This window comes from Zophobas morio, unplaced genomic scaffold (assembly GCF_036711695.1).
Source record: "Zophobas morio isolate AGI-343-1 ecotype UQ-CSIRO unplaced genomic scaffold, CSIRO_AGI_Zmor_V1 ptg000031l, whole genome shotgun sequence".
NCBI lineage: Eukaryota > Metazoa > Arthropoda > Insecta > Coleoptera > Tenebrionidae > Zophobas > Zophobas morio.
Window position 1 is genome coordinate 12,755,011 of NW_026972136.1, and position 288,358 is coordinate 13,043,368.

Consider the following 288,358-nt stretch of genomic DNA (forward strand, 5'->3'; position numbering starts at 1 on the left):
TAGGTAAAAAATTGTCAAAAGGGTAGTAATAACTTTTTAAAGTATACTAAACCTCCAGACGTTCACCATCCGATATTTAAAACAAAATTTGCTTTTTAGGGTTGTCAACTTGACAAGAATTTTCTAGGATTTACATTTATATAAGTCATATACAATCGGCACAATGTTCACGTTTCTGTTTAATATTAAAACTTGTATGGACATCTTATGTTATTTGCAATTAAGACGCCAGAAATATTTTTAAAAATTAATATATTAATTGAAAACCTACAGCTGTGAGCTATACAATATATCCATACCGCACTATAATCAGATTTAAATATATAGACAATCTGAAATTGTAGTTTACAACAAGTTATAATAAATTATATTTATAATATAACATTATAGTATAGGAGTAACGATCTAAGATATAATCTACATATAATTGTACAACAAGAAATAAAATATATATATAATTACCTTAATATAAAATACAACGATCAGACTGTTAAAACTTTTGCGTTTTTCTATACTTCTAAAACCTAATCGTAAATCCTCTAAAATCCGGTTTAGCCAAAGTTTGCCAATTGGTTAAATCACAATGATCAACTTTACTACCAGGAGATCCAGTGTTTGATAACCAAATAATCCTGAAATTAAAAACAAAAAGAAACCTTGCTTGCGTATTTATAAATTGTCAATCTAAGATAAATATACACCACACACGAGTTTGGCGAGTGTCCAGTTGCTGTTTGTTAGACATTACTTGTTTTTGTTTTTTGAACAAAACATAAAAATTATTCACAGTCTCAATTAAGTAGAACTTATTTTGTAACAGTTGTCACGCAAGGTTAACTTTGAACTTACATTTGTTCTACGCTACCCTTCGAACCTTGTAGTTTTCCTTGGATGGTTCCCTTTTTTGTATTCTTAACCCATCCAGTAATGCCAAGATCTTCGGACATTTCTTTACAATATTTTGTAAAGTAAACACCTAGAGTCAGTAAGGGTTTGTTATCTGGGAGTGATTTGTGTGTATAAAAATTCATACCTTGCACTTTTCCGAAAACCTCAAACTCAACAGAAACAAGCGAATTTATTGTGTTGTTCATCTTAGAAAAAGGAACGAAGAGGAAAAACTGTGCAGTGGAGGCTTCTTACTGACAGTAAAAGTTTGCGGTAGGTGTCCAATTATAAATCCGTTCTATTTAAAACAACAACATCATCTAAGACGTTAATAGGTGTTATGCAATTATAAGTAACAGAGAATAATGATGCAGACGGTTAAAAAAAATCAGAGTTTTATTTTTTGTTTACATGTTTACATGTTTTAAAATATTTCCATGGTTGTCTTCAACAAACACCACATACTTGCAGCCATATTTTTGTAAATCTTCTTCGGGAAGCTTAAATGAGTATTTCAGTATTCTACCATCGAAAATCCAGTGAAGAAGAACCATTCCATTTTCTTCGTCGCGCAATTCGATGACTCTGAGACCTGCTGTCGAACTTACCAGTTTGGTGAGAGGATCAAATTTGACTACTTTATCCGACAACTGAAAACTATTTAACCACCTAGAATGTGAGAATAAAAATTCTGACGGAAAAGTGCACACATAAAGACCTGTGATAAGCTAAAATAGTAACACAACTTTTCGTTAAGAAAATGTTGTTCACAATTCCTTTTTGCTTTCTTCTTTCTCTTACGAATTTACCTAAACTTCCATATCCAGATTTTTCTTTCAGTTTTTGACACTCCAAATCATTTGATTGATCTAATCTTTCTTCACACAAAAAATCTTTATAAATATCATCGAATCCTCTACCCATGATGCCTACTTCAGTGTGGCCTAGATCAAAAGTGTGACACAGTTCATGTAAAACTGAACCCAAAGTTGTTGAAAAACAAGCTCCTAAAGTTCCTTTATAACAACTGTCGTCCATGAATTTAGTTCGATCTATGATAGTACGATCTTCAAATCTTTGTATTACTTGCGATAAAGTTTCGGGCCACGCGTAAAGACATGCTGTGCCAAATAAAGCTAAACCCCCTCCTCCTAAAGCAACATATGCTTCAGTAATTTTTAAGACGTCATCGTAGTCCAGATTTTCATGGTAGTTTTCTCCACGATAACTGTAAAATTCGTTGTTTCAAAATAGTTTTCATAATAAAATTTTGTGATGACGACATCAAAAAAAAAACGGAAACGGAAATCTACGGGTTACGAAACGTCTAGAAAATATAAAATTAACCATTCACCAAATGGACCCTATTACAAAACTTTTGAAAGCTACAAGTGTAAAAAAAATGCAGAGATAAATTTGACGATAATTTTTCAATAATAATTGATATTTAAAACAAATACATTTTAACAAAATCGCTGTATTTTTGGATGTACTTACTTTGTGCATGAGAGAAATCCAAGGAACTTAATTCTTTCGTACTCCAAATTTGAATTAACAATTTCTTCCCCAATGGCAGTCCATAATTCATTTTGATTCATTTTTCTTGCTTTTAAATAATTCAAACGACTCTTAAAAACTGTGCAGTTATTCTCTAGTTGAAAAGTTTTTCTTCCGTGGTTTTCTTCGTATAATTTCTCCGCAATAACACTTTGTAATAATTTCGAACACAACGTTATTCTTTTTAGTGCGCTTTCGGTAGTGTTTACTTCTGTGTTCGGGGATTGAAAATTACCATCATGACCTTCACATATGATATACAAGGGAAGTACCGTAAATTGTGTTGAGCGAGGAAAATAATTTATGACAAAAGGGTGCGCTGAACAGCAGTAGTGTAAATCAATATTATTTTCACCAATTCCTAATTCAATCAGAATAGTAAAATTGTTGTTTGTTACTTTAAAATAAGAGGTATTTGTAGTTGTCTTAAGGCAAATTTTATCACTTTGGCACAGTGTTTTAGCGTTATTTTTAATCACTCCTTTAATTATTGGTATAGGGTAGGAAATGGTGTCTCCTGATTGAATATTAGTTATAATTATTTCATGCGAGCTTATAGACTAAAAAATAAGTGTTTAAATTGTGTATTTAAGTGAATAATAAACGCACCATTTCTAACGATTTCTATTAGTTGTTGCAACACAGCTTGTGAGATGGCGCTCCGTGTTCAAATTCAATTAAATTACGATTATATTTTTCATTAAATTAACCTTAGATGAACACAATCACTTTATTTATTGTCAGGTTTTAACGTACTCACGCAGTTCTAAGTACCTGCGACTTTTATTAAAAAAAATAACCACGGTTATTTAGCATAAATAACTACTTTTTATATATCGTCGAAATTTAGTCGGTAACACGGTTATTTAAAGTGTTTTTCATACAATAATGGCTTCTAATTCGAATTTTATAACATTGCAAAATATTTTAATTTTTATAGGTTAATATTTACACCAACATTACGTGTAAAACACGTTAGGACACTGTTACAATCTTTACAGATTTCTTCTATAAATTGCAGATATTATTTGAAAAGTTTTGAATGATCGCAAAGATATCGCCACATAATACATCAGGATGGTTTAAGGGCTACTATGAACATACAAACCATTCAAGTTTCAAAAATTGTTCAAAAAAATTGGTCGAAGCTTCTTTAAAAAATTATAAAATTTGATTTTGCGATTTTCGTTTTATGATAATCTCTACAAAGTAAAAACCAGTAGCATAAATAACACATCTGCAGCCCCTACATAGAGGAGCGCAAATTCCAAATCCTTTTTAATTTTAGAATCCGTGTTGAGTATTTACGCTAGATTTCGAGATTTTTGGGAAAGAATTAAAATTGTATTTTACAATGTAACTTGCAAATTGCAAAAGCGAATGTACTGAAATATTGCAAACGTTTTAGGGTTATAGGAAAGATGATAAATCGTTAATCAAAAATTGTTCGTTTAAGGCCTTCTCAAAAAATTGTTATGTCATCTTAGCATTCTGCTGAACTAATGTTCTTTAAATTTTATAAAATTACATATTGCTGCATGTGTGATTTATGAATCCGTGTTTAGTTTTTACCCTTAACATCCAGATTTTTTGTCCGTTATCTTATTTTTTTGCCGAATTTTTTCTAATTAATGAATGTTTTTGGGAAAAAACTGAGTATGAATTAATCAGTCCTTTCCTTTGCGTTGAGGACACAAAATCGACCAAATTTAATTTTCTTTTATTCACTGATTCTTGTGCCAGTAGTCGAATTCGGTCGAAGTATAAACATAAATTGTCAACGTTAAGCATACACTGAGAAATTGAAATTGTCTACATTTTTCCCGTTGGTTATCTGCTTTAAATATAGTTCATATTTAAAGATGTAGGGGTTGCGGGGATGTTGATTACGCCACTTTATAGAGGTTAACAGTTATCACAAACGAAAATCGAGGAATATAATTTTGTAATTTTTTAAAGAAGCGGAATTTAAAGGACCATACTTCAAAGGCGGGGGAAATTCTCTCAAAATAACCTTCTACAATTTTTTTACTAGCTTTGTTTTTCTTGGTAGCGTCATCAAAATTTCAAAATAATTTTTTCAAAACGTCAATGTCGCCAGCAAAACTGAAAATAGCAGTAATAATAATACCCAAACAACATCTGTATACAATACCATAGGGCTTTGTAAATTTCCCGGTGAACCCCCATGTTCTCAATCCGACACTGTCACACAGCATTCGGTTTTTGAAATTTCAAAGTAAATTACTGTAAAACGGAGTTATACAATTCTGGACTTTTTCACAAAAATCTGGATGCCCAGGGTAAAAACTCAACACGGATATATTTATTCGGCAGAATTGTAAGATGACGTCATCATTTTTTGGGGAAGCAATAAACTAAATCAATTTTGATTAACAAATTAACACGCTACCTGCGATCTTAAAACGTTTGCAAGATTTCAGAGCATTCAGTTTTGCAATTTCAAAGTTAAATTGTAAAATGCTGTTTATAAAATTTAAACAATATTTTGATGATGACGTTATCCCATTGTGGGTGGGAATGATTAGCCAAATTTTGGTTAGCGTTTTACCATCTACACGATATTCCTAATACAGTAATACACATATAAAACTTGACAACCATCGGTCCAGTAGTTTCGGATATTATGTGTCTAATAAAAAAGCGACAGACAGCAGAGGGGCAGACAACAGACAGACAGAGTCAAAAATTCAGTTTTTTACAGTGCTTACGGCCCCACACTAGAATGAATAAACTTAAAATTATCCGGTGTTGTTTTGTATATCAAAGTCAATTTTTCTAGCTTTTGAGTTGCAAACTTTTTTTGTTATTTCGGTTAATTTAATTTCTATTCTTTTTTCAGTACTTGTAATGTCCAGGACTGATAATCTGAATTGGGTCATAGTTTAGCGCACATAATTTTTTATTAATTTCAATTTAGAAAATGAGCTTTCAGTTTCAGCTGCCATTGGAAGAGCAAATATATACTTAGAGACGTTGAAAAATTAGGGAATACGGACAACAAATTATTATTGGAATATATAGTGTGTGGATGTTCTCTCTGTTTCTTGTGAGTTTATAGTGAATATTTACAAGTCATTTTTGTAATAATGGTGTATACAAATTAACCGTTATCCGAGAGGTAGTGGTGTAAGCATAGCATCATATTTAATAGTGGTTACTTTGTAAATCTTTAATTTAGTTAAGCGCGGGAACTCGTATACTGGTAAAAACATTCTTTATTGCTGTCGTGTATTTTCTTATGTTGATAATTAAGTGTGACCTTAAAGATTAGTGCAATGTCGAATTGCACTAAATGTAAATCTTCAAAAAAGGATGGTTTAATAGGCTGTGAAGGTATTTGCAATAAGTGGTTTCACTACTCGTGTGTTAACTTCACGGAAAATGAATTTAAACTGTTAGAAAAAAATAAGAACTTATTCTATCTTTGTGATACTTGCAAATGTAGTTGTCAGGTTTTAGAGAAATCCGTCTTCAATAACGTAAAAAAGAACATTACTGGACTTGCTGATGATATCGCTACTTTGTGTGCAAATTTTGAAAAATTTTCGGTAATTCAATCGCAGAATTTGAATAGTGAAATTGAAAAGATTAAAGTGGATTTACGTACTCACTTTGAGAATGAATTCCAAGAACTTAAAAAATCACTTATAGAAGGTAACTCGATATCAACCTCAGGCAATAAAAAGTATGCAGCAGCAATGAAAAATTCATCCACTGTCATTCTTCAACCGAAAGACGTAAAACAAAATATATCAGTGACCAAGTCTGATGTTCTGCATGCTGTTGATCCTGTAAAATCTGGTGTAGCGGTATCTAATACTAAGATGGGGCGCAATGGAAGCTTAATAATTAAGTGTCCTAATAAGGATGATGTTGACAAAATATCGGTTATAGCTGCTGATAAATTAAGTGAAAAGTATGTGGTAAAAGAATTACCGCAACTAAAACCTAGGGTTAAAGTGGTGGGTATTTCAGGTGATGAACTTATTAAAGATGATATGTTACCAAATTATATCGTGAATCAGAATAAAGATTTATTTTCTGATACTGCTGCTTGTGAAGTAATTACTTGGTCTGCTCTAAAGAATAAAAAGGGTAACAACACTTCTAATAAACCAGCGAACACTGTAAGGTATCAAGCTATAATTCAAGTGGATATTACGGCTTATAATAATATACTTAAGAACGGTTATTTAATCATAGGACTTGACTACTGCATGGTGTATGATGCTGTGGAAATAAGGCGCTGCTTCAATTGCTGTGGCTACCACCATTTCTCAAAGCAATGTTCTCAAAGAATGCCAACCTGTCCAAGATGTGCTGAACGTCATGTTGTTAAAGACTGCAATAGCGAAAATCTCAAATGCGTTAATTGTGTAGTATTGAATGGTAGACAAAAAGATAAAGTTGATGTAGAACACGCAGCTTGGGATCTTGCTAACTGTAGTGCGTATCAAAGAGCTACATCAGATTTTAAGCGAAATATACTTAGTATCCAATATCAATCACTGCAATCAAGTTCCAGTTGCAATCAGTCTGTATCTTTTAAACAAATCAACATTTATTATCAGAATGTACGAGGTTTAAACACCAAAATTTTAGATATTTACAATAATACACTGTCATTGTTAGAATATGATATATTTTGTTTTAGTGAAACATGGCTAAACTCTGGGGTTAACAACGCTGAAATATTTGATCTCAATCAATTCAATGTATGGCGTACTGATCGCAGATTTATTCAAACATCAACTTCTAGAGGGGGAGGGGTTCTCCTAGCTATACGAAAGAACTATGAGGCAGTACTTGTTGATTTACATCCTTTGTATGACCATCTTAAAAGAATTCCATGGATAGATATAGTAGTAGTTCAATGTAAATTTGCCATAAATTTTTCTGTTTACATAGTTTTGGTATACATTCCACCGAGGTGTTCTGTGGATGAATACTCCGTATTTGTTGAATGTATAATGACAATGAGTTGGTTGTATGAGTCAAAAATTATTATTCTTGGTGATTTAAATGTTACGGAGTTCTGGAATTGTACTACAGGTGATGTTCTTCTTAGTAATAAAGTAGCAATTTTAGGAAATATGTCAAATTTTTATGAGCTCATCCAGTATAATAATAATATAAATTGTGATAATCGAATTTTAGATTTAATTTATGCGAACTTTAATCTCTCTGTAACATCGGCAACTGATTCGGTTACTCCTGAAGACCCTTATCATCCATCACTGGAGATTACATTCGGTGTTAGTAATGATAGGACAAAAAAACAGAAACATGGGGATCATATTTTGGAATTTAATTTTAAAAAAGCTAATTTAATTGATCTTTACACAGAACTAGCAGAACTTAATTTTGATTTTCTTAAGAATTTAAATAATATACATGATGCAGTTACTATGTTTTATGATGCCATACATCCAATTTTACGCAAATGTGTGCCTACAAAGAAAAAACCTGCCGGTAATTATCCAGTTTGGTATAATAGAAATATAATCAATCTGATCAAACAAAAATATAAATTTTGGCTGCAATTTAAGAAAACGAACTGTGTAATTGCTCATGAAAATTTCAAAGCACTGAGAAGGGACATAAAAAAACTTGTTAAAGATGCTCATTTGATATACATGCATAATGTCTCAGCTAATGTTAAAAACGATCCGAAAAGGTTTTGGGGATTCATCAAGGCCAAAAACAACATTTCATCTGTTCCTACTACGATGTCTTATAAAGAAAATGCTTTAAACAGCCCCCAGAACATTGTGGAAACCTTTGCAGATTTCTTTAAAACAGCTTTTAACATCTCTAATTCTGTTCAAAATTCTGATTACAATAGTTCAAATGATCCAAGTATCGACTACCTCAATATAGAGAACTTCGATGAAGAAATTGTATTCAAAGCTATGCGTAAATTGAAACCAACTATGACTGCAGGACCGGACTTAATACCATCATTCTTAGTGAAAGATTGTGCGACAATTTTGGCAAAACCGGTGACAATATTATTTAACATAATCTTGCGTACATCCACATTTCCTGATGTGTGGAAGCAGTCGAGGATTACTCCTATTTATAAAAATGGCGATAGATCTAATGTTACCAATTATCGACCCATAACAATAATTAACAATCTGGCAAAAGTTTTTGAACATGTCCTTCATATTTTAATCTATCCACACGTTTCGAATATGATCACAGATAGTCAGCATGGTTTTGTGAAAGGTAGGTCTACGGTGACTAATTTGGTGCTGAAGACACAATATTTATCTGAGGTGTTAGACGAACAGGGTCAGGTGGACTGTATTTATACTGATTTTTCCAGGGCGTTTGACCGTATAGATCATCGCCTTATGTTGATTAAACTAAAATATTTTGGTTTCTCAGATCATTTGATAACTTTAATAAATTCTTACCTCTTGGGTAGAACTCAGTATGTCTTTTTGAATAGTTATCGGTCTAAATGGTATGAACAACTTTCAGGTGTGCCTCAAGGCTCGGTTCTTGGGCCTCTATTGTTTAATATGTTTATTAATGACATAACTTTACATTTAACAGTGAAATGCCTAATTTATGCTGATGATCTAAAAATTTTCCATCAAATTCGAAATTGGAGTGACTGCCTTAATCTTCAACGTAATCTGGATACATTAAGTAACTGGTCTGTAAATAATAATCTTCCACTAAACTATAGTAAGTGTTATGTCATGACTTATTCAAGAAAACAAATTACTATCGATTTTGATTATTCCATAGCTAGTAACGTTTTGGAAAGACTACACCATATAAAAGATTTAGGAGTTACATTTGACCTAAAGTTGAATTTCATACAGCATATTGAATGTATCGTTGCGTCGGCGTACAAATCTCTTGGCTTTATCATTCGCAACTCCAAAGGAATAGAGGTGATAGATTCGTTGAAGATGTTATATTTTAGTTTTGTTCGGTCTAGACTTGAATATGCATCTGTAGTTTGGAATCCTATTTATAATATTCATATCAACAGTGTAGAAAAAGTGCAGCGACGTTTTCTTAAATTTATTGCATTTTTGGAGGATGGTGTTTATCCTGTACAAGGTTTTCCAAATGATCTTTTGCTATTTAGATTTCAAATGCCAAGTCTGGTAAAAAGACGTAGCGTGGATAGTATCGTTCTTCTATCAAACATTATTAATAATGGCATTAATTGTCCTGCTCTCGTGTGCCAAATTTACTTACGTGTGCCTAGATCCAACTTAAGGAGTGGCAGAATTTTTGAACTCCCTCATTCTAGAACTAATATGTTAAAATCTTCGCCATTGTATCTGGCAATTTTGAACTATTTGAATGTAGAAGAAACTATTGACATATTTTGTTGCAAACCAGCTGATATTAAAAAAAAACTCCAAACTCTATCTTAATTATCTATTTAGTTCTTTCTATGTGTTTGGGGTTTCTTTGTTTGTTTTATTTATTTCATTAAATTTGTTTTCTTTTTGGTAGTTGTGGATTTCGGTAAATGGGTTACATACCTGTTGAGTTCCTGTATTTCAATAATAATAATATTAATAATAATAATAATAATATAGGGAGGTATAATTTAAAATTTAACTTTCGTGAATTTGAAAGTAGTTTAATGTCTAAGTGGGTATCTGATAAAAAACATAAATTTCCTGGTTAATTTAAAAAAAAAATCGTTATTTCCAGTGAGCTTTTTGCAGCATCATTTACATTTACGTGTAATTTACAAATTCCGAAACATTCAGATTTTTGTAAAAAAATCTAAATTATATACATAACAACATTTTGCAATTTAATTTTGAATCTGCAAACCAAATGTTCGAATGTTTATCCCCCTCAAAAAATTGAGGACGTCATCTTAAAATTTTACCGAATAAATCCTGTCTAAAATGTGCAAAATATGACGAGTTTATACTTGTGATTTATCATTGTATTCGATTCACATTTTTTAGGATTTCTTATACAGGGTGACTCAAAAAAATTAATGAATGTGAAACAGGAAAAACTGCAAAACCAAATGCTTTGAAATCTTGAAGACGTTTTAAAGTTATCGTAAGCTTGATAACTTTTTAATCAAAATATATATGTTTATCCCTCCCAAAGAATTGATGATATCTCAAAATTTTGCTCAGTAAATTCTATCAAATATGTGCTAACTATGATGAGTCTATACCCACTTGTCATTTGTAATTGCATTCATATTTTTTAGAATTCCTTACACAGAGTGACTCAAAAAGAATAATGAATAAGTCAATTTATTTTATTCATTTTCCCGAAAATTTGGAAATACAATACTGTTATTATTCGTATTACATTGCACAACCTATCCAAATTGATATATAGCGTGTTATTGAAAGGTACGTACAAAATAAAGTCGGCAATTGGTCTCGAAGTATGGGTGCTAAAAGTAAAAAAAAAGTTCAGGTAAAAGTGTTTTCCTTTTAGAGTTAAAAATTATTAAAATTTATGTCCTAATTCGTTATACGCCTCTGATAAAAAGCTCATCTTTCGTTTCTACAGTAACAAAAGGGTCTCATGTTTGTTATTATTGTTACAGTTGCTAGGATTTACTAAAATAAATTAATTTTACCTATTTATCCTTCAGTAGCGTCTAAAAAGGTTCGATAAGGGTTAATAATTTAATTTTGATAACACAAAATAAGTTTTTCAGACTTCTTAGACTTCGCGAAGAACTGTCAATTTTGTTGTACGTACCTTTCAATAACACCCTGTATATGTCTTCGCAAAAATATAACAGGACGGCATCACTAAATTGTGTAAAAGTAAAAATTCAATTGAAATAATACACGTGGCATGTTTCTTTACATTTACTTTAACATTACATACATATATTTTTTTACCTACTGGGGTTATAACAAAAAAATCGCAAAATTATTTTCAAATGTAAGGTTATACAAACAATTTCTGTCACATATCCAGCCATTGCATATTTATAGGATTTGTGACAGGAACTGTTTATTTTAAAATGTAGGGTTATGTTTCTGCCAAATGGATGCTATATAGAAATAAACATGCCGTTTGTGGCAAATATCCTCTGAAAAAACAGAAATTTTAAGACGTAGTCACTAGTCATACTTCAGTATTGCACTAATTGTCAATCTGAACAGGGACGCGTTGGCGTTACTAATACTATTTTTAAAAATTAAATTGCCCAGCCAACTACAGCAGTGTTTTTCGATCATATGGTATAATTACAAATCACCTATTTCTACCGATATATACCGGTTTACTATACATACATATTTAAGTTTAATTCTTAGTCCTGAGGAAATCGCAAGTTATTGCTACACATATGTCGTGTTCCTAGAATTCCTCGAATTTAAATTAATTACACGTTGCATTTAGAAGCTGCATATTATATGAAATGAGTAGAAAAAAAATATTTTATTTACAGTGCATTCTAAGAAATAAGAAATATAAATTAATGCATTCTTTGTTTCCAATATTGATGAATCAAATTTAAATAAAATACGCTGCCAGACAAAAAAACTAGGACACTTGAATTTTTTGTGATTATTTGCATGTGGTCGAACCTTTGTAAAAAATATTCCAAAAAGCAAATCATTAATCACGAAGCTAACTAAACCAAACGGGTCGTCTATTATTCATCAATAGAAAACATTATTTTATTCTGCAACATATGGAAACAGAAAAAAATGAAAAAAAGTTATAACACTAAACATTGGCGTAAATTTACAAATATTCAAGTGTCCGGGTTTTCTTGTCGGGCAGTGTATTATCGTAAACTATAAAAATATTAGCACTCATGACGTCTGTTTCATATCAGCGACAAGACATCTCTTAAAACTTTAACCCAGTGTTCACTGCCCCCATTTAATATTATCACTAAAAAATGATGAAACAATAAAGATTACCACACAAATATATTTTAAAATCTTTTAAAAACGTATTTGTGGTAAGATTATTTTGCATTAGTTCTGAATTATATTTTAAAGTGCTTACAAATTTAAAATGAACTGAGTTAAAACCTGCCGTCTTTTAATAATTTCAGGTAAATTTCATACAAATTTACATTTTTTTACGCAAATCGTGTTTGGTTGAATTGATTTAGTTACTTTGTTATATTAGTTTTTCGTTCGTTAATTAATTAAAAAGTTCGTACAACATACTTAAATTTCACGAGTAAATGGGTTTTATTGTGTACAATGTGTAGATAGAATTTACTTTACACATTGAATTAGAGAAACTGTTTTTTAAGATGTACGAAAATGATGTCAATGTCACTTGTTTATTTTAAGAACGAAGATTTTAAATTATCACATTTTACACTGATAACATTTAACATCTATAGACTTGCAAAAAACGGCGATATTATATCGGGTAATGACATTTAGTAATTGAGTACTGCAGGTAGTAAAAAATTCTTGGACATCATGCAGGGGTTAAATTTAAATTTAAAGCGTGTATTATTTTTACAGTTAATAATACGAAAAATCTATTCTAATACAAATATGCCGCCTCCAAATTTTAAAAAGGCTCTCAAAAAATTATCCGTTTTAGTATAACGCTGGATTAACTGTAATTAGCAGCATGCATCAGTTTGAGCAAATTTTTTTAATGTGTTCATATTTTTATCAGAGAATTTATGCATTTTTTCATAGTTTATTTATAGTATAAATCTATTATCCAGTATATAGACTTGACTACTTATTTTTTGTGTGGTTTGTCACTCGATCAAACACAGATTCGAAATTTTCACTGAAGTAAGTGATTTAGGAAACGGAATAGTATTTGCCAATCAAAGGGAAAGGAGACATTCAACTCAGTGACTTTCGATGTGTTCCTCGCTGTGTTAACATTTGGGTGATTAAAGAAAAATCAACAAAGTACCAATGATAATAAAGTCTAAACGATAGTGATAAGAACAATAAGCAAAAGACAATAGATGCATGTAGGTACAATATAGCAATATAAGAATCATTTGAACATACTAAAACAAAGTTGTTAAAAAAATAAATAGAAAATAACATATATCTTTTTGTTTGTATCAAGAGAGCAATAAAAAACATGATCACAGACAACCATGGATTCTCTATTTCTTCGTACTCTAGGGGTCATGTAAGGTCGAGAAAACGTAAAAGTGGAGAGTCGGCCGACGGACTCGATCACAATACTTCCTTTGCTTACGCTCGCGAAGTAAAAAATAAAATTTGCATAATTAAATCTCATAATTTCTCGAAAAAGCTGGATATGATGAATTTTTGGTTGTGAAGTTAAGAAGCATAAATTGCTCTTGATTCTGCATTATATCGCATGTTAAAACAGCGAAGTTAAACACTTGTAATCATGGCATTTAGAGATACTAAAATAAATTTACTGTAAAAAAAAACAAAATGCATTCATTAAAATTAATCATTTATTTGGTTAAATACTGTTAAATGAAGATATAAAACAGTTTTGTTGTGTTAAAATGGAAAATTATTACGATAAACACAAAAGTTACAATTCTAACAGTGTTGCAATTTGCGCATTGTCAATTCTGAACTTGATAACCCTTCTGTTTTAAGATCATCGATTTGTTATTACATCACTTACATCATACGATTACACCAGCGTCAGAGCTACTCGAGGTAAGAACAAAGCAACTATTAATATTTGCAAAGAGCTGGCAACGCCGCGATAAAAAATAAAGATCATCTAAAACTAACTATCATTTATATTCAAATGATTGCGCAGTCGATTAATTTAGGTCATCAAATCTTGCTTAATTCATTAAAAATTCGTTAATACTCTATCCACAACGTAAATGTCTGCGTCTAGCAGACATTCATGATGATGGGCAGGAAGGACGAAACGTGTTATAATTGAGCGGCTCAAGTCGCGTGGATGGTGACATTGAACAAGTTTAACACACTACCCCTGACCCATTGATCTTATTACGTGAAATTAATGGAGCGCCGAAGAAATGTTGACATAAATTTACATTCAGTCGTTCTCAGTCGAGCCAGTATTGGTAGTGTTACTATTATTTTGTTACGTAACATCAATATGATCGATTAATGAGCCATAATTTAAGTTCAAGTTTAGTATCTTCGCGTTAGGCGAACTTGAACTTTTTCTCGGAGAAAAACTGTTTTTAACTTGAACTTGTAAAATAGTCATTCTTATTAAAGAACGAACAGTGACAGTATTTTTTTTAATTGACTTGAAGTTCCTTCAAACGCTACATATTATACACTTGTCAGAAAAAATATTAACATTGAAAAAAAGTGAGTGACGCATTATTATTGCTAAACTAAAAATAGTAGTGACTTTGTTCGTGAAAATGTTTCTACGACAAATTTTTTGGAGCTTCTTCTCCTGTTAATCCCAAATTAGGTTCGTCATTTTTCAAATACATGATTTAAAAAAGATTTTCTGTGACCTCCACATACAGCTCTTTCAGGAAAATTGCAAAATTATTAAGACGGGTATTAAGGTTGTTTACTAATTGGAGAAAAACTTTTGGAGACGTTGGCTAATCATCCCCACCAACAATTTGATGACGTTCGCTCATGATGTTGCATAATTAACATTACCGATTGTGTATGAAATAATATATTCCTGTGCTTGTGGTTTACGAATCTTATCTTGATTTTGTTTAGTATTGCTAACTATGTTTGTTTATTATTTAATCTGTCTTGTTCTTTATCAACATAGCACGTCCATGTTACACCTCGTGAATTCAGTGGTAAAGTTTTTACTTCATAGACCCAGGGTTGACGGGATGAAACTAGCGGGCGGCATACATACATTTTCAATACATCAAATAAATTTAATAAAAAGAACGTCTTTGTAATAATAACATAATCATAAAATAAGAATAATAATAATATTCAAGCATTTTGTTCGATTGCGGCTTATTGATAATTTTAGTTTTTTGAGGCTATAAACTCATTCAAATCTAACAAATTTCTACGTGACATTCTTCCGATGTATAAGCATAAACACTTCAAGTTATGCATGTTTTTGAGAAGCCATTTTTCCCGTTAGTTATCTGCTCTAAACATATTTTACATTGTTTGTACTTGTGCGGCAGTAAATACCTATCATCGTGGAAATATACTCATAAAAGATCAAAAATGGTTGTATAAAAATTTAGTTTTTAGGTAAGCGAAGAAAAGTGTTGCTGTCCAGGTGGGAACCGAACCAGACGTTTCCCGCTTATCGGGAAGATGCTCTGACCACTAGACTGCAGAGCTGCTTATCTTTCGCTGATGAAAACTTTGCCTTTCCGGAATACTGATGACTTTGTCCTTAGAATTCAACGAACTAAAAACGAACGTTTCTTACCTAGGAAAAATTATAAAACGAGAAGAGAATGTCTACGAAATTGTGTTCCTAAGGAAAAGTTTAAAATCGATCGATGGTTTTGTTTTTCCTCTACAAGATGGTGTAGGCTTAGTTTCCAAAAAGGACGTAAAAAACTAAAAGACAACGGTCTCTTATCCGCTTCGAAGTAAATTTATCCACCAACTTGTGTCAAAAAAATTAAATATCAATTTTGTCCCATTGTGGAACACTTTTGTCTAACGATTTACCATGTTTCCGATAACCTTAAAACGTTTGCAAGGTTTCAGAGCAATTGGTTTTGCAATTTCAAAGTTAAAATATAAAATTTTGATTTTTTTACAAAATCTGAATGCCTAGGGTAAAAACTCACGGGTTCATAAACCATAAATAGAGAAGTATGTTATTTTATAAAATTTAAATAGCATTTACTGTTGTAAAAGTTGTAGATGACGTCATCTGATTGGTGGCAAGGATGATTAGACAAATTTTGGTCAGTGTTTTATCATCTACACGATATTCCTAACATAAATATTTCTGAAACAGAATTTTTATTCTAAGCAGCTGGATTTTAGAATTAAATAAATTGAAATACAAGAAACGTGTTTTATTGTTACTGGGAATTCGGATTCAAAATTTCTCAATAACTGAGAAACAAATGTCCAGATGATGTTGAGAGCTCCGCTGAGTTTTAATGAAGTCTGTACACGTGAGTTCGAATTTCATCTCCGTCGTCATGTTTTTTCTCAGACATTGAATTTGTTCGAATGTTTGACATCATCTGCGAGTTCTATCTAAATAACCAACAATTTTTTGACCCTTGAGTTTGGTTTTTGATAATATTTATTATGTTTGTAGTTTCAGAGATTTTGAACCCTGCATATATCACAAGAAAGGCTAGTCGTCGGTATGTAGGACGCCTTGAAACTAATTTGTTTTGCTACCGAAAAAAAATTACAAAATTAGTTGTGTTTATCAGTAACATAATACGTCTGGGTTTTAAATAGAGCTGTGTAAATTAAGGTTGAGCGTAAAATAATCACAGAACAAGTTGTATTTGAAAAAGGCGAATATTTATAGATAATAAATCTGTACTCTTCGTCCAAAGCAGTGGTCTTCAAACTTACGTAGCTCACCACCCTCTATTCAAAAATGTTAATAATCATATAATAATATATAACAGGAGTAATTGTTAATTTTTGTTAATAGCATCTGTAATTAATGGTCAGATTTTTAAACCAGAATCGGTGGAAATTGAAATGTCAACCAAAGTATTCTGGCAACGCACGTCCCCAAAAAATTCATGTTTGAATTGAAATAATAAACAGAAGATTGATTGGCCACTACTTTTTTTCACGCAAATTTAACAGTAGATCGATATTTATATCATCTTAGAACCACAGTGCTTCCGGATATAATTCCTACGTTTCCTGATCCAGATAATCCACAAAATTTAAGTCGCAGGATTTGGTTCCAACAGGATGGGGCACCAACACATTATGGCGTAAATATAAGGGTTTTTTTGGATAATCAATTTGATGGAAGGTGGTGGATCGGAAGGCGTGGACCAATAGAATAGCCACCTAGGTCTCCGGATCTGACACCCCTTGTTTTTTTATGGGGACATTTAAAAAGTCGTGTTTACATAATGAATAGACCCGATAATTTAGACGAGTTAAAAGCACGAATTCGTTATGAAATGATTCGTATAAGTTCCCAGATATTGAAAATTCCGTCAATCAGGTCTATCATCGCCTGGGTTCAGATAGTGAATGGGGAACAGTTTGAACAATTTCTATAGCATACATTTTTACTCCAACGTATTGTTCTGTTTATTTAATACTTATCGTTAAAATATACAGCTGGTTTCACAAAAAACGGGACAAGATGAGCAAATCAGGTTCTCATAGATCAATGAAAAGCAATGGGAATATGACGTTCATGTCTCTGTCATTTGTCCCGTTTTTTTTTTTTTAAACCAGCTGTAGTTTATTATGTTTGTTATTAATTTTCTCATTTTTTTTTGTTATGCAACCCAAGTCATAACATTTACAAATTTGCTCCCATTTCAGGTTAAAGTCTGTGAGTGCTAATGTCGCGTTCAAAAATTTGTTCTGAATTGGAAAAAATTTACCATTGTCAAAGACGTTAACCGAACACAACAAGGCAACCAACTGATACATGACCGGCCCTTACCGTGTTTTTGCACGTTACTTATCAGTGCGCCGCTTTTTTGGTTCTTAGTCCTAGTCGTTCTGTGCCATTCATTGAATAGTATCGTAGGTCAAGAAATACTACCAGTGGCGTGTATAACAATTTATATTTAATTTTAAATACTTTTTTCTAGACATTGCTACCACTTAGGAACGTGAACTTTACACAGTGCAATAAATCTTGTTGTGAGCTATTCCCCATTTTTTTTATTGCACACATTTCGAAATCCACCTGTATAATATGAAGTCAACTTCATTTTTTCTAAAATACAAAATGATGTATAGCTCAATTTCAAGTTGGATCCTTACTGATTTTGGGTGTTTTGTATTTTTTATCATAACGTTTATACTTTAAGCCAAAGAAAACTTGCAAAAAATCGTGCTATGCGTGTGTTTCAAGTGATTTTTTTCCATTAAAATATCTTGTGATGAAATCAGCAACATTTTAGCAAGGACACTCGGGAAGTAAAAACAGATATTTCTTATTATGGGTTGTAATTGTACATTATAATTGTAGCAGTCTGGGTAGGGTGTACTTCAACAGAATTATATGGAATTGACGCAGGACATAATGAAGGAATACTAGCGCTTAATGTATTTCTATAAATAAATCCTGTTTGCTTAAAAAGTACAATTCACAACTACATATAAGGCGTGTTAAACAGAGATTTTCAAAAATAAGTATGTCTCATCAAGGTTTTCCACTCAATAAACTGTATTAAAACCAGTGAACTCCGTTGAACCTCATATCAATTACGATTGTGTATAAATAGTGATAATTAATACACAAACGACACTACCATTACATTTATTAGGTTTTTTCTCATTGACTGTAGATTATTTTCATACACATTTTGCATAACTAGTTCACAATAAATTGCGTAATTACATAACAATTTATCAATGATATCGGTGCCATTGTTGGAGCCGATGTTGCATTCGTGAACCGTTTTTGAAAAAACTTATCGGCGCCGTTGTTAATTCAACTAAACATTCGAGGACCCGGATGCAGCCTTGACATTTATTCAGAATGCAGATAAATAACTCTGCATCTATTATTCTGTTGCTGCATATTACGAAATGCATTTAGCCGAGGAAAACTCAAGGTTAAGGAGAATAATCTCAGTCCGTTCAAGCAAATAATATCATTGATACCATTATTAATATCATTAATAATAATAATAATAATAATAAAAATATTTCGAATCCCACGCGAGGCCCCGCACACAATCTCTAGTATCGCGAATATAATTTAAATGATAATTTTTACAAAAAGTGAGATAAAAACGGCGCCAAAATATTTCTAACCGGTTTCGAATTTTTATCTCGTTGATTCCATCCTACCAGTGATGTATGCTGATTTTATACTTACTACATGCACGGAATATAAATAAACGGAAAATATATGTGAGGTGTACGAAAAGTCAGGTCAGGGACGGTGCTTAAATTTATACGTTTAAAACGCAAATACATTTTTAATTTAAGAAATTGAGGGTGTCATGGTGAATAGCATTTTTTTACAAATAGTGCAAATAAAATTGAGTTCAATAATTAATTTTATTTTTATTAGGTAGGTAATTATAATATGGGAAAGCTGACATATCAAATGAAAAATTAATCGAAGGTTATTTGGACAGAACTTTGATTTTGCACATTTTATTTTTACTTACTGGGCGTAACCTAAGGAAATATGTGTAGTAATCGAGTCCATCGGGCGACTCGTCACTTTCATGATTTGTCGACGTTTCATACGCTGTCTGTAGATCTGTTTGTCTGTCTCTGTCGATTTTTATTAGACAAATAATTCCCGAAACTACAGCACTGATTGTTGTCAAATTTTGCACGTACATTAGGACTACCATATGGTAAAACGTTAACCAAAATTTGGCTAATCATTCCCACCACCAATACGATGACAAAAATCTCACAATTACAACCTTTACAATCTTTTGTTTCATGATTCAGCTTGCAGCAATATGTAATTTGTACATCTTTTTAAGTTTTTCATTTGCTTTTCATGAGATAATCGTTTCAAATTTAAGAAATCTGTACACTGAAAAATGGTATGTACCTTCTTGCATATGAAATACAGGAAACTCAAGCTTTTTAGAGTTAGTGCATTATTTGAACTACCATTGGAGGAATTGGAAAGATTACTCGAGTTCCTCTAACAAGTGGAGACCATGCTTCAAAATGTATAGTTTCGAATGGTTCGCATCTTCATCATAAAATAGGGAAACTCGTCTAGATTACCGAGACGCCTTAGAAAAGTTTCGGCGCACTCGTTCTTCGGCATATTGATAACGATTGAGGAAATGCATGAGTGTCAGAAAGAACAAAGACTTGCCTTATTCGCTCATGTACTTCCCATAGAGGTTTCGCGTCCTTTGAAATGCTGTAGGGCGGTTAGTGATGGAAGATGATTACACTACGCTTTTCGCAGGTGTGGTTGAATGCGCCATGAAATGGTGATGTATGTATGTGTGTGATTGCGCTGATCTGGTTCGAAGGACCATATGTTGACCAGGTGACTTTTGTTTGAAGAGTAATGGACTGTATTTGTTTGAATTATGTATATTTATTGAATTGTTCCAGGTTATTGAGTATTTCAGGTTCAGGACGGTTGGTGACTAGAATTTGCTACCTGAGGTAGGAGGAAATACATTTCTTGACATTCATCATAACTCCCCACCTTGAAACGAATCAGTTGAAATATAACATACATAATATATGAAGAGGAAAAATGCATGGCAAATTTATTCGATAATGCATCAAGATAAAATAATAAATATATCATACGAATGACGAAAAAGAACAATATAACAGAAAAAGAAGCATATGTGCAAAATATAAAACCAATAACGCGTACATTTCCTCAAAACTTTTCTCACGAGTTTTATTTGCTATTTTACGGATTTTATATGTGCCTTGCAAGGTAAGGGGCACGGGGTAGAGTAAATTTGCACAATATATTATTTTGTTTAACTTTACAATGAAATTTTCTGGACCAGTCATTGCGGCAAATGAGAAGATTGGTAACTACCGATCGGATGGGCACAAATCCTGGTTGAAAGGAAATTCATCATAGAATGACATATAAGTTTAGAAGTTTAAGAAAACCGGTGATCATAATGACTATATCAATTTTAGCGCCTTAAGAGCTAGTATCAAGTATCAGCCTAAACTTCTTTATAAAAAGTTACTAATGACCCTAAATTAATTTGGACATAGGTACATTAACTCTCGTAAAAATCGGTCAAGAATACCTAATATTATAACATACTCGTATCAACAAAATTTAGAATAAGAAGGATCTGATGCAGTTGTTAATGCTTTCTCAACGTACTTTGGTAGTGTATATATAAATTCGACACCCCAGGACAATGAAAACTTTAATACTGGTTGTACTTCCTTGGAATACGTAAATATACAATCTATCTCTGAAGAAGACATAATAGAGGCAATCTTAAAGCTAAATAACAAATTAACATCCGATGTAGACCAAATTCCAAGTTTTATAGTCAAAGACTGTCGTTCAGTGTTCGTCAGACCACTTCATATGTTATTCAGTCTTTCTCTAAAAACCAGTACCTTTCCCAATATTTGGAAGCAGGCTCGTATGTGTCCAGTTTTTAAAAAAGGTGTTTGATTCAGAGTTATATTTCTCCGAACACATAACATCAATAGTGGCCACTGCTTTCAAAACCCTAGGTTTCCTGTTTCGTAACTGCAAGGATTTCACAAATATCCAGTGTTTAATTGCACTATATAATGGTTTAATCAGACCTAAATTGGAATATCCTATCCATAAAGTATATATACTTTAAGCGATTTATTTTCAAAAAAGAATAATAAAAAAACAAAACATTAGCGAAACAGCTAAACACAGGCGCAATAGTCGAGCAGAGGTGAATCCCAGGCCAGCGCGCATTCTCGAGTGCCTCACACTCTAGCGACGTGGACTTCCACCAAGGCGCCAAATTCAAATTCTTTAACCAATTGCTAACAATACAACACATTGAAAATATTCAGCGAAAATTTTTAAAATATCTAACGTTCAAAGAAGATGGATTCTATCCTCACAGAAGCTTTAATCAAAATATTCTCGTAGACAGATTTCACGTTACTTTTCTCGAACATAGACGTAATAACATTTCTATTAAATTCTTACATAATTTTGTGAATAACAAAATTGATTGTATAAACCTATTGTCTCAAATTAATTTTCACGTTCCAAGATTAGGTAGAGGAAACCAGCCTATGATGGCATGATGCCTATGATGGCATACCTTCAAATTTTTTGGACCATTTGAATTTCGCGGTCAAATCACCTGTTCAAGATGCTGTCCTTACTGGTACATGAGTGTCTACAAAGCAGTGTGAGTGTAGGGCTGTTTCTTGAAAGGCAGAAAAATAAATGAAATATTGTTGACTCTCGAAGTAAGTTTTACACATTAATTAAGTTGAAATCATGTTCTTAATATGCTTAACTCAGGGGCACCAATTTAATTCATGTTTTCTATACATGTGACACATGTAATACAGGTGCCAGTTTAGGGTTATGTTGTAAATGACTGATTTTAATAAAACCTCGAATTTCCCTATGATGGCATACCAAAACTTTTCCTTTGATGGCATAGTATGCCATGATAGGTATAAAGTTTTGACTCTCATAAAAACTGAGAAGTCTTTTTTTATGACAGAGGAATGTCACTTGCAGCCTCAAGTACAATGTCCAGTAAGGCTAAGAGGCAATTATGGGAGGAAAAAAACATGGCAGAGGCTTTGCGAAATGTTCGGGGAAAAAAGATGAGATGGCAATTAGCGTCCAAAATCTTCAATGTCCCTGCTACCACACTGCGCAGAAGATTTAAAAATAATTGTAACAGTACCAAAGGAGATTTGGGGGGTAAAAGACCATTATTTAGTCGGCAGATGGAAGATTAATTTGCTCAACATATAAAGGATATGGAAGCTAAATTCTTCGGTTTAACATTAAAAGATTTAAAGAAGTTAATTTTCGAATTTGCATCTAAAAATAATATAAAAAATCCTTTTAACAAAGAAAAAGGAACAGCTGGTGATAAATGGATTCAGGGATTTTTAAAACGAAATCCACAGATATCTCTCAGAAGGCCTGAAAATACCTCAGCTGCTCGGGCACAAGCCTTCAGTAAAAATAATATCGCTTTATATTTTAAATCTCTGAACGAGGTTATGGAAAAATATAAATTTCCACCAGAAAATATTTACAACATTGACGAATCTGGTCTCAGTGTAGTACAAAAACGACCACAAAAAATTCTAGCTACTAAAGGACGAAAGCAAGTTGGAGCGCTCTCTAGTGCTGAACGAGGACAGCATTTAACTGTGGTATGCTGTATGAATGCCATGGGCACGTTTGTGCCACCAGCCTTTATATTTCCAAGAAAAAGAATGAAAAATGGTCTGATGGACAACGCTCCAATGGGCAGCAAAGCCTATTGTCAACTAAACGGTTGGATGTGTTCAGAGATTTTTGTACAATGGTTGGAACATTTTGTACATTACACTAAAGCTTCGAATGAAAACAAGGTTTTACTCTTATTGGACGGCCACAGCAGCCACAAAAGCCTAGAAGTGCTACAATACGCGAAAGATAATGGTGTGATACTATTCTGTTTTCCCGCACATTGTACCCACGGGCTACAGCCCCTGGATGTAGTTTTTTTTTCACCTCTCCAAACTTATTACGGCCAAGAAATTCAGACTTGGCTTAAACAACATCCTGGTAGAATCGTCACACATTTCCAAGTAGCTGGTCTTTTCAATAAAGCGTATTTGAAGGCTGCTACACCCGCAAATGCAGTACACGCGTTTGCCAAAACAGGAATATATCCCTTCGATGACAACATCTTTCCTGACTGGATGTTCCAACCCTCTTCCACAACCGATAGACCGTTAACCGAACATGACCAATGTCAAAATGGTCAAAAACAACCACAACAAGGAGGCGTAGACGTTGAACTGCCTAAATTAGGCTCTGGAACACCAGAAGCTACTGAAGTTGAACCTTCAACATCAGGATTTGCCAAAGTTAAGTCCACGACAGAAAGATTTCCGTCAACGAGGAAACGAAGATATTATAGTATTTATGAATTATCTCCATTGCCGCAAGCTTCACTTGGAGCTTCAAGGAAAAGATTAAGAAAACCTAGTAAAAAAGGACATATAAATTCCACGCCAGACATTGATGAATTAAAAAAGGAAGTAGAAGAAAAAACAACAAAGGAGAGGGAAAAGTTATCAAGAAAAGCCAAAAGGAAAATTTTGGTTGAAGAAGAAACGGATTTTGTCAGTGATAATGAAAAGGTTGAAGACATTGATGACGATGAAGCCGATGTTGCATGTTTATACTGCAATTATATATTCTCTAGGTCGAAAACAAGAGAAATGTGGATTTCACGTCAGAGTTGTGGTTCCTGGTGCCACAGTGAGTGCGCGGGTGTTGAAAAAAGAATCAAGCAATTCATCTGCGAACTTTGTGAATAACTTTTTTTGTTAAGTTTTGCCTTAATGTTTCGTTATTTGATGATTTCTATTTAGTTTATTCGTTTGTTGATTTGTTTTGCTACAAATTGTAGTCCTTTATCTTAAATCTATTTTATTCTTTCATAATAACCCGTCAATTCTTAATAAAAATTAACATTACTTAAAAAAAAAACTCTAAAAATTCGGGTGTGCCATCATAAGAAGAGTACTGCCTGTGATGCCACACTTCATGGTTTTTGGTTCTAATTTTTTTTCAAAATAAATGTTGAATATATTGAAAATTTGATGAACTAATATTAATTTCGATATAACTGCTCGTTTAAATTACCCACAAAAAAAATCCCTAATATCATATATGAGTTATACTAAGGTGTCAAAGTTAAGTATGCCATCATAGGCTGGTTTCCCCTGCAAGAAGTTCTGTTTTTTTTTATGTAAACACTACTCGCACGAATGTTTTAGTTCGATCTGCAGTACATTTGATGTGTCACAACTTTAATAAATTCTGCTCAACTTGTGATATCTTCGAACACAACATTAAGAAGTTGATCCGTACTGCTGCAGCAAATTACATTGTAAATTAAAGAAATTTATTTTAATTTGAATTCAATATTTTTTTTTCTGTTTACATTCTCACTTTTTGTTATATTACTTATAAGCAATACATGTAACGTTAATTTTATATTTCCCGTATTTGGGCTTTGCCTGTTGGGAATAAAGAAGTATTATTATTATTATTATTATAAATGCCATTTGCTTCTTCACGGCTAGTCGCTGTAGGTCCTACTGTTATCTGTCCTATGGATGGATATCAGATTGTGATACAGTGGCGGCACAATAACACGTCGGTAAGCAGAGAAAGATAAGTGGCCTCGTGGTCTAGTGGTTAGAATACTTGCCCGGAAAGCGAGAGGCGTGGGATTCGAATCCCACCGAGGCATAACATTTTTCTCTGCTTACCTACTGTTTCTAATTAATTACTTCTTAATAATCTTCACGTCTCTCTTTAAAGCTGGCTTATAATCTAATAATAATTATCATTACTATTATTATTCAAGATGACTGCGATCTGCAATCAGAAAGTTCTCTTTTTATTCCGGGTTGACTTGTAACTCGATTTGATAAGGTCTGCACAACACGTCTCCAACAACAGAGTGAATTTTCAGTCTGAAAGTAGCATAGGTGAGTCATCACCGGCTTTGCGGATTGGCGTAGATTTTGATCGTGAGTGGCGTCGATATTTTACATTTTGAGAGTTAATAAAACGGCATTGTCAATCCAAACAAATTCAAAAGCACATTAATCATAATCCAAACACAGCAAACGATACCAACGACAAACGAAAGATGAAGGGTGAACAACCAAACGAACGCCATTGACGCAGCAAGGATATTAGGGTTTTATTTGATACTTGCTGTCCGTCAATGAGACTTAAATTTTCGAGTTCCCAAAACCGGGGAATTGTTTGTTCGATGTTTACTGTGTAACAAAAGGCTTCTCTACCTGAAACCTTTCCTAGCGACCCCCCAAGAATGCTTCCAAAAACCCTTTCTTGCAAAATGAGTTGATTTGTTCTTATAATGACTACGTGCTAATAGAGACTGAAGACTAACTACTGGTTCAGAATAATGTAAGAATGGGTCAGCGAGTTTCACATTAGTAGAATTTTTTAAACCTTTGATATTAAAGCTATTGCTGGAGATTAACTATTATTTCAGAGAAGATTTATTCTGCAAAATTTTGAGATGACGTCATCAATTTTTTCGAAGGAAATAAACGGCTAAATTTTGATTAACGATTTATCATGATTACAATAACCTTAGAACGTTTGCAAGATTTGACATGTATCAGAGCAGTTCAACTCATTGGCGTCAGTATTTACTTTCCATCATCCACGGTTCCCAAGCAGTATTTGATCATCTTGTAGATTCATATGATTTGTCACATAACTGCATTATTTAGGAGATTTATGGGACTTTTAAATAATTCGAATTTTAAATTTTTCGAATTGTTGATGTTTTGATTGCTCGATTTTTTAAATTTTCAATTTTTCGAATTTGTAAATTTTGGATTTTTCACTTTTTGTTGTTTCGATTTCTCAATCTTTCGATTTTTGCAATCTCGTTTTTACATTTTTCGATTTTTCAATTTTTCGGAATTGGTTTTTCAGTTTTAACTAAAGTTTTATTCTACCTGAGTGCGATAGTAGTACAGGGATAGTACATACAATGGTTTAAAGCACTTTTGTCGACTGTAAATATGACTTTATTGTTTCATATAATAGTATATTAACGAACGAGATTCATAAGGCAAATATTTATGCACGAATCGAAGTTTATACAACGAGCGGCGAAGCCGCCAGTTATATAAAGGATGAGTGCCACAATGGCCTTATGAACGAGTTATTTATACTATTTTTTCTACCGCGCACGTGTTTTCGCAAAATTTAATTGAAATTTGAGTTTTTTTAAATCTGGGGAATTTTGTCGTGGTTGGTGATAGGTTGGTCTGACGCTAACCAGGAAATACTTGAAGTTCGAATTTTCACAACAACAACTGTAATTCGAATCAATTCGAGTTTTTGTAAGTTAAAATTGGTTAAAATGTCTTGTGAAGAAATTAGTGAAGTTCTTACGCCTCCGGAAATACGAGAAATTTTAATTTGACATTTGCCACTGACATTCACCTGACATTTCTCGTCATGGCTACCAATCTTACCGATCTTAATTACACCACGAACTGCTGTGACGTCATTTGCGTGCTTCAATAGCTCTATTAGAAAACCAAAAAACGTGCGCGGTCGAAAAAGAAAATCACTGTGGAAATAGTAAAGCATTAATAAACGTAACCTAGGCAATAAAAGCCTAGTTTACCAAAATTGATGAAAGAGTCACGAAAATTTCAACTTGATGCCCGACTTTAAATTTCCGCCACTGTATATACGATGAAACTCGTGTGTGGTCTTGAGTCTGAATAAAACAGTATACATACAAAGAAAAAACCGAAATCATGTGATAGGTGTCGATAACCTGTTAAATTTAAACGCAATTGATAGTCGATATGTTATTAAATATTCATTATTACTAATAACGTAAAATTGATTAGAATTATTTACTTCCATACGTGCGTAATTTTTGTAATTGTACTTGACTGATACAGGACTATTTAAATTTTAGCGTACTACTTGAACTGAGGGTTATCATTTTTTTTTTCAGTATATTATCGTCAAATATGATGCGAGTACTATGAGTTTTTACGCCATATCTAAAGTGTAAACTCAAAATAAAAATAAATAAACAGTGATTTATAAAAAAAGTGCAAAATCTAAATTAGCATAAGCACTAAAAATATTCCATCTCGAAAAAGTGGTCATTTCTGGGATGGACCCCATTACGGTAAAAACGGGGGTTTTTAATTATTTTAATTATTATAAAACGTATGTGATTGTAATCTTATTAATGTTCCCAAAATCCATGTCACTTTTCATATCCTAGCTTGTCAAACCTGAAGATGACTTACATTTTTACTTCCCGAGCGTAAGCAAAGGAAGTATTGTAATCGAGTCCGTCGGCCGACTCTCTACTTTTACGTTTTCTCGATCTTTCATGACCCCTAGAAGACGAAGAAATAGGTCTCCCATTTCCGTCTGTCTGTCCGTCTGTCCGTCTGTCCGTCTGTCCGTCTGTCCGTCTGTCCGTCTGTCCGTCCGTCTGTCCGTCTGTCCGTCTGTTGTCACGGATTTTTATTAGACAGATAATCTCCGAAAGTACTCGACCGATTGTTGTGAAATTTTGTACTTATATTAAGAATATCATGTAGATGGTAAAACGCTAACCAAAATTTGTCGAATCATCCCCACCACTAAAGCGATGACGTCACTTCAAAATTGTACATAGTAAATGGGTTTTCAATTGTATAAAATAACATAGTCCTACACATGTAGTTTACAACTCTGAATCGACTTTTCACCCGAAACGTCCAGATTTTTGGAAAAAAAATCAAAATTATAAAACAACATTTTGAAATTTAAATTTTAATCTGCTAACCAGAATGCTTTGAAATGTTGCAGATGTTTTAAGGCTATAAAGACCATCATAAATCTTTAGTCAAAAAATATTTGCTTATCCCCTCCAAAAACTTGATGACGTCAGCTCAAAAGTTTGTGGAATAAATCATATCTAAAATGTACAAAATATGATGAGTCTGTACTTGTGAACTTTCACTCCATTAATATTTTTTGGATTTGCATATACAGGGTGACTCAAAAAAATTAATGAATGCGTAAATATATTTTATTGATTTAATCAGGAACTACAAAACCGAATGCTCTGAAATCTTGCAGATGTTTTAAGGTCATAAAGAGCATAATAAATGTTTAGTCAAAATATATTTGCTTATCCCCTCCAAAAACTTGATGACGTCAGCTCGAAAGTTTGCCGAATAAATCATATCTAAAATGTACAAAATATGATGAGCCTGTACTTGTCATTTATCACTCCATTCATATTTTTTGGATTTGCATATACAGAGTACTCAAAAAAATTAATGAATGCGTAAATTTATTTTATTGATTTAATCAGGAACTACAAAACCGAAGGCTTTGAAATCTTGCAGATGTTTTAAGGTTATAAAGAGCATAATAAATTTTTAGTCAAAATATATTTGGTTATCTTCTACAAAAAACTGATGACGTCAGCTCAAAAGTTTTCCGAATAAATCGTATCTAAAATGTACAAAATATGATGAGTCTGTACTTGTGATTTATCATTCCATTCATATTTTTGGATTTGCATATGCAGGGTGACTCAAAAAAATTAATGAAGGCGTGAATTTATTTTATCGATTTAATCAGGAATTACAAAACCGAATGCTTTGAAATCTTGTCACCCTTAAATTTTGCTGAATAAATCCTATCTAAAATGCAAAAAATACGATGAGTTTGTACTTGTGATTTATCATTCCATTCATATTTTTTAGATTTTCTTAAGAGGTGGTTCAAAAAAATTAATGAAGTCAATTTATTTTATTGATTAAATTAAAGGCAACAATTATTATTAGTATTACACCCCAACCAACCCAATTTGGTAGACACAAAATTTGTTAAAGGAAAAACTCGGTTGAAACATAAGGGTAGCACGCTTATTTACATCGACTTTAACATTACAGACCTGCATTTGTTTTATGCGTTCACTTGATTCCGCGAATGTGAAATAGACATGTTTATAATCAACCAATTGTGAATTTCACCGTCAAGAATTAAAATAAAACCCAATGTTTTATATAATAAGCGGAAGTCGAAGCAATAAAACCGACGGTCGTTTTGTTTACAGTTTCTGTGTTTGGCTCTCACGTATGCTGTTACGCCTGTCATCTTAAATTAACAATGTTTATACATACACGATTTTCAGTTGCCTCTGATACGTAGGTATACGTGAGTAAATTGTTTCGTTATTTTATTGATTATTACAAATCAATATTCAAACGACCCAATTCATTTTCCCGAAAATTTGAGAATATAATAATTTTATTCTTAGTATTACACTACATCTATCCCAACTGATATACGTGTCCTTGCAAAAATGTTGATGACGTCATCGCAATTTTTTTTTAAATTCCCACTACAAAAATGTAATGAGAAAAAAAACACAATAGGCATGCAGTCGTCAAGTTTCCGACAGCGAGGGAAGTACTGTCTAAACTCTTTAGACCAATTTTTAATAAGTAGAAACATGTTGTGATTAACCAGCCTTTTACTACAAAACCGCACACGTTCAAGAGGCGGAAAAACAACACCAAATTATCCACACTTGAACAAGAATGGATCTCCATAAATTTACGAAAGAAGTTTTTGACAGACAATTTAAACAGTGTTTAGTTTAGTTTTTTTATGTGATATTCTTTGTACGGGTGGAAATAATTTAAAATGAAAAGCAATTATAACTTTATTTCCTGGGCGTTTTTTGTTTTCTTGACGTTTAATGACCCATAAAGTACGAAAAAATAAGTCTCCCGTTTCCTAGTCACCTAACCAGAATTTTTCTACTTCCAAAAAAAAGCTGTGCGCGTTTTACTGGGATAGTTAAAGTTAACTTCATGTAGAGATCTAGCATATGCTTCTTTACATTTACTTTAGCATTACCTACATATTTACATATGTTTATTTCAACTTATAGGGGTGCTCATAAAAAATATAAAATCCGCAAAATCAAATTTTATAATTTTTAGAAAATGCTGGATACGGTTCATTGTACTTCAGGAGCGAGGAAAGTTCTGTCGAAACAACCTTCGGCCAATTTTTTTCTTAATAACCAAAAGCATCCCAATGTATATATTTCCAAAAAGAAATTTTTAATTTTTTTCTGAATAGTATTAATAAATTACAGTTTTCATTTATATAAGCCCGTTATTATAGGTATCGAACTTTACGTGTACGCACAATAGGCCGCTGTCGCTCGCTGCGAGCACGTAAGGTTTGATAATGGACGAGTTTTGTACAATGTTTTATGATATACTAAATTTCCTTTATGGTATACTAGTAGGAAGTGTTTATTTTTTTACCCTACGGGCTTAAAAAGATTCTTGATACTACAATTTTTTTCCCTAGTTAACAAAAAACCAAATAAATACATTTTATAAACTAAATAACTAATTTTTCTTTCCTTTACCCCACCCCCCCTTGCCCCAGCCTTAATCTTGTCCTCTCCACTTCTTTCATCCATTCCACCCCTCTTCCGTCTTCATTCAATATCTCTGTCACACTCTCCTCTCTTTCTTTGCTCTCCTCACAGTCATGCAGCATATGCTCTATCGTCTCTCGCCCTTCTCCACACATCCTACACATTCTCTCACCTTCGCTTACTCAAAACTTATTATTTCTTTCTTCATTTCCACACCTAAATCTCGCAATTATTTTTTTTTCTGTCGCGTTTTCTCTGTCTAGGTACTTTGGTATTGTTTCTGTTATTATCTTTCTATAGTCTGCATTGTACCTAGAATTACTTACACTCGCTCTTCTCTCTTGTTTATCTATGTCTCTGTCACGCATACACAACTCTTCTCTCATACTCACCCCCATTTCTCTCTTTCTCTCTATTTCCATTCATGCGTATCCCAGTCTTTCATAATATCCTTGTCTACCCTTGTGATGTTCTTTCCCTGCTTCCTTTTTTTTTTCTTTCCAGCATTCATACAATATCCTACTTTCCTCTCTTTCTTTCAACCTTTCATCATACTTTACAGCTCTTTTCCCAGTGTATACTCTTAGTTTCTCTCGTTTACATTCTTCTCTTACTATATAGCCTGGCGTCTCTTCCCGTAGCCCTAACATCCACCTCAAATATTTTTCTTGTACTGCTTCAATCTCTGCATATTCCTTCCATCCCCATATCTCCACTCCATACATTAATACACTCCTAACTAAACTATCAAACATTTTCATCCTTCTTCTTACGTCATTTCCAAATATTCTCTCACCTATACTTCACACCATTCCCATTATCTGCATTGCTTTGACCCTTCTTTCTCTTATGTGTGCTTTTACCGTGTTAGTTGTTGTAAACTTAAATCCTAAATATTTAAACTCCTTTACTGTGTCTATGATTCGATCTTCCCAACGCCACACTTTTTCCTCCCCTTTTCTCCATTTTTTTCTAAACACCATCATTTTTGTTTTTTTCTACATTTACCTCCAGTTTCTTTCTTTTAAAGTATCTTTGCAGATTTTTTTTCATCTCATTCATTCCACATTCATCCTTCGCCAATATTACCAAATCATCTGCAAATGCCAAACACCATACCTTTTCTCTCCCTACCACAATTCCTCCCGCTTGTACTCTAAACATTTCCTCGATATCGCTTATGTAACAAGCAAACAAACTGGGACTTAATGGGCATCCCTGTACCCTGTCTCAATCCTATCGTCGTCCAAAACATTTCGCTTTCTATTCCTCGCCCTCTCACACTAGTCACTGTCTCTCTATAAATCTCTCTTGCTGCTACAATTAAATTTTCACTCAGTCCTCTTCTTTCCATGCATTCCCACAAACACTCTCTGTCCGCCGTATCAAACGCGGCTTTTAGGTCTACAAACAGTGCATATATCCGACCTCCTTCCTTTAGCAACTCTTTTTCTATTAGATGATGCAGGATATATACATTGTCCATAGCCCCTCTACCTCTTCTTAATCCCGCTTGACTTTCTGGTAATATACTCTTTTCGTTCATCTCTGTCACCAACCTTTCATTTAACACCGTTGCGTACAGTTTATATGCCGTATTTAGAAGAGTTATTCCCCGATAATTCTCTACTTTTTCTTTACTACCCTTTTTATGAATTGGGCATATTTGTCCTACTCTCCATTCCCTGGGAAAATCTTTACCCGTCCACACATCATTCATTAACTCGCTCAATCTTTCAATCATCCCATCCGTCCCAAATATCCACACTTCGTTTACCAACCCATCCCTCCCCGGTGCTTTTCCCCTTTTCAGTCTTCCTACTTGTTTTGCTAGTTCCTCTTCTCGAATTTCCGCTTCCCTTTCTCTACCACTAATCCCGGTTTTACTATCTTGCACTACAATTCTTTCTTCCTTTCCATTCAACAGTTTCATAAAATGCTTCTTCCACTGTATTATAGGTATGTCTTCACTAATCGTTATTTTGTTCTTCCGTTCTTTATTTATATACTGCCATACCTCTTGCTCAGTTCTTATGGCTTTAATTTTTTCTTCTTCTTGCTGTATCTCTTCTTTCTTTTCTTTGCATCGTTTTCTATAATTATTTTTTGCTTGCCAGTACTCTTCTTTTATACCTTTCCCCTTTTTCCACCTTCGTAAACATTTCCTTGCTTCTGTTTTTAAATCTCTGTATCTGCTATCCCACCATCTGTTTCTCTTTTCTGAATTTGTCGTTACAATTTCTTTTCTTATGGCTGCTTTTTCAATTTCTCTTTTTAATTCTTCCATTTTCTTTTTAGTTCCTTTTTCTTTAAATTCCACTTCCAACATTTTTTTTTTTATAATGCTCAATTCCTTTTTCATTCCATACCCATATCTTCTTCTCTTTTCCTACTTCATTCCTTAAGCATCCGCTCCCTCTACTTATGCCCCTCACTTTTACTTCTAGTGGCATGTGATCGGAGTCCACTCTTTCTCCTATCTTGAATGTTTCTACCTCTTCTTCTGCTAATCCGTTTACTATTACGTAATCTATTATCGATTCCCATCTTTTACCTATCCAGGTAAATTCCCCCTCCTCGTCCCCTTCCTTCACCCCATTCAAGACTTCCTAACCTCTTCCTTCATTTAATTCCCATAGCAATTTTCCGTCTTTATTTTCTACTTTATCTTTCGATTTTCGTGTGTTTTCCCCGTCTCTTTCCCTGCTTTTGTTCCCTATTCTGGCATTAAAGTCCCCTCCTAACAATAGAAATTGTTCTTCGAACTCTTCGATTTTTTCTTGTATTTCTTGTTTCGTGTTTCTCATTCCTCTACTATATATTGTGCAGATTCCCCATCTTTTTTTATTTACAATCAGTTTTCTTTCAACTAAGCCTTCCATTTCTATTGCCCCCTCTTCTATTTCTTTTATATCTTTCTTCACTCCTGTTATGATTCCACCTTTTGCTCTACCCTTACGTTTTTCTTTTTCTGCCCCTTGCAATTTCCACTGAAATTCCTTTGGCAACACGTCTTTCAGTTTGTTCCAGTCTCTCTCTAGTATCCATGTTTCTGTTAGTCCCACAAAATCAAAGTTTTTCACGTAGTTCCAAAATAAGTTATCTTTCTTTTTCAAACCCGCAATATTCCAAAAGAGTAATTTTAAACCACTTTTATCTTCCCCATTCTTCTTTCCCATTCCCCTATTATGTACAAAATCTACATTCTTAAACCTAAAGTCTTTATTTGTCCCATCATTACTACCCCTCCCCTTTGTGTTTCTTTCTTCGGTTAGTGCTGACTTGATTTTAGAAATTTTTCTTCCAATTTTCCTTTATTTTCATTCCATATATACATTTTGTCCCCTACTTCCAGCTTCCTATATCCCACTCTTGTTGTGTATCCTTGTTTTCTTTCCTCTTTAGCTACCTCCCTAATTCCTTTTTGAATTTTTTGCTCTTGTACTGTCCAATCAATATATATTCTCTTTCCTCTCAGGTTATTTTTATTCTTCATCACCTCTTGTTTTTCCTCCCAAAGCGTCTTAACCAGTATTTTCTTGCTTTCCTCTTTCCCTATAATTATTGTTTCCAACACTTTTACTTCTACCTCAATTTCTTTTTTCAAAAATTGCTCTACTTCTTTTGCATCTGTTCTTTCCCTTATTTCCATACCCGTAATTATGAAATTGTTTCTTCTTTCTTGCCTCTCTTTTTTTTCCACCTTCTTCTCTAAATTATTGATTCTTTCTTCGAAACTTCTCTCCTTTTGTATCCATTCTTCTCTTTCTCTTTCCAGTATTCCATTTATTGTCTGTAATTCTTTTTTTACCCCTCTATATTCTTCTGTCAGTTGTTTCATTTCTTCCATTAGTTGTTTCATCATTTCCATCAACGGCTCTTGTCCTTGCTTTATTTGTTCTCTTTCTTCCATTTTAATGTTTTTGCTGGCTCTTTGCGCGGCGAATCGTCTTCTCTCGTGCGGCGTACGCCTCTGCTGTTGCTTCCCTCACTATCAGCTCTTTCTCGCCAGGTCGCAAAAACGTCACCAATCTTATCACTCTCAATCCTTTTCTGATTCGACATAACCTTGTTGTTTTTCTTGTCTCACCAGTTGCACTCGCGTTTTTTTTTTTTTTACGAAATATTCTCTTGTGCTGCTTTTACTATCACGTAATCACACTTGTTACCCCTGAAAGTCACTGTTTACTATGACTTTAGCTTTAGCTGTTGCTAACAATGTGCACTCGCTCGCTGCTCAATCACGAATCCTTTATGGTATACTAAATTGCATAAAATTCTTGCATTTTTTGAAGTAATGGAGCGCAGCCTGTTCAATCGCAATAGCAGTTGAAAACGACTGACGAATATTAGCATGACAACAGGAAAATTTGTGTAAACAAAAAAAGGTTCTGGTGCTGTTGGTTGTGTTTTTATTCGAATTACCGGAAAATGGCTCTTCCCAGTGGAATAAAGCAAGCAGTAGAAAAAGCGTAGAATCAATTATAGCAAGAGAACTCACGAAGCCGATATGAAAATAAGTTGAAAGCATACAATGAAGGAGACCGAAAAAGGCCAACAATACCGATCTAAATGTAACTGTTATGTTGGCGTACGTTTCCAATTTGTCAAAGAAGTTCAAAGCAATAATTTTATGGACTAAATTTTCTATGTTTTGCATAATTTTCTTCAGATTTATTAGTCAAGTTACGTTTTCTGTCACAACCTATGACACTGTATTCGGAAGAAAAAAGTTCACTATTTTTGACCGATGCATTTAACCATGATTCAGTAACGACAATAATATCACAGAAAAGTTCGCATGTGGTAACATAAAATGTATGAGTTTTACTACGTAGCCTACGCGTATTTTTTATTATTATTATTATTATTAAGACCCACCATTGACCCGGAAATGACCGGCATTCAGGCAAGACTTCTATCATTACGGGTACTAAGACCAAGTAATGATATGCATTGATTAGATTAACAGAACAACTTTCGAGATTCTAGAATTACAGCATACAAATTAGTCTGCTATTATTCTCTAATCTCACCCCATCCCCAAAAGTCCATTATTTAGCCATCCTAACAGATAAACCATTTATAAGGATGGGAAAGAATTAAGAAAAAAAAAAAAAAAGAGAGAAAATCTAATTCAAAATTATAAACGTAAACTTTTAATTTGGCGGATGCTGCTGTTGAATAGGTCAAAATGATTTCTGTTTAAATTATAGTTACGACACATAGTGACAATAGGTGAAAACATATGTACGTTTATTCTTGAAAATTCAACGTAAAAACATTCTGGATTTCTGGTATTAAGTCTAGGTACCAAGAAAGACAATTTTCCCAATAGTACGTCTGAATCAATTTTACCATTTACAAGCTTAAAGAGAAAACATAAAGACAAAATAACACGTCTCATTTCTAACCTCTGAACTGAGAAAATGGATAGCAGAGTATCATGAGGAAAACCTCTGTCCGGATAAAAACCGAATGCTCTAAAGTGGAGAAATTTTAAAAATTTGCGTTGTAAATTCTCTATTTTGAGGCAGTGCGTATTATAACCGGGAGACCAAATAATGCAACCGTATTCTAATTTTGATCTCACAAATGCAAAATATAAACAGAGGAGAGTCTTGTTGTTCTGAAAATGCTTGCTGCTTCGAATTATGAATCCTAAAGCTCTTAGCGCTGATGCTACTATTGAATCATAATGTTCTGAAAATGATAACTTTGTATCAAAAATGATTCCCAAATCTTTAATTGTGACAAACCGTTGAAGCGCCGAGTCACTTATATGGTACATATAAATGCTATTATTATGTTTCAATGAGAACGTCATTACACCACACTTCGAAATATTTAGAGGAAGCCCTTCTTGGAGGCACATTACTTCAATTTTTCTTAAATCAGATTGAAGTTTAAGGTGGTCTGAAAAAGATGATATTTTTCTAAATACTTTCAGGTCATCAGCATATAAAAGACATTGAGAATCCAGATTAGATACTATATCATTAATGAACATAATGAAAAACAAAGGCCCAAGAATTGACCCTTGTGGAACCCCCGAGGTGACATGTATTTGATCCGAGTGGAAACCACTAAGAGTGACAGTTTGCGTTCTACCAATTAAATAGGATTTGAATAATTTGATAAATGCATTTGATATACCGAAAGAGCTTAATTTATTTAGTAGCTTAAAGTGGTCTAATCTGTCAAATGCCTTTGAGAAATCGGTATAAATACAATCAACCTGGGCTTCAGTATCAAATGATTCTGCAACAAATTGAGTGAAACAACAAAGATTAGTCTGAATAGATCTACCTCTGAAGAAGCCATGCTGTAATGGGGTGATATATGTTCTAATATGATGAACAATAGCATTATGTAATAATGTTTCAAATGCTTTAGAAAAGTTACACAGCAACGTTATGGGCCGATAATTTTCTATTTCGCTTTTGTTTCCTTTTTTGAAGACAGGAAAAACGTATGACTCTTTCCAAAGGGTAGGATATATTCCAGAACTAATCGAAAAATTAAAGATAATCATTAATGGAAAAGCGAGGACGCTTGCACAATCCTTTAATAGAAAAGACGGGATGCCGTCAGGCCCAGATGTCATTTTGTTTTTCATCTTTTGCAGAATGTGGAGAACCTCTTCTTCACTGAAAAATTTTCTAAAAACTGAGGTACAGTGATAGGAGAAAATTGCACCAGAGGGATCAGATGGGATAAAAGATTGCTGAAAAAAGTCAGCAAATGAATTAACGATGTTTATAGGACCGTTTATAATTTTATTGTTGTACGTCATCGAATTCGGTATGAGATTTTCTTGTTTAAAGCTCTTAATATATTGCCAGAAAAGGTTCGGATCAGAAGGAATATTGCTTTCGATGTTTTGCATGTATGCGATATGGGACAGTTTGATCTCATTTTTAATCTCAGCTCTTAAATTTTTGAATTTATTATAGGATTCAACATCATTACTACGTTTATAAATAGCCCAAAGTTTCCATTTTAGCTTAAGTTTTTGAATAATGTGGCGATTAAACCATGGTGGGTATTGACGTTTTTTGAATCGTCTGCTTTTAGGAACTGACAACTCAAATATGTTGTTTAATTTGGAGTAAAAAAAGGAGCACGCAATGTCTACATCAGTACAGCTAGTAATAAAGGACCAGTCTGTGTTCAGGAGTAAGCTGTACAACTGATAAAAATCAGCTTTTCTGAAATTATAGGTTTTAAAATTGCCATTATACAAATATTTACCATGACACAACTTGAGGCAGTTTGTTTCAATTTCTAAACTCGGGTGATGGGCGTCTTCGTTAAGTAATACGTCACTAGCTTTCACAATTACACACTGCTTATCTGATAAAACTAGATCTAATAATCTATCGTAATTGTTTGTAATATAATTATATTGATGATAATTAGTTAAATTTAAGAAGTAAAGAAGTGAATTAGTTTTTGAATCTTTTAATTGAGAATTTACTAAATAAGCAGAGTAACTTGGTATATTGAAGTCCCCAAGAATGATTATGTTATTACCTAGTAATAAACATAATGAGGAAAGAAGTTCAAAAAACAGTTCTACATCACCGGCACTAACTCTTGGGGCTGGAGGAACATAAACTACAATAACATTAAGAGTACCATGAGCCATGCAAATTTTTACAACCAATACATCAATTACTGGTAACGCACTAAAGTTTAAACTGTCAAGTTTATATTTGTGAGATCTTAAATTTGAATCTACAGCAAGAAGAACACCTCCTCCTCTTTCACAATCAAGAGAAGAATATTTGCGGTCACTTCTATAAATAACATAATTAGGACCGGAGATTTCAGAATTTTGAACAGTCTCACTCAAGAATGTCTCAGTAAAAGCAACTACATCATAGTGACAACTAGCAAGTGAATTGTATACGTCAGTTAATTTGGTGTTAAGGCCTCTAACATTTTGATAGTAAATAAAAAGTACTTTGGAATTTTTTATGCAGATATTGCCAGAATTATCTGACAAAAATTGATTAGATGAACTTGAACGAGGCAAGGAAGTTACCCTGGAATCATCACGTGATTGCTATATTGGCAGTCCAAATAAATCTTGTTTTATTTTTTGGAGGACTTGCTGGTGTGCCCCGCATTTGCTATAATCCCAGGCCGCGTGGTTAACGTTAATTTCACTGTTTTTATTTTTAATGTTTAGATTATTACAATTTACACAAGTAAATGAGTCTGTATCTGAATTGCAATCCTTAAGACCGTGATTACCACCACAACGAGGACAAGAAACCGTATTTTTACAATATTTCTGAGAGTGGCCAAAGGTATTACAATTATAACATCTTGTGATATCTATGGCGTCATAAATAGAACAACCGTTTAAACCAATAAGGCAATGACCTAAACTTAACGCTTTTTTATATGTTATTAAGTCAACTTCAAAAACTGCTTGAAAGACCGTATTATTTTTTTTTTATTGGACTGAATTTAAGTAAATTACAAGTGGAACTCTCATCAAATATGGATTCGTTTTGTTTTTTCATATAGGAAGATACATCTTTTGATTCTATATAATCAGGGATACCGGCAATTCGAATCCTAGGTCCTACTGATTTGACCTCACGAATTTCATAAGATGCAGATAGTTTATCTTGGGCAATTTGTTTAAAATTGCAGGAATTATCACATTTTAATAACAAACCGCCATCTTTCAAATTCTTAACTTTTCCAATGTTGACGTCTTTAAGAGGATCAACACTTTTCATAACATCAAATTTTGTTTTATTAGTAGACTGTTTATCGTCTTTTGGCTTTACTATTATCGTCTTCTGGGAATTCTTCGTAACTACATTCCGACAAGAAGTTTTTGCATTCTGTGCATCTATATCAGCAAAATTGGTTTGTTCACAAGGTAAGATGTTATTTAATTTACCGATTTCATTGCGTAGGTTCAAGTTTTCAGTAGATAAGTCCTGAATTGTCATTTTTAGTTCAGAAATGGCGTCTATTAATGGCTTTATGTGTTTGGCTACAATGGTATCAATCATTTTCATAGTCTCAGGTGTTAATTTAGGATCACTGGTATTAGTTTCTGGATTGACCACATTAGGATTATCGGCAGAAACCAGAGAAATTGAACAAAATGCACAGAACCAATTATTAAGTTTACCTAGTTCTTTCAACCTGTTGTAAGAATCCTCATCAATCGTCACACAGTCGCAATGAAAATGTAATTTGCATGCTTTACATGATAAATGATTTTCAGCCCGAGTGATAGTACGGTTGCACTTAGTACATTTGATTGCCATCGCTCAAATTCAATAAACTAACAAACGTAGTGCTGATAAATCACACTATCCCCCCTACAGGGTCAGATCGCGATAGGAGCGTATTCGAAAAAACTGTTAATAAAAATCAAGGTAATATGAAGAAAATTAGTAAAATAAAGATTTTCGAGTATAGGTCACTCACCGACCCCACCTAAGGGGGTGTCGACGTACTATGCTAAGTATCACTCAGTTCACCAATTTCCTTAAAAAACTTTAGCAGAAATCTCAGGAAATAAAGGAATTAAATGTAGCACCGTCACCGCACAAGTTAACGACACACCGCCTCTATGAATATTTTTTTGGTAATAAATGTACAGTTTATCAGAAGTAGTATTGGGCAAAGTTAGTTTAAAGAGTTAGCAGATATAATTGCGGGGATTCCATTTCTATATTTGATTATCAGATTCTGTTCTTCGTTGGCGAGTCGAGTATTGAGTTCAGCGTTATTAGATCACTTCCTAGTTCAATGCAATATTTACACGACCAGGATAGTCCTGATTTTTGATGGATTTTTCTTGCCGCAGCAGTAAAGACACCTAGACAATCGATTTTATGTACCCTTTTGCATACACAACAATTAAGAGATTTGTGTAATTCAACAGTGCTATCACAGCAGCAAATGTGATAATTGTCACTTTCTTACCACTAACAATTGTATAGCATCTACCAATCAGAATTAAATTGTAGTTTAACCACCACACAGAGAAGATTTAGCACTCTTCGCACGTACAAATTTGAGTTTTTATACATAGAAAATACCACAAAATATCGAATAAACTATGGGTTACTTCTTGAGTTGAGTAAAGTTTTTCAATATATTGAAAAATATTACTTGCACCTAAAAATAAATTTTAATAAATGAATTTGTTTGCGTTTATTTATTGCTCCGTGCATAACGTTACAAGTTACAACGAACTGAATATGCAGAACGTAATTTGTTACTAAATTTTGCACCAATCATACGCCGACTTGTACATACCTACCATGACAGTGGAAATGGTCTGGTCACAAATGCGGGTTCACATTTGCCGCACATTCTCATACATCAAAATGTGTCTCTTTCCGTGGGCTGGCACGTATGCGCACCTACTTATGAACCCAATTTTGTTAGCCAACGCAGTCTGCTGCAGATTCACGTTCGACAAGAAGTAAATTCAGGTCAATCAGTTCTTCCTCCGACCTTAACACACTGCTTAGCCGGGACGATGAGGGTGTGCAGTCCCAAATTAAGGCGCAAAAATTGTGTCGCCGTAATGAAGGCCATCACCAATCCGGTTTAATTTCGGCTTTCGGTTGGACCAAAAGTGTTAAGACGGTGTGTCATGTCGGTCAACCTTGACTTGCGTGCTGCTGCTGCTGTTCTATCTGCACGAATCTATGACGATTACACAATTTGACCCACTTTTAATAGACGCACGCACTTTTATGTCTTATCACCGCACCGGAACAGATGAGGAGAAAACAATTGAAAGTAAGCACGAAATTAAGATTTTCCAAAAAGATTTTGTAGCGAAGGAAAAAAGACATTGTGTGCACCAGAGAAACCATCGCACAAATAGGAAACAAGAAACAAAAATACTAATAACTAATAATGATATGTCTTTATATAACTGGCAAAGAAACGCATTTGCTGCATGCAAAATTTAAAAAAATGTCGATAAATAAATTAACATAGTTGTTGTCTACGAGGTGTTTAAACTCGTTAAGTAATTATAGTACTCATAACCAAATATGGCTGTCAATTGTATCAAGGATACGCACGATTGAGATCTAAGTTGTAAACTTTCATCATTTTGGTTGTATTGTTGATTTGTGACTGATGGGAAGTGTTGAAACTATGTGACTTCCGTGTCTGACTGAAAATGATTGTAAATGCTTTTCACTTTTTTTTTTAATCAAAGAAAGATTACAAATAATGATGACAAATGACCATAAATATAGGTAGCGTCTAGCACAAAGTGGGTTTCTAGGCCTTGTTTTGAACAGACAAATGCCCCTTTGTCTTACGAGAAATAAATTTCAGGGGTCAAATAAGAATCAAGGCAATGTCTGTGTATGAATACTGTGTTCCAACTACTTACTTGCTGACTACGTGTTTGTGTTTTTGTGCATCACAAGCATATGTAAAGGAACTTTTTTGTAGTATAACTTGCTTCCAAAATATGGGAATGTCTTGAGAATGACCCAAGAAAATACGGGAAATCGTAAGCTATAGAAGAACTCAATGTACAAAATTTGGTCTACTCACTGGACATTCACCATCAAGAATCAAACCCGTTAACTTCCGCACACTACGAGTATGTTTTGACAAAAACGCAAAAAACTGTCACACATTTGTAAGTCCATTTAACGCAAAGTTCTTATTTTCGATTAGATGATTTATATTATTTTAAGTCGAAACAACCACAAACACCAAATGCTTCTTTGTTGAGATGGTGAAATTATAAATCTGAAATGGAGTTCTCATGCTTTGATGCCAACCTGTAGATTTATCGCAGTGTGAGAGTCAAGGGTAGGGATTTGTTGTAATTTGAAACTGATAAAACAAATATGTAAATGATTAATAAATAGATATTTATTTTATTCGGAATTTAAGTGATACTTTATGTGTCAAGTAAGGACGTCTCAGTCAATGAAGCTTAAATTTTGAACAAATTAACAGTTGTAACCCAAAATTTACAAAAAGTGGATTTAATGGGTTGTGATTCTAGACGACTCCTTTATTTATTGGAAGTAAAACTAGATTTGGACAAAAATAAAATCGACTTACTTATATTTACATTTATATTACACAATTACAAACAAAAAAGAATAACTATCAAAGAACAAAGTATCTCTTATACCTAAACTTCAACTTTCTCTATATGCACCCCGTTCTTCTAAAATTTTCCTTCTTATTTTGCGTTGTTGTGTTCGAACCCGAAACAAAGAAAATAGTTTAATAGTAAAATTTTTAATTTAATATTACGACAAACTGGCAATTTAAAACTTGCAATTTGGTGATCAAGTTTCATTTCGTGCAAATACAGAGTTTTTAAATCAACATTTTGTTCAGGAATTACCTTCTTTAAATTTTCAAAAAATTTTTCCCTAGTTTTTAAAAACAGATTAATTACAAGTTCTGTTGGATATGTTAATGAATTAATTTTAAATTCTCTTAAACAAACGAATTTCGTATAAGGCCTAGAAAATTTTTTGGTAAGTATACTACGTACGGTGAGAGATTGAGTGACAGAAAAGTCACTAAAAATCTACCCGAAGAAAAGTGTACCATCCACGCGAAATTTGAAATTTCAAAATAAATCTAATCTCAAGCATGATATGATATGAAAAATAAGTTACTCGAGAATTTTTGTAGTGAGTTTCGTTTAGGAGCCATAACTTTAGTGTAAAAAAAGTGAAGGATTACTTTTTTTCTTGTTGTCGAAATAAGTCTACATATCTCGATTGTAAGATTTTTTTTTATTCGTCGTGAGCCAAGAAGGCGGAGGTTAATTGTAAAATCCTTACTTTTCTACCAGAAATTACCGTGTGAAATTGTTCTTAAGTAATCGTGTTATACACCCGCCCTCTCTTTTCTTTAAGACTATGTCATTAGCCAAAATCAGTTTTATCATACCAGATACTAGCCCCGCCCACCCTCCCTCTCTTTTCTTAAAAGGTATGTCATTTGCCAAAATCTCTAAAAAAAAGAGGGTGGGTGGGCGGGGCTAGTACCTGTTAAGATAAAAGTGATTTTGGCAAATGACATACCCTCCAAGAAAAGACAGGTTTGGTGGGCGGGGCTAGTACCTGTTAAGATAAAACTTATTTTGGCAAATGACATACCCTCTAAGCAAAGAGTGGCTAGTACCTGCTAAAAACAGTTTTACCTTATCAGCTACTAGTAAACAAATAAGTATTTTGCAGTTAAGCTCCCTTGGTTAACGGTAAATAAAAAAAATAATCGCAATTGAGATAGGGCGGGTGGGCGTCCTTAAGTTTTGCCTTTTTTTTAATATGTGTAGATTTATTTTCACAACATGAAACTTAAAACATGTTTAAAATGGAAAATTTTTTCAAGGAAATATCGATTTTGCAATCAGGTTTCGCCCCATAATTGCAAAATCCATATTTCCTTGCAAAAAACATTTTAACCATGTTTTAAGTTTCTTGTTATGAAAAGATGGATATGTATATTAAAAAAAAGCGCAAAATATAAGCCCCACCCACCCGCCCGATCTCAATTCTGACGATTTTTTTTATTCGTCGTGAGCCAAGGGGGCGGAGCTTAATTGCAAAATCCTTATTTCTCTACGAAACATTTAAAACACGTTTTTGAGTATCGGGTTGTTCAACGAATACTATGTATATTAAGAAAAAATTATGTATTAATTAAAAAAGAAAACCAAAAGAGAAACCCCGCCCATCCGTCTCGATTTCAATTGTGATGAATTTTTCATTAGTTGTCAGAGCGAGAGCGGAGCGTAATTGCAAAATTGATATTTCCCTATACAAATTTATCATTTTAAACATGTTTTAAGTGTCTTGTTGAGAAAAGATGACTACACATACTACGAAAAAAAGGCAACCTCAGTAATGGAACTTCAGTAGTTTTACATTTTTGTAGCGACAGCGTAGGAATTTCAGTGCATTTTGCAATGTTAGGTTGCTGCCAACTTATATCTCAACTGTCAAGAAATCCCAATCTCTCACCGAAACTACTATAATAATTGCTTGTAGACAATTTACACACTTTAAATTTCGTCTAATTTTTGCCAAAATATAGCCAGCAACATTATAGAAACAATTTTGTGTCACAATACAACTGTTTTAGCCCCTAGGAAGTGAAACTGTCAAGACTGCAAAAGAAACGAAGGAATAATTGAAGTTAGTAAATATCTTATTCCTAATAAATTTTGATCATTTGATACTGTATAACTTCCCCTGCTGTAGGTACTATTACATTCTTCGGTGATTAAAAATCAGCGTGGATTAAACTCAACAATTTATTTCTTACTAACTCGAATTTACACGACTAACTATTGCAGCGATTATGTACAAACTAATTCCGGCGCAACTTCACTGGACTCTCTTGACTCAACTGGTTGAATCATCCTCGTTCCCGACGGTGGCCTCTATTTTAACCTACCCATTCCTCTCGACGGATCGAGAACGCCGCTCGAGATGTTTCTGGGTTGCCCATTGTGACTTTTGCTTCCAAGGATCTGCCATGATACATATATTTTTTGACTCATCGGCTGGATTAGAAATGAAATTTTGGAGAACAATTTTTCTAGATTTAATGCCAAAATATTTCCACATCGCCTGATTTGCGGCATCCATATCTATCGTAATATTTCAATATTTAGATTCGTTTCTGTGGCTAAAATTATTAATTCTTTAATGTGATCTCCCAATGACTGTCCGCTTGTGGAATTTCCTGTAAAATGATACGAAATTACTTAATTCCACGGCCTCAATATTCCACCTATCATGATAACTAAAGAATGAGTGGCTATCGCTGAAAAGTTCTCCATGGTTTCACACCCTAGTATGGTAGAGGAACCTGGGCAGTATTGCTTTCCAGGCGTTAAAGCCGTCTCATCTAAATATAAACAACAAAACAACAGTCTTTTTCATAGTCTTTAAAATCTTTAACTTTTAAAATTAAATAATAAAAAAATTCGTGTAATATACCTGGGTAGAATTTGATATGCTCGATTTTCCGACGCAAAGATGGCAATAAATAGTTTAATTTTAATAAAGATTCATTGCCTGAAGAACCACAAGAAAATTTAATGGACAGTGCCTTTTCTACAATCTGGAGGCTCCACCTCCTCATTTTTTTTTATTTAACAACAAATTTCGTCTTCTTTCTGCTGCAACAAATTTTGGTAATACTTTCCTAAATACTCGATTTGCGCTAATAATTCTTTTTCAGTGACTATTAAATTTTGAATTTTGACTTTTTGTTCATTAATTGTTTGTTCCGGATTAACAATTTTAAATGGGGCTTTATTTTTAAAATCTTGAACATGAAAATATTTAGGTACGTTTTCTTTTAACTTTAAGTCGTAGACGAAATCTTCTTGATCAAAGTGCACCTTAAAATATAATTTTAAAAATACAGAGGAAAGGATTTTATAAAGTAAGCACTTCACAAATTTTGAAGGTAGAACCAATGTTCCAATTTGGATTCCTCAAACTTTCCTTCCTTTCTGTCAAGGCACTCTACTCTTTTCTAAAGTATATCTAGGGATCTAGGGCAGGAGTATCATACTTTGTACGATTAAAAAAACAGGCGGAAATGGGAGACCACTTTTTTGTATTTAGGGGTCATCAAACGTCGAGAAAACATAAAAATGGCCATTCGTCCGGTGGGCCCTATTACAGTGCTTTCCTAGCTTACGCTCAGGAAGTAAAAACGCACACCTGATTTTGTAGAACAAGAAATTCCAAAATAGTATGAATGAAGTTAAAGTAGGTACACATTGCGTTTTCCTCTGCATAGTATTAGATTTATACTTCTTTTCTTCAATTAAAACATAATTTGTTCTTTTTCATTGGTGTTATTTATATTCGTGTTTAAAAACATTGTTTAGATTTTTGTAAAATATTTTATGACAATAATTTAAACAAGCTGACATTTAGTTTTTTTAGTGGAAGAGGCCTTATGTAACATTGGTTGCATACTTCCAATTTATTGATGTGTTTTTAACATCTTTTCAAGTTAATTTTTGTATTTAACGTTTTGCTCTAAAATAAATAGAGGAGCTAATATTTTCAAGATGCTGCTTTTATACGTAAATTCCCTATGTTCCAAAAACAATTCCAACCGATATTTTGTAATGAAAGTTACGTACAGCTATATAAAAACATCGTAAGTTCGCACACTGTAAAATTGGTTGTAGCTTAATCTTCATTGGCAACAATTATCCCCTATTTAAAGATATCATTTACGTTTATCATTATCACAATACAAATTCTATTCGCAATGACAACATGGAAAAAAGCAGTTGCATCGTAATCCCTGACCTCAGCTTCTGGAATTCCGATTAGAGACGTTCGAATGAAGACTCTTTACGCATTGTTAAGTTCAAGGTTGAGACTCCAAGATTAGACCTCTGCTTAATAGGTGTGATACGGAAAAGTTCCTCAGAACGCCAACTTTCTGCGATCACGTACTACAAAAGTGAAACTACCAGAATAATGCAAATAAATTAATTGAGATAATTTATACATTCCAGGATTGCTGCTATTGATAAAAACGATAATCTCGTGTTGGTCATTTCTGATGGATTCTGTAAATTCTTGGCCGCGGGCTATAAACTACCGTCAACCTGCATATACGACCTTCAGTGAAAATAGTTAGTATTTAGATAGGTGGGTTTATTTGCAAATTGAGGCCCAAGGAGGCGAAAATATTAGTTTTAACAGCTTGAGATTTCTTTTTTTTAATCAGATATTGAGTAAAACAATGTAACGGGCTGTTTCATAAAAAATGTTTTACTTGAGAGAATTCCACTTCTGTATGACAGCAAGAGGGTACGAGGGAACCTTGTTTGAAAGACCTTTCCATTTTGAACCATATCACATGGTTTTATTTGTTAATTTTTATAGGTTCACATGAATATGCAAAAACACGGTCGTTTTGGAAGATTTTACACGAGTTGTAGGTAACTCCATTCTTTTTGATATCTATTTTTCATTAAACAGGAAGACTTTATTTCTTCGCAATGTTTAAACTGTGATTTTCACGGTAGCGAGTAGTGACATATCAAGTGTGAATGAAAAAATTGGTCGAAGGTTATTTCGACAGAACTTCCCGCACTCCTAATATGATAACCTTTGCAAGTTTAAAAAAAAAAGGTAAAGTAAACGTACGCGTTCGTTTCAAATAGTTTTCCCATTACAAAATTTGGCGATGACATTTTTGCGTGTCATACTAAAAATAATAGTACTGTATTCCCAAAACTTCGGCAAAATGGAATGAGTCGATTTATTCAATAAAATATATTACCTCATTCATCCATTTTTTTCAGTCACCCTGTATAAATAATTGTAAACTATGAGTTGTAAAACACAAATACAGTGCCATAATATTTTGCATATTTCAGACCCGATTTAATTAGTAAAATTTTGAGATGACGTCATCAATTTTTTGGGAGTGAATAAACGATAAATTTTGATTAACGATTTAACATAATTACTATAATCTTAAAACGTTTGCAAGATTTCAGAGCACTCGGTTCTATAGCACCACAAGTGCAATAAAGACTAGAAAAAAATTAACGGACGCCTGTAAATATTAGGGAAAAAAGTACCGATCGATGATTCTGTACTTGCAATGTATCAGTGCATTCATATTTTTTAGAATTGCTTATACAGGGTGACTCAAAAAATTAATGAATTGTCGATTTACTTTATTTATTTATTAAATCAGGAATGGTTCATTCCATTTTCTTGAAAATTTGAAAATTGGTTACGCTCAGGAAGTAAAAATTACTACTCTTTCATAATGATAATAATAACGAAAGACCCATTATTACGTGACAAATATGCTCGTGCAGAGCGTCAGTACATTTCGTTAGGGTATTCTGCGATGTTCACCAGCCCTTCCAAGAAAAAATAAAGTCTGAAAATGCGTAGGTATAAATTTCGAAAGCTGTTTACAACAATACGGTAGTCACTTTCGGAAGCCGACGGGAGAGTAATTTCTTTTGAATTGTCACAAATGTAGCAATACAATGTGTTGTTGCCATTTTATTACTAACCTATATTTACTCTAACTGGGTCAGAGTTTACAACCAATAAATCAGACATACCAAGAAAGGAGCAGCCCTCTTCTTCGAGTTTTTGTTCCATTTTATAGGGCACTACTGAAATATGGCTTCTGGAAAACGAAAAGACGAAATCAACTTTCTCTTCGGGTTTTCTTACACCAATTAAATTTAGCTGAGTTTTAGCTATAGCCGTCATGGTTTGCGGTCCCAGACTCCTGACCGAATGGATGTTTTAATAATTGGAAAGGGTCATAAAAACACTTGAAATTTGCAGATTTATGGGCGATAAAATTTTGAGAACTGGGTTATAAGTTTATAATATAAGTATGGATGCTGGGAGGAGTTTAAAATAATTTTTAAATTTGAAGTTATCCTGAATTCTGTTACATCTTAGTAAAATTTAAAAGCTCTGAAGATTAACTTTTTAAGACAAATGTGGAAAATGTGTTGACATCCATTACTGTTCAGTGATATTTAATATAATAAGCTTGGTTTTGTCTTCGGAACTTTTCTATTTATTTATATAGGGCTATATAATATGTTTCAGTACTTAAATTATGGGTACCATCATCAGGAAAAATAGTTGTGTATGTGTTCCTTGCTGTTATTGTTTTTGAGGTTCAACTTAATAAAACCCTCTCAAAAAGGTAAACCACACAAGCACAATCTACAAATATTAAAATAAAGACAAGTAAGAGGCATAAACTTAACTAACCCCACCAAAACACATACACAACTATTTGACCTGATGATTGTACTTTTAAGTACCGAAACATATGTAGCCGTATATAAATAAGTATAAAAGTCAGAAGACAAAACTAAGCTTATTTACGAATGTGGAATTTAGTTGCCGAGGCCCGGTAGGACCGAACTCCACATGAGCTTTAAAAAAATACCTCACTGCAGAGGTTCATCCTACATTTTTTTTTAAACAACCAACCCTAAACAATTTAAACATATTTGCCATTTCTTTCACGTCAGGTGGCGTACAATTCATTTCTTCAGACATTTTGTGCATCTAGTAGAATGCTTAATTTGAGAAACTATTGAAATAAATTGTGTTTTACTTACGTTTTCAATGAAATATAACGCGTTTTTCCACTAAACGACGTTTGTCTAACCTACCGTAAGTTAAACTACTGATTTTGATGTATTATAATTTGAGTCAGGTAAAAGGGGACACCTCGAATAACTTTTTTATTTATTAGCAACGGAAAAGAGTATATTGCAGAAAATACCATCTAAGTTTATTTATTTTTCGTGTTCGGCAGTTTTTTATAAACAAAATAATGGTCGAAGGTTATTTCGGTAGAACTTCCCTCGCCCATGAAGTACAATAAAACATAATGAGCTTTTCCAAAAAATTTATGCGAATTTTTTTTTACGAGAACCCCTATAAGTAAAAATGGCATCTCAACAATAATAACAACCTACAGTGTTTATGTTTATACATTGGAAAAATGACATGTGGAAATTAATTTAATTTTAATGAGTTTGTCGCCTCAAAAGGAAGGATTAAAATTATTAATTAAGCCATAATCAAATAAAATGTTCTGATTATTATTGCTATAATTCTTCTTTAATCTTTTTTTTTTTAGAGAAAATCGGATGACTGGATTTTAATTTAACCAATAAAACATTAGAGACTGATTAATTTTATTAACTTTATCTTAACTAAAGAAAAAAGGAGGTACAGTGGTTAGACAGATATATTTTAATTAAAAAATATCATGCTTAAAACGTCTGCCAGGTTTCAAAGCATTCGGTTTTGCAGTTCCTTATTTAATCCGTAAAGTAAATTGACTCATTCATTTTTTTTTTTTTGAGTCATCCTGTGTAAGTAATTCTAAGAATATGAAGGCAATCACAAATATCAATCATCATATTTTGCGCATTTTTGGTAGGATGTATTAAGCAAAATTTTGTCCAATAGTGCAATTTTGTCATTGTCAATTCTATATCAGAATGTTAGGGGCTTTAATTCTAAGATTGATTTCTATTGTAATTCATGTATCTCTGATACTGATATGATTTTGTTGAGTGAAACATGACTTAGTAGGTCTGTATATCATAATGAACTGTTCCCCGAGTGTTATAACGTTACACGGTGTGATCGCAATTTTTCACAGGTGAGAAGATTTAAGTAAATGTGATGATGTTCTCGCAGCATTTCAGGAAAAATTTACAGTGATCCCCTTGGACATTTCTCGGCTCAATAATTTTGTACCTCTTTGTTTGATAACAACGGGTGATACACTTTTGAGGAAATCAGCGTTGGAACTATTCGTAGTTACAGTTTCATGATTGGAAGTAAGGCTTCTAGAGAAATGCTGCTTTATCTTACTAAGTTCATTATGTAGTCTAGAGTTTTAATTTTTTAAGTCTGCAATTTGTGGGCCGATCATTGAAAAATTATCAGACATTGCACAGCTGAAATCAACAAGAACTTGCCTTATTGCATCCGGTAACTGCTGGGCAAATTCAGTATCTAAAAGATTTGTAAAAGCAGTAGTTTTCTCACTACAATCTTGTAGTTTTAGAAGCAGGAGGACAGCAAAATTTACAGCCCCAGGTGTTCAATATCCCAGTACTACTCATTACATTTAAATTATATTCCACGCACATTACATTCTTTTTGACAGCTAATATAATCATCTTGTCTGGCAATAATATTTTTACTAAATTTCCTGCATTTGATTGCCATCTTATGAAGGTTTATATACCCCAAGCAGGGAGGCTACGCAATGCTACCACACGAAAACGTAGTTAGAAATCAGTAAGATTCACACCACTAAAAGTAACCACTTCTTACTACTTGGGGGAGATCGTAACATTTTATTGTAGTAAAATGGTCAATCAAAAATATTAATCAGTAAGGATTATGTTGCACATAACTTACGGCTTAATATTTTTATATAAAATAAAATTAATTGTCTCAAGTTCAAAGTCAAATTGACAATATAAAATTATAAGAATCAATTAGATTTTTCTATTTATTTTCTTTGATTTCACATAAGATTAGTAGGTACCGAAAATATTTTTATCTTACGAACGCGTTCCCAGGGAGAGATTATACATTTTCTTATTTTTTTCTTATTATGGGGTAGAAATGGGATAAAAAGTAAGAAAATCCGTCTTCCGTAATAAATGAACAGCTAAAATATGTATTAATTATGTTTAAATTTCAATGCTGTTAAAATAACACAAACATCAAAAAATATATACAATTTTTTATTATTCCTTTAACGATTTGAAGGTGTGGAAATCTTCTGGTAGTATGTTTTCTTCACCACTTATCTTCAAATATCAGCCCTGTTCGTGGACATAAATTGTAAACTTTTTGTACCCTCTTTGAGAATTAGGGGTTGCTTGTTCCGGTCGAAATCAGTACTTTTTATTCAGTAGAACACTTCATCCACTGGTTTTCATGAGTACTGAAATATGTAAATCGGTAGACTATAAAACGTTCTCGGTAAATGTAGTGGTTTTGGCGACAGTAACGTAAGGAAGGTTGCCCGATAAATATACTTATTTTTTTTTTTTTTTATTTTTTGTACCTTTACGGCTTACATTTACCTGCTCTTCAGGTAGCTACCCTTACGGTATATCTATTGTGCAGACAAATAGGTCGACTGCTCTTTGTTCGAAATGTTCCTGTTAATTCAAAGAAAGTCACTAGTTTTGCGACGTTTGTGTCTCTTGTAATCAATATTATTCCGGTAGCTGTAGAAAACCGACATTATTATCTAAATTGCAAAACAGTCGCTGATGGATACATTAATCATTCTTCGTATCAGCGTTGTATGAAATCGGTCTAATTACCATAAAAATGTCGGTTATGTGTTTTTTTCATAGTCACATCTCACCACAGATTATTAAATTATTTATTAACCCAACCTTCAAAATTCGAAAAATGCATATTTATACCTAATCTGGAATAAACCACTCAAAGTCAACGATCTCGAGATATTTTAACATTTCAAAATCAGATACGAAGTTACGTCAGTTGCTCTTGCCTTTTTTACCAGCATTACACACTTTTTGTGACTAGTGAGTTGTAACACCTTCAACCAGCACACAACGCAAAAATTGTGACCCTGACGGCAATTATCTAATACTTATGTAGTAAATACATTCATGGTCTCTCCGTAATCTGTCTCTAAATCACAAACAAAATCTTTAGCAAACATTATTGAGAAAACTTTCCAAAAAAGATATATTAAATAATTGCGGAAGTACAGTTGTATTTTGATTTTTATTTTTAGAATTTTGGCAAACATTTCAGGGCCCATCAATGGTTTATGTGTGGTCGGTGTTTGCATAGGTCGTATTTGTAACAAACATGATGTAAACATTGCAGCGCTAATATAATCATTGTTCATAATTGTTATTTATCTGTTACGCAGTAGAGTGAATATACTGAGAATTAATTTGCTTTGGCAAACAGACGTAAAAGTTCTGGGTTTTAAAATTTAAGCTAATGTTGATTATTTTACAATAAAGAATGTTTTTTTAAAGTTTCAGAGAATATTCTTATCGACCTTAAACTTTTAAACTTTTGCAAAAGCATTAGATGTTTAAAGATTTTTGACCACAATACATTTTTATTAAAGAGATAATCTTCGAAACTATCTTACCGATTGTTGTCAAATTTTACATGTGTGTTAGGAATATCGTGTAAATGCTAAAATGCTAACCAAAATTTGGCTAATCGTCCCCACCAACAATTTGATGACGTGGTTTCAATTAGTGGGATTTTAAAATGATTTAAATGTTACACAAAAATATACTTATTACTTGTAGTGTACGAATACGCTTTCAGTTTTTTCGCTAAAAACTAATTTCTACGTGACATTCTTTCGGTGTATAAACATAAACAATCGAAGTTAAGAATGTATGTACATTGATAATAATACAGTCTTTTCCGTTGGTTTTTTTTTTGCTTTGAATACGTTTCATATTGTCTGTAATTTGCATCCCCGCGACACAGGGTTTGGAGGTATCATTTACGCCACTAGTTTTTACTAAATAAAGGTTATCAAAAAACACAAATTAAGTTTAAAGATAGGGTGCATGGTACCTTCACCTTCAGTCTTACCTTCCTTGGGAGGTAAGGATTTAGTAAATGTTTACTTTGTCAAAATCTTCTAAGAAAATATAAGAACACAAGTGTTCATTCTGTTGGGTCGTAAAGGGCTTAACGCCACACCTGCTGGTGTGCAATAAAAAACAGAGGATTAGACAATTTTAAGAAAAATAAAATTAGGTTTTGTTGGATTTCTTTCTTTTGTTGTAAATTCTTACAGCGAACAGCAGTTGTAAATTACTTTAAGCCTGTTAAACAACTTTTACCTAGACATAAATCAGTAGGTATTTGTTTTTTGAAGGGCCGGAACCGGTACCTAGAAACTCAAAATAATCCTTTAGTGATCATTTCCGAGATCATTTCCACAAAACTTCATCTATTAGCACTCCACCGCAGGGGAATCAAAGGATAAGAAAGCTAAGGAAGTGTTGTAATCGAGTTCACCGGGCGACTGGCTAATGTTTCTCGACGTTTCAGGACCACTAGAGTACAAAAAAACTAGTGTCATCTATCGTGTCTGTTTATGTCGGATTTATATTACCTTATTCAAAAAAATGGTAAAAGGTTATTTCAACAGAACTTCCCTCGCCTCTGAAGTACAAAAAATTGATTTTGGGAATTTTATTCTTTCACCACCTGAGCGTTCAGGAAGTAGGAATACTTTGCAAAAATTTATAACATTTTGCAAAAATAACGTTGAAACTCCAAAACCCAATCTTCTGCATCTTGCAAACGTTTTAAAGTTATCGTAATAATGGTAAATCGTTAATCAAAATGTATTCGCTTATCTTCTCCCAAAAAATTGATGAGGTCATGTCAAAATTTTACCGAATAAATCTTTCTAGCACACTTCATTACTTTTACTTTAACATTACATACATATCTTTATTTTAAGTAATAATGGTTATCATAAAAAAATTAAATTCTCAAAATCAAATATTACAATTTTTCGAAAAATCTGGATTTATTGTTTTATAACAAATTAAACAGTGTATTTAACAAGTTTGTTACAGATAATGCTAAAAGAAACCGAAAAACGAAATAATTTTGCATTAAATACGTTTTCAAGGTAATAAACTATCTTTAACATATTTGCAAATAAATATTTAATAGCAATAAATTGCGTCTCATAAAAATAAAATTTATCGCCAATGACATAATTAAAAAGGTTTGATTAATTCCCTAACAACACAACACAAATAAAAAAATAGTAGCAAAACAAAAACAAACAACAGAGGCCTACTAAATGTGTTTTGAACTCGACAATGATAAACGATTTTCAGTTACACAATTTATGAAACTGTAGTTTATTCAGCCTTCTAATGAAAACCGGAAATCTCTCGTATAATTCCTTATCAGAAATGGTAAAACAAATTACACAATGGTTATGCAGTTTACATTCATGCGTAAGAGATCCTAAATATAATGTCTGACATCAAGACAATATTATGCGAAATGACCTTGCAAGCTGGATCCATTTCATTACTAAAATATTACATATCATCTGTAGTAACCTTGTGTTTTTTTTCTTTTGTTGAATCCAAACCTGAAGTCGTCGTCGTAGTCGATAAATTTTCCAAAAATCAGCTTCTTCGAATTTCGTACCTGTTTCATTTTTACGGGAACTTCAGGATTTCATGGTGCGCAAGCAATTCTGCAAAGTGTGAGTTCAGGGACGATTATCTACATTTATCAGGAAGTGGCAAGTGGTCACTGACTGAAGTTTTTGAATTTTTTAGAGTTCATTGCACTTATTCCACAATAGAAAGTTGGGAGTAGACACCGTCCGATTACATCCAAAGAAACCTGCCTACGTCTGACCCTTTTCCATTGAAGTTTTGAAATGAAGATTGCCTCTGCAAATACAGGCTGAAAATTAAACAAAAGAAATTTTACAAAAAAATATAACAGAAATCGTAGATATGCATTTTACCGAAAAGGTCATTTATATGTCTCAGGAATCATGTAGGTCCTAAAACTGATTCTTGTGGCTGACACAGCGTAACCTACTTAACTTAGATCTGACATTTTGAAACATTATAAATTGTTGCCTTAGTGAATTCCATAATTTTCTACTTTGACAACATTTTTTGATCTACACAACCCAAATTTTATGGCGCTGGAGATACTTGATTTTTGTACATATTTCGGTATCCTAGAAGACAATTTTTATGGCCGATCTTGTAAAAATATTTTACGCTAATGAATACATTATTTTTAGTAGAGGTAAGATTTTTTTTTGTGATTGTAATTTTGAAATTTGCGACCTAAATTTGATAACTTCAGGAAAATATTTTACAGAGATATACTTTGTGTTCGTACTTATGGTCGAAAATTGCCTGCAAATAAAAAAACTACCTACCTATAAAAAGTGGTCGCGCGGTTGCATTCTTATGAGGTCACCAATAGTTTAATGAGTGTTCTAATTTTTGGGGGTTCTGAATTTTCTTATTCCTTTTATGCATATTTTTTAACAGAAAGTTTACATTTTTTAGCAGAATGTTTTTTTTTATTTTGGCAAGGAATGCTTATATCTCTCCGCTAATGGAAAATTCGAACTTTATAATGAAATATACCTCTGTGCAACGCGTGCCACATTGACGTCAGAACTTGCAAGCCACCTTCGGCTATTTTTGAGCCGGTTTTACTTTATTTTTATATACAACTTTCGACTTCATGTTCGAAAACTATATCTCTGAGAGGCGCTGTACCTCACGAATTAACAAAAGTAACCTCATTATATCTACAAAATGTTGGTGAGTGTCAGTATTTCAGTTTTATAAACGTTTAATAAATCTAAACAACCTTTTCGTAGTTCATTCTGATGACGTAACTTTGTACAAAACAACTGTTGCAATTTACTTGGGGATTTCACGACTAAAAGTAACGATTTCGTAACAGCGATGTGGTGGTTGTACTTGAATATGGCACAAACCCACCCAAACTTTTGATTTGTGCCCAATGATTCCAGTGAAGAAGTCATTATGACGCATGTTCCTTTCTACGCAGAGAATAGCATCAGCCTCGAGTGTTTCTGTCTTTTTTAGTTACGTCAGTGATGGTGGTTAAAGGTTGATACCCCTGGGATCCTTCTCAAAGGGCAACCGTCGCCATTCCGTTACCATCACGCCTGCATCTGTTCCTCGAGGTTAAAGACCTACCAGGTAAAAATTCCCATAGTTTGCTGCTACCTCCAAGGATATAAAAAAGTCCCTTTCCTAATTAACCCCCACAAGTCGACTTTTATAGCCCCTTCACGCGGATTCCATCTTTGAGAGAAATAGCAACTCGCTTGAATAATTAACAAGTGTATTGAACTATCAATGCCACTTCCTATAATGTAAATAATTCAAGGCGCAATCACTTTTTGTTTCTATTTGGATTTTATTTTGACATTTAACATTTTGCGCGTTAATCTCTCTGGAACGACTTTGCTGTGATCTCTGTGCAACCCAAAAACTGTTTTTGTTTGATTGCATTTTATGCAATTTATCGATTGGATAACCTAAGAATCAGAGTTCATTTATTTTCGAATGTGAGCAGTATCAAGGTTCGAATAAATATTTTTTGGCTAAAGCGAGTGTTCCTGGTCCTTTTTCGCAACTATTGCCAAAATCAAGGTTATACCCTGAAGGTTTGCAAAGAATTTAACAACACCTTGAATAAGACAACGACCCGGAAAATATCGCGATTTATTTGGGGGGTACTTAACCGGAATTCGACCTTGGGTAACCGGAAGCTTTGTAAGGAAGAAAATGGTGAGACAACAAGTGTAATAGGTGTCACTACGTTTGCTCCCCAGTTGATTACATCATCATCTCATTCTGCGTGGAATGCAAAATACGTATGTTAATGTTGATTTATTTTTGAGAAGTTAACTCTTGAAATTTTCTTTTGTCTGTGGACTGGGTTAATTTTTCGCCGCTATGAAGTTCCCGTTACGACGAGAGTAAAAGTTAATTCAGTTCTGACCCAATATTAAATTTTCCCGCTTGGTGTATAAAAAACGAAAGTGTCTGGTAAGTTTCCACATTCTTTCGTTACTCTTATTTTTTAAAAAATACCCAACTAGTTTCGTCGATTATTATGTCATAATGGTTTTACCGTATTTCAAGTCAATGCCAGATATGTTGTTTTGGTTCAACGACCGTTATTTAAAGCAGTGGTTTAAGTTATTATGCAACTGCAACTGGTGCTAAGATGCAGATAACTAGCTACATTCATAATATGAAAGAAACTTAAAATGGCAATATAGTTTTAATACAGAAGTTTAAGTCAGTTTTGCATTAAGTATTTTTTATTTTCTTCAAAATACACAATAAATTAACTCAATTTATTAATTAATAATAGTAATTTGGACCGCAGTTTACTGCGGGAGAGTTATTAGACGAAAGTTAAATTGTTTGCTAAAAAAACATTTATAACTATTTCAAACACTTTGAATATTGATGTGAAGATATAATTGTAACGTTAGGTAGTGAAATTTTATTAATTAGCAACATAAAAAAAGAAACCAGCTTCTAATTTATTCAAATTTTCTTAGTATCAGAACACAACCATCAGCATACGAATTTTTAATAAGTGCTTATTTCATTTTTACTCCCCTGGGGTGTCATCTAAGGAAACAGCGGTGGCAAAACCAAAAATCGGGACGGCAGACAGACGGACCGACGGAAACGGGAAACCTATTTCTTCGTACTTTTTCGTTACAATATTTTCTTCGTTTACGCTTAGGAAGTAATAATAATGTCTTGATAGATTTTTTACGAAGAACTAGACCATCGTCACAGAGTAGGGTGCAGTACTGCGAACTTGAAGGAAAATCCCCCGAAGTAGGGGAGACATTTTTCTGGTTAACAGCACTAATTCCACGAAAATTAAAATAGCTGCGATTATTTTCTACACTGTAGCTTTGTGTCAGGCCTTATTCATTGTTAATGATAGTTCTCGATGTTTAAATCAACGAAATTTACTGATTTTCGTTTCAAAAGCAGATTAGGTATTATAACTACAAGGGTTCACACTTTGCCCTTTTTTCTTAATATGCGTAGTCTTTTTTTCACAATAAAAAAGTAAAACATGTTTAAAATGGTAAACTTTTGTAGGAAAGTAACGATTTTGCAATTAGGCCCCGCCCCTCACTCTGACAACGAATGAAAAAATCATCAGAATTGAGATAGGGCGGGTGGGCGGGGTTTATATTTTGCCTTTTTTCTTAATATACGTAGCCATCTTTTCATAACAAGAAACTAAAACATGGAAGTTAAAAACATGTTTTTGAGTATCATGTTGTTCAAAGAGGACTATACCGGGTGTCTGGAAAATGGCGGATTAACTCTCCGCTACGCTCTTAACAATTAACTGGTGAGTCTGGGAAAAATAGTAAAAAAAATCCTTCTTACATTTTGGTGGAGTTATAATGATTTTAAAATTGGTTCTTTTGCTACGTTTAACAACTAAACAGCTCATTCATTATCACAATAATTAGTAATAAAACTTTTAGTTAATATTTTTCTCAAAAAAAACAAACATTTACCATTTTAGCGACGTGTTTTAAGTTTCTTGTTGTCGAAATAACTCTACATATTAAGAAAAAAAAAGGCAAAATGTAGCCCCGCCCACCCGTCCTATCTTAATTGTGATGATTTTTTTATTCGTCGTGAGCCAAAGAAGGCGGAGCTTAACTGCAAAATCCTCATTTTTCAAGAGAAATTAAAAAATGTTTTTGAGTATTGTGTTGTTCAAAGAATACTATGTATATTAACAAAAAAAAATAAAGGCGAAGATTAAGCACAACCCACCCGCCCCGATCTCAGTTGTGACGAGGGGCGGAGTTTAATTGTAACATATTATTTCTTTAGAAAATTCTACCCTTTTAAAAACAGATTTCATATGGTAATTTCTTGTAAAGAAATGAGGAGTTTGCAGCCAAACTTCGCCCTTCAGCTCGCGATGAATAAAATATTCATGACAATCGAGAAGGGGTGGGTGGGCGGGGCTTATATTTGTCAATTTTTTTGTAAATTTGCGAAGTCTTCTTTCTTCCACAAGAAACTTACTTGTTGACTAATGAGACGTTTATAATTCAACCACAACTAGATCGTTAACTGATAAGGGAAGGCATACCTGGAAAATTTTTAAAAATTTACAACTTTGTTTCTGCCTCCTTCTACTTAGGTTTTGTTTGTAATACACTGCCGAGCATTGAAATCGGCCCACAGAAATCGGACCATTATTCACATCTGACTTTGAATCAAATTTTCCATGTTTAATTACCATTTCAGTTAGATTGCACAAAGATATGGCTGTGTTGTTTTTGTAATAATTTGATAAAATTCCATTTGACAACCATGTTTGCCTGATATAAAGCGAAGGTGGATTTCAGTGATCATCGTTGCTAAGAAACCAGAAAGTAAACTGGACGTATTCACTCATTAGAGGTGTGCAGTGTTGCCAATTTTACTTTTACAAAATTACGTTTTTTTCGTAATGTACATCATAAAGAATTTTTTTATTATTTTTTTGGGACACCCGAAACCCCCGTGTATAACGTACTGAAGAGTTAATCCGCGATTTTCCAGACAGGCGGTATATACATACATATAAAGAAAAAAAAAGAAAAATATAAACCCCGTCCACCCACCCCAAAAACATGTTAAATCCTCTCGAAAAGGAAAAAGCACTGGTTTGGTGAGAACTCTGTGCAGATAATTTGACGTCATTTCGGTTCTCCCCATTCCAATAACCAAGAAAGGTGACAAACTATTTTTCTCAAAATTTTCGAAGAATTTCCAAAAATTGTTAATGCGGCTGGTATTCAAAAAGAAAAAATATTAATTTATAGAGAGGTTTTCGTGAATTAATAATCTGAGGTCATTTTTGTTCTACTCTTTGAAATAAATTAGAAAGTGAGGAAGCTATTTTCCAAAATTTTTCAAAAAATAAAAATTTAAACAAATCATCCGTAGGGAAAACCACTGGAATGCTGTAAAATTTGAATTTGAAGTACTTTTCAGTCTGTCTCTGCAAATAACCCAGAAAATTGGACAACTTTTTTTCAAAAATTTTCCTAAAAACATTAAAACCATCTCCATTCGAAAGCGAAAAATCACTAATTTATGAAATATTCTTTCTAGATTAATAATTTGATGTCATTACGATTCTGCTCATTCCAACAACCAAGAAAAGTGTCAAAATATGTTTCCAAAAGTTTCAAAAATTTTTAAAACGGTCACTATTCAGAAGGAAAATAAACTGATTCATAGAGTTCTTCGTAAATTAATAATCTGAGGTCATTTTTGTTCCATTTCTTGTAATAACTTAGGAAGTGAGGAAATTATTTTCCAAAATTTTTCAAAAAATAAAAATTTAAGCAGCCTATCCGTAGGAAAAATAACTACTGCACTACTAAAATTTTTTTTTCTAAACTACGAATTTGAGGTAATTTTCATTCCTTATCTGCAAATAATCTAGAAAAATGGAAAAATAATTTTCAAAAAATTTCCTAAAATCATGTTAAACGACTTCCATTCGAAAGGGAAAAAAGCACTAGCTTATAGAAAATTCTTTGTAAATTAATAATTTGACGTCATTTAGATTCTGCTTTCCAACAACCAAGAAAATGGACAATATATTTTTCCAAAAATTTCCAAAATTTTTTAAAACGGGCACTATTCAAAATTAAAAAAATACTGATTAATAAAGAGTTCTTTGTAAATTAATAATCTGAGGTCATTTTTGTTCTACTCTTTGAATTAAATTAGAAAGTGGGGAAACTATTTTCCAAAATTTTTGAAAAAATAAAAATTTAAGCAACTCATCCGTAGAGAAAACCACTGGAATGCTGTAAAATTTCTTCTAAACTACGAATTTGAACTAATTTTCAGTCTGTCTCTGCAAATAACCCAGAAAATTGGTAAACTAAGTTTCTAAAATTTTCCTAAAAACATGTTAAAACGATCTCCATTCAAAAGGGAAAAAGCACTAATTTATAAAACATTCTTTCTAGATTAATAATTTGACGTCATTTCGATTCAGCTCATTCCAACAACCAAGAAAAAAATGTCAAAATATCTTTCCAAAAATTTTCCAAAAATTTCCAAAATTTTTGAAACGGTCACTATTCAGAAGGAAAATAAACTGATTCATATAAAGTTCTTCGTAAATTTTTCATTTCTTGAAATAATTTAGGAAATAGCGAAACTATTGTCAAAAATTTTTCAAAAACTCAAAAGTTTAAGTAGCCTATCCGAAGGGAAAAAAATTGGTCTAAAGAGTTTAGACAGTACTTCCCTCGCTGTCGCTGTCGGAACCTTGACGACTGCATGCCTATTGTGTTTTTTTTCTCATTACATTTTTGTAGTCGGAATTTAAAAAAAAATTGCGATGACGTCATCAACATTTTTGCAAGGACACATATATCAGTTGGGATAGATGTAGGGTAATACTAAGAATAAAATTATTATATTCTCAAATTTTCGGGAAAATGAATTGGGTCGTTTTGAATATTGATTTGTAATAATCAATAAAATAACGGAACAATACGTATCAGAGGCAACTGAAAATCGTGTATGTATAAACATTCTTAATTTAAGATGACAGGCGTAACAGCATACGTGAGAGTCAAACAGAGAAACTGTAAACAAAACGACCATCGGTTTTATTGCTTCGACTTCCGCTTATTATATAAAACATTGGGTTTTATTTTAATTCTTGACGGTGAAATTCACAATTGGTTGATTATAAACATGTCTATTTCACATTCGCGGAACCAAGTGAACGCATAAAACAAATGCAGGTCTGTAATGTTAAAGTCGATGTAAATAAGCATGCTACCCTTATGTTTCAACCGAGTTTTTCCTTTAACAAATTTTGTGTCTACCAAATTGGGTTGGTTGGGGTGTAATACTAATAATAAGTGTTGCCTTTAATTTAATCAATAAAATAAATTGACTTCATTAATTTTTTTGAACCACCTCTTAAGAAAATCTAAAAAATATGAATGGAATGATAAATCACAAGTACAAACTCATCATATTTTTTGCATTTTAGATAGGATTTATTCAGCAAAATTTAAGGGTGACGTCATCAATTTTTTTAGGAGGGATGAACAAATACATTTTGAACAAAAGTTTACCATGCTTATAATAACATTAAAATATTCCCAAGATTTCAAAGCATTCGGTTTTGTAGTTCCTGATTAAATCGATAAAATAAATTCACGCCTTCATTAATTTTTTTGAGTCACCCTGCATATGCAAATCCAAAAATATGAATGGAATGATAAATCACAAGTACAGACTCATCATATTTTGTACATTTTAAATACGATTTATTCGGCAAATTTTCGAGCTGACGTCATCAAGTTTTTGGAGGGGATAAGCAAATATATTTTGACTAAACATTTATTATGCTCTTTATAACCTTAAAACATCTGCAAGATGTCAGAGCATTCCGTTTTGTAGTTCCTGATTAAATCAATAAAATATATTTACGCATTCATTAATTTTTTTGAGTCACTCTGTATATGCAAATCCAAAAAATATGAATGGAATGATAAATGACAAGTACAGACTCATCATATTTTGTAGATTTTAGATATGATTTATTCGGCAAACTTTCGAGCTGATGTCATCAAGTTTTTGGAGGGGATAAGCAAATATATTTTGACTAAACATTTATTATGCTCTTTATGACCTTAAAACATCTGCAAGATTTCAGAGCATTCGGTTTTGTAGTTCCTGATTAAATCAATAAAATATATTTAAGCATTCATTAATTTTTTTGAGTCACCCTGTATATGCAAATCCAAAAAATATGAATGGAGTGATAAATTACAAGTACAGACTCATCATATTTTTACAGTTTAGATAGGATTTATTCGGCAAACTTTCGAGCTGACGTCATCAATTTTTTGGAGGGGATAAGCAAATATATTTTGATTAAATATTTATTATGCTCTTTATAATCTTAAAACATCTAAAAGATTTCAAAGCATTCGGTTTTGTAGTTTCTGAGTAAATCAGTAAAATAAATTTACGCATTCATTAATTTTTTTTGAGTCACCCTGTATATGCAAATCCAAAAAATATGAATGGAGTGATAGATCACAAGTACAGACTCATCATATTTTGTACATTTTAGATATGATTTATTCCACAAACTTTTGAGCTGACGTCATCAAGTTTTTGGAAGGGATAAGCAAATATATTTTGACTAAAGATTTATGATGCTCTTTATAGCCTTAAAACATCTGCAACATTTCAAAGCATTCTGGTTAGCAGATTAAAAATTAAATTTCAAAATATTGTTTTATAATTTTGATTTTTTTTTCAAAAATCTGGACGTTTCGGGTGAAAAGTCGATTCAGAGTTGTAAACTACATGTGTAGGACTATGTTATTTTATACAATTGAAAACCCATTTACAATGTACAATTTTGAAGTGACGTCATCGCATTAGTGGTGGGGATGATTAGACAAATTTTGGTTAGCGTTTTACCATCTACATGATATTCTTAATATAAGTACAAAATTTCACAACAATCGGTCAAGTACTTTCGGAGATTATCTGTCTAATAAAAATCCGGGACGGCAGACGGACAGACGGACGGACAGACGGACGGACAGACGGACAGACGGACAGACGGACAGACGGACAGACGGACAGACGGACAGACGGACGACAGACGGAAATGGGAGACCTATTTCTTCGTCTTCTAGGGGTCATGAAAGATCGAGAAAACGTAAAAGTAGAGAGTTGGCCGACGGACTCGATTACAATACTTCCTTTGCTTACGCTCGGGAAGGAAAAACCACTACACTACTACAAAATTTCTTCTAAACTACGAACTTGAAGTAATTTTCATTCCATCTCTGCAAATAATCTAGAAAATTGGAAAAACAATTTCAAAAAATTTTCCTAGAAACATGTTAAACGATTTCCATTCGAAAGGGAAAAAAGCACTGGTTTATACAAAATTCTTTGTGAATTCATAATTTCGTCTCAATTGTGATGATTTTTTTAATCTTTAGAAACTTAAAACACGTTTAAAATGGTAAATTTTGTAAGGAAATATGGTTTTTGTAATTAGGCTCCGCCCCTAGGTTCGCCAAGGAATGAAAACTTCATTACTATTTAAATTAGGGCAGGTGTGGGGCTTAATCTTTGGCTTTAATTTTTTCTTAATATACATAGTATTCTTTGAATAACACGATACTAAAAAAAAAATGTTTTATATGATAATTTCTTGTAGAGAGATAATAAGAATTTTGCATTTAAATTTCGCTCCTTTGGCTCTCAACGATTAAAAAAAAAATCATCACACTTGAGACGTGGCGGGTGGGTGGGGTTTATATTTTGTTTTTTTTTTTCTTAATATACGTAGGTAGTCGTCTTTTCAGAACAAGAAACATAAAACATGTTTAAAATGGTAAATTCTTGTAGACAAATATAGATCTTACAATTAAGCCCCGCCCCTCGATCTGACAACGAATCACAATTGAGAATTGAGATCCGGGCGAGTATGGGTAGGACCTAATCTTTGGCTTTATTTTTTTCTTATTATATTAGTTATTCGATTTGGCGTTAATCAGCTCACTATTCATATCCATGTTCACGTTAATTTGTCGATCTTTAAAATTCTCGTCGGCACGGGACTTAAAAGTCATGAAACGTCGAGAAAACATGAAAATAGCCATTCATCGCTCAAATCCTATTACAATATTTCTTTCGCTTCAACGAGATTTAAACATTTTGTGGAAAGAATTTATCCGGGCGTATTTTAAATTGTAACGATATGTTTATTATGTAGTACCTATTTTTCACTGCGGTAAATTTGATTTCTCATTATTCTTATTAGAAATTCAAGATTGCATATCAAATTGTACAACAAGTAGCCACTCCCACTTCTGTGGGCGAATTTTAGCCAAACGTATCAGTGGCAATTACTCAAATGTCACAAGTTATATGAATAAGTTAGTAATGTTGACGAGATAAAAGAATAAGTGTTAATATACATTTTCCCATTTTATGTGACACACTATAACATACTACGACACACCAGGCAGTTCTATGACCTATAACATCGCATGTTAGTGTAATTGTATAGCTTTAGGTAATTTTTTGAGTTTCGCAAGTGTGTCAAATATCAGTTTGTTGATCTCCAATGAAATAACAAACCCTTGAAAGAGAACACCACCAAGATCATTCATTGTCTGACGTCTGGATTTTAAAAGTTTATTGTCTGTTTTAATAGAAGTTTCTACTGCCAAAGCATAAGCTTAAATATTTTCTGTATAATGCTTTCTGAAGGTAGATAAAGTGTTATTATTATTATTATACTCGTGCACTTGTGGTTTATAAATCCGCGTTGAGTTTTACCCTAGACATCCAAATTTTTGAAAAAAAAGTCAAAACTGTCTACCAAATTTTGCAAATTAAATTTGAAAGCATGGTAAATTGTTAATCAAATGCCCCCTTAAAAAATGATCATTTTACAATTTATCGAATAAATGTTTTATGTGTGTTTACGCCAGACATCCAGTTTTTTGGAAAAATAAACGAGTATGATTATTTCGTTGTCTGATGTGCGTTGAGTAAACAGTCAGTAAAATTTTATTTTCTGAAGATAAATACCGCCGCTGATTTGTTATCTAAACTGCTTCTAGTCGAATTTTTTCGATGTATAAACATAAACAGTTGAAGTTAAGCATAGACAAAGAAATTGAGGATACATTTTTTCCCGTTGATTATCTGCTTTGAATATTTTTCACCTTGTCCGCATTTGTGAGATCCGCGGCGTAGGGGCTGCAAGGTTGTTGTTTACGTCACTGGTTTTTACATTTTATATTATCAGGAGTAGACAACATGCTTGATAATTAGAAACATGGAGATGTCTGTTGAAAGTATTTGCATACTGTTATCTCATGAGGTGGTTAAACTTTTAGGACAACTAAGTGACAACAATAAGTCATTAGATTAAAATCAGTGGAAAGTTTGTTGTCAGTCTCAGCAAAATTGTTTCAAAACTGCAACCTATGTAGAAAACAAATATATTTAGAGATATTATAAAATTCCGGTTTCTAAAAAAAAAAAGTTTTAGTGTAAATTAATGTTCAATGTTAAAATAAAGTAAGTAATTCAAAATACTGATTTGGCTAATTTGATTATATTTTCGCACCACTACTGCATACCAGATATGAATAGGAAAATCTACCCTTTGCTGCTGTGTTCAAAAAACCAAGTTATTTATCAAGAAGAGTGATTTTTTTTAACTTATTGCCATGAATATACGAATATCCTTGAAAAAATCAAATCTGTACTGTAGTTGAAAAGTTTCCAATCTCTTTATGCATATTAATTAACACACATGACAGTACACTGCTGAATCCACTACCGATTGAAAACCAATTTTGTCATTTTGCTTTGTCTGTACTTCCAAGTAGCAAAAATACTTTTCCCACGCTATAAGCTTCACAGGAAACCCGACACAATTTTATTTACATAGTAGAAATCAAAATAGCATATCGCGTAATATTTTTCATTTCCCAGAGCCGAATTCGTAGTAAATAATTCCAAGAAGTCCATGTGCGAACGTGAGCGAACTCAACAGGAAACAAACACCTGGAGTGGTAACTTTAGCTGTATCCGGACTATAAATTGCGAAATTTTATTGTGCAACGGCCCTTGCATCGCGCGGTCTCGTCAAATTGTCGAAATTGTCGTTTCGGCAAACGTCTTGTGTAATAAAGTTTATGACGCCGAAAGGTCGAACACCTCTGTTAACAGTTTTAATTTTGGACACTTTATGGTATCTGGCTCGGCGTACGATGACTTAACATAGGTCAGTGTTGTGCCGACTATTTTAGAAATTTTGATAAATTTTGTTTATTTGTTGGCGATTACGGAGGTTAATGAAAGATTGGAATAACTGCCCGTACTTTATTGTGTGAAAGAAAAAGCTAGTAACAATATTTTGTCTAAAATTTACATGTTTACAATAAATTTCAGAAATTATTAATTATGACTTAAACAAAAGAAATAACTTAAAATTTTGTTCTAGCTAGGGAATTACTTGTTCTTATTCATATCTTTCTCTTCGGTACTCATGCACAATTCTCGTGTTGTCACTACACAAAACATTTATATTTTTGTTTGTATAATTACACACAAAGTTTGTATTATTATATAACTTTACACAATGAGCAATGACGAAAACAATAATATGCTGATATGTGCAAAAAACGGTGACCTGTTAAAGGTTCCAAAAACATAAACGAACATTTTCGTCAGTTGTTGCTGAATTAAATGCTCGTTTTAATGATCTATCAAGCGTTCGATCATCGGAAAAATTATACAAATTTTAACAAATATCTGATATCGTATATATGAATTTTCCTTGACATTTTTCAAATTGGCAAATACAAGGAGTAAACCAAGTTTCCCATTTTCGTTTCTATGATGTGGTCTGATGTCTATTCGGTGATTTTAAATAATATTCGACATTTGTAGCCGATTACTTACAAATTTTAAGTATACCTATCTTAAGGTTATTATGATGATGACAAAATAAAAATTTAGTTGTCCTTTCCTCCAAACAATAAATAAATCTTGCTTGCAATGCGAGATTTTTTTAGTTCTCGAGTGTAGGTAAGCTAAGGAAGTATGGTAATCGAGTCCATCGGCAAACTGCCATTTTCATGTATTCTCGACGTTTCATGACCCCAAGAGTATGAAAAAAATGGTCTCCGTTTCCGTCTGTCTGTCCATTTAGCTAATCATCCCCATCACTCGCGTGATGACGTCACCTCAATATTGTAACGTAATGTTTTAAATTGTTTTAAAGTCACCCAATTTTACCGAAAATTTGGGAGTGCTAATCGTTTTTTCGATGTATCAACATAAACAATCGAAGTTAAACATTGTACACTGGTAGCAGTACATTTTTTCCGTTGGTTATCTGCTTTAAATATATTTCATAGTGTGTGCGCCCAACGTGACATATAGATTTAAGTAGACGATTTGTTGATGTTTTGAGCGCTCGATTTTTTAAATTTTAGATTTTTTGATTTTTTTTCAATTTTTCGGAATTAATTTTTCAGTATTCGATTTAACGGTTTTCTTTCAATATTTTGTCTTCTCGTTTTTAGATCACATTTTATACCAATATACGAGCACTAGTTTGTGAAGGACGCCGGGGCTCAAAAATTTTAGAATGCAGTAATGTTGCGCCCGCCTATATTTAATAATGACAAAATAAAAATTATGATAAGTAACATCGCGACTTACCCAAAATAATATTCAGAACGTTTTGCTGAATTGTAGCGTAACTATTAAGTTTAATCGCTTCCCATGTTTTGAGGAGACAATTTGCGTGTTTAATTGTCGAATTCTTTCGATGTATAAACATAAACAATTGAAGTTAAGTATGAAGAATTTTACAAAATCTTAGGGGCTTTTAGCATCCTTTTTTAATATGTAATGTTTCGTTTTTGAAGGAGAAATCAAAACATTGTTAAAACCGAAAAATTGAAAAATCAAGAATTTTAAAAATCTAAAAAGTCCAAAAATTAAAATATGGAATAGATGAAAATGTTGAAAAATGGAAAGTTTAAAAATTTGCAAAATTTTGAGAAATCGAGTAAGTAAAAATTTAAAAAAACGTCGAAAAATCTAAAAATTTAAAAATTGAAATCTTGAAAAATACCAAAACTGAAAAATCCCAAAACTTAAACTGAAACGTCGAAAAATTGGAAACTCGAAAAGAAGAATAATAACCGAAAAACTGAGAAATCGTGAAATCGAAATCCAAAAGTTGGAAAAATGGGAAACCGAAACATCAGAAGATTGATAAGTCGAAAAATCGTAAAATGGAAAAATTGAGATACCTATCGAAATATGTGGCTAAAGATCGAAAAATGAGAACATTGAATACTGAAATTTAAACTTAAAATCCCAAAACTGCAACATCGAAAAATTGAAAAATCGGAATATAAAATTTAAAAATAAATTCCGAAAAAAAATCTAAAAATGAGAATGCAAAAAATCGAAACAACAAAAAAGTGAAAAATCTAAAATTTAAAAATTTGAAAAATTGAAAATTTATAAAATCGAAAAATCAAATTGAAAAATCGAAACACACATTGAGAATTTAAAAAATTGAGAAATCGGAAAGACAAAAATCGAAAAGTCAAAAAATTTAAAAATCCATTAATCGAAAAATTGAGAAATCGAAAAATCGAAAAATTTAGAAACGCCAAAAATTGAAAAATGGAAAAATTTAAATACAAAAATCCCAAAACTGAAACGTTGAAAAATTGGAAAATCGAAAAGATGAATTATCGAGAAATCGAAACCGAAAAATTGAAAAATCATGAGATTAAACATCAACCGATCCAGAAATCAGGAAGTTGAAAAATCGAAAAATTGACAAATGGAAGTGACTAAAAATCGAAAAATGGGTAAATTCAAAATTGGAATATTTTAACCGATAAAACGAAAAAATGAAAAATCGAAACATCGAAAAATTGGAAAATCTAAAAATGCGAGAAGACTAAAAATCCGCAGAAAACCGTTAAATCGAAAATTGAAAAATCGAAAAATCAAGAAACTGAAAAATGAATTCCGAAAAATTGGAAAATCGAAAAACGAGATGCCAAAAAATCGAAAGATTGAAAAATCGAAACAAATGAATAATCTAAAATTTAAAAGTTTGGAAAATTGAAAATTTTATAAATCTAGCAGTCAAGACACCAACAAATCGAAAAATCAAAAAATCCAAAAATTAAAAAATGTAAGATTTAAAAAGTCGCATTACAGTATAAACTCTATAATCCGAACCCAGGATTATCCGAACATCCAGTAATCCGAACAGAGGCTAGTTAAAGTCGATATCTCTTTAATCCGAACTGAACTTGAAAACATGCAGCTACTTGCAAAAATGACGCAAGATCTTTTTTCTGCACGCAAGTACTAGCCCCGCCCACCCACCCTTGTTTTCTTTGAGGATATGTCATTTGCAAAAATCAGTCTCATACTTGCCAAGATAAGACTCATTTTGGCAGATAACCTATTCTTTATTTTCTTAGAAGGGTAGGTCATTGGCCAAAATGAGTCTTATTTTGGCAAATACTAGCCCGGCCCACCCGCCTTTTATTTTCTTAGAGGGTAGGTTATTTGGCAAGTGCTAGCCCTACCCATCCCAGTTTTATCGTAGGGAGTACTACTAGATTTTTCAGTTTTTCGATTTTTCAACTTTCGAATTTTTCAATTTCTCGCTTTTTAAATCTGCAATTTTTTGATCTTATATTCTATTTTTGATCTCTCTGGGCAACTGAAAAAAACTTTCGATTTTTTAATTCTACAATTTTGGCAGTTTTCCGTTTTCTCAATTATTTAATTTTTAAAAATATCCAGAAAACATGTTTATTTTTTTTAATTTTCGATTTTTGATTTTTTGTCACCGAGTTTTTGGAAGGGAGTAAAAGTAATTTTAATCAGCGATTTCCCATGTTTACCGTAACTTGAAAACTTCTGAAAATTTTGTTTCTAATTTTCAATTTTTGGATTTGTCGATTTTTCAAAATTTCGGTTCGAATAAATTTGTTCTTTTAGTTAAAAAATCGAAAAATGACAAATCATGAAAAGGAAAAATTTTTATTCAGAATCGGTTGTAATATGTCAGTTGCCAACTTTTTTGAAGTTTGAAAGTGAGCAATTGTTTGTCATCTTTACGAACTTCGTCGGAGGTCGGCAAATTTTACACCCACCCTTATTTTCTTAGAGAATATGTCATTTGCAAAAATCAGTCTCATACTTGCCAAGATAAGATTGATTTTAACAGATGACCTACTCTTCTAAGAAAATAAAAGGTGGGTGGGCGGAGCTAGTAACTTTTCTTAGAAAAGTAGGTCATTTGTCAAAATGAGTCTTATTTTGGCAAATACTACCCTGGCGCACCTGCCTTTTATTTTCTTAGAGGGTAGGTTATTTGGCAAGTACTACCATAATGTAAAATTCATCACCTCAGAAAGTGTGTTATTAGCGTATTTTGTCGAATTAAGTGACAATAAACCGCCATCGATGTTATGGGCGACTTATTACACCTAGGTGTATATACAGGGTGATTTCACACATATATAAAATATTTAAAAAATTACATTTTTCTGAAGCTTTACATATTTTTAACTTACAGGTTTTCTACGGTATAATAAAACAACAAAACAACCATATATTCAGAGATTTTTTAACATCTATATTTCAAATTTTCTTTTTCTTCTGGGGTGACATAATTAACAAGAAGGCTTTTTGTCAGTTTATAGTGCTAGTTGGTGTAACTCTGTTGTTGTTGCTGTAACAATACTTTGTCGTTTTTGAAAAATATAACAGGATTTTCCAAGCCGCTGTAAATTAGTTATTTATTGAATGATTTACTATTATTCTGTATGTTTATCAAGAATAATAGAGTTGCACAATATCTGTGGGTGTACGACGCATTGAAATTTGGAATAACTAAAAGATTGATGTTTTCCTTTGTATGCGTCTGTGGTTCTAATTCGACTGTAAACAGATCCAAGAAATAATAAGAGCAAATATACATCTAAACAAAGTAAAATTACGTCATTCAGTCGTTTTGTTCGATGTGTCTACAACAGTCATTATGAAAAATAAAATAGGTGTGTAAATCAGGAGTACCTATTATCAAGCTGGTGCGACTAATTTGGTTATCAAAATCAAGTAGTAAATTATTATTGCTTGCTCTCCGAGAGGCTCCTATGACGCAATTCAGGTATTCACCATTTAGAATGGAACGGTTTTCGACCCGTTTATCGAAACGATTATCTTTAATAAATTGATATAGGTCAGTTTTATTTTTATTACAATTTTCCAAACAAACCGCATCGTATCAGAAGTTCATTTCTATACATCGTCACCACACAACTTCCAGCTATGAAGGTTTCCTTATCGCTCAAAAATTTGAAATAATTATCTCGCAAGTGTTGGGCGCTTGGCATATTTCACACAATGCATTGTTCATGTTGCACACAGAGTTCATCAACCTGAAATTTAGCAGATTGCAAATCTCGCAAATAGAATTTCGCTTACTTTACCCTACTCGAGTGCAATAGCCGATAAAATTTGACCATTGATTGATTGCAGGTCAACAGCCACGTAAAGTGTGCACATGATGCTCATGAGAACTGGACTCCCCGACGTTTCCTTTATCGTTCGTACTTTTCCAGTAGCATCTTCAGGAATTGCGTCATGCTTGGACGCAAAATTGATACCCAACATGCGTCATGCTACTGCAGGCTGAAGTCAAGGTTTCCGTCGACAAAAACATCGCTGACAACATTGTTAAGATGCGGTCAAGGTCGTAGGATTGGGTCCCTTCTAAAAGTTTGAGGTTTTGTTCCCCAAAGTGGTCGTTCACCTATCGATTTTTGCACATCCATTTACTGAAAATGTGGTCACAAATCGCAGGTCGTTTACCTTAGAAAGTTACAATTTAGACGTAAATTTGTACAATGTGCATTGAGATCTGGAATGTCGATAATAATTAATAATGACCTTTGCGTTCCGTTCAATGAACCCTTGTTTCATCGCAAAAAGGCTCACGATTTTTTTCGGGAAAGTGCTGCTCTGAATTTGATTGTGGAAATATGTCGCTGATTTCAGTTTTGCGTGATAAAGGCGGGTCGAGACATCGGATTTTTTATCATTGATATGAAGTTTAGTAGCAAGTTTATATAATGATAGTACGTTTGGAAGTACCTATTAAGAAAGGGGATAAGTTAGCTGTGTCACGAAGAATATAAATTACTACGATAAGTCGAATAAAACAAAGAACAAGGTTTTGATACACATTTCTTGGTGACTTTTCTACGCACTCGAGTTTTGTTTAGAACCGATAATTTTATTTCTTGAGAGAACGCACAAATTCGCTAAAGTGTTAATTATCATGTAAAAAGGAAATAGTTTTGTTTTGCTCGATAAGAGACACGTGTTCGTAATTTTGAAATTTTATTTTAAAATATTATCTTCTGAATCGTCCTGATAAAGTTGTTGAAACTTGAGTACCAGAATATCGTAGAATAACAAACGTAACATTTATCTAATTTCGATAGAAACCTTTGGTGCATCTAACGATGTATGTAGTACCTGCTTCCGCAAAAAGTACGACTAGTTTGTGTCAATGTCCCGAAATAGAGAAACTTCATGCTTTAAAGTTTTTTAGATTGAATTATTTTTTTTTTGGATTTTGATACATTTTCCGATTTCTGAAAATTAAAATCTTTTTTAATGAAGTACTGCTTCTAAAAAAAAAAATAACTTATACATGCAAAATTGAATGGACGTCAAAACGTTTGTTTCCAGAACACCTCTTACGTAATAATTGACGATGTTTTGGAATTCTTGATTAATTTGCATCTCCTTAACGAACACGCTCGTGACGTCGCAAAAAGAGTGACCAATTCGCACAAAAAGACCGGCAAGCGGTCACGGCCAACTCTATAAAAACTTGCACTTTTTATTTGACGAATAATGAATAGAAGAGGTCAAGGAAAACATTGAATGCTTTAGTAAGCGCGCAATTTACGCTAGGATCCAAAATAATCAGCGTAACATCCACCTCCCACAACTGGTACCACACTGAAACACATGAATGAATTGCATCCGAGCTGCATCCAATAGAGAAGGGACGCCGCTTTTGTCCTATTGGACGCAGCAGCAGATCGCTCCTCCTCTACAAGTACTGCGAGTTTCCCCACTCAATAATCTTAAGTCGTTCGTAAGAATAAGTATATAAGCATTGCTTAGTCTTGTCAAACATCAATAGATATCTGTGCACCACGCGAATATTTCACGGAGTTACAGTGGTGCATCATGTTCGTGTACGGTAGTTTGGTGTTGTGGAATTTTCTTGTTGAGGAAATTTCAACGAGAATTCTTACTGTGTTCGTCGCGGTACTATTTCTGGTACGCGTGCTCCAGAAGCTGAAAGAAGCCAATTCGCTGCCACCAGGACCTTGGGGGGTGCCCATCCTGGGATCTTTACCATTTCTCAAAGGGGATTTGCACCTGCACTTCAGGGATTTAACTCAGAAATACGGATCCTTGATTTCGACAAGACTCGGATCGCAGCTTATCGTCGTCTTGAGTGATTACAAAATGATAAGGGATGCTTTCCGAAAAGAAGAATTTACAGGAAGACCCATAACGGAGTTCAGTACTTTACTGGACGGCTACGGTGAGTGAAAAACGAATCACTCTGTTTATAGCATACAATTGACACACTTCTGTAACCTTGACGTATCATCAGTAAAAGTGATTATAAATTCAAAAATTTGCATGTGTTTTTCTTTGCAGGTGTGATTAACACTGCTGGAAAATTGTGGAAAGATCAGAGAAAATTTCTCCACGACGGCTTGCGCCATTTCGGCATGTCGTACATCGGAAGCCGCAAGGCGCAAATGGAAAATCGCATCATGCGAGAAGTCGAGGAATTTTTGTCAGTTTTGGCCGCGCAAAAGGGAAACCCCATTGATTTGAACCCTTTTCTGGCGGTCTCTTTATCAAATGTTATCTGTGACATTTTAATGTCGGTCAGATTTTCACACAACGACGAAAGGTTCAGAAGGTTCATGTTCTTGATCGAGGAAGGCTTCAAACTCTTCAGTTCGTTAGAAGCTTCGTTCTTCATCCCGATCTTAAAGTACTTGCCCGGACAAAGACAGACACGTGAAAAAATTGCCAAGGTAAGTGATTTCGCAATTCGCATAGAGTTTGAGATAAAATCCGCTTTTTTCGTAGAATCGGGTAGAAATGGCTCAATTCCTCCAAGAAACTATCGAAGAACACAAGAAAAGCTTCGACCCGTCGCATTTGCGCGATTTGTTAGACACTTACCTTTATGAAATTCAGAAGGCCAACGAGGAAGGCGTCGGTCATCACCTCTTCGAAGGCAAAGATCACGGTAAGTCTATTTTTTCTTTGATTGTATATCAGTTGCTAATAATTTTTTCGAAATCTAGATCGTCAGATGCAACAAATCATGGGCGATCTTTTCTCTGCCGGTATGGAAACCATCAAAAGCTCTCTACAATGGGCGGTTCTCTTCATGCTCCATCATCCCGAAGTGATGAAGGCAGTCCAAGAAGAAATGGACCAAGTCGTGGGTCGCCGCCGGCTGCCCAAACTCGAAGACTTACCATACTTACCAGTAACCGAATCTACGATGCTGGAAGTAATGAGAATATCGAGTATAGTCCCTATGGGCACCACGCACGCACCCACAAGGTACGTTGAATAAATTCGCACCCATAAAAAAGTGAAAGTGTCAGAGACGTTTAAAATTTAGCGGTCGATGACCCAGACAATAATTTCCCAATCATTTCATAACCCAACGCAGGACGAGTAACGCATTTTACGTAATTTTAGGGACCTGCAACTCAACGGTTTCCACCTACCCAGGCACGCCCAAATCGTCCCGTTGCTTCATGCCGTCCATATGGATCCTAGTTTGTGGGACGAGCCCGAGAAGTTCAACCCTAGCAGGTTCATCAACTCCGAGGGAAAAGTCGTCAAGCCAGAATATTTTTTGCCTTTCGGCGTTGGACGAAGAATGTGTTTGGGGGAGATCCTCGCCCGGATGGAGATCTTTTCCTTTTTCTCGTCGCTTTTACACTCGTTTGAGATCTGCGTTCCCGCCGGAGAGACCCTTCCGAGTTTGAAAGGTGTCGCGGGGATCACCATTAGTCCCAACGCCTTCAAAATCTGCCTCAAGCCTAGACCTATGGAATGGGATTCGATGGGTACCATCAGGCCTGCTGGAAGCCATTAGTTTTTAAGGAGCACGGTGACCGAAAGCGATTCCTATTATTTATACCGAGGCACAGTACTTAGACATTCCTCAAGATACGAGATCTCCGACTTGTTCGGCTGTGCATTGCAAAGTGTTCATTCATTGTTAGTATTAATATTTTATAGATTTACTGATTTGTGTGCTAGTCACGTTGCATGTCATCCATACATTAAATCACCATTCTAGTTGCCGTTTTTATACCATTGTACCACGTTACCTGTCGAGGCAACAGTCGAACCTTTTTTTTTTTCATTTTAGATGTAAGAATTGTAAATAGTTCATTTTGTTTTTGCGATCTTGCTAGCAAACAACGTACAATACAACCAACAGGATGTAACGTTAATATTATTGTTATGTTTAATTATTTTTAATTGGAGACAATATTAATATAATTTTTTTACTTTAAATTATGAACTACGTCTTTTATTTCTTATACAGTTTACAAACAAAGCTGATTCTACAAACTCGAAAAAATTAATTCATGTTGTTTTGGTGTTAGAGTGATTCCACATTCCCCAGTCAAGTCCGTTTCGATATTCTCGCAAGAAATCGTAAAATTCTGGATAAGGGTGGCACCATACAGGAACATGAACATCCTGGCCAATTCGTCGCCGACACACATCCTTTTCCCTGTAAAAGTTTTGTAATTATTATTGTTATTATTTTTTGCTCAGCAGTTTGTCGTCATAACTTAGTAAAAGTAACCGCAATAAAATTTTGAGAAAATAAAACAAAACAAAGTTGGAGCAATAACTCAACTTGTTAGTGTTTACTTTTTATATATCATGAATTTATTAATTAATTACTTTTTTTTTGTTAATTAAAATCACAGTGATTTATCACGATGTGATGCTTCTACTCCTTCTCCTACTGAATGAATTTCGTAATAAAAACGAGATCATTTGGAACAAGCTTAAAAGTTTCTTCATTTGTTTTTATATTTACAAAATTATTGTGACACGCACGGGAACCTTTTTTGACATATAATTATCGATAATTTTGAAAAATACATAACATATAAAACTGTTTTATTATTGATTGATAATAAAGTGGAGGTATTACTTAACACGCAGTGTTCTGATTGTGAACTGTTGTTTTCATCCGGAAAATTGACATTAAAAACTTCTCTATTAGTAAAATAAAATTTGTTATTTTCGTTTTATCTATTATTAATTTTTTTCTAGACGAGACCCATCTCATCATAAAAATATCAAAAAAAAAACGAAAAAATTTGCCAAAACATAATATTTTTAACAAATTTTAAGAAAGAATCAAGTTCTTTAAAAAATATGCAAGCAAAAAATAAACACTTTTTTTTTAAATCGCTAAGTTTAAAATTGACGTCTTTAAATTGTGCAAAATGCTTAAATAACAACAAAAAGAAACAACTAGATAATAATAAAAAACGATATTTTAGTATTTAATATTTTTTAAAGTATTTTTTTTTTATAAAAAGCCATCACCTATTGTTTTGTGTTGATAATATAAAATTTACCCTGTACATATACCTAGTAATTTTTGTAGAGTGCCAGAACTACACACTGTTAACACCGTCAAGTCAAAAAAAAGTCACGCAACCGCCAAGAATATTAAAAATTCGTAGCCATGCTGCCGCTTATGTTGAGAGAAATTGCGAATTGTTGTTGAGCTTAAAAAAAAAACAAACCTACTTTATTTTTAACGTGTTTTGTCATTAGTTACTTTGTCTGTGTTGATGTGGGTACAAGATAGTAACATTAACAATCGCTTAAATTTGGAACAAAATGTTCAAGAGATTCGCCGCCATTCTATAGTTCTGAATGTACCTACTTGGTACGAAATTTTATTACTTTCTGATCGTAAGCTTAACCGAGTCCATCGGGTAACTTGTTAGTTTCATGTTTTCTCGACGTTTCATAACTCCTAGAGTACGAAAAAGTGGTCTCTCCGTTCCGTCTGTCTGTCGTCTGTATCGATTTTTATTAGACACGTAATTTTTGAAACTCCTGGACCGATTCTAAACTGGTCTAAATGTTATACAATAATATAAGCCTGTATACTTGTGGTGTACGAATCCACTTTGAATATTTAACATTAACATGACCTATTAATAGTCCGTGGTCTAGTGGTTTACAACATCGACACGCGGACCGGCGGGTCGCAGGTTCGATGCCGAACTTTCTTTTTTTCTCTCTCGTACTGTGTATTATTTATGTTGATGAAGTCGTAACATTTTTTTTAATAATGATAAAATAATAATTATAATATGTATTTAGAAGATTTACAATTAGTCTTAGTCTTAGTTTTAATCCTCTGAGATAAACCCATTCAAATCAAACAAACTTCTATGTGACATTATTTTAATGTATAAACGTAAACACTTGAAGTTAAGCTTATTATTGCTAAGAAAACATTTTCTCCCATTGGTTTTCTGCTTTAAATATATTTTACATTGCTCGTACTTGTGCGGCGTCCCCTTGGAATTTGCTCCCATGGCGCTGGTTTTTACTTTATAGAGATTATAACAAAAGAAGCGGGATTTGTCGGATTATCCTTCAAGGGCGAGGGAAGTTCTGTTGAAATAACTTCCGAGCAATTTTTTTTATATAGCAACACTGGATAAATAAGTTGAAAATTCATCGAAAACAAATAAAAATTGCGGAACGTTTATAAGATTTGAATTTTAAAAAGTAAGTCTTGTAGTTAACTTTATTTATTTTTTGACGTTCTTATACCGGGTGACTAGAAAATGGTGGATTAACTCTACACTACGTTATGTACGGGAGTTTCGGGAGTCCCAAAAAAATAATTAAAAAATTCTGTATGATGTAGATTACGAAAAAAACGTAATTTTATAAAAGTAAAACTGACAACACTGCACGCACCTAATGCGTGAAGTTTTTTAAAAAAATACTAGGAGCTCCCAAGATTCTTTTAATCTCTTTCACAAACATTAAATGCCCCGACACTTTTTTAAATTCTTTAAAAAATAAATCACGAAGGATTTCAAAATAGTAAAAAAACAAAATTCTGTGTGTTTCGAGGAGCGGAAATTAAAAAATAATAATTTAATTTTTGCATTTATTTTTAATTTTTTTCTGTGTATTGTGAACCTATAAAAATCTATATTTCTTGGAAAAAACGCGCGGCTAATTTCTTCCAAACAGTTAGCCGAGGACTTGATTCTTGGAATTGGTCAGCCAGGGAGGTGGAAGGAGGTGTAAATACAGAATCTTCGAAAAATTGTAAAATTTAATTTTGCCAACCTATTTGTTTTTTATAACCTCTATAAGTTAAAATAAAGAACTGTCGACTGTTAAAGTAGGTAAAGGAGCATGCTATATGCAAGTTTCAAGTGTTTTTTTTTTCCATTATATCTAACATTTTATGATGACATCATCAACACTTTAATTAATTCACATTCACCCATTTCTTTTTTTTTTTTTTAGTTAGTTAAGTTAGGAGACCATTTTTCCGACTGTAGGATTTTTCTCGTCTTCAGCTGTAATGGCACTTTTCGCATTCGTTGGGGGATGGGTAAAAATGTTAAATAAAAGACACTCGTGTTCTGATTTTGCGTTGATTTTTAAATTTATTGGTGATAGTCATTAGAAAATAAAATCGTGTTAGTACCGTGATTGTTGCGCAATATTGTGAAATTTTTTGGAACGTTATTTTTCCAGAGAAGTCGGAAAAAACGCGTTCGTATGAAAGTTGTTATTGTTGTTGTTAAGCTTTTAAATTTACGATTTTTTATTATTATCGATTTCAACTTGTGCAAACGCTGTTTATAAATTATCACGTTTTCGAGATTTTTTCTAATTTAAAATTAAAAAATGCTTCTGAAAATCAATTGCGTTAGTCGTCTGATTACGAATTAAAGTAGCCACTTCCGGAAGAAAAGTTTTTGGAAAAACTTCCAGAACAATTCAAGATAAAACTGATATTGCCAAATGGCATACCCTTGAAGAAAATAAAGGGTGGGTGGGCGTGGTCATTAGTTGCCTATATAAGACTGACTTTGGCAAATGAGATACCCTCTAAGAGAAGAGAGGGTGGGTGGGCGGAGCTGGAAGCTGCCAAAATAAGATTGATTTTGGCAAATGATATACCCTCAAAGAAAATAAAGGATAGAGGGTATATCATTTGCCAAAATCAATCTTATTTTGGCAAGTACTAGCCCCACCCAATGTGAGAAGGATTTTTTTTTACTATTTTTCCCAGACTTTCCAGTTGATTTTTAAGGGCGTAGCGGAGAGTTAATCCGTCAATTTCCAGACACCCGGTATAAGCAGTTTAAGTTAACGTAATTATGACATCGTTTTGTGGATTTCTGTCATCTTCAAACCTCTACGTAACTATTTCACAGTCAATGCTTCTGTTTGTTCTGATTTTTTGAGATTATAATTTTTACCGCAAGATGTTTTGAAAGAGCCAGTTCCTTTTGCCGCATTTTTTTTTGTTTTTTAAGTTTTTGGGGAAAGATGTTTAATTATTATTAAATAACATCGATAAAACAGGAAACTGGCAAGACGACCGATGGACTCGTTAGCTTACTCTCAGGAAGTAAAAATTGGTCGAAGGTTTTTTCGACAGAACTTCCTGCTCCCCTGAAGTACAATAAAACAATCAGCTTTTTTGAAAAAATTATAAATTCTCTAAGAACCCCTAGAAATTAAAATAAAGATATGTATGTAATATTAAAGTAAATATAAAGAAGCCTGGTGCGGGTATGTTTCAAATGAGTTTATTTTTTACAAAATTTTGTGATGACATCATCAACATTTTTGCAGTATGAATTTGGATAGGTACAGTGTAATACTAATAATAATGTTGTATTCCCAAATTTTCGGGAAAATGGAATGACCCGTTTCTGGTTGATTCAATAAAATAAATCGACTGATTCATTAATTTTTTGTCACCTGTATAAGCAATTCTAAAACCTATTAATGGAATGATAAATTACAAGTATAGACTCATCATGTTTTGCACATTTCAGGTAGGATTTATATGACAAATTTTGAGATGACGTCATCAAGTTTTTGGGAGGAGATAAACCAGTAAATTTTGATTAGCGATTTACCATCACCACGATAATCTTTCAAAATTTCAGAGCATCGCTTTTGCAAGCTACGAAGTTAATTGCAAAATGTTGTTATAAAATTTTGGTTAACTTATAACCCCCATTATTCGCAAAATTCAGTTTTATAACTTTTTGAAAAGCTGAAGGGCGAGCGAATTTCTGTCTAAATAACTTTAGACCAATTTTTTTAAATTTTGGTTTGTTTCGAATACGCTTTATCATTCCAATTTTATTTAAATTTTTGTTACCGTTTCGGGCTTTAGTGCCGCATGGCAAATTCAAAATGTCTGACATTTATTAAATACCGGGTGACTATAATGATTGAAGTAAATTTTTGTGTTCTAAAATTCTATTATTGGCAGCAATGCTAATATATTAGTTCACAGTTGCCAGTTTTGACATCAATACGCCTAACAAACGTGTTGATTGGTTGAGACGATGACAGCTGTCATAAATGTCAATTTGACAATCACGTATGCCATCATAAAATTTTAAATATGTCGCCAATTTAACAAAAAAATCACAAACATGAATTGTCACTCGCTATTATTTACGCACTTGAAATTTTGCATAGCATGCTTCTTTACCCATACTTTAATAGTCGAAACATATCTTTATTTTATTTTATAGCGGTTATCATAAAAAAGTAAAATTTGCAAAATTTAATTTCATATTTTTTGAAGACATTTTTAGACAATACTTCATGTGGCGCATGTCTAAATCAGTTTTTTTTCTGTCATTCTTTTGTGTGCATATTTTAAAAGGAGGTAATTACTTACCATTAGTGCAAAAAATTCAAACTGGCCAATAAAACGAACACCAGAAATATAATACTTACATCATTAAAAATTCTGTTACTGACTTTGTTCTGATTTAAATTAACATATTAGATAATCAGTCGGTTTGAATGTTTTTTAAACTTTGTTTTATATCTTTTTATTCAAACATCTGAGCAAAGCATATTGTTATATCACCTAAAAATAAACAAAAATCAAGAACCTACCTGCTTGAAATGGAATGAAAGCTTCCGGTTTGAAGAACTTGCCCTCTTCATTTATAAACCGTTCTGGTTTAAAACATTGTGGATCCTTCCACGTGTCTGGATTCATATGTATGGCCCATTGTAAAGGAACAATCATAGTTCCTTTAGGAATTGAATAACCCTCAATATTCATTTCTTCTAAAGTACCGTGAGGAATACCAACAGGAACGACAGATCTGATTCTTTGAACTTCCGCAATAGAAGCCTCCATGTACGGTAAAGATGATAAATCATCGAGTGTTGGAAGGTTGGTCCCTAATATGTCTGTAAGATGTTTTCTAATTTTGTTTTGTACTTCCGGATATACAGCTAGATATAACAAGTACCATCTTAGTGTTGCTAATGTAGTATCTAAACTGGCGCCAAAAATATCCGCTAATAAGTGATGAAACTGTTCGTCGTTGTAAAACTTTTCTTTGTCGTCATCTTGACGTCTACTGCGTTCATTAAGAAACGCCTGAATAAAGTTATTTTCGGGAGTTTTTTCCAAAAACTGTTGTTCAGAGATAAGTTTTTCGTAGATTTTGTGAGTTTTTTGTTTTCCTTCAATTAAGAACTTTATGGTTTCGCTGAATGTTGGTAAGAATCTGCCGGACAAGGGGGACGTTTCACTATTAGCAATTGCTCAACTTCTGTCTTTCGACATATACAAAATGTCTATAAATAGACTCGATTACTACTCTGCATGCATGAAACATTTATAAACACTCTGTATATTTAGTAATAACATACCTTAAAAATGGTAAAAAGTTTAATGGGCCTGCCACTCCGATGTGTTTTGTTCCTTCTTCTTGGAGATGTTGTAACCACTTCCACAATTTATCGTCACGGGACCATGACTTACCAAAAACCAGTTGGTTGATAACAGATCCAAGACTGTGACGAAGGGGTTCTAAAGGATCTAGCGTCACCTGCTTTCCTTGGCTTTTAATATACTACAATTCAGACAAAATTGTTTGCAAAATTATACCCGAAATATTAGCATACATACTTGCACAAAATCAGAAACATTATGCATAATTAAATTTTGTATATTTGTTCTGTTGTGGCCCACTCTGGCGGCACCTAGTCCTCTTAAAGTGTTGTGGACAAATTTGCGTTGGTCCTTCCACAATTCACCTTCTGCACAAATTAGTCCTAGAATAATTATTAGATTAAGTTATAAGACATGCTGCAATGAAGAGATTTTTCATCAACTGATGATTGATTAGTACATTTGACTTTTCCACTTTCTGAGTTTGCTAAGTAAAGAATAGAACATATCTTTTAATCTTTTGAATGTAGTCTGATTGTGATGTTTTTAGGATTTTATTTACCTTACTGACCGTTTGTTGACACATATGATCTCGAGAATGTGCAAAATGCTAAATTTACCACTTCCGGGCATTCCACTAATTTATGACTTGCAGCCAGGCAGCCACCTGCACAAAGAGCTGCCGCCTGAATTTTGTTTGCAGTATCGTTTCTCACTCTTTTTTTGCTTTTTTGAAATTATTGCATTTGCATTCATATTTTTCGATTTGCTTAAATTAAATTAAATCAAGAACTACAAAACCGAATGCTATAAATTACCATGTTTATTAAAAATCGGAAAATACTTTAAGAACAGCAGAGATTCATTACGCGAAAAAGAAATTACATAAGAAAAACATCTACCAAGTATGTACTATTCTGTGCAATTTAACCGACGTCAGTCTACGTGGAAGTAAAAATTATAAAAGTTCCGAGGCCGTTGTCTTGAACCAAGGTCCCCTATAAAGTGCACAAGGGCGGTCGTTAACACAACTTTCCAATCATTAATTAAGACATCTTACATCCTATAATTATCTAGCAATGAAAACTTTCCTGACATTTAAAAAATAAACTTGGTCATCAGCTCGTCCACATCCCGCAAAAAAGACAAGAAGCACCTATTATTTCAGTGGTGGTATTGTCTCAGGTTTGCTGAAGTTCACTAACCATCAAGACGGGAATGCCGTTCTCGTCCGGTGATGACTAATAAGTGACCACTCTCGCTATCGTTCGAACTCGGAATAACGCTACGGCGGAATTTCAAGAATTTTTTTTTGTTGTGCCGTCACTGCCGTCTGTCCAGAGATAGAATTTAGTTCGTTGTGATTTTATTTGGACAGAGAACTGCTTAGATTTGGTAATGAAAGATTATGTTCTGCTTCCATACATATAGTTCGTATTCAGTATAACGAACTGAGTCGAATTTTTCAATAGCAGGACCCGAAAAATGCGCCTAGGGTAAAATTTTTAACACGGAGAAATAGCAAAAACCCGTGAAAAATACTTGGCTCAAAGTTAGCCTATGTCGCCTAATAATACAGGGCTTTTATAAATGATTCTAAGGGCGTAGTTGGCCATGGATTTCAAAAATACCGCTTCGCTGAAATGATGCCTCATAATGACAGTTCTCACTTGTCACATTAATGTCTCATGTCGTTTGTAACCTGTCATTTAAAGTCGTTCTTTTTATTGTTTTAACGTTTTTCAAGTGCGAATTACAGTAATTCGCGTTGATCCAAGCTCAAAACAACAAAACAGGCGTTTTCAAAACTCTTGGTGGTTGCGTACGAAAATTTTGTTTTTGTGCCAGAAAGCTAAGATTGTGAAAATGGTTTATTCGTTATGCCCTGTTATCGCAATGGGCTTCGTAAACAAAGAGTGTGTGTATTCTGTAACCGCTTATAAGCAAGAATATCTGGCCAAACACCGTGATTTAATAATTCACAAAAAAAAAAACGTCAAAGGCTCAACAGATCAACAGATTTGTTCGAACTGGCAGTGTCAACAAAGGGAAATCTCGTGGAAGACCTTCAGTGTTTGAGAGAATTGTTGATAATTTGAGACGACTTGATCAGAATTGAACAATTGGACAACGGGTCCAAAGTATTGAAGACAGGATGTTACAGAAAATTTTTTAAATTAAAAAGAGGGTGAACGTGTGCCTTGAACAAAATGATCAACATTTTCAACATTTACTGTGATGTGTAACCTCAATAAATTTGTGTCTTTTTATTGTAGTAAATTAGTTTTATTTTTTTAAAAGATATGAAGCGTTTAGGCAACCATTTATACAGAAGCGTGTGGATTTTGTCATGCGTCCTTGGGCACTTCGTACAGATCTCCGTACAGTTAAATATGAGCGGCGGCACGCTTACATGACCTACTCGGACCCCATAATCATTTATAGAAACCCTGTATAAAGTAAACAATTCCAGTTATTAAAAAGCTAAAGAACAGAAATATTTAAATCTTTTCGCTATAAAGGAAAGATTTTTGAAAAACATTATGAAAACAGAGTCTAACATTTCAAACTATCGAAACTTTATATAAAACGAATTTATAAAATTTAAAAGATAAAGATCTAAACTGGGAATATTCGATAAATTTTCAACAATGTCTAAATCACAAGCTCGTTTGTGCAGTTGAAGAATTTTTTGTAACACATGTAATATTTGGTTACGGTTTGCCGTTTCCGACACAGTAGTTAGAAATATTTATTTTTCAATTAATGGATTGGTATCGATGAATTACTATGATTATAGTACAGTAAATCAATCAATCGTAATTGATAGCTTCTGTAAACTATCCACTTTCAGTATACTTTTTCCAATTCTTATTAAAAAGTGATATAGGTCGACAATTACGGTCGATCTATTTACTATTATAATTCTTTATGATTATCCATAACCTGTACGAAAATTTGCCCCGCCCACCCACCCTATCTCAATTGTGAAGATTTTTTTATTCGTCGTGACCCAAGAAGGCGAAGCTTAACTGCAAAATCCTTATTTCTCTACGAGAAATTAAAAACGTGTTTTTGAATATCCTGTTGTCCAAAGAACACTAAGTAAGTTTATTAAGAAAAAAATAAGGCCAAAGACTGGGCCCCACCCATACCCGCCCCGATCTAAATTCTCAATTGTGATGAATTTTAATTCGTTGTCAGATCGAGGGGCGGGGTTTAATTGCAAGATCCATATTTGTCTACAAGACCCGGGTGGATTAGTAGTTAGCATCGTGCTTGCCCGCTACACCTTGGGTCGTGGGTTCGATTCCCGCCCTGCCTCTGAGTGTTGTGTATGTCCCGTTCCTCTATAATTGGGACAGCGGCCTGTTGGGGAACGTAACTGAATAAAATAAAAATTAAAAAAATACCATTTTAAACATGTTTTAAGTTTTTTGTTTTGAAAAGACGACTACGTATATTAAGAACCAAAAAAAAATATAAGCCCCGCTCACCCGCCCTATCTCAATTGTGATGATTTTTTTTTAATCGTCGAAAGCCAAATAACCGGAATTTAATTGCAAAATCTGTATTAGTTCTCTACAAGAAATTACCATGTAAGACATGTTTTTCAGTATCGTGTTATTCAAAGAATACTATGTATATTAAGAAAAAATTAAGGCCAAAGATTAAGCCCCCCGCATACCTGCCCTGATCTAAATAGTAATGAATATTTCCTTACAAAATTTTACCATTTTAAACGTGTTTTAAGTTTCCAAGGGCCGATTTTATAATCAAGTTAATGGAGCTTTAAAATTAGAGTTGGATTTTTACCATGGAAATACACTGTTGAGACAATGGTTTAAAGTTCCCATTAGTCAGAGGTCCTTTAATTTTGATTATGAAACTAGCCCTAAGAATAACAAAAATCATTACAGTTGAGATGGAGTTTATATTTTGCCTTTTTTACTTCCCGAGCGTAAGCAAAGGAAGTATTGTAATCGAGTCCGTCGGCCGACTCTCTATTTTTACGTTTTCTCGATCTTTCATGACCCCTAGAAGACGAAGAAATAGGTCTCCCATTTCCGTCTGTCTGTCCGTCTGTCCGTCCGTCTGTCCGTCTGTCCGTCTGTTGTCCCGGATTTTTATTAGACAGATAATCTCCGAAAGTACTCGACCGATTGTTGTGAAATTTTGTACTTATATTAAGAATATCATGTAGATGGTAAAACGCTAACCAAAATTTGTCGAATCATCCCCACCACTAAAGCGATGACGTCACTTCAAAATTGTACATAGTAAATGGGTTTTCAATTGTATAAAATAACATAGTCCTACACATGTAGTTTACAACTCTGAATCGACTTTTCACCCGAAACGTCCAGATTTTTGGAAAAAAAATCAAAATTATAAAACAACATTTTGAAATTTAATTTTTAATCTGCTAACCAGAATGCTTTGAAATGTTGCAGATGTTTTAAGGCTATAAAGAGCATCATAAATCTTTAGTCAAAAAATATTTGCTTATCCCCTCCAAAAACTTGATGACGTCAGCTCAAAAGTTTGTGGAATAAATCATATCTAAAATGTACAAAATATGATGAGTCTGTACTTGTGATCTATCACTCCATTAATATTTTTTGGATTTGCATATACAGGGTGACTCAAAAAAATTAATGAATGCGTAAATATATTTTATTGATTTAATCAGGAACTACAAAACCGAATGCTCTGAAATCTTGCAGATGTTTTAAGGTCATAAAGAGCATAATAAATGTTTAGTCAAAATATATTTGCTTATCCCCTCCAAAAACTTGATGACGTCAGCTCGAAAGTTTGCCGAATAAATCATATCTAAAATGTACAAAATATGATGAGCCTGTACTTGTCATTTATCACTCCATTCATATTTTTTGGATTTGCATATACAGAGTGACTCAAAAAAATTAATGAATGCGAAAATATATTTTATTGATTTAATCAGGAACTACAAAACGGAATGCTCTGACATCTTGCAGATGTTTTAAGGTTATAAAGAGCATAATAAATGTTTAGTCAAAATATATTTGCTTATCCCCTCCAAAAACTTGATGACGTCAGCTCAAAAGTTTGCCGAATAAATCGTATCTAAAATGTACAAAATATGATGAGTCTGTACTTGTGATTTATCATTCCATTCATATTTTTGGATTTGCATATGCAGGGTGACTCAAAAAAATTAATGAAGGCGTGAATTTATTTTATCGATTTAATCAGGAATTACAAAACCGAATGCTTTGAAATCTTGAAGAAATTTTAATTTTAATATAAGCATGGTAAACTTTTGTTCAAAATGTATTTGTTCATCCCTCCTAAAAAAATTGATGACGTCACCCTTAAATTTTGCTGAATAAATCCTATCTAAAATGCAAAAAATATAATGAGTTTGTACTTGTGATTTATCATTCCATTCATATTTTTTAGATTTTCTTAAGAGGTGGTTCAAAAAAATTAATGAAGTCAATTTATTTTATTGATTAAATTAAAGGCAACACTTATTATTAGTATTACACCCCAACCAACCCAATTTGGTAGACAAAAAATTTGTTAAAGGAAAAACTCGGTTGAAACATAAGGGTAGCACGCTTATTTACATCGACTTTAACATTACAGACCTGCATTTGTTTTATGCGTTCACTTGGTTCCGCGAATGTGAAATAGACATGTTTATAATCAACCAATTGTGAATTTCACCGTCAAGAATTAAAATAAAACCCAATGTTTTATATAATAAGCGGAAGTCGAAGCAATAAAACCGATGGTCGTTTTGTTTACAGTTTCTCTGTTTGACTCTCACGTATGCTGTTACGCCTGTCATCTTAAATTAAGAATGTTTATACATACACGATTTTCAGTTGCCTCTGATACGTATACGTGAGTAAATTGTTTCGTTATTTTATTGATTATTACAAATCAATATTCAAAACGACCCAATTCATTTTCCCGAAAATTTGAGAATATAATAATTTTATTCTTAGTATTACACTACATCTATCCCAACTGATATACGTGTCCTTGCAAAAATGTTGATGACGTCATCGCAATTTTTTTTTAAATTCCCACTACAAAAATGTAATGAGAAAAAAAACACAATAGGCATGCAGTCGTCAAGTTTCCGACAGCGAGGGAAGTACTGTCTAAACTCTTTAGACCAATTTTTTATTAATATAACTACATAGCATTCTTATTTTATTTTATTTTATTTTATTCTTTGAACAATCCGATACTCAAAAGCATGTTTTCAATTTTTTGTAAAGGAATAAGTATTTTGCAGTTAAGCTCCACCCCCTTGGTTCGCAGTGAATAAAAAAAAATCATCACAATCGAGATAGGGCGGGTGGGCGGGTTTACATTTTGTCATTTTGTTTTAATATGTGTAGAGTTCTTTTCACAACAGGAAACTTAAAACATTCTTAAAATGGAAGATTTGTATAAGGAAATATTGACTGATTGATTGATTGGGCCCCGCCCCATAATTGCAAGATCTACATTTCCTTGCAAAAAGGTACCATTCTAATCATGTTTTAAGTTTATTGTTCTGAAAAAACGACTACGTATATTAATTAAAAAGGCAAAATATAAGCCCCACCCACCCGCCTTGTCTCAATTGTGATGGCTATATATGTTACGAAGAAAAATTGGTCGAAAGTTGTTTCCACAGAACTTCCGTCGCTCCTGAAGTACAATGGAACATATCCAGAATTTTCGAATTGAGTTTTTTCTTTACACAATTTTGTGATGACGTGGTCAACATTTTTGCAAGGACACCTATATCAACTTGGATTGGTGCAGTGTAAAATAGTAATAATAATAGTATTGTATTCCCAAAAATTTTCTGGGAAAATGGAGTCAGCCGTTCCTTATTTAATCAATAAAATAAATTAACCCATTCATTAATTTTTGAGCCACCTGTTTAAGCAAATCTAAAAAAATGTGCAATGATAAATCATAAGTAAAAACTCATCATATTTTGAGATCACATCATCAATTTTTTAGGGGGGATGAGCAAATACAGTTTGATTAAAAATTTACCATACTTACGATAGTTTTAAAACATGTCCAAAATTTCGAAGCATTCGGTTTTGCAGTTCCTGATTAAATTAATAAAATAAATTCACCCATTCATATTTTTTTTAATCATCCTGTATTCGCAAATCCAAAAAATATGAATGAAATGATAAATCACAAGTAAAAACTCATCATATTCTGCTCATCCGTGCTGAGTTTTGACCCTAGATATCCAAATGTTTCGACAAAAAATCACTCTACGTTATTTCGACAGAACTTCCCTCGCCCATGAAGTATTATAATTATAAAACATATCCAGCTTTTTCGAAAAATTATAAAATTTGATTTTACAAATTTAATTTTTCATGACAATTATAAGTTAAAATAAAGATTTTCGAGAAAATGGAATGAGACGTTCCTGATTCAATCAATAAAATAAGTCAATGCGTTTATTAATTTTATTGAATCACCCTGTGTAAGCAATTCTAAAGAATCGCATCTTGAACATTTTAGATAGGAATTATTGGACAAAATTTTAAGATGCCGTTATCAATTTTTTGGGATGACAAACAATTAAAAAAAAAATTACCATGCTTATGATAACCTTAACACGTTTGCAAAATTTCAGAATATGCAGTTTGCAGTTTCGAAGTTAAATTGCAAATTATTTTTACACCATTTTGATTTTTTTTTTCAAAAATCTGAATGTTCCGAGTTGAAACTCATTACGAATTAATAAACTACACGTTGTAAAAGTAGTAGTTTATTATTATATAAAAATTAAAACCCATGTGCTGTGTACAATGATATACACGTAGATTGGGTAACATGTTACCATCTACACGATATTCATAAGACACTTCGTAATTTGACAACAATTAGTTCGGTGGTTTCGGAGAATATGTGTCTGACAGAAATCAACACAGACGGCGGATAGACAGATGGAAACGGGAGATCTACATGTTCGTACGTTAGAGGAGAGGTCATGATGCATCGAGAAAACATGAAAGTAGCCAGACGACTGTTGGACTCTATAACAATACTTCCTTAGCTTACGCTCGGCAAGTAAAAATATAATTTGCAAAATTGAATTTTACACACGGGCGAATGAAGCTGTGTTTAAACAACCTTAAGCCAATTTTTTATTAAGTTGAAATAAAAATAATTATTAAATTGCAGTAGATAAACAGCCACATCATCCATTTTTATTTTCTGACCGTAAGATAAAGAAGTATAGTAATCGAGTTCATCGCGCGACTTGCCACTTTCATGTTTTTTCGAAGTTTCATGAGCCGTAGAGTACGAAAAAAGTATCCTCCCGTTTCCGTCTATCTGCCGTTTTGAAGACAATCCCGGAAACTACAGGACCGACTATTGTCAAATTTTGCATGAATATTACTATTATTACTATCATGTGTATGATAAAACGCTAACCAAAATTTGGCGCCCCACCACCAATGGAATAACGTCATATCCAAAATTTAAAATAGTAAATTTGTTTTTAATTTTATAAAATAAGATACTCCTGCACTTGTGGTTGGTGTGTTTTTGGTGATTTAAAACACTTGTAGCAAGCGGACTATTAATTCCAATCGTATCGTTGAAATAAATTGAGAGCTGTGGTCGAAGAAGAAGGAATTTCAGAAAACTCAAATGAAAAGAAAGTTCGGTCGAAGAGTGGTAATGTTGGTTATGTACAATAAGAGAATTTAGAAATCGTTGGGAAAGATCGATGAAAGCTGGAATAAAAAATGGACAGTCAGGTAGAAGAAGAAAGCAACTACTGGATTGTTGTCAAATTTTGTATGGGATAACGTCATCTCCAGAATTTACAACAACAATTTTGTGACGTATGAATCCGTATTGAGTTTCCACCCTAGACATTCAGATTTTTGGAAAAAATCAAAATTTTATGACACTTTGCAATTTAACTTTGAAACTGGAAAACCGAATGGTCTGAAACCTTGCAAACGTTTTAAGGTTATACTCGTGGTAAATCGTTAATCAAAATTTATTGGTTTATCCCTTACCAAAAAATCAATCAATTCCTTATACCGTCTCGTTCTAACGACTTTCGATTTTTTAGTTTAGAAGCCGTTTGCTTAATTATCTCTTTTGAAATACTAACTCTATATACTCTTCTTCCTGCTTCGTTTTTTGGATCGTCGGCTTCTTTAGCATCATTTAATTTTTCGTATAATTTCTGGAAATATGTTCCCATTGCTCGATCCGAGTGGGGCAAGCTTGACATACTCATTATCAGAGTTTTTCTGGTTCCTTAACATTTTCCATACTCTTCTTTGTGCCCCGTAAAGATCATGTTCCACGTTTAATCAGAAGTTTTTCTACTGGTTGGGTTTAATTTCTTTCATTGTGTTCTTCACTCTGTTTCTAACTAGTTTGTAACTAACGTATGTAATTGTTTTACTTCGCTATTGGAAATTTAATTGTTTTTTTCTTCTTGTGACAGGTCTTTTACTTCTTCACAGAACGAGAGTTTATTTTTATCTCCAATCATAACTATCTTTTTGCCTACCGCTATTTCCTAAGTATCTTGTCTTTTTTCCGTATCTTATTGGAGTTTTAACTCCTTTCTTGTCGTAATATAGAACACGTATACGACGCGCGCCGGAATAGGATGTCGAGTTCGAGCTACGAGCTCGGTGTCGGTGTCGATGTCACCGAGAGCGGTCTGAACTGAATCTGAACATTGGCATGCCATATAGAAAAAGAGAGAGAAATAAACTATCAAACAATATGTACATGAAACGCCTCATAGAGTGGTGGTGATTCCATCTGTAAGGACCCCCAGGATGCTGTAAGAGAAAACAACCTACACCCACTGCTAGAATTCAAAGAGTATCTAAACAACGACCCTTAGGATGCAAAAGTGATGCACAGATAGAGTGACAATTAAAACGAAAAGGGCCATCACGTGGTATGCGCAGTAAAACAAGTTACGTTGGTCGAGTTGTCTTCGTGTGTATGGTGTCAGCGTCTCGTGTTTTTTGTTTTTTAAGTTATTATTGTTTATTTTGCCACTTTGTATTTATTCGCATTAAGAATTTTGTTTAATAAGATCCTTAGAGCATTTATTATTTTAAGGACCTTTTACGATAAGTCAGTTACGCCACTGGCACCTAACGTTCTGCTTGCCACTCCTAACTCTGTCTGAGTGCAGATGTTGCTTGACGAATTATTCTTGCATCGAGGTGTTGCGGTGAGGCGATTAGTGCCCGTAGGCGTTAACGGGCAGCGCCTCCTGTTCGCAGCGGTAGTAAGTAGTAACTCGAGCGCGGTTGAGCCAAGAGGAGTGGGAGCGCGAGGGTAACGTGGGCGTGATCGAGAGATCGAACTATTTAATAAAATGTGTTCGTTTGACTGTTCCAACAACCAAATTAGGTACAACAATTGATGCCGTTTTCACACGTTTTATTACTCATTTAAGAACTGATATTTATATCACTCATGTTAATCACCATGGCCACTAATACCTGTATTAAATGATAGCATTTGTAAATATCTACTTTAATTTTTTTGGACTATTATTATTAAAATAATTAATTATGATATTTCTATATGACAAATAAATAAAAATCAATGCATATCATTACTTGGTATTAGTACCCGTAATGATAGAAGTTTTGCCTGAATGCCGGTCATTTCCGGGTCAGTGGTGGGTCTTAAAAATATATATATTTATACATGGACATTTGCTTCAACTAACCCAATCATCATCATTAATCATCATTTTGTCAAAAAATACAAATGCAACATATTTTTGGTTTTTATTATTTTTTAAGAGAAAATTAATGACTGCCACGTATACGTGTTCTGTGCTGATATATTTTGGTATAAGTTCCTGTGATGAATATGTCTGTTTTATAACAGACAGATAGGCGGAAAATGGGGAGTTTTTCGTACTCTAGGGGTTACAAAACGTCGACAAAACTTGGAAGCGGCAATTCGTCGTAAGAGACCTAGAACGATAATTCCTCTGCATAAACTCAAGAAGTAAAAAGATGTCATCATTAGTTGAACGATCTCGTTAAAAAAGATACTATTTGTTCAGTCTGTTGGAACGGTGCATTGAACAATTATAGCGGACACATAACTGACAATCTAGTTTTTGTATAATTCAATGACGTAACTAACAAACTGTTTCGTGAGTGAGGCAGTTAAATAATTTAGGGAACCTATTGTTATAAACTATGTATATGACCAGTTACCCTTTGAACAATAAAACTCGAGAAAACGTGCAATATTTTTCAAAAATTGATAAAACTGATGTAAAAGAATTCAGTATAGAGCCCGAATTTCAGCTATAATTAAAAAACACTTTTCAGTTTGATTTTTCTCGAGAATTTTGTTATGGTAACGTATTGTTAATTTTGTATTACTGGACTGAGTGAAAAAAAAACAAAAAAAAAATTGTCTTCACTTCCAATACGAAATCGATCACGATCCATTTTGCTCATAAATGGACTCCCAGGGTTATTGTTCTACTTATAAGAATATAATTAATGTATTTTCTAGCCAAGCATTATTTTTGAAGTTATATAAATAGGCAATCTTTACAAGCACTCTAACAGTTAAATTAAAGTGAATAACGAAATATATGTACATAAGTTCATCACTTTAAGATGTAAATACCGATACCGGCATATCAGAGAATGGAATTCAAGAAAATTTGTTTCAGTAATAGTAATAGTAATATAAAAAAAAACTGGGAAAAATTGTATAAAATAACATAGTCCTACACATGTAGTTTATGAATCCGTGTTGATTTTTTACCAGAGATTTACAAATGTTTGTAAAAAATCAAAATTATATAACAACAGTTTGCAATTTAACTTTGAAACTGCAAAATCGAATGCTTTGAAATTTGCAAACTTTTTAAGGTTATCGTAACCATGTAAACTGTTGTTCAAAATTTATTCGTTTACCTACTCCCTCTCAAAATTTTGCCGACTAAATCCTACCTAAAATGTGCACGAGGTTTGTGATTTATCATTCCTCTCATGATTTTTTGGAAGTACTTATACAGGGTTAGTCAAAAAATGAAAATGAATAAGTCAATTTATTTCCTTGATTAAACTTGAAACTCCAAAACCGAATGCTTTAAAACCTTGACACGTTTTAAGGTTATCGTAAGCCTGGTAAATTTTTAATCAAAATATTTTTCTTTATCCCCCCAAAAAACTAATAACGTCACCTTCAAATTTTGCCGAATAATTCCTATTTAAAATGTGTTTCTATACTTGTGATTTAACATGAACCATCAAGAAAACATGAAATTAGTCGTTAGTCGGATAGTCTCTATTAAGCTTACACTCAGGAAGTTAAAAATTGCAAAAGCGCATGATTTTCTTTGATTATCTTATAACTGGTTTCCTTTGTGTAAAATTCTTAGTGGATATTTTTTAATTTTTAAAATAACATCTGACACTGTAAAAAAAAAGACTCGCTCTTCTATCGAAATGTGCAATGCTCTGATTTTATTATCCTAAAATTACTACGAAGGAACCATACCGTTGAGAAACATGAAAAATGTGTATTACACTACACTGAAAATGTTCTAGGCATTCAAAGCTCTTGAAGCGATCCGTTCCGGGAGCAACTGAATTCGTAAGCTTTCACCAGCGGTCAGTCAACGTAACGCACTCCCTCTAATCTCTTCGTTTCCTATCTGTCTCCATATTCACTGTCAAACGCTTAATTAACATACTCGCGGATATGTTGAGATGGGACAATGGTTGCGACGTAAAACCGCGATGGCATACTAACCCACTGTCGACCAAAAAGCGGACTCCCGAAATCGAAGGGGTCGTTGGCCTCGGCTAAAACGGACTGAAGAGAAACGAAAGTTTCACCGAAATAATGTTGGATGAAGATATTTCAACAGTTTAATGAACAGAAGCAAATTTTTGCAAATACTGATCGTTAAGATACCGTGAAAGCAACGTTTAGTACTTATATACGTGACGATGTATTTCGTTTATTTGCCATGAGGTATTATGTATTTTGCAGTGGGTTCTGCAAGTAATGTATGTATTTCGTGTTATCGTTTGATCCATGAATTTAGAAAATTTGGGATTGTACATCATAATTTTGATAGTCAAAGTATATTACGAAAATTGTAAAGAAATGAGAGATTTCGTAATATTAATTCCCTTTCCTTCATAAAAAAGGGTAAAAAGGGAGTAACAAAGTTTGTATCAGCAAAAATTATTTTATGGCGATTTTTACTTGAAATTTTGTATTTAATGCTCTTCAACACATTATTTACTTGAAACTTAGTTGAGCGAAGCTAGTATTCTATAAATCAAGCTAAAAGGTTGTGGTGTCGTTACCAGGTATTGTCTCGGGCAGGTGTCTTGATGGACACATTTACAGAAGGGACTAAAGGATAATCCATCTTAAGCCCTAACAAAATCTTTTATCCGCAGCGAAGACACTTCCAAATAGCGGTAGTTTTACTATTAAATGAAGATAAAGTGAATAAAAATAATAACCTTTATTTATCTACCAGTAAAGGTTTTAAGAACCAGGTACAATTCGGTCCCAGCCAACTATCATATTGGTTGCCTGCTGCTCACAAAATCTTGCAATTTGTTTCAAAAGTAGACCACTTTGATATAACAAAGTTTTAATTGTTATTTTTTTTTAATGTCGTAATGACAATTTGTAAGTACGCTCCTAAGTTGAAAAACGGGACATTGATTTGGTCAAAATTTTTTGATTTGTTACACAAAACGTTAATTGAATCCTAAAATTTTGTAAAATTTGGAAGTGTGTGTCAAACCTAGTGGTCCAATTTTCTATGGTCACGATTTTGTTGCGTGGAAGGTAAAAGACTTTACATTAAATATCATCAGTTAAGAAAATATATGTTTAATTATGTAGATAAGGAAAGTTATACATACCGAAACCTTTCATAATCCCATGCGTCAAATATAAGGGCGCTCGTCCAGATGTAGCGTCTTTGTTGAAGGTCTTCTTAATGATTTTTACATCCGAAATAACCACGGTGTAAATATTGCCGAGATATATCCCATAAATAGGACCATATTTGCGAGATAGTTCTGTTAGGGTGATATAAGGAAGTTGAGGGTTTAGCCAAGTTAAGTAACCCACTATTGGTAAATTCCAAGGACCTGGAGGCAGAACCCTGGAGTTCGCGTACCACTTGTAGGATATCCAGATGAAGAAACACGTTAAAGCGGTAATCCAAAAAGTCTCCATCTGTAAAAAATCATAAATTGATCTAATATGTAAGCCAATTAATTTCAGCTGTAATATAGGTAGGTCTTCGAAAAATCTTGACATAATAAATAAATAAATAAACAACCATCACGAAAAAATACGCTTAACAATAGTTATTTACATTTCAAGCGCCGAAAGTACCGAGTTGCATAACTTCAAGACGTAACTAAAATCTTCCATAAACTTTTGTGGAAAATTATAAATGGCAAACGCGTAGCTTTAAAAAACTTATTGTGGTTCGTTACTACATAAGTATTAAACTCTAATGCCATGAATTAAGTTTCTTAAATTAGGTAAATTTCTAGAAATCACAGATCTCTTATTACTACTGTTTTAAAAGTATTGCCAGGATACATCTAAATCATCACCTTAATGATGATATAAACACTCGAAGAAAAACGTGTTGAATTTTAATTTTTAAATAAATAAGTATCTTTCTACTTCCTGGGTGTAAATTAAGAAAGCATAGGAATCGAGGCTATTGAATATTTATATTTTCTTGACGTTATATGACTCCTAGAGTACGAAAAAATAGATCCTCCGTTTTCGCCTGTCTGTTTGTTTGTTCGTCTGTCTGTCGCATATCCAGATTTTTACAGAATACAGATAATCTTCGAAACCATTGAACCGATTGTTAACAAATTTTACACTGTATCAGGAAAATCGTCTACATGGTAAAACGCTAACCAAAATTTGTATAAACATCCCCACCAACAATAGGATGATGCCCCTCTAAAAAATGAATTTTTGCCTAATACGTGTTTCTTAAATCTGACAGAAATGTATAGTTACATGTGTATCGTAAATAAATAAAAACTGTAAATACATATAATCCGATAATTACCTGTGGACGCAAATAACAAAAAAGATGCTCGTAAATCTACGTCCCTGTCGTAAATACTTAGAAGATAATTTAACCGCCAAGTATGTCTTTAATTGCCTCTTACTTGGCGTTGTGACTTACAGATTAAATTTAGAAAACCTTAGAGGGTGGACACTCATAAAATTTTATTGGCTCATTATGAGGGGTTTAAAAGGACGGGTTCTATCGGTTGCCTGTTGTAGATTTGAGTGAACCAGAAAGATGGCTAAAGTTTGTTTGACCACGAATTTTAAATATTCTGCCCATGTTTACTCAATTATTTATTAAGATATTCCATTTCTGTAAAGCGCAATGGATTTTTTAATACAATTTCCACTAATGTACCTTTTTAAAAATTTAAAATTGATCCATAAATACCAAAAATCAGACAATCTCATACTCATCACAATTTTAACACGTTGTAGTTTTTTTTGACAACAAAATTTAAAAAACGGAAAAGCAGTCTAGGCAGGGTTTTTTACGCTCATTTCAACGGTGTGAAGTTTATTACAATCGTACATATACTTTTGGAAAAAACTTGGGCAGAAGTTTATACGTATTTCGCTATGCTGGAACATACTTTAGCGCACCCTTAAAATGATGAAGAGCTGATGTATATTATGGTTACCTGGTTTCTTAACAAATTCAGTGCTAAACTCCTTATAGATTTTAACTCCCTACTGGGTTTATCTTCTCTTTGTGAGGGCAAACCATGCAGGTCAGGTAAACCATTTGGGTTAAAAGTAATTGTAAAAGTGACTGAATTACTCAAAAAAAGTAATCCGTTACAATTACTCATTACTTGAAAAGGAATTGAATTATAGTAATGAATTACTTGCAATTGAATTACTTCCAACCACTGGTTGTAGGTAACGATATTGTAATTTTAATAATTCTTTTTACACAAGGTCTACTGAAATTTTGGTGAAATATTAAAGTGATTATTACTACAAGTACTACTGTACAAAAGAAAGCAGTACAAAAGAGCACAATTGAAGTGTATTAGGAATACTACAGGAAATTGTTAGCTGACATCTAGGTACATTTAAGATTAATTTCATTATGTAAAGCTTGGCTAGATATTCGGCCCCTAATAATCTCGTGTAAAAAGATGACACTTGAAACGGACCTTCTGTTTAGTGGAGAGTTTTCATTAACTACATACGTAATACATATACTAAGTAGATTTTTTTTTATCACAATAATAATATGTAGGTGGACAGGTGTTAAACATTTAAAAATAGAGATAAAACAGAGAAAAAAATCCGCAGATAATAAAATTCAAACTTACTTACATGTACGAACGTCTTGGAACTTTTTGAAAGGAAATATATAGTTAATTATCAAAATTGTCCCTCCACTCCAATGGTGAAGACCTACACCACTGGTGAATTGGGAGAAATTCTAGTTGTAATTTAACTTTATTCCACCTCGGACCAAGTTTTTCGGGTCGTAGAATCCGCAACAAAGTCAATTGAATAGAAGCAATTCACAGGCGCAGTCTTTCTCGATGTGGCCAAAGCTTTCGACAGTGTCTGGCATGAAGGACTTGTTTACAAGCTCCTCCTTGCAGGCGTGCCGTTGATGATGGTACTACTAAATAAACTGTCAAATAATTTTCTTTCTTCTCAACCTCTCTGGCCAAAATTTGTTTCGTCTAAACCGTTAAAGTGCAAAAAAATTAAGCCAGAAATTATACTTGCAAAAAGTGTGTACTGCAAGTTTAAGAAAAAATTTGGCAAATATATTAACAAAGGATCAAATTAAGGCTCCAAAAGGGAAAAAATTCAAAAAATTTTCCAAGCAAACAATCACTAAATCTTTGAAGCTTAAATTTGGATGTGGGACCAGTGGATATAACTTTTTAAGAAAAATGAAACTACCATTTCCAGCTATTCGAACATTGAATTTTCATTTACAAATTTTAGAGTTTAAATCTGGAGTTTTGCTTGAAATTACAGGATTTTTGAAAATTAAATGTGAATCGCTTAATCAGGATTTTGGGAGGGATTGTATGGTGGCATTGGACGAAATGGATATAAAAGCTGGGATTGATTATTGTGTACATAGTGGGACGTATATTGGGGGAATTACTTTACCAAAGCACGAGGGAGTAGCGACAAAAACGTTGGTAATTCTTGTAGGAGGTATTACTACTCGCTGGAAACAAATTGTTTCATACTATTTTACAATTAAGTTTCGCCTCTCGGCTCACGACGAATAAAAAAAATTGGTCTAAAGAGTGTAGACAGTACTTCCCTTGCTGTCGGAAACTTGACGACTGCATGCCTATTGTGTTTTTTTTCTCATTACATTTTTGTAGTGGGAATTTAAAAAAAAATTGCGATGACGTCATCAACATTTTTGCAAGGACACGTATATCAGTTGGGATAGATGTAGTGTAATACTAAGAATAAAATTATTATATTCTCAAATTTTCGGGAAAATGAATTGGGTCGTTTGAATATTGATTTGTAATAATCAATAAAATAACGAAACAATTTACTCACGTATACCTACGTATCAGAGGCAACTGAAAATCGTGTATGTATAAACATTCTTAATTTAAGATGACAGGCGTAACAGCATACGTGAGAGCCAAACACAGAAACTGTAAACAAAACGACCGCCGGTTTTATTGCTTCGACTTCCGCTTATTATATAAAACATTGGGTTTTATTTTAATTCTTGACGGTGAAATTCACAATTGGTTGATTATAAACATGTCTATTTCACATTCGCGGTATCAAGTGAACGCATAAAACAAATTTCAAAGCATTCGGTTTTGTAATTCCTGATTAAATCGATAAAATAAATTCACGCCTTCATTAATTTTTTTGAGTCACCCTGCATATGCAAATCCAAAAATATGAATGGAATGATAAATCACAAGTACAAACTCATCATATTTTTTGCATTTTAGATAGGATTTATTCAGCAAAATTTAAGAGTGACGTCATCAATTTTTTTAGGAGGGATGAACAAATACATTTTGAACAAAAGTTTACCATGCTTATAATAACTTTAAAATATTCCCAAGATTTCAAAGCATTCGGTTTTGTAATTCCTGATTAAATCGATAAAATAAATTCACGCCTTCATTAATTTTTTTGAGTCACCCTGCATATGCAAATCCAAAAATATGAATGGAATGATAAATCACAAGTACAGACTCATCATATTTTGTACATATTAGATACGATTTATTCGGAAAACTTTTGAGCTGACGTCATCAGTTTTTTGTAGAAGATAACCAAATATATTTTGACTAAAAATTTATTATGCTCTTTATAACCTTAAAACATCTGCAAGATTTCAAAGCATTCGGTTTTGTAGTTCCTGATTAAATCAATAAAATAAATTTACGCATTCATTAATTTTTTTGAGTCACTCTGTATATGCAAATCCAAAAAATATGAATGGAGTGATAAATGACAAGTACAGGCTCATCATATTTTGTACATTTTAGATATGATTTATTCGGCAAACTTTCGAGCTGACGTCATCAAGTTTTTGGAGGGGATAAGCAAATATATTTTGACTAAACATTTATTATGCTCTTTATGACCTTAAAACATCTGCAAGATTTCAGAGCATTCGGTTTTGTAGTTCCTGATTAAATCAATAAAATATATTTACGCATTCATTAATTTTTTTGAGTCACCCTGTATATGCAAATCCAAAAAATATTAATGGAGTGATAGTTCACAAGTACAGACTCATCATATTTTGTACATTTTAGATATGATTTATTCCACAAACTTTTGAGCTGACGTCATCTAGTTTTTGGAGGGGATAAGCAAATATTTTTTGACTAAAGATTTATGATGCTCTTTATGGCCTTAAAACATCTGCAACATTTCAAAGCATTCTGGTTAGCAGATTAAAAATTAAATTTCAAAATGTTGTTTTATAATTTCGATTTTTTTTCCAAAAATCTGGACGTTTCGGGTGAAAAGTCGATTCAGAGTTGTAAACTACATGTGTAGGACTATGTTATTTTATACAATTGAAAACCCATTTACTATGTACAATTTTGAAGTGACGTCATCGCTTTAGTGGTGGGGATGATTCGACAAATTTTGGTTAGCGTTTTACCATCTACATGATATTCTTAATATAAGTACAAAATTTCACAACAATCGGTCGAGTACTTTCGGAGATTATCTGTCTAATAAAAATCCGGGACGGCAGACGGACAGACGGACAGACGGACAGACGGACGGACAGACGGACAGACAGACGGAAATGGGAGACCTATTTCTTCGTCTTCTAGGGGTCATGAAAGATCGAGAAAACGTAAAAGTAGAGAGTCGGCCGACGGACTCGATTACAATACTTCCTTTGCTTACGCTCGGGAAGTAAAAATCATCAGAATTGAGATAGGGCGGCTTATATTTTGCCTTTTTTTTTCTTAATATACATAGCCATCTTTTCGCAACAAGAAACTTAAAACATGGTAAAAATGGTACATTTTCACAAGGAAATATGGATTTTGTAATTATAGCTTAATTGCAAAATCATGTTTCATTATACAAATTTTCCATTTTAAACCTGCTTTAAGTTTCTTGTTGTGAAAAGAAGTCTACGCATATTAAAACAACTAAGAAAAATGTATTAGTGCTCTACCGATCACGTGGACCTAGTGTTCTTACTTTTTAATATATGCTTCACTTAGGTACTAATCTAATATGAATTAAATGTGTTCCCGCATTAAATAAGCGTAATTAAGTAGAGTAAAGTAGATGTTTCCGGACCGGAGTTAATACCATACCCCAGAATTGCAGATGACCGAGGACTGGAGTTAAGGGGGAGCTGAAGTAAAATATTTTGTCGGTGCGAATTATTAGCACCGAAAATCTCTACTTGGATGGGTGACTGTACTAATTCCTTATCTGAATAAATTACCTGAGGACGGTCGTCCGTCCTCTGGTTGTTACAGGTCGAGTATGTTTATTTTCTATTTTGCAGGTAAATTTTACAATTATCTAAATAATCTTCACGTTTTTTTTTTTTTTTTTGTATTAAGAAAGGCATCATGTTGATCAATATAAACCAGAAGAATAACAGACAATGAAACTACCATTTTAGAGGTGACAGATTTAGTAAGTATATTAAATATTTTCAAAACGAGCAAATAATAATCTATACATAAGTAGTATGCAATAGGAGTATAATTTATAGTAATAAAAAAATAAAAAAAGTATGTAAGAATGAAGGGGAGGCATACGTTCAAAATTGGACAGACAGCTTATAGACAGACAGATACATAGATTATAAAAAATTTGCTTGAAACTAATTTCGACCAAACTTTCCGAAAAACAGAGAATGATAATTTAAAAAGATGTCAAATTTATAAAATTAATAATGACGAATTAATACAACAAAAAAATAACCATCAGTTTTATTAAACTTAAAATTAAAGTTGTTTTTTACCTTTTAGTGATTTTTTTTCTCTGCGTGTTTTTAAAATATAATCAGGATTTCGAATAGATAATACCCTACGTCTCCTAGGATCAACAAGTTCCGGAAGAACGCATCCGTAATAAAATTTTTGGAGTTTTAGAACCATTTTTTTACAAAATTTTTCGTCATATCCAACGTATGTAATTTTAACCCCTTTGAGTGTCCAAATGGCAAAAATACAAGATTTCTTTTTCGTTATGTGCAACTGTCCTTGCATTTGGTAGTAATATACATGTTCGTTATTTACTCTTTTTGTCCATTTTATGGTAAAAAGAGGCATTCTGCTTGAAAAAACAAACATTATAGTAAAATTGTTTGCATTTAATTTTGATAGGTATGTATATTTAAATTTTTAAGTTCGATTTTCTAAATATTTTCAACATGTACAGTTGTGGCCTTCCAAAATACAGGATAATTTTCTCTTTTGTAAATGTATATAGATATGTTCAAATGGGCGTTCAAATAACAAAGTTTGTCAAATTTGACATTTTGTTTATTCAAAAATGCTACGTCACTGGTAATAGCCAGACTTACATTAATTTAAAAATTCAAAAAATTCCATAACAACGAAAAATCGTGCAATTTTGGGGGGTTGCAACTGTACATCGCTACATAAAAATTGTATGTTGATTGTCTTTTGTTTTAAATTATATTGTCATTGACCTATTTTTAAATGGCAACTTTTTTTTTTTTGAAGAGTGAAAATTTTTGAAAGTTTTTCTACAGCTATAGGTATATGAACATAAACATTTGATTATGCTAGATCTTTTACCAAATAATGTATTTTAAAATATAATACGACTGTGGCGACTAAAATTTAAAAAGTTTTTTCCGTCAACTATGGAGTTCCTGTTGAAGAAAATGACATTGACGACTCTCAAACAAGAAATCATTTTAATTTTTTTTTTTTGTAAAAATATATATTTCCAAAATACAAAATCTATTTCTATTTTACTTGAAAGATGTAACGTGTGAGTCATAAAATCTTTCCCCTGAGTTAGCAATAAACATAAAAGATATGATCAATCTATACTATTAACAGAAAGAAATCTTGTTAGAACTTTTTATGATTTTTAAGTTTCTACTGGTATTTAACTTGTGAAATACGTACAAACGTACATACCTGTTTATATCAATGTAGTATTCTAATGAACAGATACATTTTCAGATTGATAAAATGACCACAAACTGTAACCACTTGTATATATATATATATTGCTACAAATGCCAGTTGCCAACTAATATTAGGATCCTCTGACCAATCACTGTGTAGACCAAAAGTAAGAAGAAAATAAAATGTGAATTTTTGTGAAAATTAGCTAAATAATTTCTAATAAAAAAATCTCCGGAATCGTAACACAATTGGCCTCTTCACTTTAATCCGTTTAACTATGAGTGATAAGTTAAGCTCTTTAGGCGTATACCTGCTCTCATCCCCAGTAAACCAGAAAATTACTCAGCTTGAAAAATATTTCCGAATCTGTTTTTTCGGCATGTGTTTTAGAGTTTATTTATTATCCGATTTTCATTTTTCAAAAACATATCTACTCCAAAGTAAATTTACTACAGATGTCTGTAAGTAAAATTTGGAAATTTTCCTTACAAGTCCTAAATAATAAAAACACTCAAAATTTCAGGAATTGTAAAGCTTAAAAAGTATGTTCAAATACAGTTTTTTCAAAAAACTAAAAAGCAGATCTGTAGAGTTTTTTCCGTGGATTATATATACGAAAAATTGTTGTGATTGGACCAAGGGTTTTCCGTAAAACACGTGCCCCGTTTTACATTATTTCCCCTATGCCGAAATCTACTTCAGCTCCCCCTTAAGGTGTCGGATTAGTGAACACCCGACCTGGAGAGGAGTTGAGGTTCTCCGGTTGAATTAAATTTCTGTAAAAGCTATCAAGCTGAATGCACAGATCGACCGTACCGTGTGTAGTCTGCGGTTGAATGCGATAATACGAATTATCGAAATAATCGAATATCCACCTTTGGATATTACCCGGCCGACACAGAAGTTGTATTTGCCGAACGCAATTCGTTGATCTTCGGTGGAACGGGGTCATTGACCACATTGTTTCTTATGGGGCTATGTTTGACTTTGTCTGCTTTAAGCGAAATTTCTTGTAAGTACATATACAAATCTCGGGGAAAGTTAAATTTCTTTCTCGAGAAAGAGTTCACGTCGGAGCCTTGACCTTCGGTGAACTATTTTTCTCTCGAAGGGAATGCATCCCTTTCCACCTCGGTATGTAATATACCAATATAGATAGAATGCATATTTTGATTGTATACTTATTACGATTTCAAATATCTATATATTTTTGAACGATTCGGAATTGGTGGACTCGGTTTTAGCATTGGAGTGGCAATGGAGATTTTTTTCATAGATCTGGACACTCTATACCTGAATAATTTAAACCTATGATGAAGTACATATTAGTCTTTGTACAGTACCTAGAATATTGTTTGCACGCTACCACATACAACCTTTTGTTGGCTTGGTTTGATTTCTATGAAAAACGTCAAGAATTACAACAAATCTGTTTTGCATATACTTGTGGAATGAATAAACAAGAATGCGGATAGCGGATAGCAAGGAAGTTCAAGTCCAATAGTCCAGTGTGATAACTGATAATTTGAATGTTATTCACCTTTACCATATAATGTTTTTAGTACGTAAGTAATTAGTAATTACCCAAAATTTCAATGTTTCTACAAAAATATGTTTATTTCTGTTTTTATTTCTAATATAAAATATGATCTAAAAATATTTTCAAATGAATTAAATATAATCGAATATGTTAAGACGTTCTTTAACATTGTATGACGGAAGTATTCGCGTTCAAAGTAAATCTTATGATTTTCCAAGACATTTAAATAATAAAACCTTTAATTACACATAAATTAATTATACAAAAAAGTGACATTTGCATTTTCACTGCCAGTGCATTTAATCTAAATAATATAAAAAAAAGTTTCTAAACGTATATTTGTTTTTTATAAATTCAGATAACGTTGCTTAGAAAAAACATGTATTGGTTTCTAATGTCCTGCATTTCCATTTTATAGCACTTGCTTTGAAAAAATTAAGTTAAACTGTAAAGTATATCTTATACAATATACCTAGGATCATTTTGATGATTGTCTAATTTCATGTTTTCTTAGTACTTCCTTTAGAGCTTGTAAAACCGTTTCCGTGGCTACGTATTATGTAACTAAAGAAGAAAAAGGTTTAAACCATAACATTAATAATAACAAACAAAAACAGGGCGGATTCATAAAGCACAAGTAACGGAGTATATTATCTTATATAATTTAAGTTATTTTTATTACACAAAATGTTGAGGGAAAGTCCTCACACCATTGGATGATTAGACAAATTTTGATTAGCGTTGTACCATCTAGATGATTTTCTTTATATTCTTAACAACCATTTCAGTAGTTCCGATGATTATCTGTCTAATAAAAATCTGGAGGGATGGGAGACAAGCCAGTAAACAGACAGGGTGATCTATCTTTTAGTAGGTACAATCGCACGCAAATGTTTTGAGCCTATGGGCGGATCATTTTTGCCTGCCCTCACCGAAGAAGGCGGTCCAAATCCTTCAAGGGCAGAATTTGTAGGTAGGCTCAAACTACAACGAAATTTACATTTGGTAAGAAGTATTTATGGCTCACACCAGTTCTCTCAAATTTGTCGGAGAAGATTTAGCAGGTAGTTGTTCCCATAAAATAATGGTCACTTTCGTTCGTGAGTAACGATGGTACGGACAGGAATTATTTTGCTTTCTAACATCTTTCGACCAATTGTTCCGTATAAAAAATTTCATCACTTTTTCCAATAAAATACTCTTAAATGTTCATAATAAATAAATAAATAAATAAAAAACGATATTGTCGAGTGTCCCCTCTAAAAAATTTATGACGTCACCTCAAAATTTTGCAGAATAAATCCTATCTTAAATGTATAAAATATGATGAGTTTTTATACTTGTGATTTATCACTGCATTAATATTTTTTAGATTTGGTTATACAGGGTGTCTCAAAAAAGTTAATGACTGAGTCAATTTATTTTATTGAAGAAATCAAGAATAGCAAAATTGAATGCTTTGAAATATTGTAGATGTTTTGAAGTTTTTGTAAGCATCTAAATTAGCGTCTGTCTGCTATGCTCTCAAAAACATAATGAGACAATGTAACTTCTCCACGGCAAAGCAACTTTATTTTGCTAACTTTCAGAGTCTTCTAAAGTACGGTATTACGCACTGGGGCCTTTCTCCTGATTTTAACCGTGTATTCATATTACAAAAAAGGGCAGTAAGAATTTTAGGGGGCCTAAAAAACCGACACTCTTGTAGATCAACTTTTCACCAACACGGAATCCTGACGCTGCCAAGCTTATATATATGTGAAATTTTATCATACACATACAAAAACATAAACAACTTCAAAAATAATAGAACAGAACACGAACACAATACAAGACACAAGGATTTGTTGTTACCAAGACAGCACAAGACAGCTCACTATCAGAGAAGTTTGCATTTTAATTGCTGCAAATTTTTTAACAGTCTTGACTGCAACATTAAAAATGCGTCTAATTTTCTTGTCTTTAAATCTGAAATAAAAAAATTTCTATTAAAAAAAAATTATTACGCAATTAGCGAATTTCTAATATAGCATATCCGCTATATTTTATTAAATGTATAAGTTTCTAATGTACTGTACCTTTATGTTAATTGTTTTGCTTTGACAATTCTTTCTTAAATCTATTATAATTGTTGTGTAGATTTTTCTGAAAGTTAATAAATTATTATTATTATTATTATTATTATTCATGGTAACTTTTTCGAAAATTTGATTAATATGCGCAAAATCAAAAATCTGACAAAATGAAATTCACAAATGCAAAAAACAGAAAATCGAAAAATACGAATCGTAAAAATCAAAAAAATAAAATGGCTAATCAAAAAATCGAAAATTCAATGAATCAAATACCTAGGTCGATCGAAAAGTCGAAATTCACAAACCCCAAAAATCGAAAAATCGAAAATTGAAAAACGGGAAAACCAAAAAATCGAAAAGTAATATTGAAAATTAAAAAAATCAAAAACAAAAATAAAAAAAAAATTGCAAAGCCTAAAAGCTGAAACGAACAGAAAAATCGAAAAAGCAAAAAATTGGAAAAACAAAAATTCGAAAAATCTAAAATCGAAAAAGTGGAAAATCGAAAATCTGAATAAAGAAACTTGGAAATTCTGAAAATTGGAAAATCGAAAACCAAAAAATCGGGAAGTAACAAAATTGAAGTCTAACAGTTGAGAATAGAAAAATTGAAAAACCGAAAATTATAAAAATCGACAATGGACAAATTGAAAATCGCAAAATTTAAATTGAAAAATTGAACATGGAAAAATCAATGAATTGAAAAATCGAAAATTCGACTACTCAAATTTTCTAAAAATCGAAAAATCATAAAACTGAAAAATCCAAAATTCTAATGATCGAAAGTCTGAAAACTGAAAATCGAAAATTCTGAAAAGCGGAAAATAGAATATCGAAAAATTTAAAAGAAAGAAAATTGAAGTCTAAAAACCGAAGAATGGAAAAATTAAAAATCAAAAATTCGAAAAATCAAAACCGAAAAATTCAAAGATTTAAAAAGAAAATCGAAAAATCAAAAATCTGATAATTGAAACTCGAAAATTTGGAAAATCGAAAAGTAAAAAAATTGAAGTCTAAAAGCTGAAAAATGGAAAACTGAACAATCGAAAATTCGAAAACCAAATATCGAAAAATCGAAAAACCGAAAAATCGAAAATTTGATAAATCAGATATGCGAAAAACAGAAAATCTGAAAATACAAAACTGGAAAATCAAAAATCTAAAAATGGAAAAGCCGAAAATCGAAAATTCAATGAATCTAATACGTAGGTCGATCGAAAAACTGTAAATTCACAAATCTAAAAAATCGAAACTTTGCAAGATTGAAAAACCGAGAATTGAAAAATCAAAAAACCGAAAAATGGAAAAATCAAAAATCGAAAAATAGGGAAACCGAAAATTAGAAAATTCATAATATTGAAAACTCTAAAAGTCGACAATTCAAAAATCAAAAAATTGGAAAGTAAAATAATCGAAAAATCGAAAAGTAAACAAATTGCAAAGCCTAAAAACTGCCGAACAGAAAAATCGAAAAATCGTAAAATCAAAAAGTGGAAAATCGAAAACTGGAAATTGAAAAATCGAAGATTGGAAAATCAAAAAATCGAAAATCGGAATATCGAGAATCGACAAATTAAAAAACCGAAAAATCGAAAAATTAAAAAATCGGAAATCGAAAAATGAAAAAAAAACAAAATTCAAAAATCGAATAATCCAAAACTAAAATAATAGAAAAGTGGAAAAGTAAAAATTGCAAAGTCTCAAAACTGACGAACAGAAAAATCGAAAAATCAAAAAAAATCGAAAAATATCTAAAAATGGAAAATCGGAAAATGGAAAAACCGAAAAATCGAAAATCGAAAACTCGAAAAATCGAAAATTCGATGAAACAAATACTCCAAAAAGCGAAAAGTAAAAAAAATTGCAAGGCCTAAAAATTGAAAAATCAAAAAATCGGAAAAATGAAAATCGAAAAAACGACGATCGAAAAAAAATAAAATCGAAAATGGAAAATCGGAAAGTAACAAAATTGAAATCTAAAAGCTGAAGAAGGGAAAATTCTAAAAAGCAAAATTAAAAATTGAAAATTTGAAAAATGGAAAATCGAAAACTCGAATATCGAGATTTTGAAAAATCGTAAAAATGATAATCGAAAAATCGAAATGCTCAAAAGTCGAAAATTCGATTAATCAATATTCTAAAAATCGAAAAAACGGACACAAATCCACAAATCTGAAAAATCGAAAATCGAAATATGAAAAATTAAAAAACCGAAAAATTGAAAAATCCCAAATCGAAAAATGGAAAAACCGAAAATTCAAAAATCAAACTATCGGAAAGTAAAATAATCGAAAAATGGAAAAATAAAACAAATTGCAGAACCATAAAAACTGAAACAAACAGAAAAATCTAAAAACCACAAAAGCGGAAAAACGAAAATCGAAAAATCGCAAATCGAAAAATCGTAAAATCAGAAAATGGAAAATCGAATAATCGAAAGTTGAAAAATCGAAGGTTGAAAAATAAAACAACCGAAAAATGGAAAATTTAATGATTAATGGAAAATCGAAAAATCGAGAATAGAAGAATTAAAAAACCGGAAAATTGAAAAATCGAGAATTCAAAAATCAAAAAAATCGGAAAGTAAAATATAATCGAAAAATGCAAAAAAATTGCCAAGTCTAAAAGCTGACGAACAGAAAAATCCAAAAATCTAAAAATGGAAAGACGAAAAATCGAAAATTGAGAGAATGGCAAATCAAAAAATCGAAACATCGAAAAATCAAAAAAACGAAAAATTAAAAAATCGAAAAACGAAAAAACTGAAAACTCGAAAATTCAAAATACCGCAAACTTGAAAAATCAGAAAATTGGAAAGTAATAAAATCGAAAAGTTGATAGAAAAATGGAAACTGAAAAATCTAATTCGATGAAACTGTTGGTCGAAAAAACGAAAAATCGAAAATCGAAGTGACCTTTTTTTGAGACAGGCTGTATAAGTAAATCTAAAAAATATTACTGCAATGATAAATCACAGGTATAGACTCATCATATCAAATTTTACGATGACGTCATGCATTTTTTGGCGAAGATAAGCAAATACATTTTGATCGTGGCTTTGAAAGTATTCTTCGACTTTCGTTCCATTTCAAAATTTACTCTTTGTATATTTCAGTGGTCACAACGAGTTCACTAACTACGCTGAAGTATGCAAAGATTAAATTTGTCACCGAAAAGATGACGGAAGTAATAAATTATCCTATCGGTCGAAGAACGTTCGGTCCGGTCTTACACCTCGACCCAAGAGAGACCGCAGTAAAGGATAACAAATGGAACGGATAAAATAAAGCGTCAAATATGATTGATAAACTTTAAACCAAAATTATGAAGTTTATAAACTGAACATTTTTTTTGCTTTTTGAAATGTAATACACTTCAAAAAATGTCCGTGACTTACTTTAATGTGAATTTTATAAGTATGGTCGGCACAATTAGACCTAATATTAGTGTGATTTTGAGCATATTCTCGATGTTATTAGAGCAGGACAGGTTTTTTTTTTTCTAACTAATTGACAAGATTTCTATGTATTCAGTTTTGCAATTCTTGATTTCTTCAATAGTCACCCTGTATGTATAAACAAATCCAAAAAATATTAATGGAATGGTAAATCAAAAAGTATAGACTCATCATATTCTGAACATTTTAGATAGGGTATTTATAAAATTAAAACTAATTTAGGGTAAGAATTTGGTCAACACGTAAATTTCGTTGTAGTTTGAGCCTACCTACAAATTCTGCCCTTGGACGATTTGGACCGCCTCCTTCGGTGACGACAGGCAAAAATGATCCGCCCATAGGCTCAAAACATTTGCGTGCGATTGTACCTTTGGGGGCCACCAAATGTCGAGAAAACATTAAAATAGTCATTTCTTCCGAGCGTGTAAAGCTACGCTTCCACCTGGGAGAAATTCTTCCGGATCAGCTCGTACAACTGTGGGAGGGACTGCCCTCAAATGGATAAGAACTGCATCTACCTGAGTTCCGAGTGCGATCTCCGAAATATGTCATGGCAAATTAATACTAAAGGCGGTATAAAATCAAAACACTCGTGGGAGTTACTCTCAAGGGGACACTTAGGTTAAGCTACTTCATATATGTAACTATTGCAATAGGCCCCATCCGACAAACGACAACTTTTTTAATACTCTTTTGGAAGTGGAAATCCAGTTTAGAGTTTTGCAGGACCAAACTAAATATTATTAAATTTTCGCCATTTAATTAATCATTTTCAATGTATATGTGAGTGATGAACATATGATACAGCACATGATTTACGACACTAATTTGTTGTAAATACACAAAAACAATTTCGTGGCGTATCCTTGACCTTACTATACCGAAAACTTCACGTCATAAAAATTTTGTCAAGCAAAGAAACAAAATAACACATGCTTTTGCAAAGTCAACAATATTGTAAATTTTGGCAACTCTTATCATATAATTACTCATTATTGTTATCTTACTGCTGTAGTATTCCTATGTCTATGATTTATACGTTAACATTTTTCTACGCCAGTTAGATAGCTTATTTAAAAATCGTTATAATTAGCGCTACAAATTTTGGTTATCATTTTACCATCTACACGATATTCCTAACATACGTATAATATAGTTATATTATGTAATATATGTACGACAATCGGTCTAGTAGTTTCTGAGATTAACTCTTTGATAAAAATTGACACAGACGATAAACAGACGGAAATGCGAGACCTACTTTTTCGTACTCTACGGGGTCATGAAACGTCAAGAAAACATAAAAGTAACAATTCATCGGGTTGACCCTATTATCACACTTCCTTAGGCGGTAAGATTTTTATTGCGACTACGTTGAGTTGATAACGTCATAGTGTCCTGTGTAGGAACTGTGGCAACATACGGTAATTTGTTACATTTTCAAGTTAGTAGAGACTGTAAATTCGTTATTTGCGAAGATACGGTTTTGCGTGAAAATTTGTCTTGGGATACAAGTTTGTGGTTATGCATTTGTATATTAATTTATATTCACAACAAGATTGAAACAATTTTCGCAATAACGGGAAATTTTTTGAACCTTCTTTCGACAAACAATAAATAAATAATTCAAAATATTGCACGATTTGTGCGAACGTGACAATTATGTTTGTGTAATAATTACTATCTACGGAAAGCTTTCTTCTGGTAAGATGATTCAACGAAATAAGTCTCCATTGAGGTCAAGTTTGAGATGACCTATTTTTCCCCGGATTGCTATCTCTAATGAACTCCAAAACAGTCAGAGATATGGGAATTCTATAATAAAAAATTACTTACTACAGGAAAACAACAGCAAGTCTACTTCGACACCTCACAGATCACTATGCCTTATCGATGGGCACAGATTGCGACTCTTTGCTTCATAAATATGTAGCCTGAATAAAATACATAAATTATTGTTGTTTGTCTGATTGTGCCATGAGAGAATCATCCAACATCGTCCAGTACTTGGATACGAGTGTTGGGTCAAGCACCTTAAGAGCAACGCATCCATTTTTATGAAAATCTAAGGACAACCACTTCTGGGGTTCAACGTATTCAATCGCCAGACGTCCTGTAAAAAAATCATCGCCTTTTAACATCAGGATAAGAATCGAGTCGTATATCATACGGTGGGAAAAAAAATTCATGCTTCGCCCACACGCCAAAAAGGGGGTTGCTGACCCCCTGTACAATGAACATTGCTCTCTTACATTGTAGAACTCGTTTCTTCAGATGCGATTTACGTTCAGCTGAAAGGTCATTGTAATCGTTTTAATTTTTATATTTTAAAGGTCACTTGCTCGAGGTAAATAAATTAAAATCATTTCAACGGTCACTGACGGTGCATTGCCATTTCGCACTCGTTTGCTGTCATTCGCTCAAACTATTGACTTAAGAATAATGACTGTGACGAGATAAGGAACAAAACAAAACACATTAGAGAAATTACCCAAAAATGAAACTGCATGCTGTTTCGACGTTCTAGTAAGGATGAACATCTTCTGGCACTAATTTTGGAAGCTCTTCACACATTCAGATAAAACGATGTTGCCACCATAAATAATGGGAAGGTTGTTTGAAATTAATTTTTTGTTAAATTTGCATTTTGAATACGTCAACATTTTTACCTGCAGAAAATGATCCTACAAGGGAACAAAAAAAACAAAATCTTTTGAGTGGAAGGAAACGTCAAAATATGTTATAGCGTTTTATAACATTTAAAATGTGATCAGTTTCAACAATAAACCTGCAGATCTCTCACATACACCGTCTATTGTCAATATGCTTTCTGGGGAAATGTTTAGTGTTTATCAGTTAAAAAACTTTAGTTTATGGAACATGCAATGTGTGGAATGTTTCGAATGTTTTGACGTAATAACCAATTATGTGTTATTGGAATGCGTCCGTCAATCCTATTTTCTTACACGGTGAACCATATAATTTTTATATAAGTGACGATTTTTATTACTTCCCAAGCGTAAGGAAGTATTATAATAGGGTTGATCGGACGAATGGATACTTTCGTGTTTTCTCGATGTTACACGACCCCTAGAGTACAAAAAAATTTTCGTTCGACAGATAATCTTTAATCATTTCCACCGACAGTTTGGACGTCCTTGAAAAATGTTTTCAATAGTAAGATCCCGAGACCGAGAAAAATTATCGCCAATTTTTCGAGGTCGAGGGGTCTTTTGGCAGACTATTTCTTGAAGAAAATTTCATTTTTTGGCCTCATGCTAATTTTTAATGAATAAAGTTGTAAACACTCATAATTAAAAATCAAAATCACTCTATACGTATTTTCGTCGTCATCACAACAAACTAAACAAGTCAGCAGAAATTATAAATTCAACAAAATAATGTGTTCTACACGTTTTGGCGAAAAATCCTTGGAAAAAATAGACCAAAATATTACGATTTTAACTCCAGAAAATACCAAAAAGTCTCAAGAATATACATGGCGCTTGTTTCAAAGCTTTTGTGAAGAAAAAAAAAAACGATTTGAAACAAGAAACTTCTGTTGTTGAACTAGTTTCCATAATGAAGGACTTTAGTTATAATATGAAAAAAAAGAACGGGGGTTATTAAGACGATATGGAATACAGTGGCGAAAAATTTGCAGGAAAAATATAAAGAAAATTAAACATTGTGTTTAACCCTTTTCAAGATGTGGATTTCGCTAGCGGGACGCTAAAATAAAAGCGTTACAACAGCAACCGGAAAAGAGAAGAGCTTCGTCTTCTAGTTTATCAAGTGAAGAATTAAATAAAATGGCAGATTTATGGAAAGAAGATACTCTGGTAGGATTCCAGCGAAAATTTTTTCATATAGCATCTTATGAACTAGCATGAATCTGTCTACCTTAGTTGTCATTAATATCATTACAAAATTTAGTGTGTTTTCTTTGGTCCATGCGGGGAAATGTTCGCTTGATACTATGCTATCATTGGTTGATGCAGGGAACTTATCGATCGATAAAAAAATGTTCACGTATCGCCTATGATTTGTCATAATTTGATTTTTCTCACAATTTTATTGGACGAAATTTTCTGAGGGAAATAGTCGAGTAAAGCCCATTTAAATTTTATAAAATAACATACTTGTGGGTTATAAATCTACTTTGATTTTGTTTATTACTTCCCGAGCGTAAGCGAAGGAAGGATTGTAATCGAGTCCGTCGGGTGACTATCCACTTTTACGTTTTCTCGACCTATCATGAATTCTAGAGGACGAAGAAATAGGTCTCCCGTTTCCGTCTGTCTGTCCGTCTGTCCGTCTGTCTGCCGTCCCGGATTTTTATTAGACAGACAATCTCCGAAAGTACTGAGCCGCTTGTTGTCAAATTTTGTATTTATATTAGGAATATCATGTAGATAATAAAACGAAACCAAAATTTGTCTAATCATCCCCACCAATATGACGACGTCACTTCAAAATTGTACATAGTAAATTGGTTTTAAATTATGTAAAATTACACATGTAGTTTATGACCCTGTGTTGAATTTTTACCCGAAACGTCCAGATTATTGGAAAAAAAAAATCAAAATTATAAAACAACATTTTTACAATTTAAATTGGAATCTGCAAAACCGAATGTTTTGAAATCTTGCAGATGTTTCAGGGTTATGATAGGCATGATAAATGTTTAATCACTGACCCCCTCCAAAAAATTGATGACGTTAGCTCAAGATTTTGCCAAATAAATCCTATCTAAATTGTACAAAATATGATGAGTCTATACTTGTAATTTATTAATATTTTTTAGATTTGATATACAGGGTGTCTCAAAAAAATTAATAACTGAGTCAATTAATTTTATTGTTTAAATCAAGAATTGCTAAACTGAATGCTTTGAAATCTTGCAGACATTTTAAAGTTATTGTAAGCATACTAAATTAGTAATTAAAATATATCTGTTTGTTCACAGCCTCCTTGATAGTTAGGTACTATGCGTTTACATGACATCCGGTCTGTCAGTTGTCAATTTCTGCAAAATTGCACTTAAAATCTTGGTTTATTCTTTTTACAGCAAAAAAACAAATGAATGAGTCACTAACGTCAGAAAGTTTTTATAGGTTAGAACGCAAATTTAAGGTAGTTATTGACCACAGCCGCTTTCTCTCTAACCGTCAGTAAAATTTTACTTGACTTATTTACACTCATTTTACCGTATATATTTTATATGGTAACAGTTTTCAATTACGAAATATACAAATAGAATTCGTTCTGTGAAAAATGTCAAACTTAATATCTCAAATTTTGGTAAATTTGACTTTGAAACGAACGCTAACGTAAAGCAAAAAATTACAAAATTTGAAGAAAACAATGAGATTAACCAGACGGCCATGTGACAGGACGAATGTCGTATAAATGGCATTTTTTATCAACTTGTCCTCGTAAAAGTCACGTTTAAACATACAGTATTCCTGCTAACTACATTTCTGCTTTTTGTATTGTTATTTTCTCTTGGTTTTATGTTTTAATTTTCTATAAATGGAAGTTTGCCATGTAGAAAGATGTACCATACTATTACTACTACTACTACTACTACAACTACTACTACATACTATTATTACTGCTGCTGCTGCCACTGCTGCTACCGTTGCGGCTACACTACCACCACCGCTGCTGCTACGGCTATCCCTACCACTACTACAGCCATTACCACTACCCCTACTACTACCACTACCACTACTACTACCACTACCACTACCATTACTACTACTACAATTACTACTAATACTAAAATAACAATATGTAAACCATAAGCAATATAACTAAAATTCCTTTCAAAATTCCAGACCCCCATTTGGAAATATAGCGGAAACGAACATTCTTTAATTTTTCGATTACCTTTTTCACAAAGACGCAAAATGTTGAAAACTGTTTATAAAAAATTTTGTATCCCATATTATTTTCCTTCTTCGTCAACAAGGAATTTAGATCTGTAGATTAGCCTGGGGCGGTATTTTTAGAAAAATCCAATTGTTTTAAACTATCCACATGAGTTTAGTCAGAGTACGTCACAGAATTTGTCCCATAATTCACGGTGACTCATAATCTTTAGCTGGGCTATTATATACCTACCATTTACCATTAAAAAATTGGGAGCCGCAGCTTGAAGACGGAAGACTCTTTTGTTTTTGGTTCCATTATATGTATATACAGGGTTAGGATAAAATCCTGGAACGGTCGAATAACTTTGTTATTTGAAAAGTTGCCTATTTTTTTGTTAATAGAACACCTAGATTTTTTTGGGATTTTCCGAAGCAGAATAAAAAACTATTTCAGAAATTATCAACATGTTTATTTCTACTGACACAAAAAAATTGAAAAAAATCACAAAAAAACACCTAGCACTATGTAAAATCATACATAATTCATTGAGACATTTTGTTGATCGATTACATCACTGCCAAATTGTACTTCCACTCATAGTTATTATTTATTAGTATTTTCAAAGGTGACGTGATTTTACATTAGGTGTTTTTTGTGATTTTTTGCTATTTTTTGATAACATCTTGATAATTTCTGAAATTAGTTTTTTATTCTGCATCAGAAAATGTCAAACAAATCTGGGTGTTCCATTAAAAAAAAATAACCCTGTATAGTGTTCAGCTTGTTTGTAAATTCCATAAACTGATAAATTCTGTACAGAAATGAAGAAAACAGTTAATTATGCTTTCAGTTAATTAAAATAAATTAATTAAAGCAAAGAACAAATTTGATTTAGCAGCAGGTGTCAATGGAGGCACGTACTAGTTACTAGTTGGCTTCTGCCGCGATTTTTGGACTCTGACCACAGACTACCCCCTATATATTTGCTTGTTAATGACGTTATTATAATAAGTTTTAACTTTTCCCAACAGAGTCTTTTAAAAGAAAGCAACTGCCCCGCCCACCCACCCCTCTTCATTCTGTGACTACTCTCAATACTGTTAATTACAACGTTATTGTTTTATTAGAATCTTAGGCAAATCCAAGCAACTATTGGTGATAAAAACAAATAAATTCGTGAACGAAGTATCCAAAAAGTCTTAAGTTGTTGTTAAATACGCATTCCAGATGTGAGAATCATATTGGAAAATCAAAATTACCGATACTCCTCCCACTCGCACAAGCTCCACCTTAATAAATCAATCAATCAATCAATGTCAATATAAAATCCAACTTCCGCCTCAGAACCAATAAGAATGAATGATCAAAACAGAAAAAAAAAGCGCTAATCGTAAATTATTTACTATAAAATTGATTTCTTATTTTAGAAGAAAAAAATGAGAGAACGGGTGGGTGGGCGGGGCTAAGTTTTTATTTTTCCCAACAGAGCCTTTTATAAGCAAGTAATTGCCCCGCCCACCCAACCCTTTTCATTCCAGTGACTGCCCTTAATAGAATCTTAGGCAAATCCATTTAACTATTCGTGATAAAAATAAATAAATTGGTGATCGAAGTACCCAAAAAGTCTTAAGTTGTTCTTAAATAAGCATACCAGATGTGACAATCATATTGAAAAAGCAAAATTACCGAAACTCCTCCCACTCGCACAAGCTCCACCTTAATAAATCATTTCATTGACCCGTAGAAGAGGGGGCGGCGTTTAGAATTGCATCTTATTGTGTTCACTTTTACTATTTAAGTGTAAACGCTGCCAGCAGTCGTTTAAAAAAAATAAATTTAGTAAAAATGGAATTAAAAAAAATATTCCTACATTATTCTACATTCTACTATGTGTCAATATAAAATCCAACTTCCGTCTCAGAACCAATAAGAATGAGTGATCAAAACTGAATAAAAAAGCGCGTCTTGTTATATTATTTACTATAAAATTGATTTCTTATTTCAGAAGAAAAAAATGAGAGAACGGGTGGGTGGGCGAGGCTAAGTTTTAATTTTTTCCAACAGAGTCTTTTATAAACAAGTAATTGCCCCGCCCACCCACCCCTCTTCATTCTAGTGACTGCTCTTAATAGAATCTTAGGCAAATCCATTAACTATTGGTGATAAAAGTAAATAAATTGATGAACGAAGTATCCAAAAAGTCTTAAGTTGTTGTTAAATAAGCATACCAAATGTGAGAATCATATTGAAGAAGCAAAATTAAAATTATAATTATAATTATTATTCGCCATTTTGAAAAAAGAAAACGAACCTACCGTAGGTATTGGTAATTAATGACTACTGACATTTTGAAGTTTTACCTCCCTTGTTATTTACAATTTAGTATATGACCAAATTACCTTTTATCGCATGCCGATATGTTGACCAATAGCATAATATCGTCTGAAAAATAAAAACTGAAATACCGGATGGGTTTTGGCATCTTTAAAAATATGTTTAAACACTTTTATAATAATTAATATGTGTTATCTTCAGCAGTTCTTGTGATTAACAAGTAACATTTGTAAAATTCTTGTATCATTTGTTTTATAACATAACTTCAATTATTATTGTCATTAACCCAGTTTATCTCATACGTTGGAGCTGTGAAGACACATCTAATCACTACACCATTTAATATTTGGCCTAAATTCATGTTTATCTATTTAACCCTGACTTACTGACAACGATCCAAATTTGTATCAGGTGGCCTTGAAATATTAAAATCAACTTAATACAAAACAACTCTAAGAGAATATTTCTAAAATTGAATGCGTGCTTGATAAAAAAAGATTTATATCTTTAATTATACGTAACGTTCCACTTTCCGCATTTGTCGGCTTCTCAACAATACATCGTGGAAAAATTTTTAAGTGATTTATATTCGGAATTAAAATTATATTAGAGCAATACATTGCCTAACTTAAAAATTGGGTGGAGATTATTCAGACAAAACTTTCCTAGCTTCTAAAGTAGTGCACTTTTTGTCATAAAATTTTGTGATAACATGAAGTTGTTTAATTTCAAGTCGACACTCATTTATGTAGAATTATTTTCTAAAAATTCACTCAAATAAGAGAAAATTAACCCAGGAGGGAGTTAAAATCTAAAACGAGTTTAGTGCAGATTTTGTTAAGAAACCAAGTAACCATAATATACAGAAGCTCTTCATCATTTTAAGGGTGAGCTAAAACACTACAATGCGTTAAAATTGTGTGTGTATGAGATTATCTGCTGGCTATTTATGGATTAATTTTAAATTTTCAAAAAGGTGCATTAGTACAATTTGTGTTAAAAAATCCATTGCGCTTTACACTTACTACGATTTTTGTGGTCAAACAAACTTTAGCCATTTTTCTGGTCCTTTCAAATCTATAACAGGTAACCGATAGAGTCTGTCTTTTTAAACCCTTCATAATCCGACAGTAGCTTTTACGACCATCGGTTATTTTTTATATCCATATGTCTTCTGGATTTCAATTCCCTGGGATTGTGTCTTGTTTAGGTTAGTCCATACATTTAACCAGACATTTTAAAAATGATTCAGTTATTAAATTTCGTTTTGAACAATTCATTTCGGTCACGCTTATTAAGTTGTTTATTTATTTATAATATTGGTCGTGAAACGTAATTCTTGACAATAAAATTTTTAGTTGCAGATTTCTGCTGAACTTTTTTTTTTTTTCTATGTTTAGACGTGAACAAACACAGGTATATTGCAAAAACCCGATCGTTGAGTTAACAACATGAAGCACGATGTGCTCCACAAGTGAAGCGAATTGAGTGTATGGTGCGTAAAATTTCCTCGTTATCGTAAGTGACACGCGAACAAAACATCAACAGTTCCCGCGGTGTAGAGATCGGATATCGTTGATCACCCTTGAACTCGAGGCCTTGCTACCATTACTCTTCATATGATAAAAACGCATAACCCAATTCTCGCATTCAAAGTGGGTCGACGTCCTAGATATTATCGAGATTTCAGAAAAGTGACTGCTGAATGATATTGTGTGCATGGTACATGTACTTTCATAAAGGACACTGACCCTCGGATTTCACTGCCTTGACGACCTTTCTATGTCAGGACGTTACCCTCCTCGTCAAAATCTGTCGAAAAAAGCGCACCGCAAGAGGTCGTGTTGTTTGTTTACATCGTGGTGCATGCACACAATGTGGAGCACTTTTCCGCAAATAAATTCTCTCGTAAACTACTTACTATTTATAATCAGGTGAAATCTGAGATGCAGTTGATTTTTTGAGTGAATGTGTGTTGTGACCCATATTCGGAAGATGCGTGGCGCTACCAAGTGCTTTTGCACTTTCATATTTTCATACAACACTTTCGGACTCGACTGTGACATCGATGGATCAAGATTTAAATGGGTGCGTTAAAGACCATTTGTGGGGTCAATAACTGAATAGTGATGGGAAATAACCTTGCTGGGCAGACGAGACGGTAGTCTACCTGTTGCCCACGCTGAGGACAATGCCCACAACCCCATTTCGGTTGCACCAAATATTCCACCAAGGTTAACTTACTATAATTAGCACTAGCATACAAAACGAGTGAAAACGACGCACCTTTAAGAGAATTTAGCAAGTTTTTTTTTCTGAGTATTTTAAAAACATACCTCTGACCTTTAAAATTATATTTTTTCTGATTTCTGAATAAGTTAACAAAATGAAAATATAAGTACTTCCGGCAAGTTTATAGAATGTTTTAAAAGAAATTAAAGTTAATGAAGCGTTAATTTAATCAGGCGTTTAGCGACATCTGATTATCGTTTTAATCGCAATCAAATAATTAATTGAGCTTTTAATCGGTTTTTATTGTGTTACAATTTGATTACAGTTGTTTTTAAATGACGTTTTACTGTAAATACAATGTAGATATAGATGACAGGATTGCCAGGCAAACCAATTTTTAGACGCCAAATCTGACTTGGAAAAAAAATTGTCAAACAGACAACTTGTTCTAGTTATAACGTTAATTGTTGTAGTAATTAATACTCTAATTATAATAAATCTTTTCAAATAAACTAAAGCGAGATATAAACTTAATGAATACAAATTAATAAAAACACAATCGGATTTTTCCCATGTATTGTGCTGTACAGTACTTATAAAATTACGACGAAAACAAAAAAATATAAACTACCAACCTATAAATAGCTTTCTCTTTTCTTAAAAATTGTATTGTAATCTATGGTGGAAATTCCTTTTGAAAATGGAGCTGACATTTACTTACATGCAACTGCGTTTCTGAACAAACCAAACTTTAGTAGAACCTCTAAACTGATAAATCATTATCTCCAGTGGCGAGTTCGCTGGAACACGGGCCCGCTTCGTCAAGGGGCCCGATCCAGTCACACGATTTTTTTTTTATTGGATTTTTTATATTATTTGGCAAATTACATCCCGAAATAAAAAATTCGAAAATGTGCGGTGATGGCAGGATCGATCTTCATTGCTATTTACGATTTTTTGCTGCAAAGGGCTGGAGCTCTGGCGGCATCTCAGTATAGATTAATATAGATGCGACATACAGTCTGATTTTGCAAAACCACCCTTATTGACATTGGAGTCCTCAACCGCCAAAGGCAAGCGCCAAATTTAAATAGTCGATAAAAAAAGTTGTTTCACTACAACTTGTCGCCTGAGAACTTGTTTGATCTACAGCCCAAAGCGCGCTCAGGCCATTATCGACTCTAAGCGTTCAGAAGCAACTTGGTTGGTTTACACTATAATTTCTGCGGGAAATAGTTGTTTAGTCGGTTTTTATAACGACTAGGTGAATATTTTTGGTACATATTTAGATGATTTTACATATTTTGTTTAACTAAGAATTAATTCTTTATTTGTGTTTTATACTAGCAAAACGTCTTAAACTAAGAATACTGTTGAAATCGTAATAACCCAATGGATTTTTTTCGGGAAAATGTTTTGGAAACACTGTGTTCTATTTTGTATGAATTTTTAAATGTTTTTAGTGACAATTTTTGTAGTTGTTTTCAATACACTGTATGATATTGACAGTGAGAAAAAAAAATGAAAAATTAAAATAATCGAAAATTTGAAAAATCGAGAAATCTAATAATCGAAAAATCGAAACCTTAAAAAATCGTAAAACCGAAACATTGAAAAATCGAAAGATCGAAGAACTGAAAATCGAAAAACCGAGAAATCGAAAAATAAAAAGATCAAGAAATCATGGAGTCGAAAAGTCGAAGAATTGAGAAACAGAAATAGGCCAAAATCGAAAAATCGAAAAGTTAAAAATTGAGCGATTTATAAATTGACAATCAAAATATCGGAAAATCCAAATCTCGATAAATCGAGAAATCAAAAAACTTAAAATTCGAAAAATTGAAAAATTGTGAGATTGAATGATCAAAAGAACGAGAAATCGAAAAGTGATGAAGTCGAAAAATTGAAAAATAGAGAAATCGACAAACAAAAAGTTAAAAGTTGAAAAATTGGAAAAGCGGAAAAATAAAAAAAAACGAATAAATGGAAAACTGGAAAAAATGAGAAACCGAAATAGACCAAAATAAAAAATTGAAAAACTGAAAAATCGGGAATGAAAAATTAACAAATCGAAAAATTGAAAAACAGAACACCTAAAACCATGAAGTCGAAAAATCGAAAGACTAATAAATATTGAAAAACTAAAATATCAAAAGATTGAACAATCTAAAATTTGAAAATCCAAAAATTGAAAAATCGAAAAAGTAAAACACATCGAAAAATCCAGAAGTCAAAAATAGAAAAACCGAAGAATTGAAATATTGAAAAATCCTAAAACTGAAATATCTAAACTCTGAAAAATCGAAAAATCAAAAAAATGATGTCGAAAAATAGAAACCTTAAAAAATCGAAAAATTGAAAAATCAAAAACCTGAAAAATCAAAAAATTAAAGAATTGAAGAACAGAAAAATCGAAACACTCGAAGGTCAAGAAGTGGGAAAATCAAAACATCGATTAATGGAAAAATCTAAAAATTAGGAGTTTATAAAAGTCAAATTTGAAAAATTAAAAATCGAAAATTTGACAAAATGACGTGAAAAACAGAAAATCTAAAACCGCGAATTCGAAAAATCAAAAGATTAAGAAATCGAAACATTTGAAAAATTCGAAAACTTGAAAAATTGAAATATCGAAGAACTGAAATGAAAAATCGAGAAATCGAAAAATCAAAAATTTTAAAAATTAAAAAAAAAAATTTAAAAATCGAAAAATTGAAAAATCGAAAAAGTAAAAAAGTCGACACATCGAAAAATCCAGGAGTCAAAAATTGAAAAGTGGAAGAATCAAAATATTAAAAAATACCAAAACTGCGATATCGACAAATTGAAAAATGAAAGAAAAATTGAAAAATGGGAAAACCTGAAAAATCCGAAAACTGAAATATCCAAAAACTGAGAACCTAAAAAGTCAAAAAATTGAGCAATCGAAAAATCCATAAAGTGAAGTCGAAACCTTAAAAAATCGAAAAATTGAAAGATCAAACACCTGAAAAATCGAAAAATTAAAGAATTGAAGAACAGGAAAATCGAAACACTCGAATGTCAAGAAATGGGAAAATCAAAACATCGATTAATTGAAAAATCGAAAATTTGACAAAATCACAATTGAAAAACAGAAAATCTAAAACCGGGAAGTCGAAAAATCGGTTGAATAAGAAATCAAAACATTTGAAAAATTCGAAAACTTGAAAAATTGAAATATCGCAGAACTGAAATGAAAAATCGAGAAATCGAAAAATCTAAAACTTTAAAAATTAAAAAATCTAAAATTTAAAAATCGAAAAATTGAAGAATCGAAAAAGTAAAAAAATCGACACATCGTAAAATCCAGGAGTCAAAAATCGAAAAGTCGAAGAATCAAAATATTGAAAAATCCCAAAACTGAGATATCGAAAAACTGAAAAATGGGAAAACCTGAAATATCCGAAAACTGAAATATCCAAAATTGAGAACCTAAAAAGTCAAAAAATTGAGCAATCGAAAAATCCATAAAGTGAAGTCGAAAAATCGAAACCTTAAAAAAACTAAAAAATGAAAAATCAAAAACTTTAAAAATCGAAAAATTAAAGAATTGAGCAGGAATATCGAAACCCTCGAAAGTCAAGAAATGGGAAAATCAAAACATCGATTAATTGAAAAATCGAAAAATTAACAATTTATAAATGTCAAATTTGAAAAATTGAAAAATCGAAAATTTGAAAAAACGACAACTGAAAAACAGAAACCGGAAAGTCGAAAAATCGAAAGATTAAGAAATCGAAACATTTGAAAAATTGAAATATGGAAGACCTAAAATGAAAAATCAAGAAACAGAAAAATCTAAAATTTTAAATATTGAAAAACTAAAATTCAAAAAAATTGAGAAATCTAAAATTTAAAAATCGAAAAAGTAAAAAGTCGACACATCGAAAAATCCAGAAGTCAAAAATGGAAAGTCGAAGAACTGAAATATCGAAAAACTGAAAAATGAAAGAAAAACTGACGAATCAAAAAACTGAAAAATCCCAAAACTGAAATATCCAAAAACTGATAATCTAAAGAATCGAAAAATTGAAAAATCAAAAATCTGCGTAATCGTAAGATCGAAAAATTGAATAATAAGTGAACTGAAAAATTCTAAAACTGAAATGTCGAAAAACTGAGAAATTAAAAAATTGAAAAATTGAGAAATCGAAAAATCAAAAAAGTGAAGTTGAAAAATCGAAACCTGAAAAAATAGAAAAATTGAAAAACCAAAAAACCTGAAAAATCAATTAATTGAAAAATCGACAAATAAAGAGTTTATAAAAGTCTAAAATTGAAAAATGGAAATATTTAAAAATCGTAAAATTGAAGAGAAAAACTGAAAACCGAGAACTTGAAAAATTGAGAAATTAAAAATTAAATAATAAATAGGAGTAAACTGTAAAGTCCCCAAACTAAAATTTCGAAAAACTGAGAATTCGAAAGTTGAAACAGCAAGAAATTATGGATGTATATCAGATGTATAGGATGTATATCAGATCACGGACCATGGCTTATAAATCAAATCGTTTGCGAACGCTTAAAGTCGACATTGGCCTGAGTGCGTTCTGGTCTGTAGATCAAACAAGTTCTCAGACGACGAACTGTAATTCGTGTGACCTGAATTACAGTGAAGCAAACAGTAATCAGCTTGTAATATTCTGGTAAATCTAGTGTCAATTCAGCGAAAAGATCTTTTTCGAAACTAAAAATGACTAAATTTTGTTTAAGTAACACAATGGGCCAATGCAGATTATCTTCACTGGCCTATTATCTCACTTGAAAATCAAATTGCCAGAAGCTTAGATGTGTCAAATCTTGTATCAACTTGTGCCCATTGGAAAGCAAGAAAAAAACAATTTTGAGAAAAAAAAAACGGGCATTTTTATTTCTAATATACATTTTAATTATATGTATTTAGGTAGTTATTATATTTTGTTTTTTAATGCAGTGTTTCAGGTAGAATGATTTTAGTAAAACGTAAGCCCTAATTGCAATATACTCATACTTTACTCATTATACTCGTATTTTTAAATAATTTTTATTTCGCTGTTCATTAGGGGCCCCACAGTGTTGTAGAACACAGGCCCGTAGATTTATTGTTACGCCACTGATTATCTCAAAGACAAAGGTTTACTGAGTGGTACTTTTTTACTTTCCTTGTTTTTCGTCTCTATTTTTAAACACCCCACAGAAATCACATTCAAATCAAATCTGATTTCACTAAAAATACATCTTGAAAATACTACTTTTCGTGTATGCCAGGAAATCATTCAAAATAGACACAATTTTTTCTTAAATATTGAATACAAAGCTAACAAACGCAATTTTGTAATTATGTAATAAAATCATTTTATGTTCAAAGTAATGCAGGTATTGTGACACAAAAAATTATCCTTTAAAAATAGTCAACTAATTAATATCCAACGCACTTACGATTGATTGTGTTCGCGCTTGAAAAAGAAACCTTGGTGGAGCGAACAGGTTTATATCTTAGATCAATGCACTACATGCGGACAAATGCACCATCCCCGGTACTGACCACTGCTAAACCACTTGATTAGCATAAGAATGGACGGTTTTACTGGCTGTTGAGGCCGATCACCCTCAGACTAATCTCGATATGCAGATTAACCGACTCCTCACAGACGGTACCGATAAATATATCACCATAAAACTGATGCTGTGTTCTTCAGAAGAGATAAGACCTATTATAAAAAAATTGCATCACGACGACACCGAAACCTGTATATCCGAGCTGGTAGCGAGTGAATGAAAAAAGGGACTCCGAATTTTAAGTTTATTAGGTCAAGACCACGTAATACTATAATTAGAAAAATTTCGGTGCTCAAATACGCTGAGCTCAAACAGAATAAAAAGAATTGGTCGAAGGTTGCTTCGCTAGAATTTCCCTCATCCCTGAAGTATATAAATCAAACATATCCAACATGTTTGCGAATTTTATTTTTTATGAGAACTCGTATAAGGTAAAATGAGTTTTTACTATACAAAATTATGTGATGCGTCATCAATATTTTTGCACGGACACGTATATCATACACATACACATGTAAAATTTGACATTACAGTTCCATCAGTTCCATAATAAGCACAGGGACAAAAAAATTCGAAAACGTCCTAGTCTTCAGCGTCTTTTATAAAAATGTTCACAATGGAAACCATGTTAAGTGTGCGAACCGAAAAACTGATTGTAAAATCGGGAAAATTTAGAGTGTTTATTACTTCTCGATTTAGGAATAAACATCTGCACAGAAACGAGATGAAGATAAGTCGAAGCGTTATTGAAAGTTCTGGTAGAAAATACCGACAGATTTTCACAGAAGTTAATACTTTTATGGTAATCCTATGGCGGGTTTAAAAGTTAGTCATAAATTTCCCCAACTATGACTGCAAATTTCACATTCAGAAAATTTCAGTCAGTTCAATAAAAGTCTTTGTAGTATACATCCTGTCTTTCTGGTTCAAAGTTATTGTCAGAATGGGGTTATTAATGTTGATTGTGAATGGAATTATTCGTTCCAGGCCTGCTAGGAGAAATTTAAATTCCCATATATTGCTAGCGACTACATGCAATTTAAAAAAACCTTGGATGGAACAATAAAACTCTTCTTAAAAAAAAGACAGTTGGAGCCCCCTAGAAGGTTTCATATTCTTAAAAAAATACATTAGTGGCCCCGATAAGGTTTTACAATAAAAAAAAAAAAAACAGTTGGTGATCTGAACTTCTGGGGTAAGCCCAAGAAATGCTACTGAAACTGTGTGCAACTGCTAATGAAAATAATGAGAAATGCTACAGTTGGGACCGCCGAGAAGATTTTGCATTTGTAAAAAAGACAATTTGGATCCCCGAGAAGGTTTCACATAAAAAAAGACATTTGGCCCCCGAGGTTTCACATTCTTAAAAAAAACATTTGGGGCCCCCGAGGTTTTATATTTTTCAAAAAGACAGTTGGGACCCCTGGGAAGGTTTCACATTCTTAAAAAAAAAACATTTGGGACCCTCGAGAAGGTTTTTACATTTGTAAAAAAGACAATTGGGGACCCCGAGGATCTTTTACATTCTTAAAAATTACATTCGAGGCCTCCGAGAAGGTTTCACATTCTTAAAAAAGGACATTTGGGGCCTTCGACAAGGTTTCACATAAAAAAAAGATATTTGAGTCCCCGAGAAGGTTTTACATTTTTCAAAAAGACCGTTGAGACGCCCGAAAAGGTTTCACATTAAAAAAAAAGACATTTGGGGCCCCCGAGAAGGTTTCACGTTCTTGAAAAAGACAGTTGGGACCCTCGAGAAGGTTTTACAACTTTTAAAGTGACAGTTGAGACCCCCGAGCAGGTTTCACAACCTTAAAAAGACCTTGGGGGCCCCCGAGAAGGTTTTTCATATTCTTAAAAAAGACCGTTGAGATCCCCGAGAAGGTTTCACATTCTTAAAAATGACATTTGGGGCCCCTGAGAAGGTTTAACATTTTTAAAAACGATCGTTGAGACTCCCGAGAAAGTTTCACATTCTTAAAAAAAAAGCATTTGGGGCCCCCCGAGAAGGTTTCACATTAAAAAAAAGACATTTGGTCCCCGAGAAGATTTCACATTCTTACAATAAGACATTTGGGACCCTCGAGAATGGGGCTCCCGAGAAGGTTTCACATTTAAAAAAAAGCCATTTGGGGCCCTCGACAAGGTTTCACATAAAAAAAAGACATTTGGGCCCCCCAAGAAGGTTTTACATGTTTTAAAGTGACAGTTGAGACCCCCGATCCCCCGAGAAGGCTTCATATTCTTAAAAAAGACCGTTGAGACCCCCGAGAAGGTTTCACATTCTTTAAAAAGACATTTGAGGCCCCTGAGAAGGTTTAATATTTTTAAAAAAACCGTTGAGACTCCCGAGAAGGTTTCACATTCTTAAAAGAAAAGACATTTGGGGCCCCCGAGAAGGTTTTATATTAAAAATAAAAACAGTTGGGACCTCCGAAACGGCTTCACGTTTTAAAAAAAACATTTGGGTCCTCCGGGAAGGTTTTATATTAAAACAATTGGGACCTCCGAAAAGGTTTCACATTTTTAAAGAAGGCATTATGGACCCCCGAGAAGCTTTTACATACCTAAAAAATACATTTGGTGCCCCCGAGAACGTTTTACAATTTAAAAAAAAACACAGTTGGAGACTCTCGAGAAGGTTTCTGATTCTAAAAAAAAAAAATGGTCCAATGTTACTTCGACAGAACTACCCTCGCCCTTGAAGTACAATCCAACAAATTCCGCTTCTTTGAAAAATTATAGAAAATTTGTGTTTTCTGATATAGTAAAAACCAGTGGTGTAAATGACACCTCGAACCTCCTACCCCACGGGGGTGCAAATTCCAAGGAGGTGCCGTCCGGATATACAGACAATATGAAATATATTCAAAGCAAATTACCAACGGAAAAGAGTGTATTATTATCAGTGTACATGCTTAACTTCGATTGTTTATGTTTATACAACGAAAGAATATAGCGTAGAAATGTGTTTAATTTGAATGAATTGTCTCCTTAAAGCAGAAGACTAAAATTATTAATTAAACCACAATGGATCAAAATATTTGAATATGGTCCGACACATACAGCTCTTCAAAAAAGTTATAAAATTTGATTTTACGCGTTTCGTTTGGTGATAAACGCTGTAAAGTAAAAGCACTAATAGCAATCTGACGTCAAGTGTTTATTTATGTTTATACATCGAAAGAATGTCACGTAGATTTTACGATTTTCGTTTTGAATGTAGTCACAGCGTTATACCAATGTAAAAAAAAAGGGAAAGGGCCAAAGGTTGGCATCGAACCCACAATCGCAGTACCGCAATGCCGCCGTTCTCTCCGATACACCCACTGCGCCACGGAGACGTATAAACAGTGTTGGGAATAAAACGTTATTATACGTTGCAAATAATTTTTAGCGAAAAAACTAAAAGCGGATTCGTACACTACAAGTATATGACGTGAAATGACGTCATCAAATTGTTTGTGGAGATGATTAGCCAAATTTTGCTTACCAGTTAACATGACATTTTTAATCTAAATATATGTATATTATATAAGGCAAATGAATCGGACCAATACTTCTACTGTAAATTTAAATTTTTTCATGAAATTTGGTATTAATGCTCTTCACACTGCACAGAAACGAGATGAAGATAAGTCGAAGCGTTATTGAAAGTTCTGGTAGAAAATACCGACAGATTTTCACAGAAGTTAATACTTTTATGGTAATCCTATGGCGGGTTTAAAAGTTAGTCATAAATTTCCCCAACTATGACTGCAAATTTCACATTCAGAAAATTTCAGTCAGTTCAATAAAAGTCTTAGTAGTATACATCCTGAGATTTTTAAATTTGTCGACGTGTTAAAAGATGTATAACTGAATACACACATGGTGAGTATTGCAGGATTTCTATAAATGATTATAGGGTCGCACTAGGTCATGTAAACGTGCCGCCTCTCAGAATTAATTGTAGGGAGATTCGTACTAAGTGCCCAAGGACGCATGACAAAGATTACACATGGACCACACACACGTGTATAATTGGTTGCCTAAGCGCTTCATATGTTTTTTAAAAATAAAACTAATTCATTATGATAAAAAGAAACAAATTTCTTGCGGTTAAACATCACAGTAAAGGTTGAAAATGTTCATCATTTTGTTCAAGGCACATGTTCACTCTCTTTTTAAATTCAAAAGTGTTCTGTAACATCCTTTCGTCAATACTTTGGACCCGTTGTTCATTGTTAATTCTGCTCAAGTCGTCTCAAATCATCAACAATTTCCTCAGGTGAAGTCTTCCACGAGATTTTTCTTTGTTGATACTGCCAGTTCGAACAAATCTGTTGATTACATCTCTAATGTGGGTCTTTAACGATGTTTGTTGAATTATTACAAGCGGTTATAGAATACAACGACTCTTCGTTTATGTAGTCCCATTGCGATAACAAGACATAACAATGAAAGTGTCTTGACAGGTTACAAATGACATTAGACATTAATGTGACAAGTGAGAACTATCATAATGATGCATAATCACGGGCATAATTTCAACGAGGCGGGATTTTTGAAATCCAGGGCCAACTACGCCCTTAGAATCATTTATAAAAGCCCTGTATAATAACGGGACCCTGACCAAATTTCAATGCAACACAAAATACATATCTCATATGTAACTCTTTTTATATTTTATTTTTATAAAATGTACTAATATCGTTACCTAGTAGTTAATTTTGACTTTCGCAATAATTCTATTAGTCAGTTTTAAGCTCCGACAAGTTTTTAGTCTTCGCGATAAGATGAATTTAAAATTTTAATTCAAAATAATGAGCGAAATAATTGTAATACTTTAGTATCGTATATTTTAACAGCATTATCTACGCTTCTAATTTTAATATAATTGTCTGTTTGAAAATTTAATAGAACATCTAAAAACTGATATATGTATGTATGTTTGAATGTGCTACATAAAATGAGGCATTATGTTAGAAATGGAAAGATTCACAATATGAATTTAATGACGTCGGTTTCAATTTTTTCTGTTAACTAGGAGACAACTCGTAGACTCCGGACGACGATTCGATAATAACCAACCGACTTGGGTGACTAGACCCTTCCAATTTTTTTTTGAGTCACCCTATACAGGTAATTTTAAAAAATATAATTACATTGATAAACCACATATAGGATTTTTTTTGTAAAAATTATGAGATGACGTCATTAGTTTTTTGGAAGAGTATAAACGGAAAAATTTTGATTAAGGATTTACCATACTTATGATAACTTTATAACGTTTGCAAGATGCAAGATTTCAGAGAATTCAGCTTTGCAGTTTCCAATAAATTGCAAAATGTTATACAATTTTGAGTTTTTTTTCCATAAATCGGGATGTCTAGGATAAAAACTAAACATGGACTCATAAACCACAAGTGGAGGATTATGTTATTTTATAAAATATACATAGCATTGACTGTTGTATAAGTTTTGGAACGGACATCCCATTGTTGGTGGGAATGAAGAAGCAAATTTTGATTAGCCTTTTACGATCTACAAGATATTCCTTACATACTTACAAAATTTGATAACAATCGGTCCGGTAGTTTCCAAAATTATTTGTTATAATAACCTTATTCACAAGGATAATATTTATCCACGAGTGAGCTTGCGAGCCAGTGGTATAAATTATCCTAGAATAGTGAATGCGAGTGTAATACTATACTTTATCTATGATTTTCTTCTAAGAAATGTACCAAATTAAAAATTTTAATTTAATTTATGGTTTTCAAAATAAAGTGTGGCACTTTTTTACATGGAGCACTACGATAAATTGTTGAATCATTGAGTTATGGTTATGTTCATAACTCAACGACTTTCAACGAATCAAAGCTCATGTTGAATTTCATAACTATACGCATATCCACGCACTTCAGTTAGGACTAGCATAATTTATTTCAAATGAAGCGAATAACTAAATGGTCGTAGATAAATGCCTTTACTTAGTAGGGACTATATTAAACTATGACAATTGTTGGAAAAGTACAACTCATTTACGGGGACAAAATTAGCAAAAATTACAGGAGTACAGGCAAAGTTAACTTCGAAACCTAATACGGTTCCGGTGTATGTTAAAGCTCGTCTAATATCATTTAAACTTAAACAGTCAGTACAAAATTAAATGAACATCGTGGAGATTTTGAAGGTTCTGAAAATTTCAAAAAACTGAAAATTCTGAGTATTTCAAAAGATTCTACATGAGTGGCTCCAAGTCGGTGCCACTTTTTAATTTTTTGCGGATACATATTTGGATACCTAGGGTAAAAACTCAAGGCGGATTCATAAACCAGAAGTACAGGAGTCAATAGCGTTTAATAAACGTATAAAATTTGACAACAATCGGTAATTTCGGAGATTGCGTTTTTAATAAAAATGGACACTGACAAACCACAGACTATTTTTTCCTATTTTTAGGTCATGAAACGTTGAGAAAATATTAAAGTAGCCAGTCGTCCGATGGACCCTACTACGCTCGAGAATTAAAAAAGTAGTTTTTCTCTACTTTGGGTTCTTACTAGGATATCGTAAGAAACAAATCCCGATAGCTCGTTTATAAGACAGTTTGTGGCACTTACCCTAAAAGTCACATCATATACTTAGTATACTATTTATTAACTGATTTTTAAGAAGACATAAGAATTTACATTTGTACTTGTAATCCAGCTCCAATAGTAAAATAAAAATATTAACACTAATAAAAATATAGAAAATATTAATATATACAAATGGAATACAATTTAGGAAACAAGGCATGAGATTTCTAACCATTAGGATTGTTGTCCACATGTTGATCATCCGCTTTTATTACTGTATTTATTTATGGGGATTCACACTGACTGTCATAACTTATTTAAAAAATTCTTTAAACACAATCTCGAGAGATTTACACAAGCCATACTCTATTTGGTTGTTTTTTTTTTTTTTTAGATAAGTTAATAAGGCATCAAAAGCATCATTTCTCTTAGATTGTTAAAGAGAATTTAACTTGATCATCAAAATACCTAATTAAAATAATGAAATTGTTTATGACTTATTTTGTTAATTTATATAGTATAGAGCCACGTGTGAATATCAAGGAAAGTGCATTTACAAAGATCAATAGAAGAAGAATTTAAACGCCTTCAGCGGAACAATATAAAAAATTGGTCTAAAGAGTTTAGACAGTACTTCCCTCGCTGTCGGAAACTTGACGACTGCATGCCTATTGTGTTTTTTTTTCTCATTACATTTTTGTAGTGTAATATCTAGAGAACGGATTTCTGTCGGGCTAGGCAAGGCCAAACTCGGTACGGCTCGTACGGGATGCGAATTCATTGCGGTTGCGGACTGCACTTCGTTTATTTGAGATTAGAATAACGCTGTTTCGTTGCACTCTGCTGTTAATTCCCATTCTCATTTACTTAGCCGTTTGATTAATAAATCGTTAATTATATTTATGGAATTAGTACCGATTAAATTCAGTGATTATCTATCACCCAGCGATCCAGCACGTCCCCCCCTATAATCGTGACGTAGCCCGACAGAAATCCGCTGTCTAGTAATATGAGAGGCAACTGAAAATCGTTTATGTATAAACATTCTTAATTTAAGATGACAAGCGTAACAGCGAGAGTCAAACAGAGAAACTGTAAACAAAACGACCATCGGTTTTATTGCTTCGACTTCCGCTTATTATACATATAAACATTGGGTTGTATTTTAATTCTTGACGGTGAAATTCACAATTGGTTGATTATAAACATGTCTATTCCACATTCGCGGAACCAAGTGAGCGCATAAAACAAATGCAGGTATGTAATGTTAAAGTCGATATAAATAAGCGTGCTACCCTTATGTTTCAACCGAGTTTTTCCTTTAACAAATTTTGTGTCTACCAAATTGGGTTGGTTGGAGTGTAATACTAATAATAAGTGTTGCCTTTAATTTAATCAATAAAATAAATTGACTTCATTAATTTTTTTGAACCACCTCTTAAGAAAATCTAAAAAATCACAAGTAAAAACTCATCATATTTTTTGCATTTTAGATAGGATTTATTCAGCAAAATTTAAAGGTGACGTCATCAATTTTTTTAGGAGGGATGAACAAATACATTTTGAACAAAAGTTTACCATGCTTATAATAACTTTAATATATTCCCAAGATTTCAAAGCATTCGGTTTTGTAATTCCTGATTAAATCGATAAAATAAATTCACGCATTCCTTAATTTTTTTGAGTCACCCTGCATATGCAAATCCAAACATATGAATGGAATGATAAATCACAAGTACAGACTCATCATATTTTGTACATTTTAGATACGATTTATTCGGCAAACTTTTGAGCTGACGTCATCAGTTTTTTGTAGAAGATAACCAAATATATTTTGACTAAAAATTTATTATGCTCTTTATAACCTTAAAACATCTGCAAAATTTCAAAGCATTCGGTTTTGTAGTTTCTGATTAAATCAATAAAATAAATTTACGCATTCATTAATTTTTTTGAGTCACCCTGTATATGCAAATCGAAAAAATTTGAATGGAATGATAAATCACAAGAAGAGACTCACCATATTTTGTACATTTTAGATAGGATTTATTCAGCAAAATTTTGTGGTGACGTCATAAATTTTTTAGGGGGGACGACCAAATACATTTTGATCAAAAATTTACCATGCTTATGATAATTTTAAAATATCTTCAAGATTTCGAAGCATTCGGTTTTGTAGTTCCTGAGTAAATCAGTAAAATAAATTTACGCTTTCATTTATTTTTTTTAATCACCCTGTATATGCAAATCCAAAAAATCTGAATGGAGTGATAGGTCACAAGTATAGACTGATCATATTTTGTACATTTTAGATATGATTTATTCGGCAAATTTTCGAGCTGACGTCATCAAGTTTTTGGAGGGGATAAGCAAATATATTTTGACTAAACATTTATTATGCTCTTTATAACCTTAAAACATCTGCAAGATGTCAGAGCATTCCGTTTTGTAGTTCCTGATTAAATCAATAAAATATATTTACGCATTCATTAATTTTTTTGAGTCATTCTGTATATGCAAATCCAAAAAATATGAATGGAGTGATAAATGACAAGTACAGACTCATCATATTTTGTACATTTTAGATATGATTTATTCAGCAAACTTTCGAGCTGACGTCATCAAGTTTTTGGAGGGGATAAGCAAATATATTTTGACTAAACATTTATTATGCTCTTTATGACCTTAAAACATCTGCAAGATTTCAAAGCATTCGGTTTTGTAGTTCCTGATTAAATCAATAAAATATATTTACGCATTCATTAATTTTTTTGAGTCATTCTGTATATGCAAATCCAAAAAATATGAATGGAGTGATAAATGACAAGTACAGACTCATCATATTTTGTACATTTTAGATATGATTTATTCGGCAAACTTTCGAGCTGACGTCATCAAGTTTTTGGAGGGGATAAGCAAATATATTTTGACTAAACATTTATTATGCTCTTTATGACCTTAAAACATCTGCAAGATTTCAGAGCATTCGGTTTTGTAGTTTCTGAGTAAATCAGTAAAATAAATTTACGCATTCATTTTTTTTTTGAGTCACCCTGTATATGCAAATCCAAAAAATATGAATAAAATGATAGATCACAAGTACAGACTCATCATATTTTGTACATTTTAGATATGATTTATTCCACAAACTTTTGAGCTGACGTCATCAAGTTTTTGGAGGGGATAAGCAAATATTTTTTGACTAAAGATTTATGATGCTCTTTATAGCCTTAAAACATCTGCAACATTTCAAAGCATTCTGGTTAGCAGATTAAAAATTAAATTTCAAAATGTTGTTTTATAATTTTGATTTTTTTTCCAAAAATCTGGACGTTTCGGGTGAAAAGTCGATTCGGAGTTGTAAACTACATGTGTAGGACTATGTTATTTTATACAATTGAAAACCCATTTACTATGTACAATTTTGAAGTGACGTCATCGCATTAGTGGTGGGGATGATTAGACAAATTTTGGTTAGCGTTTTACCATCTACATGATATTCTTAATATAAGTACACAATTTCACAACAATCGGTCGAGTACTTTCGGAGATTATCTGTCTAATAAAAATCCGGGACGGCAGACGGACAGACGGACAGACGGACAGACGGACAGACAGACGGACGGACAGACGGACAGACAGACGGAAATGGGAGACCTATTTCTTCGTCTTCTAGGGGTCATGAAAGATCGAGAAAACGTAAAAGTAGGGAGTCGGCCGACGGACTCGGTTACAATACTTCCTTTGCTTACGCTCGGGAAGTAAAATTAATACAAATGTTTCAAAAATGAAATAATTTACTGTAAATACAAGATCGATGAAAATGGAAGATACAAATGTAAGAATTGTGGTCTGTTATTAGAATGATTAATTACTAGGGAAAGTTTGACATGGTGGCATAACCTCCCATTCTACTGATGTTTTAGCGACATATATTATTTATTGTTGTCTGATGTGCATCATTAAATGCTAGTGTAATTTATCTACAATGGACAAAAACCTAATGAAAACAAAGTTTTATCAATGCAATTTGTAATATTAAAGACCAGTATAAAAAAGTTTAATAGCAATGAAATATTCAACTGAGCTTCTGTAAACCGGCTCTTACTATTTTGCTTATTCATCCAGTTGCTAAAACGTTTGCAAGAATTCAGACAATCCAGTTTTGTAGTTTCAAAGTTAAATTGCAAAACGGTTGTCTAGGGTAAAAACTCAACATGGTTTCATAAACATACAATGTTTAATTTTATAAAATTTAAATAATATTTCCTCATGTAAATTTTTGAGATGAATTTATTCAATTATTGGTGGGAATCATTATTAAGTTTTGGTTAGCATGTTTTCCATGTACACGATTTTCCTAATACACATATAAAACTTGACAACAATCGTCCAGTAGTTTTGGAGATTTTCTGTCTAACAAAAATCCGAGCAGACGGTAGACAGACAGTCAGACATACAGACAGACGGAAACGGAAGACCTATTTTTTCATACTTTAGAGATCATGAAACGTCGAGAAAATATAAAAGCAGCCAGTCGTCCAATGGATTCGATTACAATATTTCCTTAGCTTAAAAATGAAAACTATCAAGTGCTAAACAATCCTCAGTCCGTTTGTGCAGAATCACAATATTGATTGTAAATTATCCTTGCCATTTTATCAACAGAGATTATTACTAAAAAATATATTTTCTAAAAACATGTTTATTTAGGTATTTTAGCAGCTATTTATTAGCGGCGATTAGTTTAATGAACGTCTTAATGCGTTGTAGTTAGTTCAATATTTCACAACGCAACTCCTTGGCTCTAGAATCAGATTCAAATGAATCAGTGATAAATCACAATCACAAATAAAAACTAATATTTTGCACATTTTGGGTACAATTTATTCCGCAATATTTTGAAATGACGTCGTCAGTTTTTTAGGGAAAATGAGCACAAATAACGATAATAAAACATCTCCAAAATTTCGAAGCATTTATGAAAGGAATATAGACTCATCATATTTTGGACGATTTAGATAGGATTTATTCGGCAAAAATTTTTTGGAGGGGGTAACCAAATACCTATATTTTGATTACAAATTTATTATGCTTATCATAACTTTAAAACATCTGCAAGATTTCAAAGCATTCAGTTTTCCAGATTCAAAATTAAATTACAAATGTTTTATAATTTTGATTTTTTTCCCCAAAAATCTGGACGTTTCCAACAAAAAACTCAACATGGAATCATGAACTACATGTGTAGGACTATGTTATTTTATGCAATTTAGAACCCATTTACTATGTACAATTTTGAAGTGACGTCATCACATTATTGATGGGGATGATTAGACAAATTTTGGTTAGCGTTTTACCATCTACATGATATTCCTAATATAAATTTTTAAGTTAAAAGTTTTCTTCTTTTAAACTGTCCGTTCGTTCTATAGTGATTAACAAATATTATGTAAAGGTAAAAACCGTAAATAAACTTATTATTATTAAATACAAAATTTGACAACAATCGGCCCAGTACTTTCGGAGATTATGTCTGTCGCTTACACACGGGAACTAAAATGAACTTGTGCGATGTTGAGGTCATTAGCGGACAAAAAAGAAAGAGACATACGTTGTTTAGTGTTGAAAATATTAACAAATGGTGGTAAATATATTCATTGTAGAGTAGACCTATAAGAATGTTGTATTTATCAGTTCAAACATTCAGTTGTGTTGTTATTTACAGTCAATCTAGACCACTCGATAGTTCTAATTTAATTAGAGCTGTTACTAATAATTTGTTGGTATACAAAAAATAACATATATGTTGCTATCCTAAAGTGGAAGATCGAATTATCGCAATTAGAATTTTATGAGCTTTGAACCACAAAAAGTCATTCTCACATAACAAGCTTATTTTCAGAAGAATGGATTCTAGGCAAGATTATGTTCAGAATAATTCCTTAATACGTAAATGTTTACTGAATTGGTAGTAACCTTCAAGGATACTAAACAGTCGTTTATTTAACATAATGAACAGACTGAAATGTCGCATCAATAATTATCCTTGAGATGTAAAAGTATTGACAGATTTTTTCTACTGTAAAACAGAAAGTAATACATATTATAATAACATAGTACAAAATACAATTAACATTATGAGTAGACAGTATATTCACAAAAACTGTACTAAGAAAATATCATACTTTGGCACTGGACAGAATACTCAAGTAATCTCCTGTCAAATAAATCTAAATGGATGTTATAGTTAATAAAAATAAAATTTTATAAAATTTTAAAGTTTCTTCAAAAATCCTACAATTACACATGTAGGACTATGTATACATACAAAATTTGACAACAATCGGTTCAGCAGTTTAGAAAATTATCTGTCTAATAAAAATCGACACAGATGCGGACAGACAGACAGAAACGAGGGACCTATGTTTTCGTACTCTAGGGGTCATGAAACGTCAAGAAAATATAAAAGTAGCTAGTCGCCCGATGGACGCATTTACGATACTTCCTTAGCTTACATTCGGGAGGTAACAATATTGTCAAATCGTACCACATATATTCTCCGATTTTTTATAGGTTATCACAGTTTGAAGTGACCTTAACGACAATGTAGAAACAAAAACTATAAAAAAATTGTGGCATGGTTTTTTTGTGTTGTACAGGACACAAATTAACATATTAACACACTTGTTAAATCGACGATTAATCATTTAATTGCACTTTTCCATTTCATTTAATCATCCAAGTAACGAAAGTAAAACCATAGTTTTCGGATATTTCACACGGTTCAACATATTAATCTGAAACGTACTACATCTACGTTACAAATTGTTCAAATCAGTAAAACCAATTTAGTGTAAGAGTTGAAGAACCAGTAGTCATCGTCGCCTAATTTGAAGATGGATAGTGTAAGTCAATTCTTTTCCATTTCTAAATCCTCTCTTCGTAACCTATTTTCCTAACGGATCTAGTGCACTAGGTGAAATCAACAAGTGTCAAAGCCCTCTGACAGTGAAAAGTAACAAGCTGCCGGCAATACAAACAAGACATGATGTATAATAACCATGGTTTTAATGATGAATGCTCTTAGTTCAGGCACGTGCGATGTCTTCGACCGACCTTTCGTTTGCCATCATTTCTTTCAGACATTTTTCATGTCGATTATTGGTACCTGCCACAAAGAAATCCAATTCGTCGATTTGTCGTGCTCGGCTTTTCTGGCACCTTCATCGATAAAAATGTTCTGTAAAGTTAATGGACCGGAACAGAAGAATTGTTGGGCGAAACATGCTAACCCTGATACTGAGTGTTAAAAAAAATAAGGTTACGTCACTTCTTATGGAACGGCATGGTTCAAATCGCGATATTCAAGTCATTTTGTTAATGATGAAAGAGAATTATTTATCAGCGCATGAAAAACCACTGTCCATTTTATGGCGCATTTATCCCTTTATCTTTTACTAAATACACAAAATTATTGAAAAAAAGTGGTCTAAGGTTATTTCGACAGAACTTCCCGAAGTACAATAAAACAAATCCAGTTTTTTTGAAAAATTACAATAGTTATTTATGTATTAAGAGCATAATTAGTCTCACTAACGAGAATTTCTCAATTTATGATTTCGGATGATGTCTTCTATATTATGTAAATGTTTTTCTCGTTGAGATGTTTAAATTTTCCAAATCAGCTTTTGACCATTTAATTATTCCAAAAGAGTATGTTAACAGTGAACCACAGTGAACACAGAAGGTATTTACTGCTTTCACTGAATTCTTTCCGTTTAATTGTGTCTTTAAAATTAATTTTAATCTTGCCAGATGTTGTTTGAGCTTTATCTTGTTGTTGAACGTTGAATCTAATTGCTTGAGTTTTACATTTTTCAGTATCAAAGCTCATTCCAATGTCACCAGAAAACTGTTCTGTTGGATTTATTAACTTTGGATTGTTTGATCATTTAGGGTTATTTGAAGGGTACTTTTCCAAACTTCCATTGAACATTTGAAAAAAGCACATATTTAAGATCAACTTTGTATAATTCCAGAATTTTGCATAGCCAGGAATACGGGATTGAATTTATTCTATTTTCAGGGTTTTTATAAATGATTTCAAGGACGTAGTGAACCTGATTTCAGACGACTTGAGCAGAATCCGCAAACATCTTCGTTAAGAACTTCTCAGCAGTCAGGAGTTCCTGTTGCAACATGAAACTGAACAATTGGTATTGACGAAAAGATCACAGAGAGTGAAGATATGCCTTGAACAAAATGGTGTTTATTGTAATCAATTAGTTTTATTTTTTAATAAGATATGAAGAATTTAGGCAACCAGTTATACAGACGAAGGTGGTATTTGTCGTGCGTCTTTGGGAATTTAGTAAAGTCCAAAACTGAGAGACGGGACGTTTTATAGAAACCCTGTATATAAAAGTCAATGTCCCGATTGGCTGACCTATCAACGGCCAGCCCAAACCGCTAATTAATATTAGAAATTGGACAACAAGTGATGATGATGTGGTGTTGGTGTCTAGAATTATTATTTTTGTGTTAGTGGTATTGGAAACTTCGTTTTTTAATTTTCAAGAGTAATTTTCAATGTGTAGTTGTTTTTAACTATAGCTCTACGTTGATCTGCTAAGTTTTGAATGGTAACTGAAAATTGGGTTACTTACGGCTGAAAGCTTCGAGTAGAGGTTTCAATAATTACTTGCATGAGTTCATTATTTGTAATTTCATAATACTGTTACGACATAGACCCATACGCCGCCCTGGTACGACACCTATGGATCTTCTAGTATGTATACGTTTTTTCTAGAGAAAAGATGGGCGCAAGAATGGAGAAAACGAACGAGAAAATGGACATAAGAATGGAAAGAATGGGCGCAAGCATAGAAGAAATTAATCGAAATATGGATGCAGGAAATGAAAAAATTAATGCAACAACAGAAGAGATTAACGAAAAAATAATGAAGCAAATGATGACATAATCACCGGCCTAACCGAAAAATTCCAAAGGTAAGTGGAAGCAAACAAGAATGAAATAGAAGAAATTAAAGAACAAATGAAAGTTATGGAAAATTTTGTCGGACGAAATATGGCTTCAATGGGGCATCAGTTAAAGAGTGAGTTAGACAAATCATTGGAATGTATAGAAGATCTTTCTGATAACAATGATAAAAAAATAAAAACAGCCCCGTAGCTAGAAAACTTATTCAGGGGGGGCAAGTTTGTCGACAGAGGGGGATTCATGTAAATATTTATATTTTAATAATACACTCAGATAACTAATTTATTTTTTCTGAGTTTTTATATTTGAAAGAACATTAAAATAATTGGAAACGTCGATTTTTCACGCTAAATTTTCGTAAAAACCTGTCGAAGTTCAAAAAATTAGTACGGTACTTGGTTAAAATGCTGGTTAAAACAGAGAATGTAGATTCACAAACAGCTGTACTGCATCCAAAAATTTGTGTAGTTGCCATATAGGTAACATCCAATTTGTTTGAGTTTATTTTTTTGCATGTTTAGTACATATTTTAAAAATCCGACTTCGAAACCAAATATTTCGAAAATTTTGGTACGGAACCATGAACTCGTCATGTTTTTTTAAACTCGTCGAGATGTGTATTTCAGAATTTTTTGTCAACTTTAACAAAAGCTCAATTTTTGGAAACCCATATAAAATTTTTGACTTTTCCCAAGCATTTTCGAAAATTACCAAAAGAATTCCTTTGTTCATCTCGATTTCTTCCAAAAATCGTTTTGGATTCAATTTTTTTGAAAATTCTTACATTTTTTGCAGAATCGACGGAAGAAAAATGGCAATTTTTGAGAACTTGTATCAAATTTTTGACTTTTTTCAAGCACATTGGAAATTACCAAAAGGGATTCCTTTATTGATTTCGATCTCCAGATGTTGTTTTTGGTTGTTTTTTCGAAAATTCGTACAATTTTTCCATAATCGCCAAAAGAAATATGGTAATTTTTGAGAAATTTTGAAAATTCCAGCTCGAAACCGAGTATTTCGAAAATTTTGATCCGGAACCTTGAACCTGTCATGTTTTTTTAAGCTCGTCGAAATCAATATTTCAGAATTTTTTGTCAACTTTTACGAAAGTTCAATTTTTGAAAACCCATATAAAATTTATGGCTTTTCCCAAGCATTTTCGAAAATTACCAAAAGAGATTCCTTTGTTCATCTCGATTTCCAGAAATCGTTTTGGATTCAATTTTTTTGAAAATTCTACCTTTTTTTCCAGAATCGACGGGAGAAATATGGCAATTTTTGAAAACCTGTATGAAATTTTTGACTTTTTTCAAGCACGTTCGAGATTACCAAAAGGGATTCCTTTATTGATTTCGATCTCCAGATGTTGTTTTTGGTTTTATTTGGTTGAAAAGTCGTAAAATTTTTCAGCAATCGCCAAACGAAATGTAATTTTTGAACTTTGAAACCGAATGTTTCGAAAATCTTGATCTGGGACCATCTAGACCTTGTGTTTTTTGATTGAGCTCGTCGAGATCAACATTTCAGATTTTTTTGTGGATTTTTAGTCAACTTCAACAAAAGCTAAATTTTTGAAAATCTATACAATGTTTATGACTTTTCCCAACCGTTTTCGAAAATTAGCAAAAGGGATCTCTTTATCGATTTCGATCTCCAAATGTTGTTTTTGGTTTTATTTTCTCGAAAATTTGTACAATTTTTCCAAAGCCACCAAAAGAAATGTAATTTTTGAGAAATTTTGAAATGTCGACTTTGAAACCGAATTTTTCGAAAATCTTGGTCTGGGACCATCAAGACCTTATGTTTTTGGATTAAGCTTATCGAGATCTACATCTCGGAATTTTTTGTTGATTTTTTGTTGATTTCAACAAAAGCTCAATTTTTGAAAATCCATATACATTTTTTGACTTTTCCCAAGCATCTTCGAAAATTAGCAAAAGGGATCTCTTTATTGATTTCGATCTACAGATGTTATTTTTGGTTTTATTTTTTTGATATTTCGTCGAATTTTTCCACAATCGCATAAAGAAATAACTTTTTTTTAAGTCACTTTTGAGATTTTTTAGAAATTTTAGGTAGAACCCAATATTTCGTAAATTTTGCTCCGGGAGCATGAACATGTTTTTCGATTAAGCTCATCGAGATCTATATTTCAGAATTTTTTGTCAACTCTAACAAAAGCTCAATTTTTGAAAACTAAATAAATTTTGACTTTTCTTAGCATTTCCAAAAATTACCGAAAGTCATTCTTTTATTTATTTCAATCTTCAGATGTTGTTTTTGGTTTTATTTGATAGAAAATTTGTAAAATTTTTCTAGAATCGTCAAAAGAAATAGGAGTATAATTTTTGAGAAATTTTAAAAATTCGACTTGGAAACCGAATAGCAGCAAGACCTTATGTTTTTTGACTAAACTCGTCGAGATCTACATCTCAGAATTTTTTGTAGATTTTCAGCCAATTTCAACAAAAGCTCAATTTTTGAAAATCTATAAAAAAATTTTGACTTTTCCCACGCATTTTCGAAAACTAGCAGAAGGGATCTTTTTATTGATTTCGATCTCCAAATGTTTTTTATTTGGTTTTATTTTTTCGAAAATTCGTACAAACCGTTTTCTCTGCCGGGAGTGGCTTGTATCAATTTATCGTAATGCCTTTTGGACTGTGTAATACTCCGGCTATTTTTGAGAGACTAATGGAGATGGTATTGCGAAGGCTAACATGGAAAACATGTTTTGGTTTATTTAGACGATATCATGGTAATGGGAAGAACATTTGAGGAGTACTTGACCAACCTTGAAGAAGTAGTATTCAGCCGAATGAAGCAGACAAATTTGAAGTTGAATCCAAAGAAGTGCCTTCTCTTCTAAAAAGAAGTAGAATTTCTGGGACATACTGTTTCGGCAAACGGGATCAAGACTACGGGAGCAAAGATCAATGCGATTCGTGATTGGGCAAGACCAAGAGACAAACAGGAAGTCCGGAGTTTCTTGGGATTGTGCACGTACTACAGAAGGTTTGTCAACGGGTTTGCTGATATTGTTGCTCCTCTGCACCGGCTGACGGATTTGAAATTTCAGTTTAATTGGACTGCTGAATGTGAAGCAGCCTTTAAAAGACTGAAGAACGCACTATGCTCTAGTCCTATTCTGTCCTATTCTGTCCTATCCTCAATCATCGGGAATGTTCATCTTGGATACGGACGCGAGCAACATTGAAATAGGTGCTGTATTGTCACAGATGCAGGACAAGGGAGAAAAAGTCATCGAGTACTTCAGCACCGTATTTTTGAAACCCGAGAAGAACTACTGTGCTACGAGGAAGGAGTTGCTTGCGATTGTCAGGGCTGTTGAACATTTCCATAAGTATCTCCATGGACGCGAATTTCGGATTAGAACCGATCACGCAGCCCTCACATGGCTCCTTCAGATGAAGAATCGCGAAGGGCAAGTGGCTAGATGGCTTGAACAACTCCACCAGTATCACTTCAAAATTCGACACAGGGCTGATAAGATCCACAATAATGCGGACTCTTTGTCGAGAAAACCGTGTAAGAACTGCAAACACTGCGACAAAATCGAGCAGCGTGAAACGTCGTTGAACAGCAGTCACAGAAGACGAAGAATGGACTACAGCCCAGCTTAGAAAAGACCAAGAAGCGTCAAAGCGTTATGGGTTCAGTGGGACTCCCTGCGTGTCTATAATGGATTGGTTAAGCGGGGTTGGAAGAGTCCAGTTACCACCATGCAGTTGGTGGTTCCGGCCACCAGAATCAGTGAAGTACTTCGAGAGATACAAACTGAGGTTCTGGTACTTATTTTGGAATCAACAAGATCCTTTCTAAAGTCAGGGAGAGATTTTACTGAGTCTGTTGCCGAGAAGAAATCGAGAGCTGGTGTAAGAGATGTACAACCTGTGCGGCGGTCAAGGGACCGAGGACTAGAGACGAGAGGGCCGATGCAACAATACAACGTCGGTTCGCCTTTCGAAAGAATTGCAGTGGACATAGCAGGTCCTTTCCCGCCGACCGAGAACGGCAATAAGTACATAATGGTCGTCAGCGATTACTTCAGCAAATGGCCCGAAGCTTATGCTATATCGAACCAAGAAGCCACGACGGTTGCAACAACGCTGATTGACAACTGGATCAGCAGGTTTGGGGTCCCAATGGAACTCCATTCGGACCAAGGCAGAAACGTCGAGTCAAACCTATTCCAAAGGGTTACTGAAATACTAGAGATACGGAAGGCACGGACTGCACCGTTGCACCCGGAATCAGATGGAATGGTAGACTGGTTCAATCGTACCATGGAAGAATATCTTTCGAAGGTGGTGGCCGAACATCAGGAAGATTGGAATCGACATCTTCCACTATTCCTGCTGACCTATCGATCAGCTGTCCATGACACGATGGGTCAGACACCGGCGCGCATAGTTTTCGGCTCTCCGAGTGAAGAATCAAAGGAGGTCATAGATTACGTCGACGACTTGAAGGAGAAGCTGCTGAGCGTTCACGAAACGGTGCGCCACAAGATCCGGGTGGCGAGTGACAGAATGAAAACACGCTACGACATTAAGGATAACTCAGTAGGATTCCAGACAAGGGATTTGGTATGGCTTTATAATCCTCGAAAAAAGAAAGGTTGTTGCCCGAAGTTGTCACCAGAGTGGGAAGGTCCATATATTGTCGTGACGAGAATCAACGACATCGTTTACAGAATTCGACGACGACCGAAGACGAAAATGAAGATCGTTCATTTGGACCGTCTCATGAAGTACAACAGCGACCCCGTTGTTACGAAAAGAGGGGGAAGTGTTACGAAATAAACCCATACGCCGCTCCGGTACGACGTACAGAAAACCCTCGAAGCGGCGTTCTGAATCCATCGAGAGAAACGGTATAGGTTTTAAATAGAGGCCACCGTCGGGAACGATGATGATTAAGAAGAAGTCGAGTCCAACGACTGAACGAATTTATTCAAGTTGCATCAGGAAGTTAATTTCTGTAATAGATAGTTAGTCGTGTATATTTGAGTTACTAAGGAATCAATTCTTGAGTTTCACCCACGCCGATTTTATTCGCCCGTACAACGTAACAATACATATAAGTGCATTGAAATTGAAAATGAAATTAGTATATTATGCAACGAGGACAATAAGGAGCATATTAGCGGCGTAAGCCGAAGATATCATGCCGAGCATTGTGTTTGGTTGTTCATGACAATTTATAAATAAATAAACAATGAAAGAAAAGCTAGGAAAAGGGCCGGTGCGTCAAATTTACGACAAAACGTGTTTGTACCAGAAGAACTTTCACGAAAAGCCAAGACAATAACTGAGCATCTATGACGTATAAAGTCCCGTTCACAGTACGAAAAAGAACAGTAAGCTTTTGGAAAATGGCGAGAAAATAAACGTGCAAAAGAGAACCCGGAAATCATGTTAGCGTATTTTGCAAAAAAGCCAGAACGGTTGAAATCATCCCCACTTTGCAAACGTTTTAAGGTTATCGTAAGCATGGTAAATCGTTAATAAAAATTTTTTCATTTACGGTCTCTAAAAAATGACGACGTCATCTTACAATTCTGCCGAATAAATAATAAAACCAAGATGAACATTTTCTATAACACCGATGATGTAGCAAAATAAATGCCCTCAGAATCACTATGATAATTTATTTTAAACTACAAAATTTCTTTTGTCGTTGTTAGAAATCCAATTGAGAACAGTAACATAAAAATTGCAGATTTTGTTAACAAGTTAATAATTTTGATTTTTTTTAACAGTTGATATTATTCATCATGATAACATAAAACTGAACCCTTTCTACAGCATGAAGTAAGCCGGAACTTGGCATGTGTTGTTCCCGATACCGGCGACCTTGTTTTTGCTGTGTGGGTTGATTCTTACCATAATATAACACTGTTATAAAAATCGCATGAACGTTTCCAAGTTTCTTCCTTTCCAATCTGACAGATAAGTACTAAAGTATGCAATTAGATAAAACTTTCTTTTTGCAATAAATTTTATCTTAAAATACATAAACGTAAATTAAAATTCAACTCGCTCTTTTTGTATGTTAGAAGTTGTATGGACAAATTACTAGAATGACATAAAAAATAATACCAATTTATTCTACAACAGTGTCGTGTATGAATGCTATAAACAGACTGTGGTCGAGGATGGCAGAATATTATTATAGCAGCATCAGCGGTAATTTCAGAAATAACATTGACTTTTAAAACTGTATAAGAGAAAAATAATTGATTCACTAATTAAATACATAGTAATGAGTCTTAATCTTAACTCAGTAACAAAACTTGTTTACCAAAAATACGTACTCCTATGTACACATTATAACTGCGAACTACTACTTTGCACAATTTTGTGATGACGTCATCGACATTTTTGCACTGACACGTATATCAACTTGGATTGGTTTCGGTTTTGCGGTTCCTGATTTAATCAGTAAAATAAATCGATTGGTTCATTAATTTTTTTGAGTCACCGTGTATATGCAATTTCAAAAAATATGAATGGAATATGAACTCATTACACTTTCACATTTTTAAAATTGCAGAAAGTTGTTACACAATTTTCATTTTTTTTTCCAAAAACTTGAATGTCTCGGGTAAAATGCTGACGTCATCACACTGTTGGTGGGGATGATTAAGCTAAGTTTGGTTAGCGTTTTACTATCTACATGATACTCATAAATCATAATACACATATAAAATTTGACAGCAGTCGGTCCGGCGAGGGTGGACAGACGGACACAAACAGACAGACAGACAGACGAAAACGGGAAACCTGTGTTTTTGTACTTTAGGGGTTAGGCGCTCAATGGACTGACTCGTTTACGATACTTCGTTAGCTCGGGAAGTAAAAACATTTAATAATTTATCATTCAAAGTGCAACAAAACTACAACGTTTTAAAACACTCAATTATTATACCGAAGTTCCAGTTAATCTCAGTTTTTTACATATTCTTCTTCTGAAGAATTGTTAGGTGCTTTGTTCGTCGCAGCTTTAAAAGAAATTTGTTTCCGAACTCTCTTTCATCGATTTGGTCGTTATTCATTACATAAAGCTCAAAATTACAGAGACGAAAGCAAATATACCGCAACGATTCATTCTGAAATTACCATGAATGGAAACGCGTATCTCAAAGAATATGTTAAAAAGAGGTTTGTCTTTATAAGATTTTCTTGTTTAGTCAGACAATGACTACGCGTCATTACGCGCACAAATCATTGATTTAAGTAGAAAATATCGATTTTGTTTAAAAACGACAATAATGTTGTAAAAAACAAGCGTGTTTCCGCGGAAATTTGCAAATAAATTTTTCTTAAAGCTATAAGAAATAACTTGTAAACTTCCATACAAGTTTTTTTTAAAGTAACCGCATTTGGAAGAAGAAGATATGTACGAAATTAAAATTTTTGCAATGACTGTGACTGGTAATGACAAAAACAAGTGATAATGGTTATAAATAACCTTGTCAAAATTTTAGGACGAATTGAAGTAAAAGTCCACATGGAAGCAAAAATGGATAACTACTGGATGTGTCATTTGCTTAGGTTTTTACCAACAATTTCAGATGGTAATATAATATCATATGCAGTAATTGTAAAATAATATAGGAGAAAAACGGTTTTTATCTACTTTCATTCTGTAATGTGTCAGATTACAGGTTTTTCTTCGGTACTGTAATGTTAGTTTTTGCCGCATTAATGCGGCTGCTGGGTACATTTACCTCCCTTGCAGTTAAGAAAGAATCTATCATACTTGGTCTGACTAGGACGCTTATTGTTTCAAAATAAATCCAAGCAACAACTTTAGTTTTTGAACTATAAGGCGATCTCCTCGCGTCGACAAGCACCAAATGTGCGACTATCAATAATTTTTTCGTTTTTACCGATTACTGGTACGTTTTCCCACACTTTTTGAGTTAATTGACTTGTCTTGTTGTTTTCATTTGCTCTCTTCGCACTTATTCGAACTTTAAGTGCCTCAAAAAACAGTTTTTATCAAAACTTCAGATCATTGTGGAATAATCTCAGGTAATGAACACAGAGGAATGACTACGGTCAGTGTTACAAATAACTTTTACTTCCCGAGCGTAAGCAAAGGAAGTATTGTAATCGAGTCCGTCGGCCGACTCTATACATTTACGTTTTCTCGATCTTTCATGACCCCTAGAAGACGAAGAAATAGGTCTCCCATTTCCGTCTGTCTGTCCGTCTGTCCGTCTGTCCGTCTGTCCGTCCGTCTGTCCGTCCGTCTGTCCGTCCGTCTGTCCGTCTGTCCGTCTGCCGTCTCGGATTTTTATTAGACAGATAATCTCCGAAAGTACTCGACCGATTGTTGTGAAATTTTGTACTTATATTAAGAATATCATGTAGATGGTAAAACGCTAACCAAAATTTGTCTAATCATCCCCACCACTAATGCGATGACGTCACTTCAAAATTGTACATAGTAAATGGGTTTTCAATTGTATAAAATAACATAGTCCTACACATGTAGTTTACAACTCGGAATCGACTTTTCGCCCGAAACGTCCAGATTTTTGGAAAAAAAATCAAAATTATAAAACAACATTTTTTAATTAAATTTTTAATCTGCTAACCAGAATGCTTTGAAATGTTGCAGATGTTTTAAGGCTATAAAGAGCATCATAAATCTTTAGTCAAAAAATATTTGCTTATCCCCTCCAAAAACTTGATGACGTCAGCTCAAAAGTTTGTGGAATAAATCATATCTAAAATGTACAAAATATGATGAGTCTGTGCTTGTGATCTATCACTCCATTCATATTTTTTGGATTTGCATATACAGGGTGACTCAAAAAAATTAATGAATGCGTAAATTTATTTTACTGATTTACTCAGAAACTACAAAACCGAATGCTTTGAAATCTTGCAGATGTTTTAAGGTTATAAAGAGCATAATAAATGTTTAGTCAAAATATATTTGCTTATCCCCTCCAAAAAATTGATGACGTCAGCTCGAAAGTTTGCGAATAAATCCTATCTAAACTGTAAAAATATGATGAGTCTGTACTTGTAATTTATCACTCCATTCATATTTTTTGGATTTGCATATACAGGGTGACTCAAAAAAATTAATGAATGCGTAAATATATTTTATTGATTTAATCAGGAACTACAAAACCGAATGCTCTGAAATCTTGCAGATGTTTTAAGGTTATAAAGAGCATAATAAATGTTTAGTCAAAATATATTTGCTTATCCCCTCCAAAAACTTGATGACGTCAGCTCGAAAATTTGCCGAATAAATCATATCTAAAATGTACAAAATATGATCAGTCTGTACTTGTGATCTATCACTCCATTCATATTTTTTGGATTTGCATATACAGGGTGATTCAAGAAAATAAATGAAAGCGTAAATTTATTTTACTGATTTACTCAGGAACTACAAAACCGAATGCTTCGAAATCTTCAAGATATTTTAAAATTATCATAAGCATGGTAAATTTTTGATCAAAACGTATTTGGTCGTCCCCCCTAAAAAATTTATGACGTCACCACAAAATTTTGCTGAATAAATCCTATCTAAAATGTACAAAATATGGTGAGTCTCTTCTTGTGATTTATCATTCCATTCAAATTTTTTCGATTTGCATATACAGGGTGACTCAAAAAAATTAATGAATGCGTAAATTTATTTTATTGATTTAATCAGGAACTACAAAACCGAATGCTTTGAAATCTTGCAGATGTTTTAAGGTTATAAAGAGCATAATAAATTTTTAGTCAAAATATATTTGGTTATCTTCTACAAAAAACTGATGACGTCAGCTCAAAAGTTTGCCGAATAAATCGTATCTAAAATGTACAAAATATGATGAGTCTGTACTTGTGATTTATCATTCCATTCATATTTTTGGATTTGCATATGCAGGGTGACTCAAAAAAATTAATGAAGGCGTGAATTTATTTTATCGATTTAATCAGGAATTACAAAACCGAATACTTTGAAATCTTGGGAATATTTTAAAGTTATTATAAGCATGGTAAACTTTTGTTCAAAATGTATTTGTTCATCCCTCCTAAAAAAATTGATGACGTCATCCTTAAATTTTGCTGAATAAATCCTATCTAAAATGCAAAAAATATGATGAGTTTGTACTTGTGATTTATCATTCCATTCATATTTTTTAGATTTTCTTAAGAGGTGGTTCAAAAAAATTAATGAAGTCAATTTATTTTATTGATTAAATTAAAGACAACACTTATTATTAGTACTACACCCCAACCAACCCAATTTTGTAGACACAAAATTTGTTAAAGGAAAAATTCGGTTGAAACATAAGGGTAGCACGCTTATTTACATCGACTTTAACATTACAGACCTGCATTTGTTTTATGCGTTCACTTGGTTCCGCGAATGTGAAATAGACATGTTTATAATCAACCAATTGTGAATTTCACCGTCAAGAATTAAAATAAAACCCAATGTTTTATATAATAAGCGGAAGTCGAAGCAATAAAACCGATGGTCGTTTTGTTTACTGTTTCTCTGTTTGACTCTCACGTATGCTGTTACGCCTGTCATCTTAAATTAAGAATGTTTATACATACACGATTTTCAGTTGCCTCTGATACGTATACGTGAGTAAATTGTTTCGTTTTTTTATTGATTATTACAAATCAATATTCAAAACGACCCAATTCATTTTCCCGAAAATTTGAGAATATAATAATTTTATTCTTAGTATTACACTACATCTATCCCAATTGATATATGTGTCCTTGCAAAAATGTTGATGACGTCATCGCAATTTTTTTTTAAATTCCCACTACAAAAATGTAATGAGAAAAAAAACACAATAGGCATGCAGTCGTCAAGTTTCCGACAGCGAGGGAAGTTCTGTCTAAACTCTTTAGACCAATTTTTCCAGAATATAAGTGTGTCAAAAAACATATGTAGTTTAAGCATAACAATTAATAATTCACAATACTTTACTGAAACAAGGTAGTAATTGTTAGATAATACGAATAACAGCACTTGAAATATACTGAGGCAAAAAACTCGAGCCCATCTGATTAGAGAAACACCACAATCGAGGAGGAACAAAATCATGAACAAGGCATTCCAAATTATCTAATTAATACCCACATATTCATCAGCCTAATTAATTTAATTTCCTATCAGTATGCATAAGTAATACTTTAATTCGTGTAACCCAAGTCTTCAATTGATTATACATGTATAAGAGGAGGTCCTCTTCTGGAAAGAGACAAAATATTGGTATCATTAAAGCTGGACAACGTGTAATTTTTGAATGTCGACCGACCTATAATTTACGTAAGTATTTTTAAACTACCATAGTTTCAAGAACAATACTAAACCCTAAAAACTTGTTACGAGAAAACTGAAAGTTTTACCACTCAAGTGGCATTTGACAATGTATATTGGTAGTAACTACCTTGTTGTCACATTTAAAACGTATATGTCGTGAAAATTAAACCTTTAAAATTCAGCGTCCGTAGGTGTTGCTGCATTCCATTTTTGGGTAACGTACAGAATGTTGTGAACGCTACGCGGCACCGTCGACATCGAGCGACACTGGGTCAGTAAGTACATGAGAATACGACACAAGATACCAAACACTTCGACTTTCAGCAGGTTAATAACCGCACAGGCCATCATCAGTAAATGTCAACGAACTCAAAACACACACATTCCCAACCTTGTATCAGCGAGTCGTACCATAGAAAGCAAAATGAAAAATTCACACCCTCAACGTAATTGAAGTTACGAAAAACTCAACCCAAACAAAAATGGGTTCGAGATAGAAGGAAATTTAATCCCTATTCTAAGTACATTTGGTTCTGACTTATAAAAAAAACTACAAACAACTGGAAAAGAAGAATCAATAAAAATACTAAATAAGAACATATTATTCTACTAGGTACATGTAACGATACCGTAGGTGTTTGACAAATTCCTGAAGGGCACTTCAAGAAAAGTTATTAGTTTAATGAAGGAGTTACGAATCAAATTTTTGACACTATGACTCCGTTTGTGAACAGTTTGGATGCTTCGAAATTTTCAGAATTGAATTGAAAAATGAACATTTAACGAGCTTACGAGGGTGAGAAAAACTCTTTGCCTGGACGAATTAAAGTTCTTCTAAAAAGGTCGTTAAATTCTTTTCGTCGTACTGTTATAAAGTCAATAACACCCTTCAGTTCCCTTAGTCGTTATAGCCTTCGTAACAGCCCTTATTACTATTTGATGACCGCTTATTATATTAGAGTTTTATGCTCCAGATGAAAACCATTTAATGGAAAAAGTTGTTTTAACATTTGAAATATTTGGTGCTTGCCAAAGAGGAGAAATTACTTACATGAAAACATGTTTCAGGAGTTGAAACTAAGTTATCTGGTTGCGCCAATGTGAGCTTTCACAATTGCACTATTAATAATCTTTATGTTACATACGTGTTATTGTTTCTTTGCCTGTAATTTTTTCTTAAACTAAAAGTTAAAAAAGCGGGCCGTTAAAAAAGGCGAGCTGTTAAAATCTTTCTTAACAGCCCAGATATGTTACCAGGGTGTTATTAACAGGTTAACGGTTTTCAGTTGTTGAACGATATTGACTTCATCACAACATTGTACGACGGAAATAACTATATTAGCGTCACCAGAACTATGTTTCAAACAGATGCATCCTTGAAGTATAATTGCAATTTCATTTAACGTGATCAAGCCAACCAAAACCGCAACAACATGTAAGAATAAAATTGGCATTTTTTAATTGTATTTCAGCTTTATTCTCTTTTTCCCACTCGTTTTTTCTTCCTCTGGCCTTCGAACTCCCTTCATTTATCTGCGTCCTTCCTCATTCGGAAATTTTTCTCTAAGTCTGTTAAGTTGAAACAGATTTTGGCCAATGACATACCTTCTAAGAAAAGAGAGGGTGGGTGGGCGGGGCTAGTAGTTGATAAGATAAAACTGATTTTGGAAAATGAGATACTCTCTAAAAAAAAAGAGGGCGGGTGGGCGGGGCTATTACCTGCTAAGATAAAGCTGATTTTGCTAAATGACATACCCTCTAAGAAAAGAGAGGGTGGGTGGGCGGGGCTAGTAGCTACTAAAATAAGACTGATTTTGGCAAATGAGATACTTTGTAAGAAAAGAGGGGGCGGTTGGATGAGGCTAGTATCTGTTAAGACTGATTTTGGGAAATTACACATTCTTTAAGAAAATAGAAGGCGGGGGGATGGGGCTAGTACCTGGTAAGATAAGACTGATTTTAACAAGTGACGTATCCTCTAAGAAATTCAATTAAATTATTATAAGAAAAGCCACTAGAGGATTCAAAGTACTTTCAAATTCTTCCGACAAATTCAGCTTCTTTAAAAAATGATAAAATTTCTCTGTAAAATAAAAACCAACGGCTTAAAAAACACCCCATAACTGATTCTTGGAATTTACGCTCCTGAGTACGGACATTAAAATATATATACTAAAGCAGACAACCAAAGGGATAAAATGTCATCTCAGCACTAATAACAATCTTAACTGAAGTGTTTATGTTTATACATCGAAAGAATGTCACATATAAATTAGTTTGATTTGAATGAGTTTGGAGTTTGTCTCCTTAAAACACAGGGCTAAAATTATTAATTAAGCTGCAATCGAACAAAATGTTCTGGATATTATAAATTCTATATTATAATTCTTATTAGGTAATCATTATTAAATAAAGGCGTGTGTATTCTCACAATTTCGAGAAAATGGGCTGACTCGTTCTTAATTTGACCAATAAAAAAATTGTGATGACGTCGTCAACATAGATAATGCTAGTCATAGCACAAAAGAAAACAAGTCACAGCGCATTACAAATGCAAAAACGACCAGGTTTGGCATCGAACGTGCAACCGCAGGTCAACGTTCTCTTAAAAACACACTGCACCACAAATCCTTATATACGGTGTTGATAGTACAATGTTATTTAGTATAGGTACCTTGCGAATGATTTGCGAAAATTCATACGCTAACTAACTCTTATGCCCAGATACTTCACCACTTTTCCTGAACCCTCACCTTCGGCAGTCTCGACTTAGACAACGATCCCTTCAAGAGCATCATAACTGTTTTCACCCTGGAGATTTTGTCTTTGTTTTTTTTCTTAATATACATAGCCATCTTTTCACAACAAGAAACTTAAAATATGGATAAAATGGTACGTTTTTGCAAGGAAATATGGATTTTTTTATACAAGTCTTCCATTTTAAACATATTTTAAGTTTCATCTTGTGAAAAGAAGTCTACATATATTAAAAGAAAAAGGCAAAATGTAAGCCCGCCCACCCACCCTATCTCGATTGTGATGATTTTTTTATTAGCCTTGAACCAGGGGGGCGGAGCTTAACTGCAAAATACTTATTCAAGAAATTAAGAATCTGTTTTTGAGTATCGGGTTGTTCAAAGAATGCAATGAATATATATTAAAGAAAGAAAGGCAAAATATAAATCCCCACCCACCCAGCCTATCTCAAATGTGATGATTTTGCAATTAGGCACCGCCCCTAGGTCTGCCAACGAACGAAAACTTCATTACTGTTTAGATCAGGGCAGGTATGGGTGGGGCTTAATCTTTGGCTTTCATTTTTTCTTAACGTACATAGTATTTTTTGAACAACACTACTCGAAAACATGTTTTTAATTTTTCGTAGAGAAATAAGGATTTTGCAGTTAAGCTCCGCCCTCTTGCCTCACGACGAATAAAAAAGTCATTAAAATTGAGATAGGGCGGGTGGGTGGGGCTTATATTTTGCCTTTTTTTTCTTTTCATAACAAGAAACTTAAAACATAATTAAAATGATTTTTACAAGGAAACATGGATTTTGCAATTATGGGGCGAAATGTATTGCAAAATCGATATTCCCTTATAGAAATTTTCCATGTTAAACATATTTTAAGTTTCATGTTGTGAAAAGAAGTCTACACATATTAAAACAAAAAGGCAAAATGTTAGCCCGCCCACCCGCCCCTATCTCAATTGTGATGATTTTTTTATGCGCCGTTAAGCGAGGGGGCAGAACTTAACTGCAAAATACTTATTTTTTTTAAAGAAATTAAAAACATGTTTTGGGTATGGTGTTGTTCAAATAATAATATCTACATTAAGAAAAAAAAGAAAATATAAACCCCGCCCACCCACCCCATCTCAATTCTGACGATTTGTTTTATTCTTAGAAAGTTAAAAGACGTTTAAAATGATACATTTTTGTAAGAAATTATGGATTTTGCGATTAGGCTTAATATTTAGCTTTAATTTTTTCTTAATAAAGATAGTATATGTCTTACATGGTAATTTCTTGTAGAGAAATAATTAGGTTTTTGCAATTAAATTCCGCTCCTTTGGCTCTCGACGATTAAAAAAAATCATTAGAATTGAGATAGGGCGGGTGGTTGGGGCTTATATTTTGCCTTTTTTTTCTTAATATACATAGCCATCTTTTCACAACAATAAACTCAGTACATGGTAAAATGGTACACGATATCCCCGTTCTTCCAATCTCTTCCAAGAACCCATCCATCACCATATTCCAAACCGCCGGTCCACAGATAGATCCTTGTGGACATCTTCTACACACCTTCCTTTCCACCTCAGTTGCCCCTCCTACCACACACACTTTCCGATCTTGCCCAAACTTTGATCTCCTTACACTCAACTTCCATCAATTTACTCAACACCGCATTCCAGCTCAGATTATCAAACGCTCCTTTAAAATCAACAAAAATTCCCAACACGTACGTCTTTTCCGATCACTCCACAACCTGTTTCACTCTTATCAACGCATCCTGTATTCCTAATTCTTTCACGAATCCGAACTGAGCCCTCGACCTTCTTCTTTCAAGTACCCTCGCCAATCTCCCCACCAGTACTCTCTCAAACACTTTTCCCATCACACTCAAAAGGCAGATAGGTCTATATGACCTCAGTAATGACCTATCCTTATCCATGACCTTCAAGAGGATCCTTCCCCCAAACATGCATTAAACACCTCCAACACATACTCCGGAACAGTCTTCCACACAAGCGCCATCATTTCAGCGTCACACCATCCATTCCTGGCGACTTCTTCTTCCTCATACTCCTCACGCTCCTTTTAAGCTCTTCATAATTCACTCTCTCCACGACACCCTCCACCCCTTCATACAACTCATAGTTCACGGGAACGTCAACTGGGAAAAACTCTCAACAATACCTCCACCGTATCCTTCCTAGTTTCCGTTTTCCTATCACCGTCCCATACGCCCTTCGTTCTACTCACTCCTACAGAGCTTATAAACTGCACCCCACGGATCTGCATTGCCAACAAATCGGACAAAATTCCTCCACCATAAGACCTTTGTGTCCTTGATGGTCTTTTTATAATGTCTGAGCAAGCCTTGGTACTTGAACCTCTGGTTTTCGTCCAAATTTCTTTCTCGTTTATGAGTCAACTGCCATTTTTTTGGTGCTTTTGCAACTCGACCTTTTAAATCTTTTAGTTGCTCGGTCCACCAGGCTGCTCTTTTATCCTTACCTTTAACAAACCTTTTTGTCGCCTTGTCCATAGCAATGCAGATCCATCCGTGCAAGCTTTCTAGCTACTCCCTACCCGGGAGTCTAGCGAAGCTTTTAGGACTGGTCATATAGGCCTCCCTTCCCAATTCCTTTCCGGCTACCTGTACTTACTATACCACAAGTACAGGAATACATTGTTGTATCACATTTAAATCTGACAACAATCGGTCCAGTAATTTCGGAGATTAGTTACCTGTCTAAAAAAATTGGTCTAAAGAGTTTAGACAGTACTTCCCTCGCTGTCGGAAACTTGACGACTGCATGCCTATTGTGTTTTTTTTCTCATTACATTTTTGTAGTGGGAATTTAAAAAAAAATTGCGATGACGTCATCAACATTTTTGCAAGGACACGTATATCAGTTGGGATAGATGTAGTGTAATACTAAGAATAAAATTATTATATTCTCAAATTTTCGGGAAAATGAATTGGGTCGTTTTGAATATTGATTTGTAATAATCAATAAAATAACGAAACAATTTACTCACGTATACGTATCAGAGGCAACTGAAAATCGTGTATGTATAAACATTCTTAATTTAAGATGACAGGCGTAACAGCATACGTGAGAGTCAAACAGAGAAACTGTAAACAAAACGACCATCGGTTTTATTGCTTCGACTTCCGCTTATTATATAAAACATTGGGTTTTATTTTAATTCTTGACGGTGAAATTCACAATTGGTTGATTATAAACATGTCTATTTCACATTCGCGGAACCAAGTGAGCGCATAAAACAAATGCAGGTAATGTTAAAGTCGATGTAAATAAGCGTGCTACCCTTATGTTTCAACCGAGTTTTTCCTTTAACAAATTTTGTGTCTACCAAATTGGGTTGGTTGGGGTGTAATACTAATAATAAGTGTTGCCTTTAATTTAATCAATAAAATAAATTGACTTCATTAATTTTTTTGAACCACCTCTTAAGAAAATCTAAAAAATATGAATGGAATGATAAATCACAAGTACAAACTCATCATATTTTTTGCATTTTAGATAGGATTTATTCACCAAAATTTAAGGGTGACGTCATCAATTTTTTTAAGAGGGATGAACAAATACATTTTGAACAAAAGTTTACCATGCTTATAATAACTTTAAAATATTCCCAAGATTTCAAAGCATTCGGTTTTGTAATTCCTGATTAAATCGATAAAATAAATTCACGCCTTCATTAATTTTTTTGAGTCACCCTGCATATGCAAATCCAAAAATATGAATGGAATGATAAATCACAAGTACAGACTGATCATATTTTGTACATTTTAGATATGATTTATTCGGCAAATTTTCAAGCTGACGTCATCAAGTTTTTGGAGGGGATAAGCAAATATATTTTGACTAAACATTTATTATGCTCTTTATAACCTTAAAACATCTGCAAGATGTCAGAGCATTCCGTTTTGTAGTTCCTGATTAAATCAATAAAATATATTTACGCATTCATTAATTTTTTTGAGTCACTCTCTATATGCAAATCCAAAAAATATGAATGGAGTGATAGATCACAAGTACAGACTCATCATATTTTGTACATTTTAGATATGATTTATTCCACAAACTTTTGAGCTGACGTCATCAAGTTTTTGGAGGGGATAAGCAAATATTTTTTGACTAAAGATTTATGATGCTCTTTATAGCCTTAAAACATCTGCAACATTTCAAAGCATTCTGGTTAGCAGATTAAAAATTAAATTTCAAAATGTTGTTTTATAATTTTGATTTTTTTTTCCAAAAATCTGGACGTTTCGGGTGAAAAGTCGATTCGGAGTTGTAAACTACATGTGTAGGACTATGTTATTTTATACAATTGAAAACCCATTTACTATGTACAATTTTGAAGTGACGTCATCGCATTAGTGGTGGGGATGATTAGACAAATTTTGGTTAGCGTTTTACCATCTACATGATATTCTTAATATAAGTACAAAATTTCACAACAATCGGTCGAGTACTTTCGGAAATTATCTGTCTAATAAAAATCCGGGACGGCAGACGGACAGACGGACGGACAGACGGACAGACGGACAGATGGACAGACGGACAGACGGACAGACAGACGGAAATGGGAGACCTATTTCTTCGTCTTCTAGGGGTCATGAAAGATCGAGAAAACGTAAAAGTAGAGAGTCGGCCGACGGACTCGATTACAATACTTCCTTTGCTTACGCTCGGGAAGTAAAAATCTACACAAACCGAGAAAAATACAGACACGGAGGCAAACGACAGACAGACGGAAACAGGAGACCACTTTTTCGTATTCTACATAAAACGTCAAGAAAACATGAAAGTGGCAAGTCGTCTGATGAACTCGAATACTATACGTCCTTAGCTTACGTTCGGGAAGAAATAAACGTCATTTCTCGTACCAGCCTGTAAATACGAACTTCATAAGACAGTTTAAAACACCCATCCTTTGGAAAACTTGACGCATGACTCGTTTTCTGATTTTGGACTTCTAAACATCGCTTAACATATCTGACAATTTACATATTAGAAAAACGTTTGTAAAGATCAAGTCCTTCTGTAACGTTCTTGTATTTACATATAACAAAAAGTTTACACGAATAAATAGTAAACAATTCCTAAGTCCTTGATCTATTTAAGCTACAAAATAATTAATTAGTTCGTACCAAGGTGTTATCACCATTAGCCTACATTTGGCATTTCATTAGTCATCATTCATGAGATACAGCAAATGCAAAAACTGCTTTTATCGTCATTCTTCACCAAATCCAAAATATACAATGTCTACTTTTTGAATTATACTGCGAAAAATATTGTCAATGAGGATTTTATATGCGCTCTTACCATTTGGGTAATTTATTCTTCTAATTAGAAATCAGTGACGTCAGGAAAAAACAATATTTTTCTCTATAGGTTTTATCCCCGCCAGCGCAGCGCATAATCTTTTAGTTTATAAAATAAAACGTGACAGGCACTCGTATGTTTTGACGTCAGAAAACTGAATTACTAAATTATATAATTTGCTACACCACATTTAACATTCATGTGACACCGACGTTCCCTCAGCCATTCCAAAACAAACTCATAAAAATTTGGGCAAAATGTCACCGCGCAAATAAATAACTAAAATTTTTATAAGCGAGACTTACAAAACATGTTGTAATTCGGATTTAAAATACACACATAATAAACAAGAATTTTGATCTATGCATAGGTAATAACTTTTCCAGTTATTGATTTAGATCTCCTTCGAACAATCAGCGCTATCGAAATATTGAATTTGGGCAAACATCGAAGGAATTTCTATTGTCTTGTGTCGTTTCCCTTTGGCCAAATTTTTTTGGAAAGATTGGTTTTCCCTGTCGTACGAAATCATTCGTACCAAAAGAGAATAATATGAATGGAAAGTCACAGCCAAGGCTAGGTCGCTGACCTGATACAACAGTACTCACCGTAACTGCAACTGTACTCGTAGTATGTTATAATAGCGGCCGTCATCCCCGCCACAACTCTTTCAATTTCAGAAGACTGAAGAAACGATTTTTACGCTTCAGGTATCGGATCGTACGATTTGAGTAAAAAATTTACAGCTTCGTTTGTTTCAGACCACAAAGAAATTAATTACAAGCTAACTGACCAAGAGATCAATGCGACTTTTTAACCAGCGGTAACCTACAAAATCTCATTGCTCTTTTTGGTCTTGATTCTGATATTTACCGACACCTTTAAAATTTTCACTCCTTCAGTAAGCCTCATCGAAGACAATTGTAGATACTTAAGTACTTAGATTAATTATATAACTGGTCGCAGTTTATTTCGACAGAACTTCCCTGGCTCCTGAAGTACAAGTCCAACAAATCCCGCTTCGTTGAAAAATTATAACAAAGATTTTTCGACTTTTCGTGTTTTTGATTCTTTACTTATTCGATTTTTTTAAATATTGCGACTTTTTAAATCTTGCATTTTTCGATGTTTCAGTTTTTTGATTTTTCGATTTCTTGATGTTTTCATTGCTCGATTTTTTAAATTTTCAATTTTTCGAATTTTTAAATTTTAAATGTTTCACTTTTTTGTTGTTTCGAATTCTCAATCTTTCGCTTTTTTGCCCCCTCGTTTTTAGATTTTTCGATATTTCAATTTTTCGGAATTGATTTTTCAATCTTTTGATATTTCGATTTTTCAGTTTTCGATTTTTCAGTTTTCGATTTAACGTTGTCTTTCGATTTTTGGACTTCTCGTTTTTAGGTCACCACATTTTATACCAATATACGCGCACTGGTTTGTGAAGGAAAATGTTAGAATACAGTAATGTTGCGTCCGCCTATATTTAATAATGATAAAACAAAACTTACCCAAAATTATATTGAGAACATTTTACGACATTGTAACTTAATTAATAATTTTAATCGCTTCCTCTGTTTTGAGGAGACAATTTGCTGCGTGCTTAATTGTCACATTCTTAAGATGTATAAACATAAACAATTGAAGTTAATTGAAGTAATGCCGACATATTTTTCTAAATGACTTTCGACCAATTTTTTGCTTTTAAAAGAGGAAGTCTTGCAGGCGCCTAGTGTTTTTTTTTAATATAAAAAAGTCTTCAGAGTGCTTGTGTTTTGTTTTTAAACTACTTTTAAAAAATCTAGAGGATCCGTGGAGTTCTTTATTTGGAAAGAATTGTACAGAATCTTAGAGGCTCCTAGCGTCTTTTTTTAAATATATGATGTTTGGTTTTTGAAGGAGAAAACAAAATATTCTGAAAACCGTAAAATTGAAAAATCAAGAAGTTTAAAAATCTAAAAATGCAAAAATTCAGAAATTAAAATATGGAATATATGATAAATGTTAAAAAATGTAAGATTTAAAAACTCGTAAAAGTAAAAAATCAAAAAAACAGAAAATCTAAAAATCTTAAAATCGAAATCTTGAAAAATCCCAAAACTAAAATAGAGAAATCGAAAAATTGAAAAATTGAAAAATCGAAAAATTTAAATACATAAATGTCAAAACTGAAAGGAAATCGAAAAATTGAAAAATAAATTCCGAAAAATTGAAAATCAAAAAATGAGAAAGGAAAAAATCGGAAGAAATTGAAACAACAAAATAGTGAAAAATCTAAAATTTAAAAATTCGAAAATTTGAAAATTTATAAAATAGAGAAATCAAAACATCAACGAATCGAAAACTCAAAAAATTGAAAAAACGAAAAATGTAACATTTAAAAAATCGCAAAATTTTGAAAAATCGAATAAGTAAAAAATAAAAAAAAACAGAAAGTGGAACAAACTAAAGATTTGAAAATCGAAATACATATTGACAAATCCCAAAATTGAAAAATCCCGGGACTTAAAACATTGAAAGTTTTAAAATCGGAAAATTGAGAAATTGAGAAATAGGAAAGACGAAAATTCGAAAAATTTAAATACATAAATCCCAAAACTGATATACGTTGAAAAGTTGGAAATTCGAATAATCGAAAAGGCGAATAATCGATAAACTGGGAAATCGAGAAATCGAAATCGAAAAATTGAAAAAACGCGTAATCGAAACATCAAAAGATCGAAACTCGAAAAATCGAAAAATTGAGATATCGAAATAGCTGAAGATTGAAAAATGGGATAATTAAAAAAAAATTGAACTTAAAAAACGCGATAAATGGAAATATCGAAAAACTGAAAATTAATTCCGAAAAATTGAAAAATCGAAAAATCAAAAAATGAGAAGAGAAAAAATCGAAAGACTGAGAGACTAAAGCAACAAACAATTGAAAAATCAAAAATTTAAAAATTCGAATAATTGAAATTACAAAATCGAGAAATCGAAAAATCAAAAAGTTGAAAAATCGAAAAATGTAAGATTTAAAAACCGCAAAATTTTTAAAAATCCAATAAGTAAAAATTAAAAAAAAAACCGAAAGTCAAATAATCTAAAAATCTGAAAATCGAAATACATATTGAAAAATCCCAAAATTGAAAAATACCAAGCCTTAAAACACTAAAAATTTAAAAATCGAAAAATTGAGAAATCGAGAAATAGGAAAGACGAAAATTCGAAAATTCAAAAAATTAAAAAATCCATTGATCGAGAAATTGAAAAATCGAAAAATCCAAAAATTTAGGAACGCCAAAAATTGAAAAATCCAAAAATTTAAATAGATAAATCCCAAAACTGAAACGTCAAAAAATTGAGAAATCGAAATATGGATAAACTGAAAAATTAATTCCAAAAATTGAAAAATTGAAAAATCGAACGATGTAAGATTCAAAAAATCGCAAAATTTTGAAAATCGAATAAGAAAAAAATCAAATAAAAACAGGAAATCGAAAAATCTAAAGATTTAAAAATCAAAATACATAAAAAAAAATCCCAAAATTGAAAAATCCCAAAACTTAAACATTGAAAATTGAAAAATTGAGGAATCAAGAAATCGGAAAGACAAGAAATCGGAAAAACAAAAAATCGAAAAGTCGAAAAGTTAAAAAACACATTAATCGAGAAATTGAGAAAACGAACAATTCAAAAATTTAGAAACGTCAAAAATTGAAACAGTGAAAAATCGAAAAATTTAAATATGTACTTAAATGCCAAAAGTAAAACGTTGAAAAATTGGAAAATGGAAAAATCGAAAAGATGAATTATCGAACAACTGAGACATCGAAAAATAGAAACCGAAAAATTGAAAAATCGCGAAATCGAAACAAAAAATTGAAAAATTTTTACTTAAAAAAACCGATAAGCCAAAAAGTGAAAAATCTAATCATCGAATACCTGAAAAAATAATTCCGAAGAATTGAAAAGCCGGAAAATTTAAAAACGAAAATGCGAAAAATCGAAAGAAAACCGTTAAATCGAAAATTGAAAAATCGAAATATCGAAAACCTAAAAAATTAATTCCGAAAAATTGAAAAATCGAAAAATCTAAAAACAAAAGGACAAAAAATCGAAAGACTGGGAAATCAAAACAACAAAAAGTGAAAAATCTAAAATTTAAAAATTCCAAAAATTGAAAATTTTAAAAATCGAGCAACAAAACATCAAGAAATTGAAAAATCAAAAAACTCAAAAATCGAAAAATATAAGAATTAAAAAGTCGCATTATTTTGAAAAATCGAATAAGAAAAAAATCAAAAACATGAAAAGGCAGAAAATCGAAAAATTTTAAAGTCCCGAAATTGAAATAAGTAGATAGAAGATAAATAGAAGATAATTTTTGTATATTTCATTCCGAGGTTTTGTCTTGTATTTTCGAACTGTCAATATTCGTCAGTTTATTCGATTTCTCACTAAGTCAGGTTGATAAAAAAACACCACTTCCCATTTAAAAACTAGCCAGGATAAATTTACGAGTAAACATTAACTTTTGTTAAAACATAATGGTTTGTACGGATGTGACGGTTAAGTACTTGTTTAAACTCCATTAATTCACGTTTATCTTAAGAAAAGTACTTTCTGAGTTGAACATATTTTATTGTGTGATAGTACAACACAGTTTCTACCTGAAGAAGGTACTGTGTAATCAATTTCAAGCAAAGAAACTCTAGTCCTTGTCCATTTTATTCTACCTGAATGTTTAGGGAATTATGGCAACCGGAGAAGCGAGGGGTACTACTTTTGCGTGCGATACTACATACTAGTTAATCATCTAAGTAAAGAACATTGAAAATTAACAACTTAAACAATTGACGTACCCTGACTTTCAACTCAACTGAAAAAAACTGTGATATCACTCTGGATCATCTGCACTATAACAAATAGAAGTTTGAATTTGAAATTGAAGTTTTTTCTGTCTCTTCTTGTCGATTTTATTATTTAGTACTACATTTTTTCTTCATTTTATTTTGATATACTTAATTTCAGAATAAAGATAATATGGAACTTCGGGTTTGTTATTTACAAATATCTTAATATTATTAATGTGAAGTTCCACAGGTTCCAATTACAATTACTATATTTCTCGTAACCTTTGTCTTTTCTTCAGAAATACCTGATTATGTCACTTTACAGAAAGTAGTATAGACGTCATAAAAATTATATAATCAGAGAAAAGCTTAGTCCTGTCCCTCCTACTCCTACCTTTATTGTTTTCTTCACATCCTACAGCTGGCTTTCTGAAACTGATATCCTTAACGAGTCATACACGGGAGGGAACTGGTAACCTTTCGAGCTTATACAGTAAACAATGCCAACAATGAAAATAATGCGGTCATACGATGGAGGAGGATGAGGACCACTAGGTACTAGGGGTTCATCGACCCGTTCCCAATACTGGAGTTTCGGTCGTTGGTCTGACCTACCTACCAGCCCCTGCGCTATCTTTAGAACACCGAAATTTCGAAGAGTTTACTAAACGTATCGAACGCGATCGTCCACCTATAAGAGTGAAAGTACTGTCCGTTACACGAGCCGTATACGTACGGCGGTACTCACTTCTAGCACACCTACAGAGCAATGACCCCACGGAGCGTACTCCACATCTTTCGACAATGCTGTTCTGGGTCCATATTAAAACTCGACGCGCAGTGCAGTGACCTTTGATTACATCAAAAAGTACCACTGTGTTACATGAGGTGGTACCATAGGGAAGTTGCACGTGACAAAACAAGCTGTTGCTCAAACTCACTGTTAATCAAATGTTGATTTGGATTGTTAGTTATGTAAAAAAAGAGTCCGTATAATCATATTTAGGCACAACTGGAACAATGTGAAAAGTTGACTTTGGGAAAATTGTAAAAGTACTAAAGGAAAACTAGACGACTTCTTGATTGATGGAAATTAATTACATATTTTAATTACATTGTGTGGGACTGATTAGTTTCATGTTTTCTCGACGTTTCATGACTCCAAAAATACGAAACAATAGATTCCCATTTCCGTCCGTCTGTCTGTCCGTCGTCTGTGTCGATTTTTATTAGACGGATATTCTCCAAAATTGCTGGACCGATTGTTGTCAAATTTTATATGTGTGTTAGGAATTTCGTGTAGATGGTAAAACGCCCACCAAAATTTGTGTAATCATCCCCACCAACAATTTCATGACGTCATCTCCAAGGATTCTATATTAAAATAACATCAGTGTTATACAATAATATACTCCTAGACTCGTGATGTACGAATCCGAGTTGAGTTTTCCCTAAACGACCAAGTTTTCATAAAAAAATTAACAAAGTGTAATAACATTTTACAATAAAATTAGCACAGAATATAAACCTCCATAGAATAGTAGTTTATATACCAACACACGAACTTGGGGTCGCACGTTCGATAACAAGCTTGGCCGTTCCCAAGTTTAAACTAAGGAAATATTGTAAATGTTCCATCGGGCGACTGGGTACTTTCATATTTTGTTAACATGTCATGACCCCAAGAATATGAAAAAATGGGTCTCTCGTTTCCGTTTATCTGTCTGTCTGACTGCCGTCCGTCCGGATTTTTATTAGCCATATAATCTCCGAAATTAGCACACCGAGTGTTGTCAAATTTTATAGGTATGTTAGGAATATTGTGTAGATGATAAAACGCTAACCAAAATTTGTCTAATCATCCCCACCACTAATACGATGACGTCACTTCAAAATTTTTCATAATAAATACGATTTAAATTTTTGTAAAATAATATACTTCTGTACTTGTTCTTTATGTCTTCAGATTTTCCCAGAGGCAACACGCAAAAAGTGGTCCTTCGAATGCGACATTGTTTTTTTTTTTCTATTCCTATTATTATCTATATTTTTTGGAGAAAAAACCGAGTGTGTTCAATTAATTAATTAGTCCTCTCTGCCGTGTTGAGGAAGTGTACTTTGATGATACGATATAACTCACTTGAAATATATGCGTAGCATGATCCTTTTTTTAAATCCACGCGTAGGACCCTTCTTCATATTTACTTTAATACTGCAAACATATTTTTATTTTAGCTTATAGGGGTTCTCATAAAAAAATAAAATATCTTATGGAGAGTCAAGAAAAAATTTTATTTGTTTATACTCTAGGGGTCATGAAACATTTACGTAGCCAGTCGCCCTATGCACTCATATTACAATACTTCTTTAACTTACGCTCAGCAAGAAAAAATAGACGAAAATCCCATTTTAAAATAAAGAATGCGACACTTCAAAAAGTTTCGTATTCGATTTACTTATTTCCAATGGTCATTGCCTTAAATTCGCATGTTTAACTTTACCAACAGTAAAATTTGTATTTTGCCAGTTGCGTCAAACTAGCGTAGTTTTCCGCCGACAACAAATTTCAAAAATTTCTCATTAAAATGTTTATTGAAACCGCAGAATGTCAAAAATCGGTGTTTATTTTTAAACACAATATTTACTGCAATTAAGTATTTCGCAAAACTTGTTTCACCAAAATTGCGACATATTGGTAAATAAATTTTAAAAAAGCCAGACTTTGGGTATACCGATTTCGCAATATTTATAAATATGCGAGAATTCCGTCCTTGTAAAAAAAGAAGTGGTATATTGGGGCTAACAGTATTTACATTAAAAACCGCCTCCGGCAAGATAAATAAATTTATGTAACATGAAAAAGAAATGTTGGCACCACGAGGCAGCAGCCTGGAAGTCTGCCGTTCTGAGAAAATTGTGCAATTTTACAAGTATTCCAACCGAATGAATAAGGTGGGTATGCTAATAGTGGTCTCGTATTTTATAAACTTTAAAGCGAATTACCAACCGTCGTTGTCGATCGCCAAATATTGACAAACTTGTAAATTTGTGTTTGTTCAACGTATTTAAAGCTTTCACAAAAGGCCGCTAATTGTTATTTTCTACTTCCAACAGTTATGGTTAAATTTTGGAGATGTTACCAATACTACCAGTAGTACTAAAAATTTTGGCCATTTCGCAAAATACACCTTTGGGACTTTATCTTATCACCACCAGCATCCAGTATTGACCGTGGGATATCATTAATTCCATAGCATCCTTTCACGAGAATATTTTAGTCGCCAAAGTTCTTCGACATTTTATGGTTGAAAGGTAATGCTGAGAGTTCAGTCACCTCTCCCAAAAATAGTAGTGGGATCGCTTGAAAAAAAAAGTTGATTTAGTGTTGTCAGTGGGTTAGTGGACCACGATCTTGTCTATTCTACATTTCTACACATATTCTTTTAGTTTGTTTCCTCTCCAAACCACCACCGAAGCGACACACTTCTTCTACTCAGGGTGCCTCTGATCGACCGAGATAGATAGCGTTGTACACAGGTGGTCGACGTCTTTTGCAAATTTATGGAGCCGATTTGCAGAGCTAATGATGTCGCAGAGTTCGACAACGAGAAGTTTATCTCTTCTTCGTGCTTGTCTCTACACAGTTTCACATGTCAATTTGTTCCTCTTTGACGGTGAAAAACGGTTGCTATGAGGCACACTCACACGAAACTATAAAAATCGAACGAACGTGCCTTTCTATAACTCAAAATGTGAACGAGCTGACGTCAATGCTGGAGAGTTTTATTTCAAAACTTGTTTTGGTGTTGCCTGATTTTTTTCATTTAGAGTGCAGTAACACGATAGTTAAATAGAGGTATAAAAGTGGGATTAAATTATACTATTAAAAAAATAGTCAAATAGTAGCTCAAAATAAATTGACTCATTAATTTTTTTTGAGCCGCCCTGTATAATAAAATAACAAATCACAAGTACAGATTCATCATATTTTGCACATCTTATATACGATTTATTAGGAACAATGTTGAGATGAGGTCACCTATTGTTTGGCAATATCGAAGCATTCAGTTTTGCAGATTCACAATTAAAATGCAAAATGTTATTACACAGTTTTGATTTTTTTTCCAAAAATCTGGATCCCTTTGATCATAGCATAGATATATAACTTATATATCTATACTGTGCTTTGATGCACGTGTTGATACGGTATCGACATGGTAATGGTAGAATTCTTTGGAAGTATAAACAATTGAAGTTAACAAGTACTAGAAATTAAGAAAAAATTTTTTTCCGTTGGTTATCTGCTATATATTTCACATCGAATTAAAGTTCCAAATAAATTTAACAACGACCTATTCAAAGACCCAGAGAAGTTAACATTTACATAAGGTAAAACACGAAGAACTAAACCACATATGTGAAAAAAAAACGAAACAAGCGGCACTAAATGCTTCTTTCAATCAGAATAAAAATTTCATCACTAAAAATTTATGCGAAAAATTTTACTAATTAAACTATTTTTCGTGCAATTGTTAAAAATATGATTTGGATTAAATACTACTGCAGTCATTGAAAAATAAATTTTAACGGTTTTATATACAAAACGGAATTATGCAAACCGGTTGGTTTAAAAAAATTTTGAAAAATTATTTCATTCACAGTTTCTTACATACCGTTCAAGAAATAACTAGGCCGAGGATATCAATAAAGCATATTAAACATTTTTAACACATAACATTTACATATTTAAAACTGTTTATAACTTAATAATATTGTATAGTAGATGTTTAATGACATTCAATGATAATACAGTTGACTGATCTACATCATCAAGTAACTTATTCCGTTCTGTCTCTACAGTGCGTGGAATCATTAACAGTCTTCAATATGCTTATGCTGTCACTAGTTGTTTTGGCCATGGACCCTTTTCCACCTCGGGCTCTGAGGGGAATGCAAAGTGAGAGGTTAGTGTAAATCCGAGGTCTGAATATCTGCTAGTGATAAAGTCCTTTTTTTCAAAAAATAGTGTACGACAAACATCGTAACGTCAAACAAAGCCGAACTCGGCAATGTAATAATTAATTAAAAACAATTCATTCCGTGGATGTGCATTTGTTTACTTATGCTAATTCAACAAAACTAATTAAAATTAATTAGGTATGCAATTTGAATGCATCATTTAGTGAAAGCTCCGGGGATACCCAGCAGGCAACTTGACACACTACGACCTTGTAGTTCAACGAACTCACCTAGACCAATCAGCTAAGGAGCAAAAATGTCAAGGAAATTGGGAAAATTTCAAATTCTTACCGGAGGAAAAAATCTTCCAGTTTTAAAAATGAACGTATTTGGTACGAACAACAACATTCGAGACATACAAAATGAGATCGTTGACCTCTGCAATATTGCGAGAATTAATTCAGCTCTGGGTTTATGCCAAGGGATGATTATATGCGTTTCACAGACTATACACTTGTGTGTTCTGTGGTATACTTACATTGTAGTTTCCCATCTTTAAGTAAAAAAAGGACAGTCGGTGGTAAAAATAGTCGACGGGCGTGACGGTCCAGGGGTTGTGTGCTCGTCAGGCAGGATCGTACCCAAATTAACTGGGTTAACATTATCATAATACGATGTCGTATTGAAGAGAACCTGGTATAAGAGTGTCAACACAAATTTCCGGCCAATATCACAGTATGTAACTGGGAACTGAAAGGAGCGTGGGGGTGTCTTGTCCACTTTGGATCACCAACACGCTAGGTCTGCGACTTCAACAAGATTCACACATGATTCAAATTTTATTTTAAACTATAGCTATATCCAGTTATTTAAAAATAACACACCAAAATTCTTTATGATTAATTTTGATTTGTTTCAGTTGTTTGAAAATGATGTAGTCGATTGCTAAAGAGCTAGAGAACCGGTAATTCATTGTCGTCAATGTGCTGGATAAATTGTAAATAATGATAAAAGCAAATAGTGGTAAAAATCTTCCTAATTTGACTTTACTGTGTTTGAAAGTTACTGACTACATTAACTGATTTATTTGAAGTATTTGATCTGTTTAAACAAAAAGGATGATACGAATAATAGATATGTAATCAGGAACTGAAAAAAAGTTTTTCGTCAAACGGGTCTAATAACTTAATAGTAACTTAGGCAACTAGTTATACAGATACCGTTGGTATTTGTCGTGCGTCCTTGGGTATTCGGTAAAGTCCAAAACTGAGAGGCGGCAAGTTTTCATGACCTACGTCGACCCTATAATCATTTAAACCCTCTATATAAAAGGTAATGTCTCGATTGGCTGACCTATCAACGGCCAGCCTAAACCGCTAATTATTATTATTATTAAAAATTTGAGTCTTGAAATTACGAATGTCATACTCAGATTTACTGGTTCTAGACAAACTCCATAATTTGGACTTCAATTTAAGTTTCTTTCTGGTGTCATATGGATACGAGCTAAAACGAGAGGGACGAGATTTGGGAACATGCACCTCTAAAACGCAGTTCCTGTTTAATTTATTATAAAACAGGAACATGCTAAGTTAACATCAGTGATACCCTCAAGAAAAAAACAATCAATACGTATAAGACGCTCATACAACTCAGTAATATCCGCTCTAGGAAAATTCCAACGCTGCGTGGAGGGATGACCGTTAATGGTTTTATTCACGATGTTTGAAAGAAGCTAACAATGTCGGGTGATGAGAATGCTCTTCCAGAAGAGGATCTTCGCAAGAGCTAACGAAACAATAAAAGTTAGATAGAACCAAATCAAGATATCTCCTCTAACTATTAGCGATGTTATTAATATATTGATTGAGTTCAGAAAAGTTCAAAAAAGACATCAACGAGGATAACTTACTATTACCAGAGTTATCACACTAAAAATCTTTGTCATAGTCAGGAAGGTTGAAATTCCCAATAATTATTACACGATGGTTGAACAATAGTATATTATATATTCATCAATCGTAGACTTTGGTGGAATGTAGACTATGAAGATATAGAAACTAAAATAGCCAACACTGTATTTAGCTCCAAGAACGTCTGTGGAGGTAAGCAAATCAAACCCTTTAGACGCCGAGTCAAGTTGGATAATTGAAAATTGCAACTTAGATGCAAGAAGAACTCGTCCACCTCTAGTTACATTAGTTTTATCAAAATTTCTGTCTGATCTGAGGACTATATGTCAGATTTAGTCTTATTGATAGTCTGAGATTTATCTATAGGATGAACAATAACTGCATTATTTATACTCCTTGGCTGAAGTGACAGAGGTCGTGAACACATGATCTGGAGTTCTGTTTGAACTACCATTGTCCCTAGCAAGTTTTAAAACATCTTCACGGAGCTGAGTGGTCTGATTACTTAATTGCTGCACCTCAGACTTAAGAGAAACAATTTGCCGAATAAGAGGCTAAAATTCCCTATTTATAATGTTGGTACCCAAATTTTAATTTTAATGCGGCAACAGAATCGTAAACGGTGTTTGCAGTGTCTGATTTTGTCCCAAAACCGTACCATTGGAAGCATACGACATGATCCCTCTGTTCTTATTCCAACCTCCTCGATTAGTATATTCCCTTCGCTTACGCTCAGGAAGTAAAAATAGTACGTAACGCAAAAAAAGTAATACAATATTTTACTAAATAAACGAAAACGCAATATTAGAACAAAAAAGAACAACACTAAAAATGTTTGATGAATATAATTATTGAATAAAATATTGAGCGATTGATGCTAACTCTTATTTAACCAAATATTTAAAGTTGTATTGTTGGTTGTCGCCATAGATGTAAACCACAGTGTAAACCTTGTTGTAAACTTTATGAAATAAAATCTATTATAACTTTTTATACACATTTACCACTGGATAATACACATTAAATATTTCTGGGTCACTGACAGAATTGTGGCAGTCTGATAGTTAATTACTACCACTGGCAGAAGTCCCTTAAAAAAAAACAACTGGGGTTTATTACGACACCGTATTTAATATCGCGACCAATTTGACATGCACGAGGGGTATTCGGAAGACTATTTCCCAAACGAATGCCTTGCAAACAGCCCCCGTCTTCAAACAACCCCAATCTTAATTTGGCAAAAATATAAGTTGCTTAACCTATAATCTGACTTTAAAATCAAATTGTGCCGTGTCGCCTCTAATAGAAACAACAGAAAGCATGGTAATGCGTAAACAAACGTTAATTTTTGTGTACAAAAATGTGCGATCGTTTTGGAAGTAGTTCTGTGAATAAAATCGACAAAAACATTGAGGATTTGATTCCCCTGAATGTGTAAAAAGCGAAGTATTCAACTTGAAAACGATAGAGGAATTGTCCAGAATAACGAAGGAATTCGGATTTAATATGAAGAAGCTAAATGCTGAAGATTATAAAGACGAAGTTGTACAGACTATGTGAAGTACCCTGGTTACCCTGTTGCAGAAAAAATACTACGAAGAATATACGGTATCGTTTGATCCGTTCAAAGACGTCATATTCTCAGGTGTCCGAAAAGCACATGGCACAAAACTAAAAGAAATTCAGCGTGAGACTGATAAAAGTAAACGAAGTGGAGCTAGTTTAAGTTTCAAAGAATATGATAAAATTGTTGGTCTTTGGGTTGAAGACTTGAAGAGACACCAGGACAAAATATCTTACCATGCGAACAATGGTCTTTGCCGGGAAAAATCTATTAATGCCAATATGTTATGTTGCCTTGATGAGTGGACTCGGGCTATTGATATGGGCAAAAGTGTTAATGCGGCATATTTTGATTTTTTGAAGGCCTTTGACCGTGTGTCTAGACGATACTTATTATATAAGTTACGACATTTTGAAATACACGCTAAATTTCTTCGTTCGTTCGCTGCTTTCCTTGTTGATCGCTCATTTTAAGTAAAAAAACTGAAGGCGCGTTGATTGCTGCAGTTCAAGTAATTAGTGGTGTACCTGAAGGGTCGGTACTTGGTCCACTTCTTTTTTTAGTTTATACCGCTGATCAAAAGTTCTCCATAAACTCTCACTTCGCAATGTACGCGAACGATCTTAAAATTTATAATGAAAGTTGCAATCATCTTACTATGACAAATGACATCTCAGTTGTTCTTAAATGGTCGGAAGAATGGGGTTTGCCATTAAATAGAGACAAATTTACTTATTTTACATAAAAAATCAGAGTCATATTTAGATTTAGGTATCTTGGTAACGTGTAATCTTTCATGATCAGAGATGTTATACGTATTACAAAAGGAGCTAACGAGATGGTGTACCTACTAAGTAAGTCATTCGACAGAACAAATATTACTGTACTAGTTAAATTATAAATAATAATAATAATATAAAACTTATGTAATACCCATAATAGAGTTTGACAACAGTGTGTGGACACCATTGTCACAGAAGGATATAACTTTACTAGAAAATGTCCAACGTCGAGCAGCAACCTTTGGACGAAATAGGTCTGGATATCTTGATAGGCTATCCATGATGAAATTGCCAACATGCTGAAAAACGTGTAAGAGGAGACGTTATTGTAACGTTTCAACCACTTACGAACGTGAACTCACCAATTAAACATTTGTTCAGTTTAAATGCAGACAGCAGAACTAAAGGTCATAATTTCGAACTGATGATGGGTAAATTCAACTCCACCGTAAGGCAGTATTTTATAACAAATAGAGTATTCGATGCATTCGTTGCCTGCTGAAGTGGTCTAGAGTCAAACGCTGATAGGTTTTAAGGCCAATTACGATTCCTAATGTAGTCATCAACAAATCTAATGTTTCTATTCTTTGACATTGTTTGTTATTTAAGTCACAATACATAATAGTAGTTGTAATAATAGGCGGCTGCCTCTGCCCGATCGTATATTAAATAATAAATAGTAATAATATTAATTCTCTTGAATTTTTTAAAAATTGAAGCTCACCAAATAGGACTGGATACAAAAAAAAAGTAAACTCACTAATCATTCCAACCATTCTACTGTGGTTTCATATTTGGTGTGGGAGAGCATCAAATAACTAAAATTACTGGACATTCTAGGACCTGTTTCATTAAATCTTATTTACAGTTGGATAGTTTTTACAGAATTGCCCCTTATATTGCCTGTCTAATAAAAATCGACACAAATGCGGACAGATGGCAGACGGCAGACAGACAGACAGAGGTCATGAAACGTCGAGAAACATGAAAGTAGTCAGTCATTTGATGGACTCGATTAGAATACTTCCTTAGCTTACGTTTGGGAGGAAAAAAAAGTCAAAAAACTTACGGCGTCACGAAATTATGACTTTTCAATCCCAACTCTAAAGCTATCTAAATATCAATACGATTTTCATATTAGACATTTGTGGACAAAATTTTGTTTTACACGTCTTGAAAATGCTTGTAGAGAAATTAATTAATTAAGAAATATTAGAACTAAAGAACAGGTTTTACCTCGGCTAACAAATATGTAAGATAAACTCTTTAATTTCCTTTCGTTAAATTACTTAAGACTTCCTAGGTTCATCATCCACATGCTCTTCATATTTTCATTAACCAGAAGAAATTTCGGGATATCAAGGTTTTCTTTAATTTTTAGCATTTTTTTGAGCTTAGAGTAGGTACACCACACTGATGGAGGTTTGCAAACTTTTGATTATAATAAACGTAGCACAGTTTATTAATATAATAATTTTAAATACACTTAGGTACTTACCATTTCAGACAAGTATGTCATCTTATCAATAAGCGTCTTCCGCTTCGTCAATTTGTATTTTGAAAAACGAATTATTTAATAAATAATTAACGCAGTATCCACAACAACATCAAAATAGCCAGCTATATATTAAAGTTCGCATCGGGACAATTCACACAATCTTGCCGGAAATACCTACTCAATATTTTGTTAAAAATATTTTAGAAACTAAAATAGAATTAAACGTTATTGTCGATTATGCCCTCGAGAAATTAAAAGCCCTCCTTCGTCGTACTTTAAACATCTCCTAATTCTCCTAAATACTTAATGCCCTTAAGACATAAATAACTATTAATATTCATCAACATACCATACACAACGTTGTTACCTGTAACGTGTCAGTACTATGGTTATGTGAGCGAACGATGCCAAAACCCTTGTCGCGTACATAAAATGATTAGAATTGATTTGTGCTGCTGATTTGTCGACTGAGAATGAATACGAAGCTTGAATAAGGGGGCACTGAGTTTAAAGAAGGAAAGGATTTCTTACCTTATTTACAGCTTGTGACTGTAATGCTGATTCTGGGAACAGCCGATTTCTTGCATATTCACGACCAAAGATTTGAGTTCTGGATTTAATTCAAGATTTAATTTACACAATCACAGTATTTGTCGTAACACGCAATCAACATATTATCTCTGTCTCACTTGTCTCACTGTATTACTGTATCAGTCATGGTTTATCTGGCTTGTATGAACCAATAGTTATTTGTTTTACTAGTCTGAAAAATTGGTCCAAAGTTCCCTCGCTCTTGAAGTACAATGAAACATATCAGCATTTTCGAAAAATTATAAACTTTGATTATGCGGATTTTATATTTTTTGGGAACCCCTAAGTTGAAATAACCATATGTCATAAATTTTGTGATAACGTCAATCATCATTTTTGGTGAGAACACGTATTTCAACTTAGATTGGTACTGTAATACTAATAATAACGTATTATGTCGGCAGCTCTTTGTGCAGGTGGCTGCCTAGCTGCAAGTCATAAATTAGTGGAACGCCCGGAAGTGGCCAATTATGCATTTTGCACAACCTCGAAATCATGTGTCAACGAACGGTCCGTCGAAGATGAAATGGTATTTTTGTAATAATCAAATTAAAAACAAATAAATTTTATTTTAAATTTAAATTATTTTTCGTTACATTTAGGCCAGAAGGGGTCCCGTAACTTCGGGGGCCTGATAGTCCAGCATCACAAGCATATACGTATAAACCATGATATAATAATTCTCTAGGTATGATACTCGTGCGGCTCAAAATGAAACCAGTTCGCGCAGTGACGTCACTCGGTGAGCAGAACTAGTGGAATTTCAGCATAAAAGCACGAAGAATCGCTAATATTTTTTAATTTTACTGTTATAATTCGTTATGTATTTAAAAAAATGTGTTGTACAATCTCTATATTATAATATAATAATTATAATGCTGCATTAAACAACCTGATAACTAAATTTACGTCAATTACCTGAATTTAAATTGTAAAAACGAATTTAACGGAGTTTGATACGTATTTCTATTGTGTGTAACAAATTAAAATTTCGCGTTTAATATTATTTTTCGTGTACTCAGTAGAAAAGTGCGGCTTTAATTTGGAGATAATTATAAAAAAGTGCTATTTTTCTGGTTAGTAGCGCACAGGTTATCTGAAAATGCCAAGATCTTCAGAATTATCCATTTTTTGCTTTTTTAGGTTTTTATTAATTTGATTATCATGAACAGACTCGTTGTTATGGTAATTGTGCACATTTACGTGAACATAATTTTCTTAAATAGAAATCTACTTTAGAAATTCTGTTCTAAACTTTCAAAAACTGAGTACAAGAAAAAGTAACCAGTAAAAATAAATACATTGTACTATTGAACTGTAATCTACATGTTAATTAACAATATTTCTTGGAGTGAAAATTGTTTTCATAGCTTGATTTTCTTTTGCAAGTTCGTCGTTTGTTTTTAAGATAAGCAATTTTTGCTCCTAGATCTTCTCTCTGTATATCTTGATCTGTATTTGTACTATGTAAAAAAACATAATTAAATATTGGATATACTACGTCTTCAAATAATCGTTTCCCTTGATAAAGAAATATACATCATGCAAAAAAAAAACCGTGCAAACATAAAAGTTATTCTTCAAAAAAAGCACTTTCCTTGAGTAAATACAATAAATAATGTTCAATATACCCAACAGATTTACTTGTAGATTCTGTTTTATCATCCAAAGCAGCACTTGCGTTATTGGTTTCAGTGCTATAAAATAAGTAAATGAAAATATTAAATATTTGCTAAAAAAGAGTCCTATATAAGATGTTCTTTGAAAACATTTTTTGTAATTGAATATGTTTGATTTATGTCAATATTCAAGTAAAATAATATACCTAGTTAATTTCTGTGATTTTATCCCTAGAACAAATTTCTTTAACTAACTTGGCTGATCTCCAGACTTTGTTTTTTTTTTTCCTTTTTTAGGAAGATAATTCAAAAGTTCGTGTTGCAAATTTCGTTCGAAATCGTCTTCACTAAAATGCTGTGAACACACTCTTGCATTTTTTACTATAAAAGAGTCCGAACGACAACAAGAAATAACCCATACTTGTCCCTTGGAAATGAATAAAATTGTACGTCTTTTTGAAAATGTCTTGTTTATCCCTATTACACCCAAAAACGCCACAACGCATCGTTGTGACTTTATAAAATTATTAAAACATAACGTATAGCCACTAAACCTTCTAAAAAATACGTGGAAGACAGAAAAACGTCGCAGAATACGGGCGAAATGCCTGTGTTTACTCACCGAGTGACGTCACTCCCCCACTCCGTACGTGCGCAATATCATACCTAGTATTTATTGTATCATGCGTATAAACCGTCTCTACACAAGTACGGACATTGTAAAATATACATTGATTTTATTGATACTAAGGTGGCTTTGGAGTAGGAATTGAAGTCATAATTTCGTGACGCCGAAAGTTTTTTAATTTTTTTTTACTTTCCAAACGTAAGCGAAGGATGTATTATAATCGAATCCATCAAATGACTAACTATTTTAGTGTTTCGTGATGTTTCATGACCCCTCTCGGTCTCTGCCGTCTGCCATCTGCCAGCATGGTTTTTTTTAGACATATATATGCCACAGTCATATGCTTTCAATTTTTTGACAGTATTGTAGGTTGCATATACTCTTTATTTTAAAGTATGCTGAACAACATGGGAAAATCGGTATTTGTCGGTATACTTAACGCCTCCTGATAGTACTGCCAGAGAACATTGTACTGCCATAGATTAACACGGATGCGTCATACGGGCCGATTTGACAAAATCACCCTTATTGATATTGGAGTCCTCAACCGCCAAAGACAGGCGCCAAATTTAAATAGTCGATGACAAATAACAACTTTCGATTTTTAATAAAGTGTTCATATGGAAGTCCCAAGGAAGAAAACATATGAATCAAGGTTGAATAAAAAAAGCAGCGCAAAAAATGTTTCTCAGAATTAGTTACAGCGAACGCTGTAAAACAAACTGTGAGTGTTCGCTAAGCTTGCTTAAATTCCTAGACAATTTCATATTGTTAGCTTGCCTTGTATCTGTTCAATATTAATTAGTTTTTTTATTCACAAAGAATTTAAGTGAGTTGTTTTTAACATTAAAATTTAAAACCATTTAATAAGAAAATCTCTTGTAAAAAAAATCATAAGTTTAATACTTCACTAAAATTTGCAACACTTTATTTATAACAAATTCACTCAATAAAAGATTGACAACTGTTCAATTACTTATATTTTTGTGAAAATTATGCAACTGAACAAACGAAAGACCGGTTACACAAAATTACGAAAAAATATAACAATAAACATAACCTCAAAATAGTGTTTTTTTATTATTTACAATTATTAATCAATATCTAAAAAATAAAAATAAAAGACTTACATTTCGGAAAATACAGAACTTATTAAAAAGAACTGTCGTTGCACTCACTTTTTTATCGACTCAAGAAACAGCAATTTCAAGGTCAAATACCGTTTAGGAAGATTTAACTTAAGTAGTAACATGAGTAATCCCTTGCGCGTATTTGACAACCTTGAAACTCGGCTGATTTTAGTGACTTCAATGCAAAATTAAGATACATTTCAATCTAAAAATCATGCTCAAAAAATTAAATAATATTTACGCTTTTCTGTTTATAAAATTCTTTATATTTCAGCTCATCTACAGTTTTATCTGCAGCCTATAAAAATAAACATATAATAATTTAAATGAACTTCGATGAAAAATACTTACATTTCTGACATTTTCGTTGGAATCATACATCAGCGCTTCTAAAGTTTCTCTTACTATCTCATTCCATAACGTTTCTATTTTATTGGTGGTCAAATATTTCCCTAAGTATTGTAAAAAGAGACAGGCTCGTTCCTGCATCACTGGGTGATTATATCTTAGTAATTCGACGAAATTAACTGCAGAATCTTCAACAGTTTCATTCAGTATAATTTTCTCGATCAGTTCAACGTTCTCGGGGAAAACTCGTAAAATGTGAGTAAAAATTGCTAGCAAATCCATTATGATTTGTACCCTGCTTTTGCAGACTATTAAAAAGGATCTCAAAATGGCGAAAACATTCAAAACAGCAAGTGAATCACACAACTGTAGTAAGAATTCATTATCAAGATGTACCAAATGAGTAATTAGCGTGTAGATGTACTCTAAAGACTGAATATCCACGTCTGTCAGATCGCTAACGCTTCTGTAGATATCTCGATGAGGAAGCGGCGTATTTGGCAGCGAAACTGACGAACTAGAACTGTTTTCACTCTTAATTTTCATTATTTGTTTGGAAGAATAAACCAGATTTGGAACTAACTTAACGTCGAGGTAAACCTTCTTTATACGGTCTTTGCTATCTTGGGAAACACTTTTTAAAACAAACGATATTGACAGCAGTTTAGTAACATAATTCAGAACTTTCGAACTTGTATTGGTGTTGCGTAGTGGTGATACAATTATGTTCGTCAAACTTGGTTGTGTCAACGATGTCAAATCTCCACACATCACTTCTTCCATAGATTTTTGAAGAAATACTATCCATTCTTCTGTTTCAATGGGATGATTCTCCTCTATAAAATTTGGTTTATCGGTACGCTGACTGCTGTTTCGTGCTAAATTATGGTCGTCTTCTATCGAAAGCTTACCAAATTCGTTTAAAATTATATTATTGTTTTTTGTATCTTGAGAATCGCTTTTGTTGCTTTTGCTTCCGCTGACGTTATTCATTTGAGGTATTTTGGCCATGTTCACGTGTTCGCCACTATGATGATTTAGTGACCTAAAAAAATCATGAATAGTAGAATTTATTTCGATGCAATAAAGTAAATATATAAGAAACAAGCATTGATTAATTATGCTGGTAATTGGCGTGTCGCGGCACAATAATAGGTTGGTAAGCGAAGGAAGATAAGTCGCTCTGTGGCCTAGTGGTCAAGGCACCCGCCCGGCAAGTGGGAGATGTGTGGTTCGATTCCCACCGGGGCAGCAACATTTTTCTTCGCTTATCTTCAGGCGTAAAATTTATTATTTAATTTATAACAAAAGCATAGTGCATTTTTTATTATTATTGAAGACCCGATCGGGCAGAGGCACGCCTGTTATGCCCGCGCTACCTAGAGTGATGGGTATTCCGTTTGTGATACTAAGGCTAACCCTAAGTTTATACCTTGATTTAAACGCATTCTTCCCGGTCCTTTGCAAAATCCAAATTGTTAACTATGCCATTTTCCAAAGTGACGTACAACACTGTTTTGTCAAAACTTGACAGTGACATTGTTAATTTGATACAAAACCTTTTGAAAGTTAAATTATAAAATGTTATATATTTTTTCCTTTTTTCTCCAAAAATCTGGATGTTTAGGGTAAAAAATCAAGACGGATTCTGTTTTATCAGTAAAAGATCTTTTTAAGAGAAAACATGTATTTATTGACAACTCTCACGAATTGTTATTCTGTTCACTTATTTATTTTTCCCCCAGCCTGCTAACACAACATCCCCCCCTTTTAAGCTAGGTTACGTAGTCTTTCAAATAAGCAGGCCTCTTTGAATTCCTAGTTGACCGCCGCAGAGGAGGAACAGACCATGGAGGTGACGACACAACATTATCAGATGAATTATGAATTCCTGTAGTGATATTGGTGCTGACTTCTCTGGAACTTTTATTCATTAATTTTGAATCAATGTTGACACTATTTTCAGAAGGCTGAGGCTGAGGCAATGTCGAAATGAGCGGAGGTGGTAAAATATAATAAGGAGCTGGAACTAAATGATATCGGTTGCGCCGATAGATTCCAAAATTAGTTTCCACCATGTATGACCGTGGTTCTCTTAAGACCTCTATTATTTTCCCATATATTCGTAAGTCAATTACCCAAACACTGTCCCCTTGTTTCAGTTCTGATAAATTTCGGGCCCTATGTCTTCTATTAAACTGGTCAATACTTTTATCTTTAGCCTTATCCTCCCTTTTAAAAACAAGTTTAGCGTTAACAGCTTTATTTAATTGACTTGGCAAAATAGGCAAATTTGACCGTAGTTTCCTATTCATGAGAAGTTCGGAAGGACTATATCCGCACTCTAATGGTGTAGTACGATAAGCCAATAAAGCTAAATCTAAACCACCAGGATTTTTTTTAATAAGACTCTTGGCTATTTTTACAGCCGCTTCAATGCAACCATTAGACTGAGGAAAGTAAGGACTACTAGTAATGTGATGGAAATCATAATCATAAGCAAATTTTTTAAATTCACTTTGGAATTGTGGACCATTATCTGACCTTACAATTTCAGGAATGCCAAAGCGACTGAATAATGTCTTCAGTTTAGCAATAATGATGGATTCTGTCATTTTATTTAATTTGAATATTTCAAAGAATCTTGAGTAATAAACAGTCACTATTAAGTACCAACTATCAATTTTAAACAAATCTAGTGCAATTTTTTGCCACGGACGTTCGGGAAATGAATCCTTTAAGAAAGGTTCTTTAAAATTAATTTTATGTTCCACACATTCAGGGCAATTTCTAATTAAATTTTCAATCTGTGAAGAAAGACCTAACCACCACACAGACGTTTTCGCTCGTGCGCGACATTTAACAATCCCCTGATGTCCGCGATGTAAAAATTCTAAACACCTCAACTGCAAAGAACTAGGAATAATTATTCTATTATTTCGCAACAATATATCGTGGACAAAAGAAATTTCAAATCGATATTGGTAGTAAGGACGTATATTCTCCTCTAATTTAGTCTTAGCAGGCCACCCAGTTATAGAATAATCCTTTAACGTTTGACATTTAAGGGGCAATTCTGAATGAAACCTGTTAAAATTTAAAGGTTGTTAAAATTTTAAAGGTTGTTAAAAATGAATCTCTTTTCTGTACTGTTTAATTTTGAAGTCCGTTTAATTTTAATACCCTTTAAAATTAAACATCCGACAAAATCAAAATTTACTATTCTAAAACATCAAATTGATGTTAAATTTTAACAAGGGTGTTTAAATGAATCCGTTAAAAGTGACAGTTTTAAAGGATCCCTCGCTAGTACCCTTTAATTAACAAAAAAAAAACAATAATGGCGTACCTGGACGGTATTTTGCATTTATTTGTAGTAAATTATGAAGAGAATTTACAAAGAATGTAAGTAGTTATTAATAAATCATCAGCAAAAAAGTGAGGCCCGTTGATTAATTTATTTTTCACCTGTCAATTACTGAACGATAATACCTTGGAAATGGTAGCAATTAGCACCCTCGTAATGCTCCAAATGATAATTGCCCGCAAATTGCAAGTTAATTTTTATGGTTATTAAAAACAACATAACTACATTTGGAAAATAATTTATTTTAATTAACAATTTACAAACATTTCATACCTACATAAAAACATAACGAAAATAATTTCTATTCTCATTTCCCAAGTAAAAAATACAATTTTCAATTACTTAACTAAATTTGACGCTCCTATACTGTACTCTTTTATGATTGTGAAGCTTTTCGAGGCACCAGTCTGCTATTTCGACCACTGAAACAAATCATCTGTCTTCAATGTTGTTGATGCGCAGCTTGGCCAGTTCCTCCCGCATTAAACCACAAAAAGCACCCATTACTGAAGCAACTTTATGCAAGTAATAAAAAGTTATCATTTGGTGCGTTTTTAATAAAAAGTAACACTTCTCCCTCAGGAGACTGGATTTTTTTGGAAACGTATCATTTTCAGCTAATTTCAGAAAAGCAATCACATGACTGAACACATACATAACTATTATGTGTTGTTCAATATGAACATCAAATCGGATGATAAAATTTCATAACCTAAAACCAATACCTTTTTCTTCAGTTTACTTGAGTATAAACTTACCGTGGAGTTAATTTCTTATATTCTTAGTAGTTATCTTCCTGTAGTTAAATATAGTAATTGATGCCAAATTATAAATTATCCAAGAATCCAGAATAAACTTGGATTTGTTTTGAATGTTTTGATTCACTAATTGCACTCCTAACCTCACAAATTGTGATCACCGTTGAACACGTACCACTTGGTCTCGGTCCGTCTCCGTCTGCTCCTTAATTTTATATTATAATTTTTCTATACCAGATTTTATGTTTAAGAAGCTCAATTCCAACAAAATTTGAATTTATGATAGTAAAGTCAAGGCATCTTGAACCTAAAATAGGCCACGAAGCACACTGGGTAGTTCGTTTAAACCAAATTAACGAAGTCATCCGAAAATTTAAACGGATCCGATAAAAATATATCAATTTTAACATGGTGTTAATTTATCGGGATCCGGAATACCAATTAATATACACATCCGACAAAAAACTTGATTTTTAACAACCTTTAAATTTTAACAGGTTTCATTCAGAATTGCCCCTATAGAGTCTTTGGCCTGTTCTTGTTTAATTTCCTCAATAAAGTATGGTTTTACTTGAACAGATTGTACTATCAAATTAACATGTGCCTCCGTTTCATGAGCCAACTCGTCATCCTCTGGACTACGCGAATCTCCTGAAAAATTTCTTGATAACGCATCAGCTACTATTAGATTTTTTCCTGGTACATAATAAATTTCATAATCAAACCTCATTAATCTAATTCTGAAACGCTGTAAACGAGGTGTTAAGTCATCTATGGGTTTTGTTTGTAAAACTTGAGTTAATGGTTTGTGATCCGTTTCAAAAGTTATTCGTATTCCGGTGATATATTCTCGAAATTTTTCTGCTGCCCAAGTTAATGCAAGTGCTTCGCGTTCAATCTGAGCATATCTTTTTTCAGTAGGTGAGAGTAATCTAGTAGAAGCATAGGCAATAATTTCTTTTTTGTTTTCATTACATTGCATGAGACATGCACCCAAACCATACGACGAAGCATCTGCAGAAATAAAAATCTTCTTAGAAGGATCAAAATATGCTAAACAAGGACTAATCTGTAATAAGTGTTTAACTGTCTCAAACGATTCTTTTTGAGAAACACCCCACATAAAAGTTACATTTTTCTTTAACAACGAAGTTAGTGGCTCTAAAATCTCTGAACGATTAGGAATAAAGCGACTAGAAAAATTAATAATTCCCAAAAATTGTAACAATTTTTTTTTGTTTGTGGGTTCTGGATACTTATTGATTGAAGAAATTCTATCTGGATCAATAGAAATACCTTTGTCAGAAATTTGATGACCTAAAAATTGCAAGGATTTAACTCTAAATACACATTTATCTTTATTTAATGTAATCCCTTCAGCAGCTATTCGAGAAAGAACTTCGTTTAATATTTTATCATGTTCTTCAATAGTCGCAGCAAAAATCAAAATATCATCAATATGACTAATTACACCTTCTATTCCAATTAGAATTTTAGTTAACAAGATCGAAAAATATTCTGGGGCACAAGAAATCCCAAACGGAAGTCTCTTAAATAAAAATCGACCAAAAGGGGTTATAAAAGTTGTTAAATCTTGACAATTTTTACTTAATTTGATTTGATGGAAGCCTGATGTAGTGTCCAGCTTACTAAAATAAACTGCCCCTTTTAACCTAGCTAAGATTAATTCTACCTTGTTTATTGGGAAATAAGAACGCAGAACAGCTGTATTTAAACGGGTGTAATCCACACACAATCTAATTTTTTCACCTTTCTTCACAACTACAATTGGACTGACCCAAGGAGTATAATAATCAACAGGTTCTATTATATTTAATTTTTGTAATCGTTCTAATTCCAATTTTAGTGAATCTAATAAGGCGAGGGGTACTATACGCGGTACAGATTGTACATAAGGTTGAACACCTTCTTTTACTTTTATCTCCATTTCAGTTTTAAACGTTCCGATATTACTAAAGATTCCTGGAAACTTTTCCGAAACAATTTCTTTTAATGAACTATTATTAGCTACAGTATTTAAATTTAATAAGCCATCATTATTTTTAAACTGAATAATATTTAAATTAATAATCCCAGTCCTCCCTAGAATAGGTTTTGTCAAATTTTTAATAATAAACAACTCTGTCTTAAACAGTTTGTCCCCTTGGATCAAATTAACAGACATAGTACCGACAACCCCCAGCTTAATCCCAGACGGGCCAGAAATAATTTTATTTGACTTAGTATTTTATACAATAGATTCTCGGGCACATAATGAAAGGGTAGGCAAGAAACGTCAGCACCAGTATCTACCAGAAACTCAATAACTCTGTTTAACCCTGAAACAAATAAGGAGGCGATCCATTCTTGAGTATTAATTTGGTTTAAATAAATCGTCCCTACAAGATCTACGTCTTCCTCTTCAGAAAGTAACTCCAAAGATTTAATCATAACACTCCTACATACTCTAGCAAAATGTCCCTTTTTCTTGCATTTTCGACAAACTACTCCATTAGCAGGACACTTATCTCTGGAATGAGGTTGCAGACCGCAAAAAGGACAGCGCTTATCACACTGATACTTCAAAGACTTATTCTGAAACGAGTTTTGTTTCTTCATATCACCCGTACTGCTACCATTGTTAGCATTTCTTGTCTCAACTGACAGTTTTGCAACTTGACGCTGACGCATGTCGTTTTGAAGTTCTCTGTTCTGCTCAGCCTGAATTTCAGCTTGTTTTGCAGCCAATACGCAATCAGATAAAGTTAAATTTGTTTGCAATTGTAAACGCTCACTAGTCCGGGAGTCCAGCATTCCAACCACTATGCAATCTCTTATCAATTCTTCCTTTAGTGCTCTGTAGTCACAACTTTCAGCCAGAGAATGAAGACTAGTAATGAAACTCTCCACTGACTCCCCCGGTTTCTGAACTTTGGAATTAAATTTGTAACGCTCAAAAATTATATTTCTCCTTGGAACAAAGTGATTTTCAAAACACTGTAATGTCTCAGCATAACTCTTAGGTGTAACTGCAGCTTGCAATAAAATATCTTCAGATTCTTCTCCCATGATATACACCAATAAATTTATTTTCTCCTCTTCCAGCTTATCATTCTGTCCCGATATGGACATATATCGCTCAAACCGCTTTCTCCATTGGGGCCAAGTATTAGGCATAGAAAATGTAAATTTTTCTGGTGGACTAACATGAGCTTGCATACCCATCACCGGAGTATGCGTTACCTTTACCGGATTAGGTGTTCCTTCCGGTCCAGTCATGATCTATGTAATTTCAAATTACTATTTATATCTTCTCTGCTATTTCTTCGTATGATTTTAACGAATATACGATCTTTTTACCGCTGCCACCATGTTTTATCAGTAAAAGATCTTTTTAAGAGAAAACATGTATTTATTGACAACTCTCACGAATTGTTATTCTGTTCACTTATTTATTTTTCCCCCAGCCTGCTAACACAACAGATTCATAAACCACATGGACAGAAGTATGTTATTTCATAAAATTAAAAAAAAATTACTATGCAACATTTTGAAATGTCATTATCACATTGTTTACTGGAAGTATTAGACAAATTTTAGTTAGCGTTTCACTATCTACATCATATTCCTTAAATGCATATAATATTTGACAATACGTCCAATAATTTCGGAGAATATCTAATAAAAATCAACATAGACAACAAACTGACAGACGGAAACGGGTCAACCAATTTGTACTCGAATAGTAGTCATATTTTAAAAAACGATACTGAGTGGTTAATAACTCACCTTGACTTATTCCGATTGTTCAGCTGTTCCTTTCGTTGCTGCTCTTTAACCTCTAATGTACTCTCAGACAAAGGTCCCGTCAAAGGCATATTAGTTGAGTCTCCGCAAATTAAAATATGCCCTTTGACAAAACTATGATTTTTAATTTCTTCCCAAGTGATCCTTTTTACCGGGTCTTTCTGTAAAAGGCCTTTTAAAAAACTGATACAATTTTCTGAAACAAATGTAGGCCACTGTATCTGTTCATGACGTATTAACCTAATCAAGTGCAATATCGAAGCAGTACAAAATGGTGGCGCTCCCACTAATAATTCATACATAATGCAACCTAAAGACCACAAATCTGCTTTATAATCGTACGGTTGTTCCTCTATTAGCTCTGGTGCCATGTATAGTGGTGTTCCTTTAATTGATGTTAAAACATGAGTACCAGTACTCATGTTACGAGCAAAGCCAAAATCACACAACTTTGCTCGACTTGTTGAATCTATTAAAATGTTTTGGGGTTTCAAATCTCTGTGAATAAAATATAATAAAATGAAAGGTGTAATGTTATTTTATCATTCTACCTGTGTAGAACCCGATGAGAATGTAAGTAAAATAAAGCTGAAACTAGGTCCCATATTATGGGGCTTGCTCTCTCTTCTGACAAATAACCTTCTTTGCCCAGTAGGTTATTTAGTTCTTTCTGGGCAAATTCTGTTACTACGACGATCTAAAATAAATTAATTAAGGAACTGGATAATAACTCATGTAACAGCTAAGTACCTCACTTGCTGTTTCAAAAGAATCTAACATCTGTATGATATTCGGGTGGTGTAAGTTTCGTTGAATTTCGCATTCTCGACGTAGCCCTATTATTTCTTTATTTGATCTTCTAGCCTAGTAAACGTTATTTTAAAAATTATCTGTGCTGACTTTTTCTGAAGACATTTACCTTACATATTACTTTTAGTGCCACAAAGGACGAATCTGCTATTACTTTTGCTTTATAAACACGACCAAACGATCCTTCGCCCAGTAATTTAATAACTTCGTACCTATCCATTTCATTTTTTGAATTATGTGTTTTGTGTTTGTGTTTACTATCCATGCACTTTGACATGTTGATTGTTGACATCCTTGATATTTGACATCCATAGACATAGAATACTCCCACACCTCCAATGTTTTCTTTTTTGACATCTCACTCTCACGTCACCTCACGTTCATCGCTTTTTTTTTATCTGGCGACTTTAATTTTTCAAAAAGTAGCCCGGCTGTTAAATGATTTTTCGTTTCATTTTAAACATAAATTGATCTGTTTACATTGTGGCTATATTTATATACACTTCGTGTTTTTATGGTTGCCTAACAATAGCTTTCTAATGTTACTAGCGACACCTGTTGAGACACCACCATAGAAAATCATACAAAATAGTGGGGTTATTCTATGGACAATTGGACATGTGTTGGACATCACGACGGACACGGACTGACGGAGTGGGGGTGGTACTTGAATTAAACGTGGTCTGTGACGTATTTGAATTTTAAATTTCCCGCTGAAAAAAACTAACAACGGCGCGAAATCGCATTTGAATAATTTGAATTTGAAAAAAAATAATTTCATGTTTTCTTGATGGTTCATGTTAAATCACAAGTATAGAAACACATTTTAAATAGGAATAATTCTGCAAAATTTGAAGGCGACGTTATTAGTTTTTTGGGGGGATAAAGAAAAATAATTTAATTAAAAATTTACCAGGTTTACGATAACCTTAAAACGTGTCAAGATTTCAAAGCATTCGGTTTTGGAGTTTCAAGTTTAATCAAGGAAATAAATTGACTTATTCATTTTCATTTTTAGACTAACCCTGTATAAGCACTTCCAAAAAATTATGAGAGGAATGATAAATTACAAGCCTCGTGCACATTTTAGGTAAGATTTAGTCGACAAAATTTTGAGAGGGAGTAAACGAATAAATTTTGAACAACAGTTTACATGGTTACGATAACCTTAAAAAGTTTGCAAATTTCAAAGCATTCGATTTTGCAGTTTCAAAGTTAAATTGCAAACTGTTGTTATATAATTTTGATTTTTTCCAAACATTTGTAAATCTCTGGTAAAAAATCAACACGGATTCATAAACTACATGTGTAAGACTATGTTATTTTATACAATTTTTCCCAGTTTTCTTTTATATTACTATTACTATTACTGAAACAAATTTTCTTGAATTCCATTCTCTGATATGCCGGTATCGGTATTTACATCTTAAAGTGATGAACTTATGTACATATATTTCGTTATTCTACAAAAATGTACTTCACTTTAATTTAACTGTTAGAGTGCTTGTAAAGATTACCTATTTATATGTATAAAAAATAATGCTTGGCTAGAAAATACATTAATTATATTCTTATAAGTAGAACAATAACCCTGGGAGTCCATTTATGAGCAAAATGGATCGTAATCGATTTTGTGTTGGAAGTGAAGACAATTTTTTTGTTGTTTTTTTTTTTCACTCAGTCCAGTAATACAAAATTAACAATACGTTACCATAACAAAATTCTCGAGAAAAATCAAACTGAAAAGTGTTTTTTAATTATTGCTGAAATTCGGGCTCTATACTGAATTCTTTTACATCAGTTTTATCAATTTTTGAAAAATATTGCACGTTTTCTCAAGTTTTATTGTTCAAAGGGTAACTGGTCATATACATAGTTTATAACAATAGGCTCCCTAAATTATTTAGTTGCCTCACTCACGAAACAGTTTGTTAGTTACGTCACTGAATTATACAAAAACTAGATTGTCAGTTATGTGTCCGCTATAATTGTTCAATGCACCGTTCCAACAGACTGAACAAATAGTATCTTTTTTAACGAGATCGTTCAAGTAATGATGACATATTTTTACTTCTTGAGTTTATGCTGAGGAATTATCGTTCTAGGTCCTTTACGACGAATCGCCGCTTCCAAGTTTCCTCGACGTTTTGTAACCCCTAGAGTACGAAAAACTCCCCATTTTCCGCCTATCTGTCTGTTATAAAACAGACATATTCATCACAGGAACGAATTTTCAACCGACGCTAACACGTGGTTAAATTTGATTTATTGTTTGTAAATTCACAGTTCATGTTAGGATTTTAATCGTTACTGGTTCTAACACAATTTAACAGTCATGAGATTGTTCAGATAAAGCACTTACTAGGACATTTCATGAGATTTACTTATTCATGACTCGTCCTTTGTTTATAAAATTATAAATAAGATTTCTGGATGCTTATACTTAAGTGTTACACTATAACACTTCTTAATTCCTCACACAAAATTGTTAATAGCTCATTTCAGTTATTTAAATTAATCTAACGTTGTCCCACGCGAAAAGGGGACCGTGGAAAATGCGGTAGAATTCATAATATCGTGGATTGAGGTACGAGAGGATTATAATTTTTTCCCTTTCGGCAGTTATCATCGTTATTATCATCATATCATCATCACATCATCGAAACATATTTTTCTCGCAACGTGAAAGTTATATCTTCGAGACACATTTTCTCGCCACGCTGAAAATTACACCACTGAAGCCTAATTTTTGTCTGCACAAGTTTTACTTCACACCAGATCTTTTCATTTTTATAAATCTTTGCTAAGTTTTTGTTTTGTAAATATTTTGTTGATTAATGCTTCCATCATAAAATTATCTGCTGTCCAATCTTAATCTCAAATAAAAATTCTTTGCTGTTTCAAATTTCACAAGATTATAAGGCGAATTTAAATGTTGTTAGAAACTTTAACACTTGTTCAGTTGTAGTTTAATGTCAGAGTTATAGAAATTGAACATTTAATTGAAATTGACGTTAAATAACACAATAACACGTGGCGGAAGCGGAGTGCGCGGTTCCATGTTGAGCTGTCAGATTTAGAATAGAAGTCAGGGGAACGGTCGGGATGACGTTACGTCAGCTTATTTATAGCCGTGATTTCCAACCACGAGTTGCTGATGGAATAGAGTAGAATCACCGTCGTGGGGGGAGAACAGCCACGACCAGGAGCCCCAAACTCCGCTCGTGCTACAACGCCCCCTATGCATAATTTTGTTGTGCTCCACAATGAAATTGATATAGTTCGATCACCACACTCTTATTGCGCGCTGGTGCCGTTGTCCCTGCATAGAGTTTTTATTAAAAATTTGTTCTCTTGTTGACTGCCACACTTTTAAATTTATCCAGTAGTAATCCAGTTACTTTCATTAAAATTTTTCTTTGTTTTTATTAATTTTGTGATATTTAAATATTTACATTGATTCAGAACGTTTGATTTGATTTCATTCAAAGTTAGGCAAGGTTTTTTTGTAGCTGAGCATTAAGAGGTGTCACAACTTAGTCGCAGCTACCACCGTGGTCGCAGCTTTTTTTTTATCAGTGGAGGAATAAACGATTTTGTCCCCTCCATATATTTTGTGTTTTATTTAGCGGTACTTTTCCAACCTTGGGGGTCCACCACTTCCATCTGAACCTGAACGCATTCCGCCGCAAAAAAAAAACAAACACAACGTAGGGTTCCTTTTTATTAGACGTTCTGTCAAGGCCAAATTTTTGAATTTTTCGCGGGCTTTAATTTTTTTTTTGACATGTCAGTTTAAGGCGGGATGTTTGGGTTATCACAGTACGTATAGTTAAAAATAAAGTGGTCTGATGAATAAGTAAATGCTAGATTAAAACTCCATCACCAAATGCGCAAAAAATCTATATGCCTTTATGGGTGCTTATTCCAGTCAGTATTAGTTATCAAAATGGGCATTCCTTATTGTCCATTCCTGATTTTTATGAATACTGAAATATAGGAAGTAAATCGGTACTTAGGTCTAATTGGACTATACGTGTTTTCACATAAGTACAATAGCCTTGGCCATATAGTTATATACGTAGGTATAATTGATGTTTTTCTTCACATGATGACAAACATTTCTTTTATTCTTGGTTCTATTATTATGAAACAAATTTCTCTAAGAGTAAATATGACGAAACTGATATCAGTTGTTTATCCTTACTTCTAAATCGTTATCTACATTGTTCAACTTATTTAACGCTCGACGTATCTGCAATAAGTAAACACCTTTCACAAAAATAAAACAATAAAATGAACGAATTTTGCAAGTATCGTGATATATATTCCTCAAGGCAAACTAAATTAATTGCCGACGAGTTCCACAGGCTATCAGGTAATTACACTCCCAAATTTTAAGTAATATAATTAATTAAATCAAATTAATTTAACACGTGATATTTTCAACTAAACTTTTACATTCTGTGAAAGTAGGGGCCTACTAGAGGTTAAGATTTTGACAGTTCGACTATTAATCCAAGTCGTTTTTAGATCAATACTACTTGGAACATGCAGGGGCCACTTTATATTCAGAAAAACAACTTCAGCAAATTGCAAAACAATTATCTGAAAACTTGTACGCAAATCCACATGCTAAAAACGTTTCTAGCAAGTTGACAGAAGATGCTGTGGATATAGTCAGATATCAGTAAGTACTTGGTGTATAAATATGTAACCCCCCAGTGATCACGAATTTTTAGAATTCTTACACATTTCAAAACAAACTCACAGGAATATTCTGTGATATTTACATCCAGTGCCACTGCAGCTTTAAAATTAGTTGGTGAAAGTTTCACATATAAAACAAATGGCATTTTTGCCTATTTACAAGACAATCATACTTCCGTTTTGGGCATGAGGGCGTATGCTAAAGACACTTGTTGCATTAAAGTGAACGATGCCCTTAGCGAACTAAACGGAGATGTCAAGAACGACAATGGAAAAGATAACTGTAATTCTCTGTTTGTATTTCCCGCGCAGAGCAATTTTTCCGGTACTAAATATCCAGTGGCGTGGATTGACTACGTGAAAAAAGGGGCACTAAATCCGATTTTAAAAACGAGTTGCCGAAACTGGTTTGTGCTATTAGATGCGGCTTGTTATGCTTCCACAAACGAATTGGATTTGTCAACAATTAAACCAGATTTTGTTACTATTTCGTTTTATAAAATTTTTGGATATCCAACTGGTTTGGGAGCTTTATTAGTGAGGAATTCTAGCTGTGATTCTCTGAAAAAACGGTATTATGGAGGTGGTACGGTTTTGATGGCTCAAACACTTGAAAATGTTGCTGTGATGAGAGAGATTATCCACGAGAGGTACCATTGACTTTGCTTTACTATTTACAATTTTGAAGTGACATCGTCATATTAGTGGTGGGGATGATTAGACAAATTTTGGTTAGCGTTTTACCATCTACAAGATATTCTTAATATAATTACAAAATTTTACACCAATCGGTACTTTCGCAGATTTCGCATTTTTAGTTTGGAACCAAAACACTATTATAATCTTTGACTAAATGCATGTAATTATATATAAAATAACCTGCTAATAATTACGAATTTGTAGATTTGAAGATGGCACAATTTCATTCCTGTCAATACTAGCACTTAAAGAAGGTTTCAATACTCTCAAAAGACTGAATTTGTCGATTGACTTGATTTCAAAACATACGTTTTCATTGGCGCAGTATGTCTACAGACATTTGCTTTGTTTGCACCATTCTAATGGCAAACCGGTTGTTATTTTATATCATAACACCACTTTCGAGACGTCGAGGGACCAAGGAGCCATTGTTAATTTCAATGTTTTACGCGACAATGGCGACTATGTGGGATATGCTGAGGTTTTAAATTTTGCAAATTTACATGGTATTCACTTGAGAACTGGGTGCTTCTGCAATCCAGGTGCATGTCAGCACTTTTTAAATATGAGTTCGGAAGACGTACAAAGACAGTTTGATGTAAGTACGAATGTATAAATTGCTGCTACTGTACTGGAATCGCCAAACTGATGCTGTAATGAAAGCACGTGAACAAAGATTCTGTGGCGACACAATAACACGTTGGTAAGCGGAGAAAGATTAGCTCCTTCGTAGTCTAGTGGTAAGGGCACCCGCCCGGCAAGCGGTAAACGTGTGGTTCGATTCCCATCGGAGAAGCAACAATTTTCTTCGCTTACCTTCAGTTCTATAGATTCCGTTAGTTAAAAGACACATACCTTTTAAAGTGTACTTTAAAATCGCAATTCCAGCTCTCGTCGAGTGTCCCGTATCATTCTTGTACATTAATTGTTTCACGTGATCGCTGATGCATCTGTTTGGTGATCCTGAGGATGATCCAATGTAATTATTGTGCAATAATTTGATAACACAGGCTGGGCATGTTTGCGGAGATCAGCATGATTTGATTGGCGGCTACCCTACCGGATCAGTCAGAATTTCATTTGGGTATATGTCAACGAAAACTGATGCAGATAAATTTCTGCAAATGATGGAAAATTGTTTTGTTACTAAACCAGCTGTCAAAAAGATCCCACAAAGTTTTTATACATTGCAACAGCAGTCTGTAGACGGTTTTATTCTGACTGATCGAGGAGGTAAAAGTCAGAAAAGTATCGTGGAATGTAACAATAATGTTAATTCCTTGGAACCCCAACCCGACGAAGAAGGCATCTTGCAACAAATTATTTTGTATCCAATCAAATCTTGCAGTGGATTTGTAGTTGAAGATAAGTGGCCAATAACATCGACTGGTTTAAAATACGATCGACAATGGATGATCATAAATTCATCTGGAGTCTGCGTAACTCAAAAAAACAACAAAAAATTGTGTCTTATCCGTCCTAGTATTAACTTGGAAACGAGATCTTTAGTTTTAAGTTATCCAGGTACTCGTTTTCGTTATTAATAAAAAAAAATGAAAATAATTCGGCGTTTTAGGACACAAAATGATCAGCATCCCTGTCGATATAAGTGAAAATTCACAAATTTTCGCCTCTCTGTGTCAAAGCAAAGTGTGTGGAGATAAAATCCAGGCGTGGGATTGTGGCCATGAAGTAGCCGATTGGTTAAGTGAAGTTTTAGAATATCCTGGTCTTCGTTTATTAAAGCAGTGTTCAGAAAATGATGAAACAAGTAGGACGTCCAAGAAAAGTATGTTTTATTTTGTGCGCTGATAGTTTCTTAAATGGGATATTTTAGGTGAACAGTTTCAGTTGTCTTTGGCTAATCAAGCTCAGTATTTATTAATAAACGTAACAAGTGTAGAATGGCTGCGACAACGAGCCAGAAACCACGAATTACCCGAAAGTTTGGAAAACACAATCCAGAGATTTAGACCTAATTTTGTTGTAAAATTTCGAAATGCGTTGGTTGAAAATGAGTGCGAAGAATTTATTTTTGACAATTTGATTTTCAAGGTAAATTAGCACTTCTTGTGAATCTGTTTGTATTCGTTGATTTTTTAGTCTGGCGGTGTTTGCACTAGGTGCCAAATGATATGCATTGATCAAACGACGGGAAAAACATCCAAGGAACCGCTACAAATACTTTCCAAGTCTTTTCAAGGAAAAATATCATTTGGAGTGTACCTAAATAGATCAGAAAATTACCGGTTTTACGTGTACATTGGCTGTAAAGTTAAAGGAAGAAAAAATGGAAACTAAACATCCATTTCGTTTGTAGTGTTTGCATTCTGATATGTAAATTTTGTATTGTATTTACAGCGTAAAAATTATACTGGTTGTTGATTTTTATTTGGTTTTAATAATTGTAACTTTTTTCAAAATCTGATGACGTACCAAAAGTTCGTACTATAATTATAATTACTTAATTATTATTTAAGATGAAGATTATTTGTCCAATTTACCTATATAAGCTATATTATATGTTTATTACTAATTTATAATAAAGGAAAAAACTAATTATGAAACGCCACTGGTGACCTTGCGCGTGAAGTTAGTTTTTGGAGGAGTTAATTTCTTTAGGTTGGTACAAAAACAAAACGTTATTATAAAAAATCTCAGTTGCAGAGGTTCAAGTGTGAAAAATTCGAGTGTTTTCCATCTGAAAATTAAAAATTAGGGTTAACGTATACTCAAGGCGCATTTTTTGTTTAGGGCTCCAAAATTGTTTAATTTTAATAAATCGCATTCTCTCATCATGCCGACGGAAATCACGTCAAGAGAGGTGTTGAATTGTTTAAATTATCTCGGTTATAATAATATAAATGCAATGCAACTAAAAGAGTTTGTACAAGGTACGTAGCACCGTTTTTTTGATGCCGTTATTTATATAGACGTTGTAGATTTGAAGAAACTAATAAAGTATGAAGAACGGAAAAAGTTTGCAGGAAACTTTCAAAATGAATCAGGTGAAAAACAGATGGAAAATTCAAGTTGTAGACTGGCAGACAATGAAAGTGAAAAACTACCAGACACCAAAGACGCAGACACAAAAAAACCTCGAAATCCTATTGACATATTTCAAAGTTTATACTCACACAGTACTTTGTCATCAAAAGCAAAGATTGTGCCAAAAAAAGAAAGCGTTATTTCATTGTATGTGAGAAAGAATAGATGTATTCATAGCTGTATACAGCATAACAAAGAAAACGTAATTAGTGAAGAAAGTGAAGATAAATTCGCAGACGCAGAGGAAGTGGAACTTGACACAAATCCTTTTCAAAACAAATCAAATGTTGTGATTGATAAAAAACCTACTAACGTTTGTAAGTCAAAAAGTTCATGTAAGTTTATTTGTTGTACAAAATGTAATTATTACATTTATTTATTTTTGGTTACAGTTATCAGGCCTGTAATGCTTACAAGTCAAAAAAGTGACCCAGTTGCACTATATCACCAGTACAAAGCTGGATGGCAACGGCAGAAAATTCCAGGTGAATGCCAAAGAGCAAATTTGAGGTGGGCTGTTCGAGAAAAAATGTTGAGTAGACCAAGGGTCGGTCTCTAGGGTATAAAGAATAAAAAAAAAAATTAAACAAAGTACATAAATGTATGGCTGTATAATGTAAATAAAAAAAAATATGATATTTAACAATCGTTTGGGAGCAAAGATTTAAATTTTGTTAAAATGCAAAAATTGTGATGGAAGTATATTTTTAATACTAACTCTACCAACTGTATTTCCACACTATCCAATAGTAATTTTCATAGTGTAGGATTTTACTGAATACAGCGTGTTATATCTTGGATTTTGTTTATTGTTACTTTGTTCCGTACCAATATAATTCATACATTTCTCCCACTTGTTTATTACAGTACCAATCTACATATCCTGTATAATATAACAACTGAAGTTACATGTAAACGATATACGTAATAATAAAGTATAGTTGTCCCAGTCTGACTTCGTTTTTATGGCACTGCAATTTCAATGACCGCAAGCATTAGGAAGTACATTGAAAATGTAAATAGCCGTGCCATAAATCATCTAAAGGGTTTACGGGCGCGTACGGCCCTGTGTAGTGTAGACAGTTGATCTCTTGATAGTTTATTTTGCTGAACAATCCTTATCTTAAATTTGCATTGTGCAAACTATGATGAGTCTATACTTGTAATTTATCACTGCATTAATATTTTTTAGATTTGCGTATACAGGTTCTTAAAAAAATTAATGAGTCAATTTATTTTATTGTTTAAATCAAGAATTGCGAACCTGAATATTTTGAAATCTTGCAGACGTTTTGAAGTTATTGTAAGCAAGGTAACTTTTTAAATAAAATGTATCTGTTGATCAACCCCAAAAAATTGATGACGTTATCTCAAAACTTTGCCGAATAAATTCTACCCAAAATGTGCAAAATATGATGAGTTTTTACTTGTGATTCATCGTTGCATTAATATTTTTTATCGATCAAATTAAAAACGAGTCGCTCCATTTTCCCGAAAATGTGAAAATACAAACGTCTTTATTTAATAAGAATTATAATAATGATATTCAGAACATTTTGTCGATTGTAGCTTACTACTTGATGGTTTTGATCCTGTTTTGAGGGGACGAATTCATTCAAATCAAACTAATTTCTACGTGACATTCTTCCGATGTATAAACATAAACACTTTCAAGTTGTACAGAATGGAGTCCATTAGGCAATTTGGTACTTTCATATTTTCTCGATATTTCATAATTCCTAGACAAGGCTGTCGTTGAGGAGAGGCTAGGGGATGCTGAGCCTCCCCCAGATCTAGACAAGTTATACTTAACCAAATGCGAATTGCAACATCTAAAATCAAAGTAAAATGTAGTGTTTTATTCAATAAACGGAAGTCAGAGCAATAAAGGTCTGGACCGTCGGCATTGCGATCTGGTTATTGCAATTGGTAGAAAACATCTTTAAGTTTAGTTTCTGTTTTACTCTCACGTCTACAGGTTGATAGTGTTATCGCTATTTGTCTTAAGTTACGAGTACCTACTATTTAGTTTTTTATTGGTAACTTTTCTTCTTATAGTTGATACAAACCCAATTTGTTTGTCAGAATCAGAAGGAAATGATATAGCACCATTTGGATTAACCATTGTTAATGATTTGAAACTGGTGTGGTGTTTATAATTCGAAAAAGACTGTGACTGACGTATCAAAGAACATGGCTCTTGACAAGAAAATTCTGCACAGTCAATTCGTACTACATTTGGATATTGAACTGTAAAACTGAAGAGCATTACCGAAAAGAACATCTCTGTGTGGTCAGACATTTAGACTACCCAACTTTACATGCATCAGATTTAACCAGCAAAGAAAAATTTTATTTGTAGCTGATGATGAAACGTCGAATAGATCTCCTAAAAATTCTAAATCCACACTTCTTCTTAATCGCATCAAAACTGTTTAATGTTTGCTAAATTATAAAATAAAAGCAGTAATTACATTGCAATAGGTGGAGATTAAAATGAGAGAAAATGGGTCGGTGTTGAAAAAGGTATTTATCGGATTCCCTGTTCATGTGGTGCAGTTTACATAGGTGAAACTGATCGGTCCATTAAAATTAGAATACCTATCTGAAAATCAACGTTGCATTCAATCCGGTTCCTTTTCATCGTCAGATATAGCAGAACATCAGCATGACACAGGTCACCGAATCCTGTTCTTACTTTTGCTTCCTTGGTCTTGTGTTTTTGATCAACATTTTCTTAAATAAAGAAGCCAAAAGGGCTGTTATTTGAACTACAGCCAGTGAATATAGATGTTAAAAGAGAGGCAACCTTATGGACAAGTGCGGGGCTAATGCTCCGTTTTACCCCTCACTTCACTTCATCCACAAACGTAATAGTGGATAGTGGCTCTCCCTCCTTTTTTCTTGTGAACTACGTTAACAGTAGTCTGGACGAACACCAACTCATCAGACTTGTGGCCAGTGCGATTACGTTAAAGCAAAATAACCCATCCCCAAATGAACGGTGGACTGGTGAAAAGTTTTTGTCCAATTTTAACCAAATTTCAGCTTTTCTTTAATTATTATTGTTATGATAAGCACATGTTGACAACATGCCAATAAATCCCAATTTTTGGAGGATGCCTGGTGTATGCGTTTAAATTCATCCTTTATTTAAATAAAAAAATGAACGGCCATTATAGTAGATATAGTTATTATGATATTTTTATTATTTTTCAGTTTTTCGACCGTTTTATATTTCGATTTCTCAATTTTTCAACTTCTCGATATTGTAATTTTTCATTTTTAAAATTCTAGATTTTTCGATTTCTCGAGTTCTCAGTTGTTCTATAATTTATTTTTTTTATTTTCCCAATTTTTAAATTTTCGATTTTTCAATTTTTGAGATCCCGAATTATCAATTTTTCCATTTTTAACTTTTCGATTTGTCGATTTTGGCCTATTTCGGTTTCTCAATTTTTCGATTTTTCGACTTGTCGACTTTTCGACTCCTCGATTTCTCCATCTTTTGATTTTTCGATTTCTCGATGTCTCAGTTTTTGAGTTTTTCGATGTTTCGATTTGTCGGTTTTTGATTTTTACTTTTCGACTTTTCGGTTTTCCTGTGTTTAGATTTTTATATTATTCGATTTTTCAGTTTTCCAATTTTTTTTAGTTTTCGAGTTTTGATTTCTCGATGTGTTGATTTTTTAGTTTTTCGATTTTTATATTTTAGATTTTTCAATTTTTATTTTTTTTATTTTTTGATTTTTAGATTTCTCCATTTTTCAATTTTACGATATTTTAATTTTTCAATGTTTTATATTTTAGACTTTTCGATTTTTCAGTTCTTCAACATTTTTTAATTTTTCAAATTTTGACGTTTCAGAATTTTCAGATTTCCGATTCCTCAATTAATCTACTTTTTTCGACTTTGCTTTTTGAATTTTTTATTTCTCAATTTTTCAATTCTTTAACTTCCTAATTTTTGAATATTTTGTTCAATTTTGTGATTTTTCAGTTTTTCGGCTTTTTACTGTTTGAATTTTCAATTTTTCGTTTTTTAAACTTTTCAGTAGGGATGTACCGACTAGTGGCCGACCAGTCGGATAAACTGACTATTCGGCCGTTTTTCATCGTCGGCTAGCAGTCGGCGACTGGTCGGCAAAACAGCCGATCGGTCGGCTTTTTTTATTAAAATTAAAATTGTAAGTATATAAAACAATTAAACCCGGTTTACAGAACCTCAATTAAATATTTAATTGCGATTTAATTTTTAACCCCGCGTTAAAGTACCATGTGACCGACTCTACGCCAATGAGACGTCGCTAATGGCCTTGTTAAATGCGCGATCAACTTAATCTCAGTTAAAATATTGTATAAAATGGCCATAAATTGTGTTATTCTTAATTTTTGTACTGAGTTACAAAAAAAAATTATATGTTAAAATTATCCAAACAAATTTAACACATTTTTTGGAAAACGAAGGAACTTTAGTTATTCCTTTTATTAAAATAAAACAATTTTTTAAGATAGTCAGAGAAATAGAAAAAAAAAACACACTGTCTGTAGCATTTATAAACCGGTTTTAGCAAAGCCGAACAGTCGGCCAGACCTACAGTCGGTACATCTCTACATTTCAGTTTTTAAAATATTAGGTTTTTCGATTTCTCGACTTTTCAGTTCTTCTATCTCAATTTTTCAATTTTTGGAATTTTTAAATTTTTGATTTTCCATTTTTTTTATTTTTCGATTTTCCACTTTTTTTTATTTTTCGATTTTCCGTTTTTTTTTTAATTTTTCGATTTTCCATTTTTTTTGTGGGTATCGTTGGTGATTTTTAGAAAAAGCGGCGGTTACGGTTTTCAGATTTTAATTAGTTCCTTTTACTGCTTGAGAGTGCCAGGGAGAAGAAGATCGAAGGGTGTTTGAATGGTCGACAGGTAGGCTCGGTTTCAAATAGGTGGTAGTAGGTAAAGAAATAGTTTAGAAAATTCTAGAAACGGAAAGAGAAAGTATGTAGGAGCGTAGGGCAGGTAGACGAAAGATAGGACGTATTTACATTTGTACAAAGATTATGAATGCGCTCAGGTAGAACACCTGATTTTGTGGAACGGTTGTTCTTACATTTTAATTTTTCGATTTTTCACTTTTTTTTAATTTTTCAACTTTCCAATTTTTCGATGTTTCGATTTTTCATTTATCCAATTATTCAATTTCTCTGTTTTGAAATGTTAATTTTTTTTATTTCTTTATATTTAGACTTCTCGATTTTACAATTTTTCGATATTTGAATTTTTCAAGTTTTAATTTTGCCATCTTGGTTTTTCGATTTTTAAAATTTTTCGATTTATAGATTTTTCGATTTCTCAATTGTTTCAACATTATCAGTTTTGGGAACTTTTCAATTTCTTTTTTCAATTCTGAACGCTTAGAATCGACATTGGCATGAGCGCGCTCTGGTCTGTGGATCAAACATGTTCCCAGGCGACGACTTATCAAAAATTATTATCGCTAATTCCACTAGAAGTTTAATATTTTGTGCGAAAATGGAACACTCGAATGAAAATAATTGCCGAAATGTGTTTGCCGAATTTTATACAGACCGTATGCATTTAAAAAAGGCCTTCACATTTAATCACTTTTTCCAAATGGGGATATCAAAAAGGACAAATTATAACTCTAGAGAATGGTAATTCGATAGAAAGACAGACAAGAAGTGGAATTCCAGCAACAAAAATGGCCCAGAAGAGGAGAGAAGCCTTAATCAGTCAGAACCATGGCAGTAACCATGTATTGAAACATTATAACTAGTAATTTAGTAATATAATAGTGTAAATGTGTCCCATTTTTAACATCCATACTCACTAACCACGGTAAACTTGGAATGCCATTTAGAAATTTTTGACAGAAATTTAAAATCGGCAAAAAGTACGTTACTAAGGGAGAATAAAATCATATTTGCAAAGCGAAAATCAATTCCCAAATGTTCAGAAAAACAAAAATTGGAACAAAAGCAAAAATTAAAAAAAAATTCTGAATCATTACACTGCCAACGTTATTGATGCATAAATGACTTATATAAATATTCAGTTTATTCCTAAGGACAAAAATGTTCCGAACGTTCCTCAACTGCAACCAATTGAACGCTTTTGAAGAAATCTAAAGTGGAATTTGTGTAAAAAATGTAGAGTAGGAACCCTTCACACATATAGAATTAAGCAATGTGTATTGCTGAAAATTTGGCAGAAAAAAATATTGGCTTTCACAAATTTAATGCGCCGCGCCGTGTTAAAACAAAAATTTGTGAACCAAGTAGATATGTTGCAAATCGTACTCTATAAAGTTGTTTTATAACTGCCCATTCACAATGGACATAAGGCATAACAAGTACATAAAGCTTACATAAATACGTAAAGTTGAAACGATGGAAAACGTGTACCCCTGTTCACAGTGGACGAACGTAATTCTTATGCTTATGAACGTTTTATGTAATTCTTGTGTGCGTACACAAAGTTGAAATAAGTTCAACTTTGTGCACGAATTATGTCAAAATTATGTTAAAATCTAGGGACTTTTGAATGCTGCTATTGAATTTCCTTTGACAGTTGGCACTTGGCACTTCACACCTTTGATTATATTATATAAATTATAATCAAAGCTTCACACTGCGAGTCTGTTCTGTACTGCGAGTTGTCAAGTTCGAATATCGTATGAAATCGTAGGTTAGATATTTTGATTGACTCAGTTTGAGGTTAGCCGTTTCTATGTTTAGCCGGGAGTTATTCCGTTCTGCGTTTGCGCAGTTTAACAATTCTTACAGAGTTCACTCTGTCCACTGTGAACGTAGATAAGCATAAGCCAGACACAAACCAAAAACGTAAATTATGTTATGCGCTCGTTCTTATGTCTTATGTCCATTGTGAATGGGCAGTAAATGTTAACAGTTGCGTTTTTAATTCGTCATTCAATAATAAAGTTATGCTAGTTTGAAACTTGCACAGATTTTTGGTCCCCACACCCTTATTTGATTCGAGTCGCAAAGTGTCAGTAATTTTCCGCGCCGTCCGACTTGTTAAATTTCAAACTAAAACGGCTGCAAGAGCGATTCACTTACAGTAGTTGTGTTGTACAAGCTCAGACAACAACCCGTAAAATGGTATTAGTAACAACCATTGAAGGTTAGAGGGCTTTTGTCGCATTTTGGGGCGCCATCTGACCGCCAATATTAACTCACTGGTACGCATAAGGATACGGGGTTGCCGGTCTTTTAAAATACATAGTCACTGCTACAGCTTTACTGCATATGGTTATGAAACATAACTATTATTCTTAGTATAATTTTTTTACGCAGTCTATGTTGTACATTTATTTATAAAACTAATTTACCTTGATAGATCTAAAACTTGGGATTGGGACCGCCGAACCCTTTACAATGTTACGCCACTGTGCACCAGGAAGCACTGTCAATGTTGAGGTTATGTTTAGTTTTGTGCCGTCAAGAGTTTACCCCAATTCTTATTATTTAGTTGATGAATCGTAGTTGTGCCTTAAGTTCTTAGTGAAAACACAACCATGATGTCTGAAACAGTTCCAAAACTCCGAACGTGTTTACTCGCGATTAGAAAATTTTCAACTGCACCCCCAAAAGTGCCAGTGGAGTCTCGGCAGTTGGCGTTTCCGCCAAAATATCAAAAACCTCGACAAGTATGGTTAGAAAATTTTGATACGATAGAAGAAAAAAAGCTCGGGATAATAGATTTACATCCAGAAATATTTGCAGCAAATCCTCGCATTGATATAATCCAAGAAAATGTTCGATGGCAGAGTTTATATCGATACGTTAGCTACGCACATACTAAATCAAGATTTGAAGTAAGAGGAGGAGGTCGAAAACCTTGGCCCCAAAAAGGTTTTTTTTAATGTGGGTACATGGTGTTCATAAACTACGGCTTTTTTACAGGATTGGGTAGAGCTCGTCATGGTTCAATAAGAAGTCCGTTATTTAGAGGGGGTGGTGTCATTCATGGCCCAAAATCACCAACTCCTCACTTTTACATGTTACCTTATTACAGCAGAGTACATGGGTTAACGTCCACGCTATCTGTAAAGTTAGCCCAGGATGATTTACACATAATTATGAATTTAGAGATTCCCACTGATGAACCAAACTTTATTGAAGAATTAGTTAGAAGTAGAAATTGGGGACCCTCAGTTCTTTTTGTGGATGAGTATGTATTATATTTTTTATGGGGAATTATATTTTTTTATGTACTGATTTCCAGTGTGGATATTATGCCTAGAAACATTACGGCTGCCACAGACAAGATAAAGCATTTTAATTTAATGCCTGTGTATGGTCTTAATGTATATTCAATGCTTAAACATGATACTCTAGTGTTGACTAGAGCTGCAGTAGATTTGTTGGAGTTGAAACTGTTAACTAGTCTTCACAAAAATGACGTTAAACCATGTGCAGAGAAGTTCAAACTGAATCAAGTGTAATTTGAAATTGACCAACTGCAAGTGTCAAATTAACAAGTGTTCTTGGTTTTTGTGGAAAACTCGCACACAATGTTACATGAAATTACAGTTGGTTATGTAAAAAAAAAAATGTAAGTATATGTACCACTTAAGACCAATAAAGACACATTTTGTTGATTAGAGCAAAGTTCATCTATGTTACTTTTTAAACATTTTTTAATTTTATTTCCATATTTGCACCAGTCCCCCAAAAATCATTATGTTTCTATTTATTCAATCATATTTCCATCACGCTAGTTTAACTTATTCTACTGAATAAGTGTAAGTAATTAGTAATTACTAATTACTGTTGTAAACATTTCGGTCAGTGGCGTTCTATAGGAAAACTAGATAAACAAAATAGTGTGAAATAACATTCAAGAGCTGTAGGTTTTTTCTTTCAAAACTGATGTAATCTGTGTGATTTTATTTAAAAATTGTGAATTAGGGTTCAAGGAGGTAAAATATTTACGTAGGGCAACAAAATTCTTTAGTAGTTTTCATGGATGACTAAAACTTACAAATTGATCGATGTAGGTATAGTGTCGGAAATACTACGAGGTTATATGACCCCACTAAACTTAATAATGGGATGTTGTACCTTTTGTGCGGCTGGTACCGGCTCAATCCTAGAATCAAGGATTTGTTTCAATATCTACTGCTGGGTAATCCGGCTAAACATTTTTGGTACTTTAAACCAACACATACACAATTTACAATTGTGGGTTTGCCTTATTAAGTGATCCACCGTCGTGTTCATAATACCCTAATTTTACAACAGCCATATAACCTTGTAGTATTTCGGACACTATACTTCAATGTCCCATTTCAACCAAATGAATTATTCTGCAAATTTCCGTACTCGGTAGGTACTTAAATATTATCAAATTGTTTTTATTTACTTCCTGAATACTTATCAAAAACATTGTTTTATTCACTTCCTGAACATTTATCAAAAACTTTTATGTGTGGTCGAGACTGGAAATAATAAATACGTTTCTACCTTTTAAAAAATCATTGTGAATTTCAAATATTAAAGATAGTCTAAATCTGTGATCACACTATTAAAACTACCTATTACTACTATTAGTTATTAGATGTGGCAGAAATAATATGTATATTCTTGGTCTGGGTGCACGCTACTGCAAAGACGTTCTCCCTTTTGGAGGAACAATGGACTTTTTCAAAAACCTGCAACTTTTTCAAAAATTGACTTATCGGAACGTTTTTTTTTCAAAAATTTTGTCTTTAAATGTACTTTTCAGAAAAAAATTGGAAACAAAATTTTGATGTGAGGTTCTATGAAATTTTTCAATTTTTTGAAAAAAGCGTCAATTTCTCGAAGTCCGACATTTTTTGTTTATATTTTTATTTTTTTTTCCATAAGAGAAACTTTGATTTTTTTCTGGACATGACCCCGTGAAAACGGGAGTGGGCCGAATTTGAGTTCTATTTTTTTTTTTTTAATAAAAAAATTGTCAATACCACATTCACGGAACCTAGTCAGCGCAACAAAACAAATGCACGTCTGTAATGTTAAAGTAAATGTAAATAAGCGTGCTACGCCTATGTTTCAAACGAGTTTTTACTTTAGAAAATTTTGTGTCTATCAAATTGGGTTGGTGCAATGTAATACGAATAATAACAGTGTTGTATCTCCAAATTTTAGGGAAAATCGAGTAAATTATTCCTGATTTAATCAATAAATAAAATCGACTCTTTCATTAATTTTTTTGAGCGACCTGTTTAGCAAATCTAAAAAATTGGTCTAAAAAGTTTAGACAGTACTTCCCTCGCTGTGTGAAACATGACTGCATGCCTATTTTTTTTTCTTATTACATTTTATTTTATTACATGCAATATAATACTAATAATAACACTGTTGTATCTCCAAATTTTCGGGAAATTGGAGTGAACTATTCCTGGTTTAATCAATTAAATAAATTGACTCATCATTAATTTTTTTGAGCGACCTGTTAAGCAAATCTAAAAAATATTAATGGAATGATAAATCACAAATACAGACTCATCATATAATGTACATTTTAGATAAGACATATTCAGCAAAATTTTAGGGTGACGTCATCAATTTTTTAGGGGGGATAAGCAAATACATTTTGATTAAAAATTTACCATGCTTATGATAACTGTAAAACATCTCCAAGATTTCAAAGCATTCGGTTTTGTAGTTCCTGATTAAAACAATTAAATAAATTCACCCATTCATTAATTTTTTTAGTCACCCAGTATATGCAAATCCAAAAAATATATTAATGGAATGATAAATCACACAAGTACAGACCCCTCATATTTTGTACATTTTAGATAGGACATATTCAGCAACATTTTGGGGTGATGTCATCAATTTTTTAGGGGGGATGAGGAAATACATTTTGATTAAAAATTTACCATGGCAACTGTAAAACATCTCCAAGATTTTAAAGCATTCGGTTTTGTAGTTCCTGATTAAATAAATAAAATAATAAAATAATTCGCTCATTCATTAATTTTTTTGAGTCATCCTGTATATTCAAATCCAAAAGATATAGTATTGTCTCTTCATACTTTGCAGATTTAAGATAGGATTTATTCAGCAAAATTTTGAGGTGACGTCATCAATTTTTTAGGAGGGGATGAGGAGTTATTATATATGATATTCCTAATATAAATACAAAATTTCACAACAATCGGTCTAGTACTTTCGGAGATTATCTGTCTAATAAAACTCTGGAACGGCAAACATACGGACAGACGGAAACGGGAGACCTATTTTTTCGTCTTCCAAGGGTCATGAAAGGTCGAGAAAATGTAAAAGTAGAGAGTCAGCCGACGGACTCGATTACAGTACTTCCTTTGCTTACGCTCGGGGTTGTGTCTAGAAAAAAGGTAAGTTTTTTTTTAGGGAAAAAAATCAAAAAAGTCGAACTTCGAGATTTGACGGTTTTTCTCAAAAAATTGAAAAATCTCACATCAAAAATTATTTTTCAATTTCTTTCTGAAAAGTACATTTAAAGACAAAAATTAAAAAAAAAAACGCCCCGAAAACTCAATTTTTGAAGAAGTTGTATTTTTTTTTTGAAAAAAAAAGTCATATATTTTTTAATTCATAACTTTTTTGGTTGGGTAAAAAAATTTCAAAAAATTCTCAGAAACGTCTTTGGTGGGGTGGAAAAAAATGTAAAAATTTCAACAAACTCGAAAGGGTCAGGTTCAAAAGTAGTCGATTTGGCATGGAATGCCCTATATATAGTAATGGATTTTAAATTGTACTTCCTCCATATGTAGTTTATGAATCGGTGTAAATTTTTTACCCGAGACATCCAGATTTTTCGAAAAAAAACTGCAACAACATTTTGCAATTTAAGCAAATCTGAATGCTTTAAAATTCTGAAGTTTGCGGACATTTTAAAGTTCATCAGCATGAGAAATTTTTAATCAAAATATAATTGTTTATTGCTCACGCCTTGTTTATAAATTTTACCAAATAAATCCTATCGAAAATGTGCAAACTATAATAAATCTATATTTGTGCTTTGTCATTGCGTTCAAACTTGTTTAGAACTGCTTAAACAGGTAACCCAAAAAAAATAATGGTCAGTTTATTTTATTGGATGCTGTTAAATTCTGCAGACGTTTTAAAGTTATCGTAAGTCTGGTCAATTTTTAATTAAAATATATCTGTTTGTACCACCCCCCCCCCCCCCCACCCCCAAATTGATGACTCAAAATTTTGTTGAAGAAAACCTTATTTGAAATATACATGTAACACGCTTCATTGCATTTAATTTAACACTGCATACATATTTATTTTGACTTATAAGGGTTCTCATAAAAAATTAAATTGGCAAAATCAAATTTTGTATTTTTGTGAAAAACGTGGATTGGATATATTTTATTTTTATTGTAATTCAGGGGCGAGGGAAGTTCTATCTAAATAACCCTAGACCATTTTTTTCTCTGTGAATGTTTCAAATACATAATTTTTGACTAATTTCACTAACTATAAAAACTGTGAATTTTGGACCTAAAAATCGTTTGTTAGGATTGATTTTCATAATTATAAAATCTAATGATTTTGCACCTAAAATTGATGCTGCACAAAAAGGGATTTGTTGAATAAGCTAACTCGATAAATATATGTTTCTAAATTCTGTGTACACTGAAAAATAGAAAAAGACGGCGAGTTATTAATAAAAAGTTAAAGCTATTTTATTTACACTTCTGTGTGGCTATTCGGAAGTCACGTTGATTTGCTGTCATAGTGCATTATACTAGCCCAAATTGAATATATATATTTAGACTTACTCATAAGTTGTATCACGTCATATCTACATTAAAATATTATGAGCATTTATTCGAAATCGGGTTTAACGTCAGGGTTTTAAATCCGCAATATATTCTTTCCAGTCAACAGTTTTAGCAGTTGTTGTTGCATTCAAAGTGGCACACGGCATCGCTTGGGAAATTCCAGCCATGTTGGTGGTGTCTGAATAACTCGGGAATCCCTACTTATTAAAACTGTAATTTGCAAAACATTTTAAATGCGTTGCTAATAGAGGAATATTTGCTTAGTGATGTATATAGAAACGCTCCACAGAATGCTTTCTGTTTCACCGTATCAGCTCATCAAAATCTAACAGGAAGTTCACAGGATTTTTGCATTGTTTGAAGAATTCAGTTTCGGCATCTTACTCAGTACATATTATTGTTCGTGATAGGTATATAAAACTTTTGTCAATAGTATGACATGCACATGACCTTGAATCAATTTGATCGTCGTCTTTATTTCCACAAGTAAAAGAAAACAAAGCTGCAGCTTTTTTCTGTGTATTTTTGTCACTTAAGTTTGGGCTAAACGTGAACTAAAAATAAATGAATCACTAAAGTAGGACTATGTACAAAAATCAGAAAAATTATACAACAACAAAATAAATATAACAGATTGTAATTTTTAACTAAATAATTTATATGAGAACACAAAATTTCATATACGTTTAGTCTTAATAATAAATTTCGTGATAGAACGTCACGATTACATAGTAAGAATTCCCTCTACTTGTGAAAGAAACTCCCAGCTCGCTTTATATACAAAATTATAAATTAAAAAAATATATTCGGGCTTTCTTTCACAGGTAGTATAGAAATAGTAGCTACTAAGATGTACAGGAAAAAAAAACACAATCATCTGAAACAAAAATTGCCACGTTTTGTTTATTACACAGTGATGACGTAATAATAGATCACAGTTAGTATCAAACATTTGGCAACTTATTCTCTTTCTCTTCGTCGCTCGCTACCTCGGAGGCTGATCGTGTTGTGTTTCTCATCATCGATTCTCAATTTCTCTCTCTACGCACTTGCGTCAATCAAGTTGTGGACAAACATCGCACTGTTGTCGTACGTTACTTCGGATTCACTTTCGCTATCGCTGAACTCATCGTCGCTGCTGTACGGTGACGGCACGCCTCTGGACCTCAGCGCCTCCGCAATCGTCGAAGGCACGGGAAAACCCAGCTGGAGGGCGCTGTTTCCGCCGTACGTCACGGCGTCGGCGTTCAGTTTCTTGCATTCGCCGAGTAAAAAATGCGCCAGACGTTCATCGCCCCTTTCTATCGAGTAGTGGAGGGCGGTGTAACCCTGACGACCTTCTCGGGCGTTAATGTCGGCTCCGTACCACACGAGGTGGCGCAGTACGTCGATGTGGCCCCCGATGGCCGCTACATGCACACATGTTTGACCTGCAACAAAAGATAACGAGTTTTACTCTACATGCATATTTCATCAAAGTGGCCAAGTTGATGGGGCCGTGTACGATTTTATTTTCTTCGTGATTATTAAAATGTCGAAAACTGTATGGGGCAGTTTATCACACAACTCTCTAATGGGTTCTTATCATCTTTAGAGCATGTAGAATTCACGAGTTTATCTATGAGTGTATCAAGGTCAAAACAATTTAAACATACTGCACAAAAATGTTGTCTTTTGATATTAGCACACCAAGTCAAATTAATTTACTGAATGGTCAACAATCTTTTGCGAATTTAAAATCGTTTTCATGGCAAAGAATTAACTCGTTTTTGATTCAATTTTCTATCAATTAATGTTGATTATATGAGATAAAAAGAAATATTTCGTCAAGGGGTTGGTTGATGAAATGAAATTTATAGCATTATTTTACTCAGTTAAAGAATTGAATATTGCAGAAGATAAGACAAAAAAGCGCTGAGAATGTAAGGAATGTAATTAACAGAAATATAAATAAGAACAGAAGCAAATTAGTATACAGTTCTACAGCCACCGTAGATATAAAGAACGAACGAGCATAGGACTTGATGATTATTGATTAAAAAATCGTCGAAATCTTATCAAAAGGTACAATAAATTTCACATGAATAAATGATAAAGCAGTAGCAATTCGTCCCATATATCCATCCATTCTACTTTTGGATTTACGTTTTTTCCGTGAAAAATTCCAAGAAACCTTTACATTTTTACGCGGAGTGATGACCCCAATATTACATATCACGCAGGACATTAGCGTAATTGACCCCCGTCATTAATTGTAGAAAATGAATCCACTAACGTCAGTCACGTAGGCATCGATTCGATTTGACCCCCGCAATTTCCACGATAGGTACTGATCTAAAATAAACCGAACCGGGTGCAAAATCGCCCACCAAATCACGCGCTCTGATTTTTCAGCTTAATTTTAGCCTCACATTGTTTTGGGGACTATTGCACATCGGTTTACTGGCGGGAAATTCCTAAACGCACTTTTCGCAACGACTGTAGAAACTCATAAATGCACAACTTTCATTCCGTCGCAATTTCTTCCCCCCAAGTTTACCATGATGGAACTGCGAATCTCGTCTCACATGTTTCAGGCGGCTGGCTGGGAATTCCAGCATTCAAAAAAATGAAGATTCTGGTTTGGAGGAGATCGTTAAATATTTACAATCGACTTTTTAAGGTAAAGCGTTACTTCAACTAATTCGATTTCGTCGCGATTTTTGTAGTGGGGCCCCAGGGTTTTTGCCATAATTGCTAGGTTAGGTCAGGTCATGTCAAGAGGCACTTCACGAACCTTATGCGAGTCATACTGATTAAATCGAATTTTTCATTCGTCGTTACGATTGATAGCAGCCCCGATCCCTACGTGCCAGAAAATCGAAATAACCCTAGCAAGACCTAAAAGCTTTACTATTTCGGTCTCTAGTTGTTTAATCACAATGATTCAGCGGCCCAAAAATGGTGCGACTCCCTCAAAAAAGACGCACTGTGTTAAATTTAGATCCCATGTGACCCGTTGCCAATTTAAATCGGGCGAAAATTCGGCAGTTCCGCATGAACCAGCAGGAAGTTTGTGTGAAAAATGTGAAGAAAACAGAATATTACTGTTGTCCCAAAAAAGCATTCCGTCGTCTCTTGCTCGAAATAGAAATGAGTGTATTTTCGGACCATGGTAAAATATGCGGAATTCAATGCCGCTTGTGCCAGACGCGTCTGGTTTTCCCCGACATCACAAGAATCCATGGTTAATTATTAATAGAAGTGCCTTTCAGAATGAACGAAACACTCACGACATAACTATGTCCAGGGAAATCCACCTTTAATTGGGGTTAAGCAGCATTCACACGGACCGTACAAAAATGGAAATTCCCAACAGACGCGAATTAAAAATTGCTGCATTGTTGCGATGTACCTACCGAGTGTGGAACAATTGCCGAAATTTGTCAACGCGCGAAAGCCGAAGAAAATGAAAGTTATAGTATGTTCAATTTAAAAAACTTTCCAATGGTAAATTACGCGCGCGGGAATCCCTAGTGACCCGATTGATTTTTCCTACCCACATTCATTGCTGGTACACCGCAACATGAGTTAAGTCGCGGACGGTTTTTTCTACTTTATGGCTCTTGGAAAACCGATCAGTATGGTTGGCGAAATAATGGTTACGGCGCAGATGCTTTTACGTTCAATGACACATCCGATAAACGATGTTCCGATCTGTGTTTACGTCAAGTTTACGCATACATTTATCCGCTAAATCCACATATTAACTTCGTATTCAGGCCAAGCCAACATCCTGCAACCTTTTGGTTCTGGACAATTGATATAAAAAAATAATAATTCGAAATAACAATATGGCAAACCAATATTTCTCCTTCACCTACTCAAGTCCGTTCGCGTCCGTCCTTGAAGGTATTTGACACCTCGTTAAACTCTAGAGCCGCAACCGACGATCATGGTCACGACAATTTAAAAAGGACTGTCCTCTGCACGTAATTCAAGTTCCGTTATTAGATTACAAGAATTTTGAATCCATTCTTCAACTCGGCGACCACATGACAATTTACATCATAGGAAAACCCAGGTTGTGTGATAAACACAGACCGGCAATACAATGCGTTTCGACTTACCTTCGTAATTCCACTGGTCGAGATTGACTTCATGGTAAGGTTGTTTGGGGTAACTCAACCCTAAAGCCAAGCGTTCCTGTTCTTTGACGGGTTCCGTTAGGGCTTTGCAACATAGAACGTCGCCGTTTCTTGCGGCGATATGCAGAGGAGAGTCTCCTCTGATATTTCTTGGTGACGGTTTGGCACCAGCTACCACTAACCATCTGACTATCCTCCAATGGCCTATAGAAGTGGCAAGATGGATAGGTGTTTGTGCGTTGTCGTTTGGCGTGTCCAACAATAAAGGATGCGGTGCCCTTCTAATTAACGCCAGGACGACTTCGACGAAACCCTGGGCGATAGCTAAGTGGAGGTACCTGGAAAAAAAATGTTATTCGAGGTTAACAATATTAACGAAGTTTGTGTTGGAAATCCCATGGTCTTGCTAACAGTTTCCGAGTCCCCCACTACAATTACTCAGGTAAGTACGATAGCGTACCGTGTGGGCAATGCCCCTCTACATATGAAAGAAAGGCGATTTCAACGTCAACGGATACATTTCTTTGCTATTTTGTAAGCAAACATAATAGTGAACGAGACCTTGATATGGATGATCAAAGGTGGGTCATCCTGATATCCTTTGTACCATGTTGATCTAATCGTGGTTTTCGCAGTAAATTCTTTGTTCAATCATCACGATGCTAGTAATAAGAATGACGAATTTTTGGTTCGCTGAAGCAATTATTGAATTTCCGCCACAACAAAGATTTTTGTTTTAATTCATCATTTAGAATATATCCGTAATATTTAAGTTTAAAACTTACACTCTAATTTCAATGTGACGCATCATGTCTAAAGGATACATGTGATGATACGATGATAAACCGTGCATACGGATCCATTATTTTATAATCTACAGATATTAGGTACTGTTACGTGTAATTTTAAAACTCTCTGTGCATCTTATATACATGTTCTCCCAATGAGGTGAACGATTTTTGTAAAAAATACACAATGATATTTATATTATGTTTTCATAAACTTTAAGGCTTACGATTTTGTATTATTAACATTCAAAACTTTAATAACAGTTAATATTTACAATGTACTATGAAGCTTTGAGAAAATTATACATTCTACAAAATTTCATATTATAACAAAGATTTGTAGTTTTTGGCTGGCGAAACCCTTGCTTCAAAAAATAGTACTATTAATTACTATAACGAAATTTTGATTCTTTCTGTTTGTTTTCCAATTGATAATAGTTTGATAAAAACTGGTAAAAAGATACATGTAAATTTTTAACGTTTTCTGATGATCCTTAATAACGATTAATGTATACCACCAATCCAAAGGCATGAACATTTGAATTTTGACCAATAGCAAACGTTTTACAATGATTAAACACAATCTTACGTTTAATCAGTGAATCAATATAACCTTGACATTTTAAAAGTTAAAATTTGGACAGTCAAATAAAAATTTAATTACTGATTTTATTTTATGCATTAATCTCCCGAATACCATTCGAACTATTCGTTTAATCGTTTAAATTTGCAAAGCTATCCGTCAAACATGTTGCCTTGGGAAAACATAGTTCTTACGGTTTTAAACATGATTAAATTTGAAGCTTTCAAATTTGGGAAATCCGTCACAGGATCTGTCGTTGATATTTTATTTGTCAACGATAGGAATTATCAACAAACTCGAGACGCGAGTGGTTTTCCAACCATAATCTACACCACAAACGAATTCCAAGTATTTTTTCTAAGTAATCCAATTGTAAACAGCATAACAGATAAAAGTAGCGCCAAACCCTCGAAGCTCTTTGTTGTTGTCGAGCCCGGTGCTTTACGAACCCTCTTAATCATCAATAGAATTGTGAACATTTCCGTAAACATAGAATTTTGATAATTAATATGTTCTAAAAAATGCAATTTGGTAATTTTCACTGTGACACTAAATGGTTTACCACGTAATGCTTGTACCAATTTTATGGGAAATAAGATTATCTTCAACAGACTTAATTATATAACCAGCTTATGGTTGATTCTAATGACTTGATAGCCGTTATCTAGCTCCAGATATAGCTTTCATAGAAGTGATTTTGGAATAACTGAACGATGAAAGAGTATTTGCATAAGCGTGTCATAATAGAGAACACGTGTGTTCCTCCTGTAAAAAGGAACGAAGAGTTAATTGCTTTGTTAAAAGTGGACGTCAATCTTCAGGTAGTGACAATGGGTACTTATTCAATACACATAAAATCGCTTATTCGATATTTGCTCTTGAAACTAAGATCTTTTTGCTTTTACACCTTATCTACAATCAAAAATGCACTTTGACAGTATGATATATTAGCAACAAACATAAAGCAATATTTATTCTGTACCACGTTCTCGTTACACAAAGTCTAAAATGTGTGTTTTGAGTGTATATAGTTCAACGCATTAAAATTATCGGCAGATGGTAGAGTTTCTGGTCAGGTAAAACCCTTTTATTTCGTCTGGAAATTCCGAACATGAGCTGCCTGATTTCACAAAGAAACCGGCAAATTCTGCGGAATTTTACGACTTTTAACTAGTGTTTGTCAAAGTTTTGATTAGGCATCTGGGTTTTCCCGAATTTATTGGTGTTTTGACGATTTCGAAATTATCAGACGAACCTTTGGCTTGAACAATTGCTATATACGCAGTTACTAAAATTTTAGGTAATTCTGATAATGTGTCTGAGTCTGAATGACATCACAATAATTACGAGTCCACTTAAATAAAAAAGAGGGTTTTTCCAACCTTTTTGTTCTTTACACGACACTATTACATATCGTATTATCAAAAATGTCGAAATTTCGAATGAAAGCTATTCCGTTAAAGAAAGCTACATAATTACGAGCATCGTCTCATCCGTTGCAGTTAACCGTAATTATGTAATTCGGTGGGTCGATGGAAAGTGTTTACAATTGTAGATGGAGGAAAAAATACAAACTATAGCATGACCTTGTGACGTCAGTCTCAATGTGCGCCAACTTTCCTGTTTCTTTCTGACAACGCGCTATCATTTCTTCCACGAAAAACGGCCAACAATAATTTAGGGTCAAAGGTCCGCAGATACGAAAACCAGTGTGACCGACAAGCCGCAAATAAATCATGACGAAATCCGAATCTGGAAAAAAGTCGGTTTTCCCGTGCTGTTTATTGTCGTCTGGTTTTCACATCATGCAACTTGACTGGTAACCCCATAAAAAAAAGGACACTTACGTATCGCCATCCTCGTCCTGCTGAAAGTATTCCTTCCAGAGTTCGTCGGTTTCCTCTTCGGCAACAGGTGGTTCCGGAGCCAATTTGGTCTTGGAGAGATCGTTCAGGTCCGGGCTCTTGATGTTGAGTCCGGAGAAGCTTTCGGACAGGTCAACCCCGCTGTCCAAACGCATGTAGCCACTTTCCTCGGGTTCCTCTGGAGTCACCTCTTCGGACCTGATCTCGCCGGAAAGGGTCAAGTTTCCTCCGGAAATGAACCCGCTGTCGACGGTGGAGGATTCATAAAACTTGTCTTCGTCTGTTAGTTTGGCATCTGGAACCGAATGGAGGCTTTTATCCCGTTTCCCGGACATTTTTCCGCCAGTAGTGAACGCACTGCACAAAATGGCTACAACGCACGCACTACTTTTGACTTTCTTTTCGTCGATTCTGTATTTTGCACTTTATAGGGCTGTTTGCAAACGCACACCAACGTGACACGCGTGTTCAGGGATGCTCCCAGGTGGGCATTCGGGGCTTTTTCGATTATTTTCGTCGCTAATTCGTTAATCTTCTTGCTCGGTTTCTCGGCAACTGAATAAGTGAACATTCATCGCGTGCGGTGGACGGCCAGCGAGGTTCGGGATTCCCCAGACATGCGTACTAGGTTGGCGGTATTTCAAATTCTGTCCCACCTAATTTGGGCGGGTTTTTTTGCACACGCTGGGATTATCATCATCATTAAAAACTTTCATCGGGTCATGGAATACTGACGTTCACGTACGAATCATTACGGGTTTTCTATTGCGAGGAATTTCGGGGTTTAACTCATTGGACTTTTTGATTACTTTTATCTCTGAGTTTTGAAAGGAAACGGATTCACGAGAAAGGAAAATTGTACGCATGAATGACGACTGTTTTGTGTTTTCTGAATCCCATTATAATTTCATCTTAATTATAAAAATCTTGGTTTTTACATATTCAGAAATCGCCCCAATTTGCCAAAGTGCACAAATTACCAGAAATGTCATCGATGGGTTTTATAGTTTTATTATAAACTGGGATTTTACGAAAATGCTTTTTTAACTAAAAACCAAAATCATCTGTTGTATGACAATAAACAATAAACAATTTCATTGTCACGATAATGGAAAATATTGTAAAATATCGTACTTTAACCAAAACTCTTGAGCGGAGTCTACCTCAGGCGTCTGTTGACTTCCAATAATTTTTATGAGGGCTTAACTAAAGACCCTTGTAAACTTACCGCAGTCCAGATGGCTGGGAGAGGGTTTCCCGAGACGGACCGTAATAAAAATTTTAATACCGATAAGATTGGTTTCTTTAGTTCTTGGAAGGGCCCCTGATCAGAAACTCAACCGGAAATAATACAATAATGCATTACCTGAAGTTGGGCACATGCATAATTTTGGCATTCATCCTGTGAACACTTGTTTTACTCCGTTTGTTTTTCGTCTGTCTATTTATTCTCAACAATTAAAAAACCCATAATAAAACATTCAAAACTGACTGCTTAGCTGAAGAACAAGGGCACAGGATATTACCACTACCTCCATATCATTGTGTTTTTAACCCGATTGAACTAATTTGGTCGGAACTAAAAGCTCACATAAGGCGAAGCAATACTGCACCGAAATTCACTGCAAATACAATAAATGTTATCAAGGAAGAGGTTTCCAAAATAACACCGGCTAGTTGGTCTAATTGTGTGCGTCATGTGGTTAAAGAAGAAAAAGGGATCTACTAGTACCGGAATTAATTATATTATTAACTTGGATGACGATAATAGTGATGATAGTGACGTTTGATTTTTAACGATACGACTGTTTATGTAATACTGAAATATTGTTTCGTTCGTTGTGCGAAAATAATAATAAAAATTTGGTTATAACTTGGAAACGTTTTTAGTACTTTTAAGTACTAAAGTTGGTGTAATAATTTAATTATATTTTTTTATGCAAGTTTATTACAATTGTTCCGATATTAAACGATTTGGTGGATAAGAAATGCGTCTCCGCGTATAGGTCTGTCTTTTTATCAAACAACAAACCCGTGTGAATTGTTCCATACGAAGTTTAATTCACCTTTTACTTCCCGAGCGTAAGCTAAGGAAGTATTGTAATCGAGTTCATTTGGTCACTGGGGTTAAACGGTACTTAATCAAAATTTGTCTGATCATCCCCACCGATTATTATTTAAATTTTATAAAATAACATTGTCCTCCACTTATAGTTTATGAATCCGCACTAAGTTTTAATAACAAACATAATCATAGATAGCCATAAATCTTTGAAGATTTGTCTTTGATAGGATTTTTCTCTTGTCAGATTATCGTCAGTTTAAAAGCTTGACTTGAAAATGCATCAATCAAAGACAAATCTCCGAAAATCCTTGGCCGTCTTTGATCGTGTTTTTATTGCTGTCTGGGTATATTACAGGTTTGGCTTTGCAGAAGTGTTAAAAAATATCCAAATTGATACATACATTTAAATTCACAGTTCAATTAACGCACCCCTGTTTTTAAAGGAAAGTATTTACCTTTTATTCTTTAAAAATTAATTTTCAACACACTGACTAAGGTGGTCGATTTAAACTGGGTGTTATTTTTTTATGAATTTTTTGTGGTTGGGAGTGGTTTTTTCCCAGAGAGGCGTGAGAAACATGTTTCATGTCGTTCTTTGGTTGGTAAGAAAATGACAGTCCACAGTGTTAATGCTTGTATGGAATAATGTCTATTTATGGTAAAATTTCTTGTAGCAGAGGGGAGTAAAACCGGTGGAAATTTACATAAGACTAAATTTGGTGATGAGGCGTTTAGCGATATATTCTATTTTCGGTATTCTGTATTTCGAGAAGGGTTCGATCGTATTATTTTATCGGACACCTTTATATTTGTCAGCAATGTATATTGCATATTGTTATACTTGTTTTTTCACACTGTTGAAATAACGCAAAATAACGAGCGCTTAAATAAAAACGACGTCAAGTTGGCTTCGGAAATGTGAACTAATCATTCACTAAGCCCTAAATTCCCATTTACAAAGCCATCTTGACGTCGTTTTTATTTGAACGCTCGTTATAAAATTACTATACTTCCTTAGCTTACGCTCGGTAAGTAAAAAACATATAAAAGCGGCCACCCTGAAATATTTCGCAAAACCACTTCAAAAATTCTTAATTCAACTAGTGGTTGTTATTTTATTAAAAAAACATTCACTGTTGATACAGGATGTAAAAAATAGCTAAGGAGGAGATAAGTAAATAGAGAATTAAATTTAATTTAAGAAAGTAACAGAAGCAGTGTAAATATTTCAGAGTGCCCGGATTTTTTGCCACTCAAAGTATAAATTGTAATATTTTTTTACCAACTCTGGGAATTAGGGGTTGCTTATTCCAAAGGGTATCAGTTGCTAGAATGGGCATTCCATGTTCAGTAGGCATACAAGAATTCATTCATTAAATTGTCATAACTATTTTTAACTAAAGTGGAGGAAAACCTCGCTGAATGAATGAAAAAAATATCATATAATTTAGTTAATAATATTTTATTAATAAGCTAACAATTTATTATATCTGGTTTTTATACACTTATTTTTTTTTAAGATAACGATAACCTATGGTTCGTACTGGACCGATTCTCTGACGTTAGTTTTGATTAAGACATAATTTACGCAGAAGAAAAAGAATTATTTGAAGGGAGTATAACTTACAGCGAAAATTGCTATTGTAAATATTGTTATTTTTTAATAAATTACAGATATGAATTTATGTGTGGTAAAGAAGTTTCAATATTACAACTGATAAAAGAAATTTTAACAGCGCAAACCTAGAATATTTATTTAATACTTAATTTATTTACCATGTTATTGCATCAGAACATCACTGTTGTCAAGTAATCAAAAACTGCACAATCTGTGATAAAGATGTGATAGTATAGCTTTACCTTTTTGCGGATTGTTATGGACCTTTGCTCTTTGATTTTCGGCTTTGAACCATCCCACAAAGTTTTGCTGGAGTTTTCTTTGATCTCGTTAATTTGCATGTTACGTCATTAATTATTGAGAATTTACTTTTAGAATTTTGGAATGGTTCGACTAATGCAATGAAATTTAATTTTTTTATTATTGTTTGATATTTATATATATTATTTATTATAACTTTATTAATCTTCTAGAAAATAAGATAGTATCTATGTATAATTACTCCAAATAAAGTGGGTTCTATTAAGAATAAATAATAAAACAAATAATATGATGAAAATGTGATCATATCTTGTTTGTGTCATTCATACAAGTGGCGCCAACAAGTTTCTTCGATGACACCTCCATGCAGTTCCACATAATAAAGATAAGAAAATTACGTCAAAAATCCAAAGGTAAATTTCTACTAAAAAAAAAGCGTACACACATGTTGCGATAACGCCTGGGAAATTACTACGGCAATATTTTATCATTGTCTTTTATCGACGAATTTATGTGTGCCCATTATCATACTTCAAATATGCAGGTATTAGATAGCGTAAGCATTGTTATTTGAACAAGGCGATGAATACAGGTTTTTCCTAAGTTTTGACACACTTAAGGAAAAAATCGATCGACGACTTCGGACTTCCCGTCCCAATAAAGGTTCTCATTCAGCAACTTTTGCCTTTCATTGGAAACTTCAATGCAAGGAGAATGATCACCGTTACTAGAAAACGTAGGGGAGAGTGGAATATTTACTCCGACATCTATTGATTATTACTCAATGAAATTGTATGTACTTTTTTAAATGTTTTTTAAATAGGGGAAGTTTATACGGACTGGAAGAATTGTTACTATATTCTACATTAAATGCGTAATTTTGCAACATTGGGATATAAAGTGTTTCTAAAGATATTTGGAAACACAGCTAAATACTTTTATTGCACTCTCAGCGCCCTACCATAAAAAATGTTTCGAAATCCCGCGCCATGTCAGAATGCTGCACTTCATTGCATGCGCGCCGGATTATACTCGGGTACTTTTATGGGGATTAAGCTTAATAGCAGGGATAATGAAAGTTGACCAGGGACTAACGTGACTCATAAAGTGATTAACTCCGTTTCCAAATATCTTTAGAAATACTGTACCCTGTATGATTTATTCTTATTAAGTTCTTATATTTCTTACGTTGTGCAGAAATTATTTCCCTATGATTTGGGTGACCGTCAAATAGGGTATGATTTTTACATGGACAAGTAAACAGATACATATATAAGAATTCAAAAATTCTTCGATTGTATAGAAACCACTACAACGATAAATTAATATAATATTTGTGACCACTAATACATACAGTATTAATATAAAATCGTCAGAATAAAATGTAATGTTTTATCACCTTGTCTTTTGAACTTACAAATTTTTATATCAATATAGTGGTTTTGCAACAAAATCAAATGATGTCCATGCATTTCGGTTAGTTTGTAAAAGAAATAAAAGACCGGTGAATTCCGTCATAAACCTAATTATGGCAATCGAACGCGCAACATTATTTTAACACTTTTGGAAAATTATTTTGAACATTTTTATGCAAAATAGTTTAATGATAATCCTATTAATAGTAGCAAAAGTACCGCCCTTAACAACGATTTGTTTTTCTATAAATTTCTGCAAATCTAAATTCTTACAATTATACTTTTATCGCTTAATATTCGTTCTACATATGTGCCCATTCAGGTAAGTTTACGTACTAAAGGAAATTTCAATGAGCACAATCACTGGAAGGCATAATTTGACCCGTTCATTGAAAATAGGTTTTTTACGAGAATTATTAATCACAAGGTTAGTTCAAAGCATCGCTTAATATTTGCTTAGAAAATAAATTTACCCAACATTTGTCGGTGTAAAGTTCAAAGAAATACCTACAAATACAATCCACAAGATACGTAATCCCAAACCACCCGTATTTTCCTAATAGTGGACGATCTAAAAAGGCGAAACCGCGCGGTTTCTTGTTAACATCGAATCCTGTGGTTTGGGATTTGTACCACGAAATGAGCAACAGAATGTGATCATGAAGAGACAGGATACATGTTCTTAATTCGAACTAAATGACATGTTCGTTGGAATAAATGAAAGTAAAACAAAATTAAGTGTTTACCTTTCAGATGTTGTTGTTTGAGCACCGATCTGCACAGATCCACACGCGACATTTGGAAAAAGCAATGCAATCACAGATAGACACAATACACTATCAACCCTTAGTACATTTCCCGAAAATCTTCGCATTTGACTCTTTCCCACTGGAAGGTTGGATCGGAATGATGAGATGTGTAGCGGTGGAAGTGAGGGCTGGACAAACGCAGTGAGTTTTAAACCGGGAATCCCGATCGCCTTTTAACCAATCATCGCATAAAATTCTATGTAATATTTGGTTTATTGTTGTTTTGGTCGGTATTGTTGAACGCACGTTCGGCATGGAAGTGAAGAGACGATCTGGGTCACGGCATTGACAAAATTTGTATTTGTATGGCCTGGGAATTTGGTGTTATTGAAAAAATACCTAGTTGTACGGTTTTCCTTATCACAACAAAAAATTGAGGAAATATATGACATTCCAGTGTTAATATTATTTCACGGGTTTTAAATTATTATTATCGGTAGAGTTGGAAAAACCACGAAAAACTACGTGACACTAGAAAGATATCTTTTAATTACTTACTTACTTTAGATATCAACAATATTATAGAAGTATATATGTACTATTGCATATACCTGTGAATTTTTTCCTACTTCAAATACAGTTGAAATCGTTAAAACAATTTCGACTCTGTGCATTTTCCCATATAGGTACTGCTAATCTATTAGTAATACATTTTTTCCTTTGAAACTATGTACTTACTTAATGAAGTTGTATCACAGTTCAAAAATCTTGCTTTTGTATATAGTTTCTGAATGAATCTGCTGGTACAAATTTTTATGTTTATATAGCAATATTGGATATTTATCATCCACAAATATCTGACATTTCATCGAAAACAAATAGAGCCGGCACAACGCTTATAAGATTTGGACTTTAAAAAGTAAGCCTTTTAGTTCTCTAACGTTTTTTGACGTTCTTATACAACTACCAGTTTAAGTTAAAGTAATTACTAAATTATATAGTTTTATGAAATTATTTCTTTTTCTAATTATATAAATATTTCACAATCAATGCTCTTATTCGTTCTGATTTTTTGAGATTATAATTTCTAGCATAAAATGTTTTGATACATTTTTTCTGCCAAAATTGCTTCTAAAGTTTTTAGGGAAATAAGTATGTTTAATTAATCTGCTAACATTAAAAATTAATTACGAAAAACGCTAATTTAACCAACGTTCATTATAAAATCTTTTTAATGATAGCTTGTCAATAAGGAAAAAATATATTCTGTTACCGTTGATTTTATCCTTACTATTTGCATAAACGTTCTTAAACATAACTGACTCTATATTTTTGTTAATTTGTATTTGTAATGTCGATTTGGCTCTTTTCATAACTGTTGGTGACGCTTTCAAGGCCCACGTGTTACGAAAAAGATATATACCTAGAGTAAAGAACTAAAGGTTCATAAAGGAATAAAATTCAGAAATGATTTTCGATTCAAGTTGATCTACTATTCCTTGCGATGAAGTCATTGAATTTCTGAGTGAGAATGAATCAATAAATTTTAGTTCTGTATCGTCTTTTTAAAATATCAAAAGTTTTTTGAGAACATTTTTTTTAATTTGTACTAGTTAAACTTGAAAACGGAATGGATTACTCAACCAAAGGTAAAGAAGCATGCTATACTTAAAAACATGGTCGAAGGTTATTTCGACAGAACTTACCTCGCCTCTGAACTACTCTGAAGTATAGTACAATAAGTACAATACTCAAACGAAAGTTCCTCGTCTAAAAAATGCAACCAATAATACAATTATTTTATTAATATTACTCAAGTTGTTTGGTCTTGATAATTTTGATAATTTGGAAATAAATGTCAATTGTTAGGTTCAATTTTCAATTCAAACTAAGAAGTCGGCAGGGCATAGACATTCTTCTACAGATCATTAAATTTGATTTAAGGAAAATGATTGGGGAATTTGAAACATGTGGCATAAATATAGGGTCTCTTAAATCCGTTTTACCTGTGACCGCTGGGTGCGGTCAGATGTCGACCATTGACTTCTAAAAATAAGAAGTCCTAGGGTAAGTTTTATTTATGGTAAGGATTATAAGCAATTTCTTTTGTACCATAATTGAATGTCAACAATTACTATGGAAAATCCATTTTAGTTATCTGACAACATAAGCAAAGAACGGATGGGCAAGGAACACCGCAGTACTGCTTATCGACTACACACCCCGGGAATTCCTCATCCACATTTGTGGAACATAAACATAATGGTTAGCTTCAAGCTATTAGAGAAATTAATAACTAAACAAAACAAACTTGGACCTGGAAATATGAAAGGGAGAATCTAGCTGTGTCGTACAACATCGAGTAATAAAATTTTACTAGCATTTTTCTGAAGACATTGTGATAATAAATAGTACATTTAAAGGGATTGAAATCTAATCCCCAAATTGGAGATTGACAACTTGAGGGATTAAATTGTACCTCAGTCCCGTGGTATATCTTCGGTCCAGGTTGGGCGTTCGTCCGCGGTCATGCAAATATCTACCTGCCCATAATTACACTTATTTAGTGCGGCAACACATTCAATTCATTTTGGATTAGGAAGCGAAGAACTGGTACCTTAAAAATTATTTTAATAATTATTGTTTATTTGAACAATATTAGCATTCATGAGGTTACAAAATTTGTTGTAAATCACAATATGATAGTGTTATATTTATATGAGAGAGGTACATTTTACAAAATCATACCTAGAAATGCGGTTTTCATAATACTGCAAAATTTTTTACTTCTTTACTTATTAGACGCACGTCTACTTTCAGACTCATTTACTTTCACGTTTGCTTATATTTGCATGGATTTTAAAGGTGGAGTTTAAAAAGGGACAGCTAAAATTTATGCAAAGTTTACAATAGGTGCTCTTATCAGGCGAAAAATTAAGCCATTCCAGGAACTAGTGCTCTCGTTGTCAATAAATTCTTCTGAGTATTTACGCTAGACATCCAGTTTTTTGTGAAAAAAGTGAGCGTAGTGATGTAGTGATGCTTATATATATATATGGAATTCTTTTGATGTATAAACATATACAGTCGCAGTTAAACATATACTTAGAAATTGAGATTATCTATATTTTCCCCTTTGGTTACCTGCTTTAAATGTATTTTGTATTTCATACTGTCCGCACCGCGCCCCATTTGAATCTGCGTTACGGGCCTGTTATTTATGGGCTTTTACTCCGATTACACTTCAAGGGCGAGGGAAGTTTTGTTGAAATAACCTTCGACCAGTTTTTTAAAATCATGAATTACACTATTTAATGTCTTCCAGAGTTGTCCAATTTAGAAATTATTTATATGACAATTATTGCAGCGATGTTGAGCTGTTTCCGCCTTCATTTTATGCTTCTGGCTGCAGCTTTCCACGTAGAACAATTAAAGTTTGTGAATCATTTCATTCTATGTGTAATTCTTCTTTCTACGGAAGTATTTCCATTTACAAATACTCTTTAATTTTCAAAGAAAAACGTCAAGATTATAGTTATCAGAAAAAAAAAGTTTAATACAAAATTGGACTGTATCACAAACAATTGGTGCAAGGTTATTTCGACAAAACTTCCCTCGCCCCTGAAGTACAAAAGTACAACAAAAGATATCCAGCTTTTTTGAAAAATTATAAAATTGGATTTTGTGAATTTCATTTTTTTATAACAACCCTTAGAAGCTTAAATAAAGATATGTATGTGACGTTAAAATAAATATAAAGAAGCGTATGTATTACGGGTATGTTTCAAATGAATTTATCCTTTATAAAATTTTGCAAGAACGTATTCCCAAATTTTCGGGAAAATGGAGTGAGTCGTCTTGAATCTTGATTTATAATCAATAAAATAACGAAACAATTTAATCACGTCTGTCTTGAATAAAGCAGAGATGCGACTAAAGACTTCACCGATAATCACTTATTATAATACACGTAATTTAAGACAAATAGCGATAACGCTTGTCGGGATTGTACCTACATGTGAGAGTGAAACAGAGAAACAAAACTGAAAGATATTTTCTACGAATTGCAATAACCGGATCACAATGCCGATGGTCCAGACTTTTTATTGCCCCGTCTGTCGCTTTTTATGAGTGGACGACGGTAAAATGTTGCTTGAGATGATTATCCAAATTTTGGTTGACGTTTTACCATTTATATGATACTCTTAATGCACATATAAAATTTGACAACAATCGGTTCAGTAGTTTCGGAAATTATCTATCTAATAAAAGTCTGGACAGACGGCAGACAGACGAACACACACAGAGACAGACAGAAACGGGAGACCTATTTTTTCGTACTGTAGGGGTCATGCAAGGTCGAGAAAACGTAAAAGTCACCGTCACCGCAAGAAGCCGAAACCGTTAAGCACGCGACGCGTTTCGTCACCGCGCTTCCCTCCCGGGTCGCTGTACCGTCCCCGTTCCGAAGGAAGTCGCCTTCCAGAAAGGAACGATCGTCCCGGACGTTTTATCCTTCTTTTTTGTAAAGTTTGTTTTGTAATTATTTAAGATTATTTCAGCCGTGCAGCTGGTGGCAGGAAATAAAAAGCCGATTATTGTTTAAAATTTTCCTCTGTTTTTTTTTTATTTCTTGTTTCCGCGGGCGCTCACCAGACCACTTAGAGATCCGTGTCTCCGGCTTGAGAGCAACCCCGGTGCTTCCTCTCCGGAAGGTGATCTCATAAGCCTAGGTTGGCCAGACGTGTTTCTTGTCAGCGGGACTAGTCGACCCAAAGCATGGCACCGAGGCACGCCTCCCCCACGCTTTATCGGCGCAATTCCAGGCCGTCACCGTCCGCTACGGGAGTTTCGTCGCAATTCCAAAAAATATGAATGAAATGATAAATCACAAGTACGAACTCTTCACATTTTGGACATTTTAGATAGGATTTATTCGGCAAAATTTTGAGCTAACGTCATCAATTTTTAGCAAATATATTTTGTTAAAAGGATTTGGTTTTGTCGATTCAAAATTAAATTGCAAAATGTTCAGTTATTAATTTTTTGAGCCACCTGTAATAAGCAAATCTAAAAAAAAAATGGTCCAAAGTTGTTTCGACAGAACTTCCCTCGCCCCTAAACTAATGAAACATATCCAGGATTTTAGAAAGATTATAAAATCTGATTTTGCGAATTTTATTTCTTTTATGAGAATCCCTATAAATTGAAATAAACATATGTACACATGTAATATAAGAATGGGAAACGATACTGAAAACAAAACAACGTCAGCCGGCTGCTTGGTTGCAAGTCATAAATTACTGGAACGGGGCCGGAAGTCGCCAGTTTGCATTTTGTATCAACAAACGCTCAGGTGAAGATGAAATTGTAATATAATTGTGATAATCAAATTAAAAACAAAGAGATTTTCTTTTCTTTTACAATTAGGCCAGAAGGGGTTTCTTAACTTCGGGGGCCTGATGCTCCAGCATCACGAGCATCCCTATAAATCCGCTTCTGGCCCGACGCTGGACAAGTATGGACAATGTAAAATATATTGACAGCATGATAGCAGATAACCAACGGGAAAAATGGCCTCTCAGCAACATGAAATTTGTTTGATTTGATTGAAAACCAAAACAAAGGACTAAAATTATTAATAACCTCCAATTGAACAAAATATTCTTAATACTGTTATTATAATTCTTATTTTATCATTATTTTGTTATAGACGTACGTATTCCCACATTTTCGAGAAAATGACTCGTTCTTAATTTGATCAATAAAAAATTGGTCTAAAGAGTTTAGACAGTACTTCCCTCGGTGTCGGGGACGTGACGACTGCAAGCTTATTATGTCTTTTTTCGTATTACATTTTTGTAATTCTTGATTTAATCAATAAAATGAATCGACTCCGTCATTTTTTTTTTCAGGCACCCTGTATAAATCTAAAAAATATTAATGCAGTGATAAATCACAAGTATAGACTCATCATTCTTTACACATTTAGACATTTTTTCAGTAAAATTTTGCGGTGGCGTTATCAAATTTTTAGGGGGGATGAGCAAATACATTTTGATCAAAATTTTACCATGTTTATGATAAATTTAAAACATCTCAAGATTTCAAAGCATTCGGTTTTGTAGTTTCTGCTTTAATCAATAAAATATATTGACGCATTCATTAATTTTTTTGAGTCACCCTGTATATGCAAATCCAAAAAATATTAATGGAAAGATAAATCACAAGTACAGACTCATCATATTTTGTACATTTTAGTAATTTTTTGGAGGGGACAAGTAAATATATTTTGAATATAAATTTATCATGTTTGTCATAACTGTAAATCAGCTGGAAAATTTCAAAGCATTCGATTTTGCAGATTCTAAATTAAATTGCAAAATATTGTTTCATAAGTTTCATTGGACATTTCGGGCAAAAACTCAATTCGGAGTCATAAACTACATGTGTAACTGTGTAAGACTATGTTATTTTATACAATTTAAAACCCATTTACTATGTACAATTTGGAAGTGATGTCATCACATTAGTGGTGGGGATGATTAGACAAATTTTAGTGAGCGTTTTATCATCTGCATGATATACCTAGTATAAATACAAAATTTGACGGCAATCGGCCCAGTACTTTCGGAGGTTATCTGTCTAATAAAAAAAACCGAGACGGCAGACAAACGGACAGACGGACAGACAGACGAAAACGGGAGACCTATTTCTTCGTCCTCTAGGGGTCATGATAGGTTGAAAAATGCAAAAGTAGAGAGTCGGCCGACGGACTCGATTACAATACTTCCTTCGCTTACGCTCGGTAAGTAAAACGATATTCCGTCGGCCCTGAGTCTGTAAAGCTGAGCTGCACCATTTGATGCAACGAGATTGCGTATAATGTTGATAAAAAAAAATTAGGTTAAACAATAAACAAACATAGCAATAATAAACAAAATCAAGATAACGTTTGTAAACCACGAATACACGAGTATATTATTTCATACCAAATCGGTAATATTAATTATGGGATTTAATAAGCTAATGTCAGCCAATTTTTTGTGGGGGTGTTACCCAAATTTTGCTTAGCGTTTTACCATCTAAATGATATCCCTAATATACGTACAAAATTTGACAACAATCTGTCCATTGGTTTCGGAGATTATTTGTCTAATAAAAATCCGGACAGATGGTAGATAGACAGATAGACAGACAGTCGGAAATGGGAGACGAATTTCTTTGTATTCTAGGCGTCATGAAAGCTCGAGAAAATGTAATACAGTGATGGATTACAAGCATGGACTCATCATATTTTGCACATTTTTGATAGGATTTATTGAGATGACGTCATCATTTTTTTTTTGGTATAAACAGATATATTTTGATTAAAAATTTACTTTTTACGATATCTTTAACATGTCTGCAAGATTGCAAAGAATTCAGTAGTGTTTTACCATCTACATGATATTCATAATACACACTTAAAATTTGATAATATCAGTCTGGTAGTTTCGGAAATTCTCTGTTTAACAAAAATCAACACATACATACAGTGAGCAGACAGACAGACGGAAACGGGAGACCTAATTTTTCGTACTCTAGGAGTCAGGAGACGTGGAGAAAATATGGAAGTAGCCAGACGTCCGATGGACTCGATCACAATACTTCCTTAGCTTACGCGGCGGAAATAAAAACTATAGATCTGTGTGGCAACGCCGACGCCATATTTGCAATGTCTTTCTTTTTTAAGCTTGAAGCAATGGCGTTTTTACAGAATTTCAATAACTCTATCCGTTTTTAAGATTTAAGGCTGTGGAGTTACTGGCACCCCTGTATATTACGTACCGAAATTGACTACATTGTGTGTTGAGTTTAAGCACTTTTAATACTTTTATTTACACTTGTGCTTTATCTAACCAGTCTATCAATTCAAATAAATATTTTTGTGACATTATCTTTAAACACCTGACTGGTTTTTCCGTTGTGGATTATTTACATTTATTTGATAAAAATAAAAATGTTTTCCCACTTTGACAAGCAGGCTTAGATTTCAAATAATGATAAATATATCATACAAGAGTACATATATGTACCAAACGATAAGAATAAAAATTATTGTTAGGGGAAAGTGTTACAACTTTTATCAACATCATAGAACTACTTTGAAGTATTGAACGTACTACATTTAAATACCCAAAATACTGTCTTGATTATGCAGAAACCGTGTTTAAACTAGATACTCATGCATTTTAGAAATCAGAAAGCATAAAACGTCAATAAATACTTACACAAAGTTCAAATTTGAAAAATTTCAAAGTAATAAAAAATATAGAATTTGACACATAAAATCGCGAGAGCATCGAAAACGTAAATAATTAAAACCATGTAATACAGTAGGTTTCACAAAATAAGGGATATGTCTATCATACTACCGTGAAGGTTTGGTGACAAAAGGTCATTTTTGTCACAGGATTATTAACTACGCATCAAAATTCTCCCACTATTTAACATTACATTTCACCTGAAACTGGTACAAGGCGTTCCTTCTTTGACTTGCTGAGTCTCCGCAAAAGAAGATTTGTTAGTACTTTTGTTGAATAACTAAGTAAATATAAATGAAAACTTAGTACTTTACAATGAAAATATTGCTGTTGTTTTTTTGTTTTTCTTCTAATAAGCAGGAACAATAATTGTTAGAAAAAAAAAAGATTAGTATAGTGAGATTAATGAGAACAAGCGAATACATTTTACAGAATATGTATGTGAAAAAAATAGTACTTAAAATACTTATTAGTACTTATTAGGTTGTCAGTAGTATTTTACCATATCCACGACATCGACAATCTTAAAGTGCATTTAAAATTTCACAGTAGAGTCCAGAGTTCCCTTTTCTGAAATCTACTCTTGAAGTTAAAGTGCCTAGTAATGCCTCCTCAGGTTAAGTAAAAAGGTAAAAACCTTGTCCCATAAAACTTTGACTCTTTTTTCGCAGAAGCAGTTGATAACAAACCGTAAAATCTATGTATGGGTTTTCGTAACCGCAGTGTGAGATTTGATGGGCATTTCCTTCGGTTCATGGGAGAAATATTGGTGGATTTTCCCTGGGTCAATATACCGTCATGTGCAGAACAAGCGCATAACGGACAACGCAGCTACAGAACGTTTGTGTTCTTATTTTAACGAAAGTTACAGAAAATATCAGTCGTCTGCTACTGGTCACTGGCTTCTCAATGTATCACGAAACTAACAATAATATTATGTAAATATTTTACTGTTAATAATGCATTTATTACAAATGCTTACTGAAATATTCCTATTGTGTCAAACCAATTCGATACTGTTTTTAATAGCATTGATATGAAACAAAAATTTTTCTTGAAAAAGTTATAATTATGCACTAATTTGTGATACAATTAAGTGTCCGATTCTGGTTAGCAGTGTACGTGACTACGTGCAGATTCAAACTGTTAGGCACACTAATTTGGAAATTCTTCTTTCAAGGATTTTACAGTCAGATATTTTGTTCAAAACAGTTCATTAACTTGCATTTAACGTAATTACAAATCCGTTTATAACAATAAAAAAATATTCTTTAAAATCGGACGATTTTGACTAGGTTTCTACTTTAATTCTCCTAAAACATCACTTGCAAAAAATAAAGTAAACGGACTTCACCTACTACAGATTAATCTGATAGCAAATGGAATTTTGAAATTATATCAATATTTGTTCAAACTCGACAGCTGCAAACCCCGACACGTGTGTACGTACCACCGTCAAAGAGATACGGAATGAACCCTATAAAATACTTGTACCGTCTTTTCGGGCAAGCGGATTTGTGGTAACCCGCTGTACTGGGTGTTTAAACTGCAACTATGTCGTGTGTCGGCGTGTTAAATGATATTTCTTCCACCTATTAAACCTATTAAAATAGAACTATTCAGACAGATACAAAGATTTTTTTTAATTATTATTGAAGTGCCACATGCGTTTCATAAAATATACCATTGATGCTGACTAACAGCTAAATCGTACAACGTTGGATGGAATTTTTCTTTAAAGGTTTTTCAGAACGACAACTTGCGGTGACTGATGTGGATATTTACCATACAGGTAAGCGTCTTTAAAAAAATACGTTCCTTAATTGTTTAATGTTAACTGTAAAACGATATTTTTACTTGTTAAACTACATGACGTTTAGTAATAAAATGGTGATTTAATGAGGACATGCTAGAACTTACGAGTACATACATACATTTTCTAGCTTAAATACGCACATGAAAGCTAAAGTAACACTTGTCGATTACATGTACTGTGGTTTATTAAAATATTTGGTTATTGTTATATTAGGTACTGATAAATGTTTAAATGATGCAAACTCTTGCTTTATTAACATTCTTGTGATATTGTTACTGCTATGAGGAATTTATTGTTCGTTACAAATATCTTCAATTTCAAGGATAATATTTACAGTAGACACTTAGTATGTGGTGTCATGTTATGGAAACACCAGTAGTGATCCATGGGTAGTATTTTATGGGATTTCATAAATGACTATAATCACAGTCTTGTGACCTTTGTTCATGTGATCTCATCGTAGATCCTTCTTGTCGTATTGACAATGTATTTCAGTTTTTATCATCTTAAAGGACAATAACATAAGTTGAATTAGCGAATAAATAATAAACGGCAATAAAAGAGAACCTGTTGTACAAACGACATGGGAAATCACCAAGTACAGGATACCTAATTTCTCAGTACTTGGTACTCTTGGAAGTAGAACAGACGTGTATATTTAAGATGAGCAAACTGAAAAATTCCACTAGAGAAAGTTTGCATCATGGGAGATTCCAGGGTTTAGCAACTGATAAAGATGTGAACACAAATTGCGATAACTGTGAATGAAAAAAAAATATATCATATATACAAATTACTACAATAATTCAACATTTAAAAATTAGAATTTTGAAATGAAAATAACTTTCACAAATATTCCTACTATCAACTGTAAATAAAAAAAAATGCTCCAAGGTTATTTCGACACGAACGAACCTCCCTCGTCCATAAAGTACAAAAAAACATCCAGCTTTTTCGAAATGTAAAGCTAAAGAAACATGCTACGCTTAGGTATATTTCAAATGAGTTTTTTCTTTCATTAACGTTTTTGCAAGGACATATATAAAAATTTGGATAAATGTAGTAAATTGATTCATTCATTTTTTTTAGCCACCTGTACAAACTTCTAAAAATACGAATGCAATGATAAATAACAAGTATAGACTTATCATATTTTGCACAATGTCTAGAGAATTCATTCAGCAAAATTTTGGGATGACGTAATCACCGAGGGGGGGGTTAAACAAATATATTTTGATTAAAAATTGACCATTCGGTTTTGCAGGTGCAGAATTTAATTGCAGAATGTTCTACATAATTTTGATTTAATAAGGTAAGGAAGTATTGTAATCCAGTCCAGCGACTAACTACTCTAATATTTTCAAAGTTAAAAGCATATCGGGTTTTTCCGAATTCAAAAAATTTGTCATATTTGTTGGCATAACTATTGCCATCCAGACGTTATTTATTAGGAGTGGTACCCCGACAAAATAGCCCGATATAAAACCACTCCGACAAAATAGCTTCACTACAGTATAGCTTCATGACAAAATAGCCCAATATCTAAAAATCTCCACAAGAGGGCAAAAATATCAGAAAAAATATTTACATGCACTATTCTTTATTAAACATCATAGTTTACCAAAAATCAAAATACGCATTGTTGGTTTTTTAAGTTTGGTTTAGTCTGATTATATCTATATATCCTTTTTTTGCTGTTTATTAACGATTTGCCAGAAGTTGTTACTTGTGAAAGTCTCTTATTTGCCGATGATTATAAATTGTATGCTGAAATTAAATGGACAGAGGACGGTGAAGCTTTACAAGAGAACCTTGATGCAGTTTTGAGATGGTGCAACTTGAATCGACTGTCGCTAAATGTCTCTAAATGTAATGTTGTAACTTATTCTAGAAAAAAACAAACCATTAACTATCCATATAATATTAACTCTGTCAATATAAATCGTTTAGAGTGTATCAAAGACCTCGGCATTTTGTTTGATAATCAGTTTACTTTTGTTGGACACATACAAGACATGGTCAAAAAAGCTTTCAGAACCTATGGGTTTATTTATAGGAATTGTCGTGATTTTTCTGATATACGTACTTTATTTCTGCTGTTTTTTTCTTTAGTTAGATCTAGGTTAGAGTATGGAGCAATTATTTGGTTTCCTATATACAAAATACATATTGTATGCATTGAATCAGTTCAAAGATCATTTTTAAAATTTGTGTGTTTGCTCTTAGACGGCTCGTACCCTGCAAGAGGCTTCGATCATGAGACTTTGCTTTCTAGGTTTAATATTAACTCGCTGAGTACAAGAAGAATAATATTGCTGGTCCGATTTTTGTATAATTTAGTTAATTATAAAATTAACTGTTCATCACTTTTAAATGAAGTAAATTTTGCTATTCCGCGTCAGAGCACACGGCATGTTTATACTTTTTATAGTTCGTTCAATAGAACCAATGCTATGTATAAATCACCCATATCTTTAATGTGCAATTACTATAACCAAATATGTAGGAAGTTTGATATTAATTTTGACAAGGCGAGTTCGTTAAGCCGTGCTATTATTGAAGAATTTGGTCTTTAAATTTAGGAAGTTTTATTTAATTTTGGTGCAGTTTAGCCAGGTTTCTCTGTATTTTTTTTTTTCTTTTTTATAATAATTTCTAAATTAAGTAACTTATGTACTCTCTTAATCACATATAGTTTAATTTTATTATTTCCTGTAAGTGGGTGTAAAACCTGTTGGAAATAAAGTTTATTTATTTATTATTATATTATTAAAGTTCCTAACATAGTTATGATACCAGACAGACAAAAACATGTTTCAAACTATTAGACATATCGACCCCTAACTTGTACAGATATGTCTTTTTTTATTATTTCTGTTTTCAATTAAGTAACTGTTATTTTAGCTATTTTGTAAGTAGAGGCATATTCGCATATTACATATACTACTGCATATTTGGTGTCTGCTGTATATTTTATAAATAATTTCCACTATTTGCATTTTTTTATTACTCAAAGATTTTTCGTTTAGTAGTTGATCAGGTCAGGTAGTAATCTCAAACAGGTACAATAGTTCAATTTACCAAGGTATTCGGTTGATTTTCTTAGAACGGTTTGTTTCTTCATTGGAAATTTTAGTTTGTTAATCCTTTTACAACATGAAAGTCCCAAACTGTGTATTTCCTAATGAAAATAAATTCTTTTCGAAAAACATGGGTAGGCAGGTAGTAATTTTAAGCCGGAAGTGTGTGGGTAAATCCACAGTTGTAAATATTGTCGGCCCTTATCACGTGCTGAAAACCCAGTCAGTTGCTTCAGATAAAAAAAATATTTGTTACTTTTTGCAACCACTCTAGAGATGGCTCCAAAAAATGCGTTACTCTTCATTACCTTATTACTAAAATTACTGGTGACTTATATTTTACTAATATTTTTTTTTAGTTTGCAAGTTTTCCTAGTTATAATTATTCAAGAAAACCTTGATTTGACAGCTCTAAATAGCATTCGTTGCTTTATGAATTAATTATTTACTAAATAATGTTCTGTGCTTTTCTAAAAACTGAATAGTCGGCAGTTGTACTTCGTGAAATAAAAATTAATAATACCTAATAAATTTTCTTGCAATAAAGAATTATTAAGGTGTAATATTTTACGCTCCCTAGGGAGCGTAAAATCAACGAAACTCCCGTATAATTGTGAACAGTCAAAAATCTCCCGCTAATGAGTAATAGTATAGTTTCTCAGATTTTGCAAGATTATATGGCCCCACTAAACCTAATAATGAGAAATAATGACCCTTTTTGTGTGGCTGATCACCGGCACAAGACAATCAAGGATTTGTCCCTAATAATATGAGTGAAATGGACGAGGGACAGGTGCAGATAAAATCCAAAAGATTTAAAATTGTGTGTTTGATGTATTTAAAGGGGTTGAAGAAGAAAAGTGGAGGATTTAAGTTGATTATTACAAAAATTTAACATTTTTGACATGTTTTAAGTTTCTTGTTGTCGGAATAAGTCTACACATATTAAAAAAAAAAAAGGTAAAATGTAGCCCCACCCACCCGCCCTCTCTCAACTGTGATGATTTTTTTTAAACGGCAAGAGCCAAAGGAGCGGAATTTAATTGCAAAATCCTTATTATTTCTCTACAAGAAATTACCATGTAAGACATGTTTTTGAGTTTATATTCTGCCTTTCCTTCTTAATACGTATACGTAGTATTGTTTGAACAACACGATACTCAAAAGCATGTTTTTAATTTCATGTAAAGAAATAAGTATTTTGCAATTAAGCTCCGCCCCCTTGGTCCACGGCGAATAAAAAAAATCATCACAATTGAGACAGGGCGGGTGGGCGGGGCTTTTATTTTGAATTTTTTCTTAATATACGTAGTTATCTTTTCACAACAAGAAACTTAAAACATATTTAAAAAGGAAAATTTGTATCAGGAAATATCGATTTTGCAATTAGGCTCCGCCCCATAATAGCAAAACACATATTTCTTTGCAAAAATGTACCATTTTAATCATGTTTTAAGTTTCTTGTTGTGAAAAGGTGGTTTAAAAAAAGGCAAAATATAAGCCCCGCCTACCCGCCCTATCTCAATTCTAATGATTATTTTTAGTTTTAAGCCGAGGGGCGGTGCTTAATTGTAAAATTACCATGTGAAATATATTCTTAAGTAATCGTGTTATAGAAAGAAAACTAAATATATCAATTAAAAAAAAAAGCAAAATTAAAGCCCCAGCCGTCCATTTCGATCTCAATCGTGATGAATTTTTCATTCGTTATCAGACCGAGGACCGAAGCTTAATTGCTTATACAAATTTTTCATGTTAAACATGTTTTAAGTTTCATGTTGTGAAAAGAAGTCTACACATATTAAAACAAAAAGCCAAAATGTGAACCCGCCCACCCGCCCTATCTCAATTGTGATGATTTTTTTTTATTAGCCGTGAGCCAAAGGGGCGGAGCTTAACTGCAAAATACTTATTACTTTACAACAAATTAAAAACATGTTTTTGAGTATCGTGTTGTTCAAAGAATACTATGTATACTAAAAAAAAAAATTGGTCTAAAGAGTTTAGACAGTACTTCCCTCGCTGTCGGAAACGTGACGACTGCATGCCTATTAGCTATGTTTTTTTTTTCGCAGTGGATTTCAAAGAGTTCGGTTTTGTAGTTCCTGAGTAAATCAATAAAATAAATTTACGCATTCATTAATTTTTTTGAGTCACCCTGTATATGCCAATCCAAAAAAAAATCAATGGAGTGATAAATCACAAGTACAGACTCATCATATTTTGTACAGTTTAGATAGGATTTATTCGGCAAACTTTTGAGCTGACGTCATCAATTTTTTGGAGGGGATAAGCAAATGTATTTTGACTAAACATTTATTATGCTCTTTATAACCTTAAAACATCTTCAAGATTTCAAAGCATTCGGTTTTGTAGTTTCTGAGTAAATCAGTAAAATAAATTTACGCTTTCATTAATCTTTTTGAATCACCCTGTATATGCAAATCCAAAAAATATGAATGGAGTGATAGATCACAAGTACAGACTGATCATATTTTGTACATTTTAGATATGATTTATTCGGCAAACTTTCGAGCTGACGTCATCAAGTTTTTGGAGGGGATAAGCAAATATTTTTGACTAAAGATTTATAATGCTCTTTATAGCCTTAAAACATCTGCAACATTTCAAAGCATTCTGGTTAGCAGATTAAAAATTAAATTTCAAAATGTTGTTTTATAATTTTGATTTATTTTCCAAAAATCTGGACGTTTCGGGTGAAAAGTCAATTCGGAGTTGTAAACTACATGTGTAGGACTGTGTTATTTTATACAATTGAAAACCCATTTACTATGTACAATTTTGAAGTGACGTCATCGCATTAGTGGTGGGGATGATTAGACAAATTTTGGTTAGCGTTTTACCATCTACATGATATTCTTAATATAAGTACAAAATTTCACAACAATCGGTCGAGTACTTTCGGAGATTATCTGTCTAATAAAAATCCGGGACAACAGACGGACATACGGACGGACAGACGGACGGACAGACAGACGGAAATGGGAGACCTATTTCTTCGTCTTCTAGGGGTCATGAAAGATCGAGAAAACGTAACAGTAGAGAGTCGGCCGACGGACTCGATTACAATACTTCCTTTGCTTACGCTCGGGAAGTAAAAAGCAAAATATAAACCCTGCCCACACACCCCATTTCAGTTGTGATGATTTTTCTACTCTTAGAAACTTAAAACATGTTCAAAATGGTAAATTTTTGTAAGGAATTTATGTATTTTGTAATTAGGCTCCGCTCCTAGACCTGCCAACGAATGAAAACTTCATTACTATTTAGATCATGGTAGGTACGGGTGGGGTTTAATTTTTTCTTAATATACGTAGTTATCTTTTCACAACAGGAAACTTAAAACATAGTTAAAATGGTACATTTTTGTAAGGAAATATGGATTTTGCAATTAGGGGGCGGAACCTAATTGCAAAATCGATATTTCTTTGTAACAGTTTTCCATTTTAAACATGTTTTACATTTCATGTTGTGAAAAGAAGTCTACACACATATTAAAACAAAAAGACAAAGTGCTTGTCTATTACCAGTGGCGTAGCATTTTTGAGTAAATAAAATGTCAAATTTGACAAACACTGTGTTATTCGGACGCCCATGATTTGAAGGTACATTTACAATAGAGAAAAATAAATGTACTTTTGGAAGGCCGCAACTGTACATACCATGGCGACGCTTTTTATCGATCGTTGATTGCTATATCGTTGAAATCAAGGAGATTAGAGAATATAAGCAATCGATGTTAAGAATGTACTGATACTGTGGTACTGATAACACAGTTTTTCTCGTTGGTTATCAGCTTTAAATATATTTCATACTGTCTGAACTTGTGCGGAAACTTTGGATTTTGTGACGCGGGGACTGCTGGGGTGTTTTATTTACACCACTGACTTTTACTTTATAGCGGTTATCACTAAACAACAATCGCAAAATCAAGTTTTAAAATTTTTCAAAGAAGCGGGATTTGTTGACTACAGGGACGAACGAAGTTGTGTCGAAATAATATTCGACCAATTTTTTTCATTTTTAGTTACGAGCCATCACTGACGAAAATAATAAATTATTGTTGCGGGTAGTGTTTTATGCAACCATTAATACACACTCACAGATAGTTTCTCCAGAGATTGCTTCGTTATTTCAAAGATGTCTCTGCATACAGTTGGTATAAAAATATTAAATTATTATTAGTTTTATTATTTTGCTATGCACAAAATAATAAAAAATGATTTTTGTATTGATTAGATGACTGTTTTAAAATGGATTCATTTAACAGTGTGAAAAACTATAAAAAAAAAGTTTCAACTGTCATAAAACTGTTATTTTGACAGAAAGGAAGAGTGGGGGAGTTGCTTGATGACTGGAAACTTCTCGAATAAGAATCTAGAGACTTCGATTTGCCGAGAAGAGTCAGTTTCGAAGCGTGTTGTCTGATTAAAAAAACAATAAATAAGCATGGCTCAGGTGAGTACTTCAATTTCGTAACATATATTTGTACTTTATATCTATTTTGCGTCCCATGAAAAGTATTACTTTTTCAAATTTGAACAAAACCGCATTGTTGTCACAGGTTGCCGCTCTGAAAGATAAAGGCAATGCCGCACTAGAAGCAAAGCATTACGGAGATGCGATAGACTATTATACAGAAGCGATTAATTTAGACCCAAAAAACCACGTTTTGTACTCAAATAGGTCAGCCGCTTACGCAAAGGCTCATATATTCGATCGAGCCCTTGCAGATGCTAACAAAACCGTGGAAATCAAACCTGACTGGTCGAAAGGTTATTCACGAAAAGGGACGGCTTTAGCTTATTTAGGACGCCTAGACGAGGCCATCGCGACCTATACGAAGGGTCTAGAGGTAGATCCAAACAATGCACAATTACGACAAGCCCTGAAGGAAGTTCGGGCTCGGAAAGTGTTTTCAAGAGGCTTCCCAAACCCTTTCAATCGAGTAGATCTTATGGCTAAGCTTTGGAGTGATCCACGGACTGCAGCACTACTACGTAACCCATCTTATGAATCGAAAATACGGTTGCTTCAATCAAATCCGCATTTGGCAACTGATATGTTGCATGATCCCGAAGTTTTGACAACCTTGAGTGTACTTTTGGGGGTTGATCCAGATGAAGGAACAGAATCTGCGAACACAGCGCCTCCCAAAAATGTCGACCTAAAGGAGGAATTCAGAAAGGCAACAACGCCAAAATTAGCTGAAATTAAAGAGCTTGCTAAAGCAGAAAAAGAGCAAGGGAATGAGTTTTATAAGAAGAAGGCGTTTGAACAAGCAATCGAGCACTACAATAAAGCGATCGAGCTTGATCCAACCGACATTACATTTTATAATAATTTAGCTGCGGTTTATTTCGAGCAAAAGGATTATGATAAATGCATAAAAGAGTGTGAAAAGGCCATAGATATTGGCAGGGCGAATAGAGCAGATTTTAAATTGATTGCTAAATCTTTTCTGAGAATTGGGAATGCTTACAAGAGGCTGAAGGATTTTCACAATGCTAAAACTTATTACGAGAAGTCCATGTCTGAACATAGAACTCCTGAAATTAAGACTTTGCTTTCTGATCTAGAGAAAATAATTAGGGAGGAAGAACGAAAAGCATACATTAACCCTGAACTATCCGAAAAAGAGAAAGAAATAGGTGAGTGTTGATAAGTTTTGTGCATGATATGGTTAGCTTCAAAAAACGACATTTCAGAAAAAGTTCTATTAGGTTTTATTAATTTTTCATAGTTTGAAAAGGCTTTTTAGACTAGATTAAAAACGGCCACTATGTGTCAAAAATATCAGTTTCTTTTTAACAGATATTATTGTCAAATAAACAAGAATTGGCATAAATTGACAATAGCTATTTATGGTATAAGTGAATAAAAGTGAATTTTATCCAACGAAAAAACAGTTTAGCACAGTGTATCATACAAGATTTTTTCCAATTTCGCACAATTTTTCAAAAAATGTATTGTTTGGGTAATCCATATACATAAATATTAATTGTATTATTACCAATATCATGAACATTTGAAGAAGGTAAAATGCCTAAGCTGCCTGTACTTTCGTCACGGTCAAATTCAAACGATGCTCCTGGACTTTCATTAGGATTGTTTTATAGGAGGTGGACTATCAAGCGTTGCAAATTTTAGTTAAATATCTACACATCCATAGCAACGAAAATTTCAGTGGTAGTGCGAATTTTTAGTTTTTTTACTTTATACGTGTTGTCAATGACAGTGTGAATAAAGTGTTGCACATTTTATTCATCCTTTCGATTAAACTATTGTTTTAATAGCGAGGTTTAACGTACAAAATGATTTCTTGTTCCTCTGTTAGTTATTATCAATATTACCTAAACGTTTCCGTTATTATGCATAATAACTGAAAAATTCAGTTGTTACGCATAATTCCTAAAATGTCTAGTTATTATGCATAATCAGTGAGTATAGATGTTAAAAGAGAAGCAACCTTATGGACAAGTGCGGGGCTAATGCTCCGTTTTACCCCTCACTTCACTTCATCCACAAACGTAATAGTGGATAGTGGCTCTCCCTCCTTTTTTCTTGTGAACTACGTTAACAGTAGTCTGGACGAACACCAACTCATCAGACTTGTGGCCAGTGCGATTACGTTAAAGCAAAATAACCCATCCCCAAATGAACGGTGGACTGGTGAAAAGTTTTTGTCCAATTTTAACCAAATTTCAGCTTTTCTTTAATTATTATTGTTATGATAAGCACATGTTGACAACATGCCAATAAATCCCAATTTTTGGAGGATGCCTGGTGTATGCGTTTAAATTCATCCTTTATTTAAATAAAAAAATGAACGGCCATTATAGTAGATATAGTTATTATGATATTTTTATTATTTTTCAGTTTTTCGACCGTTTTATATTTCGATTTCTCAATTTTTCAACTTCTCGATATTGTAATTTTTCATTTTTAAAATTCTAGATTTTTCGATTTCTCGAGTTATCAGTTGTTCTATATTTTAATTTTTTTATTTTCCCAATTTTTAAATTTTCGATTTTTCAATTTTTGAGATCCCGAATTATCAATTTTTCCATTTTTAACTTTTCGATTTGTCGATTTTGGCCTATTTCGGTTTCTCAATTTTTCGATTTTTCGACTTGTCGACTTTTCGACTCCTCGATTTCTCCATCTTTTGATTTTTCGATTTCTCGATGTCTCAGTTTTTGAATTTTTCGATGTTTCGATTTGTCGGTTTTTGATTTTTACTTTTCGACTTTTCGGTTTTCCTGTGTTTAGATTTTTATATTATTCGATTTTTCAGTTTTCCAATTTTTTTTAGTTTTCGTGTTTTGATTTCTCGATGTGTTGATTTTTTAGTTTTTCGATTTTTATATTTTAGATTTTTCAATTTTTATTTTTTTTATTTTTTGATTTTTAGATTTCTCCATTTTTCAATTTTACGATATTTTAATTTTTCAATGTTTTATATTTTAGGCTTTTCGATTTTTCAGTTCTTCAATATTTTTTAATTTTTCAAATTTTGACGTTTCAGAATTTTCAGATTTCCGATTCCTCAATTAATCTACTTTTTTCGACTTTGCTTTTTGAATTTTTGATTTCTCAATTTTTCAATTCTTTAACTTCCTAATTTTTGAATATTTTGTTCAATTTTGTGATTTTTCAGTTTTTCGGCTTTTTACTGTTTGAATTTTCAATTTTTCGTTTTTTAAACTTTTCAGTAGGGATGTACCGACTAGTGGCCGACCAGTCGGATAAACTGACTATTCGGCCGTTTTTCATCGTCGGCTGGCAGTCGGCGACTATTCGGCAAAACAGCCGATCGGTCGGCTTTTTTTATTAAAATTAAAATAGTAAGTATATAAAACAATTAAACCCGGTTTACAGAACCTCAATTAAATATTTAATTGCGATTTAATTTTTAACCCCGCGTTAAAGTACCATGTGACCGACTCTACGCCAATGAGACGTCGCTAATGGCCTTGTTAAATGCGCGATCAACTTAATCTCAGTTAAAATATTGTATAAAATGGCCATAAATTGTGTTATTTTTAATTTTTGTACTGAGTTACAAAAAAAAATTATATGTTAAAATTATCCAAACAAATTTAACACATTTTTTGGAAAACGAGGGAACTTTAGTTATTCCTTTTATTAAAATAAAACAAATTTTTAAGATAGTTAGAGAAATAGAAAAAAAAACACACTGTCTGTCGCATTTATAAACCGGTTTTAGCAAAGCCGAACAGTCGGCCAGACCTACAGTCGGTACATCTCCACTTTTCAGTTTTTAAAATATTAGGTTTTTCGATTTCTCGACTTTTCAGTTCTTCTATCTCAATTTTTCAATTTTTGGAATTTTTAAATTTTTGATTTTCCATTTTTTTTATTTTTCGATTTTCCATTTTTTTTTATTTTTCGATTTTCCGTTTTTTTTTAATTTTTCGATTTTCCATTTTTTTTGTGGGTATCGTTGGTGATTTTTAGAAAAAGCGGCGGTTACGGTTTTCAGATTTTAATTAGTTCCTTTTACTGCTTGAGAGTGCCAGGGAGAAGAAGATCGAAGGGTGTTTGAATGGTCGACAGGTAGGCTCGGTTTCAAATAGGTGGTAGTAGGTAAAGAAATAGTTTAGAAAATTCTAGAAACGGAAAGAGAAAGTATGTAGGAGCGTAGGGCAGGTAGACGAAAGATAGGACGTATTTACATTTGTACAAAGATTATGAATGCGCTCAGGTAGAACACCTGATTTTGTGGAACGGTTGTTCTTACATTTTCATTTTTCGATTTTTCACTTTTTTTAAATTTTTCAATTTTCCAATTTTTCGATGTTTCGATTTTTCATTTATCCAATTATTCAATTTCTCTGTTTTGAAATTTTAATTTTTTTTATTTCTTTATATTTAGACTTCTCGATTTTACAATTTTTCGATATTTGAATTTTTCAAGTTTTAATTTTGCCATCTTGGTTTTTCGATTTTTAAAATTTTTCGATTTATAGATTTTTCGATTTCTCAATTGTTTCAACATTATCAGTTTTGGGAACTTTTCAATTTCTTTTTTCAATTCTGAACGCTTAGAATCGACATTGGCATGAGCGCGCTCTGGTCTGTGGATCAAACATGTTCCCAGGCGACGACTTATCAAAAATAGTTATCGCTAATTCCACTAGAAGTTTAATATTTTGTGCGAAAATGGAACACTCGAATGAAAATAATTGCCGAAATGTGTTTGCCGAATTTTATACAGACCGTATGCATTTAAAAAAGGCCTTCACATTTAATCACTTTTTCCAAATGGGGATATCAAAAAGGACAAATTATAACTCTAGAGAATGGTAATTCGATAGAAAGACAGACAAGAAGTGGAATTCCAGCAACAAAAATGGCCCAGAAGAGGAGAGAAGCCTTAATCAGTCAGAACCACGGCAGTAACCATGTATTGGAACATTATAACTAGTAATTTAGTAATATAATAGTGTAAATAGTGTGTCCTATTTTTAACATCCATACTCACTAACCACGGTAAACTTGGAATGCCATTTAGAAATTTTGGACAGAAATTTAAAATCGGCAAAAAGTACGTTACTAAGGGAGAATAAAATCATATTTGCAAAGCGAAAATCAATTCCCAAATGTTCAGAAAAACAAAAATTGGAACAAAAGCAAAAATTAAAAAAAAATTCTGAATCATTACACTGCCAACGTTATTGATGCATAAATGACATATAAATATTCAGTTTATTCCTAAGGACATAAATGTTCCGAACGTCCCTCAACTGCGACCAATTGAACGCTTTTGAAGAAATCTAAAGTGGAATTTGTGTGAAAAATGTAGGGTAGGAACCCTTCACACATATATAGAATTAAGCAGTGTGTATTGCTGAAAATTTGGCAGAAAAAAATATTGGCTTTCACAAATTTAATGCGCCGCGCCGTGTTAAAACAAAAATTTGTGAAGCAAGTAGATATGTTGCAAATCGTACTCTATAAAGTTGTTTTATAAATGTTAACAGTTGCATTTTTAATTCGTCATTCAATAATAAAGTTATGCCAGTTTGAAACTTGCGCAGATTTTTGGTCCCCACACCCTTATTTGATTCGAGTCGCAAAGTGTCAGTAATTTTCCGCGCCGTCCGACTTGTTAAATTTCAAACTAAAACGGCTGCAAGAGCGATTCACTTACAGTAGTTGTGTTGTACAAGCTCAGACAACAACCCGTAAAATGGTATTAGTAACAACCATTGAAGGTTAGAGGGCTTTTGTCGCATTTTGGGGCGCCATCTGACCGCCAATATTAACTCACTGGTACGCATAAGGATACGGGGTTGCCGGTCTTTTAAATACATAGTCACTGGCATAATAACGTATTTCGGATATTAGCTGTAACACATATATTTTGCTTATACACGATGACTCAAAAAAATTAATCAATGCATGAATTTATTTTATTTTATTTATTTAATCAGGAACTGCAAAACCGATGCTTTAAAATCTTGGAGATAAGCATGGTAATTTTTTATTCAAAATGTATTTGCTCATCCCTCATAAAAAAATCTTATCTAAAATTTGCAAAATATGAACAGTCTACACTTGTAATTTATCATTTTTAGAGTTGCTTTTACAGTGTGACTCAAAAAAAATGAATCAGTCAATTTATTTTATTGAATAAATCAAGAATTGAAAAAATGAATACATACTTTGAAATCTTGCAGACGTAAACACGGTAAATTTTAAATCAAAATATATCTGTTTATTCCTTTCAAAAAATGGATGACGTCATCTCAAAATGATATATTATTATTATTATATATGTGGTTCTTTGCAGGAAATGACTTATTCAAAAAAGGAGAATACGCCACTGCCGTAAAACACTACACTGAAGCCATTAAACGCAATCCCGAAGATGCGAAACTGTACAGTAATCGTGCTGCCTGTTACACAAAACTCGCGGCCTTTGATCTCGGTTTAAAAGACTGTGAAAAATGTGTCGAACTGGATCCAAAGTTCATCAAAGGCTGGATCAGAAAGGGGCACATTTTGCAAGGAATGCAGCAACCAAGCAAAGCAATCGCAGCCTTTCAGAAAGCTCTCGAGATCGACCAGAACAACGCCGAAGCAATTAGTGGTTACCGAACTTGTAGTATAGAAAATGCCAGCGGTTCAGGCGATCCGGAGAAAATCCGACAACGCGCTATGGCCGATCCTGAGGTCCAATCAATTCTGAGAGATCCGGCGATGAGAATGATCCTAGAGCAGATGCAGAATGATCCCAGAGCCTTGCAAGATCATCTCAAGAACCCTGACATAGCTGCGAAAATACAGAAATTGCTGGAGTCAGGACTTATTGCGATTCATTAATGTTTGTTTTAAACTAATTTCTAATTTTTATAATGTACCCATTAACGGCTTAGTTTATTAGGTGATGTACTCTGGAAAAGTGGCTACTGACTTCCATGTCTTTAGCTTTTGGTCTAGAGTTGCATTTACAACGGTATCACAAGTATCCCAACGTTTGGTCTTTTTACTTAGTCTGTTTTAAGTAATAAATTTACGTTTTTGAAGCAGCATATTTTGTTCGCTGATGATACAGTACCCATTGATAACCTACTTACAAGGAAACGTCAGGTTATAACTCCTTTTTTTTTCTCTGAGAAATCTTTAATTTGTTCATTCAGCATGTCTTTAGAAAAGGGTTTTTCTGTTTTATTCCGTAACACGCAAATAGCGGGTCGTTATGGTTTGAGGTAATTTTTTTTGCTCCTTTGAATGGATTCATACTTAAAAAAAACGGAGAAGTATAACTTGTGACTTCCATGTCAGGTGTAGTAATTATTTGAACCCAAGTAGTGCCCTTTGTATTGTGTAGTTGAATTAGTTTAAATGTAGGTGTTCTAATATCAAAACTTACAGCACGTTGCCAAAACTACAAGAATTCTACTGTAAGAATACTACCCCCAGTTGTCTGAATTTAAAAGCGTGGGTTTTATCATATTAATTACACGTAAAGTTGGCGAACAGTGGCTCTCAAAAATGCAGCATGTGTTCTAAAAAAATGTTTGAATTAACTACTTTTAATAGAAGAGTATCTTAACTTTTGAGTGGACTAAAATCCGTGAAATTTCGTAGCACTCAAAAACGAAGAATTTTTAAGAAAGTCTAAAAAATTGCACTAGCACAAAACGTACCCTAAAGAATATGGAATTTTACTAATATACTTCTGCAGTCAAAAGAAATTGGTACTATGGTTTCCTAAAGTACAAATTGACAAGCCAAAATAAAATATTATTAAAAAAATATTAAAAACAAGTTACAATAATATAAATTTATTCATTAAATATATTTTGTGAAAATTTATAAAACATAAAAATAACAAATATTGCAACTTACCAAATAAATCAGCCTATCGCTCATCAAGTACACATTAACAGAACATGATTAATGGCGAAATAAAACTGTCGACACATGCAAATGTGTACTTGATAGACTATATTAAATCTAAACTCGCTGTAAGCAACAGAACAATGGCAACACAAAAAAATCACTAATCCATAACAAAAATGGGCGACGTCATTTCAAAAACCTACTAAACTTTTTTTGTTTTTTTTTTACATTCGAGTATTATAAACTTCTGAAACACTTAAGTATATAAATATTTATTTATTTACTAGAATTATCTGAATTAATTTGTACGATTCCTATGCTTAGTATCAATAACATTAAATCTTGTACAGGGCTATCTTATAATAAAAAGCCAAAATTCATCCAAAAATATACAAAAGCATAACGTCACATCTTTAAGGCATGTATGGAACAACACACAAAATAAAATAACATTCACTGCAGAGTTACTTGAACGTGATTATAAAACTCCTTGCACCCTAATACACGCACTATGTAGTAATATTTTTACATGAAACGTAACCTGTTTGTTATAAAAACACGATCAGGTACAGCTTACAATGGTTTTCACATAGATGTATATTACTTCAAAGTTTGGACAATGTTATCAAGTTTGCAACGTTTTTTGGCAGTTTTCAGTGATCAACTGTCGGCATGATTGCTTCATGTTAAAGGGAAAAACTTTCTTCCGTGACACGATTAAAAGTAAAACCTGAAACAAAAAATTACACACTGTACCTTTAAAAGAAAACATAAACAAGCCATCACTGTTGAATCTGATATGACAGTACCAATTTTTTGATAATCAGGGTTTCCACAGCGATTTGCTTGCAACAAAGAACAGTCGCGCATTTTCAAAATTCACAAACAGAAGAATATGCAAAAAAGAAAAAGTATTATTGGAGCAGTGATAGAGCGGACCTCTTTTGAAGCACAGTAATGTAATTGCACCCCTCAAAGTTTATTTTTAATTATGTCAGCTCTCGAAAAAAAAAAAAAACCAGCCTAATTTATGCTTGATCAATCACCCGTTGAACCTAATATAATAACTACCGAGTGATTAATAGTTACTATGTTTTTTTTTTGTCAGGTTGGGGACATGTTTCAAACTTTATAATGGCATACCTAATGTCTATTTGAAATTCTGCGCACCAATTCAATAGCTGCCACCTTCCCATTGGTTTTTAGGCGCACTCATGTTTATGACAGACATGGTATCACTGCTGCCAATAATTCAGAATGTCCAAACCAAAAATTTGCTTCAATCATTAATGGTCACCCAGTATAGAGGTACAGATTTTTGTTTACTTATACATATTTTTAGTTAATAATTATGAATTAAGAGACCAACTCGGAAAAAGTAAAAAAAAAAAAAATTGCGAGGCTGTAAAAAAATATGCTTTAAATGTTTCATTGTTATTAAAGAGATTGCAGCAAATTTTAATTTTAATCCAAACGTTAATATTTTGACATACGGTGATAAGTAGTTACATGATTTCATTGATAGTTATTCTTTTTTTTTTGGTGAGTTACTCAGATTTCTTTAAATCAGCTAAAATATCAAAAATAAGCGGTATAATTGAATATTTATAAATAACCGCCCTTTGTGGAAGCCCTATAATATGCCAGATCAAGGGCCGTTCTACATACTATGAATAATGAATTTTAGTCTAGTTTGACAAATTTTGACTGTCTTTTGTACTTGAGTACAAAGAAACGTCCTAAGAAATATACTCTTAAAAATATCAAAACATTGGAAACACAAAGTACTGTAAATAAATAAAAAAGAAAAAAATTGACTCTAGTAACAGGTCTTTCACACAAACGTTAGAACTATCAACATTAGGAAAGTTAATATATTTCATTATATGTGTTGTAAGCTGTACCTGTATACACCAAAGAATCAAACAATATATTCCACCATCCTGTTAATCCTAAATAACTAGAGATCAGTAAAAAAGACACGTACAACTAACTGTATAATTACTTGGAGGTTTTAATGATTTCCTAAGTTCCCGTACAAATAAATTACTGACGTTAAATCGTTATAAAAATGCACTTTACCGTAAGGCATCGCGTATGTAATAAATTTTCCCACCATAAATTATAATCTGATCAATTAGCATAACTGGTTGCACTTTTTGCATATTCACGCCGTCTCTTGCATCCTGCGTGCTCACAATGCCAACAGATGCATGAAGAGATTCTTTCAGTTGCAATCCGCGAGAATACATTATTTTCTATTCAAGTGCCTGTTAACAAAATCAAAGAATGAAAAATTGCATCCTTTTTTATGTTTAATTAAAAACGCTTAATCATCTATACGTAACGTGAATATTTGGAAAAAATTCCTTGAAATGGCACTGAAGTTAACAATATCTTAAAATTTGTGTTATGTCTTATCACAAAAGGAGTGAACTCAACATACGTAATTGCACCCTAACAAAAATCACAAAATAAATTACACCCCTTCATACTTACATAGTTAAGACACTGAACTAATAGCGTTGTGTGGAGCTCCCATTTGGATTAACACTTTATCCAACCACTGCAATGGTCCGTGCAGATGTACCTCGATCCAACAAGGAGTACTTGTTACGTCCTGTCGATGGTACTCTGCTCCCCAACCTTTGACGAAACTCATACGAATAGTACACATTTTTGTTAATTCGTAGACGGCTTCAAAACCGTGATTTACGCATTCTGTTAGCAGTTGGGCGAACTCTGCGTTATTAAAAATTCGCAATGAGCACCCAGCCGGAATTTTACAGACTGTAGACGGATGGAACCCGTGGTGATGGTTGCAGTTTCGGGACTGTACAAAAATTGCAGAATCCGAGAGACATTCGGCGTAAACCTCGCCGTTTACGTAGTACAGATGAACTCCTTTCCCGATGTGTCGTCTCGTGTTCTCAATTGTGGAGTTCCTATTGACGTTGCTCAGCTGGCCTAAGCAAAATCTGTCGCTATTGTTGCTTGGGTTGGTAAATCCGTCGACGATTACGGATGTGGAGTGACAATGAAAAACTTCGCCTACGCGGCAATTCAGTTCGTAGTAGGCAATAGAAGCCCAGTAGGGTTGCTCTTGGTAGGCTACTGGTTGTACGTCAGAATTGAGAGACGGCTGGGGGCTGGTATTGTTGTTGGTGGTTTCGTCGGTGGGGCTGTATGCCGGAGGCGGCGTTTCAGCAAGATTTGAGTAGGGAGATTGCGGGTTCGAGGAAACACTACCGGGACTAGATACACTCGACAGTGGTGAATTTGGGCTTAGGTGATTGGAGTTGAACCCGTTAGACGAGTAGCTGACATTGTGGGGCATGTTGGGCTCTACTAATTGTTGAAAAGGTAACAACGAATGCCCTGGGACGTAGTCGCTGTGTCTGGGTACGAGGACAGGAGGTAAAACTTGGCTCTCCACTCTCTTATAATGATAGGGATTGATGCAAACTTCTTTCTGTTTGGCTGAGAAGGGAAATTTGCAATGCTCTAATGGTTTGAGCTCGTGGTGGCTCTGTAAATCTGGCCAGCGCCATACTCGGCAATAGATTACATGAGGAAGACCTTTCCGATGCGACACTTGCAAACGGCCATCTAAACTTCTCGGAATGGTCACGCAATTACTTTGTGTGCCTAAAAACAAACAATGAAAAATAAGTTAACGGGAACGATTTATTTACTGCAAAAGTAATTTGAGTTTCCATTCAAGCGACAAAAATACTACATGACTTCAGGACACGACATTCGACTTCAAGGTAAGCATACGCTTCTTACTTAGGCGATCATAAGAACTAGAATTACAACGGACTATGGCCAACTTTAAACCGATAAGGTTGATATGAGAAAGCGAAACAATGTTTAGGGTATTTGTCGGGAACGCAATCAAAAGGTTGCAATGTATTTGTTAAAATTAATGAGCGCATAATTTTGTAAAATTTACAGCTACGAAAGAAACAGCATCCTTAGTAAAACGGCACAATTTGTGCAGAAAATTTAAAGTCGTGCATCAAGTTGATATTTTTATAACTGTTTCACCAATTTTGGTAAGCTAGGATTTTATTACCTAGGCCACCTTTATTAATGCTTTACTATTTCCACAGTGATATGAAACAATCAAGTAATATTTGACTCTATAGTATACAAAAAGTGCTGTCCGACTTTAGATTTCCGCTACTGTACCTTTACATGTTTTGGATCGAAATGAATTTTGCAAATCCGAGTATTTTCTGTGATAAAAACGTTATCTACGATTTATTTGAAAATCAAAATTGTTGTCTTTTAGTTCCCAAATTACCAGTCACTTTGACAAGCACATCAAATCATTTATTTCGAACTTGTTCATTGCTAGGGATTTCGAACATTGTTTTTTTTTGCTCATATTGAGAAAATGTTAACTTTTTACTGCATTTTGGATTGAGAAAATTGACCATTTTTCAATCTATTGAAATTGAACTTATCGATGCGTTAGGTACCCTGGTTATGTTTTGTTTACACGTCATCATTTTTTCAAAAATTAATAATTCTGGATTTTTGTGTCTTTTTCTTGATTATATGAGCAGAAAAAGTATAGTGTCAAACTCGTGAAAAATTGGTCATTCCACTCGCCTTTGGCTCGTTCCGGAAACTCTCATCCTCTTGGAATAATTTTTTCACTCGTTGAACAATATATTATTTTCAAAGCTTCGTCAAAACAAACATTTTTTGACAAGTTTTTATGTTTTTGAGTTCGCGCGTAAACATATTATTTATCGATTCTATTAATTCAGATAGATGGTGCTGAATGATGGAATTTCAAAGCATGTATGTATAGTATCTGCAAAATTAAAAAAATGGTCGAAGATTCGACAGAACTTCCCCCGCCCAGAAAGTATAGCTTGTCAAATACAGCTCTTTCGAAAAATTAAAAGATTTGATTTTGTTTTTCTGCCAACCATTGTAAGCTAACATAAAAATATGTATCTAATGTTTGAGTAAAGGCAAAGAAACGTGCTAATCGTTTGATACAATTAAGTTTTTCTATCAAAAAATGTTGTGTTTACGTCATCCACATTTTTGCAAGGACGCATATATCTATTTAGATAGATGCAGTGTAATACCATTGTTTAAGTATATTATAGTTGGACAACCTAATACAAATTTTACTTCGCCTAAATAGTGAGCTTTAGGACAAGGAATCCAGGGGGCGTGGGACAAATTTTTCGTCAACGCGCATTTTCACTACAGTGAGCCAACGTATTAGGTTTATTTTACTCTACATCAGATGGCGCCATCAAACATTAGCAAAGGCAAACACCCTTCACTCTGCTCTTATACGAGGAGTTATCCATAAATCCATAATTAACATTGTTCCGTAAACAGTAACGTGTATAAACATACGTGATACGAAAGAATTGAATTTAAATGAATTTGACGCCTATTTTTATTTGACTATATCTGAAGACTGACAGAAACTTTCCAAGGGTTTTTAAACTGGTATAATTGTTTAGTTTTACAAGATTAAAGTAAAACAAGATTTTAAGTAAAATTTAGATTCGTGGTGTTATAAAAATATTAACACAAAATGAAAATATATGTTCAAAGTAAATAACAGAATGACATAAACTTTCGGCGTTAACATTACAAATAATTACAAGAGAGAAAAAAACGCATTAAGAACTTAAGAGGCATGTTTGTAATATGGAGTTGTTAAAGGCTGCTTTGAAGACTGTTTGTTTATATGAAAAACAATTGCTGTTATTGGACATTTTGGTAGATTTTGTTCCAAAAATACGTCACGAGATAACTAATTGTTTCTTGAACTAGTTTCCGTAACTTCTAAAATTTAAAAAGGACACGCCGTTCTGCTGTAATAAAATCTAGAATAAAGTCAAAATCACACTAATATTATTAGTTCGAAAACAAGATAAAATAAATAAATAAATAAATTGTGCAGTTTATAAACTTCAGAATTTTAGTATAAAAATAATCATGTTTGAAGCTTTATTTTGTCTGTTCCATTTTATTGGGTGTATTGGGCCCCTCTCGGGATATAGCACCGACATCAGTGTACCGACCCAACGTTCTTCAACCGATGGGATGATTTATTACTTCCGTTATGCTGGCCCTACACACAGCGATTTGGTTTTCGGATTTTCGGCTAGATCTGCACAGTTAACTCTTTGCGCACTGACATAGAGTATTTTGTTCACGCGAGCATCAAAAATATTACGCCGAAAGCACTTCTTCAAGTGTTTTTTTTTTTAAGATGTCATATTTGTCAGCGTTTCCAAAATTTTCTTCTTTGCACAGGTCAACTAATTTTTCGAAACCGCATTTTAAAATTTTTGTTATTGTATTTTTTACTTTTTAATTTTCTAAGGCATGAAAAAATCCCATATAGGTTTCTATGAATTTATTAACGAAATCAACTGATAACTTGCGCGCCATTTTGTGTTAATTAACACCAATAGTGATTGTGATAATTTTATAATTATCATTTTAATGAAATTGTGTTCTTCACTTCGCGAACGACAGCAAACAATTTAAAATTACCGCTAGTCAAGCACCTGAAAATCCATCTCTCCCAAATATGTCTTTCTTGGCACGATTTGTAATCCGAAGTCTCCCTCCACATGCAATTTTTCGTCGCGTGAGAACTTGTTTGATCTACAGACCAAAGCACACTCAGGCCAATATCGGCTTTAAGCGATTTATCTATAAACCGATATTCGTTAGAGTTGATCTGGTATACATCCACTACGAAGAACTAACCCATTTCGACCATTGGACTTTACAACGAATAAGTGAACAAAGTTCTTGAACGTCTTAACGATTTAATACATAATGTTTCCGAATGACAAAATTTACATTTCAAATTGTATTATCAAATGGTAAAACACTCACCAAAATTTGTCACCAACAATAAAATGACGCAATCTCCAAATTTTACAATAGTAAAATTGTAGTTTCGCCCCGTTTACGGTTTATGCATCCGTGTCGAGTTTTCACCTTAGACGTCAAGATTTTTGAAAAAAAAAAATCAACATTTTCCAATTTATAATGTTATTTAAATTTTAAAAAGTAGAATAGTCCTGATCTTGTGATTTATACCTAAATACGCTATTGGGATTTTTCGGCTTGTCGATTTCTCGATTTTTCAACTTTAAATGTCTCAATTTTTCAATATTTCAATTTTGGGCTTTTCCGATTCCTCCATTCCTTAAATTTTCTATTTCTCGATTTTTTTATTTTTCGATTTCTCAATCTTTCGATGTTTCAATGATACGATTTCTCAATTTTTGTCCTCTTCAATTTTACGGTTTTTAAATATTTCGATTTTTCAATTTTTCAAATTTTCACGTTTCTAAATTTTCAGTTTGCCGATTTCTAAAGTATTTTTTTTATTTGTCCATTTCTGGAATTCCTAAAGTTTCGATTTTTCACATCTTCAATTCTTCAATTTTTCGATTTTTTAAGATTACGATTTTTCAATTTTGCTTTTTTAGATTTTCGATTTCTCAATTTTCCAATTTTTTAATTTCTCAATTTTTTGAATATTTCTTTCAGTTATGAGATTTTTCAATATTTTAATTTTTCGACTTTTCGATTTTTGAATTGATGGATTTTTTTTGATTTCTCGCTTTTTTCCTTTTTGGATTTTCAATTTATTGTAAACTTTAGATTTTTCAATTCTGGGACTGTTTAATGCTTCGATTTCTCAATTTTTAAACTTTTCGATGTTTTAATATTTCATTTTTTAAAATTCTAGGTTTTTCGATATCTCGAGTTTTCAGTTCTTCTATATTTCAATTTTTCGATTTTTTGAATTTTAATTTTTGATTTTCCAGTTTTTCTTTTTTAAAATTTTTCGATTATTCAAATTTTTAATTTCTCAATTTATCGAATTCAGATGTTTCGTGTTTTGATTGTTCAATTTCTCAATTTTTCAATTTTTAACTTTCCTTTTCGGCTTCCGGCTCCTCAATTTCTCGATCCTCCGGTTTTTCGATTTAGTCTCAGTTTTTGAATTTTTCGATGTTTCGATTTTTGGATTTCTCGGTTTTTCGATTTTTTTCTTTTGAGCTTTTCAATTTTTCAAATTGAATTGGATTTCTCGATTCTTCAATTTTGCGATATTTTAATTATTCATTGTTTTAAATTTTAGTTTTTTCGATTTCAGTTCTTCAGTATTTAAATTTTTGAATTTGTCAAATTTTTGCGTTAAATTTTCAGTTTTCTGATTTCTCAATAAATCTATTTTTGATTTTCCCACTTCTCAAAGTTTCGATTTTTCAGTTCTTCAATTCTTCGATTTTTCGACTTCGCTTTATTGGTTTGTCGATTTCTCAATTTTTGGATATTTCTTTCAGGTTTGATATTTTTCAATACTTCGATTCTTTCATTTTTCGACTTCTAGAGATTTTTCTATTTTTTATTTTTGGATTTTCAGTTTTTTGTTTTTTATTTCAATTTCTCAATTTTTCTTCTTTTTCATATTTTAATTTTTAAATTTCTAGATTTTTCAGTTTCTCGAGTTTCCAGTTCTATATTTTAATTTTTTAAATTTACGAATGTTTAAATTTTTTGAGATCTCAATTCATTGAGATTCGGATGTTTCGATGTTTTGATTATTCAATCTCTCGCTTTATCAATTTTTCCATATTTAAGTTTTCGATTTTTCGATTTTGGCCTATTTCGGTTTCTCAATTTTTTGATTTTTCAACATCTCGATTTTTCGACTCATCGATTTTTTTTGTCTTTTGATTTTTCGATTTCTCGATGTCTCAATTTTTTAATTTTACAATGTTTCGATTTTTCGATTTGTTGGTTTTTCGATTTTTTGCTTTTCGGTTTCTCGATTTTTCGATGTTTAGATTTTTGATTTATCCGATTTTTCAATTGTCCAATTTTTTAAATTCTCGACTTCTCGATTCGTTTTTCAGTTTTTCGATTATTAAATTTAAGATTTTTTTTTTTTTTTGATTTTTTGATGTTTGGATTTCTCCATTTTTCAGTTTTAGGATATTTTAACTTTTCAATGTTTTAAATTTTAGATTTTTCGTTTTTTCAGTTCTTCAATATTTTTTTATTTTTCAAATTTTGACGTTGCTGAATTTTTAGTTTTCGGATTTCTCAATTCGTTTTTTCAATTCCTTAGTTCTTCAATTTTTCGATTATTCAGGTTTTTGATTTTTCAATTTTTCGATTTTTTAAGTTTGCGATTTTTAGACTCTGCTTATTTACTTTTCTGTTTCTCATTTTGTTAATTTCCTAACTTTTGGATATTTCGTTCAATTTTGTGATTTTTCAGTTTTTCGATTTCTCAATTTTAACTTTTCAATTTTTGAAATTATTAATTTTTTTCGATTTTTTGAGTTTTCAATTCTTCTATATTTCAATTTTTCAATTTTCGGAATTTTTCAATTTTCGATTGTCCAATTTTTTTTATTTTTCTATTTTCCAATTTTTCGATGTTTCGATTTTTGAATTAACCCATCGATTTTTAAATTTTAGATTTTCCAATTTTAATTTTTTTGATTTTTTTATGTTTCGATTTCTCGATTTTACAATTTTCCCATATTTGAATTTTTCAGTGTTTTAAATATTCGATTTCGAGGATTTACTGTGTTACAGTAGTCATCAGTCATTACTCATCAAGAACGATTATTGCTGTGCGTTAAAATGCCTACATACTGATAAGCACGTACATACAAGACACATTTAAGGCTGTTTTAGTATAATTTTTGCAATTTTAAATTTATTTCTTGATGTCTAAATCGTATATATTTAAATGGTGATGAATATTTTGTGATACAATCTTAGGATAAAATGCATTTTAGTTTCAAAAATAATATGTATTTAATGATTTGAATCTGAATATCATTATTATAGTTCTTATTAAATAAAGACATATGTATTTTCACATTTTCGGGAAAATGGGGTGACTCGTTCTTAATTTGATCAGTAAAAAATATGAATGCAATAATGAATCACAAGTAAAATTTCACCATATTTTGGACAGAATAAACAGATATATGTATTTTTTTAACTTTAAATCGGCTACAAAATCTCAAAGTTTTCAAATTTGTAATTCTTGATTTATTCAATAAAATAAATTAACTCAGTCATTATTTTTTTTTAGACACCCCGTATAAGCAAATCTACAAAATATTAATACAGTGGTAAATCACAAGTATAGACTCATCATATTTTGCACATTTAAGATTAGATTTATTTGGTAAAATTTTGAAGTGACGTCATCAATTTTTTGGGGGGATAAGCAATATAAGCATTCGTTGTTTTTTTTGCGTCATCCTTTATAAACAAATCCAAAAAATAAAATTTGGATTTTTCTGTAGATTATATTTTTTAAATGTTGGTGTTGGATAATACTTGAAATTTAATAGATTATTTGAAAAAGGTGTAATATGAAAAAATATAAGTAGCAATAGCAAACTAAGTTTATATGGTTGAAGAATGTATAAACAAAAAAAAAAGTGAAATTGGAAACAAACAAGTGGCTAAAGAAAATTGAACCTCAAAATATAGAAATAAAAATTGTGTTTAAATTCTACAAGAAAGAGGCGAATGTCAAAGTCGGTATAACTGCTTTCAAAACAAGAGAGTAAAACTACCTGGAAAACTGACTTGAGTTTTAGGGTTTTCCAACCCCAAACGGTAAGTGGGCATCGCTTTCGGATGAAGACAAAGAGCGCTGTTTCTCAAACTTGGAATAACAGGACCGCACTTACTGTAATTCTGTAATCCATTATACCTGGTACAGGCTGTCAATCATTCCACCTAAAAGTCAAGCCAGTTTTCCAGGTAGTGTTAATCTTATTTTGAAAACAGCTATACCTGCCACCAGTTAGTGCTATTGTAAAAGGAATAATCCCCTGCCCTGACCAGGCGGAGAATTTGGCAAATTTCTCAAATATTTTGAAATCTGACCCTGCACATTAGCAGGTACGGCAAGGTACCCAATCCCCATAGGGTACTGTAAACTACTCATAAAATGTCGTCCCTGATCAGTGCATAAAATTCATACCTTTTTAACACAGCTTTATTTACGAAATTTCAGTCGTTTTCTTCTTGTATGCACTAGTTGCATTTGTTGTTTAATATGGTATAGTTTCTCCAGTTCTAATTCGTTTTTATGGTAGTACCCCATTGTGTAGAAGTTAACTTCCTTAACGATAGATTAATACTACTGGAGATGGAACAGTCATAAATAAGGATTTAACCACTATATTGTATAATGGTAACATCATGGTTAAATCGTTATTTATGACTGTCCCATGGCCGGCAGTAGTAATCTGTTGTTAAGAAAGTTAACTTTTCACATCATAAAACCGAATTAGAACTGGGGACACTATACCATTTATTAAATTCGCAGAAAAAACGTAGTACCAAAGGAACGTCATTTAGCGTGGTTCTATTATTATTTGACATTTAAATGTAGTGACTAACGTTTTGATAATATGTTAGGCAAATGAAAAATACCAAAATAATCGAAACCTAGAAACAAAACTATGCAAATCATAATAATGTAGCAATGAAATTAAGAACATTATATGAAGCTTTAGCCAATACATTCAGCTGCCAGACAAAATGACATAGGTAAGTGGATTAAAAACATTCACTTGACTTATAATTCTTATTGCATTGGCTTGACTTACATGGGTAGCAAATAATGTAGAATTGTATTGTATGTATGATAATTATACAAACACCCTACACTGGTCAAAATTAAGCCTTTATCATTTTTCATCACAGTATAGTTAAATCTTATGGAAGGCCAATAGTATTTTTGTGCGCGAATTTAAAAATTACAAACACCAATTTATGGAACCAAAATAATAATGTGAAAAATTAATACAATAAAAAAATACCTGGACACGACAAGGCCCTTTCCAATTCCTCGATTGCTCCTTTCCTCTTTTTCAATTTTTTTACCAAACTATCAACGGCTTTCTCGGCCCATTTTTCTTCTTCGTCTCCTTGTTTCCATCCCAACAGCTTCTTAACTGCAGGACTTGTGAAAGAAAACAAGCTGTTGAAACTGGACAGTGGTCCTCCACTGCTTGACTCTCCCTCGTCTGTATCCATCACACTGAAACACGTGTTGTTGTAATAACGAATTTTTACAATTTTAAGAGAACATGACTCACAAATTATTAACATGAGTCACATAATATTGATAATCTGTAGTCATGATGTGGTAAACGTTCAAGTGAAAATGAAACGGCTGAGACTGATACACTTCCAGCTCTGATAACTGTTTCTTTGAATGCAGCTGTATTTATGTAGCTAGCAAGTGCATGTGAATTTTTTTAGTTGCAGATCAACAAAAATAAAAGCACAAGAAGCATCGAGGTATTAACCGAGAAAAGGTGCGTTGGATGTATAAGTTATTCGCAGTGGAGCTATTAATTCTCACCTGGTAAATTATTATCCGTACTTAATAGAATCTTGCAACTTAAGAAATGGGAAATCGAAAAGGAAATAAATTTTAGGACGCTGGCCTGTATTTCCAAGACTGTTTGCTTGGAGCACTGGCCGTACAATGTCGTGATGGCGCCAGTAATTCTTGGCGGGAACTTTAAATGCGGAGTTATATTTTTAAGCTTTTTTTAGTTTTAATGAAATACGTACAATAAACAATGTTTCGGATTTCAGTGCAAGATGATTTTTTTTATAAGGAATAAGAAAAAGTCTTTATAAAATTGACCACAAATCCACGTGTGTTCGTGTGTACGAGACAAAAAAATTGGTACAAAGAGCTTTAGACAGAACTTCTCTAAGCATACCGAACAAATACAGCTTGTTCGAAAAATTATAAAATTTAAGTTTCCGAATTTTATTTACTTATTTATTTATTTATGTATTTATTTATTTACTTATTTTTAATAAACCAAACTGTATAGTAAGTTAGAGTAAAGATATAAATAACATCTTTACTTTAACTTATTATACGGTTGTTTATTAATATGTATTATTTTTTAACATATGCCCACTAATAAGTTTAAAAAAGTGGTGGATTTTTTAACTACGAAGTAACGATGTTGCGGCGGCAAATATAGGCAACCAAATATACACGCATTTTATGGCGTTTGATCAGGGCTCTGTGCAGGCCAAGCGTACTCTTCTTCGCTAGCAATAAGTCTTGATCCAAACGCTCTATGTGAATAGTTCCTAACGTCTCTCTGATAATGAGCGGGAGCGCCATTATTTTGAAACCAAATTATTCTTCGTATGTCTAGCTCTAGGTTTTCCAACAGGTAGGTAAAATATTCTTTAAAAAATTTAGAGACATAGGTCCGTTTAAATTTCCTTTAAAAAAATGTGGACCAACGACGTGGTTACCAACAAGTCCACACCAAGCATTAAGGGGGAGCTGAAGTAGATGTCGGCATAGGGGAAATAATGTAAAACGGGGCACGTGTTTTACGGAAAACCCTTGGTCCAATCACAACAATTTTTCGTATATATAATCCACGGAAAAAACTCTACAGATCTGCTTTTTAGTTTTTTGAAAAAACTGTATTTGAACATACTTTTTAAGCTTTACAATTCCTGAAATTTTGAGTGTTTTTATTATTTATGACTTGTAAGGAAAATTTCCAAATTTTACTTACAGACATCTGTAGTAAATTTATTCTGGAGTAGATATGTTTTTGAAAAATGAAAATCGGATAATTAATAAACTCTAAAACACATGCCGAAAAAACAGATTCGGAAATATTTTTCAAGCTGAGTAATTTTCTGGTTTACTGGGGATGAGAGCAGGTATACGCCTAAAGAGCTTAACTTATCACTCATAGATAAACGGATTAAAGTGAAGAGGCCAATTGTGTTACGATTCAGGAGATTTTTTTATTAGAAATTATTTAGCTAATTTTCACAAAAATTCACATTTTATTTTCTTCTTACTTTTGATCTACACAGTGATTGGTCAGAGGATCCTAATATTAGTTGGCAACTGGCATTTGTAGCAATATATATATATATATATACAAGTGGTTACAGTTTGTGGTCATTTTATCAATCTGAAAATGTATCTGTTCATTAGAATACTGCATTTATATAAACAGGTATGTACGTTTGTACGTATTTCACAAGTTAAATACCTATATACAGTAGAAACTTAAAAATCATAAAAAGCTCTAACAAGATTTCTTTCTGTTAATAGTATAAATTGATCATATCTTTTATGTTTATTGCTAACTCAGGGGAAAGATTTTATGACTCACACGTTACATCTTGCAAGTAAAATAGAAATAGATTTTGTATTTTGGAAATATACATTTTTACAAAAAAAAAAATTTAAATGATTTCTTGTTTGAGAGTCGTCAATGTCATTTTCTTCAACAGGAACTCCATAGTTGACGGAAAAAACTTTTTAAATTTTAATCGCCACAGTCGTATTATATTTTAAAATACATTATTTGGTAAAAAATCTAGCATAATCAAATGTTTATGTTCATATACCTATAGCTGTAGAAAAACTTTCAAAAATTTTCACTCTTCAAAAAAAAAGTTGCCATTAAAAAATATGTCAATGACAATATAATTTAAAACAAAAGACAATCAACATACAATTTTTATGTAGCGATGTACAGTTGCAACCCCCCAAATTTGCACGATTTTTCGTTGTTATGGAATTTTTTGAATTTTTAAATTAATGTAAGTCTGGCTATTACCAGTGACGTAGCATTTTTGAATAAACAAAATGTCAAATTTGACAAACTTTGTTATTTGAACGCCCATGATTTGAACATATCTATATACATTTACAAAAGAGAAAATTATCCTGTATTTTGGAAGGCCGCAACTGTACATGTTGAAAATATTTAGAAAATCGAACTTAAAAACTTAAATATACATACCTATCAAAATTAAATGCAAACAATTTTACTATAATGTTTGTTTTTTCAAGCAGAATGCCTCTTTTCACCATAAAATGGACAAAAAGAGTAAATAAGGAACATGTGTATTGTTACCAAATGCAAGGACAGTTGCACATAACGAAAAAGAAATCTTGTATTTTTGCCATTTGGACACTCAAAGGGGTTAAAATTACATACGTTGGATATGACGAAAAATTTTGTAAAAAAATGGTTCTAAAACTCCAAAAATTTTATTACGGATGCGTTCTTCCGGAACTTGTTGATCCTAGGAGACGTAGGGTATCATCTATTCGAAATCCTGATTATATTTTAAAAACACACAGAGAAAAAAAATCACTAAAAGTTAAAAAACAACTTTAATTTTAAGTTTAATAAAACTGATGGTTATTTTTTTGTTGTATTAATTCGTCATTATTAATTTTATAAATTTGACATCATTTTAAATTATCATTCTCTGTTTTTCGGAAAGTTTGGTCGAAATTAGTTTCGAGCAAATTTTTTATAATCTATGTATCTGTCTGTCTATAAGCTGTCTGTCCAATTTTGAACGTATGCCTCCCCTTCATTCTTACATACTTTTTTTATTTTTTTATTACTATAAATTATACTCCTATTGCATACTATTTATGTGTAGATTATTATTTGCTCGTTTTGAAAATATTTAATATACTTACTAAATCTGTCACCTCTAAAATGGTAGTTTCATTGTCTGTTATTCTTCTGGTTTATATTGATGAACATGATGCCTTTCTTAATACAAAAAAAAAAAAAAAAGTGAAGATTATTTAGATAATTGTAAAATTTACCTGCAAAATAGAAAATAAACATACTCGACTTGTAACAAACAGAGGACGGACGACCGTCCTCAGGTAATAATTTATTCAGACAAGGAATTAGTACAGTCGCCCATCCAAGTAGAGATTTTCGGTGCTAATAATCCGCACCGACAAAATATTTTACTTCAGCTCCCCCTTAACTTTGAACACTTCTTGGAAGTGCTTTTCCTGATACCAATGGGGATTTTGCTGGGCATAGTAAGTTGTGTCTGTTTCCACACCTGTTATTGGTAAATGTGGCTTCATCCGTAAACAAAACGTTAAATAAAAAATCTTGATTGTTTCGTAATTGAGCCCTCACGAATTCGCAAAACACTAACCGTCGGATAAAATCGCGTTCTGTTAAATGTTGGACAATAATTGTCATATGGTATGGATGAAATCGGTTTGGCTTTAAAACCGAACCCAAACTAATCTTCATTGGTCTTGCAATCTGTCTTTGACTCAGTGGCGTAACTACCGGTGTTCCACGTGTTCAGCGGAACACGGGCCCGCTGCTTCAAGGGGCCCGGTCCGGTCACACGAACATTTTTTTATTAGATTTTTTTTATATTATTGCCCAAATTACATCCTGAAATAAAAAATTCGAAAATGTGCTGTAATCCCAGGATCGATGGTTGATTGCTATTTACGAATTTTTTGCTGCAAAGGGCGGCATCTCAATATCATAGACTCAATAAACTCGGGTTTTAGCGACCGGCACCGCCGGTCGAAAATGCAGCAGCATCTGTTTGTAATAAACCTGTCGCAGTGTCGCAATCCCATTGTAGCAAATCTAACACCCCATGTAGTAAATTACCAATCTTTATCCGACAAAAGTATGACTAATTTATGATGCAAGACAACAAAATACTTAAATTTTGTCCTCAGTTCTACAGTGAAACTTCATGCTGTAATAAAACGTGAAAAAAAAAAATCAGTTTCAGTTGTGTTTTATGAAAATTTTCGTATTTTCAAAACTATTTTAATTTTGTACTTGTGGTGCTTTTTTGGAATAATAAAATATATCTGACGTATGTTACAACTAATTTTTTAAGTAAAAAAAAACTGGACTGGGAAATTATTACAGAATGACCTACCTGTACTAATGTCACTGAAATTATCACAGCATGTTTCACTTTTCTTACAATACCTCTTTCGGTGGTTTCAGCGGAAAGATCTTTTTCGAAATTAAAAATGACTACAAAATTTTTAAGAAACAATGAGCCAATGCAGATTATCTTCATTGAATCTCTCAAATGGAAATCAAATTGCTAGAAGCTTAGATGTGTCAAATTTTGTATCAACTTGTGTCCATTGAAAAGCAAGAAGAAAACAATTTTGAGATTGAAAAAAAAGTGGCATTTTATCTATACTTCTATACTTACTTATATTATAAAGTTGAAGAGTTTGTTTGGTTGAACGCGCCAATCTCAGAAATTACTGGTTTGAACTCAAAAAATCTTTTTGTGTTGGAAAGTCCGTTTATCGAGGAAGGTTATAGGCTATATAACATCATCCTATGATTAATAGGAGCGGAGCAGCAATGAAAAATATCGGAAAAACGGGGAAATTATTCGTCCTTTGACAGCTTCCGTTGCTTACGCTGCTTATTAAAGGGTTAAAGTTGCATAAAAATCATGTATGATGGAATTGTTCCCTTCTAAAAGTTCTAAAAAAAAGTCCGCGACAGCATACGTCAATCTTTTAAGGTCAACTCAGTATAACTTTTTTTATGGTAATGAATTTTTTTCTAAAATAATCTAATATAAAATTCTGGTGTCACAGTGTTTGTAACCAATCTCCTCCGAAACGCCTTGACCGATTTTTTTTTGAAATTTTTTGTGTATTTTCGGTAGGTCTAATAAACTATTTTTTAAACCTCTAAGTGATAAGGGTGACCCACCAAACTTTTTTTATTTTTTAGCCATTTTTTTTTTTTAAGATTTGGCATCAAAAAATACATATAACCCTAAATTTTGACCCTTCTACCACCAACCCCCATTTTTTAATAACGATATGAGTATCTTTGCTTTCATCCACAGATGCGCAATAGGGTTGCAAGATGGCCATTGAATATAATCATTGTCGTACGATAAATTTTTATGTATTTATTTTAATTTAATTTTTTATTTAACTATGTACCAAAATATTCACTAGAAATGCCAAAACAACGTTTGGCGGGTCGGCTAGTTTCTAATATTGTATATATTTTAATTATATGTCTTCAGGTAATTATTGTATTTTATTTTTTTTAATTCAATGTTTCAGGTAGAATGATTTTAATAAAACGTTAGCGCTAATTGCAATCTACTCATTCTTTACTCATTATACTCGTATTTTTAAATATTTTTATTTCGCTGTTCATTAGGGGCCCCACAGTGTTGTAGAACACAGGCCCGCAGTTTCATTGTTACGCCACTGCTTTGACTCACGTGGGGATTTTCTGTTACAATTTCAATTAGAGTAGCTCGATTATCCGGAGTTGTTACAGTTCGATTTCTAACTTTATTTTTTACTTCCCGAGCGTAAGCAAAGGAAGTATTGTAATCGAGTCCGTCGGCCGACTCTCTACTTTTACGTTTTCTCGATCTTTCATGACCCCTAGAAGACGAAGAAATAGGTCTCCCATTTCCGTCTGTCTGTCCGTCTGTCCGTCTGTCCGTCTGTCCGTCCGTCTGTCCGTCCGTCTGTCCGTCCGTCTGTCCGTCCGTCTGTCCGTCTGTCCGTCTGCCGTCCCGGATTTTTATTAGACAGATAATCTCCGAAAGTACTCGACCGATTGTTGTGAAATTTTGTACTTATATTAAGAATATCATGTAGATGGTAAAACGCTAACCAAAATTTGTCTAATCATCCCCACCACTAATGCGATGACGTCACTTCAAAATTGTACATAGTTAATGGGTTTTCAATTGTATAAAATAACATAGTCCTACACATGTAGTTTACAACTCGGAATCGACTTTTCGACCGAAACGTCCAGATTTTTGGAAAAAAAATCAAAATTATAAAACAACATTTTTTAATTAAATTTTTAATCTGCTAACCAGAATGCTTTGAAATGTTGCAGATGTTTTAAGGCTATAAAGAGCATCATAAATCTTTAGTCAAAAAATATTTGCTTATCCCCTCCAAAAACTTGATGACGTCAGCTCAAAAGTTTGTGGAATAAATCATATCTAAAATGTACAAAATATGATGAGTCTGTACTTGTGATCTATCACTCCATTCATATTTTTTGGATTTGCATATACAGGGTGACTCAAAAAAACTAATGAATGTGTAAATTTATTTTACTGATTTACTCAGAAACTACAAAACCGAATGCTTTGAAATCTTGCAGATGTTTTAAGGTTATAAAGAGCATAATAAATGTTTAGTCAAAATATATTTGCTTATCCCCTCCAAAAAATTGATGACGTCAGCTCGAAAGTTTGCGAATAAATCCTATCTAAACTGTAAAAATATGATGAGTCTGTACTTGTAATTTATCACTTCATTCATATTTTTTGGATTTGCATATACAGGGTGACTCAAAAAAATTAATGAATGCGTAAATATATTTTATTGATTTAATCAGGAACTACAAAACCGAATGCTCTGAAATCTTGCAGATGTTTTAAGGTCATAAAGAGCATAATAAATGTTTTGTCAAAATATATTTGCTTATCCCCTCCAAAAACTTGATGACGTCAGCTCGAAAGTTTGCCGAATAAATCATATCTAAAATGTACAAAGTATGATGAGCCTGTACTTGTCATTTATCACTCCATTCATATTTTTTGGATTTGCATATACAGAGTGACTCAAAAAAATTAATGAATGCGTAAATATATTTTATTGATTTAATCAGGAACTACAAAACGGAATGTTCTGACATCTTGCAGATGTTTTAAGGTTATAAAGAGCATAATAAATGTTCAGTCAAAATATATTTGCTTATCCCCTCCAAAAACTTGATGACGTCAGCTCGAAAATTTGCCGAATAAATCATATCTAAAATGTACAAAATATGATCAGTCTGTACTTGTGATCTATCACTCCATTCATATTTTTTGGATTTGCATATACAGGGTGATTCAAGAAAATAAATGAAAGCGTAAATTTATTTTACTGATTTACTCAGGAACTACAAAACCGAATGCTTCGAAATCTTGAAGATATTTTAAAATTATCATAAGCATGGTAAATTTTTTATCAAAACGTATTTGGTCGTCCCCCCTAAAAAATTTATGACGTCACCACAAAATTTTGCTGAATAAATCCTATCTAAAATGTACAAAATATGGTGAGTCTCTTCTTGTGATTTATCATTCCATTCAAATTTTTTCGATTTGCATATACAGGGTGACTCAAAAAAATTAATGAATGCGTAAATTTATTTTATTGATTTAATCAGGAACTACCAAACCGAATGCTTTGAAATCTTGCAGATGTTTTAAGGTTATAAAGAGCATAATAAATTTTTAGTCAAAATATATTTGGTTATCTTCTAAAAAACTGATGACGTCAGCTCAAAAGTTTGCCGAATAAATCGTATCTAAAATGTACAAAATATGATGAGTCTGTACTTGTGATTTATCATTCCATTCATATTTTTGGATTTGCATATGCAGGGTGACTTAAAAAAATTAATGAAGGCGTGAATTTATTTTATCGATTTAATCAGGAATTACAAAACCGAATACTTTGAAATCTTGGGAATATTTTAAAGTTATTATAAGCATGGTAAACTTTTGTTCAAAATGTATTTGTTCATCCCTCCTAAAAAAATTGATGACGTCACCCTTAAATTTTGCTGAATAAATCCTATCTAAAATGCAAAAAATATGATGAGTTTGTACTTGTGATTTATCATTCCATTCATATTTTTTAGATTTTCTTAAGAGGTGGTTCAAAAAAATTAATGAAGTCAATTTATTTTATTGATTAAATTAAAGACAACACTTATTATTAGTACTACACCCCAACCAACCCAATTTGGTAGACACAAAATTTGTTAAAGGAAAAATTCGGTTGAAACATAAGGGTAGCACGCTTATTTACATCGACTTTAACATTACAGACCTGCATTTGTTTTATGCGTTCACTTGGTTCCGCGAATGTGAAATAGACATGTTTATAATCAACCAATTGTGAATTTCACCGTCAAGAATTAAAATAAAACCCAATGTTTTATATAATAAGCGGAAGTCGAAGCAATAAAACCGATGGTCGTTTTGTTTACTGTTTCTCTGTTTGACTCTCACGTATGCTGTTACGCCTGTCATCTTAAATTAAGAATGTTTATACATACACGATTTTCAGTTGCCTCTGATACGTATACGTGAGTAAATTGTTTCGTTTTTTTATTGATTATTACAAATCAATATTCAAAACGACCCAATTCATTTTCCCGAAAATTTGAGAATATAATAATTTTATTCTTAGTATTACACTACATCTATCCCAATTGATATATGTGTCCTTGCAAAAATGTTGATGACGTCATCGCAATTTTTTTTTAAATTCCCACTACAAAAATGTAATGAGAAAAAAAACACAATAGGCATGCAGTCGTCAAGTTTCCGACAGCGAGGGAAGTTCTGTCTAAACTCTTTAGACCAATTTTTTTTTGAATTGCCCAAATTCTCGTAATTTTTTTTCAAGTTTTCGAAACGCTTGATTTGAGGGAGTTCTTCTATTGGGGTATTACCTGGCGTAGAGACGAACAGAAGCATCACAATTTTTGTCAGACTTTCCCAATATTAATAGCATGTTTGTTCTTTCAGAATTCGAAAACATTTTAAAGCAAACGAAAATTGAAAATATTTGGTTGACAGAAATAATTTGTCATAATTTTGGTTCTGATAATAATTGCTATCTATGCGTTCATTATAATTTAAAAATAAATATTAATCAAAGCTGTTTATGAAACGTAAAATGGGTTGCCTATGCAAAAATATTCAGGCACAGTTCAGACGTGAACAGATAAAATGAACAGTCTGTATAAATCCCTGACTGTAGAGCACGCTTGTAGAATGTAGTTGTGACAAGGCCCAGAAGAGGTGGGTTTTGACCAGTGGCGGGTGGTGCAGGAAGGACAAACGGGCAATGCCCCACCAAAATGAAAGCACATTTTTAAATGTGAGAATTTCGCGCTATTAAAAATATGAAAATGCAGTTAATTACGAAACATACAAGTTGCCTATGTTCAGAACACAATCTGACATCATCTCGGCAGGGTATCATTATGTTCTCTGGTATCATACACCTTTGCCCGTCCTCCATGTTGCCAAATTGTGAATATTTTCATTGACCCGTACTTGGCAATCTTCGCGATTATTTGCACAAATGCACGACATTGCAACATCTCGGCAAAGCATAGTAATCGCTTCTTCTTAATTATATAATACTGCAACTTAAGTACTTAAGTGCATATACCATTGCATACATTTTTATCGATTTAGTCATCGATTTTGAAACAAAACGGTCGAGTGAAATTTGCTAACTTTGTCAGTTTTAGTTTTCTGTGCGTTTGCAGTGATTTTAAGAAACTTAAAAAACTGTGTTGTAGAGTTGTCAATAATATCAATATGAATTCAATTGAAAGAATTTTGCGGCTACAATCTGAAAAGAAATTAAGCCATGATGAAAAACTATTAATAAAAAACGTTGGACCGCCAAGACCCGATTTGGACATTGCTGTGTCGTCTAAAGTTAAAGACAAAATCGTGCATCGAAAATTTAATAAGACTATGTATCAAAGTGAGTGGTGGTTATGTGGTTGCAACGTGAAAAACGCCCTTTTCTGTTTTGTATGTACCCTTATGAATAACGGAGAAGTTGATAAAGCTTGGACTGAAACCGGAATCACAGATTTAAAACATTTGGGGGAAAAAGTGAAAAAACATCGCTCGAGTAAAAAATACATCTCAACGTATCGTTCGCAGTCAGGTAAAGTAGACATAAGAAATCAGTTAAATAGTGCTTATAGAGAGAACGTCGAAAAACATAACGACCAGGTAAAACAGAATAGATACATTTTAAGTAAACTGATTGACGGTATAAAATTTTGTGGAATCTTTTAGTTGGCTTTAAGGGGGCATGATGAAACGCATGATTCTACAAATCCGGGAATTTTCAGAGGTTTAATTAATTTAATGGCAGAGCTTGACACTACATTAAAATCTCATATAGAAAAAACGAACAATCGCGTTTTTATGGGTCTTTCAAAAACCATACAAAACGAACTGCTTGATTCAATTTACGCTGTTTGTATTAATTTAATCAAAGATGAAATTTTGGAAGCGGACTATATATCTATTTTAGCTGATGAAACTACAGATGTAGCTTCACAGTCGCAGCTGGTTTTTGTCGTTAGATATGAATTGAAAGGTAAAATATTTGAAAAATTTTTAGGATTCATTAATCCAACAGATCACACCGCTGATTGTATTTCTAGTATTATTTTAAATGAGCTCGAAAAACTTGAAATCAATCAAAATCCAAAAAAAAACTTATATCTCAGTCTTATGATGGTGCTTCGGTTATGAGTGGAAGACAAAATGGGGTACAAGCAAAAATCAAGGAACATTACCCTAAAGCTCAGTTTATTCACTGCTATGCTCACCAGTTGAATTTAATTATAGAAAAGGCGGCATCAACACACAGCCAAGTAAGAATTTTTTTTTCAAATTTAGAATCATTTTCCTGCTTTTTCTCAAGATCTCCTAAACGTATAAAAATACTTGATGATATCGTTTCTAAAAGATTACCAAGAAATTGTCCGACTAGATGGAACTTTAAGTCACGAATAGTTAATACTGTACATAGTTTTAAAAACGATTTAATTAACTGCTTTTAAATTATAATGGAAGATAAAAATAGTGATAAATTAACAATTGCCAAGGCAAGTAGTTTACGGAAAACATTAGAAGATTACGATTTTAATTTTTGGTTATACCAGTGACTATGTATTTAAAAGACCGGCAACCCCGTATCCTTATGCGTACCAGTGAGTTAATATTGGCGGTCAGATGGCGCCCCAAAATGCGACAAAAGCCCTCTAACCTTCAATGGTTGTTACTAATACCATTTTACGGGTTGTTGTCTGAGCTTGTACAACACAACTACTGTAAGTGAATCGCTCTTGCAGCCGTTTTAGTTTGAAATTTAACAAGTCGGACGGCGCGGAAAATTACTGACACTTTGCGACTCGAATCAAATAAGGGTGTGGGGACCAAAAATCTGTGCAAGTTTCAAACTAGCATAACTTTATTATTGAATGACGAATTAAAAATGCAACTGTTAACATTTATAAAACAACTTTATAGAGTACGATTTGCAACATATCTACTTGCTTCACAAATTTTTGTTTTAACACGGCGCGGCGCTTTAAATTTGTGAAAGCCAATATTTTTTTCTGCCAAATTTTCAGCAATACACACTGCTTAATTCTATATGTGTGAAGGGTTCCTACCCTACATTTTTCACACAAATTCCACTTTAGATTTCTTCAAAAGCGTTCAATTGGTCGCAGTTGAGGGACGTTCGGAACATTTTTGTCCTTAGGAATAAACTGAATATTTATATAAGTCATTTATGCATCAATAACGTTGGCAGTGTAATGATTCAGAATTTTTTTTTAATTTTTGCTTTTGTTTCAATTTTTGTTTTTCTGAACATTTGGGAATTGATTTTCGCTTTGCAAATATGATTTTATTCTCCCTTAGTAACGTACTTTTTGTCGATTTTAAATTTCTGTCCAAAATTTCTAAATGGCATTTTAAGTTTACCGTGGTTAGTGAGTATGGATGTTAAAAATAGGACACACTATTTACACTATTATATTACTAAATTACTAGTTATAATGTTCCAATACATGGTTACTGCCGTGGTTCTGACTGATTAAGGCTTCTCTCCTCTTCTGGGCCATTTTTGTTGCTGGAATTCCATTTCTTGTCTGTCTTTCTATTGAATTACCATTTTCTAGAGTTATAATTTGTCCTTTTTGATATCCCCATTTGGAAAAAGTGATTAAATGTGAAGGGCTTTTTTAAATGCATACGGTCTGTATAAAATTCGGCAAACACATTTCGGCAATTATTTTCATTCGAGTGTTCCATTTTCGCACAAAATATTAAACTTCTAGTGGAATTAGCGATAACAATTTTTGATAAGTCGTCGCCTGGGAACATGTTTGATCCACAGACCCGAGCGCGCTCCTGCCAATGTCGATTCCATGGAGGAAGGAATATAATGGAGGGAGTGCGCCGTATCTCGGCAATGTAAATTCTTGGCACCAGTGCAAGCACCTTTTATTACTCTTTTCAATTAGCGCGCCCTTCACCGCGCATGCTTACTTTAATAATTTCATCAGCCAGCACTGACCAGTGTCGTACGATTCTGTTTTTGTCATTTTCGCTTTTAACCTCGTGTTTAGTGTGAACGTTTTGTTTTGAATTTGCGATAAGCGTTTCATGTTTATTTAAAAACTTAAAATGGTTAGTTGCAAATTGTGTAAAGTTACGAGTGGCTCCAGGTCAACAATTGGTAGAGAAAAAATAACGTTTCACAGGTGTGTCGTATTTTTTCGTTTAATATTTGCTTAAGAGGGACTAATGAATATTTTTGAATTGCTTTTAGGTGTCCCCAGAAACCTGAATTAAAGAAACTGTGGACAGACTTCCTTTATCTTCACCTAGGAAATTCTGTGTCTGTGAACAACTTTTTCCTGTATTCATTTCATTTTGAAGAAAAGTGTTTTGATAGAACATCAGCCCAGAAAGTAGTTTTAAGACCACATTCAGTACCAACTATTTCTTATACTTATGAAGAAAGGGTATTAAATGAACTCACATGCTGCATGATATAACAATTAATACATATATTTATTTTAGATTACCAATGTAGTGACCTTTAGAGGCAATGAAACGCATCACACAGAAGTTTGTGACGCACCTTCGGTAGAGCCTCAACAGAATATAGAAGATGAATTGTCTAATAAAGTTTTTGAAATTACAAAGAAACTTGAAAATTTAACAACAAAAACATGTGCAAACGTTTTACTGAAACAACAAATTAACAACCTGAAGACATTAGTGTCACAACAACAATGCACTATTAAAACGTTAAAACGCAGAACCTCAAAACAGCAACGCAAAATTTGTAATCTGAAAGATGTTGTTTCAAGTTTAAGGAAGAAAATCAACTATTATGAAAACAACAGTGTGGATGTTAATAAATTTCAGGAAAATACAGAACTGTTGAGCAGAATGTGGGCTAAAATTAACAACAAACCATTGCCAAATCAATATGGGCCAGAAATAAGAAAATTTGCCGTTACAACACATTTCTACTCCCCAAAGGCTTTTTCTTTTATAAGAAAACAATTCATGGACTGTCTTCCACACCCAAAAACTTTGTCTGTATGGTATTCTTCAGTGAATGGTGCACCAGGTTTCACAAGTGAGGCATTCGATGTGTTAAAAGCAAAGGCTGAAGAACGTAAAATTGTGTGTTCTTTAGTGTTCGATGAAGTTGCTATTAAACGCTGCATTGAATATGATGGGCAACAATATTATGGATATGCTGATATGGGTAGTATAATCGAAGTAAATGAAAATGAAGAGGCCAAAGAAGCTTTAGTTTTCATGCTGGTTGCTATAAATGGCTCTTGGAAAATCCCCGTGGGTTACTTTTTAAGCCATTCTTTAAATAGTGAGCAAAAATTAGGTTTACTAAAACAGTGTTTATTTTTAGTAAAAAGTGTAGGAATTGAAATTAGCAATATTACATTTGATGGTTGTGTGACAAATTTGTCAATGGCATCTGCATTAGGTTGCTCATTTAGCCCTTCTAATTTGAAAACAAACTTTGGTGAAGAGAATATACTTCTTTTACTTGATCCTTCACACATGATGAAATTAATACGTAACACATTTGGTGACAAAAGAAGAATAGTCGATGGAGAGAATAATGTTATTGATTTTAAATACTTAGAACTTCTAAATGAACTGCAAGAAAATAAAGGGCTGCACCTTGCAAACAAACTACGTAGAAGACATATAAATTTTTTTAAACAAAAAATGAAAGTTGCTCTAGCTACACAGTTATTAAGCAGGTCTGTCTGTGAAGCTTTGACGTTTTGTCGAGATATTTTACAGCTTGATCAGTTTAAGAACTATGGAGCAACGGCTACCTTCATTTTAAATATTAATGACGCTTTTGACATATTGAATTCGCGCAGAATAAAGGAATTTGGTTACAAGCAAGCATTAAATAAGTATAATATTAATCAGGTAAAAACGTTTGTGAATTGCTTTACTTCGTATATATCCAAATTGAGATTTTTTAACAAAGATTTAATTATTCACTCGCCCCGTAAAACAGGTTTTATAGGTTTTGTAGCTGGTTTACATGCAGTATTAAATATTTATGAACAATATGTAGTGGGTGATGGAGGAACGTCAATTTTACAGTATCTGCCCACCTATAAATGCAGTCAAGATCATTTGGAAAATTTTTTCTTCCAAATTAGAAATTTAGGGGGCTGCAATAATAACCCTACTACTCGTCAGTTTAAATCTGCATATAAAAAATTATTAATATACGGAGAAATAAATCACAGTGGTTTTGGAAACTGTGTACCCTTAGAGCAAGTAAATATTTTGACATGTTCGTCTCGAATTAAAAAACTCGAAAATATTATTAATTCTGATCAATTGATATTAACGAGTGACGTACAAGTTACTCAGGAAAGTGACGTTAATTTTGAACATAATTATTTCTTTACGCAGGAATCTTTAACAAATTTTTGTGAGGAAGTTGTCATTTACATTGCTGGATTTGTTGCTTTTAAATTAGCCAAATCTTTGAAATGTGAAATATGTATATCATGCCTTTTTGGTATAAAAGAGAACTTATTAGGAAGTTTTGTTGATTTCAAATCAAAGGGGGGATTGAGCTATCCTAGTGACGATGTGATTGCCATTTGCGTACAAAGTGAAAAAACTTACAGAACACATGAGCGAGTACATATCAAACTTAGTAAATGCAAAATTGTAATTGACATCATTGAAAATTTAAACTGTGAGAAATTGCTTCATAGAAATCACCCCCATACATCTTTTTTGTTGAAAGAAATAATTAATATTTATTTGAATTTGCGTATAAAATACAGTTGTAAAAGTAAGTCTTATTTAGTAGATTCTGATAGGCAAAGATATACTAAGTTGATTCATTTTAAAGGGCAATAAAGTTACAAAATGTGGTTTATTTAAAAAAAAAAATGTAAACAACATGTTAAGTTTTATTATATGGAGAAAATCTAAAACATATTTGATTGCGTTGACGTTTTACTTTGTTTCTTCTTATATATATATTTTTTATTCTTATACTATTTTTCAGAAAAGTATCAAACCTTTAGTTGAAACGAACTCATCTTTGTAGTAATCCTGTATTCTTTTTATTTAAATTGTATGTATTTCCTTTAAGTGAATTTATCTTTATTTTGTAATATTGTATTCTTTTAATACCCTATAAAAACATATATGTTATTTATGTTATTATTATCTAGTACATATTTGTAAATTAATATTAATTATTATACAAATTATAAAGTACAGTTCTCTTACTGCCTTTTAATAAAATTATTTTAAGACCCACCGCTAACCCGAAAATGACTGGCATTGAGGCAACATTTCTATGATTACTGGTACTAAGACCAAGTAATGATATGCATTGATTGGATTAATAAAAAAAAAAATCAAGCTTCTAGAATTACAACATATACAAATTCGTCTGTTATTCTTTAACCTCACCCTATCCCCAAAACCTTAGCGTAACTACCAGTCATTTATAATTTTATATAATGATTTTATTATTCTTGGCTAATGTTTTTTCTTTATAATATTATCTCCTTAAATGTTATTCCAAAGATCTCGCAACAATTATGCAGCAAAAATTAAAACTTTGATGTGAATTTGGGTTTTTTGTTGATTATAATTATACAAAATAAATTTCTATGAGTAAAATTCAAATTTTAGATATTCTAAAAAAAATATTTGCATTGAATATAATTTTGAGTAGTGGGACCCCTTATGAATACTATTAAGATACGCCACTGAAGCGGCAGCCATATTGAAGCACCTTTTATTGCTTTCACGCATTTTGGCGCGGGATCACTTATTTGAACTCTCACTCCCTCCATTATATTCCTTCCTCCATGGTCGATTCTAAGCGTTCAGAATTGAAAAAAGAAATTGAAAAGTTCCCAAAACTAATAATGTTGAAAAAATTGAGAAATCGGAAAATCTATAAATCGAAAAATTTTAAAAATCGAAAAACCAAGATAGCAAAATTAAAACTTGAAAAATTCAAATATCGAAAAATTGTAAAATCGAGAAGTCTAAATATAAAGAAATAAAAAAAAAATAAAATTTAAAAACAGAGAAATTGAATCGAAACATCGAAAAATTGGAAAATTGAAAAATTAAAAAAAAGTGGAAAATCGAAAAATTAAAATATAGGAACAACCGTTCCCACAAAATCAGGTGTTCTACCTAAGCGCATTCATAATCTTTGTACAAATGTAAATACGTCCTATCTTTCGTCTACCTGCCCTACGCTCCTACATACTTTCTCTTTCCGTTTCTAGAATTTTCTAAACTCTTTCTTTACCTACTACCACCTATTTGAAACCTGTCGACCATTCAAACACCCTTCGATCTTCTTCTCCCTCGCACTCTCAAACAGTAAAAGGAACTAAATAAAATATGAAAACCGTAACCGTCGCTTTTTCTAAAAATCACCAACGATACCCACAAAAAAAATTGAAAATCGAAACATTAAAAAAAAAACGGAAAATCGAAAAATAAAAAAAAAAAAAATGGAAAATCGAAAAATAAAAAAAATGGAAAATCAGAAATTTAAAAATTCCAAAAATTGAAAAATTGAGATAGAAGAACTGAAAAGTCGAGAAATCGAAAAACCTAATATTTTAAAAACTGAAAACTAAAAGTTTATAAAACGAAAAATTGAAAATTCAAACAGTAAAAAGTCGAAAAACTGAAAAATCACAAAATTGAACAAAATATTCAAAAATTAGGAAGTTAAAGAATTGAAAAATTGAGAAATCAAAAATTCAAAAAGCAAAGTCGAAAAAAGTAGATTAATTGAGGAATCGGAAATCTGAAAATTCTGAAACGTCAAAATTTGAAAAATTAAAAAATATTGAAGAGCTGAAAAATCGAAAAGCCTAAAATTTAAAACATTGAAAAATTAAAATATCGTAAAATTGAAAAATGGAGAAATCTAAAAATCAAAAAATAAAAAAAAATAAAAATTGAAAAATCTAAAATATAAAAATCGAAAAACTAAAAAATCAACACATCGAGAAATCAAGACTCGAAAACTAAAAAAAAATTGGAAAACTGAAAAATCGAATAATATAAAAATCTAAACACAGAAAAACCGAAAAGTCGAAAAGTAAAAATCAAAAACCGACAAATCGAAACATCGAAAAATTCAAAAACTGAGACATCGAGAAATCGAAAAATCAAAAGATGGAGAAATCGAGGAGTCGAAAAGTCGACAAGTCGAAAAATGGAAAAATTGAGAAACCGAAATAGGCCAAAATCGACAAATTGAAAAGTTAAAAATGGAAAAATTGATAATTCGGGATCTCAAAAATTTAAAAATCGAAAATTTAAAAATTGGGAAAATAAAAAAATTAAAATATAGAACAACTGAGAAGTCGAGAAATTGAAAAATCTAGAATTTTAAAAATGAAAAATTACAATATCGAGAAGTTGAAAAATTGAGAAATCGAAATATAAAACGGTCGAAAAACTGAAAAATAATAAAAATATCATAATAACTATATCTACTATAATGGCCGTTCATTTTTTTATTTAAATAAAGGATGAATTTAAACGCATACACCAGGCATCCTCCAAAAATTGGGATTTACTGGCATGTTGTCAACATGTGCTTATCATAACAATAATAATTAAAGAAAAGCTGAAATTTGGTTAAAATTGGACAAAAACCTTTCACCAGTCCACCGTTCATTTGGGGATGGGTTATTTTGCTTTAACGTAATCGCACTGGCCACAAGTCTGATGAGTTGGTGTTCGTCCAGACTACTGTTAACGTAGTTCACAAGAAAAAAGAAGGGAGAGCCACTATCCACTATTACGTTTGTGGATGAAGTGAAGTGAGGGGTAAGACGGAGCATTAGCCCCGCACTTGTCCATAAGGTTGCCTCTCTTTTAACTCTATACTCACTGGTTATACTTTTTTCACAGAATCATGCCTAGTACCGAGATACTTTTCAACCAACTTCAAATTCCCGAAATGGACTCAATTAAACTTCAAAAAAACATTACTTCTTTTAAACTTGCCATACAACATGTAACAGATTCTATCGACTATGATTATTACCGAGAAGAAAACGACGAAGGTGAATCTTCAAAAAAGCGGTCTCGTTTTAATGACAATAAAATTGCAATTGCTAAAGAAATTTGTGATAATATTAAATTTAGTGTTGATGATCGATTTTTAGAAGCAGATTATATTACAGCAGCAAATTTTTTTCAGAATAGCTTATTTTCATATTTTCAACTAAATTTTCCATCAAAAGAAGTTGAATTATGTGCCACAAAATATGATTTAAATTTTAATGTGTTAAAAATGAGTTAAATGTTGTTTATAATCATCCCGATTTTTCAACAGCAAATGGTGCCTCAACATTTTTGAAGTTTATGTATGAAAACAATTTATTAAACGTATTTTCAGAAACAAAAAAATTATTAAAAATTAATTACGAAATACAATGTGTCAAGAAAGATTGTGTGCCTTGGCAATGTGTTCAATAGAAAAAAAAACTAGTGCAAGAAACCACCAATTTCAATGAACTAGTTATAGAACATTTTGTTCGTAACAAAGAAAGACGTATGGATTTTATATATAGAAATATTAATTAAAAAAATTGAAAAGAATTTAAAGTGGGGGATAACTATTGCATCTACTGGACACGCGATTGACAAAATTTTATTTATATTTCTTTTGCCAACAAATTTAAAAGGAACTTTGAGTTCGCCCCATCACCGTTGGGGAAGTCTGGAATTAGGTCCACCTCCTCGGGGTTCCAGATGGTAAACAGAAATTATCGATTTTCAATTATCAATTTTCAATCGATAATTTTTGGCTAACGGACCTCTAACTTGACATTTTTCTAAATTTTTAATAAAAAGAAACAATAATTTTTACCTAGGATAAATTTTAAATTTAGCATAATACTGTGTATTAATTTTGCCCCCCCAACAGAAAAAGTCACGAGCCGCCACTGGTTTTGACTTCCTCGGAATTTAATAACATCGCCTAAAATATACTTTAGATTGTTATAGAAAATTACAGGATACACATATTGTATTACCATTGTTTAAGTATATTATAGTTGGACAACCTAATACAAATTTTACTTCGCCTAAATAGTGAGCTTTAGGACAAGGAATCCAGGGGGCGTGGGACAAATTTTTCGTCAACGCGCATTTTCACTACAGTGAGCCAACGTATTAGGTTTATTATACTCTAAATCAGATGGCGCCATCAAACATTAGCAAAGGCAAACACCCTTCACTCTGCTCTTATACGAGGAGTTATCCATAAATCCATAATTAACATTGTTCCGTAAACAGTAATGTGTATAAACATATATGTACAAAATATGAAAATATACTTGACATAAAAAATATGAAGCAACGCGTTGTAACGTGATAAGAATTGAATTTAAATGAATTTGACGCATATTTTTATTTGACTATATCTGAAGACTGACAGAAACTTTCCAAGGGTTTTTAAACTGGTATAATTGTTTAGTTTTACAAGATTAAAGTAAAACAAGATTTTAAGTAAAATTTAGATTCGTGGTGTTACAAAAATATTAACACAAAATGAAAATATATGTTCAAAGTAAATAACAGAATGACATAAACTTTCGGCGTTAACATTACAAATAATTACAAGAGAGAAAAAAACGCATAAAGAACTTAAGAGGCATGTTTGTAATATCGAGTTGTTAAAGGCTGCTTTGAAGACTGTTTGTTTCTATGAAAAACAATTGCTGTTATCGGACATTTTGGTAGATTTTGTTCCAAAAATACGAGATAACTAATTGTTTCTTGAACTAGTTTCCGTAACTTCTAAAATTTAAAAAGGATACGCCGTTCTGCTGTAATAAAATCTAGAATAAGGTCAAAATCATACTAATATTACATCTGATTTTGTTAACCACATGAATATAACTTACATTAAAATAAGTTACAGACATTGTTTGAAATGTTTATTATAGTTCGAAAACAAGATAAAATAAATAAATAAATAAATAAAATGTGCAGTTTATAAACTTCAGAATTTTTGTATAAAAATAATCATGTTCGAAGCTTTATTTTGTCTGTTCCATTTTATTGGGTGTATTGGGCACCTCTCGGGATATAATACCGACATCAGTGCACCCCGACCCAACGTTCTTCAACCGATGGGATGATTTATTACTTCCGTTATGCTGGCCCTACACACAGCGATTTGGTTTTCGGATTTTCGGCTAGATCTGCACAGCGCACTGACATAGAGTATTTTGTTCACGCGAGCATCAAAAATATTACGCCGAAAGCACTTCTTCAAGTGTTATTTTTTTTAAGATGTCATATTTGTCAGCGTTTCCAAAATTTTCTTCTTTCCACAGGTCAACTAATTTTTCGTAAACCGCATTTTAAAATTTTTGTTATTGTATTTTTTACTTTTTAATTTTCTAAGGCATGAAAAAATCCCATATAGGTTTCTATGAATTTATTAACGAAATCAACTGATAACTTGCGCGCCATTTTGTGTTAATTAACACCAATAGTGATTATGATAATTTTATAATTATCATTTTAATGAAATTGTGTTCTTCACTTCGCGAACGACAGCAAACAATTTAAAATTACCGCTAGTCAAGCACTTGAAAATCCATCTCTCCCAAATATGTCTTTCTTGGCACGATTTGTAATCCGAAGTCTCCCTCCACATGCAATTTTTCGTCGCCTGAGAACTTGTTTGACCTACAGACCAAAGCACACTCAGGCCAATATCGGCTTTAAGCGATTTATCTATAAACCGATATTCGTTAGAGTTGATGTGATACACATCCACTACGAAGAACTAACCCATTTCGACCATTGGACTTTACAACGAATAAGTGAACAAAGTTCTTGAACATCTTAACGATTTAATACATAATGTTCCCGAATGACAAAATTTACATTTCAAATTGTATTATCAAATTACACTCTCCAAAATTTGTCACGAACAATGAAATGACGCAATCTCCAAATTTTACAATAGTAAAATTGTAGTTTCGCCCCGTTTACGGTTTATGTATCCGTGTCGAGTTTTCACATTAGACGTCAAGATTTTTGGAAAAAAAAATCAACATTTTCCAATTTATAATGTTATGTATTTAAATTTTAAAAAGTAGAATAGTCCTGATCTTGTGATTTATACCTAAATACGCTATTGGGATTTTTCGGCTTGTCGATTTCTCGATTTTTCAACTTTAAATGTCTCAATTTTTCAATATTTCAATTTTGGGCTTTTCCGATTCCTCCATTCCTTAAATTTTCTATTTCTCAATTTTTTTATTTTTCGATTTCTCAATCTTACGATGTTTCAATGATACGATTTCTCAATTGTTGTCCTCTTCAATTTTATGGTTTTTAAATATTTCGATTTTTCAATTTTTCAAATTTTCACGTTTCTAAATTTTCAGTTTGCCGATTTCTAAAGTATTTTTTTTATTTGTCCATTTCTGGATTTCCTAAAGTTTCGATTTTTCACATCTTCAATTCCTCAATTTTTCGATTTTTTAAGATTACGATTTTTCAATTTTGCTGTTTTAGATTTTCGATTTCTCAATTTTCCAATTTTTTAATTTCTCAATTTTTTGAATATTTCTTTCAGTTATGAAATTTTTCAATGTTCCAATTTTTCGACTTTTCGATTTTTGAATTGATGGATTTTTTTTGATTTCTCGCTTTTTTCCTTTTTGGATTTTCAATTTATTGTAAACTTTTCAATTCTGGGACTGTTTAATGTTTCGATTTCTCAATTTTTAAACTTTTCGATGTTTTAATATTCCATTTTGTAAAATTCTAGGTTTTTCGATATCTCGAGTTTTCAGTTCTTCTTTATTTCAATTTTTCATTTTTCGATTTTTTGAATTTTAATTTTTGATTTTCCAGTTTTTCTTTTTTAAAATTTTTCGATTATTCAGTTTTTTAATTTCTCAATTTATCGAATTCAGATGTTTCGTTGTTTTGATTGTTCAATTTCTCAATTTTTCAATTTTTAACTTTCCTTTTCGGCTTCCGACTCCTCAATTTCTCGATCCTCCGATTTTTCGATTTCTCGAAGTCTCAGTTTTTGAATTTTTCGATGTTTCGATTTTTGGATTTCTCGGTTTTTCGATTTTTTTCTTTTGAGCTTTTCAATTTCTGGATTTTCCAATTTTTCAATGCCCCGATTTTTCAATTTTTCAAATTGAATTGGATCTCTCGATTCTTCAATTTTGCGATATTTTAATTATTCGTTGTTTTAAATTTTAGTTTTTTCGATTTCTCGATTTTTTGACTTTTCAGTTCTTCAGTATTTAAATTTTTCAATTTTTCAAATTTTTGCGTTAAATTTTCAGTTTTCTGATTTCTCAATTAATCTATTTTTGATTTTCCCACTTCTCAAAGTTTCGATTTTTCAGT

The 288,358-nt window shown here is 32.9% G+C and overlaps 10 protein-coding genes and 2 long non-coding RNA genes across 21 annotated transcripts; 6 read left to right on the forward strand and 6 right to left on the reverse strand.

The window, feature by feature from the left end:
- Positions 1-431: 431 nt before the first annotated feature.
- Positions 432-3,386, reverse strand: LOC135139253 (acylphosphatase-2-like). 2 transcript variants are annotated; one of them, XM_064069418.1, is made up of 6 exons: positions 3,055-3,386; positions 2,386-3,005; positions 1,607-2,116; positions 1,034-1,557; positions 850-976; positions 432-632 (listed from the first exon to the last, which is right to left on the reverse strand). In XM_064069418.1, the coding sequence occupies exons 4-6, from the start codon at positions 1,092-1,094 to the stop codon at positions 518-520; spliced, it is 303 nt and encodes a 100-aa protein (XP_063925488.1). In that variant the 5' UTR covers positions 1,095-1,557; positions 1,607-2,116; positions 2,386-3,005; positions 3,055-3,386; the 3' UTR covers positions 432-517. The 2 variants fall into 2 exon arrangements, with proteins under 2 accessions (XP_063925488.1, XP_063925487.1); XM_064069417.1 differs by lacking the exons at positions 432-632; positions 850-976 and having other exon boundaries at positions 1,095-1,557.
- A 53,661-nt stretch (positions 3,387-57,047) lies between these two features.
- On the forward strand, positions 57,048-74,651 carry LOC135139677 (uncharacterized). Its single transcript, XR_010282181.1, has 3 exons — positions 57,048-57,137; positions 57,197-57,545; positions 73,539-74,651. It is a non-coding gene; the product is annotated as an uncharacterized LOC135139677 (long non-coding RNA).
- Positions 72,688-73,566, reverse strand: LOC135139678 (uncharacterized). 3 transcript variants are annotated; one of them, XR_010282184.1, is made up of 5 exons: positions 73,490-73,566; positions 73,276-73,438; positions 73,074-73,220; positions 72,998-73,024; positions 72,688-72,938 (listed from the first exon to the last, which is right to left on the reverse strand). It is a non-coding gene; the product is annotated as an uncharacterized LOC135139678 (long non-coding RNA). The 3 variants fall into 3 exon arrangements; XR_010282182.1 differs by having other exon boundaries at positions 72,688-73,024; XR_010282183.1 differs by having other exon boundaries at positions 72,998-73,220.
- A 536-nt stretch (positions 74,652-75,187) lies between the features above and the next one.
- On the forward strand, positions 75,188-77,658 carry LOC135139667 (cytochrome P450 18a1). Its single transcript, XM_064069972.1, has 5 exons — positions 75,188-75,630; positions 75,750-76,138; positions 76,194-76,356; positions 76,415-76,679; positions 76,821-77,658. The coding sequence occupies exons 1-5, from the start codon at positions 75,267-75,269 to the stop codon at positions 77,221-77,223; spliced, it is 1,584 nt and encodes a 527-aa protein (XP_063926042.1). The 5' UTR covers positions 75,188-75,266; the 3' UTR covers positions 77,224-77,658.
- On the reverse strand, positions 77,637-183,525 carry LOC135139668 (cytochrome P450 306a1). Of its 6 annotated transcripts, none has more exons than XM_064069974.1 (6): positions 183,434-183,525; positions 98,058-98,376; positions 84,340-84,485; positions 84,081-84,283; positions 83,310-83,935; positions 77,637-77,874 (listed from the first exon to the last, which is right to left on the reverse strand). In XM_064069974.1, the coding sequence occupies exons 2-6, from the start codon at positions 98,374-98,376 to the stop codon at positions 77,702-77,704; spliced, it is 1,467 nt and encodes a 488-aa protein (XP_063926044.1). In that variant the 5' UTR covers positions 183,434-183,525; the 3' UTR covers positions 77,637-77,701. The 6 variants fall into 6 exon arrangements, with proteins under 6 accessions (XP_063926044.1, XP_063926043.1, XP_063926046.1 ...); XM_064069973.1 differs by lacking the exon at positions 183,434-183,525 and adding an exon at positions 179,997-180,145; XM_064069976.1 differs by lacking the exon at positions 183,434-183,525 and adding an exon at positions 169,144-169,382.
- Positions 183,526-183,639: 114 nt separating this feature from the next.
- On the reverse strand, positions 183,640-193,004 carry LOC135139665 (serine/threonine-protein kinase fused). Its single transcript, XM_064069970.1, has 6 exons — positions 192,633-193,004; positions 192,464-192,577; positions 192,265-192,410; positions 191,696-192,211; positions 183,785-184,826; positions 183,640-183,731 (listed from the first exon to the last, which is right to left on the reverse strand). The coding sequence occupies exons 1-6, from the start codon at positions 192,813-192,815 to the stop codon at positions 183,660-183,662; spliced, it is 2,073 nt and encodes a 690-aa protein (XP_063926040.1). The 5' UTR covers positions 192,816-193,004; the 3' UTR covers positions 183,640-183,659.
- A 3,736-nt stretch (positions 193,005-196,740) lies between these two features.
- LOC135139267 (molybdenum cofactor sulfurase 3) lies at positions 196,741-200,323 on the forward strand. Its single transcript, XM_064069438.1, has 8 exons — positions 196,741-196,901; positions 197,057-197,213; positions 197,266-197,883; positions 198,137-198,530; positions 198,943-199,456; positions 199,509-199,721; positions 199,770-199,987; positions 200,036-200,323. The coding sequence occupies exons 1-8, from the start codon at positions 196,820-196,822 to the stop codon at positions 200,231-200,233; spliced, it is 2,394 nt and encodes a 797-aa protein (XP_063925508.1). The 5' UTR covers positions 196,741-196,819; the 3' UTR covers positions 200,234-200,323.
- A 225-nt stretch (positions 200,324-200,548) lies between these two features.
- LOC135139268 (centriolar and ciliogenesis-associated protein HYLS1) lies at positions 200,549-201,828 on the forward strand. The gene is made up of 3 exons (XM_064069439.1): positions 200,549-200,826; positions 200,875-201,315; positions 201,373-201,828. Exons 1-3 carry the CDS (start codon positions 200,730-200,732, stop codon positions 201,537-201,539), a joined length of 705 nt encoding a protein of 234 aa, XP_063925509.1. The 5' UTR covers positions 200,549-200,729; the 3' UTR covers positions 201,540-201,828.
- Positions 201,829-208,348: 6,520 nt separating this feature from the next.
- LOC135139469 (large ribosomal subunit protein uL4m) lies at positions 208,349-209,630 on the forward strand. The gene is made up of 3 exons (XM_064069710.1): positions 208,349-208,871; positions 208,923-209,190; positions 209,245-209,630. The coding sequence occupies exons 1-3, from the start codon at positions 208,535-208,537 to the stop codon at positions 209,462-209,464; spliced, it is 825 nt and encodes a 274-aa protein (XP_063925780.1). The 5' UTR covers positions 208,349-208,534; the 3' UTR covers positions 209,465-209,630.
- Positions 209,631-214,411: 4,781 nt separating this feature from the next.
- Positions 214,412-227,469, reverse strand: LOC135139675 (NF-kappa-B inhibitor cactus). Its single transcript, XM_064069993.1, has 4 exons — positions 227,259-227,469; positions 221,136-221,448; positions 217,900-218,255; positions 214,412-215,220 (listed from the first exon to the last, which is right to left on the reverse strand). Exons 1-4 carry the CDS (start codon positions 227,308-227,310, stop codon positions 214,832-214,834), a joined length of 1,110 nt encoding a protein of 369 aa, XP_063926063.1. The 5' UTR covers positions 227,311-227,469; the 3' UTR covers positions 214,412-214,831.
- Positions 227,470-244,814: 17,345 nt separating this feature from the next.
- LOC135139666 (stress-induced-phosphoprotein 1) lies at positions 244,815-252,039 on the forward strand. Its single transcript, XM_064069971.1, has 3 exons — positions 244,815-244,942; positions 245,049-246,135; positions 251,304-252,039. The coding sequence occupies exons 1-3, from the start codon at positions 244,934-244,936 to the stop codon at positions 251,834-251,836; spliced, it is 1,629 nt and encodes a 542-aa protein (XP_063926041.1). The 5' UTR covers positions 244,815-244,933; the 3' UTR covers positions 251,837-252,039.
- A 746-nt stretch (positions 252,040-252,785) lies between these two features.
- LOC135139669 (protein mothers against dpp-like) lies at positions 252,786-265,426 on the reverse strand. Of its 2 annotated transcripts, none has more exons than XM_064069981.1 (4): positions 265,293-265,426; positions 264,745-264,965; positions 255,359-256,507; positions 252,786-253,589 (listed from the first exon to the last, which is right to left on the reverse strand). In XM_064069981.1, the coding sequence occupies exons 2-3, from the start codon at positions 264,959-264,961 to the stop codon at positions 255,363-255,365; spliced, it is 1,362 nt and encodes a 453-aa protein (XP_063926051.1). In that variant the 5' UTR covers positions 264,962-264,965; positions 265,293-265,426; the 3' UTR covers positions 252,786-253,589; positions 255,359-255,362. The 2 variants fall into 2 exon arrangements, with proteins under 2 accessions (XP_063926051.1, XP_063926050.1); XM_064069980.1 differs by lacking the exon at positions 265,293-265,426 and adding an exon at positions 265,024-265,127.
- Positions 265,427-288,358: the final 22,932 nt, after the last annotated feature.

What these genes read in the sequence shown, in the direction of transcription:
- LOC135139253 (XM_064069417.1), bottom strand. An exon ending in GGATTTCTCTCATGCACAAA is followed by an intron (nt 2,117 to 2,385) that starts GTAAGTACATCC and finishes CGAATTTTACAG; the next exon opens with TTATCGTGGAGAAAACTACC. An exon ending in ACTATTTTAGCTTATCACAG is followed by an intron (nt 1,558 to 1,606) that starts GTCTTTATGTGT and finishes CTCACATTCTAG; the next exon opens with GTGGTTAAATAGTTTTCAGT.
- LOC135139667 (XM_064069972.1), top strand. Translation starts at nt 75,267, where the DNA reads ATGTTCGTGTACGGTAGTTTGGTGTTGTGGAATTTTCTTGTTGAGGAA. An exon ending in TACTTTACTGGACGGCTACG is followed by an intron (nt 75,631 to 75,749) that starts GTGAGTGAAAAA and finishes TTTTCTTTGCAG; the next exon opens with GTGTGATTAACACTGCTGGA. An exon ending in CTTCGAAGGCAAAGATCACG is followed by an intron (nt 76,357 to 76,414) that starts GTAAGTCTATTT and finishes TTCGAAATCTAG; the next exon opens with ATCGTCAGATGCAACAAATC.
- LOC135139668 (XM_064069974.1), bottom strand. Translation starts at nt 98,376, where the DNA reads ATGGAGACTTTTTGGATTACCGCTTTAACGTGTTTCTTCATCTGGATA. An exon ending in AACTTTTTACCATTTTTAAG is followed by an intron (nt 83,936 to 84,080) that starts GTATGTTATTAC and finishes CTTGTCCGGCAG; the next exon opens with ATTCTTACCAACATTCAGCG. An exon ending in TTTCATTCCATTTCAAGCAG is followed by an intron (nt 77,875 to 83,309) that starts GTAGGTTCTTGA and finishes AAACTTTTACAG; the next exon opens with GGAAAAGGATGTGTGTCGGC.
- LOC135139665 (XM_064069970.1), bottom strand. Translation starts at nt 192,815, where the DNA reads ATGTCAACAATCAACATGTCAAAGTGCATGGATAGTAAACACAAACAC. An exon ending in CTTTTGAAACAGCAAGTGAG is followed by an intron (nt 192,411 to 192,463) that starts GTACTTAGCTGT and finishes AATTTATTTTAG; the next exon opens with ATCGTCGTAGTAACAGAATT. An exon ending in TCTCATCGGGTTCTACACAG is followed by an intron (nt 192,212 to 192,264) that starts GTAGAATGATAA and finishes TTTTATTCACAG; the next exon opens with AGATTTGAAACCCCAAAACA.
- LOC135139267 (XM_064069438.1), top strand. Translation starts at nt 196,820, where the DNA reads ATGAACGAATTTTGCAAGTATCGTGATATATATTCCTCAAGGCAAACT. An exon ending in AGAGAGATTATCCACGAGAG is followed by an intron (nt 197,884 to 198,136) that starts GTACCATTGACT and finishes ACGAATTTGTAG; the next exon opens with ATTTGAAGATGGCACAATTT. An exon ending in ACGTACAAAGACAGTTTGAT is followed by an intron (nt 198,531 to 198,942) that starts GTAAGTACGAAT and finishes TTGATAACACAG; the next exon opens with GCTGGGCATGTTTGCGGAGA.
- LOC135139268 (XM_064069439.1), top strand. Translation starts at nt 200,730, where the DNA reads ATGCCGACGGAAATCACGTCAAGAGAGGTGTTGAATTGTTTAAATTAT. An exon ending in ACTAAAAGAGTTTGTACAAG is followed by an intron (nt 200,827 to 200,874) that starts GTACGTAGCACC and finishes TAGACGTTGTAG; the next exon opens with ATTTGAAGAAACTAATAAAG. An exon ending in TTGTAAGTCAAAAAGTTCAT is followed by an intron (nt 201,316 to 201,372) that starts GTAAGTTTATTT and finishes TTTTGGTTACAG; the next exon opens with TTATCAGGCCTGTAATGCTT.
- LOC135139469 (XM_064069710.1), top strand. Translation starts at nt 208,535, where the DNA reads ATGATGTCTGAAACAGTTCCAAAACTCCGAACGTGTTTACTCGCGATT. An exon ending in AAAACCTTGGCCCCAAAAAG is followed by an intron (nt 208,872 to 208,922) that starts GTTTTTTTTAAT and finishes GCTTTTTTACAG; the next exon opens with GATTGGGTAGAGCTCGTCAT. An exon ending in TCAGTTCTTTTTGTGGATGA is followed by an intron (nt 209,191 to 209,244) that starts GTATGTATTATA and finishes ACTGATTTCCAG; the next exon opens with TGTGGATATTATGCCTAGAA.
- LOC135139675 (XM_064069993.1), bottom strand. Translation starts at nt 227,310, where the DNA reads ATGTCGCGTGTGGATCTGTGCAGATCGGTGCTCAAACAACAACATCTG. An exon ending in CAAACAACAACATCTGAAAG is followed by an intron (nt 221,449 to 227,258) that starts GTAAACACTTAA and finishes ATTCGGTTCCAG; the next exon opens with ATGCCAAACTAACAGACGAA. An exon ending in CGACCAGTGGAATTACGAAG is followed by an intron (nt 215,221 to 217,899) that starts GTAAGTCGAAAC and finishes CTTTTGTTGCAG; the next exon opens with GTCAAACATGTGTGCATGTA.
- LOC135139666 (XM_064069971.1), top strand. An exon ending in CGAAAAAGAGAAAGAAATAG is followed by an intron (nt 246,136 to 251,303) that starts GTGAGTGTTGAT and finishes GGTTCTTTGCAG; the next exon opens with GAAATGACTTATTCAAAAAA.
- LOC135139669 (XM_064069980.1), bottom strand. Translation starts at nt 265,067, where the DNA reads ATGACTACAGATTATCAATATTATGTGACTCATGTTAATAATTT. An exon ending in GTGACTCATGTTAATAATTT is followed by an intron (nt 264,966 to 265,023) that starts GTGAGTCATGTT and finishes CACGTGTTTCAG; the next exon opens with TGTGATGGATACAGACGAGG. An exon ending in AAGGGCCTTGTCGTGTCCAG is followed by an intron (nt 256,508 to 264,744) that starts GTATTTTTTTAT and finishes GTTTGTTTTTAG; the next exon opens with GCACACAAAGTAATTGCGTG.